The 288,358-nt window shown below is 39.9% G+C and overlaps 1 protein-coding gene and 1 long non-coding RNA gene across 2 annotated transcripts; both read right to left on the bottom strand.

Annotated features, from left to right (window-relative positions):
- Positions 1 to 61,351: 61,351 nt before the first annotated feature.
- Positions 61,352 to 250,818, bottom strand: LOC149248618 (oligoribonuclease-like). Its single transcript, XM_089458473.1, has 7 exons — positions 250,417 to 250,818; positions 200,917 to 200,993; positions 200,333 to 200,414; positions 200,121 to 200,176; positions 142,704 to 142,811; positions 113,550 to 113,640; positions 61,352 to 61,703 (listed from the first exon to the last, which is right to left on the bottom strand). The coding sequence occupies exons 1-7, from the start codon at positions 250,523 to 250,525 to the stop codon at positions 61,537 to 61,539; spliced, it is 690 nt and encodes a 229-aa protein (XP_089314599.1). The 5' UTR covers positions 250,526 to 250,818; the 3' UTR covers positions 61,352 to 61,536.
- LOC149248619 (uncharacterized) lies at positions 198,020 to 199,038 on the bottom strand. Its single transcript, XR_016266676.1, has 3 exons — positions 198,902 to 199,038; positions 198,270 to 198,384; positions 198,020 to 198,153 (listed from the first exon to the last, which is right to left on the bottom strand). It is a non-coding gene; the product is annotated as an uncharacterized LOC149248619 (long non-coding RNA).
- Positions 250,819 to 288,358: the final 37,540 nt, after the last annotated feature.

The raw sequence follows: 288,358 nt of genomic DNA, 5'->3' as shown, positions 1-288,358 counted from the left end.
TATTATATTGTGACCCCTTAGACTCTTATATATAGAAAGGATGTTTTTTCATTTGAATCATCAAAGAATTTTTCATTTATGTAATGTAAAGGAGGTTTCCCCCACGAAGAGGATAATTTTTAGGTCTTTGATCTATCTATTTGTGAGTTGGTTGCATAACAGGTTCCCTTGTCCCTGATTAATGTATGTATTTTGGGAAGAGAACATTAGTCTGTATTCCTATAGCAGTATTGTTTCCCTATGGGGGAGGATATGAGCCTCCCTAAGGGGGTTGATATTGGTTAAACTTTTTGATCATATTTTCGATAAGTGTGGGTTGACCAGGGTAGTATCATGTATGTTGCAATGGTGGTTTGTTTTGCATAGCATCAAATGCTTGGCCATTGAACGAATATCCAGGGTACTGATAGCTATTGTTGAGTTGATTTCAGGTTATGGACCCAATCAATCCATCAGCAGCATTGGATGTGTCTAGGATCTCTTTATAAGTTTGCAGACATGGGGTGTTTGGAAGCACATGATAGATGTACCCAGACTGGGTGTAGATAAGCTCCAACTGTTGAGATTTACTAATGGCTTCTTCCTCAATCTGCAGGGATGAATTTTCCACGTCTTTGGAGATTTCTAATGTGAGGGATATCAAGAACAAGTCCAAGAGGACTTTATCTTCAAACTGATTTTTGCACTGGCTACAGTGTTTTCGCCATTCATGTGTATGATCTGAGATGTGGGTAGAAGGTGTTTTTTTGAAGTGGGTCAGGAGTTCCAGACCCAAATCATGGCAGACTGGGAAGCTAGAAGAAGGTGAGGAAAGTTGTAGCTAGTGAGCTCAAGTTTCCGCGTGACGGAGAAGGTTGGTCAGCATACCATTTCGTTGTAGGCCCAGTCAGGGTGTGTTGAAATAGTCATAATCTAATGGTATCATCGATGATACTATTAGGAAAACACCATAGGTGAAAATTCATGACACAATTTCTTAGGTCTTCACCCTGTTTTCCTTCGAACATTGGAATATCTGAAGGGATCTTAGTGGGAATGGTTGGCCAATTCTGGCCATGGGTGATCGGGTCATTGGTCAGCTTTCTTAAATCTAATAATTTTAAAGAAGCTAAAAATGGGATCTGCGAGTTACCTGCCATCATGAAACGATTTTGGATAGCTATATGCAAAGGGGTCCTCTGTGGGGAAGTTTCAGGAGAACTACCTCGATGGGTGTCTTGCAGACTGTCCAGAGGAGTGGTGTGGTGCCTCCCCAAAAGGGTAGCACGTGGGGACCCTTCTAGGGCGATGAAGGGTGTACTTTGACAGGGAGGGATCCTAAGAAAATTTACACCAATAAAGGAATATTCAATAATGGCGGTTGCATGACATCCTCTACACCTAAATGGCGGGAGCCCTGCAACACCTCTTGGTAATGGGGGGAGGTTTAAAAAACATTTAGATCAACGAGGAATCGTGGGGTACCCTATGGTGTCAATTAGAGTGTGTGCTAATTTTTTTATGGTGAGGGAAGGAGATAATTATCAATGCAATAAGATCACATACATAAAACAAAGAGAAAATATAAATGGTTACTTTCCTTTTACAATTAAGCTATGTGATCAAGCAAACAAGAAAAAGGTTTTTTGTTTGTTGCATATGATAAAAAATCCTATGTAGACCTAATCATCCTTACCACTCTCAAAGTAACTAGGCCTTGTGAAGATATCTTCTAATGGGTCCTGGGGAAACGTCCCGAAAGAACTGGCGACGCCTTCTAGCAGTCAAAGAATCAACCAAGGTAATGGAAATGAGGCTCAAGTGATGCCTTGACCGTCAAATATAGGTAAAGGATGTCTTATATTTTGGCCACTAAAGTACATTTGTCCCACGTGAGCATTTGAGTCTTTAGCTTCTTGGTATTCAATTACCAATACCAAGCACTAGATGGGTCAGGTAGCCCCAAAGAGTACCGCACGCACTGGACCTAAGCTAAACCCCCTCTAAATCAAGTCTCTTCCATGCTTGGGTATTCTTTTTTGTGGGATGATTGAAGGATTTTAAGCTCCCTAGAAAGTCAACAACTATGTTTCAAAGGTGTAACATGACCATGACAGCTTATGGGATGCCTACCCCCAATGGTCCTAACTTGAACTATAATTTTTTTGGTGGCCCCTATGGGGAAACTTAGTTGGTTCAAGTTATGGTTGTTTTTAAGGAGTCTTAATTCACTTATGGAGTGATTTTGTAAGCCAAAATAAACTAAGTACCCAAAGCTCCGGAAACTAGATGCCCTTGAATACAAAGTGTATGGAAGCTTAGTGTGTGATGCAAGTGAGCATACAAAGTGTGGTAAGATGTGGATATTCGGTGATCCTTTACAATATCCTTCTAATTACACTAAGTTTTGATTATTCCTTGCATTTAAAAATAAATATGTTGTGGATTATGGGCCACTTACTCTTTTCCTATTAAACTATGTGGATTTTAACAAGGGAGATGGAAATTCAAATGCTTTTAAGAAAGTTTTCATATGCAAGCCCAGGTTCGTCTAAGAGATGCAAGGGAAGCAGAGATTACTTACTTTCTCTAATAACATTTTCTCCTAGTCCCAAAAAATAAAGAAATAAATGCTTTGGTTAGTAGTAATATTTGTGGATGATGGGCCACTTACTTATTTACTAATTAAGCTATGTGATTTGCAGAAAATTTTAGCAAAATAGTTTCTAAAACATATGTGGAATTTGGCCACGTACTTCTCTCCCTAATTAAGCTATGTGTGTATTGCAAATACTAAATTTCTCTACCAATTGAGGTTAGTAAAGAAACCAGGGATACTAAAAACAAAATACAGAATGCAGAGGTGAAGGAAATTCACTAAAGGTTGCCAATCCCCTAAGAAAATAGACAATACAAGGCTCCTTTTTACTTTCTGGTGACTGCGTGAGTTTGGCTGCACACAGACATGCTCGCGCATCTGTCAGATAAAAATTCACGTGGGAAACAAAAGAAAAAGAAAATTTAATTTCTATGGGCTCAGAACAAGTCCCTAAGGTCTGTAAAAATTCCAGAGAAGTGTTGGGTGCCTTGTAGGATGGTTGTGCAGAGTGAAGGTCCTACAAAAACAATATTTAGATTAAAGAAAAGACAATTATATGGTCGTAATTCCCGTGGTAGTGTTTTTGTGGAAATGGTGTACCAAAAGACACCTCCTTAGTGGTTGATTGTTCCCTGCAAAGGATCACAATCATAATTTGGTGTTGTTAGTGGACAGGCATAGATAAACATAACATTGTAATTAGTGGAAACAATGCATACATAAACATAAACTAAACAAAGAGGTGAATACACAAACAATGCTCAATGGAGAAAACAAGTCAACAAAATAATGGAAAAAACTCCTTTTATTGATTGACTGTAGTGAGGTTGAATACAATAGATCAATCTTAGACACTTGAACAAAATTCTTTCAGCTATGGTGCTCAAAAATCCTCAGCAGGGGACCTTATTTTCCTCAATCTCTTTGCAAGTTTCTCCTCTCTCTCAAAGAAGTATGAAGACTCTCCAATGGTGGATTCCTCTTTTCTCACTAGGATGATGGATTGCTTAGAAGCAATATGGTCAACATGCTAGTGCTCTTCCCTTCTTTGGCTTCAACAATGGAATGGTGGTTTTCCCTAATAGAAATTTAGCTAGCATGACAATGTCTCATATTTTGGCTCTCCCATGGCCTGTTTATATAGAATTTTTGAGTCCATCTTCCCCCCCTCTTAGTTCATGCATGATAATGCCACATGAGTAGGACAAGATGATTCCATTGAGGGTTTCATATCTTCAGGGAAAATTGAATTCGGCTACACTGGACTGAACTTGTGTCAGAGAATTGGCCCAAAGTGTGTGGAGTGGTCATGAATCGTTGAGTCATCCATTTCTACAACCGCACAGCTTTTGAAGGATATTCTGTGCGTGTGTGGCTATCGAAGAAATAGTTGCACGACACCAAATTTTTTTACCTTTATAAACTTTGGACCTTAGGATAAATTTAATTTTTTAAATGTCATGATGTATTCAGCTAGAAAATATTCACTTGTGCATTCTGCTGGACACCTTTTAGTGTCTTCTGGATTGTGCAAACAAGTGTATGATTTTCTGGTGTCTCTTTATATGATCCTTTTCCTTAATGGCCTTTATTTGATATTCTTTTCCTTAATAGATCTTCGACCTGCGTTTTTCCTTCTTCTTCACCTTCACTCTAATACCATGTTAGAAAATTAGAAAGGCAAAAATGTTTTCTCTTCTTGATAATTACTTGTGATTATTATTATAATCTTTCTTATGTTGTTATTTTATCTTAGTTCATTAAGAAATTACCAAAACCAAAACACGAAGATCAAATATGCCAGATGTAGATGCATAGCCAGGTGAAAACCCCTATATAGGGTAAAAGCCAGTCAAGAACTCTTCCTTCAATAATTTCAAATGAGATAAACCAAGACCCTAGACCAAAAGACCTTCCTCCTCCACAAAGTCATCTCTTCCTTTTGATAAATTATCTCTTCAAAAGTTACCAAGTGTCAGCTTCTCAAATGCAGCTTCAACCTAAAATTTCGACCCCTGTCTTCAGAACTTCAACCTAGTTCTAGGATTACAGTTTCGATCTAGTAACTTCAGTAGCTCCAACCTAGTAGCTTCACAACTTCAACTTTGATGTGGCTTCGTACCTTTGATGTAGATTTGCAGCTTCAACCTTGATGCAACTTCACAACTTCGATGTAGTTTCTCATCTTTGATGCACCTTCACAGCTTCAATGTAGTTTCTCATATTTGAGGCACCTTCACAGCTTCGATGTAGTTTCCCAACTTCGATTCAGCTTCAGAATTTCGTTGCCCTAAGAAAGAGAGAGAGACCCAAAAAAATTTGATTCCAACTTCCTTCTTGAAATTTGCACTTTTTCTACTCCCATTTATTTAAATTTTAACTTGTGTGGGATTAGTGACAAATGAGGTCGAGTTCCTCCAATATATAGGGTTCTTGTGAGTTTGAATTACATTTTAGAGGTCGAGTTGTCCTTCCTTGAGGCCGACTTGGTGGAGGAGGCTTAGAATACCTAAAATATAATAGAATAAATTTCTTCTTTATCAAATAAATACCAATAAGGGTTCTTTACAATATGGCATGGACAAGGATACTTGACATAAACCCTAGAAGCTTGCAATGGAGGCTATGACCTAAAAAAAATTGACCAAAGCATGAAACGCATGCTTTAATAAGTCAATTTATTTAATAATAAAAATTATTTTTCTTTCTTTTGATAAACATAATACATCATGACTCAAATATAATTATGAAGACCAACACTAGTTACATTCTTCAATAGCTTCAGGGATTGAGAGTATGTTCATGCGCTTAAAGGTCAAGTAGGGCACAGAGTGCATTACTGAAGGCTGAAGAAGTTGATCTTTGAGAATTTAGGGTGTGTTAATGTGCTTAAGTAGGGCGCACTTCTTCGAGTCGAAAGAGTGTGCTCAAAGGAAGACTCGGTTTCTCAAGGGCACAGTTCAAAACTAGGAAGGGGAAAGATGCTTAAGGAGTGTGTTATGTGCTCTTGGGGGCCACAAGGTGAACTTTTGAACAACGAAGGATTCTTTCTCGATGCTTGAGAGTGAGATTTTTCACTCCTAGCCTTGATGGGTTCACTTTGCAACCAAAATTTGTCTAATTGTGGAGAATAGAACGAGGGGCGAACAAAATGAGTTTAGACATAGAATCATGTGCGACACATACCAAATCATCAAGAAAACTTAGAAAAGATTTAACAACGATAAATAGACATCAAAATGCCATTTTACATACATTCCCCAAATATGATATACAAAGTATGTGTGAATGCGACCAAAAGTGTCGTTTTTCAACCATAAAGGCGTTATGACCATGATGTGCACTAAATATGTTCTAATCAATGTGACAACACATAGGAATGATAAAAACACTTGAAACATATAGAATGACCTGAAACGACACTTGAAGACCAAGGTGATACCAGATACAACGATGAAGCAGGCTCCAAAATTTGAATGTAGTGAAATTTTTGGAGGGTGTTGTAGCAGTGACAACACTTGGCGACACATTAGGCGAGCTTCAGCTTCTCTGTCTACTTCAGGAAGTATTTATTCATCAATTAGATTACCTTGATTTTCACATTTCAGCCTGATTATATACATAGTACCTCACTTTCTTTCACTTGGTTCAACACACAAAAGGTATGCCATATCACAATTGTTTCAATCTGGGAATGGGTAATATGTGCAATAATTTTATGATATTCAAGGTATAATTTTTCATATATAGTGTTTCTTCGCTACCAACAGGCCTAGAAAACATCCTGATGAAGTCACTTCAGGAGCACAAACGTTGCTTCGCTGCTAGCAGGCTTGGACAATACCCAAATAAAGTCGCTTGCCTCACCACCTTGAGCACAAAGCCTTTCTCTTCTTTCACACTTTATTTATTTATTTAATAGGACTATGCTTTGACACTTATTATTTTCAACAGGAGGAGGAGGGATCCTGACTTATTGAGAGCACAGGATGTTTCCTCTTTAGAGAAGTATTTTATAACATCTAATATTTGTTTGCTCGCTTTAGATTGTCCCCTTATCCTTTCTCTACTATATTGGACAAGCATTAACCCACAAGTAGATTCATACCAAGTTGAGTAGTTTTGACACTAGCATAGGTGTGGAACTAATAGGTTCCTTCAAGGTTTCTCTTTTGGATGTATCGTATTTTCCATCTCGACTTAGCTCAACCTATGGCATCTTCCCAAACAAAGAAGAAGAACAAGTAGAAAGCCAAGCGTTGTGGTTGTCACAGTTTATCTTTTATTCCACCACAAAATCCTTTTGAGCCATGCACTTTTCACACAAGGTCTTATTCATGCACAATGATCCAAACAAAAAACAAGATAGGACATGACTAACATGACACACATATGACCGACATTGACGAAAAACAAAAGAAGAAAAGGAAAAATTATATCAGAAGCACAACTTGTAGATGTTATTGGAAATAATGCTTTAAATCTTGGCCATTTACAAGAAGGGGGTTAATCCTCCCGTCTAAGGATTTCAGCTTGAAGGTATCATGACTAAGCTTCTCTTTGATGGTAAATGGACCAATCCACAAAGATTGGAACTTCATGTGTTTTATTTTCTCTTTCTGTGCTTTATTCGACTTCAGTACTAGGTCACCAACATCAAAACTCTTAACCTCTGCAGATTTCTTCTCAAACCAATGCTTACCATGGTTTTAATGAGCAACAAACCTCTCTTTGTATTTGAGCCTTTCTTCCTCAAGTTTTAGTAAAGTATCTATCCTTCTCTGAACCAGAAGGCAACGTCTACCTTGGGACTCTTGGGAGAGTTGTAATATCCTGGGAGATACAGGTTTGGGGGTAAGATAGCTTCTTTACCATAAAAAAAAGTGTATGGAGAGGTCTTAAGAGAAGGCTTAGGAGTTACATGGACAGCCCATAATGTATTTGTCAAGTTATTGCGCTAGTTCCTTTTCTCAGAGAAAATGGTTTTCTTGATGATGTAGATAATATTTTTGTTTTACGATTCAGATAAACCATTTCCCTATAGGTATTAATTAAATGCATCCTTCAATAAAATCCAATTTTCTAATGCGAATTCATAAAGTTTTAATAACGAAAAACAAGTTGCATTATCAAAGACAAGAGATGTCAAAATACCAAACCTTGTTATAATATTCTGCTACAATAAGTGAATGATTCTTGGTCATTTACTTGCCTTAAGGGAACTGCTTTTGACCTCCAAGTAAAATAACATGTCATCAAAATATATCAGTGTTTCTTTGATGAGTGTGGAAATATTTCTTCAATAATGTCCAAGCCTCACTATTGGAATGGTTACTCAACTACTATTGGTAATAGTGGGGTGATTGAGCTTTGATCTCGACTAGTGCATCTCTGACAAGTTGGGCACTTGCGAACATAAGCGTGAGAATATTTGAATAAAGTGGGATAATAATAACCATCCCTCATCATTTTATGTGTAGTTGTGTCACCCACATAGTGACCACCTGTTGGTCCATTGTGTAAGTATTTAAGTACCTTCTTTGTATCCTATGGCGCAAGGCATCTTAGCAAGACACCATTGTGGTGCTTTCTAAAAATAACTCCATGAACAAGTTGGTAGGATAGAGATTTTAGGAGAATTGTCATCTTTTGTCTGTTCGATAAATGTATAGGCAAGGTGTCATGTTTTAGAATTTTCCATATATTGGAATACCATGGCAATGTAGATGTGGTATGGGGAGCATGTAGAACATTGTACATCTCTATTTACTGCTCCTAATCATGGCTGATAGAGGCCATGACCCTTAATGGTATGAACTGGTTTAAATTCCATATTATATTCTTGTAAGAAGGTCCTACAATTTGCCTTCTTCTCACCCAGCTCCTACTGCACAAAGAGTGTTATTACCGTCTAATGAGGCACAAAAATGATTGTGTGAGCTTTAATAAGATAGGGCTTGAAGTATTTTACTGCCTTATATACAACGTATGTTTGTTTATAAATGGAAGGATAATTTAATTATGAACCATGTCAGCCAACACTCATGAAAGAGATAGTTCATTCGTTTCCTTCAGCATGATTTTGAGTCAATACAGCCATAATAGATTATGAAGAAAAGGTATAAAGCAGGAAATCTTTGCCATAATCAGGACTAAATAGCACAGGTGCATTATCTATAGCCTATTTAATTTGAGCAAAAGAATCATTTTCCCGCTTATCCCATTTGTAAGTTGCATATTTCTTAATCATCTCCTCTAAAAGCTTACTTATCTAAGAATAATCAGAGATGAACTTTCATCGGAAATTAATTTTCCCTAAGAAATATTGCATAGCCTTCTTATTTATGAAGAACATGATCTAAGTAATAGCTTTGACCCTCTCAGGACCAACTTTAATTCCAATATTTGTAATGATGTGTCTTAAGAGAGTCCCTTCTAACACACCAAAGATACTTTTCTTGGGATTGAGAGAAAGCCCATATTTATGACACCACTCAAATATCTATTTTAGATGACATCATCCAAATAAACAACTACACGTTTACCAATCAGGCCATGAAAAGTGATGTCCATCACTCTTTGAAAGGTATCACAAACATTAATAAGCCCGAATGGAATTCTTTTAAGAACGAATGTCCCCCATTTGGTCCTGAAGATGGTTTTCAAATTATCAGGTTCTTAGCACTTGATTGTAACCAGAAGAACCATCTAGTAGTGAGAACATTTCAGACCTAGATATGGTTTGGAGGATCTATTCCATGTATGGCATTGAGTAGTTATATTTATCAAATTCTTGGTTGATATTGTGGAATTATACACAGAACCTTATCTCACCAGACTTCTTTTTAACTAGGACCAAATTCGAAACCCAAGTGGAATGTCTAACTTTGAAAATGATCTGAGCATCCAACAACTTTCTTAGTTCCTTTTGAATGAGGGGCTCCAGCGTTGGATGAAATTTCCTTAGTTTCTGCTAGAAAGGTTTTACCCCTTCTTTGATGGGAATGACATGTTGGATAATACGAGTATCATATGTCTTTAAGTCATCATATGTCCATGCAAACATATCACGGTACTGTTTGAATAAGAATATGAATGCTTGTCATTCTTGTGGAGAACAACATGTACCGAGGTTTACATACTTTGGATCTTCTTGAGTTCCTAGATTGACTTGTTCAGATGATAACTTTGAGCTTTGAGTCTTGGTATTGGTTGGTCCTCTGAACCGGTTTTGTAGGTCATATAATTTTTCCAGGGACACCACACCTTTAGGCATAGTGTTACCTTTCATCGCATTAGATGCCTCCTTCAAAGCCTTGCCATGCTCATCCTCTTCTATGGAAGCATCTAGAATTAGCCATAAAATGTAGTACTTTTTGTTTGTAATTGAAAACACAAAATTAGTGACGTTATCAGATATAGTTGGTTTATATATAATTTCAACATAAAAACCATTTCTCAATGGCAACATTCTAGTGGTTGCATTTGCTAATGCATCTATTGCGACATTTCTAAACATAGGAATAGAAATAATATTAAAAGCTTTAAAATAATTAATTAATCACCATACCTCCTGTTGGTAGTGTTTGATATTCGGTGAAACACAGTGGATAGTATCCCATACCTAACGAGTGACCACTTCTGAGTCACCAATTACCTTGAGAAACTCTACCTTCATATCGATGGCTTTCTTTATTCCAAGTACAAGTGCTTCATATTTGGCAATATTATTTGTACCCTCAAACTCCAAACAACATGAAAGGATATAATTATTATTGCATGGGTCTATAAGTATGCAACTAGATCCAAATCCATCCTGCATCTTTGAACCATCAAAGTATATATTCCAGATATCATTAGATACTAAACTGCTTCATTTATTATCATTACTATTAATATGTAAATCCATATTATAGGATTCATTTGCACCAGTTGGAGAACAAGGAAGGAGCTCCAACTGTGTATCTAGTGGGAAAGGTGATGATTATGCTTGATAACACCTATGATCTGTTTCCAAGAAACAATTTCCAGATATTAAATCAGCAAAGGTAATAGGCTCATTATTGCCCTCAAGTGGTGTCACAATATATTTCATGTATGACTCACTTTCCACTCAAATATGGTTGTTTCTGCCCTTGTATGGAATCCATAAATGTGACCAATATGTAGAAAAATACCCTTATAATTTACTAGACCAATCTCTACTCAGGAGTACGTCGTAGGCTTCAGGGATGTCCACAATTACAATATTTATATATTGGTGAACTCGGTGAACAATTGATAATCAAATAAGAACATTCTTCAATTCACCAATAGCTTGGACAAGAGATATGTATAGCTGAATTATTTATGCATCGATTTTGTCCCATTTAGCTTTTATTTTCTTAGCAACAAATAAGGGCATTACATTCACATGCACACCAAAATTGAATAAACAATTATAGACATTGTTAATTTCAAAATTTAACAAAAATGGAGGGTAGAGAGTGTTAGCATCTAACGTGACACAAATAACCACATATTCAAGGGAACTAGAAGTCTTAAAAAATACCTTTTAAGACGAAGAAGCTTTGTCACCTAGCGAAATTTGTGAAAAGCTTGGACGAGCAGTTCATGTTGGCATGTTATCTTCACGAGCTCGAAGATGGAAATATTGGTGTGAGCTCTCTTTAAATATTCAATTATGTTATAATCAATTGTTTCATTTTTAGCAGGCAGTGTTAAAGTGTCTGGAGGAGTAGATTTTTTTTTAACTTTTGGAGTGATAGAATTGTTTTTGTTGTTGGTGGAAGTGTTCTTAGGAGTACTAGCATTCCCATACTTACTTTTTGTATCATGAGCAGGATTGGACAAATGTGAGATTCTTCTTAATAGTTGTTCCTTCAAATTTTTTTGTGTCACCTCCTATTCAGAAATGGGCCCCTCGATCCTCAAGTTATATTGACCATTTTGTTGATGAAGGGGGGGGGGGGGGGTGGTGGTGGTGTTGGGGGGGCGCTCACTTTGAGGTGGTGTTTTAGCACTCTTCTTTCTAGCAGTGAGGACACAATCGAAAGAATTCATTGCATGCCCAATACCCATGATTTCTTCTTCCACTGTAAGTTATTTTGTTTCTTTTATTTGCTCAGATTGCTCATCAGCTAGTAACGTATCAACAATGTGTGCAACAAGAGCAATCATGTTGTGGTTCCAATGTGGGCATTTTTTCTCTAAATGATATTCATAGTGGAAAGAGCAATAGTTATCCATGCCCATACTTCCAATATTCAACACAACATTCAAACTCTGGAAAGATTTAGTTGGTTGATTATTGTTGTTTTTATTATTCCTTCAAAAAGGAAAATACTTTGGTGGCTTGCTACTGGTATAAGTCTCGTTTGACCTTCTCTTTAATTTTGAAACTTTATTGGTGAGAACTTTTAATGTTCTGGTCAAGCTTTCAATATCTGACGAATTTTTTTCTTTTTCCTTACTTGAAGAAGGTTGAGACTTCCTACCAGTATCCTTAGAGTCTTTAGATTCACCATAATTAGTAATAACTCCAATAGCATGCAAGTCTTTCTCCACAACAATTGCTTTTGCAAATTTTACAACCAATGTCTCCTTTCCATCTCATTTTACAAAAGATGAAATGTTTGTGTATTGAAAATAGTAACAAGAAATGTTAAAAATAACATCTAGAAATTCTAATTTAATTTGTCCTTGAATTAAATTAGGCATTAAATGGAAATTTTATTCTCATAGCAACTTGTAATAGTTAACTAAGTTAAATTGACTTAGTTGGCTTAGGAAATTCGAGTTGGAAGTCTATCTATAGTCATGTAGAGTGATCCCTAAATTTTAGGGGCCCAGGTTGAGTTATTTTGAGTTGTAATTTCTTAACTCAGTCCAACTGACCTATAGTCAGTTAAACTAGTTCTAACTATTGGAGTAACTAGTAGGAGATCTAGTAGTGGGGACGGGCACCAGTGCATCTTCACTTCCACACCAGTGAACTGAAGATTCACTCATAAAGCCAGTTCAGAGGAAGACCTAGTTGAGATTAGAGTTCAGGTACAGTGTACTATCAGTTGTATAATTTTCCGAGTTGTACAGATTGTGCATGGAATCATTTGAGGGCCTATGGATGGATTGCACAGTCATGAGTGGTTAATTTCCCAAATAAATACGGGCTAATTCTCTCAAGAATTTCGTAAGGAATTAGGGGCTTGGAAGGTAGCAGAATTAGCTAAGTGTTGGCTTGAGCTGGCTTGTCAGGCATAAAATAAATTGTACTTATGCAGGAATTGTTCGGGTTGAACAAGCATTGTATTTTATTCTTAGATCTTCTGGTTAATGCAATATAGATAGTCAGGGTTTTGACCAATTGCTTTCCCCATAAATAAATTGTGTTATGTGTGATTGAAATTCTTCCTTTTCTGCTTATTTTTTTCATCGATCAATTTTGGTTTTCGCTGAAGAGTAGAGTAGATTCTTGTCTTGTGTTTTAGCATATCACATAAGTTGTTGAATCTACAAGTAAAAATCTACATTGTGTGCAAGGAAGCTGTATAATAATCAATAGTGATAGAATCATGAGGTTGCATTCATGAGGGGAACTTGTTCAATATGTGATTTGTTAGCCTCCTGTTGCGACAGGTGTTCATTTTTCATGATTGACATCTTTACATGCCAAATATGTCATACTTTGCATGCTGCAGTGTTCCATATTTCCAAAAAAGAGGTTAAAGAAGATACTGTGAAAGTGTGCCAATCCAAATGCCACTGCTGAATTCCAATTTTGATGACTCAACCATTTTTGTCCTATAAAAGGGAGGGCCAAACAGCTTAAAATTGGTCTCCCTAGGTTTCAATTTCCTGTTTTAGAATATAGAGAATGATATCTGTCCAAACAGTTTAATCTTGGAAGATTTGTAGATAGGTAGAGAATCAAAGGAGCCCAACTGCTTAATCTGGGCCCTTGGCAGAAATAAGTGTAGACTTAGATAGGATAGCAGAAAAAAGAAAAATTTGTAAAGCTGGGTCAGCAAGTCTAAGTGCACCCAAACCAAAGAGAAGAAAAAATGTCAGGATGGTAGGCTGGGTAGGTAGTTTTTGAGGTTGCAGAATGATGATTCATGATCAATTTTGTGTTTCTAAGTGTTATATCTTTTCAGATCACAGCCATGATGTAGTTTTCATCTGGAGGAAGTCAAGCTGGACATAACTAACTCCCCTGTTCATTTTTTCCCCAAATCACTCACTACTCTTCCCAAAGAGGTCAAGATTTGCTTGATGCCTCTTAGTCATCATTTCCCACATCATTGGCCTTGGTGAAGATCTGCTTTACTCAAGGATTTCCATTCTTCTATTACAAAGTCCTATTCCCCCATAATGGCCTAAGGTTCCTTACCTTAGCGCTTTCTCATCATCTCCATATTAACTCCTGACTATATTATATAGCCCCCTATCTATTTCCCCCTCCCCTACTAAATCTATATTAAATAACTCCCCTATATACATACCCCGCCCTCTAGCACTATAGCTATGTATTTATCAGTTCTGGGACATAATAGTCCACCTGGGACTATCATGAACCCGTCCGCGTCCTAACAGGAGTTAGTGTGACACCTGGTCATGCTAACAACCTTTTTCCTAACCCTAGCCCTAAAAAACCCTCTTTTCTGCCCTTAACCTAAAGTTGTGTGCATAAAACATTAACCCCGCTTGTTAAACAACCCCATAACCCACATTTCCTAAGTTCTAAACCCCCTCCATCGCGCCGTATAAAGATTCGCATATTCGAGCGCCCGTCCATTATGCTCCCGCTGTTATAGACATTTTTGTGCCTTACAGCTCTGAGCATGAAATGTCCATAAACCAAGGGCTCCTAAGTCCTTAAAAGTGTTGTTATTACTCCTAAAGGAACAAGGTCAACAAATTACAGCTTCTCCCAGAAGTTCTCCACCAGAAACTGCTCAGAACTAGTCAAATCAGGATCATTTCAGCTGCTCCACTAGCTAGCTGCGTTGCAAAGCACCCAAATACACTAGCTAGGTGCGTTGCAACGCACCTAAATGCACTACCAGGGTGCGTTGAGCGGGAAATGACAAGTGGCAGAGTCATTCCACGAGGTGGAGAGACAATGGAAGCTTCCAGAATCTTCTCCAATGACACTTGCCTCACTGAATTCGACCAGTGATGAGTAAGAGGCTCTCAGTCTCCAAGTGGAAGCAAGAACTGACAGAGAGAAGCCACTAATCAATTCATGAGCTGACTCATCCTCTTTGCATACATCTATATATGGATCCCTCATCCCAGAGATCCAGGAGGCTGGAATTTTGTACATTGCAGAGAATTGTTGTTGGTTTTGAGATAGATATCAGAGTATTGGGTGATTTATGCTTTGTTAGAGGTGAAGAGGGACTTCTATGCTGGGAGGTTGATGCTGGATCAGGAATCATCGATTGTAACTCCTCCTGGACCTTCTTGTTATATCAATAAAACTATTTGAGTTTCTCCTACATGCTTGTGTATCATTGATGTTTGTTACATTTGTATGTTTAGCTTAAATCTGATCCTAAGCTATTTATGAATATAAATCCATGTCTTTGTGTAGTTTTCTTCTTCTGTGATCTTACAGGAACTTGGTGAAGCTAGGCAAGTAAGGGAGCAGGTAGCTGGAAGCTGTCAAAGAGGAGAGAGATTGGATCAAAAGACTAGCGCAAGACACAGGTTGGTTCATCCTATTCCTCTTCGTTTATAGTTCATAAAGAAGAATACGAAAGTAGTTTCCCTTGTTTGTTTCTAAGGTACTGTCACACCTTAGTGGGATAGGGTCGTTCTGAATAGACACTTTTCCCGTTAACAAAATGGCGACTCCGCTGGGGAACGTGTCTAGTTAGTTTGTTTGTGTTTCTCTTGTTGTTTGTTTCATAAACATAGAAGTAGCAATCGAACTGCGTTTGCCATTAAAAAATGCAAAGTAGACATCTGCTACTTCAATCCATTCACTGGATCTGTTTATGATTTGAACAGTTGATTCACAAATGATCTGATTGCCCTTTGTGATAGCTCTTAGACCTCTTTTAAATCTACCCTCTGATTGTGCATTACTGATTGCTTTTACTCGGCCAAAAACCATAGATTAAACTACAAACCGTGACCCAGAACCCGGATAGAATTCTCGTTTCTGCCCCAGCGCAGGCTCTGTGAAGAGATTCTGCATTTCAACGCAGTTCCCGAGAGGGCTACCTGCGCTGCAATCCAGTTTCTTTGTGTAACAGGTGCGCTGATCAGCCTAGCCCTGTGCAGCTGAGGTTCTTTGCTTCATTTTTTCAGTTTTGTCTCTGATTTTTGCAGCCTGTGATCAGTGTGTGTCTGTTTAAAAACCCCTTTTCTTTGCCTTAATTCCGCCTCCTTTGTACAAAAAGACTGTAGATGTTCTTTGTGTGTTTGTTACATCATTTACAGTTTTCCATTGAAAAGTAGAATAGTCATACTGTCGTCCTTTGATTTAGATCTGTCGCAAGTGTCGATTTTGATCATAGGAGAAAGTTTATTTGCTGTTGACAGTCGATTATGCTTTTACTTTTGCCTTTGGTTTGAATTTGTCACTTTCTAGTGTCGAAACGAGTGTTTATTTCAAAATCATAAAGTGTCGTAATCATCTCTACCTTTTGATTTCGAAAAGAAGCTTGTTTGTGTTTTTCACTTGAAAGCGAATTCAGATTTGTACAACAACTTTCTTTTTAGGCATCAATATTAAGAAAGTGAAAAACAAAACACATGCATGTGCATTTGCATATTGACAGTCTGTTTGGCTTGATTTAGGAAAAGTGCATTTACAGTGTGCTCTTTGCTCTTTGCGAAAAGATTGTGTCTTTCTTTTCCCTTGTAGCTAGGATTTTCATTGCTGAAAAGAGATAAAAGCTTGTTTATCATCTTTAGATTGCATTTTAGGAATTACGTCTACATCTCGTGGTGAACCCAAAAAGGCAAACTTCTAAGAAAGATCAACTTAAAATAAATTGAATGAATCTAACAACGCTTTGGAACTTAACGCACAACATTTAGAGGTCTAGGCTAGAGACGTATTCCGGCGTCGTAAAGCCTGGTAACTGTTGTCCTCACTGATGGTTGGGTGATTCCTCCACTTTGAGACGATAAGTGCCAGTACGGACTTGTGCTCCCACGTACCGTCGAGTATATATTGGGAGACCCCTATAGGCTTAAAACCTTTTATCCATAGGAAGTCGTGTGGCCGCCCTACTGATCGCAATGCACCGAACACAGCATTTGGGAAGATTGACTGCCGTACCGTAAAAAGTATTTTGCAGTTTTGCGATTGGTTTGGTACTCCCTCTACCTAGATCTCCAGAGCAGTCCCTTTCGTTACTTTTCAGACTCCTTAACGGAAAAGGTCCATCTGAGCACTTGTCACTTCAGGCTCATTAAAAATCGAAGGAGACTAGAGTCATCTTTTGTTTTTTCTCGACTCTTTAAAATTGAAAAAACAAGTTGTGTCAAAGCGTCTAAAAATTTATTTTAAACGGAATATTCATACCCTTTTCCTACGTTGATCTTAGGTTGAGAAAGTGGAGTCTACCAACCAAGGAATTCCCCTTGGTGGAAATCCTAGTCCCTTCTCCTCTTGGAGAGATGTTGGTGCACCCCATATGGCCACATTGTCGCTTCCAGGACTGACAATTGGCTTGCCAGTATGGCTCTTCTCAACCAATGTCGTTCAGAACACCACTATTCCTGAACAATCGAATCAGCAATTAGACGAGTCCAGAGTTGCCCACCAACCTTCTACTTCCTCTAATTCTTCCTCTCCTCCTTCCTCTTCACTTGATGGGGCTGGCAAAGCCAAAAGTCAAGTTCCTAAGGAGAAGAAGGAGAAGAAGAAGAAAGAGAAGAAGAAGAAGGAGCTAAAGGCGAATGGGGGAAAACGAGTGTCGTCTAACGAAAATCCACACACTGCACCGACCATGCCTAAATCGCCATGTGTCATTTGCAAAGGAGACCACTTTCACAGAGATTGTCCTTGCATCCCTCGGATACTAAGGGACTGGTCTCCTCGTTTGCACAATCCGCTGTCATCAACCTCTGATGATCATGTTTAAAGCACACCGTCAACTAGCGAAAGTGAAGCCCCAGGACAAAAAGGGAAAGCTAGATTTCCCTTTAAAATGTGCGAAGGCAATCATGCCGTCCACCGTTGTCCCTTCTTAGACGAAGCGAAAAGAGTTTTGGATGATCGTCCGGTTTCACCGTTACGACTTCCTCCTGGATATAAAAAACTCTTGCCAAGTCCGTCGCTAGTTGAGAATCCAGCTGGCCCGCTCAAGTGGTCGGCTGAAGTGCCTATCGTCGAAGATAAACCATCTGAATCCATACCAGACGAAAGTCAAAGGGTCGAGGCGGCAGTTGACCCGGTCTTGCCTTCAGAGGTTCTATCTTCGGATGATACAGTCACTGAAGAGAACAAGGATGACACCGTCCAAATTCTCTTCATCAACACGGACTCCGACGAACATGGGGGCAATCTACCCATTCCCTTACCGCAGGAGGGAAGTTCGTCAGAGCCATACCCGGCCGTCTACTCGGTCCCACCTCCAAGCAACCTAGTTGTCTCCTTCGATTGGAATCAACTAGGCAGACCCCGTTTACCAACAAGCATACCATTCTGAATTATCGTTCAAATATATAGAATGGTCATGGCTGGTACCATCATAGATGAGGGGGCTTCTGTGAGTATCCTTTCCTCTACTGCTTGGAAAGCGCTTGGTTCGCCATCGCTTTTGCCTGAGATGAGAAATCTGACAGGCTTTGATAAAGGAACCAGTCGACCTTTAGGGATCCTTCCCAATGTGCCCATAACATTGAGAAGGAAGACAGTTCAAATGAACGTAATGGTTGTTCAAGGACCCTTGGATTATAACCTACTCCTTGGATGAGACTATATTTATTGCATGGGAGCCATCGTCTCCTCACTCTTTAGAGTAATGTGTTTTCCGCACGAAGGAAGAGTGGTCAAGCTCGTGGACCAGCTTTCATTTCCCAGATCACGCATAGCAAATAGTCATATACCATCCCTAAATGGTCTCTTCACGCAAGAAATGTCTCAATCCCCAGTCCGTCCTCCCGATGAGCGCGAGTAATTCGGAGGGATATGACTGAAACCCAGGGGGCATGCGTCCTGGTCTGCTTCGGCAGGAAAACTTCGGGTATAGGGTAGGTTTCCGCGGGAGAATATGACTAGTTTGTACCCCATCCGTCGGTGGAAGAGGGGTTATTCTAGAATAAGATTCTCTTGTCAAAGTTATGTGAGTTGACAGACGGAGTCACTCACCTTTGTTTATCTCGGTAGACACTGCCGAAGAAGTGTTTTGTTTGCACCGCGAATAGAACAATCTTTGGGTAACCTGTAAGAGGTAGGCCTTTCCCGATAGAACAAATGTTTTGTCTGCAAATTGAGGGGTAACCTTGAAACCATATTTTATACCTGGGGGCATGCAAACCTTTTGGAGTGCAAGCGAGGGGCGGCTATTTATTTTTTAAATTTTTAGGACCTCTAACCCTTTAAAATCGTAGGATTAGTCGTCACCTAACTTGCATAAAGAAAGGATGTGGGGCAAAACTCTAAAAATTGCCAATTTTATATGAGACATTCTTATCATATGACTGGATTAATCGAGCAGTTTTAGCGCATAGTTCAAGCTCGTTAAAAAATAAACATAAGACATGAGAAAATGTTTCCACCCGCGTTTAAGCTCGTTAAAAAATGAACTATTCCCCGGTAAATAACCACCGTGAATGAAGCATTTCAGCCATTAAAGCCTTGGTCATGTTTGCACCGTCACCTCCACTTTTCCATTGGCCAATCATTCACCTCCATTTGATTGTTTACCCATTTTGAGGAACAGCTGCGAAGAGTGATTCCACTAGCCATCCTTGTGACACTGTCGTGATTGGAAAATTCCAACCCTTACTTGGAATCAGCTGCTACCCATTTTATCACTCGTTCCTCAAAAGACGAGTCTTCTTTAAGCTCTTTTCAACTGACTCGTAAAATATGAAAAGATTGCCGAGTTTTGGCCTTCCATCTCGTTAAAGCGACCGGAAGCGCTATCCCTCCTCTAGATTTTAATCTTTTTGGACCTGAGGGATTATTGCACAAAAAGATCGAGCGCTTGTTTTGTTCGGCTTGTTAAAACTATCGAAAATTCATCCCTTCTGTATTGTTTTATACTTTTTCGGACTTAAGGGATTAGATGACGAAAAAGGAATGTTGGAGTTACCTTTACGTACCTTTTCAGACTCTCTAAAAATGAAAAGGATCGAGTTATCTTTGTCGTTAAACTCGTTAAAAAGATTAATAGCGACAAACTTGTCTTTAGACGAGAACGAGCTTCACTATCGCTAGGCTCGTTAAAACATAGCGATGGGTTTGCCCGAAGGGAAAATTATAGAACAAGCATATGTTATCCTCCTCAAGCTTGACAAAAATAAAGAGGTACAGGTCAGCAATGACTGGGGAAAAATTGGGAAGAAAACTCAAAGAAACTTTGTTGGTAGCAAGTCGCTCTTGAACATGACACTTCCACTCCGTGCCTAAGTCGGGTTGGGTTGTTTCATTCACCGGTCACATCACCATGGTCATGCCATACCATCCACATTTGGGGTAAATGCTACCAATCCATCACATAAGTGTCACCGACATGTTCAAGAGAAGTCATCCAGAGAAGTCACCCGTGTCCCATCCACTACCATACATTATACTTCATTCCTTCATGACCGCCACCCTGAACCATATATCATCAGATTGTTTTCACCTCCATCAAAATCATTTGCTTCGTTCCGTGTCATTGATGTGGGATTCATTAAGGCCCTCCTTTGACGGATCGCTTCTTGTCGACACCAGCTCATTATCCAAGAAGTTGATCTAGGAACACCCCCTTCAGTACTTTGAAGCTTGCATGCCTCAATGGCAAGTTTCTCACTTCCGGCGACAGGTATACATCAATGACCTTCGACCGAAAGATTTTGCGTGGTGTTCGATGCCAAGTCTTTTATTCACACCACGTGAATTGTACTGCAGTACCTTGAGGGTCATCATCATTATTGGTGATTCCTTTCGCGCTTGTTAACAGTTTACATAATTGACTGGTAATCAAGCGATGTCTTTCCATATTCGACTTCAAAACATTTCTCACATGGATCGACTTGTACTTCGAGTGAAGATCAGACAAGATTGAAGACCCCGGATCTAGTGTCATCCATCCGGGCTGCGATATATATTCAGGAAAATAAAGACATGGAAATGTACAGCATTGCAGCACAGATAATCATCCTACCAAAAGGATGACGACTCTATCAGAATCATCAGTCTACCATCAGACGATTGTCTGTCCTATGTACATGAAAATGAATTTATAAAGCTGAGCATGGGAATGCCCGCCTCAGCTAGATCATGAAAATAGTATGAAGATAATGTATTGTATTGTATCTTATTACAGGTCTCCTCCCAGCATTGAAAGAACTTCGGATCCTCCTAATAAAGCATTTCACCCGATAAACGGCCTCATACTTTAGGGGGCAACTGTTATAGACATTTTTGTGCCTTACAGCTCTGAGCATGAAATGTCCATAAACCAAGGGCTCCTAAGTCCTTAAAAGTGTTGTTATTACTCCTAAAGGAACAAGGTCAACAAATTACAGCTTCTCCCAGAAGTTCTCCACCAGAAACTGCTCAGAACTAGTCAAATCAGGATCATTTCAGCTGCTCCACTAGCTAGCTGCGTTGCAAAGCACCCAAATACACTAGCTAGGTGCGTTGCAACACACCTAAATGCACTACCAGGGTGCGTTGAGCGGGAAATGACAAGTGGCAGAGTCATTCCACGAGGTGGAGAGACAATGGAAGCTTCCAGAATTTTCTCCAATGACACTTGCCTCACTGAATTCGACCAGTGATGAGTAAGAGGCTCTCAGTCTCCAAGTGGAAGCAAGAACTGACAGAGAGAAGCCACTAATCAATTCATGAGCTGACTCATCCTCTTTGCATACATCTATATATGGATCCCTCATCCCAGAGATCCAGGAGGCTGGAATTTTGTACATTGCAGAGAATTGCTGTTGGTTTTGCGATAGATATCAGAGTATTGGGTGATTTATGCTTTGTTAGAGGTGAAGAGGGGACTTCTATGCTGGGAGGTTGATGCTGGATCAGGAATCATCGGTTGTAACTCCTCCTGGACCTTCTTGTTATATCAATAAAACTATTTGAGTTTCTCCTACATGCTTGTGTATCATTGATTTTTGTTACATTTGTATGTTTAGCTTAAATCTGATCCTAAGCTATTTATGAATATAAATCCATGTCTTTGTGTAGTTTTCTTCTTCTGTGATCTTACAGGAACTTGGTGAAGTTGGGCAAGTAAGGGAGCAGGTAGCTGGAAGCTGTCAAAGAGGAGAGAGATTGGATCAAAAGACTAGCGCAAGACACAGGTTGGTTCATCCTATTCCTCTTCATTTATAGTTCATAAAGAAGAATACGAAAGTAGTTTCCCTTGTTTGTTTCTAAGGTACTGTCACACCTTAGTGGGATAGGTTTGTTCTAAATAGACACTTTTCCCGTTAACACCCGCCAACTGCGCGCTCCGTCCACCATCGGATTGGGCCCTCCCCATCCGACAGCTCTCGGTGATTTCGAAGGCACCCCGCTGCTCGGTCGTTAGTTTCCGATAGCGAGGCGGTTTTTCCGTCGTACCCAAAGACACTTGTCCACTTCCTATTGCATCAGAGGGGCTCTGACGGATACCGCCCCCGTACAGAAAGCGGCCCGATGAAACCGCTTTCCACCTTCTTTATGCGTGCCCCAGGTCGCCTGTCCGGTTCCACGTGTCTGCCAAGTCACCTTCACCACGTCATCTGCACACGTCGGCCCTCTGCCGAGTCACCCTTGCCACGTCATCGACCGTACATGCTGACATCACCCTGCTGACACCCTGCCACGTCATCCGTCGTACCATGGTCCCACCTGCTGACGTCATCATCAATTTTGAGGTGAAAGGCGAAAATCGTGCTTAGGAGGCAAGGATTCAAATTCCGAGGCATTTTTTCATGCGCGATTAGTGCCTAGCGCTAATCGCGCATGGCTACGGGAAAAGGGCCGAAATGGAAAATCCCTCATTGCGCAGCCCCCAGCAAGCCCAAAAGGCACCGAATGACCTATTTTTCTTCGCGAGGCATGCAGAGATGAACAAAAGACAATTATAAGAAAAGCAGAGGGTCGAACAGCGGCCATTAAGTTTTGATTTGACCCGCAGTGAGAGAGAAACCAGCCCAATTCATTTGTCAAAGAGTATCAGAGGAGAGATGAAGCCGCAAAGAGTATCAGTTAATTTTTTAATAGAAATCTACAGTTCCCAAGGCAGGTCAGCATTAATTGGCCTCCAGCAGAGTCAAGTCAGGAGGTGTAAGCCCATCCCAGCTCTCAAATCACAGTTAAGGCACTTAAAGCCACCGAACTACAATGGAGCAGAAGTCCATGCTCAGTTATTACAGAAGCACTGCACCAAGCCATCGAGGACAACGCATTGATTCAGTTCCAATACGGCTACCCTTAGTGTAGCTCATAGATATTTTTTGCATTTATAAGTTTAGGTTAGAGTAATCATTTACTTTGAGACCTGCTTAGGTCATAGCTATAATAAACAATTTTGGAGAATCTTACTTATATATACCACCCACTGTATTGTTTCAAGGGTTGGTTGATTGATAACTTTTCATTAGAGACTCGCACTGTATGTCTGATACGTTTCTTTAATCAAAGATTGATGAAGAGATTGGAGGAATGACTACCTGATCTGTTTCACTAGTCTCTAGAGACTGAATGATGGAATTCTTGTGCTACAGCATGAATCAATAAGTGCTTCTTACCTCTGTTTTCATTTTTCACCATCCAAATAGCAAAAAGAAAGATTAGCTTAGAACTTGTTTAACTGCACTCTAGGCTCAGTTTCTGCTATTTCTTTATGTTTGTCATCTGAAATGAACTAGACATGAATATGAATTCCTTGTGGCTCATATTTACTCTTATTCACATGTGTTTGACAGTTATCTAAGGATTATTTACTACCCTTAGATAAAGTTCATCCACTTTCCTCTGTTAAGCTGACTGAGAGATTCTTAATTGCCTCTCCTTCCTTAGCATTCTTTCCATCCTTTAAATTTGTAAAATTGTTCCATGTGAAGCTACCTTGCTCCTGATTCCTCTTGTGACCAAGAAAACGCACCAGCAATCTTACATCCTTGACTCCATGCCCAATGGTTTGAAAATTTCACACCACACTTGCCTCTTTACTTGAAAACATCAATTTTCCCACCAAAACACATACAAAACACAAACAAAAAATCCCTGAACTCGATAGCTAGCCTAGAATCATCATCAACAAAGCTAAAATCATAAAGAGAGAGCCCTCTCTGACTGCAAGTGGGCTAGAACCTACAGTCCAAAGTTGGTTTGTGGTTACCTCGGCCGTATCCCTTTACTCCGACCTGGGGGACAACCTGAGTGATAACATAATGGCGACTCCACTGGGGAACATCCTCAGATAATTTCATAAATCAAGTTGGAAAGCTTCACTGGGGAAGAACCAGATCAAAAATTTCCTTTTTAGTCTCTGGAGAAGGTCATCTTTTCTTCCAGAAACACTAAAACAAAAGTTTAGTTCTGATCTGTGATGATGGACAGAGATCAGACACTCCAAAGTTGAATCATCCATCTGGCGACTCCACATCATCTTCACTAACATAATGGCGACTCCACTGGGGAAATCCTCAGTTAATTTCACGAAGAAGGTTGGAAAAATCCATTGAGCAATTCAATTTTCTAATTGTTGTATATCCCTTTAAACTACAGATGAAGCCTGAAGGTCAGCCAAAAAGCCTTTGAAATGTCTCTGCTTTGCATTGACAGAAGTAAATAAAAGCTACTTCAGTCAATCTTCATGCTAGTTTTAAGCTATACATAGCTGTTTCAAAATTTGATCAGTTCCTTGCTAATCCTAAAGAAACATTCCCAGAAAAAATACCAAAATAGTTCGGAAGCTGGCTCCCAAAAAGAATCCACGATACACAAGGTCAAATCCAGATCCAGACCCTCCAGCTGTTTTTGAAAATCCAAATCTAATCCCAAAGATCCTCAGGAAGCAAGAGCAAAGACAAGATTTTGCTGATTTGAGTCCTGAAGCAGCTCCTCCGAGTTGTGTTCCAACCCCTGTTAAAATTTTATTTCGTTCAACCCCTACTTCCCCTTATTTGTCATCCACATCTCAAAGTACTCCATCCACACCTCCATTCACTGCACATACTACAAAAACTACAATTGTTGTTCCAGTTACTTCAGTCACTCCTATTATCCCTGTTATCCCTGTTATCCCCTTCGTCCCACTTATCCCTGCCAATATGGCTAATAGATATGCACCCCTACAATTGCCTGCTAATCCCGGGGCTTTACCGTAGGAGTACCAATCTAAAATTACCTATTTTGACAGCACTGGTCCTTTCACAGCCCTTCAGCATACCAAAAAGATGCAAGACTATTTTGAAAACTACGAGATAGATGATGATAGCGTGAGAATGAGAATTTTTGTTCAAAGTTTAACCGGTGACGTAAGAACTTGGTTTAGATCACTTGCTGCAAATTCCATAACTACTCCAGATGAGCTTTACCAATCCTTTACCAACAGATGGGAGAAAAAGAAAGACCCCTTGCACATACTAGCTGAATATGATACAATTAAAAGAGGTCCTCAGGAGACTGTCTTGGAGTACTGTGCAAGGTTCAATAATGTCTATAATGCAATACCACAGAACTTAAGACCCCCACCTGACCTTGCCTTGTATAAATTTCCTGATGGATTGGATCCAGATATGGCATACCAGTTAAAAGAAAGAGCTCCCCAGACCCTTGCAGACATGCAAAATGTTGTTGTCAGCGTAGAGGCCAATCTAATTGCCAAAAGAAACAAAGACAAAATGGAAAGAAGAACCACCTTTAAGGAAGAACCCTCAGCCTTTGATCACAAGCTTGATGCAATTATCAGTGGCGTACAAATGCTGGGAGAAAGAGTAGAAAATGTTGAGAGAAGATCATCATGGGAAGGGCAACAGTCCAATACCATAAGGAACCCAAATTTTAGGAAAACGCAGAACACAAATGTTGGTAGGTCAAGCCCAAACCATGACATAAGACCCCCTTTTCAAGATAATTATGTTGAAGGATCTACATCCAATGAACAAACAGAAGACAATCATATGAATCTGATGGATCTAAAGGGTGAGCATCAGACTTTTCTGAGCCAAGAAGACCAAGATGAATATAACTTTAGCCAATTTCAGACTAAGTCTGGCGAGTCTTTTGATTTTAAACAAGGATATGATACTGCTGTGTACGAAGTACACAAACAATACAAGCTGAGAACTAGAACCATTGACATTTCTGAACCTAACAAAATAAAGGATGGCAAACAGCCCAACAAGATTAAGAGCAAGGTTGTCATAACAGAACCAACTGATACAACTGTTCCAAATCCACATCAAGTAACTGTAGAAGACATTACAGAAATGCAGCCTTCTGTAGATCAGCTTTTGCCACTTTCTTCCTCTGAGCAAAACTCGAACAACGCTCCAAAAGGCCTTCCTGAAGTTGAAAAACTGCCAGTAATTAATTCCCATAGCACTGATAAAAAGGAGCAAAACGCTGATAATGCAAATGAAACAGAAAAAACTACCAGCATCAATACCAAGACTCCATTGGAAAAGCCATTTAATTTAGAGGCAGAAATAGCCAAGTTGAAGATATCCATCCCCCTCTCAGAACTTGCCAAACATGATGTATATAGGCAACAAATTCAAAGATCACTTCAAATCCCAGAGAATAAGGACGATGTGAATGTCCTGGATGATACCCCTGAACTGTTGTTTGGCCCAGATGTTAATGGAAAATCAACATATGGACCTATTCCACCCTTTTATGTCAGTTTGCATATACATGACAAAGTTCTGCACAACGCTATGTTTGACTCAGGAGCATCACACAATCTGATGCCCAAAGAAGTTATGGAAAAGCTGAACCTTGATATTACAAGACCCTACAAAGATTTGTACTCATTTGACTCAAGTCAAGTCAAGTGTTTAGGCCTCATCAAAGACTTGTGTGTCTCCTTAGTCCAATATCCCAATAAGACCATCCTCATGGACGTAGTAGTGGCTGACATCCCACCAAAATATGGTATGCTCCTATCAAGATCATGGGGAGCAAAGCTCCAAGGATCCCTTCAACTAGACCTCTCCTATGCTACTATTTCGGTCTTTGGGCAACCAAAGAGACTGTACAGAGAAACCCTCATGAAATATGTGGTGAGTAGTGAGAGTAAGCCTGAAAATTTTCCCATTTACTCAATCCATTCTGATATGGATTCATTTATTTTGTTTAATGATAATACAAATTCTCTAACTGATGATGAGCTGTTGGCTCTAGAACAATGAGCACAAATCAATGAAGAATCGATTGCATATACCCATGAGACTGTCACAACAATTAATGCAACCAGCATGATAGAGGAAACTCCCCAAACAGAAATTTCAACTCTGCCCAATCCTAACATAGCTGAAACTCTTGGCACAAACCACAAGCAAGAAATCACATGGTATTTAGAGTTTGATGGTTCTGTCAACAAGTTGGGAGCAGGGGCAGGTGTTTGGATTCACAATACACATGACAACCATGCGGAAGGCCATGCCTACAGACTGAATTTCAAATGCACCAACAACATGGCAGAGTATGAGGCTCTGCTGTTAGGCCTTAAACTGCTCAAAGCTCTAGGAGCTGCAAAGGTGTCTATTTTAGGAGATTCTGACCTAGTCATACAGCAGATGAAAGGTAACTTTGTAACCAATGACAATAGAATGAGGGCCTATAGGACTGCTGCCACTAATATACTCAATGCATTTACTGAATTCAAACTGGCCAAAATTTCAAGAGAGCATAACATTCATGCACACAACCTAGCCACCTTTGTAGTACATGCAAGCTTCCTTTTGACCCAAACCATCACTTCACAGCCGAAATAAAACATAGGCCCACTGTCCCAAACAACGTGAAAGATTGGCAAGTGTTTGAAAATGATGCTCAGATCAACAATTTCCTCACCCTTGAGCATGAGTTCTCTAATATCAACATTGACATGAATGCCATGAACGATGTCCAACAGCAAACAAATGAAAACCAGCAGGTTGTAACAACTACAACAACCAAACAAATCCTAAACCCCACTATTTTTGACAAAACAAACATAGAACAGCTGAAACAAATACATTTGGAGGAAATTGCCAAAACAGAGGCAGAAATCATTGACCTGAAGGATAATTTTCTGCCTGCTGGCCTAACCCCATTAGAAGACATGTTTGATGCCAATGATGTTCCCAGAAAGCCAAAATTGCAACCATTGAACACTGCTATAGAAGAACACAACATTGGGACAGCAGAGAATCCCAAGATGATCAAATTGTCCAAAAATTTACCACCTGATCAAAAGCCCAAGTATGTTGATTTGTTCAAAGAATTACAAGATGTATTTGCTTGGAGTTATGAGGATTTGAAATCCTATGACACCTCGGTGATCCAACACACAATTCCCTTAAAACCAAACCAGAAACCTTTCAAACAGAAACTTAGGAGAATTAACCCTATGCTTCTTCCCATGATTGAGAAGGAAGTAAAGAGGATGTTTGAAGCAAGCATAATAGCACCCATCAGATTTTCTGAATGGGTATCCAACCTAGTTCCTACAAGGAAAAAGACAGGTGAGATTAGACTCTGTGTAGATCTAAGAAATTTAAACCAAGTCTCCCTAAAAGACCACTATCCTTTGCCCAAAATGGACCACATCTTACAAAGAGTAGTGGGGTCGTCTAGAATCTCTTTTTTAGATGGCTTTTCAAGTTCCAATCAAATACTTGTTCACCTGGATGACCAAGACAAGACAGCCTTTACCACACCCTAGGGAACATTTAAGTATGTTAAGATGCCATTCGGACTTAAAAACGCTGGTGCAACCTTTCAAAGAGCAATGGATATTGCTTTCACCAAAGAAATACATGACTTCCTAGTTGTCTATCTTCATGACCTAACCCCGTTTTCCAAATCTGATAAAGAGCACCTCAAGCATCTTAGGCAAATATTCATCACATGCAGGAAATATGGCATTTCCTTGAATCCCAAGAAGTCTCTATTAGGCCTTGAAGAAGGCAAATTACTCGATCACATCATATCAAAAGATGGGATTAGAATTGATCCTGAAAGAATCCAAGCCATCCTCCAAATCCCATATCCAAGAAACATAAAAGAGCTACAAGCATTCCTTGGGAAAATCAGCTTCCTAAGAAGATTTATTCCAAATCTAGCTGAACTGATACGACTGTTAAGAAATATGTTAAAAAAGGATGCCAAGGTAAAATGGTCTCTTGAAACCAAACAGACATTTGAGAGTATCAAATCCGCCCTAACACAAACCCCTGTCCTCACCAGCCCACAATTTGACAAAGATTTTATCATTTTTTCTTTTGCATCTGATCATACTATAGTTGTTGTCCTTTTGCAAAAGGATGAACAGGGAGCTGAAAAGCCAATTGCATTTTTTAGCCGAGCCTTAAGAGATGCCCCTTTGAAGTACCCAATCATGGAAAAGCAGGCCTATGCACTTGTTAAGGCCATCAAGGATTTCATAGTGTACATTGTATATTCCCATGTGATTGCCTATGTCCCACACGCTGCTATAAAAGACATATTGACCCAAGAGGGATTAGAAGGCAAAAGAGGCAAGTGGATAGCAAACATCCTTGAATATGACATAGAAATAAAACCAACCAAGCTGATAAAGGGACAAGGTTTAGCCAAACTGATGTCCGAAACAAACTTTCAAGCCTTAGACATTAACCAACTGGACAATGAACAGGAGCTGGCGACTCCACAGATCAGTGAGACCCTTTTGCAATCTCCCTGGTATGCTGATATATGTTTTGTACTGTTAAACCTGTTTGCTCCCCCAGGATTGTCCAGAACCAAGAAAAGATTTTTGAAAATGAAAGCTTTAAAGTTTTGTGTCATAGATGGTGCATTATTTTGGAGAAATCATGAAGGTATATTGCTTAACTGTTTAACCATGAGCGAAACTAACAATGTCATGAAAGAATTCCATGCAGGTGACTGTGGAGGAAATCTATATTGGAATTCCACTGCGGATAAAATTTTAAGGGCTGGTTTTTATTGGCCCTCTCTTTTTGCAGATGTAAAGAAGTTTACCATGTCATGCCACAAATTCCAAGTCTTTGAGGGCAAGAGAAAGCTGTTACCTTTGCCCCTGAAACCCATCTCTACCGAGAAGCCTTTTCAACAATGGGGTCTTGACTTCATTGGAGAAATCCATCCCTCTTCCTCAGGCCAGCACAAATGGATCCTGACAGCAACCAACTATTTCACTAAGTGGGTCGAAGCCATTCCCTGCAGGCAAGCCAATGACACCGTCATTATCCAATTCCTTGAGTGCAATATCCTTTCTAGATTTGGCTGCCCTGAGAAAATCATCACTGACAACGCTGCTGCCTTTAAATCCAAAAAGATGGTTAGTTTTTGCCACAAATTTCATATTACCTTGGGCCACTCTACAGCCTATTACCCTCAAGGCAATGGCTTGGTCAAATCATCCAACAAGAGCCTCATCAACATCATAAAGAAAGTGTTGGAAGAGAACAAGAAGAACTGGCACAAAAAGCTGGTAAATTCCCTATGGGCAGACATACTTTCAAGCAAGAGATCCATTGGAATGAGCCCTTATGAGCTAGTGTATGGCATGGAGGCCAGATTCCCATCATCCCTAGGCATTTCTACTATCAGACTGTTACAGGAAATTTAGGCTGAACCAAATGACATTCAAAGAAGGATTAATCAGACCATTTATCTCCAGCAAACCAGAGAACAAGTTTATGACAGAGCTCAAATTCTGCAAGAAAAGCTCAAAAGATGTTTGACAAGAGAGTTAAGGCTGAGGATTTCTATATTGGTGACAAAGTTCTAAGGTGGGACTCACGAAGAGAAGACAAGGGGAAACAAGCCAAGTTTGATTTTTTATGGAAGGGACCATTTGTTATTTCTGCTGTTCAGGGAAATAACACTTATTTTCTCAAATCTATAGGGGATTGTTCTATTGAAGAAGGCCCTGTCAATGGTCGTATGCTGAAACATTACCATGATCCCTTTTAAGGGACACAGTGCAGCTTTATATATGTCTTTTGTACGGCGATATTTGTATATATCAGCACTTTGTTTTCATTTTTTTTATATAGCAAACCTATTGTCAAGGGAGCAGCAATGAATTTTGAGAAGACACAGCCAATACAAGTGCTCCAGTTCAAAAGCTCTGTCTCTGCACTAACCTCAACAAAATAGCAAAAATGGCACAGTCACATCACAGCAACGCGTGGTAAAGGTAAGTTGTTGGTAATCTTCAGTCAAAGGTAGCAAAACAGACCAGTATTTCAGTACATATCAGCACCCTGGTCAAAGCAAAGTAAAGCAAACATATCAGTTTTGATCCATGTTTTGAAAATGTTTCAAAGGCAATGCTCAAGCAACATTCTACATAATAGAAAGCACGCAGAAGAAAGCAGGAAGTGCTATGCATTTCACAATATTTCAGTTGAGGAGGAGGTTGTTTATATTACAGAGTTTTAATTATCTAACAGCCATCATAAAGAAGTTCCTTCAATCTGCAGCAACCATAGAAGATCAAGACATTCTGACCTGTTGTTCTTGTCTTTTCACAAGGAAAAGCCATCCCCAAGTGGAGCCACTGTTAGCCTCCTATTGCGACAGGTGTTCATTTTTCATGATTGACATCTTTACATGCCAAATATGTCATACTTTGCATGCTTCACTGTTCCATATTTCCAAAAAAGAGGTTAAAGAAGATACTGTGAAAGTGTGCCAATCCAAATGCCACTGCTGAATTCCAATTTTGATGACTCAACCATTTTTGTCCTATAAAAGGGAGGGCCAAATAGCTTAAACTTGGTCTCCCTAGGTTTCAATTTCCTATTTTAGAATATAGAGAATGATATCTATCCAAACAGTTTAATCTTGGCAGATTTGTAGATAGGTAGAGAATCAAAGGAGCCCAACTGCTTAATCTGGGCCCTTGGCAGAAATAAGTGTAGACTTAGATAGGATAACAGAAAAAAGAAAAATTTGTAAAGCTGGGTCTGCAAGTCTAAGTGCACCCAAACCAAAGAGAAGAAAAAATGTCAGGATGGTAGGCTGGGTAGGTAGTTTTTGAGGTTGCAGAATGATGATTCATGATCAATTTTGTGTTTCTAAGTGTTATATCTTTTCAGATCACAGCCATGATGCAGTTTTCATCTGGAGGAAGTCAAGCTGGACATAACTAACTCCCCTGTTCATTTTTTCCCCAAATCACTCACTACTCTTCCCAAAGAGGTCAATATCTGCTTGATGCCTCTTAGTCATCATTTCCCACATCATTGGCCTTGGTGAAGATCTGCTTTACTCAAGGATTTCCATTCTTCTATTACAAAGTCCTATTCCCCCATAATGGCCTAAGGTTCCTTACCTTAGCACTTTCTCATCATCTCCATATTAACTCCTGACTATATTATATAGCCCCCTATCTATTTCCCCCTCCCCTACTCAATCTATATTAAATAACTCCCCTATATACATACCCCACCCTCTAGCACTATAGCTATGTATTTATCAGTTCTAGGACATAATAGTCCACCTGGGACTATCATGAACCCGTCCGCATCCTAACAGGAGTTAGTGTGACACCTGGTCATGCTAACAACCTTTTTCCTAACCCTAGCCCTGAAAAACCCTCTTTTCCGCCCTTAACCTAAAGTTGTGTGCATAAAACATTAACCCCGCTCGTTAAACAACCCCATAACCCACATTTCCTAAGTTCTAAACCCCCCCTGCCACGCCGTATAAAGATTTGCATATTCGAGCGCCCGTCCATTATGCTCCCGCCAACTCCGCGCTCCATCCACCGTCGGATCGGGCCCTCCCCATCCGATGGCTCTCGGTGATTTCGGAGGCGCCCCACTGCTCGGTCGTTAGTTTCCGATAGCGAGGCGGTTTTTCCGCCGTACCCAAAGACACTTGTCCACTTCTTATTGCATCAGAGGGGCTCTGACGGATATCGACCCCGTACAGAAAGCGGTCCGATGAAACTACTTTCCGCCTTCTATATGCGCGCCCCAGGTCGCCTGTCCGGTTCCACGTGTCTACCAAGTCACCTTCACCACGTCATCTGCACACGTCGACCCTCTGTCGATTCACCCTTGCCACGTCATTGACCGTACATGCTGACGTCACCCTGCCACATCATCCGCCGTACCATGGTCCCACCTGCTGACGTCATCATCAATTTTGAGGCGAAAGGCGAAAATCGTGCTTAGGAGGCCCGGATTCAAATTCCGAGGCAGTTTTCCATGCGCGATTAGCGCCTTGAAGTGTCTATGTAACCTATTCAACACTGGGAGTCTAAGTTGAAGAAGTAGATGCAGTGGTTTCTCCTATTGATGGCAGTTGAGAAAGAGGTACAAAATCCAAGGGGACAATGTCCATCTTCAGACTATCTTCCTTCTCCTTTATCAGCTTCTCCAACTCTGCCTCCATCTGCCTAATCTGTATATTTTAGCTTATGATCAACTTCATCATATCTTCTTTTTGTGCTTCACCCTCTCAATGTCCTTGGTCATTGGATCTTCTGTGGCTGGCATTTTGAGTTGTTTCCTCAATGTTGCAATGCCCAAGTTCTTCTTTCTAATAACCTCCTCAACAGCATTAACATATTTAGGGCCATACCCTATCTTGATCAGCAAGTCTTCCAAAGACTTGATCCTATTATCTTTGGTTAAGGAGGAGACTTTCTCCATCTTTAACTGTGATTGTACATTTGCAAAAGAAACCTGCAATTTGGATAAGTACATGGCAGTGTTAGTCAAAGTGGAGGATATCATCTCACCAGTTTTCTTGTGCATCTCCATTTGATCAATGGGATGTATGTCCTTTGTGTTGAATTCAAAGGTGGTGCTCTTGTAGTCTGCTATTGATTTGGGCTGTGGAATCTAGGCCTCAAGAAAGGCCATCTACATTTTACCATGCTCTATATCAAATACTGACAACAATCTACTTTGTGAGATGGAAGTCTGCTTCCAGAATTGGTTATAAGTGTTGTTTTTTAGAATTTCATTCCTGAGCTTTATCTCCCTGTACCTGTCAAAAATTGTCTTTTCTTTATCTGTTTGGATAGTTTGTGATTCCAACTCAGTCTCCTTATGACCTTGTGAAGATGAAGGTTCAGAAGGAGATGTAGTGAACTTGGTGGTTGCAGGTGGTGAATCTGTGATGATGATAGGATGCCTGCTCTTCAGTTTCTTTCTCTACTTCTGGTCTATGAGTTACCTTGGGTCTCTTTCTATAACTGATTCTGAATTCTCTGGCTTCACTTCCAGTAGTAGATGATGATCCTTATTCCCTCTGCCTTTTGCTTGATTTTTCTTGAGGAATAGGGGTCTGCAAACTAGAAGTAGAAACAAGTTGTTCTTTAGCTTCTTGCAAGGTATTTTCTGCCCACTCCAACTGATTGGCATACTGCTCTATGTCTGGCCTTGAAGTGTGAATGTAAGGAGTGTTCTTGTTTTCCACTCTAAGCTTTGAGATGATGCCACAGGGGTCATAAGACCATGTGAAGCTCAAGCTGAACTTCATCTCCTTCAGTATTTTATCTACCTCCTCACCTGCTGTCCTTGTGTTGCACACAAATGGGCCCACCTGTGTTTTTATTCTGAATTGTGCCTTCTTCTTGGCCACTACAAAGTGGATGTCATCTGAGTTCAACATCTTCCTGATATACTCCAAAGCAAAGATCCTCATTGGGAGGTACTTTGGGAGTTTATAGGGGGCTAGTTCACATCCATAGACTCTAATCTCTGTGTAGTTTTGATATAGATACCAATCACCAGTCTTTGCTTGGTCTGAGAGATGCAGAATTATCTTGATTTCCTCACTAATTCTGGGTTGTACTGCACTATTGAGAATGTTCATGGCTGGATGAACAAATTATTCAATGAATTGCTTGTATGTGAATTCATGTTGTTCTTTCATGACCAATGAGGTCCAAAAGATCACTGGTTGCTGGTTCCCTGCATCATCCAACTTCTGCAATGCAAAACTAAACTTTTCTGCTTGATAATAGATGAACATGTAAATCAAAACAGAGGTGTAATTGAACACCTTCTCTGTAGGAAATTTAATAAATTGCTCATGAATATTGTCAGCCAAGAATTGACTAAAATTGAAAATCATAGAGGGCTTGCTGTCTGTGGAAAATGTGGAGAGGAATCCTAATATGGGTTCATCTACCCACTAATCAAAATGATAGCCTAAAATGTAAGAAATGATGGAAATAATCTGTTTGTCCTGATCAGGGAAAATGGAAGAAGGATATGGAGGATTCTTCTTGGGAAATTGGGCATTCTCTGGCAAGAAAATCTCGAAAATTCTGGCTCTGGTGGCAAAGTCTAGCTTCTAATAAAGCTGGGTGAGGACTTCTAGGGAGAAAGGGGTAGCATTTTCCACAGTGGCGGCCAACATCATTTGGTCAATGGACTTGGCTATAATGGTGAAACGAATGTCACCTGTAGGGGAAATTATGGCTCTTTGGGTAGGGACATAACAAGCTTGGCATCTTCTGGTAAATTATGGGGCGTGGAATGTCAAGGGGAAAATATAATGGGGGAGGTTAGACTCCCAGAGCCCAATCTCATATGTCTTGTCTTTCTGCTTATCCTCTAGCCAGCAATATAGTTCTAGAAAATCATAGTCACACTAAGTGTCATTGATTCTGTAATCTATATCCGCTAATGGCATATGATCCAAATCTATGGAAGGGGGAATTAAAGGGTTAATGTTCTTATCCTGGATTTTAATCTTAGGAGGCATGACTGTAAATAATCTATGAATTAGATGAATTTGTAGAGGAGGCTTACCGAGGTCAGCAAAATAACAAACTGTCAGGTGAAAATGGAAGAAGTTCAGTTTCTATTACAGTCTGGTCACAGGAATGTTCTGATGGAGGTCATTGTTGGAAATTGTGAACATTAGAAACAATTAGGAGTGAAAAAGGGGGAGAATGAGAGGCTCAGAGGGATTTTTAAACACTGCGACAAAGTCTTGTTGGAAATGAAGTGGGACCATTATTGAACGATTACCGAAGAAAAACGAAATAAATGACAAACGGGTATTTGGCCAGGAACGCATTCAATTGGCCCAATGGTAATGCCATGTGACGGGCGATGAACGGTGGAAGAAAAGTGGTGGGGCACGGCAGGAACGGATAAGGGATAGGCGGTTTCCGAAGGGGGTGGTGGGCAGTGAGTGGTATTGGTTGAGGGGTGCAAAATCACCACATCACGGCACGTAAGGGGTAGGGCCCAGCGGGAGAAACCACCTTCCGGAACCCCCCCCAGACGGCAAAGGCAGAATGCAAAGGGGGGGAGGAAAGGATGAGGTCTGTGGATGAAGAAAGGGATCAGATCCCAAGGTGCTCAAAGCCGCTGACCTTTAATCATAAACGACAAACAAAATTTTTCCACTTGCGCTTTGTTATTTCTTTTCGAACTTAGGATAAGGAAAAAATGTAATTTATAAAACACTTTTATCCCAGCACGCATTTTTCTACCTTGAACTTAGGATAAGGGATGAAAAATGAAACATTTCGAAATACTTTATCCCATCATGCATATCTTGACCTTTCATGATATCCTCAAACTTAGAATAAAATTTGTATATACAAATATTTTCCAAATCCCCTTATCTACCTACCCTTAGCTAGACTAGCATTTTTTTTTGTCTCTAGGGTGCACTTTTTTTTTCCCGTAGAAAAAGTCGTAATTTATATTCATATTGAAATAAATTACATTTTGTAGATGCTTAGAGCATATGCAGATAGCTGTCCATGAATAGGACAAGTACACTAATAAAAATATATAAAAAAATGTTTACAATTACATCAAGCCTATACTTTTCTGCCCTTCTTCTTCTCCACCCTACGCCAACCCTGAGAGTCGGAAGGGGGAACAATGATGGCCTGTGAGTATTCCTGCGTGTTCACTGGAGGTTCTTTGTCGGATTCTGATCCTTCTGATCCATGGGTTCTTTTGTTGCCACTAACTTCCGGCTGTGGCATTTCCTGCTGCCGAACATGGTCCTCCATTTGTGGGTCTGGTGCTTTTTCTTCATGTGTGCCATTCTGTTCCATATTTATATCAGGTTCCTCTTGATTCACTTTATGCTCTGGCTGAATGTCCTCTTCTTCCAGCGGTTCTGTATTCTGCCACCCATTTGGCTTTTTTTGCTGTTTCTTGTTTCCTTTTGTATTCTTTCTGGCCAGTGGGCAAGAATTTTGAAGGTGTCCTGTTTGCCGGCAGCTGCGGCATCTGAATGCTGTGTTTTCATAGTCTAGGGGTTGTATCCACTCAGTGTTGTTATAGTTTAATGAAATTTGATCAGGCAGCCCCTGACTCAAGTCCACTTCAACGCAAATTCTGGCAAATGTGAAAATCCCTCTGCTATATCTGTCTTCATCAACTTTTAGGAATTTCCCCAAGGAATTCCCAATGGCATATAATACTGTGGGATGCCAGAGATGTAATGGGAGGTTGTGAAGCCTCACCCAAACAGGCGTTGTTGAGATTTTCATAGTGTTTGGGTCGAATTCGGCAAACCAAGGGGTAACAAAGAGACCTGCATTACCCCAAAACCAAGGCCCCTCATTGATGATACTATCCCTTTCTTCCTCTGTGTGGAAGTTTACAATGAAAAAACCTTTTGAACATAGGTATATATTACATTCTGGTGTCCAGCGGGAATATATCCATTGATGTAAAGCATCAGATTTTGGCCAGAAACCATTAAATCTACATATAACAGCATGTTTAGAGAAGTCAGAGTGTAGTGCAGTTACCTCTGGTATAGTAACTTTGAGCATTGAATATTCCAGTTTTTGTTCTACTATATGTGGCCCAGGTTGCTCTGGTGGTAACTTTGGTTTGTCCTGCATTTTTTCTTTCCCCTTTACTGCATCACGAAAGGAGCCTGGAGTCTTTGAGCCAGATCCGTTGCAACCTCCACGCAGTCTTAGGTTAAGATATATGGTTGTATCCTGACAGATCCCATATTCCTGTAGAGTAAGATGGTCCTGTAAGCTACGACCTGCACATATCAGGTTCTGGTGTCTTGTGGGTATTCCAAATTGGTTTTGTATTTTGTTTTTTAGCTCTTGTATGTTTAAACTCTTGCTAAGTCGCATGCAACGGTGGCTGCCCCCTGTTTGTTTGATGAAGATTTGGATCCAATCTTTACCCTGGCAGAATGTTTCGGCCTCTTTGTGGCTGAGCTTCGGTAATTTGGATGTTTTCTGAAAAGAAAAACTCGCTCCCCTGTTATTTTTATTTTGTCCATCCCATGGGGTTTCCAGATCTGGTTTATACAGGTCCCCTGGCAGTGGCTCCCAGTCAGAGCCCCATGGTATGTAGGTAATCAGATCTGCACCATAAATAAACAGAACAGCATTCTGATATTCTATGAAATGGGTTTTTCCTTCATACCTTAAACAAAATCTGCGTTTTTCCATCCTGAGGGCTCCATTTTTACTGAAGACCGCTCCCCCGCCAGGTTTGTTCTCGATGTCAACAATGTCCTGGTGGCGGCCTGACGAATGGTCGTTCAAACCGCTTGTGCCGAGCCTAGGGTTGTCGACAATCATCGTCTTCTGGGTGTAACCCATACTTGTCAGATCATGGCAAACAGGGGGATCGATCAGATCTGGGCTCATTTGTACAGGTGGTTGCAGAGGCGGACGATCGGCGTGAATTATAGCCCCTACATGCGCTATCATACCCTGCTGTTTCTGGAAAATGACAGACACGAAACGGCATCTCCAAACCCTCTGCGCATCGGCTGCCCTGACGGCACCCCCGCTGGAAGGGTAAGCGTCCGGATTCACCTCTGCTTTCGGAGGGTTCTCGCTGTAGCCGCAGACCAAAAACGCTTTGTTCTTTGGGGTTTTCTTCGACCGCCTCACAATAACTCCATTTTCTTTATTGCCGTAATTGACGTAAGCGTATCCAAGAGAACTCCTGGTGCTTACATCTCTGCAGATGCCAACAGTGAGAACGGGACCAATCTGCTGGAATAGCTCATGAATCTGGCCGTCCGTAACACTGGGCTTCAGATCGCCCACATACAGAGACGCCGTTACGAATGGATTGGGCAGATTGTTGCTGCCATTCCCATCAACCAGCTGCTGCTGTGAAACACCAGGGTTTTGGGGTTGGACTTGTGTCTGTGCCATTCTCTCCCAATCGCCTAGTTCCCCCTTTCACAATCCTCGTCTCTAGGGTGCACTTACACTAGAAAACCCATTTTTATTTTCTTTTATGCAGAATGAAAAACTATCTAACCTATCCCTTATTTCTCCTATTGACCCAGATTAAACAGTTGAGTCAATGTCATTTTCTACCTAACTAATGATTTATCGAGATTAAATTTTTGGATAAACCTTTATTCTCTATCTAATTTATAGAAATTTAAAGGAGTTTAATAATGATTAAACTACATCTGGTGATTGTGGTATTTTGAATAAGTTGCACACAACTTTATTTTACAGCAATGAAGCAAAACTAAGTATGAGTAGTGGCATTTAGACTTGCAACACTTTCAGTATTATTCTTTTTTATTTTCTTTCCTTTGGTGGGGTTCAATCTTTCTTCCTTTTCAATATTTTTGTTTTTATCTTTATTTTTCTTATTTATACCCTCTTTTCATTTTTATTCTATTTTTCTTTTATTTGGAAATCATTGGCAAGTTGAGAAGTATTTACAAAATAGGATTCCTGAGATATAAGACTCAATTATCTTGAGCTCCTATAAATTATAGGACCCTAACAGTATGAAAATCATTTAATGTTCTGAGTTGAACGTTATTCGAGAGAAGTTTTTGAAGAAAAAAAATGCGTACAGTTCATACAGCGGTATGGAAATCCGTACAGTCTGTACGGAATCCGTAAAGTACAATTTGTATCCGTACAATACATATAATCAGCTTCAAGTGGGCATGGAATCGAGGCAAAGTGGGCATGATTTTCAAGGAGTTTTGGGCTGAAGAGATCAGTTGTATTTTGTTGTTTTGTTTTTTCTACAAATGTATTTTTCCTGAACTTGAACGATAAATAAATTTGAAGAGCTCTCTAACAGGTTTTCCCTGGAGAAGATTGAAGGGGTTTTCCCTGGGTCTAATTTAACCAAAAATATGTGTGTATTTTTAAGTGTGTTGCTGGTATGTTTATGTCTAAATTTATTTTCATCATGTGTTGATAGTCCCATGTGTTTTAATCTGAAAATTTCATTTCCAGAATTCTATATGTTGAATGTATGTTTATGGGAAAAGGAATTTAACTGAATGGAAGTGATAAGGTGAAATTAAAATCGGGTTGGGATTGCAGGAAACTTTTTAGTCATCAAATTTAAACACAGTATCGGAGCTACAGGCTGAAAATTGTAGTTTGAACAGCAGACAGTAGTTTGGGATAGGAAACAGTGGTTTAGACAACAAACTGAATTTTTAGACAACACACTGATATTTTGGGAAAGCAAAGTGAAATTTCACACAGACTGAACTTGTGGGACAGCAAGGTGTGCTGAAAAGTTCATTTCTCCATTTTGTTAGTTTTGTAAATTTTGGACGGCGGTCATGGCCATGTGCTAAAGGATAGAGGACAGACTGGATGGGATATCCAACTGTGTCGTTTGGAAGGACAAAATTCAAACAGTGTTTGAGGAGGCAGTAGTTTGGGACATAGTGCGGCAACTAGTTGTACCTCCTACTGCTGCAGATGAACTTGTTGAATTCACAAAAAATAATGCAAAGGAAAAAAGGATTTTGATGGACAGTCTGAAGGATCATGTGGTTCCTCAGGTGAGAGGAAACACATATGCTTATCAAATGTGGACAACTCTAACCACTCTTTATCAGAGTACCAATGAGATCAGGAAGATGGTACTCAAAGAACAATTAAATAACATCAGGATGACAAAGGCTGAAAGTGTAGTTCATTATCTTGGCAGGGTCAAACATGTGAGTGATGATTTGACTGATATTAGTAAAGCAATTGCACCCACAAAGTTAGTCAAGATAGATGTAACAAGACTTCCTAAGTCTTGGGAGGTCTTTGGAGATGTTGTTTCCTCTAGGGAGAATATTCCCAATTGGGACAGATTCTAGGATGATTGTGTGTAGCATGAGATATGGAAGACTGGTAGTGGTGGGGTGAAGATAGCACATGAGGAGGAAGTAGCCTTGATAGTCGGGGGGAAGAATAGAGGGAAGGCCAAGAAAGGGGCCTCATCAGATGGGGTTGTGGGAAAGGAGAAGAAGAAGAAAGATACGGATATGTACAAAGTCAAATGTTGGGCATGTTAGAAGATGGGACGTTATGTTGCTACGTGTCCTGAGAGGAAGAACAAGGGGGAGAACGGTACTGCAGCTTCAGCAGAGGTGGAGCAGTTTTCTTCACAGTTTGACAAGGACTTTTAATCTATTACTTCTACATCTAGTAGGAGTACATCATCCGATGTGTGGTACATAGATAGCGGGGCTTCCCACCATATGACAAGTGCACGGGAGTTCTTTTCAGAGCTTGTAGAGAGGGCACTTGATATTGAGATTGTACTAGGAGATGATTGTATTGTGAGAGTTGTTGGTGTGGGGACTGTGACCTTTGAGAGTGATTATTTTCCTCCTTTTAAGGTTATGGATGTTTTGTATGTTCCTTGGATGAAGAAGAACTTGATTTCAGTGTCTTCTATCGAGGAGAAGGGTTTTGACGTCACTTTCTCAGGAGGGCAGGTATTGATGCATCCCAGGGGAGCTTCCATCACTTTGGCCAAAGTGATTGGAGTATGCTCTGGGAAACTATACAGGTTCAGTTTTCAGTCGGAAGGAGCATTGGTGAGTAGCACATCTGGTAGCACTCACACTAGTACCACGAGTAGTAGAGACTTGTGCAGGTTATGGCACCAGAGGATGGCGCATATGCATCATGGAGCTTTGAGAGTACTAAGGGAGATCACTACTAGAGTTTTTGATTTCAGTGTCAAGCATTATGAGCTCTGTAGAGGGTGTGCTTTGGGAAAGTACACCAAGTTACCATTCCCAGTAGTGACAGCATATCTACAGGTATACTAGACTTGATTCATACGGATGTTATTGGTCGTATGTATCATGTGTCTTTGGGTGGTTATGAGTATTATGTTATATTCATTGATGACTACTCTAGGAGGACTTGGATATATTTCCTGAAGACCAAGTGTGAGGTCTTCAATTTCTTTAAAGAGTTCAAAGCTCTTGTGGAAAAGTGGACAGGTAGGAAGATTCGAGTCTTGAGGTTAGACAATGATGGTGAGTACACTGACGGTGGGTTTTCTGACTTCTGTGCACAGGAAGTCATTAGGAGAGATTTCATGGTTCCTTACAACCCCTAGCAAAATGGGGTGTCTGAAAGGAAGAACAGAGCTATTGTTGGGGCTGCTAGAGCAATGATTCATCATCAGGGGTTGCCTTCGTTTTTGTGGGTTGAGGCCTGCAATACTATTGTTTATCTTTAGAATAGGATTCTTCACAGAGTATTGGGGAATATGACTCCGGAGGAGGATTTCACTGGAGAGAAGCCTCATGTGGGACAACTTCGTATCTTTGGATGTCTCACATATTCTTATATCCCCAAGGAGAAAAGTACGAAGTTGGAACCCATGGCAGAGAAGGGTATCTTTATGGGTTACAGCTAGACTTCGAAGGCCTGTCTGATCTTCATTCCTTCTAAAAGGAGAGTGGTGATTAGGAGTGATGTGAAGTTCGGGGAGGAGAGTGCCTATTAGAGATCATGGGAGTATGATGAGAGACAGTCACAGAATTCTCCTCAATAGGGAGGTCAAGTACACGGAGAAAGACCTCACGGTTCTGGATCGACTGGTACAAGAGGTACTTCAGTGTCTTTGACATCTGGGGCACCAGTGGCAAGCTCACTGAGCACTTATTTAGGGAGTCCACTGATAGAGAGTTCACATGGCATTTCAACTGACACAGGCACAGGTGCCGATACAGGTTCTTCGAGGACAAGTGCTGGTATAGGCACACCAGGGTCATTTCGCAGACCCTCAGGTTCACCAAACTAGGAGGCAGAGGATGAGGTTCCCTATGGGGAGTCTTCTTCAGGGAAGAGAAGGCCCAAGTGGCTTCAAGACACCTTTAAGGAAGTGGAGTCCGTTGGTCCTCCGAAGAGCGTGAACAGGGAGATTGTGCCACCTAAGCGGTTTTGCAGTTATGTAGCCAAGGCTACCAGCATTGTTAACTCTAAGCCTACTAGCTATGAGGAGACTGTCAGCCAGGAGGTATGGAGAGAGGCTATGGTGGAGGAGTATGCCTCTATCATTAAGAACAATGTCTGGGAACTGGTTCCTAGGCCTGAGGGCAAGTAAGTTGTGACTTCCAAGTGGCTCTACAAGATCAAGCATGTTGCGGATGGAAACATTGAGATGTTCAAGGCGAGGTTTGTGGCTAGAGGGTTCTCACAGATAGAGGGAGTTGACTATGATGAGACCTTCGCTCCCATAGCTTGGTACACTTCTATCTGGTCCCTTATTTCTACTACTACAGAAATGGGTTTGCAGATCCATCAGATGGATGTGAAGGGCACATTTCTGAATGGAGTTGTAGAAGAGGAGGTGTATATTGAGCAGCCATAGGGCTTTGAGGTACTTTGGCGGGAGACCCATGTATGTCAGTTGAGGCAAGCATTCTACATACTTAAGCAAGCTCTAAGAGCTTGGTATTCGAGGATTTTGTACTTACTTGCAGCAAATGGGTTTCACAAAGAGTGATGCAGATTCAAACCTATACTACATTGTTGTAGGGGATGATCAGCTCATTCTTGTGCTATATGTTGATGATTTGTTCATTACTAGGGTAGAGAGACTGATTATTGGTTGCAAGGAGGATATTTCTATGGAGTTCGAGATGAAGGACATTGGGTTGATGCATTACTTTTTTGGGCTTGATGTGTGGCAGGAGGAGGGGCATATATTTCTGGGGCAAGGGCAGTATGTTGTGGATTTGTTGAGCAGATTTCACATGGCATATTGTAGACCCATGTCTACACCTATGATCACCAACTAGAAGAAGCTTCATGCTTGAAATTCTAGTTTGGTGGATCCCACATTGTATAGGAAGCTTACTGGCTCCTTGATGTATCTAGTCAACACTAGGCCAGATATATGCTTTGTAGTGAACACACTTGGCCAGTTTATGGTTGAGCCCAGGAGGGTGCACTGGGTAGATGCAAAGCACATTCTTCGTTATGTGTAGGGGACTATTTATTATGGTCTGGAATATAGGCATGAAGATGGAGTGAGATTGGCAAGTTACACAGATTCATATTGGGCAGGGTGTGCTTCTGACAAGAAAAGCACTTCAAAGTGTTGCTTCAGATTGGGTTCGGCAGTTGTGTCATGGTTCAGTCACAAGAAAAATTCAGTTTCTTTGAGCTCTTCTAAGGTTGAGTATATGGTTGCTATCTAGGCTAGTTGTGAGGCCATTTGGCTTCACAAGTTGTTGTATGGCCTATTTGATCAGGAGTTGAGAACAACGGTTATTCACTGTGATAATCAAAATTGCATTAAACTCATGAAGAATCCAATGTTTCATGACAGGTCAAAACACATTGACATCAAATATCATTTCATTAGGGACCATGTTCAAAAGGGGGCAGTGAAGATAGAGTATATATCGACAGATGAGCAGGTGGACGATGTTCTCACGAAGTCCTTGCCAAGAGGCAAGAATTTCCATTTTACGGACAAGATGGGAGTGGTGAGAAACACTTTCCTCGGTAAGAGGGAGTGTTGATTTTTAATGTACCTTGGACAAGTGGTTTCCCATGGGTTAGTCTCTACCTAGGGAAAAGTGTCCAAAATAATTCTTTTCCTAAGTGTGACTTTATAAAGTGAAAGTGACTTTATAAGTGGTAAAGTCAATGTTAAATTATAAAGTGAAAAGTGAATTTAGACATAAAGTACAATGTGGGTACTTTATTTAATGGGTAAGTTAAAAAATAGAAAGTGAGAATTAAATGCACATTTATTCTCATCCCTTGATCTAACTAAATCTGAGCCATTAGATCTTAGGGTTGGCCAAAAGTAATTTAGGAAAACAAAAGGGGGAAAATAAAAGAGGGATTGTATTCATTCTTCATGAGAAAATTGGAGAAAGGAGGCTAAGAGCTAAAGAAAAGTTTTGAAGGAGAAATTTGTTGCAGCACGCTGAAGGAGTGATTTTTGGGCAAAGCTGGGCATGGAAATCAAGGCGTAGAAGACAACAGAAGGTATGGTACGAACAACATTTAATGGTGTGAGTTTCACGCCATTCGAGAGAATTTTTTGAAAAAAAAAAATTGAAAAATCCGTGCAGTCTGTACAGTGGTACAGAAATCTGTACAATCACTACGGAATCCATACAGTACATATTTTCAACTTCAAGTAGGCATGGAAATCGAGGCAAAGTGGGCACAGTTTTCAAGGAGTTTTAGGCTGAAGAGATAAGTTGTATTTTGTTGTTTTGCTTTGTCTGCAAATATATTTTTCCTAAACTTGAAAGATAAATAAATTTGAAGAGATCTCTAATAGGTTTTCCCCGAAGAATATTGAAGGGGTTTTTCCTGGGTCTAAGTTGACCAAAAAACTGTGTATTTTTATGTGTGTTGCTAGTCTGTTTATGTCCATATTTATTTTTAGCATGTGTTGACAGTCCCATGTGTTTTAATCTGAAAATTTCATTTCCAGAATTCTATATGTTGAATGTATGTTTATGGGAAAGGGAATTTAACTGAATGGGATTGATAAAGTGAAATTAAAACTGGGTTGGGATTGCAGGAAACTTTTTAGTCATCAAATTTCAACATCTCTTAAGGAGCGGATTTGCCTTCCCATCCATTAAGTACTTAGTAATTCTTTTTCAGAGTGTGATTCAAAATTATAAGTTATTAATTGGAAGATAGGAGGTCTCATCGTGAGCCAACCTACCATGGTCATCGGTCCTAACAGAAGTGCATTACCACTTCTGGTCACCAAGTCAGGGTAATGGCTTCTAGCCGTATGGCTATAATACAAGAGGTCTCATCATGATCTGGCTTGTTCACTCCCGTTAGGTCTTGTGAATGGGACTGTCAATATCTGGTTACTAAGCCAATCCAATGGCTTTCAGTTAATAAATAAATGAAAAGACAATATGTAATGTCTAAATGGTATTAGCTCTGAATCTATTTCTAATGGATGGGATACGAGTGCATCTGGGTTAAAAGGTAACCTTGTCGAGGCTATGGATGATTGATGGCAGTAGTGTCTCTATCTGTGGTATTGGAGTTAAACATTTTACCAAATTTTTCAAAATTGTTGTCTATTTATTTTCATCTATTATATTTATGGATGTTTTTTAATTTGTATTGAACTTATCGTAACCTTTAAACAACTTTGTATTAATGAGAAACTATGATCGTTTTCATATTGACCTGAAAGAAATCAAGATTCAATATGCATATGCACCTTTGGTTCTATATGATTCTTGAAGAGGCAAAGAGAGAAACAAAGGATGGAGGAAATATAGGAGTTGCAGGAGATGAATGTGGCAACTTAGGGAAGAACAAAAGTTGCGCAGAGGAGAGAAGGAAGCGCAGCAGGAACAAGTACCACAGGAGGTGCAACATGCACAAATTGATGAAACTGTGCCCATACAGGTTATATACCCATCCCAGCAGCTAGCACAAAGCAGACACAGTGAGTAGTGTTGTCGATCACATGCATGTATATTCAAGAGCATGGATGTCATTATGTTCACACATGTGATCCCATCCATTTGCACACTCACTGAGGTGAAGACAAAGAACCAAATCTAACTAGATCTGGACATGTACTTCGATGAGTTGATGTGCGTAACCACCAGCAGAGACTTGGAGATCAGCGCAGACACTATGCATTAGTATGTTGTTGGTCTGGTTGCACTCAAGACTATGATGCACATATTACCATACGATTTGGACAGAGGAGCCAAATCAATGTACCCAGATGTAAACGAGGCAAGAATTCGCTTCCAGAAGGATGTCACCATAGAGTACACGGACACCATCACGGACTACCAAACCTGGCATCAGTGGCCACAGTCAATCATCGTGAGGATGTCGAAGAGTTGGTCTTCCCACAACTGTCCGAGTCTTAGCGATGTCTTGCATGGCTTACTCAGCCTATTTTGTCTCACATGGGTACATGTGTAGATTTAATGTAACATGTTGTAAAAGTTGAAGACCAAGTGTCGATAGTCAAATGTAACAATCATGTAGTAGTTGAAGAGTCATGAGGGTAGGTGAAGAGTCACAAAGGGGAATGTCAAGGGTCACCCCACCCTTTGCTATTTATAGAACCTCATAACTCATTGTGCAGGCTTTTGGGGAGCCAAGCTTCCTATAGGTGTATCTTAGAGAAATGTTGGAGTGTATTGTAACACACCATGGCTTCTCCACAGTGCAGAGCTAGTACATCTCTTTGAAGGAGCAAGCAGCAGTGACTGTAACGTTTTGCTCTCAGAACTAGTGGTTGGTCATGGTTGTATTGTATGATTGGATCTTTCACTCTTAATATAACATAGCCAGCACATTTCATGCATATGTTGTTATCGTATTTCAACTGTCTTGGTTACTCTAATTATTTATGCAGTTGTTTTCTTCCACATGTATGTATGGACTCTTTCTATATATGTATGTATGAATCTTAATGAGATGTGATGTTGGTTTAACCATCACTTTGGATCGTTGGTTTCTCTGCCTTCCAGCTTGTGAAGTATATTTGCTCGTGTGTTCCCTTTCAAGCTGCGTGTTTCCATAGGTTTCTAAGGGATGCACTCATTCCCCTTTCCGTGTGTTAGAACCCTTCATGCACCTTCCTTGGCTTGTTGTGCATGTCACACCCTTGCTACCAACAAGGATATATTACTTACCTCTACGTGCAAGCACAATCAAGGCAATATCGTACGACCCATTGCTACGACTCCTACACCAAATGGTCTGAGGTCTAGTTGGGACTTCTTACTTGGGAGATCCCCAGACATGTTGGCGGGTCCAACACCGTGAACAGGTCCTTAGGCCGACTTGATCTCTTCTAGGCTGACTTGATCTCTTCTAGGTCGACTTGGTTTTGGAGGATACATTAATTATATTTGACTCAACACTTAACCTTTTTACATAATTCAAAAGCCCAAGAAGGGTCTCTTTAAAAGTATAATGACTCTATTGACTCAGAATAAATCCTAGAAATCGTCAATGGGGACTTTGACCTAAAACAAGGTGACCCAAGCATGAAACCCATGTTTTAATAAGTCACAATAATAATAATAATAATAATAATTTTTTCTTTATTGTTTTGACAAGTACATTACAAGATTACTCAAATACATTAAATGAAGACCGAACCTAGTTACATTTTCCAACACTTATGCATTCTTCAATGGTTCTAATCTTCCTTTCTCCAACTCCATTCTACTCGAGGTCGTAGGGAATAATGAGCTCCCTCTTAAGACATGATTCTTTACAATATGCAATCATTCCTTTTTAAGTGTACTCCCTTCCATTGTCAGATCTAAAAGTCTTTATCTTTCTTTCAATTAAAGTCTCAACTTTGGATCTAAATTCATTGAACTTTTCACATACTTCGCCTTTTGTCTTGAGAAGATAGAGCCATGTCTTTCTAGAATGATCATCAAAGAAGGTTACATTGTAAATATCACGCCCAAGATATTTATTAGACATTGTCTGACACACATTTGAATGAATGAGGTCTAGTATCTCTTTAGACCTTGTATCACTACTTGTAAAAGGTTTCCTAGTATTCTTTCGCAAAGCACATCCCTTGCATATTCCTTCATGATCTCCCTTTATGTTGGGATGCCCTTTACCATTTGACTACAAGAGGGTATTATCTTGTAATGAATATGCCCATAGCTTCTACTCCAAAGTTCGATAGGGTTGATCTCCATGTGAACTAGGGCTTGAGGAGTTGGTGTTATAAATTTATATAGCCTTCCTTCACAAACTCCAATAACCTTTCCCCTTTCAATACTTGAATCATTTCCCCAAACCAAAACTTTACCATCTACAAAATCAACCCTGTCTCCATTATATTTTAAACAACAAATGGAAATTAAATTCTTTTTCAAACTTGGGACATAGAGTATGTTGTTGAGATGTAGCTTTGCTCCACTTTCCAACTTCAATGATGTAGATCCAAGGCCCTTGACTACATAATTGTTGTTGTCTCCTAGCTCCACTCCATGTGATGATGGTTCCCTTGATAGAGTATGAAGTTGTCCACTTTCTCCTGTCATATGTCTTGAGGCTCCACTATTAATGATCCATGCATTGTCATCATCAAGAGTACTTATAAGTGCAGCCAAGAATCATTCACTCTTGACTCTCCTAGATAGATTGTAGATGATCCTTCCAATCCATCTTCCTGCAGCATTCATGATATTGAACCCATATTCAAATAACTTTCCATAGAGGGAGTAACCTTTTCTTCCAAGACTTATTTTCCCTTCAAATGATTGCCAACAAAGTGTTATTCAACCTTCTTCCACCACTAAGTCAGCCCTTCCTTCCAATAGATTATCCTTGTCAAAGTCTCCAAGTGACAGCTTCCGAGTAGTAGCTCCAATCTAAAATTTTGCCCCCCCAACAACAGATTTCCGACCCCCAACTATAGAATTTCGGACCAACAGTGGACGCAAAATTTTTGCCCCAACAATTGCCCAGAAACTTTGCACATGTGAGAGATAGATAGCCAAAAAACTCGAATTAGGTCTTCCCAGATTCTTTCGTGCTTCTCCATCTACTTTTCTCTCTTTTCTACTTCTCTTCCTTGAAGATCAAACTTTTTGAGTGAGTGCTCCAAATTGGTTGAACTCCCTCTCTATATATAGCCTTTCTATTGGGTCGAATTACCCTAATGTAGGCCGACTTCATTGGGAGAGGCCCGACTTCGTGTGGAGGTGACAAATAACCTTTTTGACTCAAAAATAATTCTTTTTACATGATACAAAAGCCAAGAAGGGTCTAATAAAAATGACAATGACTCAATACAAAACCTAGAAGCCTTTAATGGAGGCTTTGACCTAGAAAACATTGACCTAAGCATGAAACACATGCTTTAATAAGTCATTTTCTTTAATAATAAAATTTATTTTGACAGTACAATTATGAAGGTCGACATTAGTTACATTCTTCAACACATAGGACGGCCAAATGTCCTCCCTTCTTGCCATAAGATACTTCATATCTCCCTATCAACTAAATTTGTAACAGCAACCAATCCAAGCATGCTTTTAAAATATTTAAACTACTTATTCGGAAGAGATTTCATCGAGACATCAGCTACCTGTTCATTTGTCGGTTTGACTCGGAATATATTGTAGCTTCACAACCCCATCTTTTACCAAACTCTTAATGTAGTCGTACTTGTTTTTGATATGATTTATCCTTGCATGAAATATGGGGTCTTCAGACATCTTGATGCTGATTTGGTTATCACAATTTATTATCGTAGGATCCAAGGTTTTCCAAACAAATATAACAATAGTTTTCTTAAATAAACTTATTTTCCTACTTCACATGGAGCAACATATTCCGCTTCGGCACTACTTAATGCAATAGGATATTGTTTTCTACTCATCCATGAAATAATTACAGATCCCAAACTAAAACATCCACCAATAGTGCGCCTTCCATCAATCTCATTGCCACCCCAATCAAAATCAATAAAACTTGTTAACATGACTTCCTTCCGATCATACTTTACGCAATGATGTACTTAGGCATCTCAAGATATGTTTGGCTGCTATCTAATGGTCATGACGAGGATCCAACTGAAATTGACTAAGATCATTTACAGCAAAACATATATCAGGTCTTGTATTTACCAAGTACATTAGAGAACCCACCAACTTACGATAGCTAGTAGGATTTACGAGACTAGAGTCGGAGCTTCTCAACTTCTTGAGATTTGTAATCATTAGAGTGGTCATAGGTTTGGAATCCATCGTCCCTGACTTTTGTAACATCTTGATTATGTATTTCCCTTTACCAATATATCTCTCACTGGGTATCTTCCAAACTTCCAAGCCCAAGTAATAATGCATGAGTCCCAAATCTTTCATTTCAAATTTTGTTGCCATCATTTTCTTACATTCTAGAATTTTGCGCTTCACACCTATAATAAACACAACATCCACATATAGTAGTATAATGACAGGTTCATTCTTCACTATCTGATGTAGAGTTTTGCATCAACAAAACTTTTGATGAATCCAATCCTTAAGAGATATGGATCCATTCTTGCATATCAAACCCTAGGAGCTTGCTTCAAGCCATATAGAGCTTTCTTGAGTCTACAAACATGTGTACCCCTTCTATTTATTTCAAATCCTTCTAGTTGTTCAATGTATACTTCTTAATCAACGGTTCCATTTAGAAATGTTTTGACATCCATTTGATGGATATTCCATCCCATAGTAGTAGCTAGTGAAACCAAAGATCTTATTGTGGTATACCTGGCAGTAGGAGCAAAGGTTTCTTCATAGTCTATTCCTTCCTTTTGTGAGAAACCTCTTGCAACGAATCTAGCTTTTATTTATCTATGCTTCCATCAACGACAAGTTTTATTTTGTAAATCCATTTGGAGGTGACAATCGATTTGTCATTTGGTCTAGGAACAATTTCCCAAACCCCATTCTTCATAACGGATTGATATTATTCTTGCATCACCTTCATCCATTCTTCTTTATGAGTAGCTTCTTCAAAGGTAGTTGGTTCTATTTCTATTAATTTTGTCATGTATGTTTCATATCGTGAATATCTCTTTGGCCTTTTGCTTTCTCTAAAAGATCCTTTAGTTACTCCATGTCCTTCGACATCTTCAAGTGCAGTTTTCAACCAATTTGGCCTCTTCTTCGTTTTGAGAATTATTATAGGTTGAATAGACTCACTTGGTCCTTCTTCTTCTTCTTCTTGGTTTGTAGTTGTCTTGTCATGATGCTCTTCTTCCTCAAATAACGGTATATCTTCCTCATCGCATTCAATTGGTATATCTTTGGATCTTTTGTAGGCATGGTTTTCATCAAATATAACATCCTCGCTAACTTCAATATGTCTTCCTTCCTTGATGTAGATTCTATAAGCCTTTGGTGAAATACTTTAGCCAACGAAGATCCCTTTTATACTTGTAGAATAACTTCTTTCGCTTGTCTTTTGGAACATGGATGTATGCGGGACACCCAAAGATTCGAAGACGATCTATGCATGGCTTCTTCCCTGTGAATGCTTCTTTCAATGTCATGTTGTTAAGGATTCTATGAGGACTTCTATTTTGTATATATACAGTTGTCATGGTTTCTCTCCCCATAGAAATTTTGGTAGATCTTAATCAAATATCATAGTCCTTATGCATTCTTCAATGGTCCTATTTTTCCTTTTTGCAACTCCATTATGTTCGAGGTTGTAGGGAATAATGAACTCCGTCTTAATACCTACTTCTTTACAATATGCAATCAGTTCTTTTGAAGTGTATTCCCCTCCATTGTCATATCTCAAAGTCTTTATCTTTCTTTCGGTTAAAGTCTCAACATCGGACCTAAATTCTTTGAACTTTTCAAATACTTCATCTTTTGTCTTGAGAAGATAGAACCATGTATTTCTAGAGTGATCATCAATGAAGGTTACATAGTAAATATGGCCTCCAAGATATTTATTAGACATTAGCCAACACACATCGGAATGAATGAGGTTTACTATCTCTTTAGACCTTGTATCACTACTTGTAAAAGGTTTCCTGGTATTCTTTCCCAAAGCATATCCCTTCCATATTCCTTCATGATCTTCCTTGATGTTGGGGATGCCCTTTACCATTTGACTAAAAGAGGGTATTATCTTGTAATGAATATGCCCATATCTTCTATGCCAAAGTTCGATAGGGTTGATCTCCATGTGAACTAGGGCTTGAAGAGATGGTGTTATAAATCTATATAGCCTTTCTTCACAAACTCCAATAACCTTTTCCCTTTCAATTCATGAATCCTTTCCCCAAACCAAAACTTTACCATCAACAAAAGCAACCCTATCTCCATTATTTTCTAAACAAAAATGGAAAGTAAATTCTTTTTCAAACTTGGGACATAGAGTATGTTGTTGAGATGTAGCTTTGCTCCACTTTCTAGCTTCAATGATGTAGATCCAAGGCCCTTGACTGCATAATTGTTGTTGTCTCCTAGCTCCACTCCATGTGATGATGGTTCCCTTGATAAAGTATGAAGTTTTCCACTTTATATTTTCATATGTCTTGAGGCTCCACTATCAATGATCCATGCATTGTCATCATCAAGAGTCCCTGTAAGTGCAGGCAAGAATCCTTCACTCTTGACTCTCCTAGATAGATTGTAGAAGACCCTTCCAATCCAACTTCCTGCAACTTTCATGATATTGAGACCCATCTTCAAATAACCCTCCATAGAGGGAGTAACCTTTTATTCCAATACTGCTTTTTCCTTCTTCAAATTGATTGCCAACAAAGTGATTTTCAACCTTCTTCCACATTAGCTCTGATACCGTGTTGAGAAATCAATGCTTATAGGAAATAGGGTTTGATTCCTTTGTCTTGATAATTACTTGTGAATTATTTTGACTTCTTTTACTTCTTTATTAGTTTATCTTTCACCAAGTAATTACCAAATTATATGCATATGAAGACCACAAAAACAAGAGGCACAACATGTAGGCACTTGGGAAAACCCAATCCAACTCGCCCACTAGTAGATTCAAGTCAAGATGAGACAATCTAAGACACATTAGACCTAGAAAAATACCTCCTCCAACCACCAAGTCAGCCCTTCCTTCCAATAGATTATCTCTGTCAAAGTCGCCAAGTGACAGCTTCCCAGTAGCAACTTCAATCCAAAATTTCGGCCCCTAGCAACAAATGTTTTGACCCTAGCTACAAAATTTCGAACCTATAGTAGACTTAGAATTTCGGCCCCAGCAATTGCTTAAAAACTTCGCATGTTTGAGAAATAGATAGCCCAAAAACTCGAATTAGGTCTTCCCACCTTCTTTCGTCATTCTCCAACTTCTTCACTCTCTTTCTTGCTTCTCTTCCTTAAAGATCAAAATTTTTGAATGAGTGCTCCAAATAGGTTGAACTTCCTCTCTATATATACCCTTTTTGCTGGGTCGAATTGCCGTAATGTAGGTCGAATTCATGGAGATGAGGTCGACTTGGTGTGGAGGTGACAAATAACCTTTTTGACTCAAAAATTGTTATTTTTACATGATACAAAATCCCAAGGGTCTAATAGAAATGACAATGACTAATGACTCAAGCCAAAACCTAGAAGCCTTCAATGGAGGCTTTGACCTAAAAAACATTGACCCAAGCATGAAACCATGCTTTAATAAGTCATTTTTTTAATAATTAAAAAAAATTTGACAAGTACAATTATGAAAATCGACACTAGTTACATTCTTCAACACCCAAACGTTGGGTTGTTGGACTACCTAACAAGAACAATATGGATTCTATTGAAAGTAACCAATCATTAGGGACCAAGATCAATAATGCATCTAAGTGAACCAAACTTGAATGTTAAGGGCAATTTAATACTTCAAATAAGGATCCCTTTCCAAAATCAAGAGCATGATCTCGCAATGGTGTTTTATCCCTTGGTAAGGGTGGTTAAATTTCAACCCTATTAGGTGCTTCCAACCCCTAAGGGGAAGAAATAATTCTCTAGTCCACCCTTCAATTGATAGGCATTAGTGAATAATAATGTGTTAGTGATGAGAAAAAGACTTCACAGCCAGGTGTCATGGTCAAAGGGACCAGCTAATGGGGGTGTCCACATCATGAGTGTACAAATGCGACAGAGAATTCTTGGATGCATGAGTTACCAACTTGGGTTTTCCACCCCTCTTTTGCATCTTTTACTTCTTGATTATTCCTTGTATTACTGCTTATAGCTCAAGGGTTAGAGCTTGCTTTGTGTGATGTAGCAATTTTATTACCCCTTTAAAATGAGAGTTTATTGCTAATCGAGGTTGGGACATGCAAGAGTTCCTTTTTGATGTAATGGAGCATCATGTGCTCGAGAAATGAGTGATGCCCATATGTGTGAGGTAGAGCTCAAGCTATGATTTTTCCCACATGCTAATCTTTATGTCTTGGCCATATTTTGCATTTTTTTTTTTTTTGCCACGATATGCTTTTTCTTTTCTTTTAGCTACATCAACCTCCCAGGGAAAAAAATTTGTGCCCTAGTTAAGGTATGTGAACATATGAGTGCCTAATCCCTAAGAACTAATGACGTGTTTTACTCAAAGAATGGAGGTGAGACATGGGACTTGTAATGTAGGTTGGAAGGTGCTATGTATGTTATAAGGAAGATGGAACAGGCTATCTCAATCATGGCTTCCCAAGTAGTGTCCCTCCTATAACACAAAAGGCCTTAAAGGAGGTCCCACTAACCTAGGGTAAAATATTAACCCTCTTCTAAGGTGAGAGAAAAACAATACAATCGAAGTCTATCAATCTTCTAGATCACCCCATAATCCATACTAAATGCCAAAAAATAAACAAGTATAAGCACCTGATTGCAAAATGATCAAAGTAACTTTTGAATGGCAGCCCACCATCATCCAAGTGCTAATGTTGGATGAGTGAGAAGCACATGGTTGATGCAATTGGCGAACGCACATGGCATATCATCAACTAATGGTGGCCGGTAGGGGTTGTCGGTTGTCTAGCCGACAAGCTAGCTGTCAAATGCAAGAGAAATATTTTCTCCTATTGGGTGACCCATTCTGGTGTGTAACAAGGATGAAACATGTGTATTCCTCATACGGAATATAAAGATATTTCTCATTGAAAAATGTACAGATTTCTTATCAATCTACCCACAAACAATGATGAAACACTCAAAAATTGTCAATTTACCCTTGGGTCCTCTGGAAATCATCACACCAACAATCAGTGCTTCCAAATATACAAATCTAGCCATCAATATAAGTAAGAAAAAATCCAATCTACTTCCGTATAATTAAAGAAATTTCACCAAAAGATGGTAATATAGTTCCAAACTGCATTCATATAATCAATTTTTTATTTGACAACTAATGGCGACTTCATTTAAAAAAAAAATTGGCTCTCTGCACCAAACACCATCCTTAAAGCTCAATATATACTCATAGAGTCCAATTTCATGCTATTGACTCTAATTGGTTGTCGCACAATTTATATGCCATTGAATTTTAGTTGCAGACAATTCCATAACAACTTGCACAACTTAATTTTTAGCGCCATATAATCTCATGTGAGGCTGAAAATTGGTTTGGTAACTGTAGGGCATCCATACATTGGTACAATGGGTCTTATGATTCTTTTTAATCTTTTGTAACCTACCTTTATAACCAATTTTTTTCCAAACTTGGCTTTAAAAACCAAAAATTAATTCAATCCCAATCTTGAAAGATCCAAAACCCTTTTGGCTCTTTGATGTGAAAGGATTGTGAACCCTTGATTTAGCTCTACTGGCGATAGTCCTTAGGGCTTCACACGCACACAAACTCCATGGGACCTGAATTGTAAAAGTTGCACGAGTGAAAACCTTATCTTTCAAAGGCTAGAGACTTACGACTTTGAAATCTCTGAGTTTTGATATCATCATGATAAGGAACACAGAAAATCAAGATTACATTAGTTAATGAGAAAGTGAAATCTTTTTTTATAAAGGTTACAAGCTAGCTAAGTCAATACACTTTATAAATGTGGGATAAACCAAGAAACACACTAAAATGAAATAAGGCATAATAGCATAAAACAACCTAAAACTAAAATAGCTTTATTAATTCTTGTCTAATATCTAATTAACCACAAATGAGGTCCCTAGCTTTTCCATTAACAACCCTCATAGGAACTTAGAACATTTTCATCTTATGTATTAAACTACATTACGTTTTGATTCTTCCAACCCTAAAAACTAATCTCATCAACACTTTTGATTCATAACATGGTATCTCAAGGAGGATGGAGAGCTAGTATGTAGGCCCTTAATATTTGTGGTCCATGGGTTGTCCCCTTCTATACATAGTTAGTGTCCACTTACACCAAGGCCTACTACAAGTCTTTCTAGTCTTTTCCTAAGGGATTATACAGCAATAGTAAATATCATGACTCGTGTAGTATTCAGGTGCTCCCCCATGACCTCCCTTTTTGGTAATTTATTTGGCTTAATAATGTGGAACAAATCAACCACTCAGTGTCATTGGTAATCAACTTTCAACACCAACTGACTAAGAGTAGCCAAGATTAATTAACAAGGTTAGGCTAAGGATAAAACAACTTCCCACCGACACCCCTCCCCCCTCACCAACCAAGGGTCAGAGAAGCCTTACACTAGGTTTCTTTGTAGCTGTACTAGCTAGCAAAGTCAGTGTTGGTACACAAACATAAAATTTAGCTTTAAGATTCCATACACATTTGTGTTATTAATTGGTATATGCTACGTAAATATAAGTCTTGAAGTCTAGTTTATATTCACATTTTTGTTTAATATGGCCATTATTGTTATGTAATCTAAAGTCCATCCTTCCATTTACAACTAGCTAGTAACAAAATAGAAAGTGATGTGATTTCAAAATTTAAAAATATATGCAATCCAAACCATAAGGAAGGATTAGATGATTTTCACGCTAAAAATCAACATAGGATATAGAATACTCAATTAATATGCTATATCTTAAATCCATTTACAATTTACAACTCATTGATAAATAGAAGTAATAAGGCCTTTTACGTAGACAATTCTATAGTTTGAGATTTAACCAACTCTTAACATATATTAACAACATGATGTTTTCTTAGAAGCAAAAGAAAAGTTATTTTAGCATACAATGTACAATTTGTAAAATCACATCTTTTTTAATCAATCCCCCCTTTCATAAAGACCACTTATCTTCAAAATGCATGTCCTGTTAAAGAAAAATTAACAAAACTTAGGAGAATGCATCTTTTATAAAATGTAGAGTTGTCAAAATTGATGATGCTCCAATCCAAGTTTCCTTCACTCAAATAACTAGCTAAACTGGATCAGCCTCCTAAAGAATCCTGAAAACCACTCCAGTGTCTTAACCTTCAAATCCCATGGCTCAAGAAAAGGAAGTGCACAATAAGTTATATGATGGTAAAAAATAATTGCATTCAACAATGAACAACAAACCACAAAAATGAAAGTGACTACACATCACTCTCTTCCCAACAATCTTTCTTTAATTGTCAAAACACTTTCCCCTCGCATTCTTTCTCCTTTTGAATGTTTCTTTAGATTTCTCCCCGCAACACTCTCCACTAGCCCCCTTAACTCTCATGTAACCGATTATGACTTTTAGCATAGGTGACTAGGTAATTGACATCACATAATCCAAGGATCCTCGCATGGTACAAAAAATCTTCATCTACCCTAATATTGTCTACTTAGACCACCTCTAAATTATAAACAAGACTTAGGTGGAAAAGGAGTCATAAATTTAAGACCAAAGAAGACTCCTCTATCTTGGCTACAATGGTTATGTCAAACTTAGGCAATGCACACACATCACCCAAGAGCCTTTAAGAAGACAATTTGTTGTTTATCAATAAAATCGTCAATTAGGCAATAATCATATCACTAATCAGTGGTGACACCTCATTACATAAAATAAATCAAGTAAATAATCACTAGAATTACACCCACCAATTATTATTCCTCTAATGTAAATAAACAAGGGTATGTAAGTAGCTTGCATGCATATTTATTGTGCTTATATACTAATGCTCAAGGGGGGTTAAACAAATTCCTACCAAAGCTCATATTTTCAACCAAAAAATGGCCAGATATTTCTATGGATTTTATCACAATCCTATCATCTTCTAAAAGGAAGGATGCCATAATCGTAATAGGCAACCTCCTTTCTAAGTATGTACACATTATTCCAACAGTATAAAGACTAATGCACAAGTTATCATTTGTTTCTTCACAAATGTCTATAAGTCAGAATTATTTGTGAAGAATCTAGCAGGAACCATTCAAGTTACCATGGACAACCCTCAATAGGAGCATTAATTATCACCCTCACACTAATGAACAAACATCGGTGGTACGTCGATGGCTTGAATGGTATTTACACACATATGTTGCAGACAAGTAGTTCAAGTGGATGAGCTAGGTGACAACTGATGAAATATTGGTACTACGCAACTATCATGTTTTAGCAAGAATGACGCCCTTCAAACATTATATATCTATAAGCTCCCCCCCACCCCCCCAATAAAGACTTTATCTACCACCACTCATGTACAATTCACCATTGATACCATGCAAGAATTGTATGATACCCTACAAATCCTCACAGATAATCTTTGCTCAACAACAAATCACATGAATCTACAAGAAAATAAAGTGTCATTAGTGAAAATCTGAAGTTAGTGATTGGGTTTCTATTTGTCTTCAACCCTACAAACCACTAACAATGCATAGGGTTAAGCAAAAGCTACAACCAAAATAGTGTCCCCTACTCCAATCAAGAAAAACTCATAGAGACTACTTATGCCCTAGAACTACCTAATAAAAGAAAACTACAAGATGTTTCCCATGTCTCGTCTTGGTAACACTTTGTTACCTTAAACAGAACTCCCAATGACTAATGAATGACACTAACTTCGAACGGAAAGGAACCTTAACCACTCGAATCAACAAAGATCAAATGGGAGACTCTACCAAATGAACATGTTACTTGGAAAGCGAAGGACTTTCTTCCCAACACTTGCATCTAGATGATTTGAGAGGTAAATGCTTAAAAGGTGAAGGCATGGTGTGCCCCTTACACAACATGATGATCCTCCCATTAGACCTTGTAATGATAATAATAATAATAATATAATTTTAATATCATAACTTAGCTAGATACTAAATTGATGTATGAGACCCCCTTGTTTGTAGGACAAGAAACCCCCTTGTACAACAATTTTACCGCATAGACTACAAAGGTGTACATACCTAACCCCCTTAAAATTTGAACCTATGAACTCCAAGGAGGAGACACATATTCTTCACCATTTGGGCTACTATACAAGTTCACAAGGGTCAGTTAAGGTATATAAGTAAATATAATAAGGCATTAATGACATTTTATGTAGGATACTATGATAGACACCCTATTACTCTTTTATTATATTTTATGTGGTCAACCATGGTAGATACCCCTATTACTCTTTTCTTATACTTGGGTACATCTGCCACAATCTTTAAGGTCAAGGCTCGTGTCAACTATAAATATTAATGGAAAAGAGACCTTCAATAACCTCCAAATCAGGAGCGCTATATTAAATATTGCAAAATTGCAAGAAAATATCAAAAGAACATCACTGGGATATTAAAATGCCTCAGTGGATAGGACATAGCTTCAAGATAATAATGGATGCGTTGCATGAAATGCATGCAACTAAGCCTACCCCTCTCTCTATTCAAGACTAGCAAGACTACCCCTCTCTATTCGAGGAGGAACACTAGCAAAAATATGGTTTCCATATATGGAGGATTTATAGCTCAAGGACTCACACAATTGCATGGAGAGAATTCAATTCAATTCACAGGCTTCATGGAATAAACAAACAAGCTTTTGTAGCACCTTGCAAAATCAGCCCTAACAAATTGTTTTGCAAAATGAACTTGGATATGAACTAGGACTATAAGTGGTCTTATGAATCGTTCTCTTCTCATGATAGAACCAAAGAATTTTGTGACAAGACCTTCCCCTGTATCTTTATGGCAGATAAATTAAACAAAGGATGTACAGTTAAGACCATCAAGCTATATAGATTTGCAGATTTGAAATTATCAGTAAAACACATGCTTCATTCAAATCCCAAGTTCTTGGATGGATGACCCTCAACAATCCTCTGCAATTAAAATATATCAAGAATATGGGCTATACAAATGCTAGATGTGTGACTTACAGTAAGACAAGAACAATCAAGCACCTATTGTGATATTGTCAGGAGGCCTGAACCCTCTAGGATTGGCTCATGGTAGAACATCATTCCATGTTCGTTGCTCCTCTTTAGTGTATGTGGTTCATCTTCAGGAGTAAATGAATAATTACACATGCAGCAAGATGCATACGGGACACTATAACAGTAACATTCATCTCCTTTTTTGGTGAATAACTTTCCAAGCCATTTTTTATGGGGTAGATTCATTGCTAATATAATTTGCATCTAGGATAGGGATTTTTTGAAAGGGCAATGATTCTCTTGAAGTTGGAGCCAAAGAAGACATACTTTCTCTCCCAGGATACATAGGAAGGGGAAACAAGCACGCCCCTACCTTGGCAGGAAACATATGATTGTATGATGTATTTTCTATTGCACATTAATCAATAAAATGCATTTGTTTTAAAGAAAGAAAGAAAGAGAAGCATGAATCCATGGAGAGCACAATGGAACTGCCATTGAAAACACTAATTATTGGCTCAAGTTACAAGGTTTTTAACAAAATGAGACAACATTTACTTCAGTTGAACCAAAAGTTTAGATTACAGCCCAAAGGCATTTGTAACAACCCGTATAATTCTCATTTTGTCAACCAGCAACATAGACAATCATACATAGTGTAATGCCTGGTTCGAATGGCCAGAGACATCCTGTCTCACTCGCGTACCAAAGTCCCTAAAAAAGGTTCTCTTCAAATACTTCAGCTCAATTATACTTTCTCTGATGTCTTCAAGAGCTCTGTGTGACTTTTTCTTTACTGGAGCTCGGCGAGAAACTGTATTGCAGCAAAGCAGAAACACATATATTAGGAATAAATCACAATCCTCAATCATATTGGCATGTAAAACACAGAACAATAAATCAGACCAGATCAATCATGAACTTGATGGTGTGAACCTGACAACGAACTCAAACAAATGTAACAAATTGCAATCCAATGTGAACTCATGTGAATTAGGGATGGTTTCGTAAGAAGGGAGACTGAAGCTTCAGGAACAAATGCAATCTTTCCATCAGTTTAATTTAAAAGCTGCTCTCGCCTGTCCAAGGCCTCAGCATTACACTCCCAGTGAAGCTATTTTAAGTCACTATTGTCCGAAAGTGAGAATTCCTTTGGATGATGTAGTAGCAAAAGCTTAGGAATATTTCACTAAAGCCCTCAGCTAATTAATTATTTCTGTGCAGCAGCTGATCTATTTAAATGAGTACCACTTTTAAAATGGAATAAACCAAAAAATAGCTTTTATAAGTTACGCTCTTTAAAACCAATGAAAGGGGTTAAGAATCTACAATAACTTCTGATGGTAAAAATTACTAATGCGTTGAGCACTCAGATACATGACACTAAATTTATAAGTTATAACACGTGCCCCAAAGGAATGCAAATTCAGAAGGTATTATTTGTTCAAGAGTCTGATAGAAACTCACATATAGTGGTTTCATTCAAAAGCCAGGGTTCTCAAATAGAATTTTTTAGAGAACTACAAATTGACACAGACTGCAAAGGACTTAAGATCCTTTCTATCTAGGAAGATCTTGTAATTTTGCGTATCTGTTTGTCTTGCTGTGTAATTGTATCCTACCAATATTTCACAGGGAACATGTACCCCGCACTTTGGGGATGAAGGGATGTCGAAGGGATGTTCTTGGTCATCCCTAAAATGCTTACAAAAGGCCCAAATCCATCCCCTTCCCAAAAGAGCCATCCTGAGGAGATTTAAGGGGCATCCCAGGGATGTTCCTTCTTAAAGGAGACAATGGGGCATCCCTTGACCCAATGCAGATGCCCCAACAGCCCCCGGAGAAAAATGGTCTAAAAAATAAAATTATTTTTATTTTGGATGGGCCTCGCCGCTATTTTTAAACCTCGCACAAGCTTCCAAAGCTTTGAGCATGACTTTGGAAGTGGAGAAGAAGGGACAACATCATCAGTAGTGAACAGCATCAGTTGGGTGCCATTTAGTATTTTGACCTAACTTAATCAAATCTCCATTGGTTTTACACACACAAGCACGTACAGGAATATGCATTGGAAAGAGGAGTGTATTCATTCATATAATTAAATGATGGGATGTCTCATTACATAGTAGAAGAGGAGTGTGTTACGTAACTCCTAAATACCTAACCATCATCCATTAGATTAATTACAATTACACAACTTTATTAGTGAGACTTGATTACATGTATAAGTCCAAATATGTTTAAGTTCTAAATATGACCATTATCTCTAACACCTCCCACGATCATACTTGTTCAAAATACAAAAAGACAAAATCTTTAGACAAGCAAGATGTTTGTACTCCACAAAAAAAGATCTTCAAAACAGTCACTGAGATAAAATGTATCCAGCAAGGTTGATGAAGTACAATTTACATATCCCTCCTTTCGCTTGACCATTGACTCACCAACCAATGTTGAAGCTTGCGGTAGCTTCAGAGGGTCTTCTGCATAGGCTTGATGCCTTAGCATGTAGGAGATGATTTAGTGCCTCTTTAGGTGCTTGCTTGATGGAGTAAGTGATTTATGCCTTCTTTCCTGAAGTCCAACTTGGAAAAAGTACAATGATTAAAGTCAATTAATTATTGTGGACTATTTGTAAATTTCCTAAAGCCCAAGAATTAGTTCCCAACAAATTTAATACCCGGAAATAAATTGCAGCAACCAATAAATTATGATTTGTAAAGTAACCACTACTGGGCTCTTTAACAAATAAAATGCACAACAAAAACAATAGGAACAACAATCACACAATTGACACAATTTTACCCTGGAAACCCACAAAGGGTAAAACCAGCAACGATTTTGTTCTTAATGGCTTAGGAATATATGAAATTTTTTTATAAAAAATTGCAAAGCTCCAAGGGAGAAATTCCCATGACAAATAGCCAGTCGTACGACCTCACCAAACCCAACAAAAATCGAGCCCTACGCAGTGTCTGCATCACCCTACATGTGTGGCCTGCATCACTTAGCTTGTGCAACATGCATCACTTACCTCGCACGGCCTGTGTCATTGCTCGTGTGGCTTGTGTGACCCAACTAATGCAGCATTGTTTCACTTGGCTTGGTTGCTAATAACTTTCCCAGAAAATCGCTTTGTCTTCCACCAACAAGTCGCTCTCTCTCAGCAAATCGATCTGCTCAATTTTCCTTGTCTCAATAATGTGCCTTCACCTCATGGATATGACTTAATCAAACTCTCTTGAGCTTCCTAATCAAACCTTAGCGCTCCAAAGTGATGGAGCGTTGAGATCATCCCCCACCTCACCTCTTGAGATCAATGGCCCAAATTAGATCTTGGTCGCTTAAATTATTTATCTCCATAACCTTAGACTTTGGCCCAAAAAGTCAACAAAAGCATATGATACATCAAATGTACTTTTCCTAAGTTGAAACTTTGGAAGGAATTTAATAATCACTTGCTCCACTTAAGCAAGCATCAATAACACTGATTAATGTTCTCCACAAGCTAAGGCACCAAACTAATGAAGAAAACCTCCCGAGTTACCATAGCTCAACACTCCTTACTGAGGAAGGGATTCTGAACTACCCCCAACTTATCTCTAAAGTAGATGAATTTTCCTTTCATCAATGCTTTAGTGATGATGTCAGCAACCTTTTCATCAGTCGACATATACTGAAGCCTCACGACTCCTCTCTGCACATAACCCCAGATGAAGTGATATCTGATGTCGATGTGCTTGGACCTATCATTGAACATTGGATTCTCGTAGAGTTTTATGTAGCTCCAATTATCACTGTGGATGATGGTCGCATCCATATCCTATCCAAACAAACCCAAGAGTAACTTCTATTGCCAGATCGCCTCACATGCAACCATGCTCGTTGCCATGTATTTTTCCTCTGCAGAACTCAATGTAGTCAACCTCCACTTCCTGTTGAACCAAGAAATTGCTACTAGACCCAAGCTAAAGCAGCAACCTGAAGTACTCTTTTTGTCAACTGAGCATCTTGCCCAGTCAACATCTATATAACTTATAAGCCTCACTCCATCTCCTCGCTCATACTGCAACCCAAACTCCACTGTGCCTTGTAGATATCTGATTACATGTTTTGCAACAATCCAGTGCACTCTCCTTGGGTCCACCATAAACTTGCTAAGAGTGTTTACTGCAAAACATACATCTTGACTAATGTTGACTAAATACATAAGCGAGCCAATCAATGATACAATGTGGTGTCAACAACCTCTATCTCTAAAACATCCACCTTCTTCCAATTTGTGACCATAGGCATAGTCATGGGCCTACAATCCAACATCCCAAATCTCTTCAAGTTCTCCACAATGTAATTCCCCTAACCAAGGAAATATTGCCCCTCTCTTTGGCACACCTCCAAACCAAGGAAGTTGTTTATTAACCCCAACTCCCTCATGTCTAACACAACAGCAAGATTTCTCTTTTAGTCGGCGATGAGCTCCTCATTCCTTGTCATGAATAAATCAACATAGAGAACTAGTATAAAATACTCCTCCCCTACCAATGTGTAATAAAGGTTGGGATTGGCCACACTCTTCTCAAATCCCAACCCCTGCAAGTAGATATATATCCTCGAGTACCATGCCTGAGGCACCTGCTTGAACTCGTAGAGTGCCTTTTTCAACCTACAAACATGGGAATCCCTCCCATGCACCCCAAACACCTCGGGGTACTCAATGTAGACTTCTTCCTCAATGAGTTAGGCAATCTTGATATCGATCAGATGCACTTTCCAACCCATCTCTGTTGTAATAGAGACAACAACCTAAATCAAGGTATATCTGGCTACAAGGGCAAATGTCTCCTCGTAGTCAACCCCCTTTCGCTACGAGAACCCCTTAGCCACAAAGTGTAGCTTGAACTTCTCCACACTCCCATTAGTTGTGTGCTTAATCTTATATATCCATTGTGATCCAACCACCCACTTTCCCTTTGGTTGTGGCACTACCCCCCAAACATCATTCTTCATGATTGATGCATACTCTTCCACCATGGAATCCTGCCAAACTTGCTTATTAGCAACTTCCTTATAACTAAAAGGCTCTACATCTATTAGATCCATCCTAAGTTCCATGTAGCCAGTGCATATCTGCAATGCCTTTCTCTCCCTGGTTGGCCTCTTCGGAGGCCCCACATGCTCGGCATCTCTCAAGGTTTTGCATGGCCCACCTAGGTCGCCCCTTGCTTAATGTGGAAGGCTCATTCTATAGGACAAGATCTCTTTGCACCTCCTCGTCCTCCTAAATAGCTTGTGTACCAGTACCAACACATGTGCTTGTGCTTGTACCCTGTACTTGTGGATCTGGATCATGTCTCCTCTCTTCCTTCTATCCCTATGAGACCTGACCTCCTGCATATGTTGGATCACCATCCTCTATGGACTTCCTAAAAGCCCTCTCCTCCTCAAACCATACATCCTTATGCACCACTATCTTCCTGAGCATTGGTATAAATACACGGTAGGCTTTGGAAGTCTCACTGTATCCGACGAAGATTCCCTTCTCTACAGTGAGATATGAATTTGTTTTTTTCTCAGAAGGAACATGATAGTACAACCCAAATATCCTTAAGTGTCCCACATTTGGTTTCCTTCCTGTCTATGCCTCCTCAAGAGTCATCCTCCCCAAAATCTTCTGGGGACTCTTGTTATGAATGTACATTGCAGTATTGCAACCCTCAACCCAAAAAAACATGGGCAACCCCTGATCATGCAACATATCCCGCACAACCCCAACTATAGCCCTGTTCTTCCTCTCCACTACTCTGTTCTGCTGAGGATTATAGGGAACAATCAACTCCTTTTTTATCCCTGCACTCACACATAACTCAATGAGGAATTCAAGCTATACTCAACCCCATTGTTTGATCATAACACCAAAAATTTTCTCCCTGTCTAATTCTCCAAAAAAACTTTGAACTCTTGGAATCTGCCAAAGACCTTGTCCTTCGTTTGAGGAAATAAATCCAAGTCTTTCTGGAGTAATCATGTTAAATTTTAGGTAACAATGGTATGTTCTATGCTTATGAGCAATTTTACTTCAATTTCTTTATTAGCCCAATATAAATATCCAGTTTAGCAATCACATCAACATGATAGTAAAATGCTGATAGAACATAAACATAAACAGTAGAAGACAAGCCAAGACAAGAGGACACAAAATGTGGCACCAGCCAAGGACAAACCCCAATGTGGGCAAACCCTTGATCAATTCTTCTTATATTCTTCAATAGTTCAGCAAAGAAAGAGAGTACAATTTACAAATCTGGTAATTTATGACAGCAGCAAAAAAGCCCTAACCAAAAAAGTCAACACTAGAAAAACAGGGCAGAATTTTTCCTCTATTTAGCTCAGTCAAACCTAATCAACTTCAGCCTCCAATAGCAAATCTAATCAGCCCAAAACAGTCTGAAAAGTCCATTCAAAAATGGTCAACGAAAGTCAACTCTGCGGCCAGCCCTAGGACAGTCAACGCTGGTCAAAGGAGAGGTCAGATTGCCTCGATTTTAGTGCCTAGATCTGCGGCCTACTAGGACAGATACCTCACCTAAACCAAAGTCAAAACAGGTCAACGTAGTCAAACATCCTCCCTACAGCTCAGTCAACATTGGTCAACGCAGTGAATAGAAATTCGTCCTTCTTCCTTCCCACGTGTGAGAGAAAGCTGCCCAGATATGCGAACCCAATCACAAGAGGAGAGAGAGAGATGTGAGATGAGATTATGGTGAAAATGACTTGAGGTCTCCTTTTATATGCAACGTTGAGGATGAATTGGGGGTTTGAATGGCTGTTTTTCTTGTTGGCTGACCTTGACAATTTGTCCATAATATAAATAAATTCATATCTTCATTTGTACATGTCGGAATTGGATGATCTTTAGATCAATCCTACACCTCTCGGAAACAGGAATCCAAGAAAAATATCAGCTATCATAAATAAGATGACCCATGTGGAGTTTGGCCCTAGTTGCCAATTTTAACAAATCATCAATAAATGTGACATAATAATTGCATCCACTGAAGAATCCAGAAGACATAGGCCTGCATACATACGAATGTATAAGATCCCACACACCCTTGTATCTACTATCATTGGGTGGGAAAACTATCTTGACATAGTTTCCCATAACGCAACCTTTGCATGGGTCATGCTTCTCTGTGCTAAGCTCTAGGAGCATTGTCACTGTATGTCTGAGCACATTTAGTGCTCCATGATGAACATGTGCATCCTCATGTGCCATAGCTCCCCCAAATCACAACTCGTGCTCACCAATTCTCTCACTGGCTCAAACTGCTATCTATATAGCTTGCCCCTGCACACACCAATCACCTTTGCACACTTGCCCTTTGCGCCCTTGAGTTCAATGTAGACTTTCCCTTCATAGAAGGTCATTACATACACTTTGTCCTCCAAGAGGTTCTTGGTTAGTCTCGAAACATAGAGCACCTTTGACACTTTGAGGAGTTTTCTAAACTCCCTTTGAAACGTGACAGTACCACAACCTGATGCATTGCACTTTGCATCATTTCCCAACTCGATGTGGAGATCAATGTCCTCCTCTCACAACCTGCTAAATAACTCACGAACCACTGTCATATGGCATGAGGCACCACTATCTATGTACCACACTCTTGTGGTTACTAAGCTTGATAGGCACACAATGAGGCTGAAGTCTTCCTCAAGTCTACTCGAGAAATCTTCAATCTCCACAGAGGCCACCACTTGTGACTTGGCCTTCTTCTTCTTCTTCAAACATTGACTCACAAAATCGCCCATCTTTTGACAAGCAAAACACTTCACTTCATTGAAGACCATGTCCTTCTTTCCCTTCGAGGCCGCTCCACTACTATTGGACCCCATCTTCTTGGGCTTTCTCTTGCCTTTGCCTACAAGTGCCAAGTTCTACTCATCCTCATTCTTAGATGCACCACTCTATTGAGGCCCAATTAACACTCAAACCAACAGGGATCCTAGGAGGGAATCCTATAGAGAAACTAATCAATCAAGGGGAAACAATGGAGCAATAGCCTACTATCACCTCAGTTAAGGCTCCCTGCTCTTTATGGACTTTCACCGATGGAAGGAGCCTTGGTATGAGAGGAATCACAAGGATGAATAGATCAATGAATGGATGGAGGGTGATTCCTAGAGCCTATTAACAAGAGAGACTCAATTAACTAACTTACTTGCTTGAGAAGCAAGGTGATAAGCTCTCTAGGAAGGGCTAAGAGGACACTTGAGCCTAGGTTTGGAGGATATGCCTTGACACGAGGCTTCCTAGACTTAAGGATCCTTGTGGAGAAATGGATTCTATGTAGTCCTTGTGGAATTTGAGTTACCCAAGTGGAACAAATAAGGCCAAGGGTATGGAGTTGATCAACCATAGAGGGGCTTGACCTAATTAGGGAAGAGAATAGGATCAAAGGACTAATTTTCTTTTGATATTTGAATGCAATGATCCAAGTGAGGACACTAACCCAAATCAACCTAGGGAAAGAAATGGTCGTGTGGCTAGTGCTTGATATATCTTGAGACGCCACTGTCGGATTTGCATTAAACTTGGATGACCTCTTGAGCAAACTCAAGCGTAGTAGTGGACCAAAATTCAAGGGCTTTGGATGGCTACAAGGAATTTTGTTTGATGCCCTAGGTGACCCTCTAGGGTTAGGCCTAGAATTGAGAAAAGTGGAGAAAAGAGAGATAAATTTGACCACCAAAGGGATGTGAGGATCAGTGCCTTGCTTCTTGGGTTTAATGGAGTCAAGATACACATAGATCGAGAATTTTCATGAGCTAAGGAGCCCTAATTGACCTTCGCTAGCCTTTCCAAGGGCAACAACTAGGTTATTAGGGATTTATACTTCAAATTTGCAAAGGAGATAAAGTTTCGAGGTATTTCAACCTAAGAGGTGCCTCTAGGAACATTCACCCAATCCCTCAAAGAGAAATGCATGTATTAAATCACTTATTCAAGGTCTCCAGAAGAATTTCACATTACTTTTTAATCCATACAAGAATAATGATAACAATAACATGCATTAGACAAGACAACAAGAATAGCATTAAAAGTTCACTTACATGAGAGAGAGAGTATATCCATTCATCAACTTTGCATTAGAAAGAAGCTCCAAAGACAATAGCGAAAATCCAAACATCATGGTGCATCAAGAAAACTCCAAAAATTTCATCTCAACAAGTGCGAAAATCTCTCAAGAGATACTAATCCAATCCATGTGATGATGATAGGAACAAATGAGCCTCTCATATATTTATACAATCCATAAGGGAGTTTGAATAGCCTAATTGGCCTAATTGAGCCCCAAATAATAAAATAATGTGCAATAATAACATTCCTTGGTGACAAGCCCACCAAGATAGCTCAAAATAGAAAGATAAGCCTCTCAAGATGGCAAAATAATAAACATGATGAGTCAGGCCATTGAGAAGGCCTAATGGGGTCCAAAGTGTGTCAATGTGTGAGAATAAGCTCCAAACATAGTGAATGAGGGGTTGGCCCCTTGATATCCAAGCAAGTCACATGTGGTGTCCCCAAGTGGGTGTGGGTGCACCATGACATCCTCATGGGTCTCCAAGTGGATCAAAAATACCTATAAGCCATCTGCGCAAGGGCTAGGATGATGACATAAGCCTTCCCTTTATCTCTCGCAGTGAGACACATCCTCATTTGGACGCTGGAATCTCTACCAATTGTGTGGTACAAGTGTGGAGCCAGCTAAGCATGGTGATCCAAGTGCATCATCCTCATCCAAAAAGGTGGAACACGAGCAATCATTGAATAGTGTTGGGGATCCATTACTGCTCTTTGTTATGGTGGAGATCCATGACTTTCTATGCTCACCCAACAAGTGCCCATTGTGGCCCTTTGGAGGGCTTGGACCCTTATAGGGAGACCAAACCCCAAATGGAAACCTATTTGCCATCATGCATAAGATCCAATGTGTTCCCTTGCCTTCCAATACAACAAATCATTAGAGTAATCAAGTAAAAGAGTTTACAAATAGTGGAATCAAATGGGCACTTTATGGTGGCATGCCCTCCTGTAGTGGGCTATGGCATGTTCAGGTGTCTCCAAGCTCAATAAGGGGGTTAACCAAGGACCCTATTAGGCGGTTTCGGCCTTTAACGGGGTGATATGTCCACAGTACATTCATCAAGTGGTAGGTGGTGTTAGCACTCTGTAATTTTCCTAGGTTGAGGAAGAAAACTACAAAGGTAACCACAAACCACTTTTAAAGTTGGGATCTAGCCCTTCCAGCTTCAGAGAGGGCTCTCTCTATATGATTTAATTTCTGCTTTCAAGATTTTAGGCTAGATATTGAAGTTTGAGGTGGGTTTTTCAAAATTTTGGTTGAAGAATGCAGGGAAAGTCCATTGGGCATGGATTCATTAAACTTCTCAGTGATCAATCACAAATTGACAGAGTAGTTGTAACAGGGAAGGGTAGGCAAACTCTTGGATCTTAAGATATTTATGGTGTGGCTGAGATGAAAAAGTAGATGATCAATTAAATATAAAGCATATTTAAATGAATTTTATATTTAATCTCATGAGGAAAACATTAAGATTGTTTAAAACAAGCCAGAGCTAAGTACACTTAAGTAAATTCAACTCTTAATCTTCTTGCAACAAGCAGGACGGAAATTCATATGGAAATTGAGAAGAAGAACAATTTTACATGAGATAAACACATCACCATTGGTTTGACACAATAATCCTGGAAGAAAACTTGCCTATGTATTTCTGAAAATTGATTACTTTGAGTACAATCCACAACCTACATCAAAGTAGAGCTCTTTTATTCATACATATTCCAACCCTTACTAAGTCTTATTACAAAATATTTATAGATTTTCTATTGAACTAACTTGGATTACAAAAAGAATGCTTACAAAATAATATCTAATAAAGATATAGATATTTTTGAAACAGAACTAAAAAACAGGAATTCTGGACAAATTTGACTGTTCTATTGAATCTTTGAAGGAAATATGTTGTTTATTGTAGCTATTTCCTAGCCCCTTCCATTTGTCTTGCTGCCAAAATTGTAGGTCTTTTGTTTGTGCTTGTTCGACCAATTCCAGTAATTGGTCCCATCACTCTTCACCTAGGATTAAAAATAAATAAAAATAAAAATAAAATTACCATGTTTCTAAATCTTTCATCTACCTCTGTGTAGGTCTAGAAAGTTGGATTGTTCAAAAACAAGTCATGAATCTCATGCTAAATGTTGAGATCAGATTGTAGGCCTTCCAAGAAAGCTTCTCCACTGATAGTTCCCTTTGCCTTTGCAAATTTAGATGCATCTGCAGCTATGTTGCATAATTGATCCTGGTAATTTTCTAATGGAATCAATTTGCCATTATAATTTCTTAGAGTTGGAAGTCCTTTCTTCTGCAACAAAGAAAACTTTATGTTAAATCTTCTGACCTTTAGCTCCAATTATTTGCACTTATTCTCCAACTACATCATAATATTCTTCATAATCAATACTCTTTTGACTTCCATTACTATCTTTGTCTTGTCTTGAATATTGAGCTCTTCAAGTTCATCTCTAGTCTTGGAGTTTAACATCCTCGTAATTTTATGTGCTTCTACTAGTCTGTGTTCAATACCAACTTTGGTTTTTTCAACTGCTGCTTTAACTCTCTGTACCAGTTCTCCCTATTCAAAAATAATTTGAATGGATGGCCACAATTCTGTAGCATTTGCATTGATATTGTGTCAAATGTTGCGTTTGGCTTCTGCTAACATCTGAATTATGAGGGATTGATCCTCATACTTTTGAATCTGCTGAATTAATTTGAAATTCTTTTGTACCTCTGTCGAGTATTCATTGTCTTCTTTGATTTTGCTCTCCTCCATATTTGTGAGTGTTGTTGTTAATTTTTCTCCATTTCCTTATTTGTTAATGATAATTCCCCTAAAGCTTGAGCTAGCTTCTCTAAGGAATCTGAGGGATTGATCAACTTGTAGAGTTGGATGAAACTCGTAGGAAGGCTTTTGATAATATGTATAAGAATCAATCTAACATCAAGTTAGAGCTCTTTTATTCATACATATTCCAACCCTTACTAAGTCTTATTACAAAATATTTATAGATTTTCTATTGAACTAACTTGGATTCCAAAAAGGAATGCTTACAAAATAATATCTAATAAAGATATAGATATTTTTGAAACAGAACTAAAAAATAGGAATTCTGGACAAATTCGACTGTTCTATTGAATCTTTGAAGGAAATATGTTGTTTATTGTAGCTATTTCCTAGCCCCTTCCATTTGTCTTGCTACCAAAATTGTAGGTCTTTTGTTTGTGCTTGTTTGACCAATTCCAATAATTGGTCCCATCACTCTTCACCTAGGATAAAAAAAAAAATTACCATGTTTCTAAATCTTTCATCTACCTCTGTGTAGGTCTAGAAAGTTGGATTGTTCAAAAACAAGTCATGAATCTCACGCTAAATGTTGAGATCAGATTGTAGGCCTTCCAAGAAAGCTTCTCCATTGATAGTTCCCTTTGCCTTTGCGAATTTAGATGCATCTGCAGCTATGTTGCATAATTGATCCTGGTAATTTTCTAATGGAATCAATTTGCCATTTCAATTTCTTAGAGTTGGAAGTCCTTTCTTCTGCAACAAAGAAAACTTTATGTTAAATCTTCTGACCTTTAGCTCCAATTCTTTGCACTTATTCTCCAACTACATCATAATATTCTTCATAATCAATACTCTTTTAACTTCCATTACTATCTTTGTCTTGTCTTGAATATTGAGCTCTTCAAGTTCATCTCTAGTCTTGGAGTTTAACATCCTCGTAATTTTATGTGCTTCTACTAGTCTGTGTTCAATATCAACTTTGGTTTTTTCAACTATTGCTTTAACTCTCTGTACCAGTTCTCCCTATTCAAAAATAATTTGAATGGATGGCCACAATTCTGTAACATTTGCATTGATATTGTGCCAAATGTTGTGTTTGGCTTCTACTAACATCTGAATTATGAGGGATTGATCCTCTTACTTTTGAATCTGCTAAATTGATTTGAAATTCTTTTGTACCTCTGTCGAGTATGCATTGTCTTCTTTGATCTTGCTCTCCTCCATCTTGGTGAGTGTTGTTGTTAATTTCTCCATTTCCTTATTTGTTAATGATAATTCCCCTAAAGCTTGAGCTAGCTTCTCTGAGGAATCTAAGGGATTGATCAACTTGTAGAGTTGGATGAAACTCGTAGGAAGGCTTTTGATAATATGTATAAGAATCAATCTAACATCAAGAAAATCTTTGACAAAAAATCTCATCCTAGATCTTTGCAGGTTGGAGATATGGTCTTGTTGTGAGATCGAAAGAATGAAAAACCGGGAAAGCATAACAAATTTGACAGTTTGTGGCTGGGACCATACATCATTCGAGGCACTATTGGACCCAACTCATTCCATTTGAGCACGTTGGAAGGCGAATCATTGGATTAACCCGTGAATGGCCAAATGCTCAAATTGTACCTCAGAGAGGACATCTGATGCCACTAGGCATCCTCTCTATTGTATTCCTAACCCTACACCCTTTCATTTCAGCATTTCATTTTGTAGTTATGTCAAATTTATGTTTTTCATGTTACTAGACTAGTTAATAAATAGAGCTGATATCTTTCTTGTGTTTAATATTATATGATGATTTTTGGATGGACATTACTTATGTTATCTTGTGTGTTGCATGGATGTAGATTCTGGATTCTCACATTCCTCCGGTGCAGCAACGTGTTCCCAAGTAGAGCCAAATGTTGACCACTACGTGTCAACGACCCATAGCAATACACCCCCTTTTTCGCAAAAGAGATAGTGCCTGATCGATAAGTCCGTGTCGTCCAACTATCATCATAACCTGATCATCATGTTATAATGTAAACCCATTTTGCATGTATATAATGTAAATAATCTCAACAGAACAATGTCATGTATGTAACAACCTAGGTAACCCTACCTTTCTAGTGACGATCTCCATTCTGGGAGGTTTTTTGTCTCACCAATCCATTCTCGAATGGTCAGCAGAGTTTTCCCCTCCAGTCTTACCCCAAAGCTAGAATGGATTTTGTCGCTAGGATCTTAGGCGAGTCCTAGTGTTCTAGATCGAGCCTATGTAAAAGTGATTTGGGAATAATCCTAACTATTTAGTTAGGTTATTTTATTACAATTTGCTTGGTCTGCGAGATTATATTTTTGTCGCAGAAGTGGGTTGCCTGTGAGGATCTTTTACAAATAGGTTTTTCCCCCTTATGATGTAAAAAATATGAAAATCATGATGTAAAGTGTCTTGAGGGTTGGAAAAATAATTTATCCCCTCATAGGTTAATTAATTAAATTTTCTGGCCAAAAATTAATTAAAATCCTAAGCCAGAAATTTAATTAATTCTAGGTCCTAGATAAATTTAAATTCTCCAAAGACAAAATTCGTTGGTCCTAAAAAATTAAATTTTAAAAGGTCCCGGGACTAAGGTAAATTAATTATTTTGCTAAATTTTAAACCTTTGATCTCTGGGGATTAAGTCAAAGTCAAATTTTTTGGGAAATTAACTCAAAAATTCTATTTTTGAGTTAATTAAAATGCATTTAATTAAAAATTTTGAATTTCCCCAAATATTTAAATATTTCGACAGATAAGATTTTAATCTTTATCAACGGTCGAGATTTCTTTGACGAGGATCACTCGAACTAGCCGTTGGAGGATTTATCTTTAAATAGGAAGTCATTTGTCAGTTGATCTATCTAATCTCTGAGTCGTGTGCTTAGCAAGAAGCTCTTGTGTAATCATTTTTTTGATAATAAAGAAAGACTTTGGGGTTAAATTCTACTAGTATTACTCTTCATGGAAATTCTGTAAGATGTGTTGTTTTCATGCATAAATTTTTCTAAAGCCATTGATGATAGCTTCTAAAGAGTGATTTGAGTACAAATATCTTGCTCAGTCGCTGGGGTTTAAATAATAATTTAAAGTTTGAATGTAATAGCAGGTATCTCTATTTGTCTGAATTTTATTATTATTTTATCGCTCTATTTTAATGATTGGATTGAGTTTTGCAGGGAAATCTTGATTTTAAATCCTCGAGCATTTAGGGAAAGGTTTCAGTTGGACGAGCCAACTCTCGATCTGTGTTCTTGAAGAGCCCATCTAAATTAACTCTGGGCTTATCATAAGATTTTGTTGGTGATACACAGAGGGTTTCGAGTTAGCACCTCCTTTAAAATTTAAAAAATTTAATTTTTTGTGCGGCATAATGATAGATCTGGCTACTTAGAGCCTTCAGCTTGTAATTATTGTAATTTAGCTGGGTTTTTTTTATCTTTTTATTTTATCATTGTATATCTCATTTCTAGGTGTTTCGTTTTTGTCATTACAGGTAAGATCTGTAGGAGAATTCCTATTTGAAGCTAGACCTAGGCCCTGAGGGTAAAGATCTAGCCTCAATATTGTTTTGAAAGGACATTTTTTAGGAAAATTTTTACAGTCCAAAGGGTTTTTAAATTCTTAGATTTGGAAATTTTATAAGGGTTTCAAGGGAAAATCTGAAGCATAAAATATATTGGTGTGAAATTCGTTTTTTTTTGGGTTTATCTTGAGTTTCTGGGATACCATTTCTCAGCTGCATAGGGTTTTTGATTCACTGCAAATTTCGAAATTTTTTTAGAAATCCCTTATCCCTCCATTACTCCATCCTTCATCTTCCTCTGCTGCCTAGGGTTTTCCAATTGTTTGCTGTAAATTTCGAATTTCTCCATCTGCTATCCCTCTGCTTCCGTCCTTCTCCTTTTCAGCTCCAAACACGTCCATCGCTGCCTGCAAAAACATGTGCTATCCGAACCTACAAACCATGCAAAAAACCTACGTTCTCCTTATCCACCTACGTCCCTTTCTATTGCTGCCAGCGTCCTTTGTAAACCTGTTGCTATTCCCTCCTCATGTTGTCTACAAATCTAACCCGCAGCTCCTTCCTCCATCTGCAACCTCTTCTCCTGCAGATCTCTCTTCTTCTCTACATGTTGCCATAGCCGCGTCCTATTTCCTTAGCTCCTGTCGGCTGCCCAAGCTCTTTCACATCTTATCCTTGTCCCTCACTCCACCCTTCCTCGCTGCCCGACATCTACGTTCGCCCTCAAGCGTTGCCTTATCTCTGCGGCCTTCCCTTATCACCATCCTCCATCGATCCGTAGTGTTCTGCTCCTCTGTCGCCGTTGAGCTGCATACACAACCAAACACTCAAACATTCAATATTTTTTTTAGTTCATTTGTACCGTGTTTATGCGGTTAGGGTTTTAGTTCTTTTCCTTTTGATTTTTGTTTTAATTTTTTTCAATTCGATTTTTTAACTTTGGTCAGCTTCTAGATTCATTTTTTTTTTAAATTCGATTTTTTCCTTTTGTTTCTGGTTTCTCCTTTTCCTTTTTATTTTTGTTTTAATTTTTTTTATGACTTTGATTTTTTTTTTATTTGATTTTGATTGCATTTAAAAAATTTAGAAAACATTCAAAAAACATTAAAAAATCTATCAATTTGAAAAATTGTTTGGTGACTTTAGAATTTCTAAGGAATTAAATCAAAAGGGGGATTTGAGCTTTCACATTTAAGAAATTGTTATTTTTATGTGGCCTACGGCCCATAAAAATTTAAATTTAATTAAAGTCTTTTGATTTGGTTTTGGGTCACATTAAAAAATTCATTTGCCACATTAAATTTGCTTTATAAGCCTAGTACATTAAACTTACCTAAGGGATAGTTAAGATTCTAATCTAAAGTTCCTTGGTGTTTTTTGTGCTAAGTGTAAAATTTTCAATTTTGTGGTAGTGGTTTCTCGATTGTCAAGTGCATTTAATGTTTTAGAATCATATCTAAAAATTGACTATATGAGAAAGATAAATTCTAGATCTAGGATCATTGCTTAACAGTATTTAATTGCTAGAATATATTGCATGATAACGTTTTGGACATTTATATTTAATCGTTCATGATTGTCACTTTTCGCCATATTTATAAATTGCTCTGGATAACTTGTTTTTTTATTTAGTCTATGGTTAATTGAATATAAAGGCATTGGTCTCTAATTATTTCTATCTTGTGGTTGTGTCTTATTCATATTAATTGTTTGATCTATTCATCTCAGTAAACCAGGACTTGTATACATCCATCAAATTCTCCATCCTTAAGTCTCCTAGAGCCTATGTTTCACAGGCTATCCTCATTCATTCACCCTATGGACTACCCCCCTTGACTTATCTAGGAGAGAGTCTAAACAGAGTGAGTAAGGATTAGAGTGACAGCCCTTACTCTAAGCGTTGTCATGGTGCCTATACACTCTGTGCGACAACAGATCCCATGGACCCCTTGGATCCTCCATGTAGGAAGAGACCATTATGGCTTCATGATACCTTACAAGATGCTAAAAGACATATTATTGCTAGAGGAACCTTTAGAGAAAGTAAGAAACCATGTCGATACCAGGGTTGTGTTGTAGCTATGAGCACCATCATATAGGTTGAGCCTCCCACCTTTGAAGAAAATATTATGCAACCAGATCACAAAACAAAAGGAAAGATAGATAAACGACTTGAAAATTAGCCTCTTCGAGGGGGCAACCTCCTTTACATCACATAAATGAACAATTCTTGGATGAAACAAATGACAAGGCCTCCTTGGTATATATAGTAGTCTAAGGGGTCACAATGTAATCATACCTACATAACAATAATAATGTAAGGGCACAACAATAACAATAGGGGGCTATACTATAACAATAAGGGGGCTACACTAGTATTATAGGGACCTAACATGCCCCTCTCCTTCAAAAAAGTGTTGTCCTCAACGCTTGAGTAGTTCCAGATGCTTCTGAATAAAATTCTCATCCTCCCATGTGGAATCTTCTGCGGGTAAGTTCTTCCACTTAATGAGATACTCTGAAATTGATCGATTTTGTAATTGTCGGGTTTTTGTTTCTGTGACTGCTTCATGCTCCAATATGATTTCTCCTTCTTCGTCAAGTTCTGGCAATATTGTTTGAACAAGGAACTTGTCATCGATAACCTTCTTTATGCAAGAAACATGGAAAACTGGGTGTACTTGAGAAGATGTAGGCAACTCCAATTTGTATGCCATAGTATCAATCTTTTGCAACACTTTGTAAGGACCATAATACTTGGGTAATAATTTATTATCCTTCTTAACTTGCTTGAGGGACATTTGTTTGTATGGTTGTAGCCTTAAAAATACCCAGTCGCCTACATCAAAAATGCTTTCACTACGATGCTAATATGCATGTTTTTTCATTCGATTATGTGCCAGAGTGAGGTTATCCTTTAAGAGTTGGATAATTTGTTGATGCCCGATGTCATTTTCCACTGCTTGAACCTTAGAATTTTCTCTTAAAGATGATGTGATGGATGATGGATGATATCCATAAAGCACCATAAATGGGGTCATGTTTGTTGCACTATGGAAGAAGTGTTATACCACCATTCAACCAGAGGTAACCACTTGACCCATTGATCTTGTTTATCAGATACAAAGCAACGAAGATATCCTTCCAAACATTTGTCCACTATCTCAGTTTTCATCAAATTGAGGATGATAAGATGAGCTATAAGTTAATTGAGTACCAAGACAAGAAAATAATTCCATCCAAAAATTTCCAATGAAAATGGGATCTTTGTCACTTACAATAATCTTTGGATTTCCATGTAGCTTTTGAATTGTTTTCATAAATGCGATAGCAACTGTACTGGCTTTAAAAGGATGAGATAATGCACAAAAGTGTGCATACTTGGTAATTTTATCATCTGCCACCATGATGACACTCTTTCCTTTAGACTTGGGTAAACTTATGATAAAACTTCCTCCCAACACTGACTTGGAATGGCTAAAGGTTGTAACAAACTCAATGTCTTAATTGTCTCAACTTTATTTTGTTGGTAAACCAAACATTTTGCCACAAACTTTTGAATATCAGATTGAAGGCCATCCCGAAAAAATTCCTTCTTGACCCTATGGTAATTTTTCAAAAATCCTGAGTGCCCTCCTAAGGGGGAGATGTGCAATTCCAAAAGAATCTTTTGTTTGAGTTGGGAATTCTTACAGAGATATAAGCTATTTTTGTACCATAATGAATCATTTTTCCAAATAAATGTATCAGATGTACTGGGATCTTGCTGCAACTTTTGAATGAGTGCCCACACCTCTTCGTCATTCTTCCATTCATTCCTTGCTTTAATTATCCAATCAGGTTGGATAATAGAAATGACACAAAGCAACGCTTCCACATCCTCATCTTTTCTTGAGAGTGCATCGGCAACAAGATTTTGTTTCCCTTTTTTGTAGATGATTTCAAAGTCATAACCCAAAATCTTTGTGGCCCATTTTTGTTGCTCTTCTAAAGATAATCTTTGTTCCAAAAAGTATTTAAGACTATCGTGATCTGTTTTTACCTTGAAGTGTCTTCCCATTAGGTAAGGTCGCCATAGCTTTAATGCATATAGTATTGCCAACATTTCTTTCTCATAAATAGGTTTGTGTAAATACCTTACCTTGATTGGATGACTTTAAAAAGCAATGGGTCTTCCTTCTTGCAATGGGTCTTCCTTATCTTAAGAGCTATAGACTACCTCGACCTGTTGTTCCAGCCCATTGTACTTCCCTAACTAGGCCTCCTATTCAACTTGATTTGCTCCAGCAACTTGCAGTCTCCCTTGTTCTAGGTTTGCGACCCACCTTACCTTGTTGGACAGTCACAAACTCAGCTCAGTTGCCTTACCTCAAGTTGCGACAAGACTCCTTGTAGTTGTGGCCTATTCTAGGAACAATGTAAACCCTCAACCATTCTTCAAGAGGCCCTACACCTACCTTTTCACATCGACCCTCCAAGAATGACCTTCCACAAGTCTGTGTTTCCTTTCTCCTTGGCTATGGATCCTTTCCAGCACTCAAACAGGCCTCAACTTCCTTCATGTGGTAAGACTTCTTGATTTGGCCTCCTTCTATAGGTTGTGGGTCCTTCTAGGATTGTCTCCTTCAAAAATGAAATTACTTCACTTGTGTTTTCACCTATCCTCTAGCCTATATTTATATGTTGTCCATAGGTCACTTAGGGAACCCCTTTGTCCATTAAGGTGTTTCCAACTAGACCTAATCATTAATTAGAATATAAAATTACTTTTCTTGAGTTACAAGCCCACTCCTTTTAGTCCAAAACCCCAAACATGGGTACTTTGCCCACAAACTCATTCAATTGTGGGTTTTCTCCTCGCAAACCTAGCACCAAGGGCTTGTGGGAGTACCTCCTAAGCAACCCAATTTCAACAAATACCACCTAACAAAAATATCTCAATATCAAGTGAAATCAATAATCATTAGGGGCAATAACTATTAGAGCATCATAGTGGACCACATCTAATGTTAGGGGCTCACTTTCCAATGTCTAACTAGATCAAGACATGTAAAAAAGTTACCACACTTATATTAGGGATGATTAGTTACTTATATTATGGATGATTAGTTCGGTAACCCTATCAAGTGTTTCCAACCTCCAAGAGAAGTGGCATGTCTCAAGTTAGTCCATCAATCCATAAGTGTGTGATGATGGTGGTAACTAATGGGGGTCCAACATCGTAGGTGTATAGATGTAGGTGGAAGCAATCGTGATGGCATGAATTACCCCTTTACTCGACCTGCTTTTTCCACCCCTTTGGTGCGCCATTAACTTCTTTATGATTTATCTTTATTAGGAGCTCAAGTTTACTTTTTGCATTTTTCCAGTACCTCTTTAAAATGAGCCATTTTATCACTCATCAAGGTTGGGATTTTTAAGAGTTCCTTTCTTTTGATAAAGCATTAAATGCTTGAGGAACTAAGTGATGGCTAATGAGGGAAGTAGAGCTCATGCTAGGTTTTTCCCCAAGCACTAAATAATGTCTCAACCATCTATTACATTTTTCAATTTCTTTTATTGTGGCTTTATATGCTTTTACCTTTTAGTTGCATCAACCTCTGGGGTCAAGTTTTTGGGCCTAGACTCAAGAATGTGGATGAAGGTCCCAATGACCTATGACCACTAGCCCGAAGAATGTTGTTGGCTATCAATGAGAGATGGAAAATGGTAAGTATGGTTTACCTTAAACACATTATTTCAATCAATGCCTCCCCAGTAATGCCCTTTCTAAAAACCCTAAGGCCTCCAAGGAGGTCCCAATTTACCTCCTAGGTAAAGTGAGGGAACAAGAATACAATCGAAAGTAGTCAATAATCCAATTTGCCTAGTGATCCATATTAGCTTTCCTATAACATTAAATGAAAACACATGATTGCAAAATGGTCAAAGTACTTATCGATAAATGACCCACCTTCCTGCACGAAGAAATGCTAGATGGGCAACATAATTGACTAGAGAAATAGGTGGAGAATCCTAGCATCATGTTATATGCTAATTATATAGGGATACATCGTTGGACGACTGTTCAAGGAGGCGAATATTTCTCTCCTAGGGCTTACCTACTTTTGGTCGGTAAGCTGAACAAGAGCTCAAGTGAGTTCCCCAGAGGGTTTCAAAGGAAATTCTCCACCCAATTCCAATAGACACAATTGCTACCCTAGTTGGACCCCTAATTTCAATGGAAGAATTTGCCACTCTAGTTGGGTTTAATTGGTGGACTAATTTTCCATTTCCCTTGTAAGAGTAAAAAGGGTCGAGCTTTAATTTGCAAGGAAAGAACTTTTTACAAAGGGAGGTCAAGTTCTTGAGAGGGTTGAGTTCTCTGTTGAAGAGTCGAGTTGTCAAGAAGGGTTGTGCACACTTACAAGAGGCCCAAAATTTTCTTTCGAAGGGACCAAAATTGCTAATCCCACCAAGAGGACCAAATAGCTAATTTTTGGAGGGGTTGAATCAGTGTTTTCAAGGGGCCACGTTCTTATTTCCCCACCAAGGCCAAGTTTGCATACCAAGCCAACACATGCGTTGAACTGTGTGTAAAAGGGGGTCAATTTCTAGCTCTTTTGAGGCCAAGTTAGGGCATTTTCAAGGGAGGCCAAGTTCTTGTTGAGGAGTGTCAAAATTATCAGCGTCTATCGCGAAATTTTGGAGTGGATTTCCACCTACAAGTGGGTCATTTTCTAAAAGGCCGAATTCCTAAGGAGGGTTGAGCACACTCTAGTGACAAGGTCGAATTCCTGAGGGTTGAGCACACTTTGGTGACAAGGCCGAATTTCATCTTCAAAATTGCAAGTGGGCCAAGTTGTTGTTTGTGGAGTTGAACCATTCCTCTAGAGGGCCGAGTTAGTGGGTGAATTCCCAAGGGTCGAGTTGTTGGTGCATCTAGGCATTTCCAAAATTTTGTTTGAGGGGTAAATTGACTAGGGTTAGAGGTTGTACATGCTAAAAGTGGACTATAGTCATCTATAGGAGTGTTGAACAGTGAAGTACCATCAGCTACAAATTTTACCCAAGTTCCTTCTCTTCAAATTTGTAAAGTAGTTTCCTCATGCAAATGAAATAGTGATGAAATATTTGGGATGAAATTTCTTTGTGTATTTACTTAATTGCGCCACGTTGTCCACTATAGAAATGATGGAATTTCCTAAACATATTCACTGAATGAAATCTCTGAGTTTGCATGCTATACGTATTTGTCAAAAGTTTGCTATAGAAAATTTTGAATTTTAAAAGTAAATTGTGCAATTTTAGTGTTGGTATATTATAGTGGTAACAAAGCATGGTCTTAGCCAGCTGTGGTGCCAAAAATTATAACCCCAGAAAGGTTTCAAAGGGTGACTTATAGAAGACAAGGGCCCATAAATAAGGAGAAAGAGCTACAAATTGGGTCAGAAGCAGATTCTATAGTGCCCAAAACAGAATTGATTATTGCGCAAAGAGAGGTTGAAATGACAAGAACAAACAGAGATGAGGCAGCATTTCAAAAAATCATTTGGTGAAGGGATAGAAACATCCAAAACATTGCTACTACAAACCACCAATGTCATCCTCACACCCACAGTGGAATGTCCAGGCCTACCAACCCCCCAGAACCAGTTGAACAAGAAGAGGGACTGTTACAAGGAATATCGATCAATGGATGAGGGCTTTTGGGATGCACTCACTTTCAAAGATTTCTGCTTACTGAAGAATGGCAACAAAGGCAAGGGAATAGTGGGCGTACCAGCACAAGGCACAAAGCTTCAACGTGCTATTGGGAAACTAACTCTCCCTAGTTTTGATGGCTCTACCAGATGCACTTCCAAGGCATGGATCTAGAGGCCAATGCTATTATGTTGGCCACCTTGCATTTGGAGGGGACACGCATGATTGGTGGTACCATGGCCTAACCACCTTGGAGCACGTTAGTGTAACCTCTTATGAGGATTTTGAATAGAGGACAATAGAGCGCTTTGACAGAAAATATCTTGAGATCTTCTTCCAGGAACTGACACAGCTCAGGCAAACAGGGAACACGTAGCATTATATAGAAGAGTTCTTGAGGCTATCTGTAATGGTGCCAGGCTTATCGAAGACCCAAAGCATCACACTATTTGTGGAGGGTTTGACGGAGCCCCTACGTGGGCTAGTGAAATCTTATAGGCCCACTTCACTTCAAGATGCAGTGAGTAGAACACAGGATTTGCAGCATGCAATCAAAAAGACAAGAGCCCTAGTGAAACCCACTTTCCCACCCAAGGGGAAAGACACCAGCCCTTCCCAGAGGAAGTGGACAGGGAAGAGTCAGCTTGATGAGGAGACTATGAGAGATCTCAGGAGGAGGAAGCCATGCTCCACATGCCAAGAGCCTTAGGCAACAGGACATTGGTGTACAACTAAGGGGAAAGCACACTATATTGAGGTGTATTCGAATGGTGAGAGCATGGAGGATGAACAAAGCAGCCACAGGAGGAGCTTTGGGAGATGGACGATGGGCAGCCCCAGGAGGGTGAGAAGAGCAACATCATTGCCACACTTCCAGGAATTCCTCTTCCTCGATATCTCACACTCATGATTCGAGGAACTATACATAGATAGAGGGAGATAGTTTTCATGGATAATGGAGCTTCCCACAATTTTATTAACTCTGACTATGTAGCCAGAAGAGGGATAGCCACCACGGAGTTTGAGGGGTTCTCCATTGCCATACCATAGAACAAATTCATGCAGCTTAACAAGATAATCCCCAAGTTGAGCTTGACCATGGGGAACTATACTGTCATAGATGACTTCTTTGTGACCAACATTCATGATAGTAACGTAGTGTTGGGGGTTCAACGCTCATCTCTATTGGACGTTATACTAGAAATTACCAGCAGATGGAGATGGAGTTCATGCAAGATGGTCAAGAAGGTAGTGTTGAGAGGCATGCACACTTACCCGCACACGACAATCACGTCCAACAACATGGAGGCCATTTTCCAACAAGGGGACATCGAGTGGCCAGTTGAGTAAAAAATATCAAAGAAGTGGGAAGAAAATCAGCAGTACTTGGCAGACATAGCAACGTTACTACAGAAGTACCAGAACGTGTTTGGGAACATTCCACCAGGGAGGCCACCTAACAAGGGTTTTGGGCATACTATAGAGTTAGAGGAGGTGGTTCAGGAAGTTATTAAAACTCCCTACAAGCACCCAAGAATGAGATAGAGAAGACCATTTGGGAGCTACTAGCACTAGACAACATCCACCCCAATTCCAGCCCATTCGCCTCATTAGTGGTACTAGTTAAGAAGAAAGATGGGTCCCTCAGGGTGTGCATCGACTACAGGGCACTGAACAAGAAGACCATCAAGAATCGATACACCATTCCTAGGATCAATGAATTGATGGATGAGCTGAAAGGGGCCAAGTAATTCTCTAAGATTGACCTTCACTCGGGCTACCATCAGATCAGGGTCAGAGAGCAAGGCATTCCAAAAACAATGCTCAAATATCATTATGGCCACTATGAGTTTTCGGTTATGCCTTTCGGGCTAACCAATGCCCCAGCCACTTTTTAGTCTTGCATGAACCATGTGTTCAACAAGAAATTGCGCAAATTTGTACTTGTCTTTTTCGATGATATTTTGATATATAGCAGAACATGGGGGGAACAATTACAACACTTTGAGTTGGTATTGATGATACTGCATGAGCAGTAATTTTATGCTAAATTGTCCAAGTGTGACTTTGGCTTGACTGAGATGCTCTATTTTGGGCACGCTGATTAGTGGAGATGGGATGCAGGTGCACCAGGAGAAAATATGGTCCATCGTTGATTGGCCTACTCCCAAGAATGTGACGATGTTGAGGGTATTCTTAGGTATTTACATGTATTACAAGCAGTTTGTCAGAGGATTCTACCAGTTAGCAACACCGCTTACATATTTGACCAAGGACTCCTTCGTATGGTTAGATGCAGTAGACAAGTACTTTGCACGGCTAAAAGAGGTAATGAGTACTTGTCGTGTTCTTATGAATAAAATATATATAAAAATAGTATAAATAACATAAATAATAATAGACATAAACAATGATTAATTAACTGATAATTAGTAGGGAAGAGGCATGTCTCTACAAACATGATTGTTTGTGAAAGGGTACTTACCTGGCTATATATACAGGACCCTCACTCTCAATTGTATCATCATTCTCATTCATACATTTAATATATATTCTTGTATCCTCAATGGAGATCTACATATTCCAAGTCTTCTAGAGTGTTTAACTTAAGAACGAACTTTGTTCATTCCATTTGGTATCAGAGTTGTTCGATCCTCTGGCTGCTCAACCACTACACAAAGCTAGTCTGATCCAAGTTTGTGGTTGTCGAAAAGTGTCAACTTTTTTGTCGTTGAAGTGTTTCACTACAAGCTCTTAGAGGTTCTCCATTTTCGCTATTAGGCCCTCAGCCATTAGAAATTAAAAATAAATAAATAAAAATTATAAGAGATTTACAAACAAACAAAAATCAGATAAAAAAAATCAAGTTAAGAAAACAGAGGAGGCCCTTAGCTAAAAAAAATATTATATATGAAAAAAAACAAATTAAATAAAAGAAAAGAGGGAAAAGAAAAAAGAAAGATCAAAAAAAAAAGAGAAAAAAAGAAAGATTTAAAAAAAACATCATAAAGACCTTTATAAAAATAAATAAAAACAAAACAAAAATGGCAGCAAATCAACCAACCTTGTTGCAGTCATTGAACCTCCGTCGCCGCCGTCGTCAGCCCCCGACCGGCCACTCGAGCATCCCCCGCCATACGGAACAACGCCTGACAAATCCACTTTTAGCGCTACTACTGTCCATCATCTATCCACCGTCGCTTTTGTCTGTAACTCCCCTGACACTCCAGACTCTAACGTTGCCCTGGGCCGCACAGCTCCCTGCCACTGCCCCTATCTCGCATCCACCATACTTGTCAAACATTGTTCGCCATCATCCGCGACTTATTCAACACCCTATCCTTGTCAACGTTTGTTGTTTGTCCCCGACCCTCGTGTCCCATGTCATCGTCCCATTAAAACTTCCACTACTCCCCATCTGCTGCTGACCCTCATCTTCCTGTCAATTTCGACAGCATCCATGTATGTGTTGTTCCCATTCTCATCTGATGTTGGTTCCATTAACTCTGTCGCGGTCGTTTTCCTTGTTTACCCCGACTAGTCATAACTCATTGCCACTGTATTCATCGTTAGCTCCCGCCCACAAAACTGCCAACGACAAAGGCATCGCCACCGTGCCAATGTCCACAGAGCGACGCCATTCATCTTACTATGTTTCCCCATTTTTGGTTGTATCAACCCATTCTGTTTAAAAATGCCACAGGCTAATGCCTCATCTCCCCAGCCACCATTCCGACTTTTCTAAGTCGAAGAACAGTTCCATTCTAACTTGTCAAAAGGTTATAAACCTCCCACGTCGATTTGAAATTGTGGCCACAAATTCATTACAGTCAATAATTTGATATGTTAATACAAGCACTAAGTGTAAAAGTTAGTTGTTATATGTGTGGTGCATGTTAGCGCTTGAGATTTCACCCTAGGCTGAGGAAGGTAAACCTTCAAGACAACATCAAACCATTTCACCTCGTAGCTAGCCCTACGAGGTATGAGAAGGCTCTCTCGGGTCAGATTCGATAGATCTTTCAATATGATTAGGCTGACCAATTAATAATAAAGATTTTAGGCTAGTAAATTGATAAGGGGGTTGATTTAATGATTTTTGGGGTTTTTGGTGGCAATTGGTGGAAGTGCAATTCAAGGTGCGGGGATTGAGCACAGTTTTCACAGGGGGATCTAAGGGGCAGGGTAGGAATGAGTGCTGATGCCTTAATCTGAGATGGATGATCAGAGATGATAGAGGAGAAGCTAAAGAGGGCAAACACACAATTCGAATCCTCTCTAGACAGTAGAAAACATTAAAATTGAACAAACTAAAAAGTTGAGCATGTCAAAACATGAGTTCAAACTTTACCACTTCATCTGTCCAATTTAGAAGCATAATAGAGATGTGAAACACATAAACAAACTTACAAGAACATGTAGAGAACACACCATCAACAATCAGATCCACAAGAATCCTCAAAGATGTCTGTAAAACCCTGGCTTTCCTTGCCTTCAATTGCAGAAATAGATGCACAATATACAATAAAGCTTCCTTACACAAGAGTCCAACCATCACAATGAGAAGGAGAGAGCATAATATAGACCATCTAGACCATCTAACTCCTTTCCCCACCTCTAGGGGTCGAGCTCAGCTTCCTAGGAGCAGTTTGAACTAATTCTAAACTAAGAACTAGAAAATAGGCAGCCCAACAACTTGCCTCTATTACTTAGCTAACTCATCCATGCATTAATTTTTCACTTTTTACATCATGGAAGCTTCTAGAAGGGTAAAGAAAGATAAAATCTACCAAAGTGCCATGAAAATATTACATTTATCCATCATCTACAAGTAAAAATAGTCAACCATAGTCAAAACAGTGTTTTTTGACCAAAAATGTGAATTCTGGCAAATCTGGAAGTTCTGGTCGCGCCCCTGGAAGTTCTGGTCGCGCCCCTTCACAGCTGTTTTTGAGTGGGTTCCACTGGTCCAAATCAAGTGCAAGATGGCTCATTGGAAAGCTTGGCCTGTCTACTTTCCATCCCAAGTGGAATTTCTGAATTTGGTGTTGATTTGACCCCTAAAAAACCATTTCTCCCAAGGTCACTTTCTGCAACTCAAAAAGTGGGCAAAAAGTCATTTTTTTGATGTATTTTGAGCTTTTGGAGGCTCAAAACTCAAAACCAGGCTTCTCCCAAGCATTGGTAATTTTTCTTTTTGCATGCCCTTTCCAAAAATGCCAAGTTTTCAAAATTCCGAGCAGTCCTCCAAAATGGTCTCACCCGGGGTGAGACCAAATCGTGGGCAAAACCTGTAATTTTACCAAAAATTTCCAAAATGCTCCAAAATTCTCAAAATTTTCACATTTTGATGCTAGATCAAGGCTGATCAGTACCATGATGAGTGAGGGAGGCTTCAGCCAAGATACGGAGTGGGTTTGTCCTTTTCTTCCTCTTCCGGGCCTCAGACAGCTTCCTTTGGAGAATTTTCATTTTAGCCTTGCAAACATGTAACCACTATGATGACCACCTTTGCCACCCTTACGAGGCCTCTGCTGTGTCTCAACCTCTGTAGAAGAAGACCGGTCATCACCTTGCTCATTAGTCTCAGTGGTTGACATGGTGTTATTGAGCAAGGTGGAATAAACAAGTCAAAATGACCGCTGCTCTGCCTGCAAAATGCTATGAAGTATGCTGTTTTCAAGGGGAAACATCATGAGGGACATGTTAGGGGAGGGAATTTACATATTGGAAAGGGAAAAATATATATATAAGCAGGGAATTCTGAAGGAAATCATCACCTAATGCTAAACATGTCATTCCATCTTTCGTCATTTGCGAATTAATACTTTATTAGGGAAAATTTGTGTTTTTTAAGCACCAAGGGAAAGGACAATGAAAATCTTCATCATGGAGGGAATGATGTCATGGGCATAGGGGAATAGGGCAGCATCATTTATAAACCATTAACAGGCCGCTCTCCTTAAATTTTGACTTTGAATGTCTTTTAAGAGCATACTCTGTTTTTTCATAGCTTTTGAAATGGTCATTGATACTAAATGGGAAACAGGATTTTGTTATTTTGATTACAAGGGGAAGAGAAGGGTTTTTATGACAATTTGAAAAGGAAATGGGAAAGGGACTGTATCAAGGGAATTAGGGAGATGGAGGGATATGGGAATTAGGGTTAGGGAGTAGGAACCCATCAACAATGCTGCCAACCATATTTCATAACAGCAGTCCTTTACAATGCTGGCAGCTTTCATACTTTTGTCATATGTGAATTAGGGTCTTCAATTACATACTTTGTCAAAAGGGAAGGGTATCAATTGCATAGGGATTTTAGGGGATTAATGAGCAATTGAATCAAGGTTTTTATGAGGGGAAAGGTAAGGGAAAACAGAGTTTAGGGATAGGGAGATAAATACCATGTCACTTTGCAAACCCTAGCACAGCAAAACTGCTCTTTTGATAACTATGCAGCTGTATCTTTAATGATTTTTTGTCATGAGCACCATACAGCTACTAATCTTTGACATTTACACAGCAAGAGGTCGTTTTTCTTTTGTTTTTATAAGGCTATGCAAGTTACATTTTTCACTGTTTTTTGTGTGATATTCATAAGCATGCCTTGCTATCATTTTTTCTGTTTGTTTTTATATTGTTTCTTTTCATTCTGCTGTGTATTTACATATGTAAATTTGCTGTATATACTAGTGTAGGGTTTGAACATGACACATGGGGGGAAACTAGGGTTTTGAAATGGTTTAGAAGGGGTTAGGGTTTCATAGGATTGGGGGTAGGGTTTGAGCTTTTCTTGCAAATGAGATTAATGAAAATGACATGTTAACATATGTAATTTAACTTTGGGAAAATGAATGGAGGGACTAGGAAAAAGTTGCCTTGAAAAACAACAAACAGTCAAACATATGCATGCAAAACATCAAGTCAATTCAACCTATCTTCTATGGATTCTTGGCATAAAATCATCATCATAATCTTCTTTTGTAACCTCAACACCATCACACAACACGTGGAATAGGCATACCTTTAAAAATTTGAGTGAATTTGAGTGAATTTGAGCGTTTGGGAGAGTTTCAAGGCGGGCAGACTTTTTGGTCGCGCACGCCCTCAGAATGGTCGCGCCCCTTCGTTTGGTCGCGCCCGTGTTATTTAACACTGCGCTTTGGCCTCCGTTTGGTCGCGCGCACCCAGGTGGTCGCGCACCTGTCCAGAATGGTCGCGCACCACTTCTAACCTTGGAACTTGCAGAAACTTGCCCGAATTGCCTCCTTTTGCCTCTAACACAAATTTTTTGACTTTCAAATGCACAATAAGAGTGAATTGAGAGGGAAATTAGCTTTTATAGGGTCACTTTAAAAAAAATTTAACTTTAGAACCCACTTTCTAATGTTTTCAACTTGCTTTGCTTTTTAACACTGTTTAGAGTCTTTTTGTCCTGAAATGAACTCTCTTGATGCGTTTGACTCCGTTCTTTTTGCAGGTTGACCGCCTGAGGGACTGTAGTGAAAGAACCAGGGTTATTGCCGGCACTTTTACAAATTTTTGAGAATTTCTTTATTTTTTCAAATTCCACATGGCCTTGGACTTAAAAACAGGGTTTTTAAATCCAAGGCATAAAATGAACTGTAGCTGAAGAAAATGATAATGAAACATATGTACAAAACTCCTTCCGGCTTGCTGGGCACTTGCTGACCATGACTCATGACCTTGAAAAGATTTTGACTCAAAACCCTAGACCTAAGACCATGGGACCTCAAGACAAAAACAAAAACAAGTATGATTCAATTACATTGTTGTATGACCTGATCCAGCAAAGCCAAGAAGGGAACAAAGACCAGCTCCTCCATTCAGTGTTATGGCATGCCTAGTGGGATGCAAAACTGACACTGATGAGACACCTATAAATGCATATGCAAAGAGTTATTGATCACTGATGGAGGGCTCAAGACCGACACTAACAGTGCAAAAGGAATATATTGAAGGAAAATTTAATATTAAAGATATTGTGGAAAGGAGTAATATATATATATAATTTTGAAAGTTTATAAGGTATAAGGAAGCAAAACTATACACTTTCCCCAAAAAAATAATAATAAAGAATGCATTAAAAATAAATAAATAATTATAATAAAAAAAATACATGGAGGTATATTGTTTTATATCTAAAGAAAAGTGAAGTATTATAAGAAATAATTTGAAGAAGGAAGGATTATTAAGGAATAATAAAGTTTTGGGTTGAGAAATCTAGGGCATCAATAGTTGGGTGATTTCTCTTCTTATGATAATTGATTGTGATAGACTTTTTACTTCTTGATTAAGATCTTCTCTTCTTGAGTTATTATTGTGTTCTTTTCATCAAGCCAATTACCAAATCATGAACAATAAAGAGACAAGCGACAGAGTATATAGGCTTGTCAGCCATAGCCAAAACCTCTCACTCTTTGAGAGGAAAACCCAAACAAAATTCTTCTTATAGGACCTTCAATTGACGAATACCAAGACCGTGACAAAGACCCTTAACACTAGAGTCCTCTGTAGACCAAGTCATTAGCCTCCTCTTCAGCGCTACTCTTCCTCTTCCCCTTCTCAGCTTCCTTCGAATTTCGGCCTCTCCTTGTCGTTTTGCAACTCCATTCTTGACAGCAAAAACTCTAGATCAGATTTGCCACTTGAATAGACTCCTCCTTGAAGGAGATTATTTTCCTCTCTTACTTGGCTACCTATAATGAAGATTTCCACCCAAACAAGAGTACTTAGGTATGACTGCAACCTTTGATCTATCCTTGCCAACTTCGGTACTACAACTTTCGCACGTGTGAGGGTAATATAGCCCAAAACAATCCTCCAACGATGTCCCTTTGTTAATTTTAGGCAACAATGGTATGTTCTATACTTCAGAGCAATTTTACTTCAATTTCTTTATTAGCCCAATATCAATATCCAATTTAGCAATCACATCAACACGATAGTAAAATGCAAATAGAACATAAACATAAACAGTGGAAGACAATCCAAGACAAGAGGACATAAGATGTGGCACCAGCGAGAGACAAACCCCAATGTGGGGAAACCTTGATCAAATCTTCTTTTAGTCTTCAATAGTTCAGCAGAGAGAGATAGTACACTTTACAAATTCTGATAATTTAGAACAGCAGCAAAAGAGCCCTAACCAGAAAAGTCAACACTGGTCAACAGGGCAGATTTGACCCTCAAAGATTCAGTCAACTTCGGCCTCCAAACAGCAAGATGAAACAGCCCTCAAAACAATCAAATTCAGCCCAGTCAAAGTCTAGTCAAACAGTCAACCTGCGGTCAGCCCTAACCACAGTCAACGGATTGCCTCGATTTCTGTGCCCAAAAATGTGGCCTGCCCAATCAGAGATAACCCTCACAAAAACGTAGTCAAACAGGTCAACGCTTGGTCAACACAGCCCAAAACAGCGATCTGGAAATTCTCAAACTTGGTCAACACTGAAACAGAAAATGTCCTTCCTTTCCTTCGCACTTGTGGAGAGAGGAGTTGCCCAGAAATCCATACCCAATCAGATGAGGAGAGAGAAAGATATGTGAAGATGAGTGTGCCCAAATGAGGATGAGGCATCATGTATTTATAGGTTAACGTTGAAGATGAATAGATGTGACTGTTGGGCTTCTGAGCCTACATGAGTTTGTTGGTACACCTTGACAATTTGTCCATAATACAAATAAATTCATATTTTCATTTGTACATGTCAGAATCAGATGATCTTTAGATCAATCCTACACCTCTTGGAGAGAGGAATCCAAGAAACATATCAGTTTCCATAAATAAGATGACCCATGTGGAGTTTGGCCCTAGTTGCCAATTTTAACACTCCCTATCAACTAGGGAGAACTCCACCTGCTAATCCATCTACCAATATGTACTATCTCTACCATCCATGCACCACTTTGCACTACTGAACTATGAAGAAGAAAAAGTGATCGAGAATGTATCATACCATTCTCCACTGACCCGAAGTCAGTCCCAATCAAAAGAGAGTGTCTCATACCACTCTTACCGACTCGAAGTCAATTCCCATTAATCCGAGATCAATATCGGACATCCTAGCATAGGGAGTACGATAGTACACGATGCGTCCACCGGTCGTACTATGGTCCCTATCCTCATTTCCCTACTCATTGGCCAAATGAGAGGTACTTCCCATGAGTCCCAGACTGCATGGGTAGGATGTCTCAACAGGAGAAGGATGAAGCACTCGTCCTGCTCACATCTCGCCAAGGGGTATCATAGGGGAAGGATGAACCACTCACCCTATGGTTGCTCAATGCTCCAAGAAGTACCCCAAGCCCCCTGGAGCTCCCAGACCTCAATGTCCATCTCATACAAGACCCTCATAAGACCATCTCTCCACGACTCCAAGCCATTCTCGGAAGCCAAGAATTTGACCTTCCCTAGGGGCTTTGTCAAAATATAGGCGACCTGCTCATCAGTGCCAATGTGATGGAGCCTTATTGCTCCTCGTTGTACCATATCCTGGATAAAGTGGTACATGATATCTATATGCTTGGGGCAATCATGAAACAAGGGATTCTCTGATAATCAGATCCCACTCCGGTTGTCGCAGAGGATCACAGTGGTATCCAACACATGTCCAAAGAGCTCACTGAAGAGCTTCCTCAACTAGACAGCTTCAAAGGAGGCCATACTAGCAGCTATGTATTCAGCCTCGGCGGTGCTCAAGGCAATCGATTTCTACTTCCTACTCATCTAGGATACCGAAGCAGAACCCAAAGAAAAACAACATCCATAAGTGCTCTTGCAATCCACCATATTGCTAGCCCAATCAGCATCAAATAACCATGCAGCCTCACATTTCCGACAGTGTATCTCAGTCCATGAGTGATTGTGCCCCGAAGATATCTCAGAAGATTCTTGGCAGCAATCCAATGTATATGATGAGGCTCAACCATGTATTGGCTCAATGTGTTAACTGCAAAACATATGTCCAGACGGGAGTTCACCAAGAACATCAATGCTCCTATGAGTTGATGATACTCAGAAGCATTTCCCAATTCAGGTCCAGCAGCACTACCACATAACTTCTTAAAGTTAAGTTCCATCGAAGTAGTCACAGGCTTGCAGTCCACCATCCCAAATCTTTCCAATATCTTCACAACATATTTTCCTTGAGAGAGGAAAATTTCACCTAGCTTTTGCCAGACCTCCAACCCTAGGAAATAGTGCATCGGTCCTAGGTCCTTCATCTCAAATTCAAAAGCCAACTCCCTCTCACAATTGTGAATGAGAGGTTGTGCACCTGTCAGAAAGAGGTCGTCCACATAAAGTATCAAAATGAGAGGTTTATCATTTTCAACCTTAACGTAAAGGTTTGGATCAGCTTCACTTCTAGTGAATCCCAGCTTCATCAAATAGCCATCGATCCTCTCATACCAAGTGCAGGGTGCTTGCTTCAATCCATAGAGAGCTTTCTTCAACCTGCATACATGAGATTCTCAATCATGAACTTCAAACCCCTCGGGTTGTTCCACATAGACTTCCTCTTTGATTGAACCATGCAAGAAGGCGGTCTTGACATCCATCTGATGTAGGTTCCATCCTTGCGAGGCAGCAAGAGCTATGATCGAGCGGATGGTGATGTATAGGGCAACAGGTGCAAATATCTCATCATAATCTACACCTTCCTTTTGAGAGAAGCCTCAAGAAACAAAGCGAGCCTTGAACTTCTCTGCACTTCCATTAGCTCAATGCTTGATATTGTAGAGCCACTTAGAAGTGACAACCGATTTATCATGGGGTCTAGGGACCACATCCCAGACATCAGTCTTCATAATTGACTCGTATTCTTCATTCATAGCATCCTTCCATACTTGTTGCTTCACAGCTTCTTTGAATGATGAAGGCTCATTTTGAATGATAGTGCTCATGGCGGTCAAATATCCTTGATACCTATTTGTCTTCTTGCTTTCACAGAAAATCCCCCTTGGTGCAATGTGCCTCCCAGCATCTTCGAGAGTCTCCCTAAGCCATGAGGGTCTCCTCTTAGAGGAGGAAGGCTCATGAGGGAATGGATCAATACAATCCATAGGTTCATCAACATCAGGCATCGTTTCGTCCTCTTTTTCACCCTGATTTCATGTGTCAGCTTCTTTGTCCTTCCTTAGTATAGGAAGGTAGTTGATCTTACTGAGGGACATATCTTCATCGAAGGTGACATCATGACTTATCTCAACTTCCTTTTGACCAGCCACATAAATTCTATATCCCTTAGAATTTTCACTATAGCACACAAAGATTCATTTCTTCTCAGAGGCACCCAATTTGCTTCTTTTCTCTTTCAGCACATGAAAATATATGGGGCTTCCAAAAATTCTAAAATGAAAGACATCGGGTTTCTTACCAGTGAACATTTCTTCGAGAGTCTTGGAGTCCAATGCTTGATGAGGGCATCAATTTTGAACATACATGGCAGTATTTGCAGCTTCACCCCATAGAAACTTCAAAAAACCTTGATCATGAAGCATAGCTTCTTCCTTTAGCCACACCATTATGCTCGAGATTGTATGTCATTGTAGTCTCCCACTTAATGCCAGCTTCTCTGCAATAATCTTGGAATTCATTGGATTCATACTCGATCCCATTATCAGTCCTCAGTATCTTGATTTTCTTCTCGAATTGGTTTTCAATCAAGGCTTTGGAGTGTCGGAACCAAGTGAGCACTTCATCCTTCTTCTTCAAGAAGTAGATCCAGGTCTTGCAAGAATAATCATCCATAATGGTGAGATAATATAAGTATCCTCCCAAGGAGTTTACGGGCATCATACCAGACATGTCGAAGTGGATCAATTGCAGTATGTCTGTGGTCTTGCTATTACTTGAGGGGAATTGTCCCCTTGTAAGTTTTCCTTCAGCACATCATGGACATACACCTGCATGCTCTACTTTGAACTCAGGCATACCTGTCACCATTTGTCTCACATTGAGTAGGGCCTTACAATGAAGATGGGTGAACCTTCGGTGCCATAGTTCAAATTGTAGAGAAGTGTCGCAAGACATGGCTCCCAAGGGACTTCCTCCAACTTGATACAAAGTGTCAACCCTGAACCCAAGAGTAAAAGCATCCTTGAAATTTATTTTCCAAACACGTACCTTTCCACCTTGAATCAATTATCTTCCATTGCTGAAATGGACACCAGGTTCTTCTTGAGATCGGGTACATATAGTACTTCTTGCAAATGAATAGTGTTACCTTGATTCAATTGAAGGGTAACATTCCCTACTCCCTTCACGAGATATGTGGCATCATCTCCAAGGATGATCTCCAAGTTTGTCTCCTTTTCTATCAGATTAGAGAGGGCTTCCTTGTATCCTGTGAAGTGCCTTGAGGCACCACTATCAATTAGCCAATTTCCCAAAGTGTCCGGAGAAGAGGTTGTGGAGAGAGCTGAAATAAGATAGTACTCTTTTTGCTTATTGTTAACAACATAGGATTCTTCATACCTGGAGTTCCTTGATTTCTTGGAGGGTCGACCATTTCCTTGATGTCCCATATTCCTTTTTCCTCTGCCATTGGACCTACCATTCCTTTGATCGTTGTTGTTGTTGTTGAAGTTGTTGTTGGAGTTGTTATGATAGTCATCATCTTGAGGTGTATCCCTTCTATTAGGACACTCCCTTGCATAGTGGCCAAACTTATTGCAAACAAAGCATCTTCCCTTCCTTCCATTTTTAATCTCGGTCTTCCTTGACTTTGCTTCTTTGAACCTGCATTGTTCTTCCTCTTGGCATGAGCTGAGAATGCAGTGGGGTTGCTTCTATTAGAAGGCATTTCTTGCTCCACCATTCTTGTTTCTTCTTGAATGCATCTCCACATCAATTCTTCAAACCCTGGAATTCAATCATTGTTGAGTATAGTGGTTCTAAATACATACCATTCAGGTGGGAATCCTCCAAGGGTGGTGAGAGTAAGTTCCTTGTCAGGAATGACTTCTCCATTCCAGAGTAGATCATTCTTGATCTCAGTGATCCTCAAGAAATAGGATTGAATGTCCTCGTCCTTTCCCTTCTTAATATCCTTCAACTTATTCTTGATAAAGAGAATTTGATTAGCATTACTAACCTTGAACATGTCGACCAACTTGTCGTATATCTCCTTGGAGGTCTTCAATTCAGAGATATAGGCCACCAGATGCTTGCCAATGGAATCCTTGATAATCTTCTTCACTTTGACTTCAGCCTTACTGTACTTGGTCTTCACAGCAGTCGGTGCATTTGAAGGAGGCTCGGGGACTTTACCCTGCACATAATCCATCACTTCCTTCTCTTCCAAGGTCAAATCAGGGACATCTTCCATCCATGATAGTCAAATTTATCATGGAGCTTGTCGTCAGCCAGGAAGTAGGATGAGGAACCCATTGAGTCTTTTGTCCTTTTCCAACTGCCTTTGGTGATTGCTCTTTCACTCTTGCTTGGGCTTTGTCTTCACCTCAGCTCTGAAACCATGTTAATTTTAGGCAACAATGGTATGTTCTATACTTTAGAGAAATTTCACTTCAATTTCTTTATTAGCCCAATATCAATATCCAGTTTGGCAATCACATCAACATGATAGTAAAATGCAGATAGAACATAAACATAAACAGTAGAAGACAAGCCAAGACAAGAGGACAAAAGATGTGGCACCAACCAAGGACAAACCCAATGTGGGGAAACCCTTGATCAAATCTTCTTTTAGTCTTCAATAGTTCAGCAAAGAGAGAGTACAATTTATAAATTCTAATAATTTAGAATAGCAGCAAAAGAGCCCTAACCAAAAAAGTCAACGTTGGTCAACAGAGCAGATTTGACCCTCAAAGATTCGGTTAACTTCAGTCGACTTCGGCCTCCAAACAGCAAGATGAAACAGCCCTCAAAAAATTCAAATTCAGCCCAGTCAAAGTCTGATCAAACAATCAACTTGCGATCAGCCCTAACCACAGTCAACGTCAGTCAAACAGCGAATAGATTGCCTCGATTTTTGTGCCCAAAAATTCACCTTGACCAATCAAAGATAACCCTCACAAAAACATAATCAAACAAGTCAACACTTGGTCAACGCAGCCCAAAACAACCTTCTAGAAATTCTCAAACCTTGTCAACGCTGAAACAAAAAATGTCCTTCCTTTCCTTCGCACGTGTGGACAGAGGAGTTGCCTAGAAATCCATACCCAATCAGATGAGGAGAGAGAGAGATGTGTGAAGATGAGTGTGTCCAAATGAGGATGAGGCATCATGTATTTATAAGCTAACGTTGAGGATGAATTGATGTGACAGTTGGGCTTCTAAGGCCTACATGAGTTTGTTGGACAACCTTGACAATTTGTCCATAATATAAATAAATTCATATCTTCATTTGTACATGTCAGAATCGGATGATATTTAGACCAATCCTACACCTCTCAAAGAGAGGAATCCAAGAAAAATATCAGTTGTGATAAATAAGAAGACCCATGTGGAGTTTGGCCCTAGTTGCCAATTTTCACACCCTTCCTTTTGTTATCCTTCCTTTGTCCCTCGCTGCTATTTAGGGTCCTTAGATAATTTGCGCACTTATGATGATAGACTTGCTTCATTGAATTGCTTGTCTCCAAATGAGGCCGAGTATGGGTATATATACTTGTTTGTCCATGTCCATTAGGCCGACATGATCTTTCTCGAGTCATCCTTACAAAGACAAATATGACTCTTTACGATGTGTAACATGCCTTCATTTCATGACAATGACTCTTTAGACTTTTATGACTAAATGACAATATCCCTAAGAGCTCTCAATGGGAGCCTATACTAAAAATAAAATCTCTTGCTCATGAAACCCATGATGCAAGCATTACAATAATTTTATTTTTCTTCTTTACATTTCTTACATAAAATCACAATTACATGTCATTATGAAGACCAAACCTAGTTACACTTCTCAACATTTTGGAAGGTTATTAAAAAAAGGAAGGGGTTACTTTTAAAACCCTAAAGAAGCAAAATGGAGCCTAAAACGAAAATGAAGGCAAGAAGATTCCCATAAACTAAATATAACTATGCCCTAGTGCTATTTAGAATTAAAGGGTCTATTGCAGGAAAAGATGTTACTATCGCTATTCGCCAACCAAAGATAAAAACTACATAACAGGTAAAATCACAAACCAATTAGTGATTCCCGAGTCATAATCGAAAAATTTGATTGGTATAACAACAAAAAATATGAAATAACCAATTTACAATTAAACATTGGAGATTATACATTCATATCACAATTCTCAGTTCAAAACCTATGGAGTGATCAAGGTGACATTATTTTAGGTTCACCCTAGATGGCAACCCTAGGTTCCTTCATCCTGAATACGAAGAAGAAGTTTTTGACATTTTCTTACAAAAAGAAAAAAAAATAACGCTACAAGATCTTACAGTGAAGCTGAATTTAGTAATACCAGAAGACATACTAGATATCTCAAAAGTAATTTTTCAAGAAGGTAAAAAAGTACTACAAAATATGCAAAGAGAAGTTGACAAGATCACTACTAAAAAAAATGAAGTAGTTTTGTGACTTAAAGACCATAGTGAAAAACCACTGACGAAAATTAAGAAGCTTAAAAAGGACAAGAAGTCATTGGAAAACAAGGTACAACAGCTTATCGAGAAGGAAGCATCGAATGTAGAAGTCCAAGTTGAAGAGAAAGGAATAAATACTAATCCAGTGAATATCATAACTCAAGAAGAAGGCAAACTGGTTGAAGAAAAGACGCACTTAGATGTTGCAGTTTAGATGATAAACATCCCAAGTGAAGGTTCTGTAACCAACTCAACAACATCGTCACTTGAAGTAAATCAGAATACCGCCACACACATGATAGGGGAAAGACAAACCAAAAGAACTCTTTATCTACATCCGAATCACAAGAACAAACATCTTAATCAATCTACGAATCTGTATCACTCTGAACATAAACAACAAACTTATGTTCTGAAGACTACTAATGTCAGTACAATTCAGTCTTGTGATAACAATTCACATGAAGTATCCAGTAACCACAAGATTCCACATAAGATTAATTTAGGATGGTCAAATCCATTCTCAGTGCAACAGTTTTGTTTATCACTTAGAAGATCATATTATCTTGTTTCGACAAAGATGACAATTCTGAGACAAGAAGACATTCGAAACAAAAAAAGAGATCAAGCCTTTCATCAGTAAGCTTTGAGGACAAAGCTTTTTGAGGAGGAAGGAAATGTTATAAATAAAACATATATAAAAATAGTAAAAATAATATAAATAATAATAGACATAAACAATGATTAATCAACTAATAATTAATAGGGAAGAGGCATGTCTCCACAAACATGATTGTTTGTGAAAGGGTACTTACCTAGCTATATATACAGGACCCTCACTCTCAATTGTATCATCATTCTCATTTATACATTTAATATATATTCGCGTATCCTCAATGGAGATCTACATATTCCAAGTCTTCTAGAGTGTTTAACTTAAGAACAAACTTTGTTCGTTCCACATGTTTTGGTTTTTCCTGATTTTCTTAGTCGTTTGTGTTGGAGTGTGATGCCTAAGGTGATCCAATTGGAGCAGTAGTGATGCAGAATGACCACAAATATAGCTTTTGAGAGCAGGAAGCTCCGTGATTATAACTGTCACTATTATATCTATGACAAAGAGATGTTCGCTATCATGCACGCACTGGCAAGTTTAGGCCATATTTGGTGTCCAACCAGTTCAAAGTTAAAACTGACCACAACAGCCTCTGTTTCTTCCTAGATCCAAAGGAGCTTAATGATTGGCAACAACAATGGGTGAGCAAGCTACAGCCTTATGACTTCGAGATTGAGTATGTTGAAGGAAATAACAATGTGATTGTTGATGAACTTTCCAGGAGGCTTGCAACATATTCTTTCATGGACACTTCTTTGGACTAGAAGTCCCAACCACTGGTAGAGTGCTCTAAGAACATGATGGCTTGTGAGATCTTAGATGGGCAGGTAGCAAACAACAAGTTAAGAGTGGTGCAAGACATTTTATATTATAAGGATAGGATTTACTTGGTGTTGAAGTCACAACTGAAGAATGAAGTGATACAAGCAGCACATGATTCCCCAATAGTAGGCCAACTGGGTTATCTCAAAACTTACAAGGAAGTTAAGGAGAGGTTCTCTTGGAAGGGCCTCATGGAGGATGTTTTGAGATATGTACATGAGTGCAGCATCTGTCAGCAGAACAAGGATGAGCATACGCATCCTGCAAGACTATTGCAGCGACTCCCTATTCTTGAGCAAAAGTGGGAGAGTATTTCCATGGACTTCATCATAGGGTTGTCGTCGGTACAGGGCAAGGACTATGTGTATGTAGTGCTAGACCGACTGACTAAGTATGCCCACTTCTTTGTGATTCCTTCCAAGAGTTCTGCATCTCAGTGGTAGAGATATTTTTCAGGGAGATTTTCAGGTTACATGGTCTACCCAATACCATAGTCAGTGATCAGGATAGCAGTTTCATGGGTGAATTCTGGCAGGAGCTATTTCGATTGGTAGGGATGAAGCTCACCCCTAGTAAGAGCTATCACCCACAGATGGATGGATAGACGGAGATAGTAAACAAGTGGCTCAAGGGGTACTTGAGGAACTATGCAGCAGGGCAGCATTGAGCGTGGGTGAACACCTTGTACCACATGTCGATTGGGATGTCAATATTCGGAGCATTGTATGGCTACGATACATTATCTTTTGTAGATATGGCGTTTGGTAATAGTCTGGCCCCCATAGCCAAATATTGGGTCCAAGAATGCTAGGACATCCTCAAGGCACTCAAGGACAACTTATGCACAGCTCACAATAGGCAAAAATTTTAAGTAGATCAACACCGAGTAGAGAAGAGTTTCGAGGTGGGAGACATGGTCTACTTACGCTTGCAACCATATAGACAATCTTCCCTCAAGCAAAAGGGCGCAAAGAAACTGAAGCCTCGATAAGAGGGTAGGAGAGGTTGCTTATGAGCTAGAGCTTTTAGAAGGCAACAAGATTCACAACATTTTCCATGTGTCTTGTCTGAAAAAGCAGTGGGACAACGGGTTACTACTTCATCCAAGATGCCTCCATTGAATGAAGAAGGGCACCTAGCGTTAATTCCTAAGAATATATTGAACGTGTGAGAGAGGAGATTGAGGATCAGAGTCATCAAAGAATACCTTTTGCGGTGGAAAGATTTACCCCCAGAGGATGCTACTTGGGAGGGGAAGCAAATTCTCATTTAGGCAATTCACATTTCCTCTCTCAAGACAATTTTTGGACAAGTGCACAAAGGACAAAGAAGGACGAAGAAGAAGGGCAAATTTTCTCTCTCTAGCAACTCGCATGTGTGAAGGAATCTCTCTCTCTCTCTGATTCACAGTTTCTAGGGCACCTGTTGCAGGGAGCGAAATTTTCTGGGTTACTAGGGCAACTGCTACAGGGCTGAAATTCTGGGGCAACTAGCTATTACAGGAGGGTCGAAATTCTGAAAGTGCGGGATCAGTTTTGGTGACTTGATTTGGAGGAAAAGACCAAGTTTGACCATAGGTCTAGGTGTGTCTCTTATTGAACAAAAAGAATTTCTCTATTGAAAAGGTTGTTGGGTTTTTCCCTGAAGTGGGTTTTTCAGAGTAAACCTTGTCTCCCTTTTGTGCATTATGAGCTCTATTGTTCTACTGTTCTTTATTGTTGAAGATGCTACTCGGAAGGGGGAGCAAATTCTCATTTGGGCAATTCACATTTCTTCTCTCACGACAATTTTTAGACAAGTGCGTGAAGGAAAAAAAAGGACAAAGAAGAAGGGTGAATTTTCTCTCTCTAGCAAGTCGCATGTGTGAAGGACTCTCTCTCTCTCTCTCTCTCTCTCTCTCTCTCTCTCTGTGATTCGCAGTTTCTAGGGCAACTGTTGCAGGGGGACGAAATTTTCTAGGTTACTGGGGCAACTGCTACAGGACTAAAATTTTGGGGCAACTAGATATTACAAGAGCGCTGAAATTCTGAAAGTGCAGGATCAGTTTAGGTGACTTGATTTGGAGGAAAAGACCAGGTTTGACCATAAGTCTAGGTGTGTCTCTTATTGAACAAAAAGAATTTCTCTATTGAAAAGGTTGTTGGGTTTTTCCCTGTAGTGGGTTTTCCCAAGGTAAATCTTGTCTCTCTTTTGTGCATTGTGATCTCTATTGTTCTATTGTTCTTTATTGTTGAATTTTTGAAGTATAATTGTTGAATGATATATTAGAATAAGTTAAAAGAAGATTTACATCAAAAGTAATTATCAAAATTTCATAAATATTGTGCTAACCCTAAATGTAATGAAAAATCAACAATGTGCTCAGTTCTCGACCGACCCTTGGAACAAACTTAACAGACCCTCTTTATTTCACTAAATTGCCACCTAATTTTCTCTTAGGGCAACATCAAAGTAAGCCCACAAAAAAATTTGGTCTTTCAAGAAAATGTCTCAAATTCTGACCTCAGATCAATCTCAAGTCCATTCTCAGATTCGACCTTAGACTAGCCTCAACTCAGCCTTACAACAAACTTTTCTTTGGAGAAACAACCAACCCTAACTTGGGATCAAATGTTCCCTTACTAGTGCAACTTAAATTCATCCTTTTATAGGCATAGTCTTCCTCCCTTCTATGACTACCATAGGGGTAAAATGCCTCCTTATATATGGTCCAAATAGGCCTATTTAAAACCTCAAGCACTGTTGTTTCTTTTAGCCTTTGTAGAAGACCTTCCACAGGATCAGTACAACCCTAACTAGGCTCAAAACTACCTTTAAACAACTTGAATTTTGTGCCTCAGAATATAGTGGTCAATCCAGGACTCGGGAACTAGGTATATCTACCACATAGTGCCATCATAATAGGGTCAGAATGAGCCTCAAAGTGTTAGTTTTTATAGCATCGGATGTGTTCTAGCCATGAGATTTGGTGGAGAGGCTAGAATATATGTATTCTCCAATACCCAAAAATTGTTTCTAGAAATTCCACCTAGAGACGACTTAATTAGATTTATTAATCAGTTTTTAATATTTCCTAAGTCTAAACTTAGGAAATATGATTAATTAATCAGAATTAATTAAGTCATGGTGTGAATGTTCTAGAAACTCACACGGATCGACAGGGAAATAATCTAGGCCATCGATTATGTTTTAATCTTGGTCGTTGGTGCTCCAATAGAAGATTATAAGAATTCGATGGGTAGATGGAGGACACACCAGTGCACTTACTCAGTTGCCTAGACAGATCGATTTTCTCAGTGGTTGTGATTCAGCAGAGGAGAGAGAGCCAGACGGTGAGTAGCAAGTGCGAGAGAGAGGGTAGCATCAGGAGAATGAAAGGCTGATTTCCAAATTCAGGAAGAGGCAGCATGAGGAAGAGCGTATTCCACAAGAGCATTGTGTAGTCACTACACAGAGAGTGATGCAGAGGCATCATCGTATTGGTAGAGGGTCCATCTCGTGGTCAGGAAGTTTTTGTGGAGAGTGAGAAATTTCTTATAAAATTTCTCTCTGTATTTTCTCTCTGTCTAGATTGCTAGAATTCTTGTACTCAGATTTGCTGCTGAAAATTAATAAGAAAACCCTCATTTGCTACACAGGTTTTCCCACATTGGGTTTTTCCAAGGACAATTGTCCAAAAATAACTATGTTAATGTTTTCTATGTGTGCTAGAATTTCTCTATTTCCAACATTTTATTTTCCGTAGTAATTTATTGTGAAAATTGCAGTAGTAAACTTATTCGATATTTGTCGTAGCAAATAAACTGCATAATCAATTTGACAGTTAGAAGAATATTTTTCAATTATTGCAATAGATGAAATTTTCACACAGAGAAGGGCCTTAGGACAGTCGAAAATTGAGCTCATGAAGGGGCCAAAAACCAGTCTCAGAAGGCTTGGAAACTGACTCAGAAAGCTTGAAAAATGCCTCAGAAATTGTCCTTAGAAGATCCTCTAAATGGGCCTCAAGAGGGCCGAAACAATTTGCCACAAAAAGGCCGGAAAAGCCCTCAGAAACTACCTCAGATGGTTTGAAGTTTTCCTTCCTCGGGAAGTCAAAACAATGCCTCAGACCATCCTTCAAACCGCCTCAGAAAATGGCCTCAAACTTTGTCTTTGTCCAGTGAATAACATTCACAAAAGAATAGAACAGTAAGCCCAAATGTTCTCAGAGAAACTTGGCCTTTCTCCTTAAGATATTCGTGCTGCTCCTAGCCTCAAAAATAGACCAAATTATCTCATATCGGCATCTAAATTTTTATTACATTTTGAATGGAAACAAATGCTTTATATATATATATATATATGATGAAGAGCCATGATGGGGGCTGGGGTGGTGACAGCCCTAACAGTCGTGGAGCAACCTATATATGAGCACAAATTAAGATCATAAATTAAAATTTTATTGGGGCCGACCTGATCTCAATTTTTTATTTAAAAATAGAATTCCTCTTAAGGAGCTGACTTTAATCCTTCTTTGGAGGCCGATTTGACAAGGAATATCTCCACTTATGGAGGACCAACTAGGACAAGCTCAAGACCCATATAAATTATGCAAAAGTTCCTTAAATATTAATGCCAAATATGACCAATCAAAAAGTTGTCCTTCATCATTCAAATTGGGCACCATGATCACACTTTTAGGGCTTCAACTTTGATCAAGCATATCTCCTCATCGTGAGGAGTTATGTGGTGTGCCACCTGTCATTAGAAACAGCATAATGAGCTCTATCATTCTATGATTGTCTTGCTTGCAATTTCATTGATCTTAAAATTCAATTTCCTCATCAAATGCGGGGCATCATGACTACACCATAGGGGTTGGGCTTCTTTCTCTTCCTTCCAGGGCAACTTGTTCATTGTAGCTTCCAATTAATGCAATCCACTGACATATATTAAGAGTGTTCAAAGACAACACCATTCAACAAATGTCGCTACAAGAAAAGCTTTTAATGTTGTTGAATGTCTAAGTAATATGTTTGATCATGATGTACTCATCAAACCGAGTGTTAAAGCCACTGGTATATAAGTAACTGATCTGTCATTGTCGTCCAAAATCATATCATCTGGACATACATGGGCATTATACATTAGCACCCTAGTATATGTGGTGACTTTTCACTAGGAGATGATCCTATATGGTGTTGTTATGAGACTAGATAGGTGCACCCATTATGGCCCACATGTGGAGATAGGTTTATCAGCTTTTATTATTATTTTGACAAGAGGACCAGGTTGTTCCTTCTTGTGGACACATGGCAGCATGGATCACACATAGAAGGAGAGGGGAGGAGTACATTACAAAACTCCCAAATACCTAACTAGTAACAACTACAATATCGACAACATTAAATGCCCTAGTATTCCATCACTTTATTAGTGAGCCATTATTATTAGTCCAAGTCCTAAGTTCTAAATATGACCATTATCTAATCCCCCATAATGATCATTTTATATGCTTGTTCAAGAAACAAAAAGACACTTTGGAAAAGCAAGCTGTTTCCACAAGACACTTTGGAAAAGCAAGATGTTTCCACAAGATAAGATCTTCAAAATACTGACTAGAAGTGAACTATATCTAACAATTTTGATGAAGTACAATTTATGCAGCGATCCACGGGGACTCGCCCCCCCTAGGGGTCTAGTTTCCTCGCTCCCCCACGCTCCGGGGACTTGGGGACGAGTAGGGGACGTTTCCCCACGCCCCCAAAAATGAGGAAACTCAAGGGGACGTGCCAGGGAGTCGTTTCCCTTTCCTGAGGGGGCGTTTCCGAAAAAGGGGACGTGGGGGGGCGAGGGGGGACGAGAGGGGACGAGGGGGGAGCGTGGGGGGACGTGGCACACATTTATGCAAAAAAAAAACAATTTTAATTAACTTAACCCTAAAACTAATCTTTAATTAACAGTTAAACTAAGCGTAGGGTTTTGGAATTTAGTTGTTTCATGTTATAAAAACGGCAGGGTGAACACATAACAACACACACAGCCTTCGCACGCTGTGTGTGTTGTTATTCCTAGATCTGATCACTCCCATGCAGGGAATCTCGATGGCATGAAGCATAGAAACTTCTGATACGCAGAATTATATATATATATATATATAAATATTTTAGTAAAAGAGATGAATAGACCGATGATGATTGATTACAATGGGGTTTCTGGCTTATATATCGCCATGGCACCCTTTGGGAAAGGGCATGATCTTATGATCGTGCCCTTTCGTCTAACTAAACCTAAAATTAAACAATAAACCTAAAATTAACTAGTTTTTTACATAACATTTCCTTCCTCTCGAAAGAATGTTTTGTCCTCAAAGCATACGCAACGACGGATGTTGTTGACAAGGTGCTTCATTCTCCCAAGAAGCGTCTTCTTTGGTAAGTCCTTCCACTTGATTATATATTCCAAGATGATCAAGGTCCCACATTTTAAAAGGTCTTGGAATAATCTTGCAATTTCCGTTTTTTGGTGATTCTTCACTAGTCATATTTGCAGATAACATTTCTAATTGGTGACATTGTACTACATAAGTAGGTGCTCCTTTTTGACTCAGCTTCATCATCTGAGATGATGATACAACTTGATTTTCTGGTGCTTGGAATCTGTGTAGTTTGTACTTCTGACCTCTCCATTTGAATTTTATAAATTGTACTTGATGAATTTTATAAGTTCGTAGCCATTGGATACCTAAGACTACATCTACTCCTCCTAATGGTACCATGAAGAATGGAGACTCTAGATTAAAGTCTTGAATCTGCAAATTGACCTTATGGCATTTCCCTACCTTTTCAATCTTCTTACCATTAGCTACCATCACTTTCATGTTTGGTAAGGGAAATGAAAAAATATTGAGTCTCCTTGCCACGGTTGCATCTAAAAAATTGTGTGTGCTACCTGAGTCGATGAGAACCACTACGTTGTTCTTCTTTATGTGTCCTTTTAACTTTAACGTCTAAGGTTGTGATATACCTGTCATAGCTGATAATGACACTTGTGGAATACTTCCATCATCTAATTCTGGTGAGAATTCTGGGGCATCTTCTGTGTCTTCTATGTCATAATCCTCACTGTTTGAATCATTGGTTGCTTCACAATTATATAGGTTCTTTGGTTCTTTACCTTTAGCACATCTATGTTTGGGGTCCCACTTCTCACCACAGCGTTTACATTTACCCTCTTTAATTCTTTGTATTTCCACATTAGATTTTTCATCTTCACGGCGATGTGGTGGAACATATCTTGTATTACTTGAATCCACATATTGGGGTATCCTTCGTCTTGCATAAGTTTTTTCCGCTTTTGACCAAAATATTGGTTCGGATTTCTTTTCAGCTGTTTTTGCTTTTTGTCTTGCTACTTCTATAGATGTAATGTCATGCATCTCAAGTTCTGCTTGTAAATGGGTTTTGAGTCCCGAGATGTATCACTGAATTAGACGAGATTCTGATAACCCAGGTACTCGTGTTACTAAGGTCTCCCATTCTTGAGTGTATTCGTCCACACTTCCTTTTTGTCGTAATTTGATGAGTTTTGAAAAGAACTCTTCTTCCTTTACACCTTGGAATCTTTTGAAGAATGCATCTTTAAATTTCCTCTAGCTAATGACGTGTGTTGTCTTTTTCCACCACATATACCAGTTATATGCTTCTCCCTCCATTTTCATGGATGCATGCCTGAGCTTTTCGTCATCGTCATTGATGTCATATATTTCAAAGTATTCTTCTGCTTTATTTATCCATGCAACATTGTTTTTTTCGTTTCCATCGAATTTAGGCATCTCAACTTTTGCCCTTCGCTAGTATGTTGCTAATGGTTGAGCAAAAAAAGAGTGTTGATTGGTGAAGTTATCCCAGAGTTGCTTCTTTGTAAAGGCTGTGTTACTCGCTTCTTGGTGGGGTGTTGCTGATTTTTTTGGGGATTCAACTTTTTCATGAGAGTCTGTTGACTTTGTTGAATCTGACGAGATGTGTTCTTGATTCTCTTCACCTTCTTTTAGTAGTTGTTCGGGTGTACAATTCGACCTTTTACACAGAATTTTCAGCATTGTTAAGACCTCTCTGATGCTTGCTTCTGTTTGGACATGGTAATTTTCCATCTTTATTTCTATTCTATTTGTCGTATCGTGAAGATTTTTTATTTCATCAGCTTGCTCCCCAAGCTTGATCTGGAATTCATTTAATCTTTTACTGACTTCATCGTGGTTGCTATTGATCTTATGCTCTGAGTCCAACAATTTTTTTTGGAAATCCGCCATTGTCATTGTCAACATTGAGTAGGTTTGCGGGGGCGTGTATTTACTTGCCAACTAAAATATTTTTCCTCTCCTTTTTTTAAATTAACTAAAATAAGTTTTATACATATAACTTTTAATTAATTAAATAACTTATATGTATATATATATATATATATATATATATATAATTTTTAATTAATTAAAATAAATTTAATTAATTAAATTAACTTTTATATATATATATATATATATATATATATAACTTTTAATTAATTAAAATAAATTTAATTAATTAAATTATATATATTATATATAATATATAATATAATTATATATATGTTGTATATATTATATATAGATTACCGCTATATATATATATATATATATATATATTTCACGCTATAATTATATATTTTACTTTATACATAAATAATGTTATATATGTTTGAATATATATATTGGACGATATATATATCTAATGTTATAATTATATATGTAACGTTATAAACGTATTATTTATTTTTAACGCAGACAATCACCAACTACGGACAGTCACGTCAATTCTTTTAACTGTTCAGAAAACTTATAGAATTTGTTTTCACTGGTCGCTATATGTGATAATCGAGCCAGGCGAGCGAGGGACGAGTCACGTCGTTAAGGTGGAGAGGTGTGCCTGTTGTGGAAACTCGGCGTTCACCAGGGACACGATGGCTACAGAAAAAACGACTGGCGGAAGGGCTGAAGCGTGTGACGGACTGTTAAGACTGGACAGTGGATCGCAGAGGACGGGGTAGGGACACGATGGCTGTAAAAAAAATGACTGGCGGATGGCTGAAGCGCGTGGTGGGTAAGATTGGACAGCGGATTGCAGAGGACGGGGGTTTTAACGTATGTGCAGGAGCAGTGTGGGGGCGTGAGTGAATGCGGGGGCCAAGGAAATTGATGTACAGTGACTCGCGAAGACGAGTGAGCCTAGTATGATAGGCACAGTGAGCTGTGTAGCTATCTGCCGAGAAAAGAACCCCTTAGATACCAATGAAGCATAAAAACTTCTGATACGCAGAATTATATATATATAAATATTTTATTAAAAATTGATTACAATGGGGTTTCTGGCTTATATACCGCCATGGCACCCTTTGGGAAAGGGCATGATCTTATGATTGTGCCCTTTCGTCTAACTAAACCTAAAATTAAACAATAAACCTAAAATTAACTAGTTTTTTACATAACATGGCATCTGTTGGAACATTGCAGATTGTAGAATGGACCCTTGATATGGCTATCACATTGGTAATGTGATTTGGTTATTTGCAGGAATTCTGGAGTGCACATATTAGACAGAATTGAAGACAGATCTTGAGGATTTCTATCACTATGAACCGTCGGCCCTCTGATTAGACAAATTCTGAGTTTGATCCAAACAAATTCATTTATCTGTGGTTGCTGCTCAATATTACCGTACACATTTTGTGAGGAGATCATCCCTGAAGTGGTTACTCATCAATGCTTCTCTGCTTCTCTCAAAGCTTGGCTCTTGAAGATTCACTATGGATGATCAACATCAGAGGCTCCCTCCTATGAAGAATTCAGTTTGTGACGATGAGAAATATTAGAAGGCAAAGAAGTTCAGCATCAAATTAATTTAACTTTTGTGTGGCAGTGCTTGCTTTCTAAAAGACACACCGATCATGTTGAAGTATTTTTGATTTCTCTAAGTAACCCTAACTGGTGTCTTACAAGTATCTGTATAATCAAGTTACAGTAATCCTTGAGGTCATTGTAATTTGAATTTAAACAAGAGTTTCAAAGTAAAGGAGCAGAAGCTGTAATACATATAGCCAAATTGTCAGATATGGAAGCTAAAGGTTTAGATTGCAGATTTTTGGAGTTATGATAGAAGAATGAGTAATGTTCTAGACACAAATGTGCATCAGTGGACAGAGGCATTAGCAACTTGTTATGCCATCAGGAGTCTGCACAATAGTCACGCTTCAACAAGGATACAATTGACAATAGAATTCACACGAGCATAACACAACATTGTTGTTTTGTATATCCTTGTAATTGATACTATGTACAGATGGGCAAAACTCACCAATGATTATAGCAGTTTGGCCTAGAACTGAACAGAGTTGCCTTGATAACATATTGTTGAAGTTGCAGAGGACAGAAGTGTTAAGATTCTGAGATTAAGATCTTTTATTGATAACAGAGATGCAGGAAGAATAGATCTACAGTGATCTTCTACAACGACATTGTTGAGGTTTGCTGTGTATTATCAGAATGCTGAAGATGGTGGTATTGCTGTCTTTGTATTTTGTTATAATGTATGATCATTGATGTATGATTATAAATTAGAATTTTAAATTTATTATTTTATATGATATTAGAAATTTAGATAATGATATTCATATCAATGATCATGCTTTGCAGCTTTTCAATTCAAACCAAATTGTCACAGTGGACTCAATTTATAAATTATATTTTATATTTATAAGTTTTTAAGACCCTGACGCTCGCCGACGTTTCCTAAAAAATGGTGGGGAGCTTTTGCATAGGCCGCTCCTGCGCCCCCTCGCTCCCTCACCCCCTTGTCCCAGAACCTTGGTGGAACATTGAATTTATGTCACCATCCTTTTCTCTGACCATACACACTCACCAATCCAATGAAAGCCAATGTTGGTTGAACAGTCAACCTTCCCATCATTGACATAGAACTGGGCTTTTTCAATGAATTCACCTCCTCCACATCATGGCAATCCAACATATCAAAATGTTATGTTGCTTCTCTAAGAAAGCACCATCATCTTCACCCTCCCTGAGGGTCTTCTTCGTATGAATTACAGGAATATGAATGAAAGAGAAAGAGTGATTGATCCATAGATTAAATGATGTAATGACTTATTACATAGTACAAGAGATAAGGAATATAATCCCAAATACCTAATACCTAACTATTAACGACTCCATTAAATTCTCCATTATTTCATCACTTTATTAGTGAGCATTTATTATTAAACTAACTCTTTAGTTCTAAATATGCCAATTATCTCCATATCCTGGTTTTCACAATTTCCAAATATCAATACATAATCAAGATTGTGAACTTAAATTTTAGCCATGCAAATATTTAAAAAAGCAAACAGATAAACCCTTTCAGGACAAGAACATGATGGGCAAGAACGGGATAGAAAAATATAGCACACCTTGTGGAGACCATCGAAAACACAGTGACCTGACACTGCTAACATCAACGATGACATGTGAAAATACCTTGGCTAAGCTTGGCATGTATTTCTGCAGCAAAAAAAAAGCGCTTAATAGTTAGTCTTTCAAATATATCATAAATAAAAACATGCGAAGGCAATGAAAATAATAGTAATTAATGGAAAATTCACTCGGTAAATTTGGACTCTGAAAACAAGAAACCTAACATATGATTGACAATGATTTCTCTCTAACATAAGCACCAACGTTCAGAATATGGGAAATAAATAACTCTAGTATACAGGGCAGCATAACAGTTCGACATGCAAAGTATCCAGAAAAATGAAATAGAAATGTAAAATCATTCCATGGATTTCCAAAATACATAAAGCCCATCATTACGAGTTTCAGACTTACATATTCTATTGCTAAACAAGAACTGAAATTATTGAAGCTATAGAATGCTTTTAGTACAAAGACAGTAGTGTCAGTGATTGCACATTGGAAGCTTGTTAACATCAACTCTAACAGTGTAAGAAGAGGTTCTTGATAAACATAGGTTTATACAAAACTCTAGAGCCTCCCTTCAAGTTTTGCAAGGATATATCAAATTTCAATGTCCATTCTTTGAATCAAGGTGCCCCAGACTAATGACCAAACGGAGATTATTGGTTGGTCCTTACTTCTTAGAACACTATCACAAATTGTCCAAGGCTTAAATAATAGAACATCTGGGCAGGAAATAGACATCAGATTATGACATGGTTAGAAGGTTACTTTTAAGCTCTAGATAGTTTCGTTGCTTGTGGCAACAATTTGTAGCTAGTTTTACATTAATTGAGTTGTTAAAAAATGTAATGAAAAAATAAGATAGTTTTATAAACATCCCTGAATGGACAAAAAAAGGTCAATGGAGCTCAAAACTACAATCCAGCAGTGACAAGTGACAAATTGAAGGAACACCAAAGCTAAAATGTAAAGCATAAATTAGAAGAAACCCCAAAGGATGAGACCACAAAACAGCTCAAGTTGTGTCTAGAATCAACTTTCTTCATCTTTCAGAACAAGTATGAAAAAATATAAGGGTGGTAGTCGAAGCTCCCCTACAATGATTCTTCTTCATTACAATGAGACATCATTGTTCCAGATGATACAGAGTAGAGATGAACAGAGACGCGCAGACAAATCGGAGATTTTTTGTTGCAGAAAGAAATTCATCCCTAGGGAGTGTTGAAAATTTGGTAGCTCAAGGACGATTTTCTAAAAATAGAAAGTTTAAAAAAAATAATTTCTAAAAATAGACTTTCCAAAAAAGGTAAATCACCTTGCATCAGTTGGTAATCAAGTATTGTTAATGGAAAATCCCTTCTGATCGTCAATATTATCATTAATATTATTATTATTCTTATGATACTATTATATTATTATTAAAAAGAAATTCAAGTCACTTAATCATGGCTCTCAATAATGTTCTCTTACACTCATTATTGGCATGGCATATTCCTCTTACACTCTCATTAATGCTCTTACACTCAATAAAGCACATCATAAAATATTCTCTTACACTCAATAAAAGCATGTCATAAAAGATTCCTCTTACACAGTCTTTAAGGCATATGTTACACTCTCTCTTAAAAGCATAAGTTACAAAGGCACGCTTACCTCCTTAATAGCATGAGTTACATTTCCTAAATGGGCATGAGTTACACTCCTCAAGGCATGCGAGTTATTCCTTTATGGCATGGATTCATTGCTCCTCCTATATATATGTGCCTCATTATTTCTCCCCTTACTACTTGTGCATTGTGAAAGGAGAGTACAAAATTGAGAAAGAGAGAGTTAGAGAGTCTAGAGAAGAATTGTGAGAGAGAGAAAGCAAAAGTATTGAAGAGTAAGAGCAGGACTTGGTGAGCCAAGGTTGATGCAGTGCTTTAGTGTTTTAGTGTTGATTCAGTTGAAGGTAAGGTTGATTCAGTGTGTGCAGCTATTGTAGCTACCAGTGATCTTCACGCTACAGCTTATTAAGATTTGGGTGAACTTACTCATTCTCTTGATCTCTCGTTGTACTTTGTATCTTTGTTGAACAATTGATTTTTAATAGAAGAATCTGGTTGGGTTTTCCCCTTGTGGGTTTTGCCATGGTCATTAGACCTAATTTCTCTGTGTCTCATTGTATTCTTGGTTTTCTTCTATTGTGCATTTGATTTATGTTATATCTACAACTGTTTATCTAATATTGCAGGGTAATTGTAATAAGTGATTGTTACAGCATAGAACATCAGAATTTCAACAAGGTGTTGTCTAGAAATATTTTTGGTGAATGGTTACTCATAATTACACACCATTGCCAAAATCTTTTTTAGACCCACTTAGAGGGTGGAAAATATGTTTAATTTCCTCTAGAGTCATTTAATTTATTTTCTAGCAAAAATTAAAGGAAATTAATCACCCAGAAATTAATCAAAAAATTAAAATGAGAGAAAAATAATTTCTCTCCAAGTGGAAAAATAAATTTTGGAGAAAAGTGACATTCCCGAGGAAGAATAAATTTGAAGGACTCAATTCCAAGGAGAAAAATCCCTCAAAAATTCGTGGGTCCAAAAGAAATTAATTTTCTAAGGTCCTCCATCAAAGGAAAAATCATTGTTTTAAGAAAAATCAAACCTTTGGACCATGGTGTTTAAGTCAAGGATCAATTTTCAAGCAAAACGGGCTGGAAAAAAATGGACTAGGATCAAGGCCTTCATCAACAAATTCGAATTTTTCTTCCAGATCAAGGGACAAGATTTAATTTTGGCATGGATCAAGCAGCAACTAGCCGTTATTCTCCGGGATCAAGTCAAACTAGCCATTTTTCCACTTGGAGGGTTCTCACACTCTCATTTTTCTATATGAGGAAGTTATTGAACTCCTCATTGATCATCATGTACTCATCAGAAAATCATTCACTAAAGCTGTAATCTAGTTGTTGGATGTAATTTTTATTTTGCAATAATAATAATATCAAAGTCTTTGGGGGTTTAACTTGTGATGGTGTTCCTTTTCTACTTCTTGTGGTAATGTTATTCTGAATCATGTTCTAACGCTCTACTGAATATAATTTCTTCAGTTATTAATTCATTTTTCAGCAGTTGGATTATCTATTTACATAGGTATCTTGCATTAGGTATTGAGTTTAGAAAAGAGTAAATAATATAAATAATTTTGCTAACCCTTGTGATTATTTTTCATTGTATGTATAGCCATTTTAGGAGTTTATTTTTTTCATTTTTTTGTGAGACGTCTAGGGTTTTGGAGCCCATTTTGCAGGTTGGTTATTTTCAAATCTAGGAAGAAACCCAGTTTCTGAAGGCCCTAACCCTCACCCACACTAAATAGATAGGGTTTAGGACTAATATTGCAAGCATTAAGAAGGAGACAAGCCCTATAAGGGATTTCATTTGCAAATCAGGGTTTCAAGGGTTTGATCTTTAAATTTCATTTGCAAAGTTGCAAACAAATTTTGGTGGCTATAATAAATTCCATTTTTGGCATCAATTTGACATGTTTTGATTGCAGGATCATCATAAGTTGCTCATTTGTGCTGGCTGCAAGGATTGTGAAACTAATAAGCCTTAGCCACAAGCCTTAAAGGCCATAAATCCCTAGTCGCAGGCTCTGTTTGCTCCTTATAACCCTAACGCAGCCCTAGAAGGGCCATCTACCCTAGCCACAGGGCATTGGAGGCACCAAAATCCCATCACAATTGGTTTTCTATACCAATATCCCAGTTTTGCAGGCCATAGCGAATTTCGGCTAGGGTTTGGTTATGATCTTCCATTGAAAATTACAATTGATCTGTCTATTTTTGTTGATTGAAGACCTATTTGTCACTTGAGAAAGGGGTTTTAAACTTTTTGTTTGGGCTAGGGTTTTCATTCAGGCATCAAATCATCTCCTCTTACCTAGCCGCAGGCAAGCAGACTCCCATAACCCTGGCCATCTCCAGGGCTAATCCATAGCGTATATCAGATTGGAAATAATCTACTTGTGGTTGCAGGTCAGCGTTGCTTTGAGGGAAGGTTGAACACTGGTTTGAGGTCTTTACAATCAGATCTGGGTGCTCATAGTGGTGTACTAATCTTTGAGGGAAGGCTGCAAGCCTCCAAGGCCTCAATTCTCTTCTCCATGACCTTATTACTGAGTATATACCAGTCCAGATCTGAAGGTATTCTTTGCAGACCTTAGTCACAAGTGTAACACATAACAATAAGCCCATAAACACTCTAAATACATCATAATAATCACTAAAATATAATAAAGTGTTTGGCTCTTATCTCTTGCTGTTTGGATGATTCATCTTAGTTATCAGACTGATTTTATCATTACAGTTGACTGATTTTGTTCTACAGAAGTCTGATGTCTCCTTACAGTTGCATCTTTCAAGTGTATTTAATATCAAGTTGCGTATTGGCTATCGTTCCTTACTTTTGATGATTAATTGGAGCAATCTTGTTATCTGATATACTATAACAGTGGACTGATTTCTCAGTGACAGTAGCTACAGGGGTCTAATTTTTTGTTGACAGTGGTCCGGTGCATCTCTGGCAAGTGATTATTGTGCATCTATTGGCATTGGACAGCTAGTATGATATCAGATTGATAACTTGTCCTTGGTCCTTCTCTTTTGATTTCTGACAGGGATAGCCTTTGATCTCTAACCATCTCTATTGACTCACTACATATCCTAATTGCATCCCATAGTTACATTGAGTTGCATAGTTGCATCTTTCTTGTTAGCCTAGAGTTGCATTGCATGGTTTGATTTTTCTTGCATTTAGTTAGCAATCTCATCTTATTGTGCTCTTGCAATCTTGTAATTTTCTCTTATTTTTTAAATCTAATAATTGAAAGAGAACTTATGATAAGCACACATAAATGATAAAGGGATATTGCTATCATTGTCATAATTGTCTCATTGAGCTTCATTAAAGTGCTTCTCTCATTGGATCTTGTAATCTTGGCTAACTAATGATATTGATATATATTGGTTACATGAAATCTTGTCTTGCTATTATTGGAGCACCCCTTTCATTTTGCAAAATCATTGAAGCATATCTCATTGGCTCATCTTGCATCATCATCATAGTTTAGACTTGCATATTTAAAATTGACAACCAAGCCTAACCTTGTTTGAATAGAAAGATTAGGGCCACCTTCTTCATCTAACTTGAGATGCTTGACCCTTGTTACAGTTAAAACAAGTGAGCTTGCAGTCCTCTTGTGGGCAATCCCTTGTAGGAACGGAGGCACTTGGGTCGTTAGAAGCAAGAGTAGGTATTGTTAATGAGGTCATAACCTCCTTCCTTGGACCTCCTTTCTACAACCTTGAGCGAGACTTGCTTTAAAATAGTTGAGGAGAAGGTCTTCACTTAGGAATAGCCATCTTAATAAAATCAACCAAGATTTTGCATCTCACCTAGATATGTTTTGCATTGCATCTTGATGATTGATAATTGGGATTGAAAGCATTGCTACAAGTTCTACATTGTTATCATTACAGTTGTTCATCTCTTTTATCATTGGTGCTAATTCCTCTTTGCAGCATTTGTTTATCTGGTGACTTGATACTTTAAATCCTTGTTGTGCAAGTGTTTAATCTAATTTGGGCATTTAAGGCACTGGTCTTTCACTTAACATATCTTAAAGATCTAATCTAATCTAATTGGATTATGCTCAAATAATCTTGCTTGCCATATAATTTAAATCAAGTTGCTAGGATATTCATTTGTATCTCCAAACGTGTTGATTTTCAACGAGTTCCTCATCATTTTGCCTTCATGTACTACCCCCTTAGCCTGCCTTAGGAGTTAGCTTAAACTGAGTGAGTAGGGATCAAAGTGACAACCCCTACTCTAAGCATTGTCGCGTTGGATGTACAATTTGGGCACCAACATTTTTTGGCACCATTGTCGGGGATAGAGTTTTTTTGTTCTTAGTTTTTCGACTAACATTTCAGCTCTTGCTTTTGGATTTTTGGGGTTAGATTCCTATCCAAGTAGCGACTCCACTTATTTCATTTTGTGCAAGGATTTATGCTAGATGCTTTTTCTCATAGACATTCTTGCTAATCTTGTATAGGAGCCTCTCGTTAATATTCATTTGCTCTTTCAAGGTCAAGATAATAGGACAATATTATGGACGTGTTTACCACTTGTGATTTTACTAACATGCAAGGTACTCCACATGATTTTCCACCCGAAGTTGGCAATGCCATTAGTGAGGTGCCCCTTTTTCAAGATAACAATGCTTTTAGTACCAAGACACACATTGAAAATTTCAACCTTTGTATAAACAAGTGTCGCCCATATACTAACTACGAGGATGTGAAGATGTGGCTTTTCGTTTTCACCCTAGGTAATGAACCTTTGGATTGGTTCTTATAGTTCCCTAACAACATTTTTGATTCTTTACAATCAATCATTGATGCCTTTGAAAATGAGTATGGAGATAAAGAAAAGGTCAAAGTGAAAGTTGAAGTAAAGGAGGCTGAAAATGATCTTATCAGAGAATTAACTCAAATGATCAAGGATATGCAACTCAATCAAATGAAAGTAATTAAGAGCACGGAACGTAATGAAACAAGATTCATAGCATATCACACCAGAGAAGGGAGTTCTATGAAAGCTAATCAAATCACTCTTTAGAACAGTTTATTAGCTATAAAAGAAAAATATGTTGAGGAAATGAAAATCATGGAAACTAATCACTTTAATCAGATGACCACCATGCAGAATCATTTGATTACCATAGAGGAAAATCATGCCAAAGAAATGAGCTCTATGCAAAATTCCCTGATGACCATGAGAGCAAACAATGACAAAACGATAAAGGACATGGAGGAAAAACAAGCACAGTTAATAAGGGCCATGGAATCAAAATTCAAATCATGCAAAGGAAATCAGTGCTATGAAGATTGAGCATTCTAATCAAATGACTTCTTTTCAAAATAAGCTGGACAAAATGGAAAAATCTCATAGTAAATGTCAAAAGAACAAAGAACTTGCAACAAATTATGAGCCTCCCACTTCGCTGAAACAAACTTCATCTTATTATGAGGAGGTCATTAATTCCATTGAAAAGTGGTTGAATGAAAGCGACCTGGATAGAGAAGAAACTGATTGGAAACATGTCAACACTTCTGATATTCATCCTTCACCCATAACAGAGCAGGTTCAGAAAAAAAGAAGAAATGAAAATCATGGAAACTAATCACTTTAATCAGATGACCACCATGCAGAATCATTTGATTACCATAGAGGAAAACCATGCCAAGGAAATGAGCTCTAAGCAAAACTCCCTGATGACCATGAGAGCAAACAATGACAAAACGATAAAGGACATGGAGGAAAAACAAGCACAGTTAATAAGGGCCATGGAATCAAAATTCAAATCATGCAAAGGAAATCAGTGTTATGAAGATTGAGCATTCTAATCAAATGACTTCTTTTCAAAATAAGCTGGACAAAATGAAAAATCTCATAGTAAATGTCAAAAGAACAAAGAACTTGCAACAGATTATGACTCATGAGCCTCCCACTTCGCTGAAACAAACTTCATCTTATTATGAGGAGGTCATTAATTCCATTGAAAAGTGGTTGAATGAAAGCGACCTGGATAGAGAAGAAACTGATTGGAAACATGTCAACACTTCTGATATTCATCCTTCACCCATAACAGAGCAGGTTCAGAAAAAAGAAGAAAAGCATGTCATAGAAGTCTTGGATACTTCAAATTTTCCGTATGAACATTTTCAATGTTGAAAAGTGTAACTAGGTTCGGTCTTCATAATGACATGTAATTATGATTTTATGTAAAGAGATGTAAAGAAGAAAAATAAAATTATTGTATTGCTTGCTTCATGGGTTTCATGAGCAAGAGATTTTATTTTTGAGTCAAGACTCCCATTGAGAGTCTTTAGGAATTATTTGTCATCTAGTCATAAAATGAGAGAGTCATTGTCATGTAATGAAGTCATGTTACACTTTGTAAAAGGTCAAACTTGTCTATGTAAAGTATCCTCCAAGACCTTGTCACTTATCCTCTTCAAGTCGGCCTACAACGAAGAAAGAACTTGCTAGAAGATGTCGGCCTTCCTACTTGTGATCATGTCGGCCTAAGGGACATGAGATGATGTGTATAAGTAGCCACACTCGGCCTCACTTAGAGGCAAGCAACTCGACAAGCATTTGATCCAGCAAAAGTACAAACAAGAACCTCCAAGCAAAAGTGCGAAGGAAGGATTCTTCTAGGGCCAGCGAAGGAAGGATTCTTCTAGGGCCAGCGAAGGAAGAATTCTTCTCGGTATAGCGAAGGAAGGTTTCTTCTGGGATAGCGAAGGAAGGATTCTTCTGGGGTCAGCAAAGGAAGGATCCTTCTGGGGTTTGTCTTGGGTTATAAACTCTCCCACGTGTGAAGGAAGAAGGAACGAAGGCATCACAAGAAGATCGAAGGAAGAACCTATTGTTGCATTAAAGTAACTTTTGATTGGGTATAGAATCTCGCAAAAGGAGGCCGAAGAGAAGCAATATAAGTCTCTCTTAAGGAGACTAAAGTGTCTAATCTAGGGTAAACCTATGAGACCAAGATTCTCTAGGAGACCGAGATAAGAGACCGAGATTCTGTGGGTGGCCGAGATAGAGACCGAGATTCTCTGGAGGAGACCAGTGAAAGCCTAGAGACCGAGATTCTCTAAATGAAGCCAAGAAGAAGCAGTGTGAAGAATAGAGACCGAGTTTCTCTAGAGGAAGCCAAGAAGAGCAGTTCGAGATCAAGAAGGAAGTTGAGACAAGGAAGAGGCAGAACATCAAGGTTAGTGACAACGTTCTTGGGAGCATACTAGAGTCAAGGGTCTTTGTCATGGTCTTGGTATTCGTCAATTGAAGATTTATAAGAAGAATTTTGATTGGGATTTCCTCTCAAGAGGTGAAAGGTTTTGGCCCTGGCTGACAAGCTTACATACTATGTCACTTGTCTTCTATTCTGCATATTGGTAATTGTCTTGATGAAAAAGAACACAATAATAAGATAACAAGAGGAGACTATATGCTAGGAAGTAAAAGTATATCACAAGCAATTATCAAGCAGAGAACTATTTTAACTCCGTATGCCCTAGATTTCTCAACATTCAAGATTAGGTAGAAAGTTATACATCGATCACCTCATCATCAATGTCACAACCTGCTAGAAACAAAAGTAAAAAGCAGAAAAGAAAAAGGAAGAAGTTTGATGCATCTGATGCTCTGTTGAAGTTTCTAAGTTTACTTAGTTTAGAAACCCTTCATGCACCTTTTCTGATTTATTCCTACCTACTTGTTATCTTTCTTTAACAAGTTATTTACAAAGTAAATACTGAAAATAAACACCAGTGCATGCTCAACATATTACAGATCAGAAACTAAAAGAAACAAGAACAAGCACACCACATGACACCATTATTTTTGGACCAATGTCCCCGGAAAAACCCAATGCGGGAAAACTGGTGCAGCTATCTGAGGGTTTTCTTATTAAGCAATATCAGAGTACAATCTGGGTGCCGAAACTGGCCTACCCAACAGAGAATTTCCTTAACAGCTATACCTCACACTTTGAGAGAAATCTCCTAGCTGAAACCCCAGAAAACCCTTCTGGAAACTCCTCAGCTCAAACTACTCGGCAACCCCAGTGTCTGCCCAAACTGGACTGCGTCAGCCCCCCTCTGTCTCATGTTGGCCCTACGTCAGCCTTTCTAGGCCTGCGTCAGCCTCAGGAGGCCCTGCGTCAACTCTGGGAGCCTCTGCGTCAACCACGCTAGCCCCTCTGGTGCTCTGCGCAGCACTTGGCTGCCTTTGCGTGGCCCTGCGTGAGCCCTTGCTGGCTCTACGTCACTCTCCTTGGCTGTTGCACTGCTATCCCAACGCAATCTCTGCCTTCTTTGTTTCTTTTTACTCAATGCCCCTCAGCTGCTCTCCCGATCACTGATTCTATCTCTCTTAGCAAATCTCGCTCTAGAGAATAGAATGACTGATCATCTGGTGTGTTTCTCCAAGTGACCCTCAAACCTCCTCTTATACTAATCCTGTTGACATCTCAACAGCCGAGATTAAGTCCCTAAGCAACGGCTAAGATTAGATCTGTCTTGATCCATGTCTTTTGGACCACTCTAACACAAATTCATATTAATACACATTAATATTTTATTTTCCCTAAGTTTAGACTTAGGGACTCCATTAAAAATATTAATTATTTTAATATCTCCTGATCTGTTTAGAATCTGCCCAAACCCTTTCTGGGTATTGGAGATCTCATGTGCCCCAACCTCTCCACCAAATTTCGTGGCTAGAGCACATCCGATGCTACCCCAAATCAACACTCCCTCTTAGCGAGGACTGTGCTCTAGCAATACTCCTCACTGAGTATTACTCTGATCATCCAACATCGGTACCTGTGTTGATGCTAGGCCTTCCTGCCCAACATCCTCTGCACTGCTGCCTCCTATACTACTGCCCATGGTTCTGCCACTGCCACTGCTGCATCTGTACAACAGTGCCCTCTGCATCCGTGTTGCTGCTGGTCCTTTCTCCCAGCACTGCATCTACACTGCACCTCCTCTCATCAAGCTGCATCGTGTTGCCCACTACTGCATTATAACTCAGTTACTGAGAAGTAAGTAACTGATCTCCCAACTGACCTCCCTGCTGGGCTAGAAACACCCACTGATGCTGAAGCTCCCTCTATCGCTAACAAGTGCTCCCTCTCTGACCTCTGCGCTGCTGCAACAACTCTCCTGCATCTCGCACCGTTGCACACCTCTCTGTGCCTTCCTGCACTGGTGCAACACTCCTCTGCCTCTCACACTGCTGCAGCTTGCTAGCTCTGCGCTATCTCGGGACTCCTGCACTGTAGCTCTCTCTGCCACTCCATCCGCATCCGTCTCTACCCACCCAGCCAGTCCTGCTACTCCCGTAGCAAGGTCTAATCCAAGAGGTTGGGTACCTCAAGGATCCTGCCCCTCATCGCATGTAGTCCTTCTGACTACAACTCGATGTCTCCCCACTTCCGCTCAAGTGGCGTGTGTGCATTCATGGCCAGTCATCGTCTGTCAAACTTCCTTCTCTGCCCGTGCTGGCGCTGCCTTAGTCTCAGAAGACTCTACCTTACTCTTCTTCCTTGGGCATTGGGTCACATAATGACCCATCTCCCATAGTGGAAGCACTTGATCTTGGAGAGATCTTTCTTCTTCGCTTCTCCTACTTTCCCTCAGATGCTAAGGCCACATCCTCCTCCTCCTACTTGACCTTGATCCCTTTGCTGCTGCTACCTGTCTTTGACTATCGTTTGATCTCTTCCTAGCGAAGCGCTGCCCACATCTCGTCCCAAGGTAGGAGAGTCCCTCTGCCCAAGATGCTCTGGACAAACACTTCCCACTCTTCTGAAACAGCATTCAGGGTTGTCCTCACCATAAGCTCCTGATCCGGTGTCGCTCCTATAGCATTCAACTGATCTCGGATCTCATTCAGTCCTCCGATGAAGGAGTCAATCATTTGACCCTTCTTCATCTGATACGACCTCATCTGGTTCTCGAGCAACATCCTTCTCTGCACAAAAGTATGCTGGTACAGGTTCTTGAGAGCCTCCCACATCTCAATTGTCGTTTCCTTCTCAGTTATATGTGGTACCACATGATCCTTGACCCCGTCAAGGATAATGCACTTGGCCCTCGCCATCGCCTCTTCGTACTTGTCATTATCATTTGGGTCGACTGGGAAAGCTATTATCTTTAAGGCGAAGTTCTTGACACAATTCCTGTCAAGCATTGATAAGATTCTAGCCTTCCAGACTGTGAAGTTCGATGCTCCATCTAGTCTATCCTGGTCTCTTACCCCGTGTAGTGCCATGATGCTCCTCTACTTCCCTCCTGGAAGTTCTCAGTACGACTCCTCTGAGTCTCTACTTCCCGTCTGGAAGTTCTCTTCTAGACTCCCTCTGAGTCTAGAGTCCTGATTTCCCTCCTGGAGATCCTCCTGCTGCTTATCGAGATGCCCCCTACTCTGATCGTCTTATGCAACTACACTGTTGATCCAGGTTCCTCGGCTAGAAACCCTTGGTAACAACTCCTCTGGCCTTGCTCTGTCAGGTACTGTTCTGACTACAATACCTCACCAGCGCCACTCAGCAATATTTCTGCAGCCTTCTAGACTCCAGCAACTGTCTCTCTGTGAATTGCATCAACCCCTCTCTGCCTCACGCTGGTTCTACGTCACCCAAGATGGGTCTGCGTCAGCCTTGGGATGCCCTGCGTTAGCCCTGGGATGCCTTGCGTCAGCAACGCTGGCCTCTCTGAGGCTCTGCGCAGCTCCCGGCTTCTTCTGCGTGGCTCTGCGAAGCTCCCGGCTTCTTCTGCGTGGCTCTGGCTGGCTCTGCGTCACACTTCTTGGCTTCTGCGCTGCTAAAAACAGCTTTTGTCACCTCGGGACAGTGGTTTTCTGCTACTATTGCTCCGCCAGCTGATATCTTTTAGTCCTCCTGTGATCTGCAATCACGCTCTAATACCATGTTGAAGTTTCTAAGTTTACTTAGTTTAGAAAACCTTCATGCACCTTTTCTAATTTATTCCTACCTACTTGTTATTTTTCTTTAACAAGTTATTTACAAAGTAAATACTGAAAATAAACACCAGTGCATGCTCAACTTATTACAGATCAGCAACTAAAAGAAACAAGAACAAGCACACCACATGACACCATTATTTTTGGACCAATGTCCCCGGAAAAACCCAATGCAGGAAAACCGGTGCAGCTATCTGAAGGTTTTCTTATTAAGCAATATCAGAGTACAATCTAGGTGACGAAACTGGTCTACCCAACAGAGAATTTCCTTAGCAACTATACCTCACAGTTTGAGAGAAATCTCTTGGCTGAAACCCTGGAAAACCCTTCCGGTAGCTCCTCAACTCAAAACTGCTATGCAACCTCAGTGTCTGCGCAAACTGGACTGCGTCAGCCCTCTCTGTCTCACGTTGGCCCTGCGTCAGCCCTAGGAGGCCCGGCGTTGGCTACGCTGGCCCCTTTGGTGCTTTGCGCAACACTTGGCTGCCTCTGTGTGGCCCTGCGTGAGTCCTTGCTGGCTCTGCGTCACCCTCCTTGGCTGTTGCGCTACTCTCCTGGCACAATCTCTGCCTTCTTTGTTTCTCTGTATTCAATGCCCCTCAGCTGCTCTCCCGATCACTGATTCTATCTCTCTTAGCAAACCCCGCTCTAGAGAATAGAATGACTGATCATCTAGTGTGTTCTCCAAGTGACCCTCAAGCCTCCTCTTATACTTTTCTTGTTGACATCTCAACGGCCAAGATTAAGTCCCTAATCAATGGCTAAGATTAGATCTGGCTTGATCCATGTCTTTTGGACCACTCTAACACAGATTCATATTAATACACATTAATATTTTATTTTCCCTAAGTTTAGACTTAGGGACTCCATTAAAAATATTAATTATTTTAGTATCTCCTGATCTGTTTAGAATCTGCCCAAACCCTTTCTAGGTATTGGAGATCTCATGTGCCCCAACCTCTCCACCAAATTTCGTGGCTAGAGCACATCCGATGCTACCCCAAATCAACATGGTCGAGAACAACATGATATTCAGATAAATCAAAGTCCTAGCATTTTCATAATTCAGCACGACACATCATAGAAACAACCCATGGATCTGCCAAAGAGTCAGCAGGTTCTCAGCGTGAACTTCATTGAAAACATTTGATGCCACAATGCATCTCTATTCTGGATTCTCACATTCTTTCACTAAAGCAACGTGTCCCCAAGTAGAGCTAGGCGTTGACCATGCATATGTCAACAATTCCAAGAATCAGAGTACACAACTTCATTGTCATCATTGTAATCCCAAATTCTACAATTTTATACTAAAAATGATTCTAGTATGACTATGAAGCCATGTAAAAACACCTACGTAAGCCTTTGATTCTTAACAAAGGGTTTCACTCTAGGGAGTTTTTTAACCTCCCTAATTATTTGTGTTTCTACACACCAATAATTAGCAAAGTTTTTCTCCCAAGTATCCCCCAAACCTAGAGTGGAATTCTCTGGGAAGGTCTTAGTTGAGTCCTAGTGTTATCAAGTCTATGTATTTTATCATGCTAGACCATGTGTCTTGTGCTGCAGAATTTGGTTGAGTCTAAAAGGTTGTGTCTATTGTAAATTTCCCCATCTATGGGTGATTATTGTAAAAAGTTGTTGTCTAGGAATATTTTTAGTGAATGGTTACTCATAATTAAACACCATTGCCAAAATATTTTTGACCCGCATAGAGGGTGGAAAATATGTTTAATCTAATTTGTTACCCTCCACTTGTGGTTAGTATATATAGGAGAAAAATTTTCTCCTAGATGGTCCTCAACGCCAGCAGCCCCTTGCAACCACTAGATAGCTCGATGCGCCATTGCCTCTAACACCTGAGCCAACCATGTGGTCCCTCGCCCACTTGTTATGATTTATTGTTTGAAGGTGGGCCTCCCGACCCCAAAAGCACGGCTTTTCATTGGTATAGTTGAGTAATTTTCCTTACTTGTGATGGGCACTTTTGGGCATGCATCGGCAGAAAGAGTGGGTTAGGTTTGTACTCTTGTCTTGTTAAATTTAGATAACAATGGTATGTTCTATGCTTAGCACAATTACTTCAATGTTTCTTTAGCAACCCAATGACAATTTCAATTTAGTTTTCCAAAAGCAATCACATTAACCATTAATCACATTGGCAATAACAGTAGATAAAACATGAAGCAAAATGCAGAAGACAAGCCAAGACAATAGGACACCAGATTTGGCAGATGCCAAGGAAAAACCCCGATGTGGGGAAATCCCTTTGATCAAATCTTCTTATTATTATATCAAATGTTCAAAAGAGAGAGAGAGTACAAAAGGTCAAAAATTGAATTGCCAATAGAAGATCAAAACAACCCTATCAAAATTTTGCAATGCTATCCCAGTCAACAGCAGTCAAATCCGCCCTAACTAGAAAGTCAAAGATGGTCAACACAACAGTCAAACTTCTCCTTTGGAGCTCAATCAAAGATAGTCAAACTCAGCCTCCAACAGCAGTAAAAGGCAACCCAAAACAGGCATAAAACTTGCGGTCAAAGTCAACCCAAAATAGTCATAAAATTTACAGTCAATGCAGTTCAAAGTCCTTCTTTTGCCTCGGTTCTTGTGCCCAGAAATGTGGCTTGCTGAGACAGAAATCCACCTTGAAAATTGAAGACAAAGGATGCCCAGAAAGTCAAAAATGTTGGTCAAACTGCAAAATTTTCTAAGATTTTCGGCCCTGCAATTTTGTCCTATAATTCGACCTCCTTGTGCCACAAGAGGGAGAGAGAGAGAATGCCCAATGTTGTACGAACCAATGAGAGAAGGAGAGAGAATGTGTGAGTGATGATGATGCCAAATGAGGTGAGAGGTCACTTGTATTTATACAAGTCATTGAGGGTGAAAAGTCATGTCCATTGGGCTTCATGAGCCTATATGATGATGTGGCCGACCTAAACAATTTGCACATGTGTGGGCATAAATTCAAAATCACACTTTTGCTTGTCCAAATGAGATGATCTTTATATCAATTTTGGTCCTCTCAATAAGAGTAATTTAATGCAATCATCATCTCCATCAAATAAATTGTCCCAAGGTGGAATTTGGCCCTAGTTACCAATTTTAACACTCCCTCTCAACTAGGGAGAATTCCACCTACCAATCATTGATCGTTATGCCATCCTATCCTCATGTACCATCTATGTGTCTCATCTCATATTTGCTCTATTGAACACTGATATGAATAATGAAGAAGAATCGATCGAGAGCCAGTCACAAGACCTTACCACTCCATTGAATAATGTCAATCTTGACCCCAGATCAAGTTGTTGAACACCATGCATCCTAGACATAGGGAGTACAGCATTACACAATGCGTCCATCAATAGTGTTATGGTCCCTATTCACGTTTCACAACTCATTGGCCAGATAAGAGGTACTTCCCATGAGTCTCGGACTACATGGGTAGGATGTATGTTGGGGCATCAGCAGGAGAAGGTGAACCACTCACCCTTCTCATATGCCATAGGAGAAGGTGAACCACTTATCCTATGCATATGTCAATCGTAGGTGAAGGTGAACCACTCACCCTGCACATAGTCAACCATCATGGAGTATCACAGGGGAAGGTGAACCACTCATCCTATGCATATGTCAATCGTAGGTGAAGGTGAACCACTCACCCTACACATAGTCAACCATCATGGGGTATCACAGGGGAAGGTGAACCACTCACCCTGTACATAGTGCACTAATAGGGAAGGTGAACCACTCACCCTATGGTCGCTCATAGCTCCAAGAAGTACCCCAAGCCCCTAAGAGCTCCCTGAGCTCAATGTCCAATTCAAGCGGCACCCTCATGGGAGTCTCCTTCAACAACTCCAAGTCTCTCTTGAAAGGCTAAGAATTTGACCTTCCCTAAGGGCTTCGTGTGCATGTTTGCAACCTACTCATTAGTCATGATGTGTTGGAGCCTTATTGCTCCCCGTTGTACCCTATCCCAGATAAAGTGGTACATGATATCAATGTGCTTGGAGTGTTCATGGAACATCGGATTCTCTAAAAGACGAATCCCACTTTGATTGTCGAAGAAGATCACGGTGATATCCAGCATGTGCTCTAATAGCTCACTAAAGAGCTTCCTCAACTAAACAGCTACACAATAGGCCATACTAGCTGCAATGTATTTGGCGTCGGTGGTGCTTAGAGCAACTGATTTCTGCTTCTTTCTCATCCAAGAAATTGAAGCAGACGCTAATGAGAAGCAACATTCAGACGTGTTCTTATGATCCACCACACTACCAACCCAATCAACATCAGTATATCCATGTAGCATAAAATTCCCAATAGTGTATCTCAGTCCATAGTTGGTTGTGCCACGAAGGTATCTCAAAAGATCCTTAGCAGCAATCCAATGTCTGTGATGAGGCTCGACCATAAATTAACTCAACGTATTCACAACAAAACATATGCCAGGACGGGAGTTTACCAAGAACAACAGGGCCCCCACAAGTTGTCTATATTTGGAAGGGTTTGCTAATTCGGGCCCAACAACACTTCCACATAGCTTCTTGAAGTTGAGTTCCATCGGAGTAGACACAGACTTGCAATCCACCATCCTCTCTAGAGTAGCTTTGCAATGTCTCAAGGAAAATCTCCCCTGGCTTTTGCTAGAACTACAAGCCTAGGAAGTAGTGCATCAAACCTAGGTTCTTCATCTCGAACTTGGAAGCCAACTCTCTCTTGCATTAATAAATGAGAGGGTCTGTACCTGTCGAAAAGAGATCATCCACATAAAGGACCAAAATGAGAGGCATGTCCTTTTCAACCTTGAAGTATAAGTTAGGATCAGCGTCGCTCCTCATAAATCTCAGCTTCATAAGATAGTTATTAATCCTCTCACACCAAGCCCTAGGGGCTTGCTTCAATCCATAGAGGGCTTTCTTCAACCTACATATGTGTGTCGTTCAATCTTTTACTTCGAACCCCTGAGGTTGTTCCAAATAGACTTCCTCTTCAAGCGAGCCATGCAAGAAAGCGGTCTTGACATCCATTTGATGTAGGTTCCATCCTTCAGAGGCAACGAGAGCAATAATCGATCGAATAGTAGTATATCGGGCAACTGGTCCAAATATCTCGTCATAGTCAACTCCTTCCTTTTGAGAGAAGCCTTGAGAACCGAACCCGGCCTTATATTTTTCAGCACTCCCATCAACTCCATGTTTAATTTTGTATAGCCATTTTGAGGTGACTAGGAACTTGTCCTTTGGTCTAGGCACCACATCCCAGACATCATTTTTCATGATAGATTCATATTCCTCATTCATCACATCCTTCCAGACTTGGTGTTTTATGGCTTCTTCGAACATACATGGCTCAAATTGAACAATAGTACTCATAGCAACTAAGTAACCTTGATACCTATTCAGCTTCTTGCTTTCACAAAATGTCCCTCCTAGAGTAATATGTTTCTCAACATCTTTGAGAGGATCTTTGAGCCACAAAGGTTTTTTCGTTGAGGTAGAGGGATCACAAGGTGGTGGATCAATGGGATCCATCGGGCCTTCAACATCAATCATAGGTTCTGTTACCCACCATTTTGTGGGTAATATCCCTATGAGAAAAAATTTCTCCAAGATAGTCCTCAGCCGGCAAATAGTAGCCCCTTGCAACCATCCACTAGCTCATTGTGCCATTTCTCCGCCACCTAAGCCAGCCATGTGTTCCCTCTCCCATCTGCCATGATCGAATGTTTGAAGGTGGGCCTCCCGAATCTAAAGGTATGCCTTGTCATTTTGAAATTGAGCATTGTATTTTTCTTATCATGGACACGCATGGGCATGGATTAATGGGGGGATTCGGCGAAAAGAATGGGCTAGGTTTGTGCTTCTGTCCCCTAGACCCCTTTTAGGAATTAACCTTGGATTCTAGTCCTGCGGGACCTCTTTCACTAACCATTTGGTTTCAGGGATGGTATTTCACGGGAAACCCTGATTTTGGTTGCGTGGTCCTGCTCCCTTATCCGCTTATATTACCCTCTTTCTACTCATTATTAGCCCATCCATCATCTCTCACCTGGGTCCACATTCCTCCATCGGGTCCACATAGGGTCAGCTCGCCCCTTCCCCTTGCCCACACCTTGGTTCATGGCTTGGAATGAAGCTCGGAGGTTGATGCAACTAAAAACAAAAAAGCATAAATGGCCACATTTAGCACATGGGCAAAAGCCAATACATGAGCTCTACCCCATCATCATGGTCATCACCCTGGTTCCAACAGGTTCTATGAGCCTTCTTTATCATATAGGAACCCATGATTGTCCCAACTCCTGGTGGGCGATGAACCACCCCGCATTAAAGGGGGGAATTCAATGCTATATCTTGTACATCACGCTCTAACCCCTTGAGCCCCTAGCAGTTAATCAAAGAAAATCATAAAAAGGCAAAAGGCATATAAAGAAAGGTGGAAAAATCAAGGTTGGGGCACCTCATGTACCACGATTGCTCCCTCCTACACATTATAAACCCAAGTGTGGGCTTCCCTCTTGATAGCTTCCCTTGTACCCCAACATGTGACCCAAGGTTGCCCATTCCCATTCCTTCACCTATCTACCACATGCCACCACCTTTTGATGGATGTACCTTGACTATATTATCCCCTTTAGGAGCAAAAACCACCTAATAGGGTACTTGGCTAACCCCATTAGGAGTTCAGGAGACATTGGCACATCCTGAAGCCCATTATGGAAAGCCAAGCCATTATGAAGTCCCCACTTGTGGTCCATGATTAGGGAAGCTCATCCACTCGATTTCTCTAATGACTTATTCTATTGGAAGCCTAGGGGACGCACTGGATCTTATGCAAGATTGCAAATGGTTTCCATTTGGGGTCTGGTCTCCTTATATGAGGTCCTAATCCTCCAGAGGTCTACATTAGCACACATATAGAATGAGCATTGAGAGCCATGGGCCTCCACAGCAGCAGATTTCACTTCATGGATCCCCACAGCCATTCAGAGATTGCTCGTGGTTCACTTGTTGGTCGAGGAAGATGCACCTGATCAATCATGCCCAGCTGGCCCCAAATCTACACCATACACTTGGCAGATGATCCAAGACTTTTATGACGATGTGGCATCCCCTACATTATCATCCTAGCCCTTGAGGGCAACTTACAGGCATCCTCGATTTGTTTGGAGACCCATGAGGACACTTGTGTGCCCCCAAAGTCATTTGGAGCACCACAGGTTATTATAAGGGGTCAACCCCTTGTCTACTACTTTTGAGGGTCATATTCTTCATTGTGGCACCCATGGACCTCATTAGGCCTCTTAGAGGGCCCTACGACATGCATAGATTATTATTTGACCTCTTGAGAGGCTTACTTTTTCATTTGTGAGCTAGTTTGGTGGGCTTGTCACCAAAAGGTTGTATTATTAGCACATTATTTTATTTTTGGGGCTTATGTAGGCCAAGGAGGCTAATTCGAACTCCTTAAGTGTATATAAATACAAGTGAGGTGAGATCATTTCTTATCACGACTTTGGATTGGATCTCTCTCTTCTTTAGAGAATTTCACACTTTTTGTTGGAGGATGAATTGGAGCATTTATGGATGAATTTTGATGTATGGTTATTGGTTTATCTTCTCTTGGAGCTTCGTTATTGTCATTTGTGAATGGTTGGATATACTCTACTACATTGTAAGTACGAAATTGTTGATGTTATTCTTGTTACTTTGTCATATATGTTGGATGGAATTTTCGTTGTTTTAAGGCTAATTGTTGCATGCAAATTGTTGCTTAATATTGTGGGATTGTCTCTATCATAATAGTCTCTCCATGCATTGGCCCTTATAGCATGAGTGAAATCTCCTAGAGGTAAAATTTGACCTTGACAAGCTATTCCTCTTGTGCATTTGAAGTATAAAAGTTGCAAGATTGCTTTCACTTGACCTAGAGTGTTTGTAAAGTAATTTTGAGGCCTCCTTAACTGGTAACCAATAAATCTTACACACAATCAACATAGAAGGCACTGATCTAACAAGAGTGGTCACCAAAACTCATACTCTTTCACCTTCTCCCAAGTCTAGCCACATTGGGGTGCCTAAGGCATAAATTTCCCAGCAAGTTAGCCACTGAAAAATTTCAATCTCTTAGGGTCTCTTGCACTAGCCTCTCTTCTAGCCCTGTCCAGATTTGAAGACATTCTAACGGTGGAGTTGGGAGAAAAGCCAAGCCCTAGCTCTGAGACCAAAACTTGCCCTGCCATCCCCAAGGCTAACACTTCCCGGGTCAAAACAACATCATTAAGTCATCATTGATTATTTCATACTTTCCTCATATCCTGGACCGGGTCCACTTGGCCCCGTGTGGTCCCACTCCTTCAAAGGACTATTCTTCAAGAACCATCCCGGACACCAACTTTAACAAGGATTTAGGGTGCGGAAAATTCCTTTCAAAGTCTATTCTCATACACCTAACCCCCCAAAATCCTCCTTTCCTTAGAAGCACATGGTCCCTTGCTTAGAAAGCAAGCAATCCCCATTCTTCAAAACCTTCTCAGAAAGGGTCTGTCACTCATATCCATTGATTTATCACTCATTAGTGACTCCACACATATTGGGTCTCCTCCCATCTGTGAAAGTCCGTAAATAGAAGGGAGCCTTAGTTGAGGTAATAGTGGGCTAAGACTCCATTTATTGCCATTAGCCTAGAATTTTCCCTTTAGGGTTTCCCCCTTAGGTCCCCTACTAGTTTGAGCGGTAACATGTTCATCTGTAGGAGGTTCATCCTATTTTTCTGCAACATCATCATTATTATCCTTTGATGGAATGGGGAGATCTCAAGCCTTCCCAAGGGCAATATCTTCATCGAAGGTGACATCATGGCTAATTTCCACATCTCTTAGTCCAGACACATAGATTCTATATGCCTTTGAATTTTCACTGTATCCCACAAATATACCTTTCTTCCCATATGCTTATTTCTTATTTCTTTTCTCTTTAGTCACATGAAAATAGACGGGACAACCAAATATTCTAAAATGTGAAACATCAAGTTTCTTACCAGTGAAAACTTCTTTGAGTGTCTTCCATCATCCTTGTCTCCTCTTGAGTGCAACAAGCCAATAATTCATCGAAACTAGGAATCTTGTCATTGTTAAGAATGGTTGTGTTAAACACATCCCATGATCTTGGAAGACCTCCAAGTGCAATGAGAGTGAGCTCCTTGTCAGCAATAACTTCTCCAATAGATAGAAGGTCATTCTTGATTTGAGTGATCCTCATGAAGTAGGATTGGATAGACTCCCCTTTATCCATCTTGATGTCCTTCAACTTGTTCTTGAGAAAGAGGATTTGATTTGCATTGTTCACTTTGAACATCCCAACCAACTTATCATATATCTCCTTACATGTTCCTAAATCAGAAATATAAGCAACCAAACGCTTTTGAATGGAGCCTATAATAATTCTTTTAGCTTTGACCTCACTTTTCATGTATTTTGTCTTTGCAGCAGTAGGTGCATTTGAAGGAGGCTCCACCACTCTTCCCTTCACACAATCCATGGCATCATGTTCTTCCAAAGTCAAAGTCCAAAGTCATCTTCCATCCATAGAAGTTAGATTTGTCCTTGAGCTTATCCTCATATTTGAAGTAAGATGTAGAAGCCATTGAAGCTAGATCAATAGTCTTGACCAACAGATCTCTCTTAGTGATTGCTTTTCTCTCTCTTGCTTGGGCTTTGTCTTCACCTGTGATCTGAAACCATGTTAAAGACAGATAGCAATGGTATGTTGTATGCTTAGCACAATTACTTCAATTTTCCTTTAACAGCCCAATGACAATTCAATTTAGTTTTCTAATAGCAATCACATTAACCATTAATCACATTGATAATAACAATATATAGAACATGAAACAAAATACAAGAACAAGCCAAGACAAGAGGACACCAGATTTGGCCGATGCCAGGGAAAACCCGAATGTTGGGAAAACCCTTTCATCAAATCTTCTTATTATTATATCAAATGTTTTGCACCGAGAGAGAGTGCAAAAAGTCAAAATTGACTTGCCAATAGAAGATTAAAACAACCTTGTCAAAATGTTGCAATACTGTCCCAATCAACAGTGGTCAAATCAACCCTAACCAGAAAACCAAAGATGATCAACTCAATAGTCAAACTTCTCCTTTGAAGCTCAGTGGAAGGTAGTCAAACTCGGCCTCCAGCAGTGGTCAAAGTCAACCCAAAACAATCATAAAATCTACGGCCAAACTTAGTCAACCTGCGGTCAACACAAGTCAAAGTCCTCCTTTTACCTCGGTTCTTGTGCCCAAAAATGCGGCCTGCTAAGACAAAATCCACCCTGAAAATTGAAGACAAATTATGCCCAAAAAGTCAAAGTCAATGTTGGTCGACGCTGGTCAAACTGGAGAATTTTCTGAGATTTTCGGCCCTGCAATTCTGTCTTGTAATTCGACCTCCTTGTGCCACACATGGGAGAGAGAGAATGCCCAATGTTGTATGAACCAATGAGAGAAGGAGAGAGAATGTGTGAATGATGATGATGCCAAATGAGGTGAGAGGTCACTTGTATTTATACAAGTCATTGAGGGTGAAGAGTCATGTCCATTGGGCTTCATGAGCCTACATGATGATGTGGCTAACCTGAACAATTTACACGTGTGGGCATAAATTCAAAATCACACTTCTGCTTGTCCAAATGAGATGATCTTTATATCAATTTTGGTCCTCTCGAAAAGAGGAATTTAATGCAATCATCATCTCCATCAAATGAGTTGTCCCAAGGTGGAATTTGGCCCTAGTTGCCAATTTTAACATGTCTCCACTACCCGATTTTGTGGTTAGCCTTGTATCCTGGTCCCATGGTCTCTCCTTCACTGGCCACTAGCTTTAGGGTTGGCACTACATGGGAAATCCCAAATTTGGTTGCATGGTCCCAATTCCCGACACCATATATATTACTCCCTTCCATTCATTTTAGCCCCATTCATCTCTTTTCCCATCTAGGTCCACATATGTCCAGTGGGTCCACATAGGGTTAGCCTCCCCCTTCACTTGTACACATCTAGGGTCGAGCCTGGAACGATGCCTCGGAAGTTGATGCAACGAAAAAGAAAAGCAAAAGCATAATTTGGCCACTCTCAACAAGAAATGTACCACAAAATGCAAAAGATGGCCAAGACATACAAATTTAGCACATGGGCAAAAACAAAGCATGAGCTCTACCCCTTATCCATGGTCATCACCCTGGTTCCTATCAGCCCTAGATGAGCCCCCTCCATCATTAAGGAACCCATGATTGTCCCAACCCCTGGTGGGCGATGAATTTCCCCACCTTAAGGGGGTATTCATTGCTATATAATATACAACATCCTCTCATCCCCTAGAGCCCAGACCAATTATGAAGAAAAATCAATCAAAGGCAAAAGGCACATGAAGAAAGGTGGAAAAACAAAGGTCGAGGTAACTCATATACTACGATTTGCTCCCTCCTATATTCATATACCCAGGTGTGGGCTTCCCTTATTACAGCGACCCTTGTACCATGACATGTGGTCTGGATGATTCCCAGCACCACTCATTGATTGCTCGTGTTCCACCTTTTGGATGAGGATGATGCACCTGGTTCACCATGCCCAACCGGCTCCACACTTCCACCATACACTTGGCAGATGATTTGGGGTCCAGATGAGGGCTTATGTCATCATCCTAGCCCTTACAAATGGTTTACAAACATTTTCAATCCACTTGGAGACCCATGAGGATGTCCTTGTGCCCCCACACCCACTTGGGAGGACCACAAGGATTTGCTTGGAAAACAAGGGGCCAACCCCTTGTCCACTATGGTTGAGGTCCATTCTCACATCTTAGCATCCTCTAGACTTCATTACGCCTCCTCAAAGGCCCAACGACTCACTTTATTGATCATTGTACCCTCTTAGGAGGCTTATTATTATGTTATTGAGCTATCTTGGTGGGATTGTTACCAAGGGATGTTATTATTGCACATTATTTTATTATTTGGAGCTCAATTAGGCCAAATTAGGAAAATTGAACTCATTAGTAATTAAATACAAGTGAGGCGATTCATTTTATCATCATCACTTGGATTGAGATTTAGTAGCTCTTCAGAATTTCACATTCTCTTTTGGAGGACGAGTTTGGATGTTATGGCTGAATTTCGATGTTTGGATCTATTTCTCTTACCTTGGAGCTTCATTATTGGCATAACTTGATGATTGGATATACTCTCTTGTACATGTAAGTAATCTTTTCATGCTTATTCTTGTTATTTACTTTGTCACATGAATATTGCTACGATTTTTGCTATACTAGTATGAAACTTACTACTTTCCTATGCTAAATTGTGGAAATTTTGATCTTTTATAGTGTTGCATCATTGCATGGGCCATGTATGAATGGGTGAATGTTCCTAGAGATTATTTTTTTGAAATACATCTTGACAAGTCATCAATTATTGCATATTGAAGTATAAAGATCTCAAGTAGTTGCTCTCATGCCCTAATGCCATGCGAAGTTGCTTGAAGACCTCCTTGATTGGGTAAACATCTTCCAAACCATAAATTCTCCTGACTCCATCTCTCCCAAAGGATAAGGCACTGGTCCTTCCATAGGTGGTCACTTTAAACGCATATTTCTCTCACCTCTCCTTCTCTTTCTAGGCCTAACCTCCATAGGTCATCTAGGGCATCACTTATCTCACATTCTAGCCATCAAAAGACTTCAATCTCTTGTCCATTACTACACTAGGGTTTCCTTTAGAGGCCCTCCAAATTTCACGAAATTCTGACGGTGGGATCTCGAGATATTGCAAGCCCTAGCCCAAGGATCGTTTCTTGCCCTAGGTTTCCCTTGGCTAGTGACCTCATTTGGATCATTGTATTCTATCCTAAGAAGATTTGTCCATTGATCCTCTTCCCTTCCACAATTAGGTCAAGCCCCTCCTTGATTGATCAATTCCACTTCCTTGACCTAATTTTGGGTCCACTTGGTCTTGTGTGGTCCCACAACTTTACAACTCCAACTCCGCAAAGATCACATAAAGACCAAGTCTCCATAAGGATTTCTAGGCCTAGGAATCATCTTTACAAGATACATTCCCAAACCCTAGCCTCAAGAATCCTCTTAGCCCTTCCTAGAGAGCCTATCACCTTGCTTTCCAAGCAAGAAAGCCACACAATTGAGTCTCTCTTACAAATAGGCCTTGGGAATCACCCTTTATCCCCTCATTGACACATCCATCATTGTGATTTCTCTTACACCAAGTCTCCTCCCATCGGTGAAGGTCCGTCAAGAGCAAGGAGCCTTAGCTGAGGTGATTGTGGGCTATCGCACCATTGTTGCTATTGACCTAGTAGTTGCCCTTTCGGATCCCCTCCTCGAACCCCTGCTAGTTTGAACGGTAACACTCTCTAGAGTCATTTAATTTATTTTCTAGCAAAAATAAAAGAAGATTAATTAGCCAGAAATTAATCAAAAAATTAAAATGAGAGAAAAACAATTTCTCTCTAAGTGGAAAAATAAATTTTGGAGAAAAGTGACCTTCCCGAGGAAGATTAAATTTGAAGGACTCAATTCCAACAAGAAAAATACCTCAAATATTCATGGGTCTAGAAGAATTTAATTTTCTAAGGTCATCCATCAAAGGAAAAATCAAACTTTTGGACCATTGTGGTTAAGTCAAGGATCAATTTTCAAGGAAAAAAGGTTAGAAAAAATATTTTTTGGATCAGGATCAAGGCCTTCAACAACAAATTCGAATTTTTCTTCCAGATCTAGGGACAAGATTTAATTTTGGCATGGGTCAAGCAGCAACTAGCCGTTATTCTCCAGGATCAAGTCAAACTACCAATTTTTCCACTTGGAGGGTTCTCACACTCTCATTTTTCTATTTTGCAATAATAATATCAAAGTTTTGGGGGTTTATATTGCAATGGTGTTCCTTTTCTACTACTTGTGGTAATGTTATCCTGAATCGTGCTTTGATGCTCTACTGAATATAATTTCTTAAGTTATTATTTCATTTGCCAACAATTGGATTATCTATTTGCATAGGTACCTTGGATTAGATACTAGGTTTAGAAAAGCGTTCTAGCTCACTTGATCTAGCAGGTATCTCTAGATATTGAGGGTTTTAGCGTTTATCTAGCCCCTTGTGATCTAATAACTTCATTTCGAGTGTAGAGATCATCTGATATTCAGATCTTAGATGTGAGGGGAAGTCTTTGGTTGGACCAGCCAACTACCAAGGCAAGAGGCTTAAAAGCCCATTATTTTAAATCATCCAAGGCATATCTAACAATTTATATGTAGTGACTTGGCCATGGCTCTAAATTAAAATTATTTCTTCACTCAAATTATTTCAAATTTAATTCTGCAAATAAAGTTAGATCTTCTTATTAGAGCTTGTAATTTTTATTTGTGTGAATATTGTAAATAATTTTGCTAGCCCTTGTGATTATTTTTCATTGTATGTATAGCCATTTTAGGAGTTTATTTTTTCATTTTCTCGTGAGACGTCTAGGGTTTTGGAGCCCATTTCACAAGTTGGTTATTTTCAAATCTAGAAAGAAACCCATTTTCTAAAGGCCCTAGCCCTCACCCAGCCTAAATGGCTAGGATTTAGGACTAATATTGCAAACATTAAGAAGGCCACAAGCCCTACAAGGGGTTATTTCATTTGCAAATCAGGGTTTTAAGGGTTTGATCTTTAAATTTCATTTGCAAACGAATTTTGGTGGCTATAAATTCCATTTTTGGCATCAATTTGACATGTTTTGATTGCAGGATCATCATAAGTTGCTCATTTGTGCTAGCCGCAAGGATTGTGAGGCTAATAAGCTTAGTCGCAAGCCTTAAAGGCCATAAATCCCTAGTCACGGGCTTTGTTTGCTCCTTATAACCCTAACACAACCCTAGAAGGGCCATCTACCAAAATCCCATCACAATTGATTTTCTATACTAATATCCCAGTTTTGCAGGCCATAGTGAATTTTGGCTAGGGTTTGGTTATGATTTTCCATTGAAAATTACAATTGATTTGCGCACTATTTTTGTTGATTGCAGACCTATTTGTCACTTGAGAAAGGGGTTTTAAACTTTTTGTTTTGGCTAGGGTTTTCGTTCAGGCATCAAATCATCTCCTCTTACCTAGCCGCAGGCCTAGAGGCTCCCATAACCCTGGTCGCAGGGCATCTCTAGGGCTAATCCATAGTGTATATCAGATTGGAACTAATCTACTTGTGGTTGCAAGCCAGTGTTGCTTTGAGGGAAGGCTTAACACTGATTTGAGGTCTTTACATTCAGATTTGGGTGCTCATAGTGATGTACTAATCTTTGAGGGTAATCATCCACTAGACAATAGTAAAATTTATCTTATCTTATCTAGTTGTATCAATCATCTCTAATTTCATCCCATATATCATGCTTTTCACAAAACCACTTCACTACAAGACTAAGGATCATGCCAAATACAAGCTGGGATTTTAAAGGACCAAATAGTGCTACTCTATAGGTCCCCTAAATTCTACATACACCTAGATAATACACAAGAGATCGCTAGAGACAACTTCTTATACCTTCCAAATTCTCTTAGAACCAAATGAATCTGAAATTCTGCAACCAATTACCACACAAACCACATCTGCAATACTGAATGTGCTACTAAATCTCATTATGTGCCTAGTTGTCTCAATTCTATATCATGACATACCAAGCTACATTACAACTAAGAGCCTTCATCACTCACTTAACCACTAATGATACTCCATGAGATCAAATGGCAACCAACCCAAGGCAAACCTGATCCTTTTCTAAGTATCCTAAGATATAAAGGGAAACCAATTTTACCTCCAAGTTTGCTCCACAAATACATTTCCAAATACATTGCACTAAGAACTGAAACAAATACATTTCCAAGTGAAAAACTAGAAAAATAAGTGAAGTAAATTGTTCTTCCAATTTTTCTTATATTTTCTTCAAAAATAATCTGGCTTTACCAATGGAGATTCGGTTCACAACAGAGGTTTACAGATTATTAAGTTGTTCACCATGGTTCCATGCTTCTTGTGGTTTTCCCCACCCAAATGGTATGAGTTCCAAGTGGACGAGGCAATGGTGCAAGTCAATAACAAACTACCTATACTGAAAAGGATGTCCACTCTATGCAGTGCATCTACTTTGAGCCCATTTCAGGAAGCACCTCCAAAGAATTAGATAAATAATCTATCTACACAACTACTTGGCTTATTAGTTAATGTTGAATCTAATAACTATAATTAAGATAGGTATAGTTGATATACATAGTTGATGGCATAGTTCATACACATAGTTGATACGAAATGTGCCATGGGTAATTAATTTCTTTTATAGTCAACAACTTTAGACATTGGAAATTATATACATAGTTGATATGAAATGTGCCATATGTAATAAATTTCTTTTATACTCAACAACTTTAGAGATTGGAAATTATATACATAATTAAATAACCTACCTTTAAGAAAAATAAATCTGTATAGACAGAATTTCCAGCGAGTTGAGCTTGCACAACATCAGGCTTGTTAGGATCTGGACGACAATGCTTCAAAACCAATCCCAATACCTACAGCGTGCATGAAGAGGTTAGGCATTAAGATCAACACTAGTTTACTATGATAGAAATTTTCTTCGAAATGAAAAACAAATAGATAGCTAAGCATACAAATTAAACTTTTCGTTTAAACAACCTTTATATTATATCATGATAAAACCATCTATTCCAACAATTATTATAATTGAAAAAGCATCAAAAAGAATCTTAAAAACAATTAGTGTCCAAATCCCTTCACCAACCTCTCAAACACCTCAGACCCCTAATCATGTAAAAACTACTACTAAAAACAAGACACCATTGAGCACATTTATCAAAAATATGCAAAACGGGAATACCCCAAAAATTACAAGCACTTTTTTCCTTGGCCCATTAAAGAAGAAAAACAATGTTTCACCTTTTCCTTAAATGTTTTATGATTGTGTAGGTCCAACCCATAGTCAATCAAACTTAAAAGGAATGAAAATCTAAAAACTTAAAACCAACCCTAAAACACAAACATGGGTCTTATTTAATTTATTATTTTATTATGTTTGTCTCTACAAAGATGTCAAATTTTTGTATGCGTCTCTAATATAGTGTGTTAACACCCAAAATGAATTTCATCAAAATTCAATTAGGGTATTTAGCAGGGATGGTTCATGAGATACATTACAGAGAGAACTCATTGTTACATAACTCAACAGACTTGCCACATTATCGGAGGTTTTCTATTGCTAAAGGTTTGAGAATTGGACCAGTTTTTGGTAGGTATTTCACAATAGGTAATTCCAGAGGACATATCACCCTGACATCAATATATCAGACAGACCGGTTTCTTGGCATATTCTACGCTATTTATAGTACAGTCCTGCAGATCTATTTTAGCAAGTTTCACCTATGCATATAGTTGACATGCAGATTTTCATGTACCCATGGAAGGATGCAGATACTCAAATGAGGGCTCTCACTTTCTTGAGCTGGCTGACAACAAATTTGGGCACCCAATTCATAGTTCTCCAAAAGGGTACTTTAAGATTTTTAAAGTCCACAATCTTGTTCTTAATCTTATCTTTCTTGAAATATGATTTTAGATTTGGATAATGCTTTGGGACATGTGCATGTGGTTCTGTTTTGGTGGCATTCTGAGGTGCTCAAGGTCTTTGTTAAAGCTAGTCAAATCTGTTGGGAAATGTAACTAGGTTCGGTCTTTATAATATACTTGAAGAAGACATTTTATTGGTTAAAAGAAAATTGATTTTGTTATATGTCCCATTTGGTGTTATGAATAAAATATATTAAATATAAAATGATAATTGTAATAGTGATTAGTTAATTAGTAATTAGGTTGAAGAGGCATGTCTAAATGGGACATGATTTTCCATGAAGAGGCACCTGCCTAGTATATAAGCAGGCCCCTCATTCTCAATTGTATCATTCTTATTCATACATTTCAATATATATTCTTGTCTTCCAAGTTTTCTGGAGTATTTAATGTGAAGAACGAACTTTATTCATTCCATTTGGTTTCAGAGTCGTTCAAATTTCTGGCCGCTCAACTGTTGCACAGAGCCACGTTCTCCGATCCCAGCTTGTTCAATCCTCTGACCGCTCAACTGTTGCACAGAGCCACGTTCTCTGAACCCGGCCTTTGGCCACTAGTATTCGTCAACCTTGTTGCCTTTGAAGCGTTTTGCTACAAAAGTTTGGAGTTTCTCCATTTTGCCATTAGGCCCTTGGCCATTTAAAAAATAATCGAAAAAAATAAAAATAAAAGAATATATATAGAGAGAGAATTTAAATATATATATTTAAAAAAAATTATTTAAAAAAATCAAAAAAAAAGAGAGGAAAAAAGAGATATAAAAAGCTATACACATTAAAAACAAAAAGTTATATAAAGTTAAATATTAAAACAAAAAAATTATATATGAAAATGGGAAAATTTTAGAATCAAAATCAAAATATAAAATATAAATAAATATTAAAAGCAAATTAAAAAAAAATATAAAAAATAATAATAAATAAGATGAAAACAAACAAAAAAAGAATTTGTTGTCGTCCAACAGCAGGTTGTGGCAAGCAGCCACCATCCCTACTATCTATCCCCGCAATCACCACTCTGATTGATACCCCGCCCCATACCGCTCTCTTTAACAATGTCTTTTTCCCACCTGTGATCTGCAACACTAGCCACAACCAGCAAACTGTCATTTCAAATAACTCAGCGATTGAATTATATTATTGTCGTTCGTACAACAATAACGGCCAGGCAGGTATTTTTTATTGCTCTTCTTTGCTGCTGCAAAATTAAATTACAGCACTGCGTCTGTACAGCTGTACCACCAATCCATCCGTTGTGCCCTTGTGGTACAGTCAAACCTTTTTACCATCATCTGGTATATTATATTAATATGAAAAGCTCTGAAACCGGATTCGCTCTTAGAGGGCCATGTGTCCGAATCCTACGAATCTGGTACAATTCGACCTAAATCGTGTCTGGATTTCATGACACGTCGTGTCCGATTGGGACATGATCGAATCCGGATCAAGTCCCAAAATTCGGACACGATTCCGGATTTCTGGGACCCGCACGGCCAATAAAGGGCAGAAATGACTCTTTTTTCCCTCATTTGACGTCATTTCTTTTGCAATAGTTGAGCTATGGGTTTGGTGTGAGGAGTTTGGAGGAAGGAGCCAAGGGTTTGGAGTGTTTTCAAGGAGATTCAAGCAACAGTAAGTGCATTTCCTCTCTATTTTTTTGCATTTGTATTACAGCAGTTTGTATATGGATTTCTTTTACAAATTTGTGCATGTTTTGTTTTTTTTTTTACAGTATTCATGGCTCAATCAAGGGCAGCAGGTAGGGGGCAAAGGAAGGGGAAGAATGTCCCCATTGGAGATTCCCCTCCTCCCCCAATATCATCAGAGTCTGCTGCAAGTAATGTTGAAGGAAGACTTCCTCCTAAAGGTAACATTGAGAAATATCCCTTGTGGAAATATGTCACAAGAGAGGATGGGCTAGGCAGCAAGGAGAAGGGAGGAGGCAATGTGAATTGGAGATGCAACTTTTGCCACAATACTTTCACAAGCACATATTACCATGTGAAAGGCCATCTGTTGGCTTTACCAAGTTGTGGAGTTGGAGCTTGTACACAAGTTTCTTTACAAAAGAAGAAAGAAATGGAAAAAGAGTTCACTATTGGTATGGCAAATGTCGCTGCAAAATCAAAAAAAACCAAAAATGATGACCCCCTTCCATTTTTTAGGAAAGGCACCACCAAATTTCCATTTGAGAGTTCTATTGGGGGACAAGCAACAAAAAGAAAGGCAATTTCACTTGCTTCAATGGACAAGATTTTTCAAAAAGAGAAACGGGAAGAGCTTGATCTCACCATTGCCTTTTTTCTATCAAAACTTCATATCCTTTAATGTTGCACGCTCACCTCTATTTATTGAGATGTGTCGAGCTCTAACTCACGGGTCTCCATCATGGTACGTGCCTCCTAATTCAGAGAAGCTTAGAACTACATTGTTGATCAAGGCAAAAAAAGAGGTGCAAAAAATGCTTGAGCCTATTATAGCATCATGACCAACATCTGGGGTTAGCATTGTTTCTGATGGATGGACAAATCCAACACGACACCCACTCATCAACTTCATATTGTCTTCCTTGAATGGTCCAATTTTCTTGAAAACAGTTGATGCAATTGGAGAATACAAGGATGCACAATTTATGGGTGAGTTGTTTATTAAAGTTATTGAAGATGTAGGTGTTGATTCTTGTGTGCAAATCATTATAGATAATGCACATGTTTGCAAGGCAGTTGGCATGATTGTGGAAGCTAAATATCCACAAGTGTTTTGGACACCTTGAATTGTCCATTCACTAAACTTAGCACTGAAATCCATTGCTTCTGATGTGCTTTGGATTGGTAACATTATTAAGGATGCATGGCATATCTGTAACTTTGTGCAAAATCATACAAATGCCCTCACTATCTACAAGAAGTATAACAATCTATCATTGTTGAAAATTGTTGACACACAGTTTGCCTCTTCATTCATCATGTTGAAGAGGTTGAGGGAGGTCAAGACCGCTCTTGGGGCCATGGTTATGTCAGAGTTTTGGTCTTTTTGGAGAAACACAGATCGACTAGCCTCTAAAAGAGTGGACACAATGCTAGATGATGCTTGGTTGGAGAGGGTAGATCTAATTATTCAGATCATGGACCCTATCATTTCTTTGCTTCGATTTGCAGATACAGACAAACCCATCCTAGGAGAGGTTTGTGAGGGATGGGATTCCATGATTGAGTCTGTGAGGAGCATTATTCTACAGAGTGAGTGCCCCGAGTATGAGACATCACCAGAGGCCTTTTGTGGTACTATATAGGATATTCTTGTCAGCAGATGGGACAAGAATTACACACCTTTACATTGTTTGGCTCACTCATTGAACCCAAAATACTACAACCATGAGTGGGTAAATGGTGGACCTTCCCGCAAATTCCCTCCTCACATGGATGGTGAAATCTCAAAGGCGAGGAAAGATGCATTCAGGCAGGTTTTTCAAGATAGAGCATTGCTTGATGAGGTGGAGGATGCCTTTGCAGAGTTTTCCACTGGCACTGGTCGATTTGCAGGATATGATGTGATTAGAGACAGGGGGTCTAAGAAGCCCTATTCTTGGTGGGCAAATCATGGGGCAACAAGCCCTCCTCTACAGCAGTTATCCATGAGGCTCCTCTCTCAAGTAACTTCATCCTCTTGTTGCGGGAGGAATTGGAGCACATATTGGAATTTGTATAGTGTTAAGAAGAGCAGGCTTGAGAAGTCCAAGGCAAAGACAATGGTGTATATGCACACCAACCTTCGTCTTATTTACAGGTAGAGGGAAGAGAGGTTGAAGGGAAAGACAAGATGTGGGATGTCTTTCCTGATGATATGGGTCTGGACAACAATGTTGAGTTGGCATTGGCCAACATGGATGTCAATGATCCAGTGCTAGAGCCTGTTAGATTTGATGATGGTGATATTGTAGAGGGGTCATCCTCCACTCCAGCAGATGCAGAGACAACTTTGGATACAAGGGAGGAGGAGGATGCAAAGGAGAGCAGTGGTGACCATGATGATGAGGACAGTGATGTTGATTCTGATGATGACTCTGAAGATTGATGACTCATGAATCATGGGCTACCTACTGCCTTGAGACTTGTATACCTGTAGTTGTTTTGTATTTTCTATTTCTATTTGTCATTGGCATTGCACTACCTATGTAACACATTTTGATTTTGATGACTTAGTGAGAAAACTACAGTTGTCAGTGTCTTTATCTTACTATCTTGTCTTTCTCCTATTGGATCATTGATGAATTGAATATGTATTATGATTTATCATTTATGAATTTAGAATATATGACTCATTGATTTATCATTTATGTGACATGTATTTGAATTTTGTATGTACTATGCATGCTATAATGTTACTAACTTACTTTGTAAACAGTAAAACTTACATCTAGATGAAGATCTATGTTTGAAATCAAAGAATTTGTATCATTAATGAAAATTTGTATAAGAAATATCTAATTTTTAATATATATATATAACGTGTCCTAACATGTCCTGTTACGGGTGGTCAACATATCCGAATCCGACACTCAAATCCCCATATCCGACGAATCCCTAATCCCCGTGTCAGGTTACTTGGATGAAAAGTAACGAATTTTCATACAATCTAAGGGAAACAAAAAAAAAAAATCGATATTATTTAAATTGCTATAAGATTTGATTAGTTTTAATTTAAGTTATAAGAAGTAAATACTGCAACAAGATAAACGGTAGCTACAGCCAAGATAACAGGTGGGATTTGCAAAAATAATAATTCAAGTAATACATATTAAATTGGGGTTATTATAAAGTAAAAAAGAATATTCAGATTTTAAAAAGAAATTGATGAATTAAAAGACGAAGGAATGGAAACAATCATTTTTCAAGAAAAGTCAAAAGTTAGCTTTGAGGATTTTTTTTGGAGTTAATTAAAATAATTTTTATATTATGTGAGGTGATAAAAGAAATTTTGAGGTTTTTATTAAAAAGGGAAAGTGATATACCTCACTTTATAAAGCCAAATACATCAAAGTAAACAAAAGAGTATACTTTTAACTTTAAAAGTCATATAAGTCGGATAAAAGGAAGTTCCTTTTAAAAAATAAAAAATAAAAAATGAAAATTAATATAGGAATAAATAAAAAAAGAAGTGGGTTATTGAAGATAATTATAAAGGTAGTAAAAAGAGAATATATTGCTATATTCTCAAAGCCCATATAAGAAGAAAAGGAAGCAGTGAAGATGAGTTCTACAAAACAATCATTATTTTGGACTAAATGTTTGTTTTGTATAACATACATTGAATATCCATGGATTCATAAAAATTGTGAATTATGTTGTCCAACATGTGGAAAATTATTTAATGCGGAAGAATGTCAAGATGATGTACTAATGCAAATGACAGAACGAGAGGAAAAACTTGCAAAACTGGAACAAAAATTAACAGAAAAAGACGAGGAAATTTTGCGTCTAAGGGACCATAGCCAAAAATTATATGTGAAGGTCAACAAGTCCCAAGAACGAAAGAAAAAATTAGAAGAAAAGGGATGTGTCGAGAAGAAAGAAGAAAATTTGCGCTTAAAAGACTTGAACCAAAGGTTATTGGAACAAATCAAAGATCTAAAAGATGAGAAGCTTAAAAGTCAAGACATTGAAAATAAGGTTGATGAATCAAAAACCAAAGAACTCTTACGTCTGAGAAACCATAATCAAAGTCTACTCACTCAAATTAAGAAACTTAAGGATGATAAGCAATCATTAAAAAACAAGTTAGAAGAATTACTCACGAAAGAAGTATCAAAGTCTTTAGACGTAATAGTCCAAGTCGAAGAAAAGGAAACAAACACAGATCCCATTAATCTCACAATTCAGACAAATCCAAACCCAACTAAAGTAAGGACGTACTCAGAAGTTGTAGTTCAAACGATGAAAAACCCAGGTGAAGATTTTGTAACCAACTCGACGACATCAGAACCTGAAGTAAGTCTCAATCTTGCCACACACATGATAAGGGAAAGACAAACTCCTTATCTACATCTGAATCACAAAAGCAGACATTCCAATCAACTTGCATATATGTATCTCTCAAAACAAAAACAACAAACTTATGTTCCAAAGATTGCTAATGTCAGTACAATTCAATCTTGTGATAACAATTCACACGAAGTATCCAGTAACCACAAGATTCCACAAAAGATTAATTTAGGATGGTCTGATTCCTTCTCAGTGCGACAATTTTATATATCACTCCAAGGATCATATCAACTTGTATCGACAAAGATGATTGTCCCGAGACGAGAAGACATTCGTAACAGAAAAAAAGATCAAGCCTTTCTTCAATAAGCTTTGAGGACAAACCTTTTTGAAGAAGAAGACAATGTTATGAATAAAATATATTAAATATAAAATGATAATTGTAATAGTGATTAGTTAATTAGTAATTAGGTTGAAGAGGCATGTCTAAATGGGACATGACTTTCCATGAAGAGGCACCTGCCTAGTATATAAGCAAGCCCCTCATTCTCAATTGTGTCATTCTTATTCATACATTTCAATATATATTCTTGTATCTCAATGGAGATCTTTATATTCCAAGTCCTCTGGAGTATTTAACGTGAAGAATGAACTTTGTTCATTCCATTTGGACATTTGAAAGAAAAAGAAATTTGAATTTTTGAAATTGTATTTAGTTATCCAAGTGGCCAAGTCAGCCCTCCTAGATGACAGGTTGGCCCAACTTGAAAAGACATGACTTTTCGCATGGACAGATCACTATATATTGCCATAAGGACTCCTCCATTTATCAACAAGCTCATGGACCTTCTGCAGTAAATTTGGATCTCTGTGGCAAGAAGAAATTTTGATGTCTTTCTTTGTGGAATTCAGATGTCTCTTCTCTGTAAAATTCGGGCTCTCTGTGGTGTACTTCTGTGATGAAATTTGGGCTCTCTGTGGTGTACTTTTGCGATGGAATTTGGTCTCTCTGTGATGCATCTCTGTGACAATATGCAAACTCCTGTGGTGACCTAAGCATGAGGTTATGGACATATATGTGGACAGACATATGAAGAACTTTATAAAGGAAAATGTTGTTTGGTGGAGGGTTGACTTGGCACTTGGATACTGGTTGTATTGACTTGGATTTTCTATGACTCTATAAGGAAAGGATTGATGGGTTCCCCCCTTGGTGGGGCATTGACCTGGCTTGGAGCCTAATCTCTGGTGTCTCTTGTTTTATTCTATTAAATTCTAATGGTAATTACTTAATGAAGAAGATTAATAAATCAAGAAGAACCTTAATAGTAATCACAAGTAATTATCATATTAAATAATTCACCATTTACACTGGAATTCTAACATGGTATCAGAGTTGTGGTAAGCGAGCTAGTTTCGAACGCTATGATTATGCCGAGGTCTGCAAGATAGTCTAAGGTTTGTAAGATTATTCTGAGGTCTGATCCAAAGTTCAAACTCCTCTATATGAAGGCATGAGTCACTTAAGCTATTCTATACATATTAAGTTTACGACTTAAATTCATTTTGGTTCAAGAATTGTCAAGAAATCCAAGACGTTATTCTTCATTTCTGTGGAGATAAAAGTCAATTTGGATTTAAAGGAGAAATAGTCTAAATCTCTGTGACATTTAATATTTTTCTAAGACAATCTTTTCTATGGCATCTAAGTTTAGAGTGACACTTTTTCTAAGAATAATTTGAGCTAAGAAGAGTAGAGGAAAGCATTTGAACTTCTTATCAATCCATTGTTCACTCACTGCATTACGAAGGACAGCAGTTTGTGACATATACTAAGGTCACAGTAGTCTATCTCCGTAACACAAATAGTTATGCTACCGAGACTTCCTTTATATACATAAAAGGAGTATAAATGTGCAAAGAATAATTCTATGGTTTGTACCTCTGGGAAAAAGTGCAAGATTCCACTCTTTGTCAACTTGGGTAAGGTTTTGTAATACTAAGACTAATCCGAATTGGATCCTTAAACATTTCTCATGACTGTTTCAAAATTATGTCAGATCAAATCTTATGAATAACAAGTATCAAAAATGACCTCTGTACAATGGCAATTGTGGCCAGCACGGAACAACGAGGACCCTCGGTCAAAGCGCGCTGACCGTTGGCCCATGGAGACCGCGCATGGACGTAAATTGGCAATCGGAAGCCCAGATCCAGAAACAGAGGCAAAGCGCTAATCGCGTATCGCAAGACAAAACCCTTAGAGAAGGAAAGCCCCGAACGGTCGGTCACGAGGGAAAACAGGAAACCATGTGGAAAACGTCAGAAGGCGGGTCCCGCGCCCAAAACTGACAGGATATCACGTGCACTTCGAGCAGTAAGCGGATTTGGCCGAGTTCAGCACGATGCCATACACCAGGCGATGCGTGTCCGGCGGATGAGAGAGAAAACCACTTACATCACGTGAGCAACAGTGGAGCAACTTACCCGCGCAATATAGACGGAGACCGTAGGATCTGGAGGCTCCAGATCAACGACGAAGAATTAACCCGATGGATGACCGGATTCGACGGGAAAATAGACTGAGGCACATAAAGATTTGAGGTCCGGCATGACCGATGAGCTGGCAGAAGGATCAGTTTCGCGGGCAAATCCTGGAGTAACGGAAATAACGACCGTTCAAAAGAAAACTGACACTCAGTCCGTAAGGCGACAAGTGGCCACCTCTCTGTGCAGCGTTACACAGCGATGACGACGCAGAGCAAGGGAATTCTAGCGGACAGAGGCAGGCAATCCAGAGAGCTCGAAAGAGGAAACGAACAGTCAAGGGGTAGATTGGCTTTAAGCCACGAATAGACAAAGAACAGGAAAGAAACAGAAGTAGAGAAAGAAACGAATTGCAGAGAACAGCCTACAGAGCAAAGGCAGCATCGAGCAGACAAAGACAGAGAGTCCGAGAGTCTGTGAACTCTAGAGAGGGCTTGAGAGGTTCAAGCAACTCCTCTGTGTATACTTATCCGGTATTGAGTACCAAATTGGGCTCATACCATTGAGACCAGTTGAGGTCGAGATCCAGTAAGGGGAAGCCTGTGTACTCTAGAGGCTTGGGGAATCCAAGTACCACCCTACTGATCATCATCTATTAAGTGAGACTCAAATTGAGCTCCTTATTGTAAAATCTTTGCTTTAAGACACAATAGAAAAGGCCATCACTGAAGGCTGGACTAGGAGACGTAGCCCAGGAGGATTGGGTGAACTCCTTATTAAATTTGTTGTGTTTTTATATTTGCTTATTGTGTTTCTCTTACTGTTTCAAGTGTCTGTGTATTTCGCAATCTTATCGATCCGTTGCTTAAAATAACATAGACACACCCCAGCACATGGGTCTGTAATACCTTCATTAATTAACTAAGATCATTCACGAGTGATTTCAGATCAAGTGGTATCAGAGCTCCTAGGTTGTTTAAGGTTAGACAAGCTTGTGCTGGATTTTGCTGTTGAATGCTAACTAGATCAAAGCTTAAATTAGGAGAAGGAGAGCTGGTAAAAAATAACCCGGAGATTGAAAAAGTCTATCCTCCGAAGAAAATTGTTGAAATTTGGTACCGGAGGATAGGTGGTTCCCAGAGGCTTTGATCTTTGGCCTAGGGAAAAGTGTCCAAAAGAATTTAATTTTTCTCCTAAAGTGACTTTATAATTTTTATAAAGTCAAATCTAATTTAAAAGTGACTTTAAGTGATAAAGTTACTAAAGTCTAATTTTAAAGTGACTTTAATAAAGTCAATGTAAAATTAGAAAGGAAAAGTGACTTTGGACATAAATGACTAAGTGGGTCTTTATTAAAGTGGGGTGAATTAAAAAAATAGAAAGTGAGATTTAAATGAGCATTTAATCTCAGCCCTAGATCTCAATCTATTTCAGCCATTGGATTTAGGGATTCCCCAAAAGTCACTTAGGGTTAGATTAAAGGAGGGAAAGGAGGAAAAGGTCATTAATTCTTTCATGAGCAGATTGAGAGAAGGAGAGCAAGAGAGCAAGGGAGATCTCTGGACAGTGAAGAGAAGGAGACAGCAGCTTGGCACACATTCCAAGGCAGTGTTTCAGCAAGTCCATACAGCTGAGTTAGCACACAGTGAAAGGCAGATTTTGGGCACGATTTTCTAGAAAGGTCGTACAGCAGTTTTGGTTCAGATTCCAAGGAGGTCGTACAGCAAGTTAGCACAGAAATCAAGGAGCAGAAAATCTGAAGTTTGCTGGCACGTTTTTCAAGGGAGGCCGTACAGCAAGTGGTTGTACCTTGGCATGCTTTTCTAGGCAGCAATTCGTACTGTTGTTTTTTTCTACACAAAAATTGAGGAAAACCGTACAGCATCATTTATGGCAGCTTGCACGCTTTTCTAGGCAGTCTGAACAGCAGCATTTAAGGCTGAAATTTGGGCACAAAAATCAAGGAGGTCGTATAGCATTTATTGCTGTTCTGTTTTGCTGTTTGCAAGTTTTTTCCAGTTGGCTGTGAGGCACGGAAAATGAGATAAGTTGTAAAAGTTTGCTTGCTGATTTTTTGTTGAATATTTCTCTCACTGTAAAAAGCATTTTCCAGAAATAAGAAGGAGCTTTCGAACTAGTTTTCCCCAAGAGTTGTAGGGGGTTTTTCCAGGGTCACCTTGACCAAAAATCACTGTGTTTAAATGTGTTGAATGGTTTTCTGTATGTGCTGATATTTATTTCTATGTTTTCAGCATTCTGTAATATTTCCAGAATTTGTGTTTTCAGCAAAATTTATTTTCCAGTTATTGAATGTATGGATATGGGAAAGGGCATTTAACTATTTTGGAGAAATAAGGTGAAACTGAAAACCGGGGTGGGAAATGAGAAATTTCTACATGGTATCAGAGCTTGAGTGCTAAAGTGCAGTTTGGGACAGCAAGGAGGAAAATTACAGCCTGCTGATTTTTCACTCAGAAAATTCCAGCAAGCTGATTTTTCACAAACAACAGTTTTATCTTTACTACAGCAGTGCTATTTTTCAGTTTTAGGACAGCAGGATATCATTGGGATTGAGGGTGGAGGATAGGTTGGATGGGCATACCAATTACTGCGTTTGGAAGGAGAGAACGCAGAGTATTTTTTGAAGAGGCAGAAGTCTGGGACATTATGGTGCATACCACACAGAACCCTGTTGTTGTGCCCACTGATGCTACTCAGTTGGCTGCTTATAATAAAAAGAACAACAAGGGTAAGAGACTGATTCTAGACGGAGTCAAAGACCATTGCATTCCTCATGTGATAGGAAAGAGAAATGCCCATGAGATGTGGACAGTATTGTCCAATCTCTATCAGAGTACCAATGAAAACCGGAAAATGGTCCTGAAAGAGAAGCTGAAGACCATTAAGATGGGTAATGATAGTGCAACTGGATATCTCACAAAGATTACTAATGTGAGAGATGAGTTGGCAGCAGTTGGAGAGGTCATTCCACCCACTGAGTTGGTGCAGATTGCAGTGAATGGCCTCCCTCGTTCATGGATGAACTTTGCTGATGGGGTTTGTGCACGTGAGACCCTTCCCACATGGGAGAGGTTTTGGGATGATTGCATTCAGACAGAGATCAGAAAATGTCAGCTTGGGACAGCCAAGCCAGTTGAGCAGGATGAGGATGTAGCACTGTTGGCAGGAGGCAAGAAAGGCAAAGGGAAGAAGCAGGCTTCCACAAGCAATGGTGGGGGCAAAGGCAAAGGTAAAGGTAAACAGGGTAACGCACAGAAGGATTATTCCAAGGTGAAGTGTTGAAATTGTCAAAAGATGGGACACTATGCAGTTGTGTGTCCGGAGAAGAAGAAGAAGAAGAAGGGGAAGAACCAGAGCTTGGCAGCTTCAGCAGAGGTTGAGGACTTTGCAGATCGTTTTGACCGAGAGTTTGGGTTCACTGCGTGTGAGTCCTCTAGTGCAAGATCACCTGCCACACAGGTTCAGAGGGAGCATGCTTTTCCCTTGATTAGCGGAGCATCTTCGGGTATCTGGTATGTGGACAATGGGGCTTCACGTCACATGACAGGAGTCCGTGAGTACTTTTCAGAGCTTTCAGGGAGTGGCACTGATATAGAGGTAGTACTCGGTGATGACAGGTTGTTAAAGCAGTCGGTGTGGGGACACTGACATTTCAGAGGGAGTCCAAACCTCCCTTGAAGGTGTCAGATGTTCTTTATGTGCCAGGGATGAGGAAGAACCTTGTATCCGTCTCAAGCTTTGGAGGACAGAGGATATGAGGTACTGTTCAGGGGAGGACAGGTGTTGATGTATCCCAGGGGCACTCCAGTTGATTCAGCTAGAGTGATAGGTGTACGCCATGCAAAGGTGTACAAGTTTGCATTCCAACCCCTTTTGGCATTGAGCAGTAGTACCGACAGCAGAGCTAGCAGTTCTGAGCTGTGTGAGATTTGGCACCGCAGGATGGGGCATATGTATCATGGAGCCTTGAGGACCTTGCGGGAGATCACTACAGGTGTGCCAGATTTCAGTACTGATCACTTTGATACTTGCAGAGGATGTGCGATGGGCAAGTTTGCCAAATCCCCTTTTCCCAGCAGTGACAGCAGAGCGACTGGGATATTTGATTTGATTCATTCCGATGTGAGCGGTCGGATGTCTCATGTTTCCTTGAGTGGATATGAGTACTATGTTTTATTCATTGATGATCACTCCAGGAGGACCTGGATTTATTTCTTGAATACCAAGAGTGAGGTCTTCAAGCGGTTTCAGGAGTTTAGAGCTCTTGTGGAGACACAAACAGGTCGGAAGATCAAGTCCCTGAGGTCGGACAATGGGGAGAGTACACCCTTGGAGAGTTTGTTGACTATTGTGCGGAGGCAGGCATTAGGAGGGAGTTCACTATTCCTTACAACCCCCAGCAGAACGGGGTTGCAGAGAGGAAGAACAGATCCATCGGAGGGGTTTCCAAAGCCATGTTACATGATCAGGGATTGCCATTGTTTTTGTGGGCAGAGGCCTGCAACACAGCTGTTTATTTGCAAAACAGGAGTCCGCATCGTGCCTTGGGGCACATGACTCCGAAGGAGGCTTTTTCTGGGAAGAACCCTGATATTGGTCATCTTCGTATCTTTGGATGCATTACATACTCCTACATACCCAAGGAGAAGAGGACCAAACTAGAGCCCACCACAGAGAAGGGTATCTTTGTGGGCTACAGTGAGACCTCAAAGGCCTTTCGGATTTACATTCCTGCACAGAGGAAAGTTGTTATCAGGCGGGATGTGAAGTTCAAGGAGGACAGGGCTTTTAGGAGGTCACGGGAGTTAGAGTATCTGGATCAGCCAGACCCTCAGCAGCAGTTGAGTCAGTCGCAGGGATCCAGTGGGCAGGGATCAGGAGGATCTGGAGGTACATCTATGACGATGTCAGGTCCGTCAGTGAGCAGTGGCTCGCCGAGTCAGAGGGGTGGTGCTCCGAGCAGCATGCAGAGAAGTCCACAGAGCAGTTCACTAGGGAGTCCACTGATGGACAGTTCACACGGTACCCCAGCTTCTACAGGTTCAGGTGCAGGCAGGAGGACAGTAGACAGACAGTCAGGAGTTCAGGCTCCTGATGATGATGAGGAGGAGGAGTTTCATTCTCCAATGGGAGAAGTATGCTCAGGGAAGAGGAAGCCCAAGTGGCTTCAGGACACCTTGAGAGATGCCACATCTGTTGTTGAGCCTAAGAGGCCCGTCAAAGAGAGTAGACCACCTGAGAGGTTTTGTAGCTATATGGCAACGGCTACTAGCATCCTTGACTCTGAGCCTTCTAGCTATGAGGAGGCAGCTAGCCAGTAGGTCTGGAGAGAGGCCATGCAGGAGGAGTATTCTTCTATCATGAAGAATGATGTTTGGGAGGTGGTGCCGAGGCTTGAGGGCAAATCCGTGGTTACTTCCAGATGGCTTTACAAGGTAAAGCATGCTGCAGATGGCAGCATTGAGAAATTCAAAGCGAGGTTTGTGGCTAGAGGGTTCTCCCAGGTAGAGGGAGTTGATTATGAGGAGACCTTCGCTCCTGTGGCTCGATATACTTCAATCCGCTCCATTATATCAATAGCAACAAAGATGGGTTGGAAGATCCACCAGATGGATGTGAAGACTGCATTTCTCAATGGCTTCATACAGGAGGAGGTGTACATTGAGAATCCACAGGGCTTTGAGGTGCATGGGAAGGAGTCCCATGTGTGCAGACTGAAGAAGGCCCTTTATGGCCTGAAGCAAGCTCCCAGAGCTTGGTACTCCAAGATAGATACATACTTGCAGGGGATAGGTTTCACAAAGAGTGAGGCAGATCCAAACCTTTACTATATTGTGATAGGTGAGGAGCCTCTCATTCTGGTGCTGTATGTGGATGACTTGGTCATTACAGGTACAGAGAGACTCATAGAGCACTGCAAGAGAGATCTTGCGGCGGAGTTTGAGATGAAGGACATCGGCTTGATGCATTACTTTTTAGGTTTGGAGGTGTGGTAGGAGGAGGGGCATTTCTTCCTGGGGCAGGGGAAGTATATTGTGGACATCCTTGGCAGATTCCACATGGAGGATAGTAAACCCATGTCGACATCGATGATCACCAACTGGAAGAAGCTTCATGCTTCAGATTCCGAGTTGGTGGATCCCACATTGTACAGGCAGCTGATTGGTTCCTTGATGTATTTGGTCAACACTAGACCAGATATTTGTTTTGCAGTCAACACGATGAGTCAGTTTATGTGTGAGCCTAAGAAGGTTCACTGGGTGGCTGCAAAACACATTTTGCGGTACTTGCAGGGGAGAGTGGATTATGGTCTGGACTACAGGCAAGGGGATGGAGTGAGATTGGTCGGTTATACTGATTCTGATTGGGCAGGTTGTGCTTCTGATAGGAAGAGCACTTCAGGGTGCTGTTTTGGGTTGGGTTCGGCAGTAGTGTCATGGTTCAACCAGAAGCAGCAGTCATTAGCATTGAGTTCAGCGGAAGCAGAGTATATGGCAGCCAGTCTAGCTAGTTGTGAGGCCATCTGGCTTCGCAAAATGTTGATTGGCTTATTTGGTCAGCCGTAGAGACCTTCAGTGATTTACTGTGATAATCAGAGTTGCATTAAACTCACGGAGAATCCAGTATTTCATGACAGGTCAAAGCATATCGGGATCAAATATCATTTCATCAGAGACTATGTTCAGAAGGGAGCTGTGAAGCTTGAGTATATTCCCACTGATGAGCAGGTTGCAGATATTCTTACCAAAGCCTTACCACGGGGCAAGCATGTCTACTTCAGAGACAAGATAGATGTGGTGAGGAACACCTTCCTCGGTAAGAGGGAGTGTTGAAATTTGGTACCGAAGGACAGGTGGTTCCCTAAGGCTTTGATCTTTGGCCTAGGAAAAAGTGTCCAAAAGAATTTAATTTTTCTCCTAAAGTAAATCTAATTTAAAAGTGACTTTAAGTGATAAAGTTACTAAAGTCTAATTTTAAAGTGACTTTAATAAAGTCAATGTAAAATTAGAAAGGAAAAGTGACTTTGGACATAAATGACTAAGTGGGTCTTTATTAAAGTGGGGTGAATTAAAAAAATAGAAAGTGAGATTTAAATGAGCATTTAATCTCAGCCCTAGATCTCAATCTATTTCAGCCATTGGATTTAGGGATTCCCCAAAAGTCACTTACGGTTAGATTAAAAAGAGGGAAAGGAAGAAAAGGTCATTAATTCTTTCATGAGCAGATTGAGAGAAGGAGAGCAAGAGAGCAAGGGAGATCTCTGGACAGTGAAGAGAAGGAGGCAGCAGCTTGGCACACATTCCAGGGCAGCGTTTCAATATGTCCGTACAGCTGAGTTAGCACACAGTGAAAAGCAGATTTTGGGCACGATTTTCTAGAAAGGCCGTACAGCAATTTTGGTTCAAATTCCAAGGAGGCCGTACAGCAAGTTAGCACAAAAATCGAGGAGCAAAAAATATGAAGTTTGCTGGCACGTTTTTCAAGGAAGGCCGTACAGCGAGTGGTTGTACCTTGGCATGCTTTTCTAGGCAAAAATCCGTATAGCTGTACTACTGTTTTTTCTACACAAAAATCGAGGAAAATCATACAGCAGCATTTATGGCAACTTGCACGCTTTTCTAAGCAATCCGAACAGTAGCATTTAAGGCTGAAATTTAGGCACAAAAATCGAGGAGGTCGTACAGCATTTATTGTTGTTCTGTTTTGTTGTTTGCAAGTTTTTTCCAGTTGGCTGTGAGGCACGGAAAATGAGATAAGTTGTAAAAGTTTGCTTGCTGATTTTTTGTTGAATATTTCTCTCACTGTAAAAAGCATTTTCCAGAAATAAGGAGCTTTCGAACTGGTTTTCCCCAAGAGTTGTAGGGAGTTTTTCTAGGGTCACCTTGACCAAAAATCACTGTGTTTAAATGTGTTGAATGGCTGTCTGTATGTGCTGATATTTATTTCTGCATTTTCAGCATTATGTAATATTTCTAGAATTTGTGTTTTCAGCAAAATTTATTTTCCAGTTGTTGAATGTATGGATATGGGAAAGGGCATTTAACTATTTTGGAGAAATAAGGTGAAACTGAAAACCGGGGTGGGAAATGAGAAATTTCTACAAAAATGTCAGAAGAAAGTCCCTTGGGGCCAAACACTCAATTTATAGATAGTTTCCTGGCCATGAGGTACATGGTAGAGGAAATGTATAAGGACTTTAGGAAACATAAAGATGATGATTCATCAGGCTCCAAACAAGATAAAGGAGAAGAAGAATCTCTCCTCCATGACCACTCAAAAGGCAAAGGGAAAAAAGAAAACTTTCTCACACCTCCTAATAGCCTTGAACATAAAAAGAAGGCATCTTTGATTAAATTAGATGTTAAATTTGATTTACCAATATATGATGGAGAGCTGAATGCAGAGAAGCTGGATAATTGGATCAGACAAATTGATGTGTATTGCAAAGTGCAGAGTATCGACTCAGACAAGAGTAAGATTCAGCTGGCCAGCCTACGCCTCGGAGGCACTGCCTTGGTATGGTGGGAAGGCAGGACACAAGCTGACATGAAGAAACATGGTAAGATTCTTTTTGTCTGGAGTGAATTTGTTTTTGCAATCAAAAAACAATTCTATCCACTAGCTTACATGCAGCAAGCCATGATGAGCTGGCAAACTCTTCGCCAATTGAAAGGGCAAAGTGTACAGGGTTACACTCAAGAATTTAGGAAGAGAGCTTTGATTCTAGGAATTTCATTAGACTCACCTGAGACTCTGCTGAAGTACATAGGGGGTCTACACAACTACATGAGGCACACTATCCTCATGTTTAATCCCACTAGTATAGATGAGGTATCTGTTCAAGCTACGCATCTAGAAGCTAGAGGAAAGAATGGGAACCCAGAAGTTGGGGGATCATCCAAACCCATTGCAAGCAAGAACAAGGAGAAAAAAAACAAAAATGGAAAGAAAGGAAGGCCAATGCTGCACAAAAGACAAAGTCTTCATGCACTCACTGTAAAAAGGATGGGCATGATGATGAGCACTGTTGGATTCTGCATCTGAAGCTGAGACCTAAGAAGTTCGAGGGCAAGAAGAAGAAGACTGCTGCAGCTATTTAGAAAGATTTGGGGTCAGACTCAGGAGATGAAACAACCATTGCAGCCACAGGTATAAGAGGTAAAAATTCTGAAGCATCTACTAGTAATTCTGCACAATCTATTAATGATGAAGAAAATGAGAGAAAAAGACATGAGCTTTTCCATATTCGAGTTGTTTCCAAACATCAAAAGATTGATACTTTGTTTGATAGTGGCTCACAAGTAAATTTAATTTCTGAAGCAATTGTAAAAAAGTTGGGATTACTGACTACACCTCACAAGAAACCATACCCATTAGGTTGGTTAAGTGATAAAGCACAACTACAAGTGACTAGACAATGTAAACTTAAGTTTTCTTTTGGGTCAGCATTTGTAGATGAGGTTGAGTTAGATATAATTCCTCTAGATATATGTGGAATTGTTTTAGGAAGTCCTTACTTGTATGATAGAAAAGCTATTTTCTATAGAGCTGAGAACAAATATCTACTCGTTAAAGATGGAATCGAATACTTTGTAAGAGCTCATAAGCTCAAGAATAATTATACTCTCATAAACTCAAGGCAGATGAAACAAATTGTAAATTCATGCAAACAAATTTTACTGATGGTTGTAAAGGAAAATAAACCTGATAAAACCAATGTATTTGAGAGTTGTGATGCTAAACAACAAGCTGATTTAGAAAAAGTTGTTTCAAAGTATGATATCTTGTTTCAAGAACCTAAAGGTCTGCCACCCAAAAAGGAAAAGTGCATGATATTAATTTGCAGCAAGATGCTCCATTTCCCAACATTGAGATGTACAGGTTGTCCGCTTTAGAGAATACAGAAATCAAGAAACAAGTGCAGGAGTTGCTCGAGAAGGGTTTCATCAGACCTAGCACATCACCATGTGGGTCACCAATCGCTTTGGTGAGAAAGAAAAATGGCTCGTGGAGAATGTGCATTGATTACCGAGCACTGAATAAGATAACGTTCAAAAATCGTTATCCCCTTCCTCACAAAGATGATCTACTAGATCAGTTAAAGGAAGCTGTTTATTTTTCCAAGTTAGACTTGCATAGTGGATATCATCAGGTCAGAGTTGCAGAACAAGATTCATGGAAGACTGCTTTCAAAACAAAGCAGGGATTGTATGAGTGGTTGGTTATGCCTTTTGGCTTAACTAATGCTCCTGCTACTTTCATGAGAATAATGAATGATGTACTTAGACCTTTTCTTGATGATTTTGTTATTGTATATCTGGATGACATTCTTATATTTAGCAAAACGTGGGAAAAACATTTAAAGCATGTTAAGCAGACACTAGATGTTTTGAAAAGAGAAAAATTTTACGTTATACTCTCAAAATGTGAATTTGGCAAAACATCTTTGAATTATTTGGGACATATAGTAGGGGGTGTGTTTAGTCAATTTAGTGTTATCTAAATTGCTAGTATTTATTGTCAACCCGGGGCTCGTAAGCTGATGAAGTGAGGGTGTACTATATGTACTTAAGTAACCTCTTAGAGTTTTTCTTATCGTTGGGGGGTGTTGTTGTGGTTAATTATGTTCCTAAGATGGAGTGAGAATTTATAAACAAGTGAGTGATGGTGTGTGTGTAGAGTGAATTCTAAATGAGTGGAAGTGTGTGTGGAGTGATCTCTAACTAATTGCTTGAAAGGAAATGCTTGGAAAGAATAAATGAATTGAAATGACTTGAAATAAACTTGAAAGCAAATGACCACTACCAATGGCACTAGACACCGTTCAAGTTGCTGCTAATAAAAGAAAAGAGAATCACTTTTAAAACCCAAGAATAAAGATTATCTCTCTCTAACTCGATACTTCAAAGCACATGTACTGTGTAAAGCACGGAAAGAAAGTAGCTTAAGTGGAATTTATAAAAGTGAGAAAAATATGCTTGAAAGACTAATGATAATAATTTGCTATTTCTAATTCTCTACTTCAGCCATATGTACTATGGAAAGCATGATTAGAAAGTAGTGAGGAAATAGTCTAGGAAGCACTTTAAAATCAAAACTTTTACTCTAAAGACTAGTGGTAATGATTTACTCTTTCTAACTCGATGCTTCAAAGCACATGTACTGTGTAAAGCACGGAAAGAAAGTAGCTTAAGAACAGTCCAAAAAGTACCCAAACAAGCTGCAAGTTAGTGATATTTTGATCTTAAAAGATAATAATTTATGATGAAGATCATTCATGTATGTTAACAGCTCTTTGAGAAATAAGATTAAAAACTAACTATAAAGACAAAGGCAGCACTTGAATTGTCAACTTCAAATACCATTGGCTGTAAAGCAAACACAACACATATAAAAATAAATCCCGGGCTAAAAAAAACCTGCAAAGAAATAACACTGATCAACTGAAAAGAAAGGAAAACAAGTAAATGAAACTATACATGCTTAAGGAAATAAACAAGAAAATAACGAAATACTGCACATAAAATACTTTACAAAGGCTGAGACGAGCAGGGGCCCTCTGTTCATTCAGCCACAAGAAAACTCAGAGATCTGGAAACTTCAAAACGGTGCTATGTCTATTCCTCCATTTGAAAAAAGTATACAAAACAGAGTGCTGGAATAGCACTAGAAAACAGAGTTCACAAAGCTCTTAAATTCCACACAAGTTCAGAAAATTACAACTAATCAAAAGTTCCTCGAGCGTACGCAGACGCATCAATTTATAGGAGTTTCTAAGATAGCCTACTCGTACAGCTAGTTAACAGAAAAACAATAAAACGGTATGCGTATTAAAGGTCCTTTGACACATCACGGCTGCGTGGACGAGTTTAGTGGTTCTGTCGACATGGATAATAAATCCTATGTTGGATTACGTCCCCTGCCATCTGTAGAACATGGACAAATCACCATTTAAGGTGACGTGACCAAACAGCTTTCAAACACCGTTTAAACCACCTTGAGTTGACCGTGGCTTAACCAGCTTTGACCATGGGTAAAAATGACGTGGATGGCTGGAACAAAGGGACAGGAACCTCGAGCACACTGATACCTGAGTGCCCATGTGGCTCGTCTAGCAAACCGACACGTGGATCATAGTGTTTAACAAAAAGGCTGCAGGATCTTCAGATAGCTGCGGGATCATCAGATAGCTGCGGGATTCCTGCAAGTAAGTCAAAAACTAAACAAATAGTCATCCATTAGCAAAACTTGCTTGATCATGCTTATTGACACTGAATGTAATGATCTGAGAGGTTTTATGGTGAAAATGAGGCAAAAGTGAAGGAAAGATAAGGAAAAGTTGAGGAAAATGGTAGACAAATAGGTGTAGAATAGAGGTTCTACATACCCCCACTCCGAGGGTATTGCATGTCCTCATGCAATGAAAACACAATTCAGTCCATCTGCTGGGATGCCTCAGCTAGGACATCCAACCTCCTTCTCTTCCTTTGTGTAGAAACATTAACCTTTGGCCTCTTGAACATGCATCTGAATTTCAAGTTAATTAAGGCTCTATTCAGCCTTCTGCATCTCTTCTTGAGTCTGCTGTGTTTCTTCTGCCACATGCTCATGTGAAGATAGGTATTATCTTGGATTGCCTTGGCAATATCAGCTTGCTGCTTCATTTCTTCATTTCTCTGTTTAATGTGACGGTTTAGCACTTCAAGTTCATAGATTTCTTGTTTAAGTAAATCTATTTGCTGCTCATGAGGTATGACATTACTTGGGCCAGCAGTGTTTTGCTCCAATGTTTCAAAATAGTTGTACACCTCTTGTTGAACTGGGTCAACAATTGGTGACTTCCTTGGACTGTATTCATGCTCAATTTCAGTTTCAAACTCCGGCTGAAATGGACTGTCCTCCCTTGGAGGAGTAGCTGCCTCATGTGATGGGCTATCCTCAAGGTCTGCTTTTGTAGCACCCTTCTCAGGTGTGCCAAGATCAACAAAGAGTGTCCTTGTGGCTTTCCTTTTATTCTGCAATCTACTACTCCTTCTTACCGTGGCAGCACTCTGTGTTTCTTTTTGTGCCTTTTCCCTTGGTTTTTGAACTTTTACTTTCTCGGAGAGGGCAGTTTTCTCATGGAGTTTAGCTACCCTTTGTGCTAAAGGCTGGTTATCTCTTTCTTCACCACTAGAATGCTCTGGGGTCTGGTCAGTTTCTCGGATTATGGATTTCCCCTTATCTTGTTTTTGTTTCTTTTTGTCCTCTCTTTTCTTTTTGGCAGCTTCCTTGGCAAGTTCAGCGAGGGTTTCTTAGATGACCTCTTGAGCACTGTCTTCAGTGGGTTCAATCTCAGGTTCAAGATGATGGACTTCTATTTCTGCCACAGTTTGTTCTTCTAAGATATCAGTCTCAGAGATACTTCCTTTTCTCTTCCTTCTGCTTTTTCTAGGTATAGAAGACTCTCCAGGCTCTGCAAAATGATTCCTTACAAGGAATTTTTCCCATGTGTCTTGTTTTTCTTTTAACTGTTCTTCTATCAATAATTTTACAAGACCATGGTGACAGAGGTAAGCTTCTACATTTCGTGGATTTCGTTGAGCCATGGAACACATTTTCCTAAGGCTTTGAAATAGGAAATAAGGAAGGTTTATATCATGTTCTCCTTGAAACTGCAGCATAATTTTACCATGATAGACATACAACACTCCAAATCTCCCTTCACAGGTGAAAAACTTTTGTACTAATAACAATAGAATTTTCCATTCTTCTTTAACATGGGAAATTGGAATTCCTTTGGTGAAAACACTTGTGTCCATACCTGGGTTTTTAAAAATCCGCTTCCATTGTTGATCCTGGACTGCCCGGTTTTTGAACCAACGTTCACCGGTTTGTGGAAGAGAGGTAGCCCTTGCTATGCTTCCTTCGCTGACTGTAACTGTTAAATCACCCACAATTGCCTGACTGTCTTTATCCTTAAATGATCTTGCAAAGGCTTTGGTTACTTCCTTATGGTAGCCCTTAAACTTTCTGATACATTGTAACCAATTGGCTTTTTGTAGTGCCTCCTCAACCTGAGGATATGCCTCCAAGAATTTCGAACCTTCGGGTTCAGCCCTCAAAAGCTTTCCCATCGACTCTTCAGCTCTTGTTTAAACACAAATTTGATGGTGACCTTACACAGTAACTCCGTAACTTCACACAGTAACTCCTCGGTTCCTGTTCAGACTTCGTGGAACAGAGGGTATACGGTGCATCAACAGCCTCAGACACCGGGAATTCACGGCTTGAATTTAGAGTTAAGCGGTGGAATTAGCGTGGACACAGTGAAAACGGTGACTAACAGTCGTAATACGACTGTATCACAGGTTTACGGACTATACGGCAGAGGGAAAACAGAGGATGGTTTATGGAGGTAATCGTAGTGAGTGAAAACGAAATAAGGGAGATGATGGCGAGGAATAGGGTGTTATGAGCATAGAGGGTTTTGAAATGATGGAACGGCTACATTCTTTAATCTCGGCTGTGAAGTGACACATGGCTGTGGAACGAGAACTGAGAGACGTAATGCGGTAGGTTACGTCATTAGGGTACAAGACCTTAATGACCGAAACAGCCATATGTAATTTCAAAAATCGTGGTTATTATGAGCTGGTAGACGTGGAGGATTCGGAGATTTGTGGTCGCATGGGAAAAAGGAAATGGGTAATCATTACGTTTAGTGGCCAACAAGACATAACCCAGAAAATTCCGCATAATGAAATAACCATAGGTTTAGAGTTTTGAACATACCTCGGATCACTTTTGATTTGGCTTCTGATGATTTACTAACCTTTTGTAAACTTTATTGCTAGCACATGACCTTTTTCTCCTTGTCTTTGATGATTTGGAACTGTAAATATTTTCTTCAGACAAACTGTGTTTCTTGTGCAGGTACAGAAGGCTGCAGGAAAGCTAATCGGCTGCAGGATTGTCAAATGGCTGCAGAAACTGTAATGAAGTCTTCCAGCTGCATAAAATACTTTAGTTGCCTAAAAAAAAAACTTTATTAATGAAGTGAAATGGAATGAAGGAATGAATGAGTGAGTGGAAAGCAGTGAGGTGAAGTGAAGATGGTAAGATGGAAGAAAATGGTGAGATGAAATAAATGAAATGGAAATGAAAGAGAGAGAGATTTTTTTTTTTTTTTTTTTGAAAAACATTAGGTGTCAGGTGACCCTGATTTTCACCTTATGTTTTCTGCATGAGACTGCCAATCAGAGATTGGTTTTCAGGCTCATACATTTATTCATTTTTCCCTTTTTTTTTTTTTTTTTTTTTTTTTTTATTGAAATTGAAAGAAACAGAGATTAGGCTGATGGAGGAGAAGAATTCTTCTCCACCAGCCTCATTTCATAATCGCCTTGGAATAACTTAACAAACTCCTCTTTTGAGAGTGGCTTGTGGTAGACTTTTAACCGGTGGCCATTCACAATAAAGGGAGTTTGAAGACTACATTATTAAAGACTTCGTCAATCTCATATGGCCCAAGCCAATGAGTTTGAAATTTTCCTTTGAAGTCCTTAAATTTTGAATCAAACAAGAGTGTCCAATCACCCTTTTGAAACTTCTTCTCTTTGATATGTCGATCATGCCATTTGCTTCTTTGGTGCTGAACTAGATCGGTTCTTAGAATTGCATCTTGTCTCATTTCATCTAGTTCATTTAATTGGTCCATTCTGTGCTTCTGGGCTTCTGATAAGCTCATCCCCAATTGAACTGCTGTCTTGAAGGTCTTGATTTGGAACTCAATGGGGAACAGGACTTCCTTCCCATAAACAAGTTCATAGGGAGAATGTCCTGTAGTGTTCCTCCATGTAGTTCTATAGGCCCATAAGGCTTCAGGAAGCCTTTCTGCCCAATCTCTTCTATGAAGATGAACAGTCTTTGTGATGATGCTTTCAAGAACTTTATTTGTAGATTCTACTTGACCATTCGCTTGCGGATGGTATGGAGTAGATGTTCTATGCTTAATCTTATATTCCTCCATCAGCTTTTCCACCATCCTTGATGTGAACTGGCTTCCCTGATCTGTTACAATTTCTCTTGGGACACCAAAACGAGTGAAAATATCCTTGAAAAGAAATTGAACAACTGAATTTTCAGTAGCAGAAGTTAATGCTATAGCTTCTACCCACTTGGTAACATAATCAGTACAAACCAGTATATATCTATTTTGCTTGGATGGCGGATTAATTGGTCCAACAAAATCTAGAGCCCATTTCTCGAAAGGTTCGATGCATACCTGTGGCTGTAGTGGCATTTCATTTGAAAGAGTTGGTCTCCCAGTTCTTTGACAACTGTCACACCTTTTAACATATTGCTTTGCATCCTTAAAGAGAGAAGGCCAATAATATCCTGATGAAAGGATTTTATAGGCAGTCCTCTTATCAGAAAAATGTCCGCCACAAGGTTCGTCATGACATGCCTTAAGGATGTCAGGCATCTCATCCTCTCGTACACATCTTCTGATCATCAAATCTGGCCCTGTTCTGAACAATTCATTAGAAATCCAAGAATAAAGTGAACTATCCTGAATGATTTTCCTTTTCTCATTAGGGAATAAATGTAAAGGTAATTTTCCAGTAACTAAATAATTAGCAATATCAGCATACCAAGGGGTTTTGGTAGTTACTGCAAACAAATACTCATCTGGAAATTTATCCTCTACCGGAGAGTCCTCATTAGTGTTTTGGATTCTAGACAAGAAGTCAGCTACTGTGTTCTGTTTACCTGGTCGATCTAACACAGTTATGTTGAATTCTTGTAAAAGCAAAAGCCATCTTGTAACTCTACCATTAGTGACTGGTTTGTTCATGAGGTATCTAATGGCAGAGTGATCAGTGTGGACAAAGGTTTCATAGCCGGTTATAGAGTGTCTAAACTTGTTTATAGCATGAACAACGGCTAGAAACTCCTTTTCAGTAACAGTATAATTTAACTCAGTAGGAGTCAAATTCTTACTCGTGTAATAAATGGCATAAGGGATCAAATCCTTTTGTCCCAAAACAGCTCCTAAAGCTGTATCTGAAGCATCAGTAGAAATGTGGAAAGGGAGTTTCCAATTTGGACCCCTTAAAATGGGTGCTTCAGATATTCTAGTCTTTAAAGCTTCAAAGGCAGATTGACATTCAGGATCCCACTTAAATTCACAATCTTTAGTGAGTAATTTGAAAAGAGGGGATGCTATCTTAGTGAAGTTTTCAATAAATCTTCTGTAATAACCAGTAAACCCAAGAAAACTTCTAACATCTCTTTGGCAATTTGGAACAGGTAACTTAGAGATGACTTCTACTTTAGATCTATCAACTTTGATTCCATCTCCTGAAATATGATGTCCTAAAACAATCCCTTCAGTAAACATCATAAAACACTTTTCATGACTTAAAGAAAGATTTGTTTCCTTACATCTTACCAGTACTTTTTCCAAATTTGCCAAAGCTTCTTCAAATGTATTACCATAGACTGTGAAATCGTCCATGTATACCTCTACACAATCATGAATCAGATCTGAGAAGATTCCTAGTACAGCCCTTTGAAATGTAGCAGGTGCATTGCACAAACCAAAAGGGAGTACTCGATAGGCAAAAGTCCCCCAAGGACAAGTAAAGGTGGTTTTGTCTTGATCTTCAGGTGCTACCTGAATCTGATTGTAACCACTAAAACCATCCAAGAATGAGAAATACTTTTTACCTGCTAAAGTGTCTAATACCTGATCAATAAAAGGTAGAGGAAAATGATCCTTTAAGGTTGCCTTGTTCAATTCTCGATAGTCAATGCAAACTCTCCATTTACCATTCTTTTTGGGCACTATAACCAAGGGAGAAACCCATTGGCTATCTGAAATGGGGTAAATGAAGTTTACCTTGAGCAATTTCTGAAGTTCTTCTTTCACAATTTCCCTAAGATTTGGATTCATCCGTCTTTGTGGCTGCCTAATAGGTCTGTTGTTTTCTTCAATGTAAATATGATGAATACAAGTCTTAGGGTCGATTCCTTTCATGTCAGTATATTCCCATGCAAAGGCAGTGGAATGTTTTTGCAACAGTTTAGTTAATTCTTCTTGTTGTAGTCTTTCCAAGTTCTTGTTGATATTTAATGTTTTTCCTGGAAAGACTTCAACTGTAGAACTACCAAACTCTTCCATTGAGAAGAGAGACATCTGTCTAGAAGAAAGATATTCAATATCTGCATCTAACTGGAATTGTGAAGAGTCATATTCTAAAGATGCCTCAAAATTTTCTAATGTATTTAGAATTTGACTGTCCTCACTGATTTCAGAGATGGTTAGAACAGGTTGAAGAGTATCCTCATCATCAATCCACTCATCTTCTCCTATTTCTGTTATTGCCTTTGCGGGAGGATACAAGTTGAATTTCTTGGTAGAATTACCATCTGATATATACATGTCTCCCGACCTACAACTTATGAAAGCATCAGCTGTGGCCAGCCAAGGTCTTCCTAGAATAAGAGGATGTCCTCCTAGATTGTTCTTGGGAGTTAAAATCATAAAATCAACTGGATATTCCCAAGAGTCTAGTGAGACTGGAATGTCTTCCAATACACCATCAGGTTTAATGATTGATCTGTCTGCAAGTTGCAGCAAAGTAGGTGTAAAGAGAAGGTTAGGAAGTTTTAACTGATCCATGGTCTGTCTACTCATAATGTTGATAGCGGCTCCTAAGTCAATCAAGGTATTTGGGATTTCAACCCCATTAATGTGAGTTTTAACAATAGGGCTACCGGGATCTACATATTTTTGCATGGTAATTTTACCCATCATAATGTCTGCAATTTTTCCAACTAGATGTATCCTTTTTGTGTCTCTGGTTCTTTTTATTGTTTTTTTCAAACTCATCTCCTTTATTGTCTTTGCTAGAATGGGAATCTCCTTAATGGCTGTTAACAAGGGAATCTTGATACAGACATTTTTCAATTCATCTAGAAAGCTATAGTCAGGCAACCAAATCTGCTTCTCCACTCCTTTATCAATTTGCAATCTTTCAGGAAAAGGAGGAATAGCTGAAGATGTGGGTTGCTCTACTAAGGGAGTTGATTCTTTTTCTTTTTCTTTAATGCTTGGGTTTTGAAGGGATACTTCAGAACCCTTATTGGCTTTGAGAGATTCTTCCTCAGAAATGCTTGGTTGTTGAGCACTTGTAGAAGGTTGGTCTAGGATTCTACCTGATGTGAGTTGGACCTCATTGAGAGGGACAACCATATAGGTAGGGAATGGTTGACCTTCCATAAGTGGTTGACCTTCCATCACATAAGCATTTTGAGGATTTCTATTATTGGGGTTTGGTTGAGGTTGAGAGGGAAGTTGATTTGGCCTCTGCTGAGATTGTAACAAGAGTTGAGAATTTTGATTTTGTGGAGGAGGTTGTTGTTGTTGAGGGAATGGTAATGACAATTGTTGACCTTGATTTGAAAGTTGGGGAGCTTGCTGATTCTGAAAGGATTGAGGATATTGATAGAATTGGGCAAATCTCCCATAAGGATTTTGCATTTGCATGCTTTGCAACCATGCTTGGAAAGGATTTTGTGGTTGTGACCAAGGATTCCAATTTGGTGGGGGTTGGAAATTCATAGAGTTATTAAACCCTTGATTTTGCTGCCCCTGCCAAGGTTTTCTTGCAACAAAACAAAGGGATTCAAGCGTACTTGGATCTTCTTGAAAGACTGCTTTGAGGCCAGGAATTGAAGGACATTCCTTGGTCTCATGGGTTTCTGAGCAAATTACACAGGTTTCCACAACTTGTGCTTCCAAGGGACATTCCCTTAAAGCATGCTTCTTTCTACACTTCGGGCAAAAGATAGTCATAGCCTCGGCTTCTGCTTTTTGTTTATTTTGAATCTTAAGGGTATCAATTTGTTCACTGAGACTCCCTAAGATGTCAGTTTTAAATTCATCTAGCATATTACCGATTTCAGCCCTACTCACTGATCCTGTTGCAGATTTATTTGCCCTAAGGAGAGAAGGATCTCTAGGCCCTTTTTGAGTTTTTGATTTGCCCCTTGAGAGATGGATACAAAGTTCTGCTATATCATTGAGAGAAAGTTGAGAAATATCCCCCTTTCCCATCATGTTTAAGATATCTATCCATTCATCCCTAATGGCTTTTAATAAGAGGGCTTTTAAGGTCTCTTCATCCAAGGTACTCATTTTTGCTCTTTTTAAATTATATTGAAATCTCTCAAGTAAATCTTCTAAGCTCTCATCTTCTTTTTGCACCATTTTAAAAACCTCACCCTTATGATCAGTAGGCATACAATAGTCCAAATACCTATCCAAAAAGGTTTGTTTCATTTCATCCCAGGTCCTAATGGATTGAGTAACTAACCCCATGAACCATTTCAAAGCTTGATCTTTTAATGTTGATGGGAACAGTTTGAGTTTCTGCGTATCATCCAGATAGTCATAAGTTCGACACACAACTTCAAATTCAAACAAGAATGTTTCAGGGTCCTCAGTTCTTAATCCATGAAAATTTGGGAGGACGGATGGTGATATGTTTTTCATGGTGGCTCGGGAGTCCTCATCAACAATGGGAAACCCAAATGAATTATCCCCATCTCTATTTCCTCCAATGGGACCTCTACCTCCTCCATTGTTATTATTATTTCCTCCTCCTCCTCTATCTCTACCTCTACCGCCTCCTTCTTCCTCTGCCATGATGATTCTCCTAGGGATTTCAAAATCTTCTGGTTCTTCTACAAAGGGTGAATGAGAAGAGATTTCTCCTTCCTCTTCAGGTGAGTCTATTTCCTCAATTACAATTGGTTTTCTGGTAGGAGAAAGAGAAGAGTCTCTTCCTAGTTCAAACTCAATAGAAGGTGTAGGAGAGTCAACTCTTGGCTCTTGAATTTCAGGACTAGGAGTTTCGGTTGGAGATAAGGGAGGTGTCTCTTGTCTATCTCTTGAAGCAGATGGACTTGTAAAAATTGAACTTCGAGCTCTAGCTAAAAACCTTCCCCTAGAATCTCTAGCTCTATGCATGTCATTTTTATTTTATCTTCAAGTCAAGTTAAATAGTTCTTTTTCTGATCTTCCAGTTCACTCTAGGTGCAAGAAGAGAGCATACTCAAGAAACTATTAGATCACTAACTTTCTCCTTTCTGATCCTCCAGATCACTTCAAAGTGCAAGAGGAGAGCATACTTAGATAGGTCATTAACTTCTTTTCTTGAAGTTTTTTTTTTTTTATATTTTTTTTCTTCTAAGAATATGGCTACTTAATTTCACTTCCCCGGCAACGGCGCCAAAATGTTTAGTCAATTTAGTGTTATCTAAATTGCTAGTATTTATTGTCAACCCGGGGCTCGTAAGCTGATGAAGTGAGGGTGTACTATATGTACTTAAGTAACCTCTTAGAGTTTTTCTTATCGTTGGGGGGTGTTGTTGTGGTTAATTATGTTCCTAAGATGGAGTGAGAATTTATAAACAAGTGAGTGATGGTGTGTGTGTAGAGTGAATTCTAAATGAGTGGAAGTGTGTGTGGAGTGATCTCTAACTAATTGCTTGAAAGGAAATGCTTGGAAAGAATAAATGAATTGAAATGACTTGAAATAAACTTGAAAGCAAATGACCACTACCAATGGCACTAGACACCGTTCAAGTTGCTGCTAATAAAAGAAAAGAGAATCACTTTTAAAACCCAAGAATAAAGATTATCTCTCTCTAACTCGATACTTCAAAGCACATGTACTGTGTAAAGCACGGAAAGAAAGTAGCTTAAGTGGAATTTATAAAAGTGAGAAAAATATGCTTGAAAGACTAATGATAATAATTTGCTATTTCTAATTCTCTACTTCAGCCATATGTACTATGGAAAGCATGATTAGAAAGTAGTGAGGAAATAGTCTAGGAAGCACTTTAAAATCAAAACTTTTACTCTAAAGACTAGTGGTAATGATTTACTCTTTCTAACTCGATGCTTCAAAGCACATGTACTGTGTAAAGCACGGAAAGAAAGTAGCTTAAGAACAGTCCAAAAAGTACCCAAACAAGCTGCAAGTTAGTGATATTTTGATCTTAAAAGATAATAATTTATGATGAAGATCATTCATGTATGTTAACAGCTCTTTGAGAAATAAGATTAAAAACTAACTATAAAGACAAAGGCAGCACTTGAATTGTCAACTTCAAATACCATTGGCTGTAAAGCAAACACAACACATATAAAAATAGATCCCGGGCTAAAAGAAACCTGCAAAGAAATAACACTGATCAGCTGAAAAGAAAGGAAAACAAGTAAATGAAACTATACATGCTTAAGGAAATAAACAAGAAAATAACGAAATACTGCACATAAAATACTTTACAAAGGCTGAGACGAGCAGGGGCCCTCTGTTCATTCAGCCACAAGAAAACTCAGAGATCTGGAAACTTCAAAACGGTGCTATGTCTATTCCTCCATTTGCAAAAAGTATACAAAACAGAGTGCTGGAATAGCACTAGAAAACAGAGTTCACAAAGCTCTTAAATTCCACACAAGTTCAGAAAATTACAACTAATCAAAAGTTCCTTGAGCGTACGCAGACGCATCAATTTATAGGAGTTTCTAAGATAGCCTACTCGTACAGCTAGTTAACAGAAAAACAATAAAACGGTATGCGTATTAAAGGTCCTTTGACACATCACGGCTGCGTGGACGAGTTTAGTGGTTCTGTCGACATGGATAATAAATCCTATGTTGGATTACGTCCCCTGCCATCTGTAGAACATGGACAAATCACCATTTAAGGTGACGTGACCAAACAGCTTTCAAACACCGTTTAAACCACCTTGAGTTGACCGTGGCTTAACCAGCTTTGACCATGGGTAAAAATGACGTGGATGGCTGGAACAAAGGGACAGGAACCTCGAGCACACTGATACCTGAGTGCCCATGTGGCTCGTCTAGCAAACCGACACGTGGATCATAGTGTTTAACAAAAAGGCTGCAGGATCTTCAGATAGCTGCGGGATCATCAGATAGCTGCGGGATTCCTGCAAGTAAGTCAAAAACTAAACAAATAGTCATCCATTAGCAAAACTTGCTTGATCATGCTTATTGACACTGAATGTAATGATCTGAGAGGTTTTATGGTGAAAATGAGGCAAAAGTGAAGGAAAGATAAGGAAAAGTTGAGGAAAATGGTAGACAAATAGGTGTAGAATAGAGGTTCTACAGGGTGATGAATTGAAGATAGATCCCTCTAAAGTTGCAGTCATTATAAACTGGCCTAAACCCAAATCTGCTACAGAAGTGAGAAGCTTCTTAGGAGCAGCACAATATTGGAGAAAGTTCATTTCTAACTTTTCCTTAATTGCAGCTCCCTTACATGCTTTGACAGGATTGAACAAGGTGTTTCAGTGGGGAGGCAAACAGCAGAAAGCCTTCGACACCTTGAAAGAAAATATTAGTACAGCACCAATACTATCATTGCCAGAACTTCAAAGACCATTTGAGATCCAAACAGATGCCAGTGACTATGCCATGGGAGCAGTGTTGATACAGCACGGTAAACCCATATGTTATCATTCTAAGACATTTAATTCTGCAGTAGTTAACTATCCAACATATGATAAAGAATTGTATGCATTAGTACAGAGTCTGAAAAAGTGGAAACATTACTTAATGGGCAAAGAGACAGTCATACATAGTACATATTGATCATCAACCACTTCAATATCTACACTCCCAAACTAAGTTACAGCAATCAAGACACTATAGGTGGATAGGTTTTCTACAACAGATTCATTTAAACATCAAATATAAAAAGGGCATACACAACAAAGTTGCAGATATGTTGTCTAGACCTATTATAAATGCATCCACTATACTTAAGCATAATTCAGTACTGCATGAGAGCTACATTGAACAATATGCTCAAGATATAGATTTCAAAGATGTATATGCAACTTTAAGTCAAGGCAAACAAGTAGAAGAATTGGATTATCATATTAAGGACCAACTCTTGTATCATTGTGGGAAGCTATGCATTCCGCAAACTGAAAGAGTAAAGAAATTCGGGAAGCACACACTTCTCTAATATCAGGTCACTTTAGGGTAAGTAAAACGGTTGCACAGCTGCAAAGATTTTGTTATTAGCCAAAAATGAATGAGACAGTTTCTAGATATGTAAGAGGGTGTACCATGTGTGCTAAAATCAAGCCCAGCAATAGAAAACTAAGCCTGTACACTCCATTGCCAGTTCCTTCTCATCCTTGGGAAAGTATTTCCATGGAATTTGTTGGAGGACTGCCTAAATCTAGGAAAGGTCATGACTATTTATATGTTGTTGTGGATAGGTTCAGCAAAATGTGTATTTTGATACCTTGTAATAAACAGATTACAGCTGAACAAACTGCAAAGTTGTTTTTTCAGCATGTATGGGTTCATTTTGGATTACCCACTTCCATTGTATCTGATCGAGACACCCGATTTGTTGGGAAGTGAGTCTGTGGGAACTGATGGACACTAGACTGAAGAAAAGCACAGCCTTTCATCCATAGACAGATGGCCAGACAAAAGTGATCAACAGGACAGTGATCCAGTTGCTCAAAGGCTATTGCAGCAAGCATCCCAAACTTTGGGATGAACATTTGTGTTATGTGCAGCGTGCTTACAACTGAGCAAAACGTTCTTCTACACAGAGATCTCCTTTTGAGACCTGTTTTGGTTTCACACCAAGGTCTCCCTTGGATTTTGTCTTTGGTAAAGACATAGCAGTTGATGGACACAATGATGTGGACAAGGCAACCAAGTTCATTGAACAAATCCAAGAGATTCACCAGGCAGTACAGGAATAGCTGGAAAAAAGCCAAGCTAAATACAAGGCAAGGCATGACAAGCATCGGATGGAGCATAGTTTCCAAGTTGGTGATCAAATCTGGTTGTATATCAGCAAAGACAGAATGCAAGGTGAAGGTAAAAAGCTAAAGCCAATAAGGTATGGACCTTTCAAGATACTTGAGAAAATTGGTGAGAATGCTTTTCACCTTGATTTACCAGCTTACATGCACATCTACTCAGTGGTTAATGCAAATAGCTTGAGACTATTTGAACCTTCACTAATTGAAGATCCCGAAGAGCAAAATCAATTGCCTTCTATTGATGATCTGTTACCTGAATATCTCAATGAATTGCAGGAAGACACAGTTCTGGACAGGAAGGTGAGGACGACGTGTAGGGGAGATGTTGAGTACCTCAGGATTCGACTCAAGGGTTCAAAGCCAAGCAGTGCAAAATGGATAGAGATTGAACAAGTGAGACAGTTATATCCTCACTTAGTCAATGCTTGAAAACCAACTTTTGGTGGTCCAAAAGCTTTTTCAGTGGGAAGGTCGTAATCTGAATTGGATCCTTAAAAATTTCTCATGACTGTTTCAAAATTATGTCGGATCAAATCTTATGAATAACAAGTATCAGAAATGACCTTTGGACAATGGCAATTGTGGCATGCACGGAACAACGAGGATCCTAGGTCAAAGCGCGCTGACCATTGGCCCATGGAGACCACGCAAATTGGCAATCGGAAGCCCAGATCCAGAAACAGAGGCAAAACCCTCAGAGGAGGAAATCCCCCAGCACTCGATCACGAGGGAAAACAGGAAACCGTGCAGAAAACGTCAGAAGGCGCGTCCCGCGCCCAAAACCGGCAAGATATCGCGTGCACTTCGAGCGGTAAGCAGGTTTGGCAGAGTTCAGCGCGATGCCATACACCGGGCGACGCGTGTCCAACGGATGAGAGAGAAAATCACTTACATCGCGTGAGTAACAGTCGAGCAACTTACCCGCGCGATATAGACGGAGACCGTAGGATCTGCAGGCTCTAGATCAACGGCAGAGAATTAACCCGATGAATGACCGGATTCGACAGGAAAATAAACTGAGGCAAATAAAGATTTGAGGTCCGGCATGACCAATGAGCTAGCAAAAGGATCAGTTTCGCGGGCAAATCCTAGAGTAACGGAAATAACGACCGTTCAAAAGAAAGCTGACACTCAGTCCGTAAGGCGACAAGTGGCCACCTCTCTGTGTAGCATTACATAGCGATGACGACGCAGAGCAGGGGAATTCCAGCAAACAGAGGCAGGCGATCTAGAGAGCCGGAAAGAGGAAATGAACAGTCAGGGAGCAGATTAGCTTTAAGCCATGAACAGACAAAGAACAAGAAAGAAACAGAAGTAGAGAAAGAAGCGAATTGTAGAGAACAGAGAAGCCGAGCTGACTTGGAGAGCAAAGGCAGCATCGAGCAGACAGAGACAGAGAGAGTCCGAGAGTCTGTGAACTCCAGAGAGGGCATTAGAGGTTCAAGCAACTCCTTTGTGTATACCTGTCCGGTATTGAGTACCAAATTAGGCTCATACCATTGAGACCAGTTGCAGTCGAGATCCAGTAAAGGGGAGTCTGTGTACTCTAGAGGCTTGGGGAATCCAAGTACCACCCTACTGATCATCATCTGTTAAGTGAGACTCAAATTGAGCTCCTTATTGTAAAATCTCTGCTTTAAGACACAATAGAAAAGGCCACCACTGAAGGTTGGACCAGGAGACATAGCCCAGGAGGATTGGGTGAACTCCTTATTAAATTTGTTGTGTTTTTATATTTGCTTACTGTGTTTCTCTTACTGTTTCAAGTGTCTGTGTATTTCACAATCTTATCGATTCGTTGCTTAAAATAACATAGACACAGCCCAGCACATGGGTCTGTAATACCTTCATTAATTAACTGAGATCATTCACAAGTGATTTCAGATCAAAGACCCTTTATGTGTGAGGACCTGAGTCTAACACAGAAGTGTGAAAGTATATATATTTCAGCTTAAACTCTCAAGGTCCAAATTAATCATTCCTCTGAACTTGCGACCGTGTTCTAGACTAGGCCAAGACCTAGTTATGTTTATATGTTGATTTTTGGTAGCATCAGATGTGCTCAGCCTTGAAATTTGGAGGAAAATCTAAGGCACGTGAGATCTCTAAGACCCAGAAATCGTTTGGGAAATTCCATCGGATGAGAAATTATTAAAATCATTAATATTTTTAATGGGTTCGTAAGTCTAAACATAGGAAAATAAAAATATTAATGGGTATTAATGAAGATAAGGACAAGAAGCTTCTAAGAGACGAGGATCAAGTCTGTTTTAATCTTAGCTGTTGATTAGGGAATTAATCTCGACCGTTGATTCATCAACAAGAAAAGTATAAGAGAAGACTTGAGTGTCATTTGGAGATACACCGACAGATACTCAGTATCTCAAGGAAATTCAATTCTCAAGAAAGAGGAGATCGATTTCGGAGGGAGTTGCAGGGTGGAGGAAAAGGAGGGCTTCAGCAGCGAGTAGTGATCGAGGAGGAGGTGACGCAAGGGCAGTGGAAGACAACGCAGAAAGAAAGACGTAGTCCAGAGGAGCGACGCAAAGCTTGCGCAGGGTGATGCAAAGGGACGCAAAGCCACTCAAAGCCACGCTTTGATTGACCCAGCGTGGCTTTGAGTGGCTTTGCGTCCCTTTGCATCACCCTGCGCAAGGGTGACGCAGAAGTGGGAGCAGGGTCTCCAAAGTGTCAGATGGTCTTAGAGGGAAAGTCTCAGGTGTTTTCTTTCAGTTTCTCTGTAAAATCATTCCTTGTAAAAGCAATTGTTGTTGAAAATTAATAAAGCCCTCATCTGCTACACCGGTTTTCCCACATTGGGTTTTTCCGGGGACAATTGTCCAAAAATAATTGTGTCAATGTGATTGATACTTGTGCATGTATTTTTTTTCTCTAGGTAATTGGGTGATAACTGTAGTAGAATTTATTTTAATATTTGCTTAAGGAATTTCGTAAATAACTTATTGAGAATAATAAGTAGGTGAAATAAATCAATTCCTGCAGTAATAGAATTTCAGTTTAGAAATTTTCACATTATAAAGGACAATATAGATTCCTCATTGACTGAGGAGTGACTAGGACAAGAAATAGTATTTCTTTTGTGGGTTAGGGCTGAGATCCCTGAAGAAAAATTTTATGTATATTAGGGACAAGATCCATGAGGTTAGATGTCTGTATAAAGGATTGGGATTCCTGAAGTGGTTTCCCTGTGAAAGAATTCAAGATTTTCTCATGTGACAGCTAGTGCAAAGTTGGAGACTTCACATTATGTGACAATGACTTCTATATGTGAACTCTGAGACATGATCAGTGTAAGGAGCTATAGAAGATTCCTCCTTGGATATGATGATAATATGAATCTGACCTCGTTTCAATTCAGAGCAATGCTGTGAGTTTTTGAAGATCACCTTGTTATGACTAAATCCAAACCATGTGAACCAAGAAGGACACTGCTAGCAACTTGAAGGAATTCTCTATGGTTCGGTAACTGACTGTCTGAGCTATATTTGGTAGAGAAAGATGACAAAATGTGCTAAAGAGGAGGACACAGAGGTTTTTGCAGCAGCAGAACCAACGTCAGGTGGAAGACAAAAGCACACACAGTAGAGGAAAAAATTCTCCCATGGAACTCTGAGTCTTAGAAGTTTGATTTTTCTACGCAGATTGGCAATAGCAGCTAGCAGATCTACACATTTCATGAGGGAGTGCGAGTAGCAGAGCAACAGTCAAGCAGAGGAAGAGGGAGTTTCCATATTAGATTCAGAGATGGCCACAGATGGGCAGGATCCATGGAAGAGCATCAGATTAGATCCAATTGCTTCAGATTTCTCACATGGATCAATATCCTTGCTACGGGAGCCCAACAGAATTAGTAGCAGGAGGATCATAATGTCAACAGGTGCAGTCATTCATTCTGATGACAGTTTCATAGCTAGTTGCAGTCAGTACCCAGGAGACAGTTGCACATTTAGTTGCATGACACAGGCAGTGTGAATTGCCCAGTTGTAGGATGCAGGTGCAGTTCCAGATAGAAGATTCCCAATGCAGAGCTACGCAGTCCAGTTTCTAATGCAGGAGGACAGCACAAGTTGTCAGGAGGGAGCAGCCCTATGGAAGCTAGTACTTCAGTATCTAAGGAGATCAAACTCATTATTGCAGTAGTTGCAACAGCAGTGCAGAAGAATCAACAGAGCAATTGCAGCAACAATATGAGTAGATCAAATTTCGCTATGTTTGCAGATATACCTTCAATAGTGAAGTTGGGTGATTTGGTGTTGTAGCCCCAGAGAGCTACAGAGATTCAGTAGGGTCCTTGAGTCCACCTCATGGATCATTACCTGACTACGAGGGCCCACAGTATTCAGTAGCATGATGGAGTAGTGGCAGTTGATACAATCAGTACCAAAGTGACAGTTGCAGACTAGAAGTAGTCAAATGCTAAGAAGTGGAGTGTAGTGTTGACAGCAGAGCAAGTGGGTCAGTGCAGAGTTGGCAACAACACAAATTCTTCAATGACCGTGCAGATGCTAGTAGCAGTCAGAGACTCGAGAGACAAATGCATCATACTAAACACCATTGATTCAGTATTTTGGATGCTTCTCAATTGCAGTAGTTGCAGTTGCAGCAGCAACTAATGAGTGGTAGTTGCAGTGCAGATGCAGTGTTGGCAACAGTATGGCAGCGTCAGCAGTGTTGACCCTGCCACCTACACCTACCTACAAGTCAGTGAGAAAAGCCTTCAACACCACAAGGTGTGGTTGGTGGCAAGGAACTCAGAGAAGGGGCTATCACACTGAATCCCTTCTTTGTTTAAGCTATCTCCTAGGTTAGCTAAGGGGGGTGGTCCCTAATGAAAAGTTAAGTTAAAAAGAAGTGAATTTCTAGGAGAATTGTTAGAGTTAAATAGATTATTTCTTTAAGATTTATAAACAAAAACTGATATAAGCAATAACCATCATAAGATAAGCATGAAATACATATACAACCAGTGCCTTCCAAGTATTTGCTCTTTAAGAAATGAAATTGTATTTTGCTTAAAACAAAAGTGGAATCTTTCAAAAATTGAAAGCAAAACAATCCTGAAATGGAGACTAAGATGACATGAAATAGTCAAAATGATAATCTACAATTAGTGTACAAGAACTAGATCAAGACATACAAGTAAAACTCCATACTTGTCTAGTTAAAACAATGCTCTAGGTAGCAAATAAAATCCTTGAAAGCGCAAGATATTGATCAAGAAAAATATTTAATTTAAATTTATGTGATCTTAATAAGCTAGAGGAAAGAAAACTCCCTCTTTCAAAATCGATTGATGAGATCTTTGAGGCAAACCGATTGGGTCCTTCTATTCTTGATCTTGGGAGTTAGTTCGTCTATTGGAGAGCTACCCCACGCACAAGTAAATCCTTCAACCAAATCTAAAAATCTCTACACACTTGGAAAAAGATGTCATCAATCATAAGGGATTAGATTATACAATGGAGGAGAAGGCTAGAGATTTCACCAAAAATCTTCTAGTGCTCCTCTTCCTAGAGTATTTCTTTAACCCAAAAAACCATACAAGATAGCTTGCATATGTTAATCCAAACAAGTGGAAAAATGATAACTAGCATAATCCAACATACATGTAGAATGTAAAGCACAAAAATTGAAATAACATCACCTCAAGAAATGGAAGGAGAACACCAACACAATAGTACCCCAAAGTCTCTTTTATTCTATGAAAGATGAATACAAAATCTAGCAGAGTCTCCGCAAGCCCAACAGCTCGTTCTAAAGATACAAATGAGAGCTCAAGACTCATATAAATAAAAAAATGGGAGATGATTCCAAGGAAAAATCCAATGACAAATGGAGATGGATTGACAATCCCAATGTAGAAAATCAAATCACAAGTGGCAAGATGATTGGCTGTAGGTGGAAAACTAGACTCCTTGGCTGTCCATCGAATATCCTCAAATCTGATGTGTGTTTGGCTGCCTCTAAACTTCTGTTGACACCTCAAACAGTCAAGCCAACCAACTGCTGTGTAAGCTGCTATGAAGATCTGCGTGTAGCTGTTATGGTGATTGTGTGGAAGCTTTCAAACATGTGTTGTGTACATGTGTGTAAAAAAGTAGAGATGGGAGGAGACAACTTCCTCCAAACCTGTGTTTAACTTTCTGCCACATATACTTGTCTTTTCTTGAGCTGCGTGTGCACTAAAGTCTTCTTTACGTGCTCTCTAGCTGGCTGAATTGAAGGCTGCATTCACTGTTTAAACTGGCAGCATAGTCCCCCTTGTTGGCTGTCAACTACATGTGTTACAATGTGTGCCAATGAATGGGGACAATCTCTTAACACATGGTGGTGTTGTCCCCCACTAATCCATGAGTGTCTAGCTCTACATATGCTTCTTTAACTGCCTGTGCATTCGTTGAAATTCGCTGATGCGTACTCCACTAACAAATTGCCAATGTGTGATTTTAAGTGGGGACAAGATCTGCCATGTCACTTTTATTGTCCCCCCTTTAAATTTGGAACTAGTTTAATGTGTCCAGCTTTAATATTTTGAGTTTCTCGTCCTTTTGAAATAAATCACCACTTTTAACAATTCGATGTGGCTCATAAACACAACGTGGGCCCTCTTTGACTTTATTTGACTTGGAACTTTGACTTTCTTTGTGGCTTCATGTGGTGGGCCCCACATTGCTGCTACATCACCCTTGACTCTCCACATAATTTCCATGTCAAAATTTGACCTATTTTGACTTTGGAAAAATTTATAAATTTTTCCAATTATTCATTCTTTTGAATTTTTTCCTCATTTTTGCTACTGTCATTTGAAAAATCGGCTTTTGAGAGACTATAAGTCATTTTTTGACCGCCAAAGTGGGTCCTAAAATAATGTTGGGCCTCTGAAGATGAATTTCGAGTAGTCACATGCCCCAAACATTTCCTAAGGCCACTTATTTATACCATTACATAGAAAATAATTAAAAAATCTCATTTTGCGGGAAATTTTTAATTATTAAAAAATCCTACTTAGACCTAGCCAAATTCCACGAAATTTTTTGTGTGATCTAGTATGGTAATATACATAAACTCTAGACACTAAGATGTGTTAGGGGCTCAACCTTCAAACCGTCACCCCAGCTTTGGGGTAAAAAATGAGTGAAAAAACCCAAAAAATTATCCGCCTCTGAAAAAGAAAGGATAATTAACCGGATAAAAAAAACACTCCAAGGTGTACTCGTTTGCTGATCAAGTCCCAACATCCCAAGCGTGTTACAAATTCAAAAACTCATCATTACTAGTATCACTTATTACAATTCCCCGCAGAGTGTGGAATCTGGGTACAAGAAAGATGATGAGAAGATAGAAGTAGAGTTAGAAAACACTGTTGACTGATGATATCTAATGGTACAAGTGTCCTCTGGATCATCCTTGGGCATGGATTCTTCATATAATCATCAGGTGCCACTCCAATAGTCAACAAGCAGCAACATAGATGCAATATCAAAGTTGCGCAGTAGTTGGTGGGCAGCAGCAACCAAACATTAGCAGCGTGACAGGGGGTGATACGGAGACAAGGTGTTGTGGAAAAATGCACGACACTAGAGAGAGAACACAGTCTTCACTAAGAGGGAGTCTTAGTTTTTTGTAGCATCAAATGTGTTCTAGCCACAAAATTTGGTGGAGAGGCTAGAATACATGAGATCTTCAAAAACTAGAAATCGTTTCAGGAAATTCTAGCTAGAAATGACTTAATTAGATTATTAACTATTTTTTAAATATTCCTAAGTCTAAACTTAGGGAATATGGTTAATTAATCAGAATTAATAAAGTCAAGGTGCGAATCATCTATAAACTCACACAGATCGACTCCAAGATGATCCTAGCCATTGATTAAGTTTTAATCTTGGTCGTTGGTGCTCCAACAATGGATTATAAGAGGAATTTGATGGGCACTTGGAGAAGATACACCATAACACCAAAGTCACTTGGAGAATTTGAGTTTCCAAAGTAACAATTAGTTGTCGGAGAGTTCGAGCTTTGGTGAGGAAGCAGAGACAGTGAGGGGCAAAGACAGTGATCCAAAGGAAGTTTTCGAGACCTGGAGAGGCAGAAGCAAGGAGGCCGAGTTATTCCCAGTGAGGTAATGCAGAGAACTACGCAGTTACTTCAAAAGAGAAAGTCGATTTAGCTGGAGGAAAAATCATTTTCAGTTCCAGAGGTCGGGCAGAGGTTCTAGAGTGCCGAAGAAGCGATTTCCTCGGCAGAGATAGGCAGAACGACTTCATCAGAGGTAGTTCAGAGGCTAGATGTCGTAGGGCCTGCACAAGCACTATGCAGAGGCTGACGCAGAGGGTCCAGGAGGACGAGTTTTCTGAAAGAAAGTTCTGTCGGGGTTGCTTGTGGAAGAAGAGTAATTCCCTTAAATAATTTTGGCCAGATTTTCTCACTGTTTCGATTTCCAGTTGGACACCATAAATTGTACTCAAAATTCATTGTTGTTTAATAATAAAACCCTCATCTGTTGCACCGGTTTTCCCAAGTTGGGTTTTCCTTGGGACAATTGTCCAAAAATAACGATGTCATTTTTATTGTGTGCGTGCTAGTATTTTCTCAGTTTCCAGCACTATTATTTCCGCAAAATTTTATTGTGAAGGTTGCAGTTTGATTTATTTGATATTTTTCGTAGCAAATAAATTGCTAAAATAATTAACAATTAGAAAAATTAATTCCAGTTGCGCAATGCGCAATAGGATTTCAGTTTTGGAATTTTCACAGACATACCCCTCCGTATTTTCCAAGAAGTCTTCTGAGTTTAAATTTCCCAACTGTAATTTTTCAATGGATTATTGTCTCCAATGTAATTTATAACTTCAGCAAATAATTTCACAATGATGAATAATACAAATCTGAGCATAAATTGTATTCCTTCTATTCAATAACAACCCATGAATTCAGAGCATAGATTTACTTTACATTCAGTACATCATATGTTAGATAGCAGAAATAAAACTCATGAATAGATACACCCTAGAGCCTGGACTGATAGGTCGTCTTAGCTAATGCAAGACAGTCTTTCCACGTCCAAAGCAGTGCCCAGAATTTGTTTTGTGCTCAAGATCTATGCTCAACCACATTGGAGTGAAAGAACTCGGACCTTTCCTTGTTTATACCAGTGAACACGCCCAAAGAAAGTACTCGGATTTCTAAACTTGCAAACTCGGCCCTATTTAGCTTGTATCATTAATCACCAACGAGTATTGTGTCAAGCAAGTGCAGGGGTAAGTCACGACCTGTATGAGGCTAAGGAGATCGAACCTTTTAACCTATTAACACAGTTATCCACAAAGTCCACGCCCATCAATTTGTACGAGTGATTTCAACCCACCAACCAAAGCAAACCCATCTCTCTTGCCAACAGAACACATTCAGGGTATAAGAATGTTATTTCGCCCCTCATCCAACAGAGAAAATCGTTCATTAGAGACCCAGAAATCTGATTATACAGGCAGTCCATGTAGACAGTGATAGGAATAAGTGGCTCGATGTATCCTTGAAGCAATGAGTCTGCTACAACAATACCAAGCAACTAAGAGATGCAATTTTTGGAGCGAGTTTGATGGTTATTCAAATTTTTTCGATCCTTGCAAAATTCATCCTCTACTATCCACAGAACATACAGCCTCTGTTCACAAGCTCAAACTTTCCAAAAATTTGATTAGATGAGAAAGAGAAATAAACTTGGCTGTTCAAAATTTGTTCTGTCTGTCCTCCACAACAAGAAATATTTCGGACTTTCGAAAGTATTTGAGAGCCCCCAAACAATTATTGATAATTTTTTTCCTTTTTAATTTATTACCACAATTAAACCTTGGTCATAATATGTAATTTGTCATCAAAATTTTTAATTAGTTTGGGCACACATAATAAAATAAAAGAGTTGCCCCCCTTGACTTTATAGAATTCGGCCAATAATAATAATATATCTTGGAATAAAGTGTTGGCCCTCCCTTTAAAAGTAAATGATGTGCCAAGGCCCTTTCCACATAATAATTAGGCCTTTGAATATTAGAAATTAGGTATTTGGCCCCTAAAATCAACTACACTCCACGAAAGACAAATGACGAAATTTTGAATAAAATAATTTGAGATTTTCCTTCGAGGAGTTTCGTCGAACACTTGACATGCAACCTTGAGAGATAATAATCTATTCATGGTCCAAATCCAATAATGTCTACAAAAACAATAAATCCTCAATCTTTCTCTAATGTTAATCTACAATAAAACCCTCAGGCTGGTAGGAAGACTAGCATTGATAACTTGATAACACTGTAATATCCCTTTCATAAATTTTGTGGTATTTTCCAGAAAAAACAAAAACAAAAACAAAACAAAACAAAAAACAAAACAAAAAAAAAAATTCTTTATAATATTTTATGTCGGCCTTTTCGCCAAAAACCCATGAAATTACACCAAAATGCACCAGTAAATAGCAACCTGGAAATTATACAAGCACGGCTATTCTAGCAAATTGATAAAATATGGCAAATACATTGATAGTTTGCAGAAGTAAACCCAGAAAGTCAATTAACATTATAAAATGCATCACAAGGAATGACTCAGCTTATTTATTATAATATAGCATGTAGAGTACAACCAAATATATTTGAGACAAAATAGGAGAGATGATAGCTGAGGGGACCTCCTAATATTTTGTTGCTATGCCAATCCCAATCTCTCAAATCTCCACAACGGTTGCAATCTCCCTCCAACAACAATTGCCACTGAATCATCTGAAAAACGATGAAGCACAAATTGAGGACCTAAATGGTCCTAACTACAATATCACTAAAGCTATATGAAACTCCTAGATGAAGCCTCCTCAAGACGTGTTGGCTTTTCATCCAACACTCAACAGCATACTTGAGGGTTTCTGTCTTTGGGCTATAGTAGCTAGGAACTAGGTTCTCAAACTTTCATCAAGACAACAAGCAAAAATGTTGATTTGGGGTAGCATCGGATGTGCTCTAGCCACGAAATTTGGTGGAGAGGTTAGGGCACATGAGATCTCCAATACCTAGAAAGGGTTTGGGCAAATTCTAAACAGATCAGGAGATATCAAAATAACTAATATTTTTAATGGAGTCCTTAAGTCTAAACTTAGGGAAAATAAAATATTAATGTGTATTAATATGAATCTATGTTAGAGTGGTCCAAAAGACATGCATCAAGCCAGATCTAATTATTAGAATATTCCTTTTTAGTATTTAATGCTCATTCTTTTAGCTGTTGCTATTTTTTATTCTTTTAGCAGTTTCTTAGATGAAACTGATTGTTTCCATATTATACATAGAAACTTGATGTTTCTATTATTGTAAATATCTCTGTATTATTATTGAGCTTCAGCTTGCTCATGATTAAGGATTTGATTGGAAATCCATATGCGTTGTTCGCACTGTTTTATGGTATCGGAGCCAGAAAAGGAGATTTCTTGAACAATTATTCTCTTTACATCCAGTCGGTTCTTCCTGTTCTGTTTGGATAATAGCAGTCGGTTCTTCCTGTTCTGTTTGGATAATAGCAGTCGGTTCTTCCTGCGTATCTGTCGTGTTATCATTGGGCAGCAAGATCTCCACAGGGTTTTAAGAAGGGACTATTTCTAGTGGCCAGTCATATTCCGGCGCCCACGATTGGATCGACAGTAAGAACGTCAAGAAATTTATCAGCCCCACTATGCTGTTCGCGGCGTGATTCATGCTGCCCGTTTTTTCACTCGCTATTTCTTCACTCTCTAGCGTGCTAGAAAACTTCGCTTCGTGAAATTCTGCAGAGTCTTGCGCGTCATCCGTCTGTCCATTTGACGGGATCGGGACCAAAGCGGGATCGTGGTTATTACAATAAAAAATTGATCAGTCAGATTTCATCTTCTTTGCAGAATCCAGTGCGAAGCAGCGGGCAGACCAGATCCAAATCTTATTACCTGGAAATTCCAAGCGTTTCTCTGGCCAAGGAAACGATCTTCTGTTCGCGGCACTGGAAGCGGAGTTAGCGTAGGCGTGTCGGATATTAATTTTTTTCAACCTCGCCCACATATCATAGTTTTTTTTTGTTGTTTGGGTTTCGCTCTGCGGAGTGAACCGAATAAGTCTGGCACGGTCGACGTAGACTCAGCGGCAGTCTTTCTCATCAACGTTTTTTTTTCTCCCCCAGAATTGATATTTGAATTTCCTGTGTAACGGAAACGGCAGCAGCAAGAAAAAGTTAGCAGTAGCAGTGTGTCTGTGCTACTGTTCTCACGCTGCCTCTGTATTAGAAATAAGGCCGACTGATATATAGATTGCGGCCACACTGAAACAGAAGGTTTGCAATTTTCTGTGGAGATTTTCTGCTCTTTAGTGGCGTTTTGCGGCAGTCTCTCCCTTTAGTGGCGTTGCACCATCGATGTATTTGTGACAGCGGCTTTCTCCAGCAGTAACAGTCGGCAAAATTTGTTTTTTTTATGCAACAGTCAGCCTCTTCAGCTATCGGTTCAACATTTCTTGGTCCGAAAGAGGTGACTTTGGATTAGTAAAGGCAGCGGAAACCATAGAGAGCATCCATACTGCAAACAGCCGGTATTTCTAAGAACTGATATTTGATTTCGAAATAATTTTTCATAGTTTGAAAAATTCAGTAGTTCATTTCGAAACTGCTCTCAGGGAGATTTCTTGATCAGCTAGCTTCTTCGCATCTTAATCTCTTGAGTTCTTTCATTCCTTTCTAAGGTCGAGCCCTCTGTAAGCCAGGTAGCCTTCACTGAGTCTTAGCCTCGGCTTTGCTCACTGTGATAAAAGCTTACAGTCGTCTATCTCGATACAGAAATGGATTCTTCTCTGTCTTGTGAGATCTCCACAATTTGTTGATTCTTCCTATCTAGTGTTTGTTTAAGAAAATTGTGCTTCTTACAGTAAATCAGTTTCCTTTGGGAATCATTTCATATTTATATCAGCATCTGTCAATTTTTGTCTGGATCAGCCAGCATCCTCGTTGAAATCCGTGCAGGATTTTTTGTATTTTTCCATATCTTGGGAAACGTGCAGATGGCTTCGTTAACCAATCTCATGTTGGAAGGCAGTCAGGAATATTCCGAGCAGACAGAATCTGCCTTTTACGCCTTTATGGCTAAAAGGTCGTCAGATCATGTACCGTCTTCTGCTTGGTACATTGACTCTGGTGCATCACGCCATTTCTCTCACAGGCGTGACTGGTTTATTGACTTCTCACCTTTCAGTGATTCCGTGGTATTTGGTGGAGGTGAAAAATACACAGTGGTTGGCAGAGGTACCGTTCAGATCCAGTCTGGTGGGCGCACACTCATCTTCTTGAATGTATACTATGTTCCTGGTATGGAAATTAATCTGCTGTCTGTCAGCCAGATTATGAGGAATTCTCCTCAGCTTGATGTAGTGTTCAGTGCGCACAAGTGCTCCATTATTGACAGGGAGACTAGTCTAACAATTGCTGTTGGCCTAGAGGACCATGGTCTATATAGGCTACTTGACATCGGTGACTCTCTAGAAGTGGCTCTAGCAGCACGTGTCTCTCCCATCAGTACTCTATGGCATCAGCGATATGGGCATCTAAATATGCAGTATCTCTCTCAGCTCTCTCGGGAGGGACTTGTGTCAGGATTACCTGATATTCAGACTCAGCAATTGGGGGTATGCGGCGCCTGTCAAGCGGGAAAGCAACATCGGTCTCCATTCAAGGATGGAGAATCTTGGCGAGCATCTAAGGTACTTCAGTTACTTCATGCTGATATTTGTGGTCCTATGAATACAACCTCTATCACTGCTTGCAAATATTTTTTACTTATTGTAGATGATTTCAATAGAAAGATGTGGGTGTATTTTCTAAAAAATAAATCTGATGCACTTAGTACCTTTCAGAAGTTTAAAACCTTAGTTGAAAAAGAGTCTGGCTGTAACATCATGACTCTTAGGACCGACAATGGGGGGGAATTTTGTTCTTCAGCTTTTGCCAACTTCTGTGATATTCATGGCATCAAACGTCAGTTAACCACACCCTACACTCCTCAGCAGAACAGTGTTGTCGAGCGTCGCAACCGCACGGTTGTTGAAATGGCTCGTTCCATGTTACAACACAGGAGTGTTCCAAACAGATTCTGGGCTGAAGCAGTATTTACTGCTGTTTACCTTCTTAACCGATCACCCACTCAGGCTGTTACAGGGAAGACTCCTGAAGAGGTTTGGTCTGGCCGTAAGCCTAAGATCAGTCATCTCAAAGTATTTGGCTCAGTTGCATATGTTTGGATCCTAGCTGCTAAGCGCTCTAAGTTGGATTCCAAAAGCCAGAAACTCATGATGACAGGGTACAGTGATCATCACAAGGCCTATAGGCTGATAGATATAGCCACTGGTCGTCTTAGCTTCAGTCGGGATGTAGTATTTGATGAAGACAGAGGATTCTTTCAGTCTTCTTCTTCTGAGCAGTGTTCTGAGGATCAGCCTCACAGTGTTCTTCTTCCGGTCGGTCCACCTGATGGGAGGGATGATGTAGCATCAGTATTTGATAATACTCTATCTGAGCTTCCTCCAGAAAATAACCCTCCTCTTGCAGTTCCTATTGCTCTTGAGTCTTCTCCACCTCTTCCTGATATTGGTTCCTCTACTCCTGATATTGGTCCTTCTACTCTTCGGCCTAAATGGTGGGCTAAAACTATTGGTGATCTCCGGGATGATGAGCTCCTTGAAGGTAGAACTTCTAGACATAAGAACAGACAACAGTCTACAGTCAATTTTGCTCTTATGGCTAATCTACACAGTATTTTTGAGCCTGAAACCTATTCAGAGGCTAAGGGTACATCTGAGTGGGAACAGGCTATGGAAGCCGAATTCCAGAGTCTTCAGAAGAATCACACATGGACACTTTCTGATCTTCCTGCAGGGAAAAAGCCCATAGGCTGCAAATGGGTGTATAAAGTGAAATACAAAGCTGATGGAACCATAGACAAGTATAAAGCTCGGCTTGTGGCTCGAGGGTTCTCACAGAAGGAAGGCATCGACTATGAGGAGACTTTTGCTCCTACAGCCAAGATGAGTACCATAAGGCTTGTCCTTGCCCTAGCAGCTCAGTTCAAATGGAAAGTTCATCAGATGGATGTAAAAAGTGCTTTCCTAAATGGTGATCTCCAAGAAGAAGTCTACATGACGCAGCCTCCAGGATTCAAGGTTGCTGGTCAAGAACAGAAAGTGTGTCGGTTAGCTAAAGCAATCTATGGATTGAAACAAGCTCCTCGGGCTTGGTACATGAAAATTGATCAGTACCTGACAGATCAAGGTTTTCAGCGGAGCCCATCTGATGCAAACCTGTACATCAAGCATACTGGTGATGATATCTTGTTTGTGGTTGTCTATGTGGATGACCTTATCATTACTGGCAGCTCTGCACATTTGATCCATGGGATCAAACAAGATTTATGCAGAACTTTTGAGATGACAGACTTGGGACTTCTTCATTACTGTCTGGGGGTTGAAGTTTGGCAGACTGAAAATCAGATCTTTCTCTCTCAGTCCAAGTATGCCAAAAATCTTGTGGACAGGTTCAGAATGCAGGATTGCAAACCGGCCACGACTCCTATGGAACCAGGGCTCAAACTTTCAGCACAGTCATCCTCTCCCCTTGTGGATGAAACTTTATTCAGGCAATTAGTGGGCAGTCTCATCTATCTTACTGCTACCAGACCTGACATCAGTTTTGCAGTAAGCTACATTTCCCGCTTCATGTCAGCTCCTAAAGCTGATCATTGGAACGCAGCAAAGCGTGTGCTACGATATGTGCGTGGCACTTCTGATTATGGCCTCCTATACACTCGAAGTTCCAATCCTATACTCAGGGGTTACACTGATTCTGACTGGGCCGGTTCGGTTGATGACCGTAAATCTACAGCTGGGTATGTGTTTAATCTAGGATCCGGTGCTGTTACTTGGACTAGTAAGAAGCAACAGGCAGTGGCTCTCTCCTCAACAGAAGCAGAATATCGGGGAGCAGTTAAGGCATCATGTGAGGCAGTTTGGCTTCGACGTATGCTGGCAGATATGCATGTTTCCCAGACCGGGCCTACTTCTTTGTTTTGTGATAATCAGGGAGTGCTCAAACTTGCCAAGAATCCAGTCTTTCATGAACGAACAAAGCATGTGGAAACTCATTGCCACTACATTCGCCAGCTTGTTGAAGACGGCTCAGTTCAGTTGCAATATGTTCCCACAACAGAGCAGCCCGCCGACATTTTCACCAAGCCTCTTGGTCCTGATAAATTTGTAAAATTCAGAGGGTCTATTGGTGTTGTAAATAGATTGAGCATTAAGGGAGGGTATTAGAATATTCCTTTTTAGTATTTAATGCTCATTCTTTTAGCTGTTGCTATTTTTTATTCTTTTAGCAGTTTCTTAGATGAAACTGATTGTTTCCATATTATACATAGAAACTTGATGTTTCTATTATTGTAAATATCTCTGTATTATTATTGAGCTTCAGCTTGCTCATGATTAAGGATTTGATTGGAAATCCATATGCGTTGTTCGCACTGTTTTACTAATCTTAGCCATTGATTAGGGACTTAATCTCGGTCATTGAGATATCAACAAGAAAAGTATAAGAAGAGGCTTGAGGGTCACTTGGAGAAGTACACCAGATGATCAATCATTCTATTCTCTAGAGTGGGGTTTGCTAAGAGAGGTAGAATCAGTGATCAGGAGAGCAGTTGAAGGGCATTGAGTACAGAGAAACAGAGAAGGCAGAGATTGTGCCGGGAGAGCAGCGCAGCAGCCAAGGAGGGCGACACAGAGCCAACAAGGGCTCACGCAGGGCCACGCAGAGGCAGCCAAGTGCTGCGAAGAGCACCAGAAGGGCCAGCATAGCTGATGCAGAGGCTCCCAGAGCTGACGCAGGGCCAGCATGAGACAAAGAGGGGCTAACGCGGTCCAGATTGGGCAGACGCTGGGGTTGCAAGAGCAGTTTTGTGCTGAGAAGCTGCCGGAAGGGTTTTCTGAGGTTTCAGCCAAGAGATTTCTCTCAAACTGTGAGGTATAGCTGCTAAGGAAATTTTCTGTTGAGTAGGCCAATTTCGACACCCAGATTGTACTCTGATATTGCTTAATAAGAAAACCCTCAGATAGTTGCATTAGTTTTCCCACATTGGGTTTTTCCGAGGACATTGTTCCAAAAATAATGGTGTCATGTGGTGTGTTTTGTTCTTGTTTCTTTTAGTTGCTGATCTGTAATATGTTGAGCATGCACTAGTGTTTATTTTCAGTATTTATCTTGTGAATAACTTGTTAAAGAAAAATAACAAGTAGGTAGGAATAAATCAGAAAAAGTGCATGAAGGGTTTCTAAACTAAGTAAATTTAGAAACTTCAACTTGGTATTGGAGCGTGAATGCAAATCATAGGAGGACTAAGAGACATCAGCCGAGCGGAGCAATAGCAGTAGAAAACAGTTGTTCCAAGGTGACAGAAGTTGTTTATAGCAACGCAGAAGCCAAGGAAGTGTGACACGAAGCCAACCAGAGCCACGCAGAAGAAGCCAGGAACTGCGCAAAGCCTCAGAGAGGCCAACGTTGCTGACGTAGAGGGCTAGAGGGCTGACGCAGGGCATCCCAGGGCTGACGCAGACCCATCCAAGGTGACGTAGAGCACGCGTGAGGTCTGGGCTGACGCAGTTCACAGAAAGGCAATTGTTGGGAACTAGAAGGCTGCAGGAATATTGCAGAGTGGAGCTGGTGAGGTACTGTAGTCAAAACAGTACCTGACAGAGCAGGGCTAGAGGAGTTGTTACCAAGGGTTTCTAGCCGAGGAACCTGGATCAGCAGTGCAGTTGCACAAGACAATCAAAGCAAGGGGCATCTCAACAAGCAGCAGAAGGATTTCCAGGAGGGAAATCAAGACTCACAGGGAGTCCAGAAGAGAACTTCCAGACGGGAAGTAGAGACTCAGAGGAGTCGAACAAAGAACTTCCAGGAAGGAAGTAGAGGAGCGTCATAACACTACACGGAGTAAGATACCAGGATAGACTGGACGGAGCATTGAACTTCGCAGTCTGGAAGGCCAGAATCTTATCAGTGCTTGACAGGAATCATGTCAAGAACTTCGCCTTGAAGGTTATAGCTATCACAGTCAACCCCAATGATAATGACAAGTACGAGGAGGCGATGGCGAGGGCCAAGTGCATTATCCTTGACGGGGTCAAGGATCATGTGGTACCACATATGGCCGAGAAGGAAACGGCAGTTGAGATGTGGAAGGCTCTCAAGAACCTATTCCAGCATACTTTTGTGCAGAGAAGAGCGTTGCTCGAGAACCAGATGAGGTCGTATCAGATGAAGAAGGGTCAAACGATTGACTCCTTCCTCGGAGGATTGAATGATATCCGAGATCAATTGACTGCTATAGGAGCGACACCGGATCAGGAGCTTATGGTGAGGACAGCCCTGAATGCTATCTTAGAAGAGTCGGAAGTGTTTGTCCAGAACATCCTGGGCAGAGGGACTCTCCTACCTTGGGACGAGATGTGGGCAGCTCTTCGCCAGGAAGAGATCAGACAGCAGTCAAAGACAGGTAGCAACAGCAAAGGGATCAAGGTCAAGCAGGAGGAGGAGGTGTGGCCCTAGCATCTAAGAGAAAGCAAGAGAAGCGGAAGAAGAAAGATCTCTCCAAGATCAAGTGCTTCCACTGTGGTGAGATGGGTCATTATGCAACCCAGTGCCCAAAGAAGAAGAGTAAGGGAGAGTCTTCCCAGACTAAGGCAGCGCTAGCATGGGCAGAGAAGGAAGTTTTGACAGACAATGACTGTGCCATGAGTGCACACACACCACTTGAGCGGAAGTGGGGAGACATTGAGCTGTAGTCAGGTGGACTACAGGCGATGAGGGGCAGGATCCTTGAGGTACCCAGCCTCTTGGATTAGACCTTGCTACAGGAGCCCCAACGAGGAGTAGCAAGACTAGCTGAGTGGGTAGAGACGGATGCAAATGGAACGGTAGAGAGAGCTACAGTTCAGGAGTCCCAAGACAACGCAGAGCTAGCAGGCTGCAGCAGTGCGAGAGGCACAGGAGTGTTGCACCAGTGCAGGAGGGCACAGAGAGGTGTGCAACGGTGCGAGATGCAGGGATTTTTTGCAGTAGCGCTGAGGTCAGAGAGAAGGAGCACTTGTCCGCGGCAAAGGGAGCTTCAGCATTAGTGGGTGTTTCTAACCCAACAGGGAGGTCAATTGGGAGATCAGTTACTTACTTCTCAGTAACTGAGTTGCAGTGCAGCAGTGGGCAGCATGATGAGAGGAGGTGCAGTGTGGATGCAGTGCTGGGAGAAAGGACCAGCAGCAACACGGATGCAGAGGGAGTTGTCGTACAAATGCAGCAATGGCAGTGGCAGAACCATGGGCAGCAGTGCAGAGGATGGTGGGCAAGAAGGCCTAGCATCAGCACAGGTATCGATGCTGGATGATTAGAGTAATACTCAGTGAGGAGTATTGCTAGAGCACAATCCTCGCTAAGAGGGAGTGTTGATTTGGGGTAGCATTGAATGTGCTCTAGCCATGAAATTTGATGGAGAAGTTAGGGCACATGAGATCTCCAATACCTAAAAAGGGTTTGGGCAGATTCTAGACAGATCAAGAGATATTAAAATAATTAATATTTTTAATGGAGTCCCTATGTCTAAACTTAAGGAAAATAAAATATTAATGTGTATTAATATGAATCTGTGTTAGAGTGGTCCAAAAGACATGGATCAAGCCAGATCCAATCTTAGCAGTTGATTAGGGACTTAATCTCGGTTGTTGAGATATCAATAGGAAAAGTATAAGAAGAGGCTTGAGGGTCACTTGGAGAAGTACACCAGGTGATCAGTCATTCTATTCTCTAGAGCGGGGTTTGCTAAGAAAGGTAGAATCAGTGATTGGGAGAGCAGCTAAGGGGCATTGGGTATAGAGAAATAGAGAAGACAGAAATTGTGTCGGGAGAGCAGCGCAGCAGCCAAGGAGGGTGACATAGAAGCCAGCAAGGGCTCACGCAGGGCCACACAGAGGCAGCCAAGTGTTGCGCAGAGCACCAGAGGAGCCAACGCAGCGAACACAGAGGCTCCTGGGGCTGACGCAGTGCCTAGAAAGGCTGACGCAGGCCTAGAAAGGATGACGCAGGGCCAGCGTGGGACAGAGGGGCTGACACAGTCCAGATTGGGCAAACGCTGGGGTTGCAGGAGTAGTTTTGTGCTGAGGAGCTGCCGGAAGGGTTTTCCGGAGTTTCAACCAGGAGATTTCTCTCAAACTGTGAGGTATAGCTGCTAAGGAAATTCTTTGTTGCGTAGGCCAATTTCGGCACCCAGATTGTACTCTGATATTGCTTAATAAGAAAACCCTCAGATAGCTGCACCGCTTTTCCCACATTGGGTTTTTCCAGGGACATTGGTCCAAAAAGAATGGTGTCATGTGCTGTGTTTGTTCTTGTTTCTTTTAGTTGCTGATCTGTAATATGTTTGAGCATGCACTAGTGTTTATTTTCAGTAAGGTAGGAATAAATCACAAAAAGTGCATGAAGGGTTTCTAAACTAAGTAAAGTTAGAAACTTCAACAATAAATCCAAGATGTCCTCAAATGGTCCCCGCTTCCTCTTTTATAGATCTTAAGGACCCCTCTAGAAGTCTTATTTTATTATTATTTTAATCACTTAGTACCTTTTTCCGTCCTTCTATTTTAATTAAAATACCTTTTTTAATTTGGGAAAATGGTAAACTGGCCACCATCCCTCCTCAGACCACCGAAAGTCAGTTCCCACCATCTCATCCTATAGATCTTCTCGTTCCGGTTCCAAGGATCTATTACACTAGGGTGTTCCATCAAGTATTCCTCCTGGAATGCCACAGTAAGCGTAATTAATTGAGTTAGGCACAATAATAACTCTGTTTTCTGAAAGTTGTTAGAATGCAACGAAACAAAAGGCAAGTTGTGTGGATGATAGAATATACCAAGAGAATGCCATCAGATCTCAAAGAAACTCCTCAAAACCCCATAATGCCCCTCCAAAAGCCCTTGGGCCCATTGATGGAGTAATCCTACTCCTGTGACCTAGCTGCTCCAATCCTGGAAGTCCACATGACCACGCCATAAGGGAAACCAAAAAAAGGAACATGATATATGGAGATTAAAAAAAAAATCAAATTAATTGATCCAATGGCTCAAGGCAAGGAAAAGTTGGAAAGGCCAAAAGCTTTGTAAGTAAAGCCATACTTTCTCCTTTTCCACTTTCAATTATTTTGCCAAAAACACAAAATTTGCTTTGTTTGCTCCATTTCTTGAGTAGAAACATCAACAAAATCTGCTTTCTTTGTTTCACTTCTTGAGTAGAGACATCAACAAAATATGTTTTCTTTGCTTCACTCATTGAATGGATACATCAACAAAATCTGCTTTTCACATCTCCTCATTGAATTGGAAAAATCTCGTTTTTCCTCTACCTTTACTCATGAAGACATTTAGTAAAAGCTCACATTCTCTCATTAAAACTATTTAATTCCTTTTCCATGGGATTAAATAATTTAATTAAAATTTAATTATTTCACAACTTATGACTTTGATATCACAATCCTTGAAAATTTACCCAGAGATATGATTTAGATCCATGCCAAGTGTCGTCTTAAGATAGAAGCCAGTGAGTAAGATGCTACTAAACTCCTCACTTTTCCATGCAAAGGAAGACGAGACCAATCCTCAGTTGCTAACTAGGAAACCCAACCAACACCTGTACCTGCCAAATATATAAACTCACTAATTATATACACGCCTAAAAAGGCAGTCTCTGCCAAAAAAGCAGGGAAGTACAACTTTTGGCCAAATAACATAATGAGCCATAATAACAAAAAACCACAAAAGAAAAGGAAAGAGTGTCATTCTAGATCTCAGTGAAAACAGTCCTGTTGGACTCGCTTTTTCACCAGGATCAAGAAGTAGTCAAATCTGATGTGTGGGCCCCTAATGGTCTAAATATCAAAAATACAAGACTGCCCAAAATAACAGTTTCCCTGAAACTGACGAAGCTTGTATATTTAAGGTCCTCTGATCAACGGTAATGCCATGAAGCATCTAGAAATAGACCAATGTGATTGAGTCTCACTGGACCTTAACCCTTCAATAACAAGAGTGCTACTGGGGTTAATACTTCCAGAAAGCATTCTATCCAAAGTTTGCTCCATTTGGTCTTGGATCTTTGGGGAGCAAATGTGAGCAGGTCCTGACATGCTTCCATTATTTGTATTCCAGATTCTTGATCCATTTCCCCCCAAATATTTTTTCATATCTCAGTGCTCAATGTTTGGGGCTTTATCCTAAAGCAGTACCTCACTTTATTTACTTTTTGCATCTTGTTTTGTCTACGAGCCATTTTCTGTGCTCCCACAATTTTTGGCACTATTGTATTCAGCAGTACTTTTATGGTCATTTGTTGGACATTAATAAAATTAGCTTATCATTTATTATCTTTATCTACTATCTACCTACAGTTTTAGCTGGGGTGCTTCTGTTTGTTTCCCATTTCTTGTTAATATATGAAGTTTTCTTTCTTATACCGCAAAAAAAATCCTCCCATTAATAGCTTTTGCATCTACACCAAGGGGAGCCATGTTTCTTAATTGAATCTATTTTGCTTTTCAGGTAGGCAGATTTGTACTTTCGGTAGTACAATCCATTTTTCTGGACTGTCTGAACTCTGACAAATAGGGCTGTATCATATGTGCTTTTTTCACCAAAAACTGCTGTGAAAAATGTGCAACTCCCAGGAAAACAAAAACAAATAAATAAAAGATAGGCAGTAGAAAACAAACCTCTTTCTCAGCTATTTCCTCTGTCACTTTGCTTTTTCGGACCTCTTCTACAAGTCCTGCGTGGGAAACAAGGACAAGAATGCTTCCAAAACAACCCAAACATATGATGACGCAAGTAAAAAGAAACATGAAGAGGAAATTGGGCCCACGGTGATTGTTAACAGGAATCAAAAAAACTTGGGTTGATCAAACACCAACAACCAGATCCTTACCACTGGCAGTATGATGCTCCTGGCACCATTGATCCATGTTTTGCAAACACTCTTCGGGTTGATTTATTATCAAGTCTGGTCCCTGAAAATAAATACAGTATGCCATACAAATTATTTATTTTAATTAGACCATGTAAAGTGTGAAACGAATCTGCATGCTGGTCCTGTCTGCGCATTATTTTAATACCATGTCCAAATTTTATAAAATTTAGATTCAAGAAGTACCACCTGAGGTACACAAGCACATTTCTTTCAGACTAACGACTCAAGAAATTATAGATTTCATATCATTTTCAAGGATTAAAGGCTGAAAAAAGTAACCAGAAGAAATAAACTTATCTTTATGGGACAGCATAATTATAAGACTCCAATCTTATATGCAATTATCATTAAAACTGAAGTGGAAAAGCATTTATAAAGATGAAACTTGAAAGAGCATAGTAGAAGAGAAGGGATCTGTAAGACAGGATAAAGATGGAGCCAATACTTGAGACAAAATTCAGTCAATAGAACAAGCAAAAGGATGAAATCACATCAAAAAAAAGTTTGACCCCAAAATGCACTGAGCTCTCTGTTAACCCTACCTTAACCATTTTGACAAGTTCTCCATCAGTAATGATACAAGCAATCTCCAGTATCCTGTCCCTTTCAATATCTAGACCTGCAACCAATTTGTTTTTGTGAGCTAAGTGAAATTTACGAAATATTAAATTCATTGAAACTTTAAAATCCACCCAAGATTAAGGATCAGATAAAAGGATTTGACAGGTCTTTGACTCCTTATATATACAAGGATGATATGGTTAATACTAAATAGTAATAATTGCAGACCTGGTTTATTGCATACCAAAAATTGTATTTGCAAGAACGTGGAACAAATAATTTCCTGGAAAGTAAACAAACCTTGAACAAAATTGCATAAGTTTTATGCAGATAATGCAAAATAACAAGCACCATAAAAAAATACAAATAAGTGGTTTGTCTGGTAGGGTTAGATATAATGGTCGTAATTAGGACTTAGATGTTCATTTAGGCATTTACAAAAGGTACTCTTGTACTGAAGCCATAATGATTGACTTACTTTCCTTTTCATTGATGTTGCGAACATCAGCATTGGGATCAAATCGGCGAGGGTCCGGAAAAAGAAAAAATCGTAAAAATCGGGGAAAAAATGGTAAAAAACAACAAACATTGACAAGATTTTAAAAGATTACAAAAAATTATTAAAAAACCCATTAAATTACTTTATAAACAAATATGGGAGCAGACCAGAAATGTTTTGCCATCAACTCATGATAAACTTGTGATTTTTAAAATAAAATCATGATTTTTTTGTTGAGGAAAAAATTGCCAAAAAAATTGGGCTTGTTACCTCTCAAACTAGCAGCAGTCCTAGGAGGGGATCCTATAGAGCAACTACTAGGTCAAGGGCAACAATGGAGCGATAGCCCACAGTGACCTCAGCTAAGTTGCACGAAACGGGGAAACGCGGAAGCGAAACAAAACGGGGAAGCGAAACGAAACGCGACCTCCCCAAATTTTGGAAACGGGGAAACGCGAATATATATAATAATATATATATATATATATATATTAAAAATATTTAAAAATTATTATTATATATATGTGCAATCATAAAGCATGAATGATACATTTACTTACATAAACATTTAAACATTAAGATTAAATTTACATCACATTTACTACCTGGAAACCCTAAAAAAAATTAAAAAAAAATAAAAAACAAGTGTTTTTTTTGGGGAAACGTGGCACGTACGGCCTGGAAACGCGTTTCCGGCCGTACGGCCAAGTTTCCGTTTCGGGAAACGTGGCCGTACGGCCGGAAACGCGTTTCCAGGCCGTACGGTACGCGGAAACGCGTTTCCGTTTCGTTTCCGTACGGAAACGGACCCTGTACCTGCGTTTCCTGCAACTTAGGACCTCAGCTAAGGCTCCCTCAGGAGACCCGATATAAGGGGAATCACCAAATGAATGGATCAAATAGGAGGATAAAGATTGATTCCAAAGACCTATTCACAAGAGATACTCAATTATATGGCTTTCTTGCTTGAAAGGCAACATGATACTCTAGGGGGCTAAGAGGATTCTTGAGGCTAGGGTTTGGGAATATATCATTTCAAGAGGTTTCCTAGACCCGAAAATCCTTATGGAGAATTGCCCTTTACATGACCTTTGTGGAATTGGAGTTGTAAAGTTGCGGGACAACGCAGGACCAATTAGGTCAAGGGTATGGAGTTGATCAACCAAGGAGGGGCTTGACCTGATTAGGGAAGAGAAGAGGATCAAAGGACAATTTTTCTTTTGAGATTTGGATGCAATGATCTTGATGACATCACTAACCCAAAATAAACCTAGGGCAAGAAATTGCCTTGTGGCTAGGGCTTGCTATATCTCAGGATTCCACCGTCGGAATCGCTTGAAATTTGGAGTACCTCTTGAGCAAACCACAGCACAGTAGTGGACCAATTTTCAAGGGTTTTGGATGGCTACAAATGATTTCGTGTGATGCCCTAGGAGACCTTATGGGTTAGGCCTAGAATTGGAAGAAATGAAAAGAAAGGTTATTTTGACCACCATAGGAATACGAGGATCAATGCCTTATTGCTTGGGCTTAGTGGAGTCAAGATACAAATAGATCATGGAATTTTGTGAGCTAAGGAGCCCTAATTGATCTTTGTTAGCCTCTTTAAGGGCAGCAACTAGATCAATAGAGATTTATACTTCAAATTTGCGAAGGAGACAGTTTCGAGGTCTTTAACCTAAAAGTGCCTCTAGGAACATTCACCCAATCCCTCAAAGGTCAACTCATACATTTAATCACTTATTCAAGGTCCAGAGGAATTTCGCATTACATTTAACCCATACAAGAATAAAAATAAAATATATGCAGCTAACCAGTAAGATAACAAGAATAGCGTCGAAATTTTGACATACATGAGAGAGAGAGTATATCCATTTATCAACTTCGCATTAGAGAAACTCCAAAGTCAATAGCGAAATCCAAACATCATAGTGCATCAAGAAAAGCTCCAAAAATTCATCCCAACAAAAAGTGTGAAAATCTCATAAAAGATACTAATCCAATTCAAGTGATGATGATGAAAATGAATCATCTCACTTCTACTTATACAATCCTCTAAGTGATTCGAATGGCCTAATTTGGACTAATAATGCCCCCTAAAATAAAATAATGTGCATAATAACAATACTTTTGGTGTCAAGCCCACCAAAATAGCTCAATAAAACAAGAATAAGCCTCTCAATAGGGCAAAATGATCAATATAGTGAGTCTTTGCGCCTTTGAGGAGACCTAATGAAGTCTTAGGTGTTCCATGATGTACAACTGGACTCCAAACATAGGGGACAAGGGGTCAGCCCCTTGTTTTCCAAGCAAGAACCTGTGGTGCTCCCAAGTGGGTGTGGGGGCACAAGGACATCCTCATGGGTCTCCAAGTGTATCAGAAATGCTTGTAGACCATCTCTAAGGACTAGGATGATGATATAAGCCCCACCTCTGCAGCGGGAGACATCCTCTGAACCCTAGAACATCTGCCAAGTGTATGGCGCATGTGTGGAGCTGGTTGGGCATGGTGAACCAGGTGCATCATCCTCATCCAAAAGATGGAACATGAGCAATCAATGACTGGTGTTGGGGATCCATGAAGTACTCTCTGTTATGATGGAGGCTCGTGGCTCTCAACGCTCACCCTACAAGTGTCAATGTGACCCATTGGAAGGCTAGGACCCCGTATAGGGTGACCAAGCCCAATATGGAGACCCACCTGCAATCTTGCATAAGATCCAATGCGTCTCGTTACCCTCCAATACAACAAATCATTAGAATAATCAAGTAAAAGAGCTTACAAGTCATGGAATCAATGGGGCACTTCATGGTGGCATGCCATTCCATATTGAAATTTGGCATGTACAGGTGTCTCCAAGCTCAATAAGGGGCTAATCAAGGACCCAATTGTTGAGAAATCTAGGGCATCGAGATCAAGTGATTTCTCTTCTATTAGTAACTGCTTGTGAACGTTTTTTACTTTCTTAGATTAGGATCTTCCTTTACTTAAATTGTTAGTGTTCTTTTTCATCAAACAGCTACCAATGCATAAATAATAAAGAGACAAGAGAAACAGAATATAGGCTATCATCCAGGGCCAAAATCTCTCCCACTTGAGAGGAAAACTTGAACAAATTCTTCTTCTTATACAGATTCCAATTGACAAATACCAAGACCAAGACACAAAAGCCTCCTTGATGCGATCCTTAGTCAACGAGAGTCAACCTTCTACTTCTTCCTTCCTCTCGGCTTCCCTACAACTTTGGCTACCTTTTGCTTCAGATCTTCACTAGTTTCAACCTCCTAAAATTTGGCCTTCTTTGCAAAGGGACTCCTTCTAGCTTGCCTCAACTTCCTCTTAGACTTGTCCTACTTCCAAATCGTCTACCTAAGAGGACTGTAATTCCTCTCGGCTCTTTCTGCAGCAAAAGTCCTCCTCCTTTGCATGTGTGCCCCAAAACAAACACAAAAATAGATCCAATTGATATCACAGACCTCGCTCTCCCTTTGCTTCACTTCGCTAGCTATAGGATTGTCTTTCTTGACCCTTTCCTTGATCTTCGCACCACTTGCTAACTTCAGAACCTAGCCGAAAATCCTTGCTCTGAAATGAGGCCAAGTGGCCTATTTATAGTTTTTTACCATGATAATAAGACGACTTGACATGAAGATGAGCTGACGTGTCCTTTGGAGAGATAATATTATTCCTTTTGAAGTTGACTTGAAGGGAGATGCTTGTGCTTGTCTTGGAGGGCTATTTATACTTATCTAATGACTCATACAAAATGTAACATGCCCAAGAAGAGTCCTTCATACATGACATAGACTCAAATTGACTTTTATAACTAGATGACAAATCCTAAGCGCTCACAATGGAAGCCATCACTAAAAATAAAATTCCTTGCTCATGAAACCCATGAGACAAGCATTACAATAATAATTTTATTTTTCTTCTTTTCATCAATTACAGGTCATTATGAAGACCGAACCTAGTTACACTTTTCAACACTCCCTCTTAACTAGGGAGGTATTCATAATGGTACTTGGTCATTCTCAATCTGAAGAATAATGTACCTAAGCTCCCTCTTGGTTTAGGAATTTTTGCTTCCAAGTAAGAAAACTTGTTTCTAGACTCCCTCTTAATCAGGGACCTACAACAGCTCCTCAGGTGGAGATGATGGGACAATCAGCTGCTTGAAGAACTCCTCACAATGTCATGAACTTCTTTTCGTTATTCAAGGGTCTTCGTGTTTTGGGACTTCTCTACACCAAGAAAACTTCTCATTGCTCACAGAATTCGTCAATGCATCTACAACATTGTTCAAAGTGTCCACCTTTACCAGCAACACCTTTTTGTTCTTAACCATATCCCTCATAAGTGATACTTAACATCAATGTGTTTTGTCTTTGAATGATAAGCAGAGTTCTTTGCCAAGAAAAATACACTTTGGCTGTCACAGTCTATCCTTATAGCTCGTTGTACTAACCCCATACTTGAACACAATCTCTGCAACCAAACTGCTTCCTTGCTTACATGAGTTGCTGCCATGTCTTCTGCCTCTCTAGTTGAAAGTGCCACTACAGACTGTCTCTTGCTCATCCAACTGACTGCACCTCCAAATAGGTTAAACACCTACCCACTTGTAGATCTTCTCCAATCCAGATCTCCAACCCAGTCTGCATCAACAAAGCCACGAATTTCCAAAACTCTTTCCAAACCTGGTCTTCCTTGGTAGCACAATACCATAATCACCAGTACCACGCAAATACCTAAAAACTCGCTGCTCCTTCCCTAGTTTTGACATAAATCTGCTCAAAACTCCCACTACATGTGCAATATCTGGTCTAGTACAGACCATTGCACACATCGGGCTACCAATAGCACTTGCGTATGGAACACGGGACATGCCCTCTTCCTTTTCTTACGTCTTAGAACACTGTTCAACAGATAACTTTACACCTACATGAATAGGAACTTTCATTGGTTTACTATCCTGCATATTAAACCTATGCAGTATTGCCTCGACATACTTCCTCTAGTTTAACCAGAGCTTCCTCTTTGCCCGATCTCGTTTGATTTCCATGCCCAAAATATAGTTTGTAGTACCAAGATCTTTCATGTCGAATTTGGAGGACAATTAGGTCTTCAAATCCTAGATAATTTCTTTGTCATTTCTAATTAGCAACATATCATCCACATAAAAGACCAGATAAATAACACGGTCACCAATTAATTTAAAATACACACAGTGATCTGTTTTGCTTTTGGTGAAGCCAAGTCCCCGTATATATGTATCAAATTTCTGATACCACATCCTTGGTGACTGTTTTAACCCATATAGAGACTTTTTTAACCTACATACCAGCTCTTTCTTTCCCTTCACTGTAAAGCCTTTAGGTTGCTTCATGTAGATCTCTTCTTGTAGATCCCCGTGAAGAAATAATGTCTTCACATTCATCTGTTCTACCTCAAAATCAAAAGCAGCAACAACAGATAAAAGTAATCTAATAGAAGTTATCTTGGCAACAAGAGAAAAACATCACCAAAATCAATTCCCAGCACCTAGGAATAATCGTTTGCTACCAACCGAGCTTTGTATTTCTCCACCTTGCCTTTTGCATTCATCTTCTTCTTAAACACCCATTTTCTTCTAATGGGTTTCCTTCCAACCGGCAACTCCACCAGATCCAAAGCCTAATTTTTGTCCAAAGATGCCATTTCATCAACCATGGCCTCTTTCCAGAGTTTGCCATCCTCTGAATCTACTACCTCCCTGACAGTTTTGGTATCATCATCAGTAATAGATAAAGCAAAATTTGAACAGAAAGCAGATGGACTATACCTTTCTAATTGCCTTCTTTCTCGAACTGATCTTCTCACATCTAGAGTTTATGGTTCTTCATCTTTTGATTCATGTTCTGTTGTAGAGTTTGGTTCTTCCTCCTTTAGCTCAAACTCTATCTTCTCGGGATCCTTTGGTAGGACTTCATGTTTATTAACATCTTTCACCTTTTAAACCATGCTTATACCCAATAAAGATGCACCTTTCAAATTTACTATCCAACTTGGTTCTTTTCTCCTTTGGAACATGTACATATGCATCACAGCAAAATACCCTCAGATGTGAAAAAGAGGGTTTCTTACTAGTCCATACCTCATGTGGAGTCTTATCGTCCAACGTTGATGAAGGTGATATATTAACCAGGTGACATGCAGTGTCCACCGCCTCTCCCCATAATTCTTATCCTAACCCGGCACCACTAAGCATGCTTCTTGAATTTTCCATCAACATCCTATTCATTCTTTCTGCAACTCCATTTTGTTGAGGTGTGTATGGAGTAATTTTGCCGTGCTATACCACACTTCTTACAGAAATCTTCAAATTCCTTCTTCCAGAACTTTCCACCATTATCTGTCCTCAACACCTTTATCTTTTTTTATGTCTGGTTTTCCACCAGAGCCTTAAATTCTTTAAACCTGCCAAAGACTTCAGATTTCTTCCTGAGGAAATATATCCATGTATTTCTTGAGAAGTCATTTATAAATTATACATAGTACACAGACTTACCCAGTGATGGAACCAACACGGGTCCAAACACATCACTGAGCACAAGCTCTAATATCCCTTTCGCCCTCTTAGCACCAAAGGGGAAACTCACCCAATTCTGCTTCCCATATACACAATGTTCATAGAAATCGAAATCCAAAGAGCAATTAAACATACCTTCTACCATGCCATTACCATGAAGTATTCGAAGTCCCTTCTCTCCAATATGTCCAAGTCTTTAATGCCATAGCATGGTCTTTCCTCCATAGACCACTAGATTTTTTGCTCCACTTTCAAGAACCACAGAACTGTTGCACCCATCAATAATAGTACTACCCAAAAGCTTGTACAGAGTTCCAATTCAAACTCCCCGAATTAATACCAATGTTCCCCGAACCATCTTGCAGGTATCTTTCTCGAACACTATTTTTACACCTGCATCATCCATCTTGTTTACAAAAATCAGGTTTCTGGCCAATGCAAGAATATGCAGAACACCCAAAAGTGTTCTAATCCTTCTGCCTTGCAACTTCAGCTTGACTTTTCCACATCCGACGATTCTAGCCTTCCTATCATCCCCTAAGAAAACATCACCACCATCATATTTCTCACTCGCAGAATCAATCCCTATGGGGAGTGAAGTGAAAGGATGCACCTAAATCAATCAACCATGCCTCATGATCTACATGTGTACTTGAAGAAGAAGCCAAGTACACATCCCACCTTCATCTGAGGTGGTTTTTGCCTCTGCAGAAGGAGCATCATCAGATCCCTTTCCTTTCTCATGAGCTTTAGATCTACAGTCCTTTTTGAAGTGCCCTTCCTTTCCGCATTTCCAGCACACCTTTACAAGTTTTCCTGGAGATTTAGATCTCCCCCTAGATTTAAATCTCCCACTCGAGGACTTATTTTTGTTTTTGTTATGGACCCGTCTTCGTATAGACAAGGCATCTCCATTCTGACCCTCCATATTTTTCCGTCTCATCTCCTCCGGGAGCTTTCATCAAACTTCAATGTAGTTGTATCACTACCTATTGCAACAAGCAAAACTATCCCACAAATCTAGTAGAGAACACAACGAATTGATGTACTTATCTTCATCTGAAATTTTAATATCAACAAATAACAACTGGCTTACCACAGTATTAAAGGCGTTCAAATGCTCTATCACCGAGTCTCCATCCTTCATCCTCAAGTTATACAGCTTTTTCCATAGGAACATTTTGTTCACCAGAGACTTAGATTGGTACAAAGTCCCTAACTTGTCCCACAAAGCCTTCATCGTAGCTTCCCCTAATACATTCAACAATACTGAATCTAAGATACACAACCGTATTGTGCTCTTTTCTTTCCGATCCAACTTCGCCCAGTCTTCATCTGATATTATCATTGGTTTAGTACACGAATCTACCGTCATCCACTGATCTTTATCCACCAGTAGATCCTCCATCTTGAGTTTCCACAACTCAAAACTCTGACCATTAAATTTATCGATCTCTATTTTTCCACAGTTTTCCATCTTCTTTCACTGCAAGAATCAATCCTACAGATCTCCCACTGAACAGGGTCTACCATAGGCCCGAGCAAAACCCCTCAGCAGCAAAGACGTCCCCTTGAAGCCGAAACAGCTCTGATACCAAATGTAGCTTTTAATCCTGTACAGAAATTACCTGCGAATGAATTCTAAAAAACAGAAAATAAACAATAACAAGAATATAAAACAAATACACAAAGAGTTTCCCCTAGATCCCAAAACCGAGACTACCAGATACATAAACCCCAATCCATTTAACCCTGGATTAGAACATAACCGTAGTTCCCATGACCGGATCTACAATATACCATGGGCAAAAAACCATCATGCCCAAAACCATGCACAAAACCACAAGTAGGTCTGCCCACCTAATATAGGGTCCAAAAAAAATCTCGGGGCACGCGCAACTAGTCGTGGAAAGAATATAACACACACCCAACAATCACAGACCTCCCTCTCCCTTTACTTCACTTCACTGGCTATAGGACTGTCTTTCTTGACCCTTTCGTTGATCTTCGCACCAGTTGCTAACTTCAGAACCTGACCGAAAATCCTTGCTCTGAAATGAGGGCGAGTGGCCTATTTATAGTTGTTTGCCATGATAATAAGTCGACTTGACATGAAGATGAGCCAATGTGTCCTTTGGAGAGATATTATCATTCCTTTTGAAGCTGACTTGAAGGGAGATGTTTGTGCTCGTCTTCGAAGGCTATTTATACTTATCTAATGACTCATACAAAATGTAGCATGCCCAAGAAGGGTCCTTCATACATGACATAGACTCAAATTGACTTTTATGACTAGATGACAAATCCTAAAAGCTCACAATGGGAGCCATTACTAAAAATAAAATTCCTTACTCATGAAACCCATGAGACAAGCATTACAATATTTTTTCTTCTTTTCATCAATTATATAAAATCACAATTACACATGTCATTATGAAGACCGAACCTAGTTGCAATTTTCAACACATATTAGGCGGTTTCAACTTTCAACGGGGGTGACATGTCCATGGTACATCCCTCAAGTGGCATGTGGCAAATGACATAGTAATGAAACCAAACCAAATGTCATGGTACAAAGGTAGCTATAATAAGGAAGCTCACACCTAGGTATGTGAGTGTAAGGGGGAGCAAATCGTGGTACATGAGTTACCTTGGCCTTTGTTTTTTCACCCTTTTTCGTATGCCTTTTGCCTCTGATCGATTTTCCTTCATAACTGCTCGGGGCCGAAGGGGATGAGAGCATGATGTGTAGTATATGGCAATGGATACCCCCTTAAGGTGGGTCAGTTCATTGCCCAATAGGGGTTGGGACAATCATGGATTCCTTAATGATGGAGGGGGCTCATCTAGGGCCCATAGGAACCACGGTGATGGCCATGAATAATGAGTAGAGCTCATGTTTGGCTTTTGCCCACATGCTAAATTTGCATGTCCCGACCATCTTTTGCATTTTGTGGTACATTTCCTGTTGAGAGTGGTCAAATTATGCTTTTTCTTTTCTTTTTAGCTGCATCAACCTCACTGCATTGTTCCAAGCCTGACCCAAGGTGTGGACAAGGGGAGGGGGAGGCTAACCCTATGTGAACCCAGCATACGCATGTGGACTCAGATGGGAAAAGAGATGAATAGGGCTAATATGAGTGGAAGGGGGTGATGAAAGTGGTGTCGGTAAGCGGGACCACGCAACCAAAGTCGGGATTTTCCAAGTAGTGCCAACTCTAAAGCTAGTGGCCAGTAAAGGAGATCCCACGAGACTAGGATACAAGGCTAACCACAGAATCAAGCAGTGGAGACAAGAGTACAGACCTAGCCCACTCTTTTTGTTGAATCCCCCATCCAACCCATGCCCAAAAGTGCCCATGACAAGTAAGGAAAATTACTCAACTACAATGAAAAGTTGGCATACCTTCAGGGTCAGGAGGGCCACCTTCAAACATACAATCATAAAAAGTGGGCGACGGACCACATGGTTGGCTCAGGTGGTCAAGATAATGGCACATCAAGTTATCTAGTGGCTGCAAGAGGTTGTTGGCTGCCGACTGAGGAGAAAAAATTTCTCTTATATACACTACCCACAGGTGGTTGGTAACATCTCGCTCCAACTGGGACATGAGAACACCAGCTCTAGGAAAGGTGCATGAAGCTACTCGAACGAGAGGTCATGAGAACACCAGCCATCTCTTGGTACCATCGACCTATTACCTACACATATCAAAGACCAAGCACACAGGACAGCATGTTTTTGTGGTGTCTTATGATCACACATACTTAGTATTTGGCCACTAAAAATCAACTAGTAAATAAATTTAAATAAAATTTGAAAAGCAATCTTAATCTAAATGCAGCTAATCTAGCATGATAATATCATATGATGTTAGTTCTAATGGGGAAAATGAGCATGCAATGCATCCTAACCTAACATGCATGTTATATTACCCAAATACTAAGTGTAATCGTAGACCCAATGTAACTAACATATCATCCAGTCAATATGAAAGCAACTACCATTATGCTCACTCATGCAATAGATCGAAATGCAAGGGTAGGAATGACAACATGGAATGTCACAAGGGCAGGAGGCGGGAAAATGAAGTGTGAATGCATGGAGTATCACGGGGAAAGAGGGAGCCAAGGGATGAAATCCTTTCCACAAGATCCTTTATTCCAACGAAAATATAGAGATATCAACAATTAAGCTCATAAACCTCCGGTAGATAGCAACCTCAGGCATATCATCCCCATTATGGTCCCGATCATTAATGTCATGCTTTATGACCACCATAGGGTCATGACTGGGAGGAAAGGGAAACCGATGACAAGGGGAGACACAACAAACAGGTTGCTCATGATGATCATATTCAGAATCCTAAGGGTATGATGAGGGAGGAGGGATACAACTAACGGATGGTTCTTCCTCAACAACATACCTAGCAGGGGAAAAAGGATCATCAATGATGGTGCTAATGTGAGAAAGGGCAAGGTGTGGGCTCAGGGGTAATGTAGCTATGCTATCAGGTTCCTGGGGAAGGTATGGGAAGACAAGGCCTTTGCCAATGTCATGATCGGTGTCATAAATGGGGCCTGACATTTCCAATAAACCTTCTTCAGATGAGGGAAAACCACAATCCTCCCTTTAGATGGTGAGTAGGGATATCATTATGAGTAGCATCCTAGAGAAAAGGGGAATCAATTTCAACCTCATTTTCCATGTCAATATCATAAATAGGGTCATTGTTAAAATGATGGTTGCCCATATCCTATTTTCCTCACTAATGCACAAGAAACCAGAGATATCATCTTCACAGGGAACTACAATATTCATACCCTCAAGCACCCTTTCTTGAATTAAAGTCCTTGCTTCATTGTGTTCATCTTCAAGGGCTTCAATAGGTCTTTCACTCATGCCCTGCACATTCTCAATCCTTAAGTTTGCATCCTAAAGGTCCTCATCACTATCTTCTTTAGATTGATTCCACTCTTCCATATATTCCTCACTTTTATGATGATCCTTCACATTTGAACTTTCTTCAATGTCACCTTGATCATCTAATTGGTTACCTTTGGTGGGGCTTTGTGACTAATTATAATATTTTTCATTGATTAGGTCAGTCAAAATATTAAATGCGCAAGTTAAGCTAGCAAAGTCAAAGAGACAACTAGGATCCTTCTCATAGGCACACATCATTATGTAGAGTTGCTTTTGTGTTGACCCATGAAACCTGCACATGAATTCCTTATCCATGTTCTCCAATAAATCTTCCTAATACTCAACAATTTGTCCACATTCTTTTGCAGTTCTTGAAGGTCTTGATCATTGAGTTTTGCAAATGTAGGACCAAGATTAATCTCTTTTTGACAATAGTCTATTTTTCATGATTTTGTATATTCGGATTAAAATGGAGCCGCCAAAGTGAATTAAAATGCCTTGATAGGTGCTTGCCTCACCCTACAAGCATTAATTTTAAAGTTCAATGAAGAACTAGGACTTCGTTCTTCCAATGGGCTCACCAATATTGATATGTCAATATGTAATATGTAATATGAAGAACAAAACACATGTCTCGTGTCCCCAGCAATGGCGCCAAAATGTTACCGCTCAAACTAGCAGGGGTCCTAGGAGGGGATACTACAGAGCAACTATTAGGTCAAGGGCAACAATGGAGCGATACCCCAATGTCACCTTAGCTAAGGCTCCCTGATCGTTACAGACTTTCACCGATAGGAGCAGACCCGATATAAGGGGAATCACTAGATGAATGGATCAAATAGGAGGATAAGGAGTGATTCCAAAGGCCTATTTACAAGAGAGGTTCAATTAAATGGCTTTCTTGCTTGAAAATCAAGGTTATATGCTCTCCAGGAAGGGCTAAGAGGATTCTTGAGGCTAGGGTTTGGGAATATATCTTTTCAAGAGGTTTCCTAGACTCGAAAATCCTTATGGAGAATTGGCCTTTATGTGCTTTGTGGAATTGGAGTTGTAAAGTTGCGGGACTACACAGGACCAAGTGGACCCAAAATTAGGTCAAGGGTATGGAGTTGATCAACCAAGGAGGAGCTTGACCTAATTAGGGGAGAGAAGAGGATCAAAGGGCAATTATTCTTTTGAGATTTGGATGCAATGATCTTAATGAGGTCGCTAACCCAAAATCAACATAGGGCAAGAAATGGTCTTGTGGCTAGGGCTTGCTATATCTCGGGATTCCACGGTCGAAATTTCTTTAAATTTGGAGGACCTCTTGAGAAAACTAAAACATAGTAGTGGACCAATTTTCAAGGGTTTTAGATGGCTACAAATGATTTTGTGTAATGCCCTAGGAGACCTTCTGGTTAGGCTTAGAATTGGAAGAAATGAAAAGAAATGTTATTTTGACCACTAAAGGGATATGAGTATCAGTGCCTTATTGCTTGAGCTTAATGGAGTCAAGATACACATAGACCATGGAATTTCGTGAGCTAAGGAGCCCTAATTGATCTTTGCTAGCCTCTCCAAGGGCAGCGACTAGATCAATAGAAATTTATACTTCAAATTTGTGAAGGAGACAAAGTTTCGAGGTCTTTAACCTAATAGGTACCTCTAGGAACATTCGCCCAATCCCTCAAAGGTCAACACATGTTTAATAACTTATTCAAGGTCCCAGAAGAATTTTTCATTACATTTAACCCATACAAGAATAAAGATAACATACATGCAGTTAACCAGTAAGATAACAAGAATAGTATCAAAATTTCAACTTACATGAGAGAGAGTATATCCATTTATCAACTTCGCATTAGAGAAGCTCCAAAGACAATAATGAAATCCAAACATCATAGTGCATCAAGAAAAGCTCCAAAAATTCATCACAACAAAAAGTGCGAAAATCTCATAAGAGATACTAATCCAATAATCCAATGATGATGAAAATGAATCATCTCACTTCTATTTATACAATCCTCTAAGGGATTCGAATGGCCTAATTTGACTAATAATGCCCCTAAAATAAAATTATGTGCATAATAACAATATTTTTTTCACCCTCTAGTTCTATATGATTCTTGAAAAGGCAAAGAGAGAAACAGAGGATATAGTGAAAATTCTAAGGGCTATAAAATCTATGTGGTTGGTCAAAGGGAAGTCGAGATAAGTCATTATGTCACCTTTGACGAAGATATGGCTCTTAGCAAGGTTGACAATCTTCCTATTCTAAGGAAAGATAAAGAAGCTGACACCAAGAAGCCGGATGAGAAGGAAGATGAGACGATGCCCAATGTGGAAGAACCTATGGATCCTATTGATCCCCCTCCGCAAGAGCCTTCCTCTTCTAGGAAGAGGCCCTCATGGCTTAGGGGGACTCTTGAAGATGCTGAGAGACATATTGCACCCAGAGGGACTTTTCGTGAAAGTAAGAAGCCGACCAGGTATCAGGGATACTTGACCATTATGAGCACCATCATTCAAAATGAGCCTTCATCGTTCGAAGAAGTCGTGAAGCATCAAGTATGGAAGGATGCTATGAATGAAGAATATGAGTCCATCATGAAGAATGATGTCTAGGATGTGGTCCCCAGACCCCAGGACAAAACAGTTGTCACCTTGAAATGGCTTTACAAAATCAAACATGGAGCTGATGGGAGTGTTGAAAAATACAAGGCTCGCTTTGTTGCTCAAGTCTTCTCTCCGAAAGGAATGTGTGGATTATGATGAGATATTTGCACCTATTGCGCGATACACCACCATCCGCTCAATCATAGCCCTAGCTGCTTCGGAAGGATGGATCCTACATTAGATGGATGTCAAGACCGCGTTCTTGCATGGTTCGATTAAAGAGGAAGTCTATGTGGAACAACCTAAGGGGTTTGAGATTCATAATCGAAAATCTCATGTATGCAGGTTGAAGAAAGCTCTCTATGGGCTGAAGCAAGCACCCCGAGCTTGGTATGAGAGGATCGATAGCTACTTGATGAAGCTGGGATTCACTAGGAGTGAAGTCGATCCAAACCTTTACTTTAAGGTTGAAGATGATAAGCCTCTCATACTGGTGTTGTATGTTGACAACCTCTTTCTGACAAGTGCAGACCCTCTCATTCACAAATGTAAGAGGGAGTTGGCTTCCGAATTTGAGATGAAGGACCTAGGACTGATGCACTATTTCCTAGGGCTAGAGGTCTGGCAAAAGCTAGGAGAAATTTTCCTATCTCAAGGAAAATACGTGGTGAAGATATTGGAGAGATTTGGTATGGTAGACTGCAAGCCCGTGACTACCCCGATGGAGCTTAACTTCAAGAAGTTATGCAGTAGTGCTGTCAGACCTGTTTTGGGAAATGCTTCTGAGTATCGTCAACTCATAGGAGCATTGATGTTCTTGGTGAACTCCCATCCAAATATATGTTTTGCAGTCAACACGTTGAGCCAATATATGGTTGAGCCTCATCACTCACATTGGATTGGTGCCAAGAATCTACTGAGATATCTTCAGGGCACAATCAGTCATGAGCTGAGATACACTGACGGAGATGTGGGCTGCATGGTTATTTCGACGCTGATTGGGCAGGCAGTGTGGTGGATCGAAAGAGCACTTCCGGGTGTTGTTTTTCTTTGGGTTCTGCTTCGATTTCCTAGATGAGCAAGGAGCAGAAGTCGGTGGCTTTGAGCACCGCTGAGACCGAGTACATTGTTGCGAGTATGGTTTCCTGTGAAGCTGTCTGGTTGCAAAAGCTCTTTAGTGAGTTGTTTGGTCATACGCTGGATACTACCATGATCCACTGCGATAACCAGAGTGGGACTCTTTATCAGAGAATCCCGTATTTCAGGATCGCTCTAGGCACATCAATATCAGGTAGCACGTTATTCGAGATATGGTACAACAAGGAGCAATAAGGCTCCAACATATTGGGACTGATGAGAAGGTCGCCGACATTCTGACGAAGCCCCTGGGAAAGGTCAAATTCTTGACTTTCCGAGAACGACTAGGATTCGTGGAGAGACCCTCTTATGAGGGTCCTGTATGATGCATATATTGAACTCTGGAGCTCCGGGGGGCTTGGGGTACTTCTTGGAGCAACGAGCGACCATAGGGTGACTCACCCTCCCCTAGTGGTGCGCTATGTACAGGGTGAATGATTCAGCCTTCCCATGTGATACCCCGTGGCGACATGTAGGCAAGATGAGTGGTTCATCCTTCTCCTGCCGAGACATCCTATCCATGTAGTCTGAGACTCATGGGAAGTACCTCTCATCTGGCCAATGAGTAGGGAAATGAGGATAAGGACCATAGTAGTATCGATGGACGCATCATGTATCTACCGTACTCCCTATGCTAGGATAACATTAATCTGGGATCAATTGGAACCGACTTCGGGTCAGTAAGAGTGATATAACTCACTCTCTTTATTTGGAATTGATTTTGGAATAGTAAGAGTGCTATTAGACACTCTTTTTTATCTGGGACCAACTTCGGGTTAGTAGAGGATGGTATGATACGTTCTCGATCATTTCTTCTTCTTCATAGTTCAACAGAGCAGTGCAGGGCGATGCATTTGATGGCAGAGATAGTACCGACAAACAGAGGGATTAGCAAATGGAGTTCTCCCAAGGTGTAGGATTGATCTAACAATCATCCGATTCCGACATGTATTCATGGAGACATGAATTTATTTGTATTTCTTGACAATTTGTCAAGGTCGGCCAACAAGTAAAACAGTGTTTCTCACCCCCAGTTTATCCTCAACGTGGCATATAAAAGGAGGAGACCTTGAGGCATTATGACACTCATCTCACCATCTCATTCCTCTCTCTCCTAGTCTATTTGGGTATGCATAGGAGGAGGAAGACACTCACACGTGGGAGAAGGAAGGACGCAGGTCTGTTTTTAGGGCAGCGTTGACCTAGGGTTAACCATGGAGTAGCAGGGCTACATTTGACTGTGTTGACCAGCGAAGAGGAGGTTTGACTGCGGTTTCGGGTTGGATAGCCTCTCCTAGGCTAACTGCATTGCTAGGCAGCCAAGCATTGACCTGTTTGACCATAGATTTGACCAGTGTTTACTAGTTAGGGCTGACCGCAGAGTTGCAGATTTGTTCACTATTGTTTGACCACCTTTCGTTGACTATTTTGGGCTACTTACTATTGTTGTTGGAGTCCAAGTTCTCCTAGGTTGACTTGAGGTCATTTGGGAGTTGTTTGACCAGCTTTGACTTTGTTGGTTAGGGTTTTATTGTTGTTGTTGTTAAATCAGAGATTTGTGAAATTGTACTATCTCTCTCTCTGTTGAATTATTAAAGAATATAGAAGAATTGATCAAAGGGTTTCCCCACATTGGGGTGTGTCCCTGGCTGGTGCCACATCTTGTGTCTCTTGTCTTAGATTGTCTTTTGTTGTTTACATTTATGTTCTATCTGCATTTTACTATCATGTTGATGTGATTGCAATACTGAAAATTGATATTGGGCTAATAAGAAGATTTGAAATAAATTGCTCTTAAGCATAGAACATACCATAATTAACAGTCTAACTTTCAAAAAAATACATAATATTATGTAGGCTCACTGAGCTAAAAGAAACTTGGGAAAAATAAATAATTTACTTTAGTAATTATTTTTTTAAATTTTAGTCGTTGATCTCAAGTGAGGCGAGACCTAATCTCAGTGGTTAATCACTTTGGAGATTAGAGTTAAGGATTTCACTCAATGTAAAGTTATAAAAGCAAGGCTAAGGAGAAGAGAAAGACACTACAGCAGCACAAGATTGAGAGAGCCACCTCGTGATCAGGTGTTCTGGGTTCGAGGGAATGCAGCGAGGCTGGAGATCTAGATCTGCAGAGAAGATCGAGCACCAATATAGGGCAAATTTGTTGGATCAGATCCAGGTTTATTTGTATTCTGTTTTTTCTCATTTGGGCCATTACCCTAGGATGGGACCTCACTAAGTTTGGATCATTAATGCAAAACTTTGTTGGGCAAAATATGTGACATTTTATGAGATTAGTTATTTATTTTTGCTTCCGCTAACTAAGTTAAGAACCTAGTTGTGTAAGTTATTCAATAGACTCGTTTTTGTTAGGTTAATAATTTATCAATCCTAGGTTTAATGGAAATTAACATGGTATCAAAGCCTAATGCATACAGGGTCAACAGGGCCAGATTTGGTCACAGTTTTATGAGCCGGAAATTCTTTTATAGGAAATCATACAACAGCCAAGTTGAAAAAAAGGATAAAATAAAAAATAAAAAGGCAGAGACAAGCTAAGTGGGTGGCCGACAAGCCTATCAATTGCACAACTGTCGGTTGAGTCGCGATACAAGGAAAGTTCGTGCTCAAAGCAACAATGAAGATCGAGGGGAATAGAAGTAAGAGAGTGATGGTTGACGAGGGATGGTTAGCGAATAGGGACCACAGTATAGAGTTATCGCAAGTGGGGGCAAAGAGATAGAGCCCATCGTTGTTGCGAAGGACATGTGCGCAGCGCCAGACAGGGTCAGAGCCATTGTAGCAGATAGCCACTAACGTTGTTGTCAATTAAGCCACGAGATGCATAGGGGGTGAATCCAACAACAAGAGAGGTCAAGGGGACAATCGACCGCCACCGTTAAGCATGTTTGAGCAAAGGGGGGCAGCCGCAATTAGCCAAGCGAGAAGAAGGAGATGACAGTAGGTGGAGCTGATAGTAGGTAGACTGGTAACTACAGTGTGGACTAACAAAAAGGTCGACATAGTCAATGAGAGGTCAGATTTCGTCTAAGCGACAGCCATGGACCACTGCCACCCAACAAACCGATAAAGATCGGGGGCTTTAGCATTGAGCAAGTAGCGCGAGTTGAATAGAGTCAGCCACCAAGGCGAAACGTCATGGGTGACATGTTGTCAAAGGGGCTAGCATGAATAGCAAAGTTGACAGCAGCCGACAGATCTATCAACGTGACAGAGTGTAATGTCAGCAAAGGGAAGCAAAACTACAATCGCAAAGGCCCAACAATGCAACAAATGCACGTCATTCAAGCCACGAACTAGGCCAAGAGTGCACAGGAGCTCAAGCGGAGCTATCAAGCAAACATGTGCAGTGTGATCAAGCAATGGCAGAGTGACAAACAATCAAAAGATTGGTTGGCAGGTTAGCCACGAGCAAAGTGGTGTCAAAGCTGACAAGTCAATCCACAGGGAAGCTTAGATAATAATTTTGAGTAACCAAGGATAGTAGAACAACTACAGAGCGACAGCAAATTAATTTCAAATTTGGTGTGCCTAAAGGACTAGGCAATTTTTTTAGTTGATATTTGGTTAAAAATGGATGCAGTGGGTCTTCAATGCAAAGACAAATTAGACAGAGAGTCAAACTTCCTAGCTTGGAAGGTTAGGGTCACCTTGGTACTCAAGGAAAATGATCTCTGGGAGATTGTTGAGACAGAGATACCAGAGTCTTCAAATTCTCGGGAGAAGGCCCTTCTAACAAAGGAGATAAAGGTGCAAAGGGTACTTATGGATGTTGTGAAGGATCATTTGATCCCTCACTTAACCGAGAAGAAGACAACCAAGGAGATGTTCAAAGCACTAGTAGGGTTATACCAGAGCAAGACAATAAACAGGAAGATGATATTGAAAGATATGCTCTGGACTACACAAATGACCAAATCTGACTCAGTGATGAGTTATCTGATGAAGATCACGCAGATTCGTGATCAACTTGCAGCAATGGGAAAAAAGGTAGAAGAATCAGAACTAGTAAATGTGGCATTGAACAGATTCTTAGAGGCATGGGATCCATTCATCAAAGGAGTTTGTGCTAGAGATAAACTACCCACATTTGATAGGCTTAGGGATGAATGCATACAAGAGGAAATTAGGTTACAGTCAAAGAGAAAGATTAGCAAGTAGGTAGATGATGAGAATGTGGCTTCGTTTGCAAAAGGCAAAGGAAAGAGCTTGAGCAGGACTGAGGAGTCAACCTCACAACCTATGAAGAAAAACTTGACTAAGGTCATGTGTTTCTCCTATCATAAGATGGGTCAATATGCTTCACAATGTCTGGAGAGGAAGAAAAGGACAAAGGGCACACAACCAGTTGTAGTTGCATTGGTCGAACCTCAAAAGGAGTTTGTCAGGAAGTTCAAGCCGAAATTCACACATGTTTCCTACCTTACCTCGAGCACATTACCAGTGAGTGTGTGGCTGCTAGATAGCAAAGCCACAAGACATATGACAAGAGCACGAGAGTAGTTCACCACCCTGACTGAGTGGGACTCAAAATTGGATGTGAAGTTAGGCGTTGATATGAAGCATGCAGTTAGAGGGGTTGGAACAGTGTTATTCCAACTTGAGTCAAGAGGCAGAATGGAAGTGAAGGGCATGTTATTGGTGTAAAAACTCAAGTGAAGTTTGCTCTCAGTCTCGACGATTGAGAAGAAGGGCTTTGGTGTAGCATTCCAGGATGGACAAGCAATGATCAGACCCATGGGATCTGATCACTCTTAGATCTCGTAGATCTCTCTTCTGCTAGGATAATAATTTACCAATGCTAGGTTTAATGGAAATTAATAGGGAGACTTTGGTTAGGGGGGTAGAAGAAGGACAATTTCTAGGTTTAGGGCAAATTGTTGTGCAAAGAGCTCTTTTGATCTAGGGGAGGGAGAAACCATTAGCTAAAAGAGCCTTGGTTAGGTGGGTTTTCTCTTTTCAAGGAATCGAGGGGCTAAGTTCCAAAATGCTCAAGTGGCTAAGGTGTTGAGGACAACAAATTTTTGGGTTGGGTGATGGTGGGAATTGGCATGAAGGTACCTATCAATGTGAGTCTTTTTTCTTTAGACCTAGTGGTTGAGGGAACCATCAGGCTAGCGCGAGATGAGAACATCCAGAAAGGGAAGCAAATTGGATTGTTGGATTCCCATGGTGAATTGGATTTAAGGGGAGATATTATTGAGGCGAACCATTAAGGTCTCCAAGGCAAGAAGCCCATGGGGCCATATTACGAAGGTGTCGCCAAAAAACCAAAAACAACATTTGGGCTTTAGATGGAAGCCATTTAGGGCATTAGTTTCAAATGTTCCATGTAAATGTTCGCGACTACAAGGGATAAAAATGATCCCATGGTTGTACCTTCAATTTGTTCATAACGGATTCCTCTGAATGAAAAGAAGGTGGAGGAAAGACATTTGCCGATCAGATAAAGGATCTTTGAATATGCTAAACTAGATATAAGAATGATGGCTTCAGGGACCGTGATTTTGGAAAATAATGAGACCAATCAAAACTTACCATAATGTCGTGTTCTAGGAGAAGATGTCTCATTTTGGATAAAGTCAAAGGAGTCTTTAATAAAGGAGGGTGTGTGGCCAATAAAGGGCTTGAGTTATGCGCGATAAATCGAAAGAGGGCATAGGTGGGCGAACCAATGGCACTAACAATGGGTCTGAGGGGGATATCTTTTTTATGAATTTTGTGCTGCCTATAAATTATATGGGACTGAGAGTTGTGAAAACCCTCAAATTACAATTGCAATCTCGGAGGAACTCTAAGAAGCATCGAAGCACAGCGACTAGCGCTCTCGATGACGCTTCAAATAAGATGTCAATCGACCCTCCATGATCTATTATCGCATTTTCTAAGAGTGTTTTGCTGTGTGGTTAGTTTTGTAATGCCTACAATTGTAGTACTACTACTATTAGCCTTATGCTCTCCTCCTATTCTCTATTAAAGATCTTGTATCTTGGAACCAAATGTAAGATTTTCCAGACATTTAATAATAGCTTTTGGGAAAGAAAAAAAAGCCTCCTTAAATGAAGAGGTATGATCTGAAATAGATCATTATATATTTTTTCATCTATCTTGGTGCTTTCTAGTTGGAAAAATAGAAAGAAATGGCTTGCAAGTCGAGTCTCAATTTGATGATTTGGGCCCCAAAAACTTCCCAAGCTAGTTTGACAAGTCAATCCAGATGAGTGGTTGGTCTAGCGAATCCCCATAATCGACCACCTCTGTATTTAGTGACAGAGTTGACATTCTCATGTCTATTGTCTTGGTAGCACACACCAATTTTGGGGTCTCTTCCGCAGAGGTGGTATCTAGATCTTCTTTCACAGTATCAATTGTTATAACACACTTGCCATCGTTGGAATTTTGAAGGTTATTTATAGGATTTTGGGCGCCTTAAAGTGTTCGTCTGATAAAATGTTCCGAGAAGCGGTAAAGTCATTTGTGTCGCTTTATCTTCTTGAATGACAAGGTTTGATTTGCAACATGCTGTTTTCGAAGTTTACAATTTTTCTAGAGGACAGGGCCCCATAGGGTTCACATTGTTTGTGGAGTTTTTAAGCAAAACCTGAGAGATGGAGAGCATACGACAATTTGGGTTACATGGAGCAAACTTTCACATTTCTATGGTTAAACGAACTAGAAGCCCAAACTCTTAACATGTCTACTAAGGGCTTTTGGGTAAATTTATTATGGATAATAAATTTTGTTAGGTGTGGTAAGATTTTATTTATTTGTATTAGATGACAATCTAGTTAGTGTAACCTAATCCATGAATTTTACATCATTTTAGTGAATTATGCATATATAATATTATATTTAAAATTTAATTAAAATGTGTTATTATCAATATTGATTAGAAAAATTAAAAGTTGAAAGAGGTCAAGGGGTGCATTACACAGCAATAATATTTAATAGAATGTTTAGTATTCACATTTATCATCGCCCACAGAACATGTCTCCTACATAATATTTCAATAAGTTGTTGAACCTTCCTTCCAAAAATGTGTAAGTTTCAAGGTGAGAAAAAGGGTTTAAGCTTGCAGAGGTTCAAACAATGTTAAATTATGGTATATTCTATGCTTAAGAGCAATTTACTTCAATCTTCTTATTAGCCCAATATTAATTTACAGTATGCAATCACATCAACATGATAGTAAAATGCAGATAGAACGTAAATGTAAACAACAGAAGACAAGCCAAGACAAGAGACACAAGATGTGGCACCAGCCAGGGACAAACCCCAATGCGGGGAAACCATTTGATCAATTCTTCTATATTCTTCAAAAATTCAACAGAGAGAGATAGATAGTACAATTACACAATTCTGTAATATTATGACAGCAGCAACTAAACCCTAACCAGCAAAGTCAAAGCTGGTCAAACAACTCCCAAATGACCTCAAGTCAACCTTGGAGAACTCGGCCTCCAACAGCAATGATAGGCAGCCCAAAACAGTCAATGAAAGGTGGTCAAACAGCAGTCAACATATCTACAGTTCTACAGTCAGCCCTAACCAGTCAACGCTGGTCAAATCCATGGTCAAACAGAGGTCAACATTTGTTGTTCTGAACTGCGGCTTGCTTGGAAGAGGCTTCCCACACTAATCTGCAGTCAAAGGCACCCTCATGCTGGTCAACGCTGCTGAAACAGTCCTCCTACACCTCGGTCAACCCAAGTCAACGCTGCCAAAACAGAACTGTGTCCTCCTTCCCACGTGAGAGAGAGCTGCTCCTCCTACGCATACCCAAACAAGCTAGGAGAGAGAAGAGATGAGAAGATGAGATGAGTGGTATAATGCCACAAGGTCTCCTCCTTTTATATGCCATGTTGAGGATAAACTGGGGGTGTGAAACATTGTTTTGCTTGCTGGCCGACCTTGACAAATTGTCAAGAAATACAAATAAATTGATATCTCCATGAATACATGTCGGAATCGGATGATCGTTAGATCAATCCTACACCTCTCGATGAGAGGAATCCAAGAGAAATATCATTTGCCATAAATGAGGTGACTCACATGGAGTTTGGCCCTAGTCGCCAATTTCAACAAACAATGTGTGTAATAAGATGTTTGATGAGACAATGATTGATGATGGGTTGGCCAATGACTGGATGAACAAAGGAGCTGTAATTGAAGAAAAGATCACTGACAAGTGGCTAGGCAATGTGTAGTGTTCCTTAACTCCCAAATTTGAAACACAATGAGATATATAGAGTATAATTGCAGCAATCCAAATAAAGTGACAATAAGATGGATAACAATGTTCACTTGGCTCTTAGAACGGAGCTATCTAAATTCGGTCCAGTTGCTTGGCATCAAATGATGTCTATTGTCAAGTTTCAGAATAGTGGTGGTCGACCCCTCAATAACACCTCATACATCATTGGTTATGGAGAAGCATCATCACCTTGAACATTGTGCCTATTGTGGAGTACTAGATACTAGTTATATGCTAAGGAGACACAAGAGCAACCTTGTAAAAAACCTTTCTTCCATAATAGAGATTTTGGATTTTGTGAGCTATCAAAAAAGACAATGGACCAATTGGAGGCGGAATGCAATAGACTTCATCAATTGTTGACAGACCTAGAAAGAATTACTCAGTTTGAGGTTACTTAGAATGTTAGTGGGCTCATCAATGGAGGAAATCAAAGAAGAACTATTGGTCCAACAAGGGATGTGGAGATGGAACCCATAAAGAAGTGAACAATCACTTTTAGGAGACTCAAAATGAAACCCATGGTGGGCATGAGAGTCAAGTTTCTAGCATGTATTACAAAATAATTTTGTTGTCGAGACAATTTATTAGCATCCATACTTGAAAGTTCCAATGTAATTCCTCATGGAAGAATAGAGTTGTAGCCATAGCAATAAGCTCATACCAAATTTATATATTTTGAGAAATCCAAGCGTATGAAAAACCCTCTTTTTGTATTCTTAAGTTGTGCAATGCAGTTGTAGCATAGTTTTAATACAAATTTACTCATTTTAGTTATTAAAAAAAAGGATGGAGATAATTAGGGAGCGGATAAGAAGGATGGGTGTTGGTCAGTTGGCATTGTGTGCATGGCCAGTGGCCCTGAGAAGGCATCTGCAAGTGTGTTCGCATTGATGTCAACAGTCATGCTGAGGAGTTGTGATGGGCAATTGTCTTGCCTAACAGTTGGCAAGAGTGTTGGCATTGATGTCAACCAGACAAAGCTCGGTTGCTTGTTGCAGCAGATGTTGGTAGTGATGGCTCAAGAGGAATCCCTTGGTAGCTACAGGCTTCATGTAGAGAATCATCACAGTAGCAAGCTTAGTGGAGAAGCTATCAAATGATGATTACAATGATGGCCCAGGATGGAAGTCCATGGGAGCTGCAGGCCTCATGCTAAGGACACATTGTGAGTATGATTCCTAGCTGTCTGGAGAGTTCAACAGCAGAAGATTGACAGTGAAGATTGGAGCCATCTTTTGAGGTAGCAGATGGACTCAGTGGCTAATCGGACTCCTTCCATTGGAAATTGCTCTAGACGAGCTTTCCAACGGTATGCGGAAGTTTAGAAATGGACTTGTGGTTCAAAAGATATGGCCTGCTAAAGTTCAGGGTGATTAAAGCCTTGAGCAGGGAGGAAGATCGAAGGTCCCGCATATCGAAACCCCCAGAAATCAAAGATTGGAGCATCGGAGGACTCGCAAGTCGGAGTTCAGAGGTTCTAAGGCGCATCGCACAATGAATGCAAACCGTCGATTAACGATTAGCAATATCGGCATTCGAAGGTCCCGGCATATCGGAAATCAAAGGATTCTTGGTGTGGCGCAATAGCTAAGGCATTCGCCAATTAGCGACTTGCAATCTCACATGTCGGAGGTCCCGGTATATTGGCATTCGGAGGTGCCAGAGTGCGGCGCAACAACTAAGGCAATTCGTCGATTAGCGACTTGCAATCCCACATGTCAGAGGACAAGGCCATATCAGTGATCAGCGTTCGGGAGTTTCACAGGGGATCAGCGTTCGGGACTTTGCATCCTTTGTTACATCATTAAGGAGGCCAAAAAGGAAAATACAAGGGAATTTGGTGAAAAAAAAAAGTAGGCAAGGCCTCTTTCTCTCTCGTTTAGGGAGGACACGTGGAGGCATCTAGTTGGGTCCGATAAGGACAAATGGCAGTCTCAAATGAACTCCGATGTGGACAAGTAGCAAGCTCTTATTGATCCGATAAGAGACACGTGGCTACTGACATCAGTATGACGTGGCGGTACAGATGGCTTGGAGGGACAGGGGAAGCAGCAGCAGCAAGGTAAGAAAAGGCAGCAACAGAAGGCTAAGAAGCAACAGCCTGTAGTGCAGCAGAAGCCCAAGCAGCAGCAAGTGCAGCAGAAGAGGGCAAGGCAACTGCAAGGGAGAGTGCATGATAGCAATGATTGTTGTCATAGAAGGCACAAGAAGAGCTAGCAGAGGACCCCTCCTCCTCAATGACAAAGCCTACAAAGAAAAGGTAATCTTTGTCAACATAAGCCTTTTCATGGATATTGTTTTTCTTGCAATAATTTTAGACATAGAGCCATAGACTATAGATGGCATGCAAGAAAACAAGATGTGTTGGGTAGCAGCAACCCAAGAATGCACAATAAGGCTAGAAGAAGGCATGCTGGCCTTGAGAGGAGTTTTGACAAAAGTGATGTCAAAAAGGGTAACTCCTCTGCCCCGATCTTAAGCCATGTTGAATGCTTCAACAGTAGCAATTTTGGGCACAAAAGAGTTGACTGCAAAAATGAGAAGAAACAGAATGCTTCTCAACATATGCATGCGAATGCAACAGCTTGCGATTTGAAGACGAAGAAAGAATAGAATTGAAAGATACTCATATGTCTTCAATGCTCTGTGTCAACAGAGAAAGGTGTATAGAGGAGGAAGATGTCAAAAGAGTGATCCTCCTACTCTTGCAGCAATCCCTTCAAAAAGGAAGAGAGGCTCCAAGTGGATTTGAGTAAAGAAATAGGAGCTGAGTGAAAATTTTCCTCTACCCATGTGCAGTCTAGAGAAGAGCCAAACAGGGGCAAAGAAGCAGCAAGATGGGAATGCTTTTGTCAAGACTCAACCTTTAAAGGTCTGGAGGAAGAAGGAGGATGATTTGCTCAGGGTGAGTAGATCCTCTGTTTCTCTTCAATGAAGGAAGAGAAGGGCCTCAAGGGAGGTCGAAGGATGAACAAAATAGCGCATCTGATTGATGAAGGTGGAGTGCAGCCACATGCAAGAGGCCACGAAGGATGAACAAAATAGCGCATCTGATTGATGAAGGTGGAGTGCAGCCACATGCAAGAGGCCACGAAGGATGAACAAAATAGCGCATCTGATTGATGAAGGTGGAGTGCAGCCAACATGAGGACCAAACAACAATATCTTTTGTTGTGAGAAGAAGATAGGTTGCAGTGGAAGTGTGGAATGACAGGAAGCTCAGAGTCCTGTTAGATCCACAGGATCAGTCACCACGCAGAGGCAAGATAGCTTTGCAGGAGATTAGGGAGCATTTGCTCAAGGGGAGTTGCTTTGATAAGCAGTAGTGGGCGACAAATGAGCAGCCTCAGAAAGGAAGATTGATGAGCAAAGGAAAGGTTTGCATCTTTGGTGAAATACTCTTATTTTATTTAAGTTGTAAGTTTAATAATGTTTAGTAGTTTTGTGTTCATGAAACACAATTGGTGTATGCTTTTTCATGTCTCTTAACCCTCAATTGGTATAGCTATGTCAATTGGTTATGATGGGCTCATGTTGAGTAACCATGTGTGCAAGTAGACATTTCTTTTTGAGAAAAGAAATAGCAGAGTTTGCCTAGTACAGTGTTCCACTTATACAATTCTTTTGATGCAATTGGTATGAGCTGTGAAGCAATCCCAATAGTATGAGAATGATCTTAAGGGGAGAAGTGGAGATGCTCAAATAAGTGAGCACAGTGTCGAAAGCAGCAGCAACACCAACAAAGAAGGGCAAGCCAAAATGCATCATTGTAACTTGGTATTTGCAGCAGCAACAATACCATGTGCAGTTTAATGGGTATCAATCTTTTTTATACAAAAGATGCATTGGTGGACAGAGTGCTCAGCCAGCAGCCATAAGGTGTCCAAAACTGGAAGGACAAGTCAGAGGCAGTATATGTTCAGGGGGAACATTTCACATATGCCCAATTTATGGAGCAGCAGCAGTGACAGTCCTGGTAGAAAGGTCTACAAGGAAGAATGCACATCTCAACAGCCAGACTTTGTCCTCACAGTCAATGAGAGCATGGGGAGAGAAAGGCAACTTGTAGCCCCTTGCCATTGATGTCAAAGGGGGAGAAAAGTTGTGGAGAAGTTGTGATGGCAAGAAGTTCATTGGTGTCTCATGCCACGAGATGTGTCAAAGTAGCTTGAGATTTGGCCATTGCTTGGAGAAAAGGATGGTGTGTTGCCATCAATGCCAAAGGAGGAGATTGTTGGTCAGTTGGCATTGTGTGCATGGCCAATGGCCTTGAGAAGGCATCTACAAGTGTGTTGGCATTGATGTAAACAGTCATGCTGAGGAGTTGTGATGGGTTGTTGGCTTGCCTAGCAGTTGGCAAGAGTGTTGGCATTGATGTCAACCAGACAAGCTTGGTTTCTTGTTGCAACGGACACTGGTAGTGATGGCTCGGGAGGAATCCCTTGGTAGTTGCAAGCTTCATGTAGAGAATCATCACAATAGCAGGCTTAGTGAAGAAGCTATCAAATGATGATTACAGTGATGGCCCAGGATGAAAGTCCATGGGAGTTGCAGGCCTCATGCTAAGGACACATTATGAGTATGATTCCTAGTTGTTTGGAGAGTTCAAGAGCAGAAGATTGGCAGTGAAATTTAGAGCCATCCTTTGAGGTAGCAGATGGGCTTAGTGGTTAATCTGACTCCTTCCATTGGAAAGTGCTCTAGAAGAGCTTTCCAACGGTATGCAAAAATCTAGAAATGGACTTGTGGTTCAAAAGATATGGCTTGCTAAATTTCAGGGTGATTAAAGCCTTAAGCAGGGAGGAAGATCGAAGATCGAAGGTCCCGCATATCAAAACCCCCCACAAATTGGAGATCGGAGCATCGAAGGACTCGCAAGTCGAAGTTCGGAGGTTCTAAGGTGCATCTCACAGCGAATGCAAATCGTCAATCACCGATTAGCGATATCGACATTCGAAGGTCCCGGCATATCGGCAATCGGAGGATTCTAGGTGCAGCACAACAGCTAAGATATTCGTCAATTAGCGATCTGGAGGTCCCAACATATCGGCATTTGGAGGTGCCAGGGTGCAACGCAACACCTAAGGCAATTTTCCGATTAGCGACTTGTGATCCCGCATGTCGAAGGACAAGGCCATATCGGTGATCGGTGTTCGGTAGTTTCACAGGTGACAAGCATTGGGAAACCATTGATCAGCGAACGCCGATTGAGTTAAAAACGTCGAGATTGTGCATCCTTTGTTAAATCGTCGAGGAGGCCAAAAAGGAAAATATAAAGGAATTTGGTGAAAAACCAGAGTAGGCGCAGCCTCTTTCTCTCTCCTCTAGGGAGGACACGTGGAGGCATCCAATTCGGTTCGATAAGGACAAATGGAAATCTCAGATGAGCTCTGATGTGAACAAGTGGCAGGATCTGATTGGTTCCAATAAGAGACACGTGGTTGCTGACGTCAGCATGACGTGGCGTTACGGAGGGACACGTGGTAGGTAGTTTTGGTGTTTTGAGGTGGCCTAATGGGCCATATACGGGTGACACTTGTCACCACTCAAGAGATGCCACATGGCGGTGATGACATCACATTGGCGATCAGCGATTAGAGGCTTGCAATGGTTGGCACATTGGCCATCTTGGTGAATTGTCAATTAGAGGGCTCCGATCATAGGGCTAGCACGTGGTCACGAAGTCTTAAGGAACCGAGGGCAAAGGCAGAGCAGAGAGACCTATCAGCGATTGGTGATTTGTTGTTGCTGGCATATAAGCAACAAGAAGAAATTCCCAATAAGAGGGCTCTGATAGTGTTAGCGCCTAGTTATGAAGTAAACACAAAATCAAAGGCGTAGAGCTTTAACAAAGGAAAAAGGCTCCCAGCACAACACTAAAAGACTTAGCACCTCAAGTCATGATACCCGGTCACCGCCCTCGGTCCTATGAAGAGAAATTTGAAAAAGGGGCTAGAACGAAAAGGCCCAAGAACGTTTGGAATTCGTTGTTCATATGTTCGTTTGTGAATAAAGTTCCGATAGAGAAAAAGCTCAGATAAAGCACAATACAAAGGATAAAAGTCCCTTGGCACAATGTTAAAGGGCTTAGCGCGTTAAGGCTAAGCTTCTGGTCACAACACTTGGTCCTATAAATTAATATTCGATGAGGGCTAAAAGCAAAAGGGGCTTGACATAATCAAAGGTTGACAATTGACAGTTTCTTGGTGTTGCACCACGATATAGGACTATGAAGTATTTCCTCCGATAATGCATGGTACAGAGTACTGAAGGACCTAGGGTCGACAGCTGCAGGTTTGACTGCCGAACAGAGGAACTAGCCGCTGAAGATATTTCGTGCACGTTTTGTAGAAATAAATGAAAAACGGTGATGCCATGCCTGAAGTACATGTTGATTTGGGGTAGCATCGAATATGCTCTAGGCCTCAAATTTTGCAAGAAGGCTTGAGCACATGTATTCAAAAGAACACGCGGATTAAGCTAAAACTATCTGAGCTTTTGATTATGATTTAATCTAGGCCAATGGTTGCCCAACGGGAAGATATAAGAAGGGGCTTGAGGGTCATTTGGAAAAGACACCAGGCAAATACTCAGTTGCCCAAATAAAATCGATTTTCTCACTGGTCGAAGTTCAGCAATAGAAAATCGATTTAGAGGGAGAGTTGCAGGTGGAGGACAAACAAAGAGGGTTCAGCGTCAGTCAGGGAGACAAGGACGAAGACGCAGAGCAGTAGAAGGGACAGCGTTGGGCAGATTGACGCTGGGAGAGGCAGCGCTGGCTTGAGTGATGCAAGCATTGCACAGGCCAATCTAGAGGCCAAAGAAAGTGACGTTGGGCAAGCCAGAGAGACGCAGAGGGTGGAGGAACCTCTCTCTTGGGTCAGATACTTGTTCAAGAACGTCTGTAAATATTTCTCAGAAAGCCTTGTTCTATACTGCTGGGTGTAATTTGTACATGTTGATTTTTGTTGAAGAATAATAAAACCCTAATTTGTTGCACCGGTTTTCCCGCATTAGGTTTTTCCGAGGACAATTGTCCAAAAATAACTGTCATTGTCTCTGTATATGTGCCAGCATTTTACTTCCATTTACTTTTTGCAATGTTTTAATTGTGAAGGCTGCAGTAGAATATGTTTCGATATTTGCCGTAAGAATACAATAGATAACTTATTTTTGAGGTAATAAGTAGGAGAAATCATATTAATCACTGCAATAGGATTTCTATTTTAGAAATTTTCACATGGTATCAGAGCTACAGGGAAGCAAAAGAGAGAAGCCGAAGAATCCAGTGCTGTGAAAAGAAGGGAATTCAAAATTCCTGCAAGGGAAGAAATTCGAATCTCTTAGAGGATTGCACAATTTAAACCAAAGAGGTTGGATTTCGTGGGAAAACTCTCTCTGAGTGAGCCAACAGAGAGGTAAGTCTATTCCAATTGAAATTTATCAGTGGTAGAAGGGACAGCACAACAGAAGATTCAGCAAGGAGGATTATTTCAAGCGGCAGGCAGTTTTTCCTACAGCAGTTGCTGGGATAGGTTAGCATCATAAATTGGCACAATATGGATACTCAAAGTGTCTCAGAGTTATCTACTAGATTAGATGAAGAATCCACATGCCTAGCTAATTCAACATCAGCAAATGTTTGGAATATTTATAGCGGGGCTTCAACTCATATGACTGGAGTACAAGAACATTTCTCGGGCTATCAAGAAGAACAGATGGACTTCCAAATAACTATGGTAAACTGAACGAAATGTACTCCAGTAGGGAGAAGCACCATAGCTTTTCAAATAGAAACAGGGACCAACATCCAAGCCACCAACGTTCTGCATGTGCCAGGATTAGGAATGAATTTAATTTCAGTGTCCTAGCTACAAGACAAGGGATATGATGTATACTACATCGGGGGGCAAATTGGGGTTCGAAGCAACAAGTTGTATAGGTTGCAGCTCGAATCGCCAATGGCACTAATAAGCAGCAACTATAATGGTGAAAAGAGTGAAATGAATTATGGCACAGGTGAATGGGGCACTTACACCATGGAGCATTGAGGATGCTCAAAGAGACTGTTACAGGGGTACCAGTTCTAAGTAGTGAACATGATGACTTGTGCAGAGGATGTGTGCTAGGAAAGCATGCTAAAGTAGCTTTTTCCATAAGTAACAATAGAGCAAAGGATGTATTAGGATTAATACACTCAGATATCTGCAGTCCTATGTCTAGAAGGGCTCTTAGTGGTGGCAAATACTTCATCACTTTTATCGATGATCACTCTAGAAAACCCTGGATCTATTTCTTAAAGACCAAGGATGAGGTCTTTGATCGTTTCTGAGAGTTTAAGGCTCTTGTTGAAAATATGGCAGGGAAAAAGATAGAGGTATTGCATTCAGATAATAGTGGAGAATATACAAACAAAGATTTCACATATTTTTGCGCAAAGGAGGACATCAAAAGACAGTGGACAGCTCCATATAATCCGGAGCAGAATGGAGTGGTAGAACGAAAGAACCAAACTATTGTTGGGGCAGCCAAAGCCTTATTGTATGATAAGGATCTACCTAAGTATCTATGGGCAGAAGCTTGCAACACGGCAATATATAACCAAAATAAAACCTCATAGAGCATTGGGGAAGAGGACGCCCAAAGGAGTATTCATAGGGAAGAAGTCAGAAGTCAGTCATCTCAAGGTATTCGGAAGCGTGGCTTATTGCCACATTCCAAACGAGAAGCGCTGCAAACTGGATCAAACTGCAGATAAGGGGTATCTCGTAAGATACAGCGAGACCTCAAAGGCATATAGAATCTACATTCCAGGCAGCAGAAGATTGTAAGATGGGATGCAAAGTTCATGGAAGATAGAGATTTTAGGAAATCTCGGGAAATGCCTGTAGAAGATCAATCAAGAGATGTTTCGTTAGTCCAACAGCAGCAGGGGCAGCAAGAAGGACAGATAGGAGAGCATACACCTGGGTCGAGTACAATGACTAGTACCAGTGTTTCCTCAAAGGGAGGAAATGCAGATGCTTCTCAACAGACGGAACAACAAGATCAAGAGGATGAGTTGGTTGAGCTTCCCACCACCAGTGGTAGAATGAGCAGAGAGGTGCAGCAGACACTTAGGGACGCAGAGGAGTTTGTTGGATCTCTTAGAGCCGAGAAGAGGCAGTGTCGACAACCAGATAAATACCAAGCATTGGTAGCTCAGGTTGGAGAACCCTCTAGCTTTTAGGAAGTTGTTCAACACCAAGTATGGGTGGATCCCATGGTGGAAGAGTACAACTCCATCATGACAAATGAAGTTTGGGAAGCAATACCTAGACCAGAAAATAGATCAGTTGTAGGATCACGATGGATCTACAAGATCAAGTATGTTGCAGACAACAGCATAGAGAAGTACAAGGCAAGGTTCGTAGCAAAGGGGTATGCTCAGAAAGAAGGGATAGACTATGAAGAGACCTTCGCCCCAGTTGCTCGTTACACCTCTATTAGATCTGTTATATCCCTAGCAGCTCAAATGGGATGGGAGATTCACCAGATGGATGTCAAGACAACATTCTTGAATGGAGTGATAGAAGAAGAGGTGTATATAGAACAGCCCAAAGGCTTCAAAACTCATGAGAAGAAGTCTCATGTTTGCAGGTTAAAGAAAGCCTTGTACGGGCTCAAGCAGGCACCTAGAGCATGGTATGGTCAAATTGATAGTTACTTGCAGCAGTTGGGATTTGTCAAGAGTGATGTTGATCCCAATCTCTACTATTTACTGGTAGAGAATGAGCCACTTATTCTGGTACTATATGTAGATGACCTGTTCCTAACTGGATCATCTAGGCTCATCCAGGACTGCAAGAAGAATCTTGAAGTCAAATTCGACATGAAGGACTTGGGATTGATGCATTATTTTTTGGGGTTGGAAGTTTGGCAGAAGAATGGAGAGATCTTCCTTGGACAAGGAAGGTATGCTACAGAGATTCTAAAGAGATTCAAAATGCAGGATTGTCGACCCATGGCTACTCCCATGATCACCAGCTAGAAGAAAATAAATGCATCAGAGTATAAAGAAGTAGATCCCACCTTGTACAGACAGCTCATTGGGTCGCTTATGTATCTGGTCAACACTAAGCCAGACATTTGTTTTACTGTCAACACTCTTAGTTAGTTCATGGTGGAACCAAAAAGGGTGCATTGGGCAGCAGCAAGACACATACTTAGTTATGTACGTGGAACAATCGAATATGGGTTGAAGTACTCTAGAGGGGAGGATAGCTTGAATGGGTTCACCGATGCAGATTGGGCAAGTAATTTAGTAGACTGAAAAAGTACCTCAGGTTACTGCATCAATGTTGGATCAGGGATGATATCTTGGTGCCGCAGGAAGCAAAAATCAGTAGCACTGAGTTTAGTAGAAGCAGAATATATGGCAGCCAGCACAGCTACGTGAGAAGCCATATGGCTCATAAAATTGCTTGTGAGCCTATTCAGAAAAACAATGGACGCGACCAAGGTTTACTGCGCTAATCAGAGTTGCATCAAACTCTCTAAGAATCTAGTATTTCATGATCGGTCGAAACATATAGATATTCATTGTCACTTTAACAGAGATTGTTTTCAGTGTGGGGCAATACAGCTACAGTATGTTCCCACAGGAGAGCAGGTGGCCGATATACTCACAACGGCTCTCGGGAGAGCAAAGTTTACTCAGCTCATAGAGCAATTGGGTATGGTTGAAAATCCGTTTCAATAGCAGTGCAAGGACGATTGGCAGTGGCAGTGCCAACAGCAACATAGATGTCGCATTGGCAGTGGCAGTGTCAAAGGCAACAGTACAGTTGCAGCAACAGCACATAGTTGGTGGACAGCATGTCAGATATCAGTAGCGCAGAGAACGATGCTTCAGAGTGAGAGCAGTGTGCAGTAGCAGTATATTGCTAGAGCACATTCCTCGCTAAGAGAGAGTGTTGATTTGGGGTAGCATCGGATGAGCCCTAGGCCTCAAATTTTGCAGGAAGGCTTGAGCACATGTATTCCAAAGAGCCCAGAAAGCGTTTTGGGAAATTCCACCCGAAAGTGATTTTATTAAAATAATTAATATTTTTAATGGGGTTCCTAAGTCTAAACTTAGAAAAATAAAAATATTAATGAGAATTAAGCTAATCAGGGTGAAACTTCTAGAAAAAGCCACGAATCAAGACAAAACGATCTGAGCTTTTGCTAATGATTTAATCTAGGACGTTGGTTGCCCAACAGGGAGATATAAGAAGGGGCTTGAGGGTCATTTGGAAAACACACCATGTAGATACTCAATTGCCCAAGTAAAATCGATTTTCTCACTGGTCGAAGTTCGGCAAGAGAAAATTGATTCAGAGGGAGAGTTGCAAGTGGAGGAGAGACAAAGAGGGTTCAACATCAGTCAGGGAGACAAGGACGAAGACGCAAAGCAGTAGAAGGGATAGCGCTAGGCAGATTGACGCTGGGAGAGGCAGCGCTGGCTTGAGTGATGCATGCATTGCGCAGACCAATCCAGAGGCCAAAGAAAGTGACATTGGGCAAGCCAGAAAGATGCAGAGTGTGGAGGAACCTCTCTCTTGGGTTAGGTACTTTTTCAGGAACGTCTGTAAATATTTCTCAGAAAGCCTTGTTTTATATTGCTGGGTGTAATTTGTAAATGTTGATTTTTGCTGAAGAATAATAAAACCCTCATCTATTGCACCGATTTTCCCGCATTGGGTTTTTCCAGGGGCAATTGCCCAAAAATAACTGTCATTATGTTTGTATATGTGCCAGCATTTTATTTACATTTACTTTCTGCAATGTTTTAATTGTGAAGGCTGCAGTAGAATATGTTTCGATATTTGTTGTAAGAATATAGTGGATAACTTATTTTTGAGGTAATAAGAAGGAGAAATCACATTAATCACTGTAATAGGATTTCTATTTTAGAAATTTTCACAGTACAGAGAAGCCATGATGGAGTGTTGTCAAGCTCTGAGAGCATTGAAGTGCATGAAGAGTCTCAGTGATGGGAGAGTTGCAGACAGAGAAGACTGTGCCTGGGTTGAGTATGTAGGTGGACTAACCAGTGGCAAACGAAATATCAACATGAAAAGGCCATGCTTAAGTACAGTGCGCAATGATGAATGAGGATTGTGTGGTAGCATCGACAGTGTGTCAGCATCGACAAGGTGGCAACATTGATTGTGTGAACAGCAGAGGAACAAAACCAAAGAGCTCTGATGAGCAATGGGGGAATGCAACATAGGATCTGTGAGCCTTAGAGAAAAGTGCTCTGTGTGTGAGTCCACTGCTATGAGAGGCTGTGTAAAAGCCAGTTATGTGTGTAAAGCCCTAGTGCGCCTAAGCAAAAGAAAAAGAGACCCCGAGAGCAGCGAGTTGTGTGTGAAAGGCAAGAGTAGCATGTGTTGTGTATGAAAGGTTGTGAGTTGCCTGTGTGCTGTGTGAAAGACTGAAGGAGCCTGTGAGCTGTTGTGAGAACAAGGCAGAGAGCTGAGCCTGTGTTGTGTGAAGCAAGGCCGAGAGCAGAGTGTGTGTTGTGGAGAGCAGAGAGGCCAAGAGCTTAGTGACTGTTGATGTTAAGCAGATCAGAGGGTTGCTAAAGATTGTTGCAAAGAGCTACAAAGTGCAGTAGAGTGAGCTAAGAACAAAAGTTGTTATCAGGCAAAGTTGTTGCCAAACTACAGAGAACAACCAGTTCTTATTTAAATGTGGGTTGGTGCCTATAATACAAGAAGTTGGTGCTTCCATCTCTAGTGGAGCTTGAGAAGGCTTGGGGGTCGGTGCCTCCTGCAAGTTGGTGCTTGCTTAAATCCAAGGAGCTGCAAGTTGGTGCTTGCAACAAATCCATGAGGTTGGTGCCTCACATGGTGCTTCTAGTAAGCTGGACAGGTGTCTACAAACAAAGGGAGTTGGTGCTTCCTGCTAGTTGGTGCTAGCAAACAACCAAAGGGAGTTGGTGCTAGCAAACAATCAAAGGAATTTGGTGCTTCCTATGAGTGGGTGCTCACAAAACAGATTGATGCAATAGAGTAGGAGCTCTTATTTACATCAATAACAACAACAAGCTTTGTCGTTTTTTCCCGAAAGGGTTTCCACGCGAAAAAACTGTGTCTAATATGTATGATGTTTATGGTTTGTTTGCTTGTGTGTTGATTTTATGTTGCTACCACATTATAGATTGTTGTTGGTTATATGGATGAATGCCAAGTTAAATAAGAAAAGTAAATTGGCATAAAGAAGCAAAAATTAGCCCTCTCAGTGTTATCATTGTTTCCAACAATGGGGGCAAGAAAGAAGTGGGGATAAGAAGTAAGGTGGTGGTGGTGGTGGTGGTGGTGGTGGTGGTGGTAGAAGGATAGTAGAGAAAACAAAAGGTAATGAAGGGATGATGATACAAAAGCGATGATTCCAAAGGTGAAGGCAAAACGGATGTAATATGAGAAAACCAAAGTTCATATTCACAGATATGTCATTGAATATGTCTTTATATAAAGCCCATCAAAATCAAATAATATGATAGGGAAGAATTTCAAATTGTTGTAACCTTGTATTATAGTGGTGAAACTAAAAGGTTGTAAATAATTATCATTAACTACCAAGAATTTCAAAATGCTCAGCCCTTTGTAACTAACAATTGTTAATGTTGCCACCACAACGAGTGAGTACTAACATAAGGATTAAGACATAATGGATGGTTGGGTATGCATAATAGAAGGTTAGCAACACCCTCCAACTGGAAGCAACATGCTAGTCAATGACATGCATTATTTGTAGCCAATAGCTTGGAAATTGAAGAGGTACATGAGTTTAGTTGGTTTTGTATGATGGTGGCACTCCATTCCAAAGAACATTATTGCACTCATAAAAGAATTGAAAGCACAATAGTTTCTGTATTCAGGCTTCTGTGATCCATAATGAATTAAGCAAAGTCTTTTGATAGAAATCACATAAAAGAAATTTTTGGCCGACGCATTTCGAACCAACAAGTGTGGTTCATCATCTGGTCCTGATGATGAACCACACTTGTTGGTTCGAAACGCATCTGTCAAAAAATTCTCTTATGTGATTTCTACCGAAAGACTTTGCTTAAAGCACAATAGTTATGAAGGATACATGGCACATCATTTTGGAATATGGTTTGTAGGAATGTTGGAAGATGGAAACATGGGCCTTCCCCAAAAATCATAGTTTTTGGCCTATGCGCACACCTCAGCTTTTAATGGGTTGGTACCGCCCTCTTAAAGTTCTACGCTTTTGGTTAATAGTGTCTCTTTGGCTCAGTGATTGTTTTGGTTCTCCCTAGAGTCTAGTTGTTATCAATTCCTTCTCTTTGTTAGCCAGATTTAGCAACATAGATAATAAAAAAAATACGGTACATGCCCCGAGAGTTCCTCGAGTAATTGCCTACTTTTTACGGCAAGGCCTTTGTGGACAAGTCATATAGAGTTTTTTCTTGTTCTTCACTTTGGGAGTTCGGGAAGGTTCCCATGGCAGAAGTTTCGTTTGAGTCCCTGCTCTCTTAATTCCTTTATCCTTTTTGTATCTTCTCTCTCTGGTTTTCTTATACTTGCTTGAAAGTTGGTGTTGGTTCTAACCCTATGGTGGGTAGCCTACAATTATAGCATTAAAACCAGTATCTAGGCTCTTAAATTATGTGTTATGTTGTGGAATCTAAGTCAGAGTCTATTCATTTGAGGAGTTGTCTATACGACTCCTCTTCTCATTGCATCCTTCTCTCTTCACTAGAGGATTACCACACCTCGAGGAAGAGGCTCTCATGGCAGAAGAGGTTGTCGTAATAGTAGGGGTCCATTAACCTCCCAAGCACAATGAGTGGCAGAGCACTTGACATCAGTTTATTACAGTAATACCCCTCCAAGAATCCAAGGGGAAATTGAGGATGTTGAAGGGGAAGCCATAGTTGAACATTGATTCATCGCTAATGAAGAGATCTTAGAGCATATTATTAACTGGGTTCCAAATACAGGTAGCACAAGATCTAGGAACATCAGATGCATGCAAATGGTGGACATGTATTGGCAACTAAAAACCATAATGGGAAAGGTATTGGTGGAGCGATTAAAGGAGCAACAAGAGATTCTACTATGCATGGATGAGATGCAAAAACAAATCAGAAAGTTGTATATCAAACTGACAACAATGGCAAGAAAGCTTGCTAATATGGAATTCACAGCTTTTGATGAGGATACAAGCCCACCCATTGCAATCCATGTGGACTCCCGCACTAAATAAATTTAGTTTATGGCAGCTAACAACATGTTGCCTTTTGTTATTTTGATGATAATTTATGATAGAATAGGCTCTCAAGCCTACATAATAGGTCATATAATACGTTTAGTGGGTGCTATATAATAGCTTTCTTTATCAGTTTCAAACCTTTCGTATGGGCAAAAGTTGCCATGCTATGCTTCTGGTCTACTTTCCCTTGTGGCAGGCTAGTAAGCATAGCAGGACTATCTAATGTTACTCATTTTGGTATGATCCAATACAAATTTCCTACCTAGCTTATTAAAAAGAAAAAAAACAATTGTTAATGTTGTAAGGGTATTTTGCTATTATTTGTTCAATTATGTGTTCACTCATTTGAATAAAATATGGATACAAGGTTATAAGGTATCTGAAACCATGGAAATGAGTGGCTCACTTTGTAAAATTATGATACTCAAGCTCTAGACGTGGGAGGTAGTTGACCAAAAAGAGAGATTTTGAAACATTTATTGGACTACATGTATGTTCATATCTTTACCTTCATAAGTTATACATATTAAAGTAAAAAATTTAACTATTTTTAAAGCTACATAATGAATCTATTTCCTAACTGATTTGTGGCCAGTAAAGGGCCTGAGTTATGCGTGATAAATCAAAAGAGGGTATAGGTGGGCACACCAGTGGCACTAGCAATGTGTTTTAGGGGGATATCTTTTTTATGAATTTTGTGTTGCCTATAAATTATATGGTTATGAGGGTTGTGAAAACCCTCAGATTAAAATTGCAATCTCAGAGGAACTCTGAGAGGTATCAAAGCACAGCCAGTAGCACTCTCGATGGCGCTTCAAATAAGATGTCAATCAACAATTCTCCATGATCTATGATCACATTTTGTAAGAGTGTTTTGTTGTGGTCAATTTTGTTGTGCCTACAATTGTAGTACTATTATTGTTAGCCTTATGTATGTATGAGGTAGCATGCTAGATGAAGTTTTTGAATTTCCCCTCCCTATTCTCTATTGAAGATCTTGTATCTTGGAAACAAATGTAAGATTTTCCATACTTCGTTTAATAAAATCTTTTGGGAAAAAAAGCCTCCCTAAATGAAGAGGTATGATCTGAAATAGATTATTATATAATTTTTCATTTATATTGGTGCTTTCTAGGTGGAAAAAATGGAAGAAATAGCTTGCAAGTCAAGTCCCAATTTGATGATTTCAGTCCCACAAACTTCCCAAGCTAGTTTGAGGCATCAAATGACACTAGTTCCTAGCGCCTCGACACTATTCTACACATTGAAAACTTTGGAATAGTGAAAAAATCACCTCAATTAGAATTCATATGTGAAACTTATGCCTCTCACAAGTTGACCTACCATGTTGACCACCATGGCACCGAGTGGATGCCTCATCAACCCTAATTACTCACATGTATGGCTAGTCATGTGTGGGCATTCAAATAAAATTCTAGGGAATCCAAAACCATAAAACTAATTGAGGGTTGAGACATACGAAAACCCTAACACTAACCCCAAATGGCTATCACTATGCTAAATAGTGGGCCACTAGGGAGAAAAGGGGTTCCATTCTTTTGGTATCTAGGAGTGGGAAATTTAAGTATAACAAAGAAGGTAGAAGGTTTTGTAGCAGCCATTCAGAACACAATGTCCATGGCGACTCCATAGTTGGTGTTCCCTCTTTTGTACTTGCATTTCATAACTAAGAAAAAGAGAACAGAGCATAGGCCTCATCTTCTAGCTGGGTTTTTTTCCCATGTCAAGCTTCCCGTGTCAGGCTTCCCAAGTCACATGTTGTGTTCATTTGTGTGGTGGTATGTTCAAAATGCTTCTTTCATTTTGGTTTCAATGATTTCCATAATTTTGAGCACTATGATAATAATATTGAATTTAAGATCTAAGGTAATAAATTGCATAATAAAGGATGCAAAACATTGTAAGATCTGTTGTATGAACAATTCCAGTGGACTAAATGAAAGTTATTCAAATTAATACCAATCCATGGGTAAAAAGTTTGCTTGCCCAAGGCTTGGGGTAGACTAGGATCAAAAATTCTAGCTAGCATATACAAAGATATGTTGTTATGTATATACTGTGATAATGTGAATCCAAAGCAAGCAATACCAAACTCCATGTGGGTCATCTTATTTATGGCAGCTGATATTTTTCTTGGATCCCTCTCATCGAGAGGTGTAGGATTGATCTAAAGATCATCCGATTCCGATAAGTATTCATGGAGTTATGAATTTATTTGCGTTATAAGACAATTCGTCAAGGTCGGCCAACAACCAAATAAACCCCACATGTGCTCAACGTTTTAGTATAAATAGAGGTGGCCTTCAAGTCATTTCAACACACTTGGGATCTCTTCCTCTCTCTACTTATCTTTGGGTTTTAGTAGGAGGAGAGATCCTAAGGAATAACATTGCCCTGATCCAGAGGGCAGAAAGCCAGAAAAGGGGAACTGCCAGAAAAGCAGGAAATGTCGGAAAAGCCGGAACTGCCGGAAAAGACGGAACTATCGGAAAAGATGAAACTGTCAGAAAAGTTGGAAAAGTCGGAACTGCCGAGAACCCGAAACTGTCGGAACTGCCAAGAACAGTCGGAACTGCCAAAACTACCGGGAACTGCCGAAACAGCTGGAGCATTTGTCTCCGAAGGAGAGCAGCATGCAAGGGACAGCTAACTAACATTGGGACAGTTGTATGGTACTTAGCAGCAAATACAAAGAGGGCTGAATGAATGGATTATACGAGGGAGGGTTTTGACTAAGACAATCTTCTTAGATTGGCTAACTGAATAGTCTTTTGCGAGGAGGGGATTTCTTTCGTTTTCCGAGAGAGGCTAACTGATTGGATTATACGAGGGAGGGGTTTCAAAAAGCCAGTCTTCTTGGAGAGGCGAGAGCCATAAGCCAGAAGCTGATAGCCAGGAGGTGGGTTATGCTTGCCCAGAAAGTGATTGATTGATGCATCGCCCACATCTTTAGAGATAGGTGGTCCGGAGGACGAATGAGGCAGCCCACATATTCGAGAGGGGTGGGACTAGGTATTCAAGATGGGCGGTCCAACGGACGGACCAATGACAGCCCGCATCACCAATGGACGAGAGGATTGGGCCTCCCATATTCTCACATACCGGATTCCCCTCTACAACATGACACATACACCCAACATGCACGGTATGGTACGGGGCCAAGTGATTGAGGCACAGACATAGGGTCATTGTCAATAGCTGGTAGTCGATCCAAGAGTCGATGCACTCAATACTAGTCATAGCTGGGCTGGGCTACTTGGAAAGGTTGGGCTTAAGTGAATGGTTTCTGTGAACGGCTTACGCAGTGAGTGAATGGCTTCTATGCGCAGTGAAATAACACAGGGCTAGGCTAGGTGCATGCTCTTTTTCAGCTTTTATTTGCAGTTTGCGAACGGATGGCTCCCTGTTAACGACTTCTTTGAATGGATTCTATGTCTGGGCTGGGCTCCTGGGCTGCTCGGTTGGGCTTATAGGTTCGGCTTATAGGTTGAGCTCATGGGATCCTGGGCTGGGCTACTTGTCTTGGCTCTCGGGCTGCTCGGTTGGGCTGGCATTGCCGTAGAGCATAGGATATCATAGTCGATTGATCATTGTTGATAGATAGCCCCATTATTGGAAGGTCAGTTCCAGTCAGTTGAATATATCTCTAAATCTCAATATTGATAGAAAGATATACATCTAAATACCGATACTCTAGATATATCTCTTTAGATATATCTAGCGGGCATAGGATGTATGGATGGAGGTGAAGGAAGAGGGCAGAGGGCTAAAGGTGAAGTCTGTAGGGATATGAGGGAAGAGGTGATAATTCGAGTTCGAGGTATATGTTGGCATTGTCCGTTGGACCGCCCTACCAAGCATGAAATGTTATAGCTAGCATGCAACAACAAGCATGCTAAGGACAACAAGCATGCTAGGGACAACAAGCAAGCAAGGTGCAACCAACACATAGGTCAGGATGGCAACATGGTGCAACAATGGCACATAATGCAGTACAGTGACAGATACAGTCATGATTAATGAAGCATGATGAGATGCAGCATAGTGATGATGGGTGCATCATGGTGCAGCGCGGTGAGGTGCAACATGATGACGAAATGCATCACAACAATAGGTGAAGGAGTCACCTTGGAGAATTAGTTGAAGCAGCATGTATTCAACTGATCTCATGTATCATCTTCTTAGAGATGATCTATGCTCTTATTTAGATAAATCAAAGTGTTGACTTCTATTTGAACGTACTATCTCTCTCTCTCTCTGCTAAACTATTGAAGAACATATAAGAAGAATTGATCAAGGGTTTCCCCACATTAGGGTTTGTCCCTGGCTAGCACCACATCTTGTGTCCTCTTGTCTTGGCTTGTCTTCTGCGATTTATGTTTATGTTCTATCTACAGTTTACTTTAATGCTGATGTGATTGCTAATTCGGAAAAGATATGGAGCTAACTGTGAAAATTGAAATAAATTGCTCTAAGCATAGAACATACCTAAAATTAACATGGTATCAGAGCTGAGGTGAAGACAACGCCCAAGCAAGAGTGAAAGAGCAATCATCGAAGACAGTTGGGAAAGGACAAAAGGATCAGTGGATTCCTCATCCCTCTTCAAATTCACCAAGGGTGAAGTCGAAGCAAAGAATATTATCAGAATGGCGCAGCAATATATGGCCTACCTAAAGATCACTTCATTGGAAGACCGGATCTCAGGGTGGAAGGAAAGGCAGATAACTAGTTCGGCCATTATGTGAAGGAGTGTCTGAATGGCAGGGACACATCACTTGATGATGATAACAATCATTCCAGGGACATCTTCAATGATCAAAGGAATGACAGGTAATGCAGGTCATCGAGGAAATGGCCGACTCTTTATAGAAATCAAGGAACCCCAGGTATGAAGAATCAAATATTGTTTCTGATAAGATAAAGAAGCGTTATCTTGTATTGCCCTCTCCTTCAAATTCTTTGAGAATCTGGCTTATAGATTGTAGTGCTTCAAGGCACTTCATCAGATAGATGGGTGCACTCTCTAATTTGGTAGAGATGGAAACAATCGTGGGATTATACTTGGAGCCGATGCCATCTATCCCGGAAAGGGTGTAGGGAATGCTAACTCTCAATTGGATAAGGGTAACTCAATTCTTGTACAAAATCTCTTTTATGTACCTGATCGCAAGAAGAACCTAGTGTCCATCTCGGAAACGGAAGTCAAAGGTTTCAAGGTGGCATTCATCGATGGAAAGGTATGTGTTAAAAAATATAATTTTCAAAGATGCTTTTTCTCATGGGTTCAGGGTTAGCAATTTGTATCAAGTTGCACGATGATCCATTGGGGATCATGTCAATTGACATATCGCATCTATAACACCGGAGGTCTACCTATGGGGCCCTACCTGATGTGAGCCAAATGGTGATAGGGATGTCTGAATTCAAGTAGAGCATGAAGGTACATGTCTGAGATGTACAGCAGGAAAATCTTATAAGGGGACCATTCCATTATAGACAGGAAAATCTTATAGACATCAGATACTGACTTATCTGCGATATGGTAAGTCGATTGGCGAGGAGGCTCCATCGCATTAAGACTGATGTACAGGTCGCAAACATTTTGTCAAAGCCCTAGGGAAAGGTCAAATCTGTGACTTTCCCGAACGACTTGGAGTCGTTGAGAGACCTTCTTATAAGGGTCCTGCATGTTGCATGCATTGAGCTCTGGGAGCTCTGGGGGGCTTGGGGTACTTATTGGAGCAACATACGACCACAAGGCGACTCACCCTCCCCTAGTGGTGCGCTATGAACAGGATGATTAGTTCTTCTGTGGGCCGGAATGATTACTTCTTCCGTGGCAACTGTGGAACAGGATAATTAGTTCTCCTGTGGGCCGAGATGATTAGTTCTCCCGTGGCAACTGTGGAACAGAATGATTAGTTCTCCTGTGGGCCAAGATGATTTGTTCTCCATGGCGACTGTGGAACAGGATGATTAGTTCTCTTATGGGCCAGGATGATTAGTTCTTCGTGGCATCCACTGACAGGACGATTCATTCTCCTGTGGACAGGATGATTAGTTCTCCTGTCAAGGCATACTACCCATGCAGTCTGGGACTCATGGGAAGTACCTCTCATCTGATCAATGAGCAGGGAAATGAAGATAGGGACCATAGTAGTACTATGGATGGACGCATCGTTGTATCTACCATACTCCCTATGCTAGGATGACCTCCATTGATCTCGGATCAGTATGAGTGGTTTGAGACACTCTCTTGTGACATTGATTTGGGATCAGTATGAGTGGTTTGAGACACTCTCTTGTGACATTGATCTGGGATCAGTATGAGTGGTTTGAGACACTCTCTTGTGATATTGATCTGGGATCAATAAAACTAACTTCGACTCAGTAAGAGTGATGTGACACACTCTCTTCAGGTGAAACTGACTTCGGGTCAGTAGAGAATGGCATGAGACATTCTTGATCAATTCTTCTTCTTCATGGTTCAGCAAAGCAGAGCTCAGCAGATCAGAGCAGAGCAGAGCTCAGCAAATCAGAGCAGAGCTCAGCAGATCAGAGCAGAGCTCAGCAAATCAGAGCAGAGTAGAGCAGTGCAGGGCACTGATGGCAAAGATAGTACAGTCGGACATATGGATCAACGGATGGAGTTCTCCCTAGTTGAGAGGGAGTGTTAAAATTGGCAACTAGGGCCAAACTCCGTGTGGGTCATCTTATTTATGGCAGTTGATATTTTTCTTGGATCCCTCTCATCGAGAGGTGTAGGATTGATCTAAAGATCATCTGATTCCAATAAATATTCATGGAGTTATGAATTTATTTGCGTTATAAGACAATTCGTCAAGGTCGGCCAGCAACCAAATAAACCCCACATGTGCTCAACGTTTTAGTATAAATAGAGGTGGCCTTCAAGTCATTTCAACACACTTGGGATCTCTTCCTCTCTCTACTTGTCTTTGGGTTTTAGTAGGAGGAAAGATCCTAAGGAATACCGTTGCCCTGATCCAGAAGGCAAAAAGCCAGAACTGCCGAAAAAACCAGAACTGCCGAAAAAGCCGGAATTGCCGGAAAAAATGGAACTGCCGGAAAAGATGGAACTGCTGGAAAAGCCAGAACTGCCAGAAAAGTTGGAACTGCCAGAAAAGTTGGAACTGCCGGAAACAGTCGGAACTACCGGGAATAGCCAGAACTGTCGGGAATAGCCGAAACTGCCAGAACTGTCGAGAACTACCGAAACAACCGAAGCATCTGTCTCCGAAGAAGAGCAGCATGCAAAGGACAACTAGCATGCAACAACAAGCAAGCAAGGGACAACAAGCAAACAAGGTGCAGCCAACACATAGGTCAAGATGGCAACATGGTGCAGCAATGGCACATAATGCAATACAGTGATGGGTATAGTCATGATTAATGAAGCGTGATGAGATGCAGCATAGTGATGATGGGTGCATCATGGTGCAGCGCAGTGAGGTGCAGCATGTTGACGAAATGCAACACAACGATAGGTGAAGGAGTCACCTTGGAGAATTAGTTGAAGCAGCATGTCTTCAATTGATCTCATGTATCATCTTCTTAGAGATGATCTATGCTCTTATCTAGATAAGTCAAAGTGTTGACTTCTGTTGTAAATGTACTATCTCTCTCTCTCTACTAAACTATTGAAGAACATATAAGAAGAATTGATCAAGGGTTTCCCCACATTGGGGTTTGTCCCTGGCTAGCGCCACATCTTGTGTCCTCTTGTCTTGGCTTGTCTTCTGCGATTTATGTTTATGTTCTATCTGCAGTTTACTTTAATGCTGATGTGATTGCTAATCTGGAAAAGATATGGAGCTAACTGTGAAAATTGAAATAAATTGCTCTAAGCATAGAACATACCTAAAATTAACAGTTTTTTTCCCATGCTAGGCTTCCCAAGTCACATGTTGCATTCATTTGTGTGGTGGTGTTCAAAATGCTTCTTTCATTTTAGTTTCAATGATTTCCGTAATTTTGAGCACTATGATAATAATATTGAATTTAAGATCTAAGGTGATAAATTGCATAATAAAGGATGCAGAACATTGTAAGATCAGTTGTATGAAAAATTCCAGTGGACTAAATGAAAGTTATTCAAATTAATACCAATCCATGGATAAAAAGTTTGCTCGCCCAAGGCTTGGGGTAGGCTAGGATCAAAAATTCTAGCCTATGGAACAAAGATATGTTGTTATGTATATACTGTGATAATGGGAATCCAAAGCAAGTAGTACCCCATATTACTCCTATTAATCATACTTATCTGAAAAGTGTTTCTTAGGGGAATTATCTTTTTCCACAATACATGAATTCATGGACTGCAAAATCTTCACTGCTGTAATCACAAAGATTGATGAAGCGGCCATGGGAGAATGTTGATGATGGATTAGATACCACAATTATTGTAGAGCCACCAAATGAGTTGGGATGGCCCTCTAAGCCTGATTAACCATCTATCTCTTGCCATTGAAACTACTGGTGCATGAGTATTATTATTCTCAGTTCTGAATAGCATTGGCTCACCCTTTGGGGCCGTTAATTTTCATACACTATAATATTTATGGAATATGGAATCTACTGATTCGATAGGCACATGTCAATTATGTTTGTATTTGCATATCGAAAAATAAATTTTATAATGGAGTTATCTAAATTACCCAATTTTGGTTTTGTAGTAGTGGTGGCCAACCTGCCACAGGGCATTTTTGTATGCTTTGTACTCTTGTGAAAATGTAATTGAATATGAAAAGCTCCCTGAAAGTGAGCTGGGAAAATTATAACATCTGGAATTTGAAGGTGCATTTATGTCCAGACAGGGATTCACCAAAAGGCAGCAAATGACTTGTTAAGATTCAGGATTTCTTAAAACCACAAATGGTACACAAGATATGTCTTAAACGGAGGATCAGATTTTGGAGCCTGTGGACAGGGTTCTGGGAGCAGTACAGAAGTGTTTTAATTTGGCCTTGAAGCTGAGTGTTCAAACAAATTCAATGTTAGGTCCCCAGAGGAGGTAGGCTCGGACTCAGCCCATGGTAGATCTACTAGGAGAAAGGAAACTCAGAGCAGGTGTGAAGCTGCAAAGGTGTATTGGGTCCTGTGGTCTATGAATGAAAATGCAGATACTATGATCAATGAGGTTGTCCAAGTGTGATAATAGCAGCTTCATCGTCCCAATACAATTGCTCAATGTGTAAAGCCTCAGACCTTTCATAATGCTTGAAAGGAGGTCTATATTAATAAGTTCAAATGACAGGCCCTCCATTTAACAGAAGCCAAACAAATTGCATTATACTAAACCAGAGTAGTGTTATCAACCTGTGAAATTCATTAAGTAAATTGCACAAATACTTAAGAATGATGAAAAAGAAAAAAGGAATCACCCAAAATAGCACATAGCAAACACTCAAATTGCCAAATATAAAACAGGAGCACAATAATGACGAGTCGCACCCACAACTCCTAATGAATAGGAGAATACTTCCCTATAAGCCCAATTGGTGAATATCAATAGCCAAATATTGACGAAGAGAACAGCTCCAAAGTACAACACTGATGAATTGGATCTGCGATTCCTAATAATTCAGATAATACCTCCATATAGGCCCGAGCGGTGGTAAAATCAATAAACCCAGATGATAATAATATTCAGCAATCATTCTCCCTATGCACAAGTGATCACTCATTACTCATCTTATCCAGTTTCCAGGCCAACTTACAGTTTATTTATATAAGTGCTCTTAGGAGCTTGACAATTTATCTATAATTAACAGACTGAAATGGCACCTAAAAGCAGAAATTGAATGTAAAGGTTTTAATACACCGAGAGAAACGAGATGCGTTGAACCGCCTAAGTGATGGTGGCCTTGGTGGTGGGAACGATCCGTTGTGCGATGCTGCACTGAATCTTGGCAGTGCACTAGGTGAATTGAACACGGAATTGGATGAAATTGAATATGGGAAATGGCCTATACCCAACTAAACCCAGATTTGATATGCACCTCAGAGGTTGTATAGGTCGAAAATGTATGTCAGCCTATGTAAAATGTTTATATAACCATGCAAACTTCCGTCATTTTAAAAGTTTCTTGGAAATCTCAACAGAAAATGCTACGGGAAAATTTCAAGAAAATAGAGATTGGAAAAGTGAATACCTGTCATCTCCAAGTCAATCCAAACAAGTGGTTGGTCCAGCGAATCCCCATAATCGGCTGCCTTTGTATTTAGTGTCAGATTTGCAATTCTACTGTCCATTGTCTTCATTGCACGCACCAATTTTGGGGACGCTTCCGCAGAAGTGGTATCTGGATCTTCTTTCACAGTATCAGTTGTACCACTCTTGCCATCGCTGGAGTTTTGAAGGTTATATATAGGATTTCGGTCGCCTTAACGTGTTCGTCTGATGAAATGTTGCAAGAAGCGGCAAAGTCATTTGTGCGGCTCCATCTTCTTGAATGACAAGGTTCGATTTGCAACTTTTAAAAATAAATGGTTTGATTTGCAACTTGCTGTTTTCGTAGAGGAGGGGGCCCCATAGGGTTCACGTCGTTTATGGGGTTTTCCAGCTGAACCTAAGAGATGGAGAGCATACAACAATTTGGGCTACTTGGAGCAAACTTTTACATTTTATGGTTAAACAACTAGATGCCCAACACGTCTATTAGGCCGTTTGGGTAAAGTTATTCTTGACAATGAAATTTGGTTAGTTGTGATAAGCTTTTATTTATTTTTACTAAATCACAATACATCATTTTAGTGAATTAGGTATATATAATATTATATTTAAAGTTTAATTTAGACCTACTATTAATAATATTTATTAATTAAGGGGTATGTTTCATGGTGACAACAATATTTAATTGAATGTTTAGTTTGAATGGTTTATTATCACCCACACAACATATTTTGTATATAATATTTCATTAAGTTGTTGAACTTTTTTTTGAAAAATATGTAACTCTCAAGGTGAGAAAAAGGGTTTGAGATTACAAAGGTTCAAATAACATGGATAATAGGATGTTTGATGAGATAATGATTGATGTTGGGGGTGACAAATGAATGGATGATCAAAGTAGGGGTAATTGACGAAAAGATCATTGACAAGTGGTTGGGCAATCTGTAGTGTTTCTTAAATCTTATATTTGAAACACAACCATATATATAAAGTATAATTGCAATGAACCAAATAAAGAGACAATAAGATGGAAAGCAATGTTCATTTGTCTCTTCAGGCGGAGTTATCTTTCATTCAGCAAAGCTACAAGTACAACAACACAAGACATCAATCCACAAACATCTAAATTTGGTTCAGTTCCTTAGCATCAAATGAAGTCTATTGTCAAGTTTTGGAATAGTGGTGGTTGACCCCTCAATAACACCTCATGCGTCATTGACTATGGGGAAGGGTCATCACCTTGGACATCGTCCCTATTGTGGAGTACTAGATACTAGGAATATGCTAAGGAGACACAAGAGCGACCTTGTAAAAAACCATTCTTCCATGATAAAATTTTGGATTTTGTGAGTTATCAAAGGAGACAAATGGACCAATTGGAGGCAGAATTTGATAGACTTCATCAATTGTTGACAAACCTAGAAAGAATCACTTAGTATGAGGTTACTTGGAGAATGTCAGTGGGCTCAACAATGGAGGAAATCAAAGAAGAATTGTTGGTCCAACAAGGGATGAGGGAACTCGTAAAAGAAGTGAACAATCACCTTTGGGGGAGTTAAAATGAAACGCATGGTGAGCATGAGAGTCGGGTTTTTAGCATGTATTATAAAATAATTTTGTTGTTGAGATAATTTATAGCATTTACACTTGAAAGTTCCAACGTAATTCCTCGTGAAAGAATAGAGTTGTAGTCATACTAGTAAGCTCATATCAAATTCATTTATTTTGAGAACTTAAGGCATATGAAAAACCCTATTTTTGTATTATTAAGCTATATAATGCAGTTGTAGCATAGTTTTAATACAAATTTACTCATTTTAGTTATTAAGAAGAAAAAAAGGATGGAGATAATTAGGGAGGGGATAAGAAGGATGGGGGCAAGAAAGAAGTGGGGATAAGAAGGAAGGTGGTGGTGGTGATAAAAGAAGGATAGTGGAGAAAACAAAAAGGAATGAAGGGATGATGATAAAAAAAAGCGATGGGGTGATGGTAAAGACGAAAAGGAAGTAATCTGAGAAAACCAAAGTTCATATTCATAGATATGTCATTGAATATGTCTTTATATAAAGCCTTGGGCTGAACTTCCTATGGGGCTATGAAGTAGATAAGGGGAATTCCCAAGATGATGTTGTTATTGCCTAAAAGGAAGAGGTTTATGGATGATTGAATGATGATGAGGTGCCTATAGTAACTCCAATTGACATAATTAACACAATGATGATTAATATGGATTGATTTGAGTGAGAAGTAGAGTCAAGTAGTTTTTTGTAACACCCCCCCTTAATCCCTTAGAACCACGGGTTGGGGGGAGGTTAGTTACTAAGTTAACCCAAGATCCAAAGTATTGCTATGGAAATGGGGTCTAAAAATTTCGATCATTTCAACTCGCTTACATCCTCAAGTGGAAATCACCATTGCATATGTCTTGTCAAAACGATTCTGGTTATATAAATTTCACCTCAATCCAACTTTCAGATCAGTGGTTATGACCATTTAAATTATGGTGAATCAAAAGGCACCACGTCATCAACCTTTCCACATGGTGCCCTCATGGCACACATGTGGTTGTCCTCATCATCCTCCCAGTCCTCTTGGCAATGATGTGTTGGTTTCCGACCAACTCATGGCATGGTCATTCACGATTAACACATATGTTGATATATATGTATATACACAAACCCTGCTTATGCACTCAACCACACACTATTTTAAATATGTACATATAACCAATTGACGAACCATTAACAATTGGAAACTTTTTCGTTACTTGGGTCAATTAATCTGGCCCTTCTCACCTTATGCCTTGACAAGCAACTCTGGGGAAGGGTTTTCCAGGTTGAATTGTATGTGGGTCCGCCTTTGTGCCAATGAACGATCTGTCAGGCTCACGTGTGTGTCACCTCATCCTGGTTCAAGTCACCCCACACCATTTTAACTACATTTTTCCATTGAACTGCCAGGGGTTAACCCCTGAGTTTACATGTCTTGGTGGGTCCACACGTTTGCGCATTCAACATTTCTGGTTGAACCACGGGCTCTCACTCTTACTTAATAGCTATGGCAGCCTTGGTCCTATTGCGACAACCTGGTTTTGAGTCATCACGACTCTCCCTTAAGTGTTACGCACTATTGCCTCCAAGAGACGAACTTTGAGACTGAAAATTTTCCATCAACTCCTGCAATATTTCCATCTAAATGGGTACCACCTTAAGCTTCATAACTTCGTGATAAGCCTTTCCACATGGGAATTAGCTCCTCTAACAACCAATACATGGGCTTCAACTCATCCTGGCCTACTCCACACTAGCCCAATATTTGCCTTACATGACCTCTTATAGGCTTCGGGGGATGTAACCTCTGGGACACGTCATCTTGGGGTTCCTTTCAGTTGTTGATTTCTCTTGCTTACTCTCAATCGTCCATCATTTGGCTTTCGCTCGTGGTCTTGCGTTGTGCTCGTATGGGCCAATAACCTATCCATCAAACCAACCTCCCTGCAGCCCAATAAATCTCGCCAAGATCACGGGTTAAGGTCATGAGGCTAAAGATATGAGATAAGGCTTTATGTCTTGTTCACATTATGAGCCATTTGTGAAAGATTACGACCATGGCTCGGCCACGATGGTTCTACAATGATTGGACTTGTGCCAGAGTTCAGTCGCTATTAAAGTTATATGAAGCACGCACTAGTGTTATCCCTCCTGAGATTTCTGCATGGTTACCCTTCTTAGGTCCTGAGTGGTTGAAATACGAGACACAATTTAGGGACTTGTCTATTTAGACCAGGGGCTTATCCATTTAGACTGTTATGAAACCAGCTCACAAAAATATAGAAAAGATAGATCAACACCTTAGAATTCAGCCTCTTTGAGGGGGCAGCCTCCTTTACATTACACAAATGAATGATTCTTTGATGATTCAAATGAAAAAACCTCCTTTCTATATATAGGAGTCTAAGGAGACACAATATAACCTAGCCGACCTAACAATAATAATATAAAGGCACAAAAATAACAATAGAGGGATTCTATGGGGCACAGAAATAACAATATGGGGACAATAGGGGCACAACAATATTAATAAGGGATATAACTACAATAGTAATGGGGTAATCACTAGTATTATAGGGACCTAACATGCCCCTCTCCTTCAAAAAAGTGTTGTCCTCAACGCTTGAGCAGTTCTGGATGTTTCTGTATAAAATTCTCATCCTCCCATCTGGAATCTTCAACGGATAAGTTCTTCGACTTAATGAGATACTCCGAAATTGATCGATTTCGTAGCTGTCGAGTTCTTGTTTCTGTGACTGCTTCCGGTTCCAATATAATTTCTCCTTCCTCGTCAAGTTTTGGCAATATTGTTTGAACTGGAATCTTGTCACCTATAACCTTCTTTAAACATGAAACATGGAAAACTGGGTGCACTCGAGAAACTGCAAGAAGCTCCAATTTGTATGCCATATTACCAATCTTTTGCAACACCTTGTACGGACCATAATACTTTGGTGATAATTTATTATCCTTCTTAGCTTGCTTGAGGGACATTTGTTTATATGGTTGTAGCTGTAGGAATACCCAATCACCTACATCAAAACTTCTTTCATTGCGATGTTGATCTGCCTGTTGTTTCATTCTATTCTGCGCCAACACAAGGTTATCCTTTAAGAGTTGGAGGACTTGTTGTTGATGCTCGATGTGATGTTCCACTGCTTGAACCTTAGAATTTTCTCTTAAATATGATGTGATGGATGGTGGCTGATATCCATAAAGTGCCATAAATGGGGTCATTTTTGTTGTTGTATAGAAGGAAGTGTTATACCACCATTCAGCTAGAGGCAACCATTTGACCCATTGTGTCTGTTTATCAGATACAAAGCAACGAAGATATCCTTCCAAACATTTGTTTACTATCTTAGTTTGCCCATTAGATTGAGGATGATAAGATGAGCTATGAGCTAACTGAGTACCGAGACAAGAAAATAATTCTGTCCAAAAATTTCCAGTGAAAATGGGATCTCTGTCACTTACAATAATCTTTGGGTTGCCATGTAGCTTTTGAATTGTTTCCATAAATGCAGTAGAAACTGTACTGGCTTTAAATGGATGTGATAATGCACAAAAGTGTGCATACTTGTTAAGTCTGTCAACTACCACCATGATGACACTCTTTCCCTCGGACTTGGGTAAACCTGTGATAAAATCCATTGAAACCTCCTCCCAACGTTGGCTTGCAATGGATAAAGGTTGTAATAGACCCGGGGTCTTAATTGTTTCAACTTTATTTTGTTGGCAAACCAAACATTCTGCCACAAACTTTTGAATATCCGATTTAAGGCCATCCCAAAAAAATTCCTTCTTAACTCTGTGGTAAGTTTTTAAAAATCATGAGTGCCCTCCTGAGGGAGAAGTGTGCAATTCCATAAGAATCTTTTGTTTGAGTTGGGAATTCTTACAGAGGTATAAGCGATCTTTGTACCATAACGAATCATTTTGCCAGCTAAATGTATCAGATATACTACAATCTTGTTGTAACTTTTGAATAAGTGCCCACACTTCATTCTTCCATTCCTCCCTTGCTTCGTTTATCCAATCTGGTTGGATAATAGAAATGGTGCACAACAATGCTTCCACATCCTCATCCTTTCTTAAGAGTGCATCTGCCACCACATTTTGCTTCCCTTTTTTGTAGATGATATCAAATTCATAACCCAACATCTTTGTGACCCACTTTTGTTGCTCTTCAGAGAATAATATTTGTTCTAAAAAGTATTTAAGGCTATCATGATCCGTTTTTACCTTAAAGTGTCTTCCCATTAGGTAGGGTTGCCATTTCTTAAGTGCATGTAGTATTGCCAACATTTCCTTCTCATAAATGGCTTTGTGTAAAAACTTTCCCTTGATTGGACAACTTTCAAAAGCAATGGGTCTTTCATCTTGCATTAAAACAACACCAATTCCATTTCATGAAGCATCACATTCCACAATAAAGGTTTTTGTGAAGTTCGGTGTAGCTAAGACCGATGCTTGGCACATTGCCTCTTTAAGATACTCGAAGGCCTTTGTTGCTTCTGGAGTCCATGAAAATGCATCTTTCTTCAATAATGTTGTTAGAGGTGCTGCTATTCTCCCATAATTTTTAACAAACTTGCAATAATACCCTGTCAACCCGAGAAATCCTTGCAAATGCTTTATGGACATGGGGATTTTCCATTCCTTAATGGCTTTAATTTTGCTAGGGTCTACTTAACTCCTTGATGAGATACAATATGACCCAGATATTCCACCTCTTGTACTCCAAAGAAACATTTGGATCTTTTTGCATATAATTGTTTCTCCTCCAATAGTTGTAGCACCCTGTCAACATGTTCAACATGATCCTCCCAAGACTTGTTGTAGATTAGTATATCATCAAAAAATACTAACACAATTTTTCTAAGGAAGGGTTTGAAAATGGAATTCATCAAACCTTGAAATGTAGAAGGTGCATTGGTAAGGCCAAAAGGAATGACCAAAATTTCATGATGACCCTCATGAGTTCTATTTGTTGTTTTTGGAATGTCTTCAGTCTTCATTCTGATTTGATGATATCCTGAATGAAGATCCAACTTGGTGAAGTAAATTGATCCATGCAATTCATCCAGTAATTCATCAATGACAGGAGTGGGAAACTTATCTTTAATAATGAGCTTGTTGAGCTCCCTATAATCCGGACACATGCGCCATGATCCATCCTTCTTCTGCACCAATACTACCGGAGCAAAGAAAGAACTTTGACTAGGTTGAATTATACCAGCCTCTAGCATTTTTGCAACCATACGTTCAATTTCACTCTTTTGGGCATAGGGATATCTGTACGGCCTGATGTTTGGAGGAACACTTCCTACAATCAGATGAATAGCATGATCATGATCACGAATAGGTGGGAGACCTTTGGGAGGCTCAAATACCTTGGAATGATTGTCTAAGACTTTTTGGAGATCTGGAGAAATAGATGATTTTGATGTGGAAACATCTAGCGAACATAATTGTGCAATTACACCTCTTTGTTTCTTTTTTAGAAGCTTTGTCATACCGTTAGAGTTGATTATCTTTCCCGGTTTCCCTGCAATACCCCTTAATTCAACTTCCTTTCCTTCCGCAGAAAATTTCATGAATAGTTCTTGAAATTAAAAGCTATTGTACCCAAGGATTGTAGTCATTGGACTCCTAGTACAACATCAACACCTCCCATTGGAATGGAAAGCATTGGGCTAGTTAATACATATTCTCCCATGGATAGCTTGATATTATGGCACTTTCCAGAGAAATTTGTTGTTCTTCCATTTGCAACCATCACTTGACACTCTGGTGCTGGATATAGGAAACAGTTCAATTCTTTTGATACCTTACAATGAATAAAATTGTGGGTACTTCCTGAATCAATCAACACTATTACCTTTTTCTTCTTGATTTGTCCTTCTATCTTGATGGTTTGAGGAGTGGTAATTCCCGCCAATGCATTACAAGATATGGTCGGATTAATTTCTTCTTTATCTAGGCTTTGTTCCTTGTGTATATCCTCTTCTTTTGACCTTTCTTGCTCGTTTTCATCTTCCTCTTCACAATCTACGTAGAATAATTTCTTCTCAACACACTTATGACCTTCAGTGTATTTGCTATCACAACTGTAACAAAGCCCTTTTGCTCTTTTTTCTTCCAATTATTGTGGTGTCAACCTTATAGGTTGTGGAAGACTAGGGGCAACAACACTTCCATCTTTATAGTTGTGAGTGGTATGCTTCCTGGTTGCCATAATTTTGCTTTCCATTTTTCTTGCTAACCTGAATGCCTTCTCTAATGAATCAGGTTCCCAAAGACGAACATCATGTTGGATATTATCCTTTAAAGTCCCTATGAACACATCAATCCTATGCTCCTCTGGAATATTTTTTACCCTTATGTTCAATTTTTGGAACTCTTCAATGTGCTCCATTATTGAACCCTTTTGTTTGAGACTTACCAATTGGCTAAAAAAAGTGTTGCTTTTTGTATCCACATAATGTGTTGTCAATTCTTCCGTAAAAATTGCCCAAGTGATAATTTGTTTATGAGAGCAAAGCCATTGATACCATACAAACTAATTTGGTTCCAAATATAAAGTTGCAATACGTACCTTTTGTGTGTTTTGCACACTATTGAGATTGAAAAATTGCTCCATTTGTAATATCCATGTTGCGGGATCCTTTCCATCAAACTTCCTCATATCGATTTTTGGAATATGGTGGGTCTTCAATCAACATTAGAGTCTATGAAATCATGATTAACATTTATTTTGTTCGCATCATGAGTTTCCTTTACTACCCTTTCACCATTTGTAAGTATTTCTTGTAGAAAATTTGTCAAATCTGTCTTCAAATCTGCCATGTCTGTCTTCAAATCTACCATGTCTCTCTTCAAATCTATCTTCAAATCATCCATCTTAGCTTCCACGCCATTCATCTTAGCTTCCACGCCCTTTGTCTTACATTCCAGGCCATTTATCTTAGCTTCTATTAGCTTTTGTGAGAGTGACATTTGTTGCACTTGGTCTTGTAATTTTGATATATCATGTAGCATTTCTTCCTCTTCTTCATGAGTCATGCTAGAGCTTTCAGGTTGCTTACTAGGTGTTTGCATTTTCTTCCTCGGGGCATCAGTTACCGATAATAATGCTCTACTATGCCCTTTGAATTCCTTCAAAATAATTTTTCAAACCAAGCTTAAGCAAAAATTTAAAAAAATCTACACACCTTTTTTCACTTTGTAGGAGCTCGATATTGCCTCTAATGTATCTCTGTAATTTCGGATCATCCAGTTCTGAAAATTGCGACCTGTAGTAGCCCTCTGTTTCCTCTTTCCAATGCCACCAATCTGATCCAAATTGGATTCTCCAAGGAAGAGTTATGCCAAATCTCCCACAGTGACCTGATTATAGACTAGTTCAGTAGAGCGAACTTGTACGACATGCCACGTGTCCCTGTTTCGACCTTTGGCTTTGAAAAATATATACAAGAAACTACAGTCTGTCTTCTTTTTGTGCCTTCTTACGAAACTTCAATTTGATGCTCAGAGAGAAAGTTATGATGATTTTCCCCAGGTCACCTGTTTGGAATGTAATTTAGGAGTCTACAAAAAGACCAACTTCTTCAAAACATATCTCCGCAAATATAGCGTGAAAAGCTCTGAAATTTGGACCCAAGGTTCAGTGCGATTTCGTCTCAAATGGGTTTTTTTTTTGCTTCTGAAACGTCACAAAAAAAAGTTATAGCGAAAATGCCACGATGACCTATTTGGAGCAGCGAAACCCTAGAATCCAAAGCTCTGATACCAAATGTTATGAAACCAGCTCACAAAAAGATAGAAAAGATAGATCAACGCCTTAGAAATCAGCCTCTTCGAGGGGGCAACCTCCTTTACATTACACAAATGAATGTTTCTTTGATGATTCAAATGACAAAACCTCCTTTCTATATATAGGAGTCTAAGGAGTCACAATATAACCTAGCTGACCTAACAATAATAATATAAAGGCACAAAAATAACAATAGAGGGATTCTATGGGGCACAGTAATAACAATATGGGGACAATAAGGGCACAACAATATTAATAAGGGATATAACTACAATAGTAATGGGGTAATCACTAGTATTATAGGGACCTAACATAGACCCTCTTGTCCGGTTTTCAATAATCTAAAAGTAAAACACAATCAAGGGACTTGTATATCTAGACCCTAAGAGGTTTGTAATCCCTTTGAATTCCAACGACTCACAGGAAGCAAGTTGATCCCATTCTAGAGATCTACAGGTCTCGTTAGAAGGATCGGTAAGCATAAATAAAGCTTATAACGACAACCAAAAGGTTCATCGAGCTCAAAAGGCTATGAGGAGATCAATTCTCCATGGATAAACAAGAAGTCTCCTTCCCAACATTTTCTCATATCATTGCAACGTTATAAACATTCAATGTCTTCATCATTGGATGAATAAAAGTCTCCATGCATAAATAGATTCAGTTGAAAGTCACGGTTACAAGAGTCAATCAATAAGCCTTTTTTTGCTACATTCATAAGTAAGTCGTGCATCATTCAAGCATTCAACACAAGCATCACTAAAGAACTGGAACACATACACACACACATATTTGTTCAATGGAACAATGTACATGTACAAAGACTTATCTTGAACTAATATTAGAGTTGGACAACTGAGTCAGGGACAACAATTCTCCGCCCAACCATGTTGAGAAATCTAGGGTAGTTAGATTAGGTGATTTCTCTTACTTTGGTAACTGCTTGTGATGTATTTTAATTAACTTGATTAAATTCTTTCACATTATTATTATTAGTATTCTTGATCATCAAACAACTACCAAACAATGATAAGACAATAGGACACAAGATATAGGTGATCATCCAGGGCCAAAACCTATCCTTTTGAGAGGAAAACCCATAATAACTCTTCTCTTCTTATAAAACTTCAAATGAAAAATTGCAAGACCTATGACCCTTGACCAAAAACCCCTCCAAGACCAAGTCAAGTCACTCCTTTGATCAGTTCTTCTGGTCAAAATTGTTGCAACACTTCAGATTTCGACTTCTCTTCAAGATCTAGACTTCCTTCATAGGTTTGTAATTCTCAGCCTACCTGAAATCTTCTGTGGTTTCACATGCATGGACAGTTTGAGAGCCTTCTCTTCTTTGTTTGGATAGGATCTTCCTCCTTGGGAACTCAACTTGTAAGGAGAGTCTTCTTGGCACAAAAAGTAGGTTCTCAATGGTTAAGCAATTTGGTCTTCCTGTAGTAGATGGATGCCCTAATTATCCTTGCACGTGTGAGATATTTTAGCCCAAAACAGGTCCCAAACTTTTAGTCTTCCTTCTCCTTTTCTTCGCTATCTAAGAGGATCCTTATTCTTCCTTGTTTACACTTCTCATTTTCTCTTGAATGTTGGATGTATTCTCTTTTGAATGAGGCTAAATGCTTCTTTATATAGGCTTCCTTGGGTGCCCTAATAGGTTGACTTGTCCTTCTAGATAGGCTGACTTATTCTTTACATTATGACAAGGTCTTAGAGGGTCTTTGACTCTATTTTGACTAAAATAAAATTTCCTTTACAATATGCAACATGCCTAAGAGGGTCTTCCATACATGACATTGACTCAATTGACTTGTAGACTCAATGACAAGCCCTAGAAGCATACAATGGGTGCTTAACCTAAAAATAAATTTCCCTCAAGCATGAAACCCATGCCTTGAGAATGACAATAATAATTATTATTTTTGTTCTCTTTACATCAGATACATAAAATCATGATTACATATGTCATTATGAAGACTGAACCTAGTTACATATTTCAACACTCCTTCTTAACTAGGGAGGTATTCATAATCCATACAAGGTACTTGGAAATTCTCAAACTGAAATCTCATAAGAAGAGTCGGATTGGTAAGTCATCTCATAAGCTACTTCCTTAGCTTATGCCAGAGCATCTCATCATACCAACCAACATTGTCACATAGCAAGGCCTTGACTAATAGCTCTATCTCTCCACAAGATCAGAGCACAGTGTTGGCAAGACCAATAACTGACAGACACCATCATCATTGTCTCTTAAGGCACATACCCCACCTGGGTGTTCACAAGGTATGTCTGTTTAAGACAATTCCTATCTTGAAATAACACATCCTTAAGGAATTTCCTCTTCAACTACTCTTACATCTTGGATGCCCTACCACATCCTCAAAGAGTATCATAATCAATCTCAGATGCTTACCCAATCCTCCATTCTTTCTTCACGATATGAAGAAAATAATGATGTGTCTATCTCTCCTTCTCAACTAGGGAAGATATACTCATTCCTATCAAAGGAATATACCCAAGCTCACTCTTATCCAGGGACTTGTCCAAGCTCCCTCTTAATTAGGGACTTGTTACCGACAAAAATATCTATTCTTCGGTGGATATCATGTTACCTTTAGCTACTTGTAGAGCTCCTCCTTTCGATATCATGAATTTCATCTTCATCAATATGGATCCTTCATCTTCTAGGTTTTCTTTGTGGGGCATCAATCATCCATCACATTCCTTCACAAACCATATCATTCATGCCATCCTTCTCTTCATCAGAAAGTGATCTTCTAGTCCATATATGGCTTTTCTTCATTCAACTACCTCTTCCAAGTCATGTTACTTTCAGGATCTTCCATCCATTCCCATGAGTACTAATTGTAGGTGACATTTACAACTCTTTTTTGGTAGCCCTATATCAACCCAACGAGATGTTGCTCAAAAATAGAAATGAACATCAAATCAATGTTACTTTTCATGATGGCCTTTCATTATGACATGCTTTCTTGCAACATCAACATCCTTCACATTCATAGACACATCTCCAAGACATTCAATGTCAAGGGTCTCCTTCCTTTACAGACTTCATCAGAGTCTTCATACCTTCTCTATGGAGTTGTTGTAGTTGATTCTTCTTATTCATAGGATGTTGACCACTTATCTGATGTGATTGTAGTTGCATCTTTCACGAATTCTTCTTCCTTTCTTCACATATTGCTCCCTGGTAACTTCTATACATAGTTCCTTCATCTTATCAATCACCTCATATTCCGTATGAGGTCATATTATGTTGACTTCACCTTATCAATATGTGAACTAGTTCAAGACATATGCCTTCATGCATCTTTCCAAAGGAAGAGATCTTTCTTCTTCGATCATGCTCATGAGATAGAGCATTCATTATGTCTACAACTATATAATGACATGACTTAATTTATCAAACATATACATACCTCTTTTCTCCTTTGGTCATCTAGACTTCATTCAACATCTTCCTTTCCTTGTTTGAAAGTACTTTGACTTATCTTGACATGTTGCATTCATTTGTTATCATACCATCATCCTTCTAAACAATGGATTCCACACAAGTTGGAATGATCAACGAGACACTTGATTTTTGTAGGTTTTAACCTGTACATAAATTACTTGCAAACGAATTCTTAAAACAAAAAAATATACAACGGTGAGAACATAAAATAAATATACACAAAGATTTTTCCGTGGATCCCAAAATCGAGACTACTAGATTGATTTTTCATTACATTATTTTCAATGTTACAATACATATGTATACATGTCGAAGCATTCATAAACCCCAATCCATTAACCCTGGATTAGAACATAGCCATAGTTCCCTTGACCAGATCTACAAAATACCATGGGAAGAAAACCATCATGCACAAAATCATGTGAAAAACCCATGCACAAAACCATGAGTAGGTTTTCCCACCATCTTTGGGTCTGCCCCCCATCCTTCGGTCCGCCCAACTATTATTGGGTCCACATAAAACAAAAATATCGGGGTGTTGCCCCAGACCCCGTACAGGGGGGATACCACCCCCTACTAACCCCCCATGCGTGGGACTAGTCGTGGAAAGAATATAAGACACACCCAACATTCTCCCACTTGTTGTTTTCTTTCCACACAGGGGGTCACAGGAGATCTTAGTCATTAGTACAACCCTGCAATGCCCATTGTTTCTCTACACCAAGAAAACTTGTTAGTGCTCACAGACTTCGTCAATGCATTTGAAACATTCTTCAAAGTGTCCACCTTTACCAACAACACATTTTTGTCCTCAATCATATCCCTCACAAAGTGATTCTGAACATTAGTGTGCTTTGTCTTTGAATGATAATCAGGGTTCTTTGCCAAGAAAATTGCACTTTGGCTGTCATAGTCTATCCTTATAGCTCATTATACCAACCCCATACTTCAACACAATCTTTGCAACCAAACTGCTTCCTTGCTTGCATGAGTCGCTACCATGTATTCAAGCTCTGTAGTTGAAAGAGCCACTACAAAATGTCATTTGCTCATCCAACTGACTGCTCCTCCAAATATCTTAAACACATATCCACTTGTAGATCCTCTATAATCTAGATCCTCTACGATCTAGATCTCCAGCCTAGTCTGCATCAACAAAGCAATGAATGTCCAATACTCTATCAAATCCTGGACTTCCTTGGTAGCACAAACCATAATCACTATTGCCACGCAAATACCTGAAAACCCGCTTCATTGTTGTCCAATGCTCCTTCCCTGGTTTTGACATAAACTTTCTCAATACTCCCACTACATGTGCAATGTTTGGTTTATTAAAGACCATTGCATACATGAGGCTACCGACTACACTTGCATATGGAACACAGGATATGTCCTATTCCTCTTCTTATGTCTTGGGACATTGTTCAACAGATAACTTTACACATACAAGAATAGGAACTTTCATCGGTTTACTATCCTACATATTAAACCTCTGCAATATTGTCTTGGCATACTTCCTCTGGTTTAACCAGAGCTTCCTCTTTGCCAAATCTTGTTTAATTTCCATGCCCAAAATATAGTTTGCAACACCAAGGTCCTTCATGTCAAATTTGTAGGACAATTGGGTCTTCAAATCCTAGATAATTTCTTTGTCATTTCAAATCATCAACATTTAAGACCAAATAAATAAAATGATCGCCAATTAATTTAAAATACACATTGAAGCCAAGTCCCTGTATATATGTATCAAAATTCTAATACCACATCATTGGTGACTGTTTTAACCCATACATAGACTTTTTTAACCTGCATACATGTTATTTCTTACCCTTCACCCCAAAGCCTTCAGGTTGCTTCATGTAGATCTCTTCTTCTAGATCCCCGTGAAGAAATGTTGTCTTCACATCCATATGTTCTACCTTAAAATCAAAAGCAGCAACAACAAATAAAAGTAATCTAATAGAAGATAACTTGGCAACAGGAGAAAAAATATCACCAAAATAAATTTCTGTCACCTGGGAATAACATTTTTTTTGTCATCTGAGCTTTGTATTTCTCCACCTTGCCTTATGCATTCATCTTCCTCTTAAACACCCATTTCCTACCAATGGGTTTCCTTCCATCCGACAACTCCACCAGATCCAAAGCCTCATTGTTATCTAGAGATGCCATTTCATCAACCATGGCCTCTTTCTAGAGTTTTCCATCTTCTGAATCCATTGCCTCCCTGACAGTTCTAGGATCATCATTAATAATACATTAAGAAAAATTTGAACAAAAAGAAAATGGACTATATCTCTCTCGAATTGATCTTCTCAAAATTGGTAAATGTGGCTCTTCTTCTTCTTATTCTTGTTCTGTTATAGAGTTTGATTCTTCCTCCTTTAGCTCAAACTCTATATTCTCAGGTTCCTTTGGTAGGACTTCATATTTAATAACATATTTCACTTCTCTAAACATGACATCTCGACTGTACGCAACCTTCCTTGCTTATGGGTTCCAAATCTTATAACCTTTTAAGCCATCTTATACCCAATAAAGATGCATCGTTCAGATTTACTATCCAGCTTGGTTCTTTTCTCCTCTAGAACATGTACATATGCATCACAGCCAAATCCCCTCAGATGTGAAAGAGATGGTTTCATACCAGTCCATGCCTCATGCAGAGTCTTATCCTCCAATGTTGATGAAGGTGATCTATTAACCAGGTAACATGTAGTATCTACAACCTGTGCCCAGAAGTCCTACCCTAATCCAGCGCCATTGAGCATGCTTCTTGCCTTTTCCATCAACGTCCTATTCCTTCTTTCTGCAACGCCATTTTGCCAAGGTGTGTATGGAGTAGTCTTATGTCGTCCTATACCACACTTCTTCAAAACTGTTCAAATTCCTTCTTGCAAAACTCTCCACCATTATTTGTCCTCAACACCTTAATCTTCTTCTTTGCCTGATTTTCCAACAGAGCCTTAAATTCTTTAAACCTCTCAAGGACTTCAAATTTCTTCTTGAGGAAAGATATCCATGTATTCCTCAAGAAGTCATCTATAAATGAGACATAGTACACAAAGTTACCCTATGTTGGAATCGACATAGGTCCAAATACATCATTGTGCATAAGCTCTAATATCCCTTTCGCCCTCTTAGCACCAAAGGGGAAGCTCACCTAATTTTGCTTCCCATATACACAATGTTCACAAAAATCGAAATCCAAAGAGAAATTAGACATACATTCTACCATACCATTACCATGTAGTATTCGAAGACCCTTCTCTCCAATATGTCCAATCCTTTGATGCCATAACATGGTATTTTCTCCAGAGACCAGTAGGTTCTCTGCTCCACTTTCAAGAACCATAGAACTGTTGCACCCATCAATAAAAGTGCTACCTAAAAGCTTGTACTGAGTTCCAATCCAAACTCCCCGCATCAATACCAGTGCTCCCCGAACCAGCTTGTAGGTTTATTTATCAAGCATTGTTTTTACACCTGCATCATCTATATTGCTTACAAAAATCATATTTATGGCTAATGCAGGAATATGTAGAACATCAGGAAGTGTTATAATCCTTCCACCTTGCAACTTCAATTTGACTTTTCCACGTCCGATGATTTTGGCCTTCCTGTCATCCCCTAAGAAGACATCACCACCATCATATTTCTCATACTCACAGAACCACTCCCTATAGGGAGTGAAGTGAAATGATGCACCTGAGTCAATCAACCATGCCTCATGGTCTACATGTGTACTTGAAGAAGAAGCCAAGTAAACATCCCCACCTTCATCTGAGATAGCTTTCGCCTTTGCAGAAGGAGCATCATCAACTCCCTCTCCTTTATAAGGACCTTTAGATCTACAATCGTTTTTGTAGTGCCCTTCCTTTCCACATTTCCAGCACACCTTTATAGTTTTTCCTAGAGATTTAGATCTCTCTCTAGATTTATATCTCTCACTTAAGGACTTATTTTTGTTTATATTCTAGGACCATCCTCTCATAGACAAGGCATCTCCATTCCGACTCTCAATATTTTTCTGTATCATCTCCTCTGACAACAAGGATGAGATTGTTTCATCAAACTTCAAGGTAGTTGTATTGCTACCTACAGCAAAAAAGGCTATCACGTGAATCTGGTAGAGAACACAACAAACTGATGCACTTATCTTCGTCTAATTTTTTTATATCAATAGATAAAAACTAGCTTACCACAATATTAATGGTGTTCAGATGCTCTATCACCGAGTCCATCCATCATCCTCAAGTTATACAACTTTTTCCGCAGGAACAATTTGTTCACCAAAGACTTAGATTGGTACAAAGTCCCTAACTTGTCCCACAAATCCTTCATGGTTGCTTCCCCTGATACATTCAACAATATTTAATTTGAGAGGCACAATCGTATTGTGCTCTTCGCCTTCTGATCTAACTTCGCCCAATATTCTACCGACATTCTTGTTGGTGGCGTGCCTAGATCTACAACAATCCACTTATCTTGATCCACCAACAGATCCTCCATCTTGAGTTTCCATAACTCAAAACTCTGACCATTGAATTTCTCGATCTCTGTCTTTCCATTGTTCACCATCTTCTTTCACCACAAGAATCGATCCCGTAGATCTCCCACTACAAAAGGTCTACCACAGGCCCGAGCAAAACCCCTTAGCAACAAAGGCATCCCCTTGAATCTGAAACAACTCTGATACCAAATGTAGGTTTTAACCCTATATATAAATTACCTACAAACAAATTCTTAATATATATATATATACACAATGTCAAGAACATAAAACAAATATACATAAAGACTTTTCCCTGGATCCCAAAACTGGGACTACCATATTGATTTTCATTATATTTTTTTCAATGTTACAATACACATATATACATGCCAAAACATTCATAAACCCCAATCCATTAACTCTGGATTAGAACATAACCATAGTTCCCTTATCCAGATCTACAAAATACCATGGGCAGAAAATCATCATGCCCAAAACCATGTGCAAAACCCATGCACAAAACCATGGGTAGGTCTGCCCACCATCTTTGGGCCTGCCCTCCATCCTTGGGTCCACATAAAAATAAAAAATAAAATCCTAGGGCGCTGCCACGAACCCCGTGCAAGGGGGCTACCCCTCCCCTACAAACCCCTCGACAAGGGGGGTTTACACCCCCACGCACATGGGACTAGTCATGGAAATAATATAACACACACCCAACACTTTTTCTAAGTAGAGGTGAACCTTATAATGAAGATTCCAATGGAGGATCTTGATTATCCTCCTCCTGCAAATGCTCCTTTCTAATGATGATGATGTATGATGAATTATTTTTAGCTTTCATCATGCTATATGACATTTTTTCAAGCATATATACTACTTATGTTTTCAATGAGGTTACCAAGAGCTACTTCCTTTCTATCATAATGACTGCTACAACCATGTAGACTTTCTATTTTAGATATATTTTCTATAGTAATGTCATGAGCCCATTTTTTCTTCAATCGTATGATTCTATGATGCATCCTATCATACTTATAATGCTTCTCATCCTAACAACAATCTTTAACCATAGTAAAGGTCTTTTCACTTCCTACTTTTCCTTGCAATGTACTTGAGAGACCTTAATAGTGAATATATATCCCTTCATTCTTAGATTTATTTTCATCATGTTCTTCTACATCTTTGGTGATGTGGGCTTCAATTCTTTCCTTTCTTTTGTTGTTATCCTTCTTGATTTTTTGATAGTTTCTCTTGAAATGCCCATTTTCCTGACAGCTATAACATCGAATCTTTGACATATCAATCTTCTTCCCTTTATGAGGACAAAACTTTCCAAACTTTCCTCCTCTCCTAACCATGGCAACAAATGCTTGAACTTGTTCATTTGATCCTACATCACTTTTTTCCTTTAACAAGGTTTCTTCAGTATTCCATAATGACCAAAGATCATTGAATGGTGTGGCTTCCTTCTTTTCATAGATGCGTGATACAAAGTTGCCCCATTCATCAGGTGGTGCATTGAGCACCACGGTGGTCGTTTCTTTGTCGGACATTATTTCCCCCAACTCTTGCAGCTGGTCCCTTATTTTTGACACCCTCATAAGATATGAGCCTATCCCTTCTTCCTTTGATACCTTCGTCTTATATAGCTCAACTCTCAAAGATATCACTTCTCCTGTAGTCCTTACGGAGAATAATTCTACCAACTTGTCATAGATGTCTTTTGACTTGTCTAATTTTGATACATAAGGGATGAGAGAATCCTTGATTGATTCTATAAGGATTCTTTGAACCCTTATCTCCCCCTTCATATACTTTGTTAGAGCTTGAGATTGTTCTTTTGGTGGTTTGATGATTGAGCCCTTAACATGTCCAATGACTTCATTTTCTATGAGGATCAAATCCATCCTCTTCTTCCATGAGAGGAAATTTGATGACCCCACCAATTTATTGCTCTCCTTGCAGAATGAAGTCATTTTGATGGTAGATTTAGTCCTAAATATAAGGATACTTACTTGTCAAGTGAAGATATTCCTTTGATGGTGATATCTTCAACTTGATACCTTATTGATTTTGATGATGATGTTTGCTTCCTTGAAGACGACAATGCTTCTTTCTAAAAATGTCCTTCTTCAAATATGTTTGTGATGATATTCTTGATTCAAATAGAGAGAGAACACCCTGATTCCTTTTTTGATGATGGCAATGCCTCTTCTCGCTACCTCGAGAAGGAGACTCCAAGATGCTTCAAATGTGTATTCCTCCTTTCTTTGAGTGGAGGTGGGGTCCTTGAGATCTTCTTGAGATGATGATTGTAAAATGTCTGAGATTCCCAAGAACGTTTCAAGTGTGGAACCCTTCTCTAGATGAGCTAGGGTTTTGAGGTCTTCTATGATATTCCTTACTTCAAGATGATACGATGTCCTCTTTGATGCCTTGACCTTTCTTAATATTTCTTTTGATGGTTCTTCTACAAGCTGCCTTTCCTTGTCTTGTCACCTTAGATCTGATACCATGTTGAGAAATATAGGGCAGTTAGATTAGGCGATTTCTCTTACTTTGATAACTACTTGTGATGTATTTTAATTAACTTGATTAACTCCTTCTTTCACTTTATTATTATTAGTGTTAATGATCATCAAACAACTACTAAACAATTAAGAATAATCAGACAATATGACACAAGATATAAGCGATCATCCAGTTTTAAGAAATGGCAACAAGAAATTCCAGTTTAATTTGTCGTTGAATTAAACTGTGAATTAAAATAGAATTCTTTTCTCATAGCAGTTTGAAAATAATTAATTAAGTTCAATTAACTTAATTAATTTAGGAAATTCGAATTGGAAGTCTTTTAGAAGACATGTATATGTTCTCCCTAACTTATAGGAGTTAAGGATGAATTATGAACGAGTTGTAATTAGTTAACTCAATTTATTGAATTAAGTATTAAATTAGTTCCAATCATTTTCAGGAACTAATAGTGAGTAAACAATTAGTTGGGACACTAGTGACATAATTAGTGCTACTCTAATTAACTGAAGGTTCCACCATCAGAAACTCATGCATGTTGATTTTGAGAAATACCCAGTTGAGACTAAGGTGCAGGGACAGTGTACTATGTGTTTTATATTTTTCTGAGTTGCACTGATAGTGCATGCATTCAGGAACTAGGCCTTGAGGGATTGCGCTATTTTTAGAGGTTTTATTTCCCTTTAAATTCAAGTTATTCTCCATAGGAATTACACATTGGAACAGAGACTTGGAGAGCTTGTGAAGAGGCTAAGCTTTGGCCTTGAGCTTGCTTATGAGTTGGAGATTGAATTTGCTGAGTGTTGGGATTGTTCTTGAGAGAACAAGCATTGTAATTTCATATTGATTTCCATATTAATACAAAATAGATAGTGGGGTTTTGAGCTGTGGCTTTCCTTGGGTATTTATTGTGTTATGTGCCTTTGATTCTCTTCCTCTATTGATTATTGTTTTCTCGATGTTTATGGGCTTCTGTTGTAAAGAGTAGATGTAGATTCTTGCCTCTTGTTTTAGTAGATTACATGAGCTTGTGAGTCTACAGGTTTTTCTACATGGTATCGGAGCAAGATTGTTTTTTGGATTGAGAGTTTGCAGAGAAGTTATGAGAATTTCTGTGCAAAATTTTCAGAGAACAAAAAAAAATTTAAAAAAAATTGCAAATTTGGAATCCTTTGGAAAATATACCCAAATTCAACAAAAAAAAAAAAAATCTGTGGAATCAGAGTTCGGATGAGGGAGATATCGTCGATTTAAAATCAACTCTCTAGAGGAGATTTCAAAGTTTTGAGTTTCTGGGTTATAGGTGAAAGTCGAATTTGCATACATACTTCAGGATCGACATATGGTGTTCCATGGGTTGAGGCTTAAGTATGCCTTGGAAGGCAGCTCGAATTTTATAGCCTGGAGGGATAGAATGGAGGTTGTGCTAGAAGATAATGGCTTGAAGGAATTCATTGATCAAGAAGTCCCCAAGGCAGCAACTACGGATGCACAGAACTTGGCCGAATGGAAAAAGTGTGTGGAGAAGGCAAGGCGGATAATCCTTGAGGGAGTTCGAGACCACATTATCTCGAGTCTCCATGGCAAGGAAACTCCGCATGCTATGTGGAAAACATTGACGGACTTGTATCAAAATAGTAGTGATCAAAGGAAGTTGGCACCGAAGGATAAACTTCGTAAAATCAAGATAGAGAAAAGCGAGACGATTCCAAAGTACTTGACCAAGTTCACTGAATACAGCGATGAACTTGGAAGTGTTGGAATCATAGTTTCCGAGGAGGATATGGTGTGGCTTGCTCTTCTTGGACTCCCAAAGAGCTGTCATAGTTATCATGACTATCAATGGTCAGGAGAAGCTGCCAAATTGGGAATGACTATGGTCGGATTTGATGCAGGATGAGATCAGGAGGAACACCAGGGATGGATCTTCATCAAAGACTGATGATGAAGAGAATTGTGCCTTAGCGATTAAGGCAAGGAAGGGGAAAGGTAAAATTTCTCGTTCCAAATCAAATTCTTATCATGGAGGTAAGAAGAAGGATATGACGAAATTTAAATGCTTTCATTGTCACAAGATGGGTCACTTTGCTACAAATTGTCCATTGAAGAAGTCCAAGGAGAAGTCCTCAGGAGGAGCGGTAGGTGAGGATTTGGCCTCCCAATTCGAATTGGACTTTTCCCTCATTGCATGCATGGTGTATTCATTGATGGGAAGTTTCTGGTACTTAGACAGTGGATCTTATTTCCACATGAATGGCAACAAAGAGTTATTCAATGAACTAGAGGAGAAAGATCTCAAGATGCATATCGAGATGGGTGATGACGGTAAGTATAGTGTTACTGGTGTGGGCACTATTACTTTTCAGAGGGACCATGCGGCTCCACTCACCTTGAAGAATGTTATGCATGTACCCAGGTTGACGAAGAACTTGGTATCCATTGCCATGCTTGAGGATAGAGGCTATGATGCAATCTTTTCGAAAGGAAAGGCATTCCTTCGACACATGGCCATGGGTCAAGTAAAGAAGATAGGGATTCATGTTCAGAATATCTATAAGATAGAGGTAGAGGATTGTGTTGATTTGAGTTCAAAAGTGGAAAAGATGTTTAGCTGAGACGTCATTGAGTTATGGCACAGGGGATTGGGCCACTTGCATCATGGGGCTTTGAAGATATTGCAACAAATCTCTATCGGCCTTCCCAAAGGTACGCTTGAGCAAGTTGATACATGCGAGGGTTGTACTTTGGGAAAATACAACAAGTCTTCCTTGGAGATAGAGACAGTCGAGTAGAGTCTATTACGGAGAGAGTCCATTCAGATATGTGTGGACCATTCTCGACAGTATCCACCACCAAACATAGGTATTATGTTATATTTGTAGATGACTATTCTCGTAAATGCTGGATATTTTTCATGTAGAGAAAGGATCATACATTCACAAGGTTTTGTGAATTCAAAGCATTGGTCGAGAAAGAGTCAGGCAAGAAGGTTAGAGCTCTACGAAGTGATAACGATGGATAATATGTCTCCAATGAGTTTAAGAACTTCTGTGCAGTGGAAGGGATTAAACGGGAGTTTACGACACCTCATAACCCTCAACAGAATGGGGTTGTCGAGAGGAAGAGTAGGAGCATAGTAGGGGAAGCAAGGGCGATGTTGCATGATTAGGGCCTACCACTACACTTGTGGGCTGAGGCACACAACACAGTGGTTTATGTTCAAAACCGTAGCCCACATTGGATACTTGAGAGTAAAACACCAGAGGAAGCTTTATCTGGTAAGAGGCTAGATGTTGGTCACTTTAGGATTTTGGGTCATCAGTTTATTTCCATGTGACCAAAGATGCATGGAAGAAGCTTGAGCCAACATCAGAGTTGGGGATCTTTGTGGGGTACACTGATACTCCCCACCACTATCGGGTGTACAAGCAAACCAGTTAGATGAAAGTGGTTCACAAGGATGTCAAGTTTGATGAGGAGAAGGCCATGTGAGTATCCCTTAAGAGGGAGCTTGAGCTACATGCGGAGGAGGAACTTTTAGTTCCTAAGGTTGAGGAGCCTCAGATTGATGTGGAGCAGCCACATGCAGAGGTTCCGAGAGTGGAGACATCCACTCAGGTAGAGTCTTCCAGAGAGGGAAGAAAGCGCACTAGAGAGGCTGACAGATTGTTGGATGATGCACGGGAGAATGTGGGAGAACCCTCTTCTCAGTGCAGACAGAGGAGGGCACTAGAGAGGTACACTGGATACCTAGAACTTATGGGTGCATGTGTTGTGACAAAGCCATCTTCCTTTCAAGAAGCAGTGCAATAGCCAGTTTGGGTTGATGCGATGGTGGAGGAGTATGAATCCATAGTTCGAAACAATGTTTGGGATGTGGTCCCGAGACTGGAGGACAAGTCAGTTGTGAGTTCTTGTTGGCTTTACAAGGTAAAGCAAACTGCAGATGGTAGTGTGGAGAAACATAAGGCCAGATTTGTGGCCCGTGGCTTTTCACAGGTAGAGGGGATTAACTATGATGAAACCTTTGCTCATGTTGCAAGGTACTCATCAATCAGATATATTTTGGCACTATCAGCACAAATGGGTTGGAAGATCCATCAGATGGATGTGAAGACTGCCTTCCTTAATGGCATGATTGAGGGAGAGGTGTACATAGAGCAGCTCGAAGGTTTTGAAACCTTGGACCGTGAGTCACATGTGTGCTGACTCAAGAGAGCGTTGTATGGGTTGAAGCAAGCACCCTGTGCTTGGTAAACTAGGATAGCTAGCCACTTCACTAGGTTGGGCTTCACGAAGAGTGAAGCATATGCGAACCTGTATCACATAGTGGTGGAAGGTAAGATTTTGATCATTGTACTTTATGTAGATGATCTCATACTGATAGGTAATGAGAAGCTCATCAAATACTACAAGGAGGACCTTACAAGAGAGTTTGAGATGAAGGACATGGAGCTCATGCATTACTTTCTTAGCATGGAGGTATAGTAGGGAGATGAGGAGTTTTTTGTTTCTCAAGGCAAGTATGCCAATGAGATACTCAGGAGATTCCGCATGTAGAGCAGTAAACCTGTGGAGACTCCTTTAGCTGGTAACTGGAGGAAGGAGGATGCTACTTTAGGATAAGTAGTGGAGGTTACTATTTATAGGCAGCTTGTGGGTTCACTCATGTATTTGGTGAACACACAACCAGATATGCATTATGCAGTTAACTAGCTTAGTCAAGCGATGGTTAGGCCTACCAAGTTGTATTGGAAGGCGACAAAGCATGTATTGAGATACCTCAAAGGCACTACTCAGTTTGGGTTGTGGTACAGATGGATAGAGGGAATGAAGCTTCAAGGCTTCACTGATGCAGATTGGGTGGGGACTCCATCTGACAGGAAGAGCACATCAGGAGGGATATTTAGTATTGGGTTAGCTGCAGTTTCTTGGTACAACAGGAAACAGAGATCAGTTGCACTCAGTTCGATAGAGGCAGAGTACATGGTTGCAAGTCAAGTAGAATGTGAGGCTATCTAGATGAGGAAGATCCTGGTTGGTTTGTTTAGTCAACAGATGGATGCGACAATGATTTATTGTGATAATCAGAGTTGTATCAAACTCTCTGAAAATTCAGTTTTTTCATGATCGGTCCAAGCATATAGATATCTGGTATCACCATCTATGAGATTGTGTATTGAAGCGGATCATGTTGTTAGATTACATTCCCACGGAGGAGCAAGATGTTGACATCTTAACAAATGCATTGCCAAGATGTAAATTCGAGTTTCACAGAGACAGGATCGGGGTAGTGGATAATACTTTTCTTATTGAGAGGGAGTGTTGAGAAATGGCAACAAGAAATTCCAGTTTAATTTGTCCTTGAATTAAACTGTGAATTAAAATAGACTTCTTTTTCTCGTATCAATTTGAAAATAATTAATTAAGTTTAATTAACTTAATTAATTTAGGAAATTTGAATTGGAAGTCTTTTAGAAGACATGTATATGTTCTCCCTAACTTATAGGAGTTAATGATGAGTTATGAATGAGTTGTAATTAGTTAACTTAGTTTATTGTGTTAAGTCCAGTTAAATTAGTTCCGATCAGTTTCAGGAACCAGTGACATAATTAGAGCTACTCTAGTTCACTAAAGTTTCCACCATTAGAAACTCATGCATGTCGATTCTGAGAAAGACCCCAGTTGAGATTAGAGTGCAGGGACAATGTACTATCTGTTTTAGATTTTTTTTGAGTTGCACTGATAGTGCATGCATTCAGGAACAAATCCTTAAGGGATTGCACTATTTTTAGAGGTTTTATTTCCCTTTAAATACAAGCTATTATCCATAGGAATTACACATTGGAATAGAGACTTGGAGAGCTTGTGAAGAGGCTAAGCTTTAACCTTGAGCTTGCTTATGAGTTGGAGATTGAATTTGTTGAGTGTTGGGATTGTTCTTGAGAGAACAAGCATTGTAATTTCATCTTGATTTCCGGATTAATACAAAACAGATAGTGGGGTTTTGAACTGTGGCTTTCCCCGGATATTTACTATGTTATGTGCCTTTGATTCTCTTCCTGTATTGATTATTGTTTGCTCGATGGTTATGAGCTTCTGTCGTAAAGAGTAGAAGTAGATTCTTGTCTCTTGTTTTAGTAGATTACATGAGCTTGTGAATCTACAGGTTTTTCTACATCCAGGGCCAAAACCTCTCCTTTTGAGAGGAAAACCCATAAGAACTCTTCTCTTCTTATAGAACTTCAAATGATGAATTCCAGGGCCCTGTGACCGTTGACCAAAATCTCCTCCAAGACCAATTCAAGTCACTCCTTTGATCAATTCTTCTTCCACAAAGTCAACGCTAGTCAAAAGATGCAACACTTTGGATTTCGACTTCTCTTCAAGATCTCGGCTTCTTTCACAGGTCTGCAATTCTTGGGCTACTTGAAAACTTCTACGGTTTCACATGTGTGGATAGTTTGAGAGCCTTCTCTTCTTCTCTTGGATAAGATCTTCCTCCTAAGGAACTCAACTTGTAAGGAGAGTCTTCTTGGAACCAAAAGTAGCTTCTTAATGGTTCTACACTTTCGTCTTCCTGCAACAAATGGATGGCCTAATTCTCCTCGCATGTGTGAGATCTTTTAGCCCAAAACATATCCCAGACTTTTAGTCTTTTTTCTCCTTTTCTTCACTATATAAGGGGCTCCTTATTCTTCCTTATTCACACTTCTTGTTTGAATCTTTGGAATGTTGGATAAATGCTCTTTTGAATGAGGTTGAATGCTCCTTTATATATGCTTATGTGGGTGCCCTAATAGGTTGACTTGCTCCTTTGAAGGCCAACTTGTTTTTTGCACTATGACAAGGCCTTGGAGGGTCTTTAAATCTATTTTGACAAAAAAAGAAATTCCTTTACAATATGCAACATGCCCAAGAGGGTCTTCCATACATGACAATGACTCAATTGACTTGTAGATTCAATGAAAAGCCCTATAAGCACATAATGGGTGCTTGACCTAAAAATAAATTTCCCTTGAGCATGAAACCCATACCTCAAAAATGACAATAATAAATTTATTTATCTCTTTACATCAAATACATAAATCCATGATTACATATGTCATTATGAAGATCGAACCTAGTTACATATTTCAACAAACCATAGACAAACTACAACTAGTTCTCACTTGCAGTTGTCACCCTTGAGATAGATTCCATAGATTGAGGTGGTTCTACTCCTGGGAACGATTATAACCACTAATTGGAATAGGAAAACCAAAGTCTCTCCCACCTCCACTCACCAATCAACTAGTAGTTAATAACTTCATAAGTAATCAAGAGGCCTACCGCCTCCACCCTTTAGTTATTCAATAGTAAACGAATTACCAGGACTCCAAAGGCTTCACCTCCACCATGAAACATAAAGCGCAGTGGTTCCACCCACTGGAGGGAATCCAGAACCCACTGTACACAAGCACAACAAGAAAGGCTCTAAAATTCCTCTCTCCAGGAATATATGGAACAATCCCTCCACCTATCATGTCCTTTCCCAAATACATTTGTAACAGGTTTATCTCTACACAATTTTGCACATTTTTGGCCAAGGAAAAGGACCCAACAGTTTCGACTTAGGGACTTAGGAGAAATTTCGGCTAAATTAGATTCCTAGTGGAAGGTGGGGGCGACTCACGTAGGAATTCTAACTAGGCCATTCGAATGGCTTGGAGGTAATTTGAATAGCTGATTGGAGGGGCCCACATGAGGCAAGGAAGGCCCACGAAGTCATAATGAGGAGGAGGTTCTCATTTGGTTCATTCATTCATCCTTGTACATCAAATTTACTTGATTGTTTGCTTGAGTTGCTTAACCGAGTCAACTGGTTGTTCAACCATGAATCTCTCAAGCAAGAGATTCAACCTTACCTTCGGGGGACTTCTAGTGCCACCCTAGGAAGGTAGTTCCACAAGCACTTTCAAGAGTTCTGGGGAGTATCTACAATATAATCACTAAGCCACATTTAGGACGTGCATATTTCTGGGCCACAATGAGAACTCGTAGAGGGAGATAGAGCCACCTTGGATCAGCGAATTGCCGGGGGAGCCAAGGAACCTGAAGGATAGTATTGGCCTAACATTTAGCGAGAGTTTTGGATCCATAGAAGCTAGCAACCCAACAGTTCGAATTCCAGGCTTGGTTGACAGCGCAAAGGGCCAATTCAAAAATTTCGTGGGTCTTGAGGGCAAGAGCTACAACCAGAAAACTCATCTGAGAAGTCAGGAGATTTGTAGGAGGGACCATCTTAGAGTTCTTTGGCACTTCCTAGGAGGTTTTACAACCTTAATCCAACGGGCCAAGTTTTGCAGTTGCAGCTGAGGTTGGGCTCCTTGGGGGTCGAATTTCAGAAGTCTGAACCAACTAAATTCCTTCATGGGTTTTTATGGGTTTAGACCAAGGAGTAAGGATTTGAAATATCATAATTTTATGAGCACATTAAGCAGTTATTCCAGCCCTTCGAAGTCAATAGATAGAGCAGTTTTTTGGGTAGCATAGTTCAGTTTGGTACAACAGTTGTAGCAGCCTTCAGTTCAACATTTTCTCACTTGGGTTTGGTCATGCTTGTCCATTGAGACAAGCCCAAGTGTACCATTCTATTTACTATTGTATTTTTCTCCTAAATAAGTAATAAAATGACTCAACAATTCTCTATTTCTAGTTTCCATGGGTGCTTAATGTCTATTTCGTTTTTTTGTTTGCTATATTGTTTGCATGCTTTGTATATCACTTATATTCTTGCTTAGGAACATTACAGTGGTATCAGAGCCTAGGTCTTGGCTGAGTTGTGGGTATTTTCTCCTATGAGAGAAGGGGACAAAAAAAACATCACATACAGAAGGCAGAGGTACCAGAGCAGAGAAAGAGAGCTGGAGATCACTCCAAACAGGGAGGACAGGAGGAAAGCAGTGGTAGCAGAAGAGGATATGGTGGAACCCAAGAGTAGGGAGGAGATGGATTTTGACAGCCTCTTGAAGGATTTGAATGACTTAGCAAAGGGCCAGAAAGAGATGCTAGAGGAGATAAAGATGCAGAGCAGAGATAGAACCACCCCTAGAGGGTTTCTACTTGGGGAAACTTCTGGAGCCTCCCAACAATTTGATCACCCCTCACCAGCAGCACAACCCCCATTAGCTAGTGGGCCAACTCGAGCCACACTGCCCTCTTTCGTTCTTGTGGCACAAATCAAACCAACAGAGGATGAAGACCCCAAACAGATGGGAGAGCATTTTAGAGAGTGGCAACATATGCGTGTAGACTTCAGGGAAGCACTCTCTTTCAGATATTTTTTTAAATTCAAGTAGAATGAGAAGAGCAAGGGATATGGAGGACAATGTACACAGAGCTATGAGTTGCAGAGGACCATAGGGAGGATGTACTTCCATACATTTGAAGGCACTACCAAGTGCACTGTTAGGGCTTGGGTTGAGAAGATGGACACCTACTTCCAGCTCAACCAGATGACAGAGCTAGAAGCCATCAAGATGACCATGCTGCACATGGAGGGGGAAGCCCATGATTGGTGGTTTCATGGTTTGGACACCCTGGGGCATGCCATTGTGGCTTCTTATGAGGATTTCGCCAGGAGGGTGGTGGAATGTTTTGACCAGAGGGATCCGGAGGCCCATTTTAGGGAGTTGACCCAACTGCGTAAGACAAGCAACCCAGAGCAATATATTTCAGAGTTTCTGTGAGTATGAGTGACGGTTCCAGACCTATCGGAGGCTTGGAGGGTATATAATTTCATTGAGGGTTTACTTGAGCCCCTGCGTGGACTGGTGAAGTCACGTAGACCCTACACGCTACAAGAGGCAATTTTGTGCACTAGAGATCTATAAGGAGCCATCCCCAAGACTAGAGCACGTTTTCGTGCACGAACCCTTTTCACATAGAAGGGGCATGACACTAGACCCCCACCTCAGAGAACCACCCAGGGACGGGGGCAGCTAGATGATGAGACACGGAAGGACGTCAGGAGGAGGAAGTCATGCTTCGCTTGCCGGGAGGCCTAGGCACCAGGCCATCAGTGCCCTGCTAGAAAAGCACATTATATTGAGGTCTTTTCAGGCAGTGACTAGGAGGATGAGTTGGAGCAGGTGTGTGGTGTGGGAGATGGTGAGAGTCCGACAGATAGGGGACCACCACCACTACCTCCACAGGTAGGGGCATCCTTTGCCCCATCTGGGGGAGTCCTTGCTTCCTTATGCGGGGTCTCCAAATTCTTAATGTTGAGGATCAGAGGCACTATACAGGGACAACGGGTGTCGGTCATAGTTGACAGTGGGGCTACCCACAACTTCATAGATTCCCAGTTGGTCCAGAGGAGGGGCCTCACCACGACTGAGTTTGAGGGCTTTTTAGTCGTAGTACCAGGTGACCATACCCATGCCCGGTATGTGCCTGATTTGACATAGTTATGGGGAACTACTCAATGACAGACCACTTGTTTGTGGTCGATGTGCCAGACACCAATATGGTGATGGGTGTCCAGTGGTTGTACTCCCTTGGGCGAGTCACTACTAATTGGAAGAAATTGGAGATGGAGTTCACAGGTCTGGATGGAAAACCAATAGTTCTTAGAGGCATGCATTCATATCCACCCGAGATAGTCTCAGCACATAGGATGGAGGCAGATCTATGACATGGGGACATAGCATGGGCAATGGAGCTAAGGGTTTCAGAGGATGGGGGATAGGCCCAGCCACCACCACCCGACATACAGACCTTGTTGGACATATACACAGTGGTGTTTGGGGATATTCCACTAGGGCAGTCACCAGAATTGGGATTCGAGCACATTATTGAGTTGGAATCGGATGTACAGGTGGTGATCACTACCCCTTATACGCATCCTAAGGCCTATAAGGATGAGATTGATAGGGCCATTAAAGAGTTGTTGGCATTGGGCCATATCAGGCCAAGTTCCAGTCCCTTCGCTTTTTCAGTAGTGTTGGTGAAGAAGAAGGATGGAACCTTACGCATGTGCATTGATTATTGGGCCCTCAACCGGAAGACACTGAAGAACAGGTACCCCATCCCCCGCATAGATGAGTTAATGGATGAGATTAGAGGTGCCAAGTACTTCTCTAAGATCGATCTACGTTCAGGGTACCACCAGATCAGGGTGAGGGATCAGGACATCCCCAAGATAGATTTCTGGTGCCATTATGGGCACTTCGAGTTCCTGGTCATGCCATTTGGGTTGATCAACGCTCCAGCCACCTTCCAGTCGTGTATGAACCATGTATTCCAGAGGCAGTTGAGGAGATTTGTGCTGGTTTTCTTTGACGATATTTTGATTTATAGCAGGACTTGGGAGGAGCATCTCGAACACTTGAACGAGGTGCTGCACATTCTGGAAGAGCTACAGTTTTATGCCAAATTGTCCAAGTGCGAGTTTGGCCTGACAGAGATGCTCTACTTAGGGCATATCATTGGTGCAGATGGAGTGAAAGTATATGAGGAGAAGATACGAGCTATCTGTGATTCGTCAATACCCAAAGATGTGACGACGCTGAGGGGTTTCTTGGCTATATATACTTACTACAGGAAGTTTGTCAAGGGGTTTTCACAGTTGGCAGAACCCTTAACATATTTGACCAAGAGAGGGGCTTTCACATGGACTGATGGAGCACCGATAACCTTTGATTCCCTCAAGGAGTTGATAAGAAATTGCCCAGTTTTAGCACATACAGATTTTTCCCAGCCCTTCACCGTGAAGTGTGATGCATATGGGGAGGGAGTTGGAGCAGTGCTATCACAGGATGGGCACCCCATTGATTTAGAGAGTCGAAAGATCTTACCATATGAGTGGTCATATTCCATATATGACAAAGATATTTTGGCCATCATGCATGCATTAGCCGAATTTCGACAGTATTTAGTGGGCAACAGGTTTCTGGTGGATACTGATCACAACAGTCTTCGTCACTTCATGGGGAAACAGGGCATCAATGATAGGTAGCAGAGATGGGTCGGCAAGGTGCAAGCCTATGACTTCGATATAGAGTATGTGAGGGGAAAGAACAATGTGGTGGTCAATGCTCTATCACGGAGACCTGTTGGTCTATCACTCATGAGCATCTGCCATGATTAGAAGGCCCAACTATTGGTGGAGTACTCCAAGGATAGGAGGGAATGCGAGATCCTGGAGGGTACCCACACAGATGAGCACTACTTAGTGATGGATGAGGTCATCTACTACAAGGGACGCATATTTCTAGTGCCTAACTTGCAGTTGAGGGAGAGAGTTCTCCAGGCAGCACATGACTTGCCATTATGAGGGCATCAGGGGTTCCGGAAAACATACATGGCAGTGAGGGAGAGATTCACATGGAAGGGCCTCAAGCGGGACGTGTTGAAGCACAGACATGAGTGTGAGGCATGTCAGCAGAACAAGGGGGAGTTGATTCACCCTGCAAGATTGCTACAACCACTTCCCATCCCCTCCCATCCCCGAGGGGAAATGGGAAAGCATATTTATGGATTTCATCATGAGGCTCCCCACAGTGCAGAGTAAGGAATACATTTATGTAGTGGTCGATCAGTTGACCAAGTATGGCCACTTTTTCACCATCCCCACCAGATATTCGACTGCAGAGGTTGTAGAGATGTTCTTTAGGGAGATATTCTAGTTACACGAGCTTCCAAAGAACATTGTGAGTGACAGGGATAGTAGGTTCATGGGAGGCTTTTGGCAGGAGCTTTTCAGGTTGGTTGGTACTGAGCTCACTCCTAGCATGAGCTAGCACCCCCAGAAAAATGGCCAGATAGAGCGAGTTAATCAATGGCTAGAGGGGTATCTGAGGAACTACATGACGGGATAACAGAGGGCTTGGATCCAGTGGCTGCATTCGGGCGAGTACTGCTACAACACTACCCATCACATGTCCATCGATATGACTCATTTCCATGCCTTGTATGAATATGATGCATTAGCTTTTGTTGATGTTGTTTTTGGAGACAACCGGGCCCCAAAGGCCAAATATGGGATCTAAGAGAGCGAAGACTTCCTCAAGGCTCTCAAGGATAACTTAGTGAAAACACAGAACCAACAGAAGGTGTACGCAGACTAACACCAGACAGAGAGATAATTTGAGGAGGGGGATTTGGTTTACCTCTAGCTATATCCATACAAGCAGTCCACATTAAAGCAGAAGGGGGTCGAAAAGCTACAACCCCACTTCTATGGGCCATACCAGGTGATCAAGTGAGTTGGGAAGGTGGCCTATGAGCTGGAGCTGCCTTCGGGGAGTAGGATTCACAATATATTCCATGTCTCGTGCCTTAAAAAGGTGCTGGGGCAACAGGTAATAGTGGAAGTAGAGTTACCCCCACTAGATGATGAGGGCCACTTGGTTTTGGAGCCTGAGAACATCTTGGAAAGGAGAGAGTGGAAGTTGAGGAGTAGGACCATCAAGGAGTTCTTAGTACGCTGGAATAACTTGTCGAATGAGGATGCCACCTGGGAGGGTGAGCACATTTTGGAGCACCCAACTCTGAAGTTGCTTGAGGGCAAGCAACATTTGGGAGGGGAGGATTGTCATGTCCCTTCCCAAATACATTTGTAACAAGTTTATCTCTACACAATTTTGCACATTTTTGGCCAAGGAAAAGGAACCTGCAGTTTCGACTTAGGGACTTAGGAGAAATTTTGTTTAAATTAGATTGCTAGTGGAAGGTGGGAACCACCCACGTGGGAATTCGAACTAGGCCATTCAAATGGCTTGGAGGGAATTCAAATAGCTGATTGGAGGGGCCCACATGAGGCAAGGAAGACCCACGAAGTCATAAGGAGGAGGAGGTTCTCATTTGGTTCATCCTTTCATCCTTGTACATCGAATTTACTTGATTGTTTGCTCGAGTTGCTTAGCCGAGTTAATTGGCTGTTCAACCACGAATCTCTCAAGTAGGATATTCAACCTTACCTTCAGGGGAATTCAAGTGCCACCCTAGGAAGGTAGTTCCATAATCACTTTCAAGAGTTTCGGGGAGTATCTACAGCACAGTCACTAAGCCACATTCAGGAAGTGCGTATTTATGAACCATAGTGAGAACATGCAGAGGGAGATAGAGCCACCTTGGATCAACCAATTGCAGGGGGAGATAAGGAACCTGAAGGACTTGAGCTAGCATTCAGTGAGAGTTTTGGAGCCATAAAAGCCAACAACCCAGTAGTTCGAATTCCAAGCCTGGTTGACAGCGTAGAAGGCCAATTCAAGAATTTTGTGGGTCTTGAGGGCAAGAGCTACAACCCATAAACTCATCCGAGAAGTCAAGATATTTGTAGGAGGGATCATCTTAGAGTTTTTGGGCACTTACCAGGAGGTTTTACAGCCTTAATCCAACAGGTCGAGTTTTGCAATTGCAATTGAGGTCGGGTTCCTTGGGGGTTGAATTTCAAAATTTTGAACCAACTAAATTCCTTCGTGGGTTTTTCTGGGTTTAGGCCAAGGAGTAAGGAGATGAAATATCATAATTTTCTGAGCAAGGGAAGCAGTGATTCCAACCCTTCAAAGTTAGTAGACATAATAGTTTTCTGCGCAGCGCATTTGAGTTTGGTGTAGCAGTTGTAGCAACCTTCAGTTCAACATTTGCTCACCCGGGTTTTGTCATGCTTGTCCATTGAGACAAGATCAGGTGCACCATGCTATTTACTATTGTATTTTTCTCTTGAAGCAGTAATAAAATGGCTCAGCAGTTCTTTATTTCCATTATTTCCATGGTGCATAATGTCTATTTCATTTTTTTGATTCTGGATTGTTTGGATGCTTTGTATATCACTTATATTCCTATTTAGGAACATTACACCACCCCAACCTTCAAGGGACTCTAGAGAAAACAATCTCCACCCTTTGGCCAACGAGGAATCGAGAGGCCATTTTCTTTACCTAAGATATCTTCTCACGCCAATCTATCCAACCAAAATCATCTATACCAATTGCTTGTTCTTAGCCTTGAACTTCAATATCTAACATGCTACCAATCTTCGCCGCTTTTTTCCCCAATGCCCGATTTTAGTCTCCCTTCTCTCATCCACAGTGGTTCCTTTTTCCTCCCATACCAACATTCCATTTTTGTGGCTGACTTCCTCATTCTCCCCACTACCTATGTAGCCCCCCATACTCCATTTATTTTGGTCCTTGTTGCTTGTAACACTTTCCCAAGGTAGCATGGCATGCGTATCTCTCTTGCAATTCTATTAATTTAAGGAACTGGACTATTTAACACACAACAACCAACCTTAAATGGATGTCCTAACATTTCAAAGGTTCTTGCCTTAAGGAAACTTACACCATCCCAAGCAACCAACCTCCTCAGTCCCAGGAATTTGTGTCCTTTACTCAACCCATTTTAATTTAGAAATCTAGATACATGGAAGTGTTTACACTGCATTCATAAGTAAGATCTAACCAGGGCTGTCACAAACCCTTCCCCCTTAGGGGAACATCGTCCTCGGTGTTCTACGTCTATAAACAACACAAAGTACATGTTGAAAAACAAACATATTGCTTCACGAAGATTTATATACATAACTCTATATAATGTTCATGTACACATTTGGTTCAACCAACAAATAAAAAGGGATATGATGCCCACATTGTATCAGCCATTTCCCAAGTGGCTTCCTCGGGTCCAAAGTGGCTCCACTGCACCTTGAATTTTTGTATTGCTCAAGTCTGGAGTGTGATGCTCCTTCGGTCTAGAATGCACAGTGGCTTTGGTTGGAACTCTCCCTTTGGTTCCACTTGTAGCACAGATCAATCAATAACATTATTAGAATATTGTACATATCTTTTAAGCAAAAAAACATGGAAAACATCATGGCCTCTAACTGATGGAGATAAGGACAGTCTACAGGCTACTGACTCTATTATTTCAAGTCTCTCAAAAGGCCCACATAAATGTGGTGCTAACTTGGCACATGACCAAATTTTAAAGGAAATTTTCTTGGGTCTAACTCTCAAGTAAACACATTCCCCAACTTGGAACTCCTTATTCATCCCATGTTGATTCACATAGCTCTTTTGTCTGTCTTGAGCCACCTTTAAATTTTGTCTAATAATTTGTATCTGTCACTCCATTTCTTTCAACATATAAGTTCCAATGAGGACCCTATTACCTGAATGACTCCATCTAATCGGATTATTGCAACTTCTTCCATAAAGTGCCTCTAATGGGCTCTTCTTTATAAATTCTCAATGCACATTGTTATACGTGAACTCTACAAGTGGAAGATACCCTCACCACTTCCTTGGCTGGTGCATCACATACATCCTCAACATATCTTTGAGGATTCTATTTATCCTCTTTGTTTGCCCATCCATCTGTGGGTGATAAGTTGTACTGAAGGTCAACTATATTCCTAAGTTTGCAAACAATTCCCTCCAAAATTTTGAAGTGAACTTGGTATCTCTATCTAATATAACCTTCTCGGGAACTCCATGTAGCCTCACAATCTCCTTCATGAAGATTTGTGCCACCTCGCTACCTGAATTGGTAGATTTTACAGTTATAAAGTGAGCCAACTTTCTCAACTTGTCAATGACCACCAAAATAACATCAGGTTGAGTGGTTTTTCTTAGAAAACCGGTAATAATATCCATGGAGATCACTTCCCACTTCAATTCCATAATTGGAATGGGCTACAATAAGCCTACTGGATGTTTACATTCGACCTTCACATGTTGGCATTCAATGCATTTAGCCACATACTCAGCTGCTTCATTTTTCAAATTAGGCCAATAATAGGACCTTTTAATGGCCATGATGGTCTTCTGGTATCCTGGGTGTCTGAAATATGGTTTGTCATGAAACTCTGTCACTATGAGGCTTTTGAAATCAACATTATCTGGCACATATATTATATTTTTGAATATAACCAATCCATCACATGTGAGATGATATTCCTCATCTTTTCCATCCTGGCTACCTTGTTGTAGGTTCTATTTATTTGTTGATATCTCTTACCATGTTGTCCTACATTTGTGACCTGCTCTTTCAGGCCCATCCCACAAGAGCTTATGGTTGCCAGGTTGTTTACTTGAATCCTTCTACTGAGTGCATCCACAACTCTATTTCCTTGCCCTTAATGTATTTGATCTTGAAGTCAAACTCACTAAGCATAACCAACCACCTAGCTTGTCTTGCGTTCAACTTAGGTTTATCAAACAAGTATTTTAGCCCACTATGATCTGTCATGAGCATGAATCTCCTAGCGAGGAGATAATGCCTCCACATTTTCAATGCATGAATAATGGCAGCTAACTCCAAATCATGTAGTTACATAGTTTGCCTCATGTCCATTTAGCTTTTGTGACTCGTAGCAAACTACCTACCCTTCCTAAATCAAGACTCCACCAAGTCCTCCTTGCGGGCATCTATACAAACCACAAATTCCTTATCTGAGTCTACAATCCTCAACACCAATGCATTAGTGAGCAACTTCTTCAACTTCTCATTGCTTGCTACACATTAATTTGTCCATTCAAACTTATTTCCTATCATGTATAAGGATGTGATACGATGGCCTAGGTTGGAGAAGTTCCTGATGAACCTCTTGTAGTAGCTTGTCAACCCCATGAATGATCTAATCTCATTTACATTCTTTGGTGTTGGCCACCCCATGATGGAATTGATCTTTTCGGGATCAACCGTTAACCCTTCCTTGGAGACAATGTGCCCCAAAAATGTAACTGTATTGGGAAGAATTCATATTTACTAAGCTTTGCATAGAGTTAATGCTCCCTTAACAACTGTAGTACTATATCTAAGTGCTTTCTATGTTTGTGATAGCCCCAATTGCTTAACCTCATTTTGCAATGTAATATTTCATAAAATAATTATGGGGTTGAGTTATGGAACACAACTTCTAGAGATTGGGGAGGGCTTTTGTTTAGGTTATGCAATTTACTTGCTGAATGGACAAATACGACTGGTGTGATAGCCATTAAAGGCTGGTTTTTGTGCTGCAATGGCCCGAGGCTTATGAAATTTATG

Source organism: Pinus tabuliformis, chromosome 7, assembly GCF_031772625.1.
Source record: "Pinus tabuliformis cultivar Carrire ecotype Pingquan chromosome 7, CPIR1, whole genome shotgun sequence".
In the NCBI taxonomy this organism is placed as follows: Eukaryota; Viridiplantae; Streptophyta; class Pinopsida; order Pinales; family Pinaceae; genus Pinus; species Pinus tabuliformis.
The sequence above is the reverse complement of the archived record's forward strand: the minus strand, read 5'-3'. Positions and strand labels throughout refer to the sequence as shown.

Excerpts from the sequence above, each read along its gene's own strand:
- LOC149248618 (XM_089458473.1), bottom strand. The coding sequence starts at position 250,525 with ATGAAGACAATGGACAGTAGAATTGCAAATCTGACACTAAATACAAAG. Across the intron at positions 200,994-250,416 it reads GATTGACTTGGAGATGACAG|GTCTAGATATTGAAAGGGAC; the intron begins GTATTCACTTTT and ends AATTGGTTGCAG. Across the intron at positions 61,704-113,549 it reads TTTTCGATGGTCTCCACAAG|TTTCTCGCCGAGCTCCAGTA; the intron begins GTGTGCTATATT and ends GCTGCAATACAG.